Source organism: Petromyzon marinus, chromosome 25, assembly GCF_048934315.1.
Source record: "Petromyzon marinus isolate PM22_M1 ecotype Great Lakes invasive population chromosome 25, UKy_Petmar_22M1.pri1.0, whole genome shotgun sequence".
Lineage (NCBI taxonomy): Eukaryota > Metazoa > Chordata > Hyperoartia > Petromyzontiformes > Petromyzontidae > Petromyzon > Petromyzon marinus.
Genome location: NC_133691.1, coordinates 15,410,088 through 15,678,365, shown reverse-complemented (window position 1 = coordinate 15,678,365; position 268,278 = coordinate 15,410,088). Strand labels below are relative to the sequence as shown.

Below are 268,278 nucleotides of genomic sequence, written 5' to 3'. Positions count from 1 at the left end.
GTCCTGTGGGGAGAAGTCCTGCACGTCCAGGTACGCGACAAACCCGCCTCCCTGCTCCTGTGGATCTTCAATCTGGAACCCACATGCTCACGGCCGGCTGCTGCAGCAGTGCGTCTCCGAGGCTGCCCGGAGCCCGCGTGTGGCTGCTGAGCTGATCGACTCCACGGAAGATTCTCTCCATCCTCTCGATCTCACTCCTCATGTCTCGCTGCAGCTGCTGGAAGAGACTTTCACCGCGGGGATTCCAGACCGGCCAGCCTGGCCAGACGCTCCTCTCCATCACGTGCATCGCAGGGAAGTAAACACTCAGGGCCATGCTTGTTGATGTGCTTCACAGTGAGGCTCGCTTCAGCTGTGAGCGCTGTTCCCTCGTCCGCCGATGTTCTGCCAGTGCAGCTACAGGAGCTGCTTTTATAGCCCTGGCAGTAGCTACGAGCAGATGCCAGGGGGAGCCAGAAGCGTCCAGAATGACGCAGCTGCTCCCAGGGGCTTCCTCCATCCGCACAGAATCAAGAGCGTGACTCGTGTCTCAGGCTGCAGTTTGTGACAAGTTCACTACAATAGCATTTAGTTCACCCTGCCAATGTGTAAGTATCAAACTATAGCATTACGTATATTTTAAAAATAACCATTGTACAGAATTGATAGTTTTTTATTAAGTGAAATGTAAGGGACATTCTTTGTCTTTGTGTGACTCAGTCGTTCCTGATAAGGCTGATGATGTCATTGTGCTGTGTAAGCGAGAATTTAAGATTCGGTTTGTATCACCCTTCAAAGTGTAGTAATTTCAATTAAATATAGAAGAGCGCATCACTCTGTTTTACATTCATTATCAGTGCAGATTGAATTTCATGGCAGTAAACTGCTCACAAACTGCAGCCTGAGACACGAGTCACGCTCTTGATTCTGTGCGGATGAGGGAAGCCCTGGGAGCAGCTGCGTAATTCTGGACGCTTCTGGCTGCCCCTGGCATCTGCTCGTAGCTACTGCCAGGGCTATAAAAGCAGCTCCTGTAGCTGCACTGGCAGAACATCGGCGGAGGAGGGAGCAGCGCTCAAGCTGAAGCGAGTCTCACTGTGAAGCACATCAACAAGCATGGCCCTGAGTGTTTACTTCCCTGCTATGCACGTGATGGAGAGGAGCGTCTGGCCAGGCTGGCCGGTCTGGAACCCCCGCGGTGAAAGTCTCTTCCAGCAGCTGCAGCGAGACATGAGGAGCGAGATCGAGAGGATGGAGAGAATCTTCCGTGGAGTCGATCAGCTCAGCAGCCACACGCGGGCTCCGGGCAGCCTCGGAGACGCACTGCTGCAGCAGCCGGCCGTGAGCAGTGGGTTCCAGATTGAAGATCCACAGGAGCAGGGAGGTGGGTTTGTCGCGTCCCTGGACGTGCAGGACTTCTCCCCACAGGACCTGGCCGTGAAGGTGTCTGGAGACAAGCTGGTGGTGGCCGGACGGCGCGAGGTGAAGAGCGGATAAGTCAGCAGCGGCAGCTACAGCCACAGCTGCCAGGAGTTCCACAGGGAGACGCAGCTGCCCAGGGACGTGGACCCGCAGAGCGTGAGCTGCTGCTTGACTGAAGACGGGAAGCTGAAGTTCAAGGCTCAGCGCCGCGCCCTCCCTGCAGCGGCCGAGAGGGTGGTGGTCATTGAGCAGCCAGCGACAGCGACTCCTGGCACGGCCTCTCAGTCCACTGGCACCACTCACGCGTAGAGTGGCGCCTGGAGCATACATTCCAGCAACCTGCTTTATTGATGTTTCAATTGCGTGGATATTTTGTTAAATCAGTTTCTTCTATCCACGATATGTTCAGTAATATTTACGTGTTTCAGCGTTCACATTCAACTTCATTGGATTAAGTGTATCGCTGTAAATGATTGTCAAATTGTATCGCATCGTTTTAATTTGCCATTACACGTTCATATATTGCAATGAGATAATGATGTTATCTTCAAGTATTTTGCATCATTACACATGACTATTTTCCACAGTCTAATTTTCGAACTACTATAATAATATACTGTTTGTGTGAATGGTAAACGATGTTTGTTTTTTGTAATAAAATGCCTTTCAAGTTCCTGCAACAGTTGCAACTGTTCTTTTTTCTACATTGTGTTTGTTTCATCGTTACTGTGGATCAGAGTTCTGGACACAGAATTCCCCAAAACTAAGACAACCGGTAACGCGGCCTCATTGCTCCCTGTCCGTGACAACTCCCAAGGTGCCCGCCTCACGCCGTCGGCCCTGCCGAGTCACTCCGCACTCAGAATCTGGGATTGGCTTGCAATTGTCTATGATCAATGTTACCACTTCACATTTCACTTGTATCATCCTTCAATTGGTAATAATACCTTCGCTAAAGAATTGGTCCTCAAATCGTGGGGACAGTGTACCACGGAAAAAATTTGTTGCCATTTAATGTTTGCGACACAGAGAATGTAAATAGTTACATGGCAACATCGCTGCTGTAGCAGTGTAAGTCACGCTGCTATTAACATATTCTATGTCTCGAGTTTCCTGGCTGGCTGCTGGCTGTGCTTCTCTCCACCCCAACAATAACTCCGTTGTTAGTGGGTGCAGGAAACAATAGAGACACCAACAAGGTGGGAATAACCAGAACAGTATTTGAAGACTGACACGGTTCATTTAAAATTGCACTTTCAATGTATGCGCCAATTAACGTCATTCTTTTTGACAAAATAACTTGTTTTATCCTAGAGAATTGGAAACTAAACTTTAAGACATTAAACTAGTACAATTAAAATGTACGATTAATTGTAAAGTTAGCAAAATAAATAAATGATCTAATTCATATACTATATTCTTGGTTCTTTCGGTGAAGTCACGTAGAAGGGAAACAATAAAATATTTTTTTTCGATTTGAAGCTTTCGTGACTGCAAGGATTCATCTTCTTTGGTTCTTTCGGTAAAGTCACGTAGAATGAGAATAAAATAATAAAAAAAACACAATAAAAATTCTCACGACGTTTCGGCCACAACGCAAGTGGCCGTCTTCAGGTGAAAGGTACAGAACTGTCGGGACGACAGAGCTTCAATGAACGATGTTAATATTCGTAGCGACTTTTAAGCTGGTTGGGAGAAGTGAGGCACCTTGACAAAGGGGTTTACATATCAATAGCTGAGGGATTAGCTTGTGACCGGTCACGGAAATGGCTATGTTAAAGTCAAAACCTACACATCCACAGAGGCAACTAGTAATTTAGCATTGTAATAGCTAAGGGATTAGCTTGGGACTGGTCACAGGAATGGCTATATTAAAGTCAAAACCTACACATCCACAGAGGCAACTGTTAATTTATCATTGAAATAGCTAAGGGATTAGCTTGTGCAAATAGCTGAGGGATTAGCTTGTGACTGGTCACAGAAATAGATGTTAAAGTAAAGGCCTACACATCCACAGAGCTTCAATGAACGCTGTTAAAATTCGTAGCGACTATTAAGCTGGTTGGGAGAGGTGAGGCACCTTGACAAAGGGGTTTACATATCAAATAGCTGAGGGATTAGCTTGTGACTGGTCACGGAAATAGCTATGTTAAAGTCAAAACCTACACATTCACAGAGGCAACTAGTAATTTAGCATTGAGATAGCTAAGGGATTAGCTTGTGACTGGTCACAGGAATGGCTATGTAAACGTCAAAACCTACACATCCACAGAGGCAACTAGTAATTTAGCATTGAAATAGCTAAGGGATTAGCTAGTGCAAATAGCTGAGGGATTAGCTTGTGACTGGTCACGGAATTGGCTATGTTAAAGTCAAAACCTACACATCCACAGAGGCAACTAGTAAGTTAGCATTGAAATAGCTAAGGGATTAGCTTGTGACTGGTCACAGAAATAGATGTTAAAGTAAAGGCCTACACATCCACAGAGCTTCAATGAACGCTGTTAAGATTCGTAGCGACTTTTAAGCTGGTTGGGAGAAGTGAGGCACCTTGACAAAGGGGTTTACATATCAAATAGCTGAGGGGTTAGCTTGTGACTGGTCACGGAAATGGCTATGTTAAAGTCAAAGCCTACACATCCACAGAGGCACCTCGTACATGGACGCCAAAGGGGGCTGCAACAACTCAACTGTCATACAGTAAAGCGATGTGAAAAACCTAATTCTAAATTACATCAATATAATAAATGTACTCAATATATTCTTCAATAAGCTGAGCTATTAACATTAACTGGGTATACACTACACTATATAATGAATATCATATAGTAAACCAATAAAAATTAAAATATAAACTTCCTCAATATTCTTAGTTCTTTCGGTAAAGTCACGTTGAAGGGAAACAATAAAATAATAATATATAAATCAATAAAAATTCTCACGACGTTTCGACCATAACACAAACGGTCGTCTTCAGGTGTGTCGGTTTGCATTAATTTATTTATTTTTTAACGGTGTAAAAATAAGAAGAAGGACCCTCTTGAGGAGCCTTTCAAAACCATCACTTTACCCTACATTGCGGGGATCACAAAAAAGATCTCCAAAATCTTGAATAAACACAAGATCCAGGTCCGTTTCAACACATTACATGAAATCCGTGATCCGGTTCCGTCTGTAAAAGATGTGATTCCGGACATACAATACCCTGGTGTCTACAAACTAAGTTGCCTCTGTGGTAGTAGTTACATTGGAGAAACCAAACGCCATGTCTCGGACCGCATTCGTGAACACAAAGCAGACCTTAAACACGGTAAGACCAACACCTCGGCCGTGGCAGATCATTGTTATAATTCAGTAGGCTCACATGACATTGACTTTTCCAAGACAGAGGTTCTTTGTAAGCCATCTGGCTACCATGAGAGATTCGTTCATGAGGCTATCCACATATACAAGCACAGAGACAATTTCAACCGAGAAGATGGATTCTGTCTTAGCAATCATTGGAAAGATTTGATAAACCATTTCAGGTCTTAATTGATTGTTCACGCTTACAGTGGCTTTCAGACAGCATACATTAAATTTTTCGTCTCCACCCTCCTCTTTTTAGAACATAGATGGACTCGTCCTTCTAAATAAACTGCAAAATGGCTGCACGTGGCGCTAACGTTTTTTTTTATAAATAAATAAATACACCGTTTAAAAATAAATAAATGTATGCAAACTGACACACCTGAAGACGACCGTTTGTGTTATGGTCGAAACGTCGTGAGAATTTTTATTGTTTTATATATTTTTATTATTTTATTGTTTCCCTTCAACGTGACTTTACCGAAAGAACTAAGAATATGAATTACTGCAGTCACGAAAGCTTTAAATCAAAACTACCTCAATGTTATATCACAATGTTATATGGTGAAAAAACGGGTGGATTCTTACCTTACTCACCACGGACAGCTACGTTCAGACGGACGAGTCCATCCATGGTTGGAGCAGAGGAGGAAGGAGGGGAGAAACAGCTGCGAGGCGCTGTTATACTCCATGTTATAAACCATACCATTAACCGTGGTGTGAGAGGTATTAAAAGTCAGTGCCAGCGAAAGAGCTGCGGTCTGAAGGTCCTCGTGAAATACAATTAATTAAGAACCGAAATGGTTTAAAACATCTTTCCAATGGTTACTAAGCCAGAATCCATCTTCTCGGTTGAAATAGTCTCTGTGTTTTTATATGTGGATGGCCTCATGAACGAATCTCTCATGGTAGCCGGTTGGTTTGCACATCGCTTTACTGTATGACAGTTGAGTTGTTGCAGCCCCCTTTGGCGTCCATGAACGAGGTGCCTCTGTGGATGTGTAGGCTTTGACTTTAACATCTATTTGTGTGACCAGTCACAAGCTGATCCCTTAGCTATTTCAATGCTAAATTACTAGTTGCCTCTGTGGATGTGTAGGTTTTGACTTTAACATAGCCATTTCCATGACCAGTCACAAGCTAATCCCTCAGCTATTTGATATGTAAACCCCTTTGTCAAGGTGCCTCACTTCTCCCAACCAGCTTAAAAGTCGCTACGAATCTTAACAGCGTTCATTGAAGCTCTGTGGATGTGTAGGCCTTACTTTAACATACATTTCTGTGACCAGTCACAAGCTAATCCCTTAGCTATTTCAATGCTAATTTACTAGTTGCCTCCGTGGATGTGTAGGTTTTTACTTTAACATAGCCATTTCCGTGACCAGTCACAAGATAATCCCTCAGCTATTTGCACAAGCTAATCCCTTAGCTATTTCAATGCTAAATTACTAGTTGCCTCTGTGGATGTGTAGGTTTTGACTTTAACATAGCCATTCCTGTGACTAGTCACAAGCTAATCCCTTAGTTATTTCAATGCTAAATTACTAGTTGCCTCTGTGGATGTGTAGGTTTTGACTTTAACATAGCCAATTCCGTGACCAGTCACAAGCTAATCCCTCAGCTATTGATATGTAAACCCCTTTGTCAAGGTGCCTCACTTCTCCCAACCAGCTTAAAAGTCGCTACGAATCTTAACATCGTTAATTGAAGCTCTGTCGTCCCGACAGTTCTGTACCTTTCACCTAAAGACGGCCGCTTGCGTTGTTGCCAAAACGTCGTGAGAATTTTATCGTGTCATTTTATTATTTTATTCTCATTCTACGTGACTTTACCGAAAGAACCAAAGAAAATAAAATAATAAAGATATAAAACAATAAAATTCTCCAAATCAAAATTCAGATACTGTTGATTTATTCACTCCATCTCCGCAGTTGACACTGCCGGTTGTGTTCCCTCCTTAGCTCCCATTCCCACGTTAGTCTCGACCACCGGCCGTCATCACTTCAAGTTGTGTGTCCTGCCTCACCCCACCTTTCTAAACTAAAATTACGTCCTTAATTTGCATATGATGTCCAATTGACGTGTCCGTCTTCCAGTATCAGTGTAATCCTTAGGATGTGCATCATCTCTACGCTGCCTTGTGCATTTCTAAACATTGGTTCTATTTTCCGTTTGCGATGCATCTCTTTGAAAAACACGTTCTGCTTAAGGCATATGGTACAGTTACGTTTCATTATTAAGTTAAGATAACAATAAGCACTTTGCTCTGCCCTGATACGCTTCTCTTGATCATTTTCATCCCTCTTCCCCTTCAACAACCGCCGTACGTGGAGATGCACTTCTATGTTTTCAAGGCTGAGTCCCTGTTCTTTTTGGGTTCAGTCTGTCATTCCCCCGCACCTCCAGTAAAGCATGGTTGGCTGCGTACGGTGCGAAAGAAGTTCACCATGCAAACATACGCTGCGTTGAAATATGATTCTACTGACTGCAGACCAAACCTGGACAGATTTCTCAATACGAGTGCAATATCGAGGGTACAGATCAATACCACCTGAACACAGATGCTAATTCCCCGACGGGTGGCAACTCTAACCATGCCCATACAAACATACACAACATCTTGACCATGAATCGCCTATGCGGCAGATTAAATGTCAAGCATTTAACATTGAAGTTCGATCTACTTTTGTTCGTTTTGATTTATTTTGGCGCAGTTTCAAGTAAGTATTTTTGATATAATTTTGTATTGTCATTTGCTGTATAATTATGATAATAGACCAACCACTGAGACATTTTCCAGGGTTGGTCTACAATCGAAAAGGTGGCAACCCCATAGCACACCCTCGTGTTCCAGTGTTAACACATCGTATGTTTGTATCTTGAACTTCTTTGGCACCGTACGTACCCCACCGTGCTAATCGGAGGTATGGGATGGTTGCGAGTGCTGTCAATGTGGCGGTGTTGACAACAAGCATCCACTTGAAACGAACGCGCTTCCTAAAATCCGCGATTTTATCATTTCATTCCGATACGTGGAGATGAGCGGGTTCACCGCGGGTCTTAAACAGCCCTTCCCCAGCCAACATGCACTGGGGGAAATTCCATCAATATTCTCATTAATTATCTGCTTTGGAAGACGAAGAATAAAAAAGCTAATCCTGCAGGCATCGGGGTCAAACATTTGTGACGATGTGTGACGAAGGGGGGGGGGGGGGGGGGCTGAGAAATGTGACGTCACATCAAAATGCGCAACTTTAAATAAACATAGACAACACGTTCTACTTAATTAAATAGACTTTTAATAAATGTTTAATCCTACAACAATAGAGTGCAGCGCCACATTAAATACGCACTACAATTACAATAGTTTAAAGCGATTTGAAGCATGTTTTATTTTTTTTGGGGGGGGGGGGACAGAGCTTTGCGACGTCATATTTGAGGGGGGGGGGTCTGACTTTTTGTGTCGCCGCGTGACGATGGTGGGGGGGGTCAAAAATCGTCAGAAATCGCGTGACGTCATTTATGGACGGCCCCTTTGGCACCGTGCGTCGCTGAATCATTGCTCATCGGAGTGTCAGCTGTATGACAACGCGACGTGGCACGCAGTGCCAACGCACACCTGTCAACCCCTAACCATTGCCTCTCTTATTACAGACCAATTCAGACCTTATTGGTCACCCCGTGCCTCTTACAAATCTCAACGTTCATCCTACAAAGTCCCATCACAAGGGGAGAAACACAAAACATTGTTTTGCCCGTTTTGAGACGGCTGTAGTAAGCCGTATGGACCTGAGAACTCAATCTCCCTGTACACCAATACGGGGTAACCCCGTACGGGTTGACACGGCATGCCAACGTGATACTGGATCTCGCCTTCGGCTCTAAGAGATTCGTTTGTGACTTAACCTGAGATTAATGAATGATAAACCAGCCAGGGCTTCCCTCAATGTACGCGGGTTCGGTTTGTTGCGCTATTTCACGCTGTGGAGGCCGTCCATAAATGACGTCACTCGATTTTGGACCACCCCCCCCCCATCGTCACGCGGCGTCACAAAAAGTCAGACCCCCCCCTCAAATATGACGACACAAAGCTCTGCCCCCCCCCACGCCCCAAATATAAAACGTGTTTCAAATCGCTTTAAACTATTGTCATTGTAGTGCGTATTTAATGTGGCGCTGCACTCTGATGTTATGGGAGAAAAGATTTATTTAAAAAGTCTATTTAATTAAGTAGAACGTGTTGTCTGTATTTATTTAAAGTTGCGCATTTTGATGTGACGTCACATTTCTCAACCCCCCCCCCCCATCGTCACACATCGTCACAAATGTCTGACCCCTCCCCCCACCCCAGGTGCGTGACGTCATTTATGGACGGCCCCAGTGCAATGCGGCTACCTCTGACCCAAAAGTCGCTCTCTGGAGTTGCTGTGCGCGTGTGTGGTGGGGGGAGCGGTGGCGCAGCGGTTAGCGCACTGCGCTACGAACCCCGACTACACGAGGTCGATTCCCGCTCACCTCATTCCTCCGATTAGCACGGTGGGCTACGTACGGTGCGAAAGAAGTTCAAGATACAAACATACGATGTGTTAACACTGGAACACGTTAGGATGTACTATGGGGTTGCCACCTTTTCGATTGTAGACCAACCCTGGGCAATGTCTCAGTGCTTGGTCTATTATCATAATTATACAGTAAATGACAATACAATAATTATATCAAAAAGACTTACTTGAAGCTGCGCCAAAATAAATCAAAACGAACAAAAGTAGATCGGAATTCAATGGTAAATGCTTGACATTTAATCTGCTGCATAGGCGATTCATGGTCAAGATGTTGTGTATGTTTGCATGGGCATGGCTAGAGTTGCCACCCGTCCGGGAATTAGCATCTGTGTTCAGGTGGTATTGATCTGTACCCTCGATATTGCACTCGTATTGAGAAATCTGTCCAGGTTTGGTCTGCAGTCAGTAGAATAATTTTTCAACGCAGCGTATGTTTGCATGGTGAACTTCTTTCGCACCGTACGCAGCCAACCATGCTTTAATTGGAGGTGCGGGGGAATGACAAACTGAACGCAAAAAGAACAGGGACACAGCCTTGAAAACACAGAAGTGCATCTACACGTAGGGCGGTTGTTGAAGGGAAGAGGAATGAAAATGATTAAGAGAGGCGTATCAGGGCAGAGCAAAGTGCTAATTGTTATCTTAACTTAATAATGAAACGTAACTGAGCCATATACCTTAAGCACAACGTTTTTTTCAAACAGATTCATCACAAACGGAAAATAGAACCAATGTTTAGAAATGCATAAGGAAGCGTAGAGATGATGCACATCCTAAGAATGACACTGATACTGGAAGACGGACACGTCAATTGGACATCATATGCAAATTAAGGACGTAATTTTAGTTTAGAAAGGTGGGGTGAGGCAGGACACACAACTTGAAGTGATGACGGCCGGTGGTCGAGACTAACGTGGGAATGGGAGCTAAGGAGGGACACAACCTGCAGTGTCAAGTGCGGAGATGGAGTGAATAAATCAACAGTATATGAATTTTGATTTGGGAGAATTTTATTGTTTTATATCTTTTTTAATTGATTGTTTCCCTTCTTGGTGACTTTACCTAAAGAACCAAGAATATAGTATATGAATTAGATCATTTATTTATTTTGCTAACTTTACAATCAATCGTACATTTTAATTGCGCTAGTTTAATGTCTTCAGCTTTAGTTTCTAATTCTCTAGGATAAAACAAGTTATTTTGTCAAAAATAATGACGTTAATTGTCGCATACATTGAAAGTGCAATTTTAAATTAACCGTGTGAGTCTTCAAATACTGTTCTGGTTATTCCCACCTTGTTGGTGTCCCTATTGTCTCCTGCACCCACTAACAACGGAGTTATTGTTGGGGTGGTTAGAAGCACAGCCAGCAGCTAGCCAGGAAACTCGAGACATAGAATATATTAATCGCAGCGTGACTTACACTGCTACAGCAGCGAGGTGGTCATGTAACTATTTACATTCTCTGTGTCGCAAACATTAAATGGCAACTAATTTTTCCGTGGTACGATTGTCCCCACGATTTGAGGACCAATTCCTTAGCGAAGGATTTACTACTAAATTGAAGGATGATACAATTGAAATGTGAAGTGGTAAGATTGATCTTAGACAATTGCAAGTCAATCCCAAATTCTGAGTGCGGAGTGACTTGGCAGGGCCGACGGCGTGAGCCTGGCACCTTGGGAGTTGTCATGGTCAGGGAGCAATGAGTCCGCGTTACCGGTTGTCTTAGTTTTGGGGAATTCTGTGTCCAGAACTCTGATCCACAGTAACGATGAAACAAACACAATGTAGAAAAAAGAACAGTTGCAACTGTTGCAGGAAATTGAAAGGCATTTTATTACAAAAAACAAACATCATTACCATTCACACAAACAGTATAGTGTTATAGTAGTTCGAAAATTAGACTGTGGAAAATAGTCATGTGTAATGATGAAAAATACTTGAAGATAACATTATATGAACGTGTAATGGCAAATTAAAACGATGCGATACAATTTGACAATCCTTTACAGCGATACACTTAATCCAATGAAGTTGAATGTGAACGCTGAAACACGTAAATATTACTGAACATAGCGTGGATAGAAGAAACTGATTTAACTAAATATCCATACAATTGAAACATCAGTAAAGCAGGCTGCTGGAATGGATGCTCCAGGCGCCACTCTACGCGTGAGTGGTGCCAGTGGACTGAGAGGCCGTGCCAGGAGTCGCTGTCGCTGGCTGCTCAATGACCACCACCCTCTCGGCCGCTGCAGGGAGGGCGCGGCGCTGAGCCTTGAACTTCAGCTTCCCGTCTTCAGTCAAGCAGCAGCTCACGCTCTGCGGGTCCACGTCCCTGGGCAGCTGCGTCTCCCTGTGGAACTCCTGGCAGCTGTGGCTGTAGCTGCCGCTGCTGACTTCTCCACTCTTCACCTCGCGCCGTCCGGCCACCACCAGCTTGTCTCCAGACACCTTCACGGCCAGGTCCTGTGGGGAGAAGTCCTGCACGTCCAGGTACGCGACAAACCCGCCTCCCTGCTCCTGTGGATCTTCAATCTGGAACCCACATGCTCACGGCCGGCTGCTGCAGCAGTGCGTCTCCGAGGCTGCCCGGAGCCCGCGTGTGGCTGCTGAGCTGATCGACTCCACGGAAGATTCTCTCCATCCTCTCGATCTCGCTCCTCATGTCTCGCTGAAGCTGCTAGAAGAGACTTTCACCGCGGGGGTTCCAGACCGGCCAGCCTGGCCAGACGCTCCTCTCCATCACGTGCATCGCAGGGAAGTAAACACCCAGGGCCATGCTTGTTGATGTGCTTCACAGTGAGGCTCGCTTCAGCTGTGAGAGCTGCTCCCTCCTCCGCCGATGTTCTGCCAGTGCAGCTACAGGAGCTGCTTTTATAGCCCTGGCAGTAGCTACGAGCAGATGCCAGGGGCAGCCAGAAGCGTCCAGAATGACGCAGCTGCTCCCAGCGGCTTACATCATCCGCACAGAATCAAGAGCGTGACTCGTGTCTCAGGCTGCAGTTTGTGACAAGTTCACTACAATAGCATTTAGTTCACCCTGCCAATGTGTAAGTATCAAACTATAGCATTACGTATATTTTAAAAATAACCATTGTACAGAATTGATAGTTTGTTTTATTAATTAAGTTAAATGTAAGGGACATTCGTTGTCTTTGTGTGACTCAGTCGTTCCTGATAAGGCTGATGATGTCATTGTGCTGTGTAAGCGAGAATAGAAGTTTCGGTTTGTATCACCCTTCAAAGTGTAGGAATTTCAATTAAATATAGAAGAGCGCATCACTCTGTTTAACATTCATTATCAGTGCTGAGTGAATTCCATGGCAGTAAACTGCTCACAGACTGCAGCCTGAGACACGAGTCACGCTCTAGATTCTGTGCGGATGGAGGAAGCCCCTGGGAGCAGCTGCGTCATTCTGGACGCTTCTGGCTGCCCCTAGCACATTCACCTTCATTGGATTAAGTGTTTATTTTCCACAGTCTAATTTTCGAACTACTATAATATATACTGTTTGTGTGAATGGTAATGATGTTTGTTTTTTTTTTGTATTAAAATGCCTTTCGATTTCCTGCAACAGTTGCAACTGTTCTTTCTTCTACATTGTGTTTGTTTCATCGTTACTGTGGATCAGAGTTCTGGACACAAAATTCCCCAAAACTAAGACAACCGGTAACGCAGCCTCATTGCTCCCTGTCCATGACAACTCCCAAGGTGCCAGGCTCACGCCGTCGGCCCTGCCGAGTCACTCCGCACTCAGAATTTGGGATTGGCTTGCAATGATCTAAGATCAATCTTACCACTTCACATTTCACTTGTATCATCCTTCAATTGGTAGTAAATCCTTCGCTAAGGAATTGGTACTCAAATCGTGGGGACAAGGGTACCACAGAAAAATTAGTTGGCATTTAATGTTTGCGACACAGAGAATGTAATAAGTTACATGACAACATCTCTGCTGTAGCAGTGTAAGTCATGCTGCTCTTAATATATTCTATGTCTCGAGTTTCCTAGCTGGCTGCTGGCTGTGCTTCTAACCACCCCAACAATAACTCCGTTGTTAGTGGGTGCAGGAGACAATAGGGACACCAACAAGGTGGGAATAACCAGAACAGTATTTGAAGACTGACACGGTTCACTTTTAATGTATGCGCCAATTAACGTCATTCTTTTTGAAAAACAACTTGTTTTATCCTAGAGAATTAGAAACTAAACCTTAAGACATTAAGCTAGTACAATTAAAATGTACGATTAATTGTACAGTTAGCAAAATAAATAAATGATCCAATCCATATACTGTTGACTTTATTCACTCCATCTCCGCAGTTGACACTGCCGGTTGTGTTCCCTCCTTAGCTCCCATTCCCACGTTAGTCTCGACCACCGGCCGTCATCACTTCAAGTTGTGTGTCCTGCCTCGCCCCACCTTTCTAAACTTAAATTACGTCCTTAATTTGCATATGATGTCCAATTGACGTGTCCGTCTTCCAGTATCAGTGTAATTCTTAGGATGTGCATCATCTCTACGCTTCCTTGTGCATTTCTAAACATTGGTTCTATTTTGCGTTTGTGATGCATCTGTTTGAAAAAAAAACATTCTGCTTAAGGCATATGGCTCGGTTATGTTTCATTATTAAGTTAAGATAACAATAAGCACTTTGCTCTGCCCTGATACGTCTCTCTTAATTATTTTCATTCCTCTTCCCTTCAACAACCGCCCTACGTGTAGATGCACTTCTGTGTTTTCAAGGCTGTGTCCCTGTTCTTTTTGCGTTCAGTTTGTTAGTCCCCCGCACCTCCAGTAAAGCATGGTTGGCTGCGTACGGTACGAAAGAAGTTCACCATGCAAACATACGCTGCGTTGAAAAATTATTCTACTGACTGCAGACCAAACCTGGACAGATTTCTCAATACGAGTTCAATATCGAGGGTACAGATCAATACCACCTAAACACAGATGCAAATTCCCGGACGGGTGGCAACTCTAGCCATGCCCTTGCAAACATGCACAACATCTTGACCATGAATCGCCTATGCGGCAGATTAAATATCAAGCATTTTACATTGAATTCCGATCTACTTTTGTTCGTTTTGATTTATTTTGGCGCAGTTTCAAGTAAGTATTTTTTATATAATTATTGTATTGTCATTTTCTGTATAATTATGATAATAGACCAAGCACTGAGACATTGCCCAGGGTTGGTCTACAATCGAAAAGGTGGCAACCCCATAGCACACCCTCATGTGTTCCAGTGTTAACACATCGTATGTTTGTAACTTGAACTTCTTTCGCACCGCACGTAGCCCACCGTGCTAATCGGAGGTATGAGATAAGGACAAGGAACTAAACACAATAAGCAATTACTTAAGAAGAGTTTTCAATTGAGTATGGGATGGTTGCGAGTGCTGTCATTGTGGCGGTGTTGACAACAAGCATCCACTTGAAACGAACGCGCTTCCTAAAATCCGCGATTTTATCATTTCATGCAGATACGTGGAGATGAGCGGGTTCACCGCGGGTCTTAAACAGCCCTTCCCCAGCCAACATGCACTGGGGGAAATTCCATCAATATTCTCATTAATCATCTGCTTTGGAAGACGAAGAAGAAAAAAACTAATCCTGCAGGCATCGGGGTCAGATATTTGTGACGATGTGTGACGGGGGGTGGGGCTGAGAAATGTGACGTCACGTCAAAATACGCAACTATAAACAAATATAGACAACACGTTCTACTTAATAAATATACTTTTTAATAAATGTTTTCTCCTACAACATCAGAGTGCAGCGCCACATTAAATACGCACTACAATGACAATAGTTTAAAGCCATTTGAAGCATGTTTTATTTGGGGGGGGGGGGGGCAGAGCTTTGTGACGTCATATTTGAGGGGGGTGGTCTGACTTTTTGTGACGCCGTGTGACAATGGGGGGGGGGGGGTCAAAAATCGTCCAAAATCGCGTGACGTCATTTATGGACGGCCCCTTTGGCACCGTGCGTCGCCGAATCATTGCTCATCGAAGTGTCAGCTGTATGACAAAGCGACGTGGCACGCAGTGCCAACGCACACCTGTCACCCCCTAACCATTGCCTCTCTTATTACAGACCAATTCACACCTTATTGGTCACCCCGTGCCCCTTACAAATCTCAACGTTCATCCTACAAAGTCCCATCACAAGGGGAGAAACACAAAACATTGTTTTGCCCGTTTTGAAACGGCTCTAGTAAGCCGTATGGACCTGAGAACTCAATCTCCCTGTACACGAATACGGGGTAACCCCGTACGGGTTGACACGGCATGCCAACGTGATACTGGATCGCACCTTCAGCTCTAAGAGATTCGTTTGTGACTGAACTGGAGATTAATGAATGATAAACCAGCCAGGGCTTCCCTCGCTGTACGCGGGTTCGGTTTGTTGCGCTATTTCACGCTGTGGGGGCCGTCCATAAATGACGTCACGCGATTTTTGACCCCCCTCCCCCATCGTCACGCGGCGTCACAAAAAGCCAGACCCCCCCCAAATATGACGTCACAAAGCTCTGCCCCCCCCCAAATATAAAACATGCTTCAAATCGCTTTAAACTATCGTCATTGTAGTGCGTATTTAATGTGGCGCTGCACTCTGATGTTGTAGGAGAAAATATGTATTAAAAAGTATATTTAATTAAGTAGAACGTGTTGTCTATATTTATTTAAAGTTGCACATTTTGAGGTGACGTCACTATTTATCAACCCCCCCCCCCATCGTCACACATCGTCACAAATGTCTGATCGCCCCCCCCCGCCAGGTGAGTGATGTCATTTATGGACGGCCCCAGTGCAATGCGGCTACCTCTGACCCAAAAGTCGCTCTCTGGAGTTGCTGTGCGCGTGTGTGGTGGGGGGAGCGGTGGCGCAGTGGTTAGCGCACTGCGCTACGAACTCCGACTACACGAGTTCGAATCCCGCTCACCTCATTCCTCCGATTAGCACGGTGGGCTACGTACGGTGCGATAGAAGTTCAAGATACAAACATACGATGTGTTCATCTTCTTTGGTTTTTTCGGTAAAGTCACGTCGAATGAGAAAAAATAATAAATTGATAAAATTAAATAACACAATAAAATTCTCACGATGTTTCGGCCACAACACAAGCGGCCTTCATCAGGTGAAGGGACGAGACTGTCTGGAGAACAGCGCTGGAGCGAATAAGCCACGCTCAGATCGCGACCTTTAAGCTGTGTGAGAAGAAAGAAAGCGCCTTGACAAAGGAATTAGCATATAATTTAGCATTGAAATGGCTGAGTGATTAGCATGTGACTGGTCGCAGAAATAGCTATGTTAAAGTCAGAGCATACACATTCACAGAGGCACCTTGTACAAATCAAACAGGAGAATTTAGCATTGAAATAACTGAGTGATTAGCTTGTGACTGTTCACAGTAATGGCTATGTAGAAGTCAATATCTGAAGTCATATCTGAGCTATTCATAGTAACTGGGTATACAGTACAATATATAATGAATACTACATAGTGGACCAATAAAAAACTAAAATATAAATTACCTCAATGTTATCAGTAAACTCTGTATATTCTCCAATCAGCTAAGCTACCAACAATAAGTCGTTATATATCACAATGCTATATGGCGAAAAAATGGGTGGATTCTTACCCTAAACTTTAGCAACACGGATAGCTACGGGCCCCGTTAAGACGGACGAGTTCATCCAAGGTCGAAACAGAGGAGGGGGAGAGAGACAGCTGCGAGGCGCTGTGGCCGAAACGTCGTGAGAATTTTATTGTGTTATTTTATTTTATCAATTTATTATTTTATTCTCATTCTACGTGACTTCACCGAAAGAACCAAAGAAGATTAATCCTTGCAGTCACGAAAGCTTTAAATCGAAATACGATGTGTTAACACTGGAACACATGAGGGTGTGCTATGGGGTTGCCACCTTTTCGATTGTAGACCAACCCTGGGCAATGTCTCAGTGCTTGGTCTATTATCATAATTATACAGTAAATGGCAATATATTAATTATATCAAAAATACTTACTTGAAACTGCGCCAAAATAAATCAAATCGAACAAAAGTAAATCGGAATTCAATGTTAAAAGCTTGATATTTAATCTGCCGCATAGGCGATTCATGGTCAAGATGTTGTGTATGTTTGCATGGGCATGGCTAGAGTTGCCACCCGTCCGGGAATTAGCATCTGTGTTCAGGTGGTATTGATCTGTACCCTCGATATTGCACTCGTATTGAGAAATCTGTCCAGGTTTGGTCTGCAGTCAATAGAATAATTTTTCAACGCAGCGTATGATTGCATGGTGAACTTCTTTCGCACCGTACGCTGCCAACCATGCTTATTGGAGGTGCAGGGGAATAACAAACTGAATGCAAAAAGAACAGGGACACAGCCTTGAAAACACAGAAGTGCATTTACGCGTAGGGCGGTTGTTGAAGGTGAAGAGGGATGAAAATGATTAAGAGAGGCGTATCAGGGCAGAGCAAAGTGCTTATTATTATCTTAACTTAATAATGAAACGTAACTGAGCCATATGCCTTAAGCAGAACGTTTTTTTCAAACAGATGCATCACAAACGGAAAATAGAACCAATGTTTAGAAATGCACAAGGAAGCGTAGAGATGATGCACATCCTAAGAAAAACACTGATACTGGAAGACGGACACGTCAATTGCACATCATATGCAAATTAAGGACGTAATTGTAGTTTAGAAAGGTGGGGTGAGGCAGGACACACAACTTGAAGTGATGACGGCCGGTGGTCGAGACTAACGTGGGAATGGGAGCTAAGGAGGGAACACAACCGGCAGTGTCAAGTGCGGAGATGGAGTGAATAAATCAACAGTATCTGAATTTTGATTTGTGAGAATTTTATTGTTTTATATCTTTATTATTTTATTTTCTTTGGTTCTTTCGGTAAAGTCACGTAGAATGACAATAAAATAATAAAATAACACGATAAAATTATCACGACGTTTTGGCCACAACGCAAGCGGCCGTCTTCAGGTGAAAGGTACAGAACTGTCGGGACGACAGAGCTTAAATGAACGATGTTAAGATTCGTAGCGACTTTTAAGCTGGTTGGGAGAAGTGAGGCACCTTGACAAAGGGGTTTACATATCAATAGCTGAGGGATTAGCTTGTGACTGGTCACGGAAATGGCTATGTTAAAGTCAAAACCTACACATCCACAGAGGCAACTAGTAATTTAGCATTGAAATAGCTAAGGGATTAGCTTGTGCAAATAGCTGAGGGATTAGCTTCTGAATGGTCACGGAAATGGCTATGTTAAAGTCAAAACCTACACATCCACAGAGGCAACTAGTAATTTAGCATTGAAATAGCTAAGGGATTAACTTGTCACTGGTCACAGGAATGGCTATGTTAAAGTCAAAACCTACACATCCACAGAGGCAACAAGTAATTTAGCATTGAAATAGCTAAGGGATTAGCTTGTGACTAGTCACAGAAATAGATGTTAAAGTAAAGGCCTACACATCCAAAGAGCTTCAATGAACGCTGTTAAGATTCGTAGCGACTTTTAAGCTGGTTGGGAGAAGTGAGGCAACTTGACAAAGGGGTTTACATATCAAATAGCTGAGGGATTAGCTTGGGGCTGGTCACGGCAATGGCTATGTTAAAGTCAAAACCTACACTTCCACAGAGGCAACTAGTAATTTAGAATTGAAATAGCTAAGGGATAAGCTTGTGACTGGTCACAGAAATAGATGTTAAAGTCAAAGCCTACACATCCACAGAGGCACTTCGTACATGGACGCCAAAGGGGGCTGCAACAACTCAACTGTCATACAGTTAAGCGATGTGCAAACCAACCGGCTACCATGAGAGATTCGTTCATGAGGCCATCCACATATACAAACAGAGACAATTTCAACCGAGAAGATGGATTCTGGCTTAGTAACCATTGGGAAGATGTTTAAACCAATTCGGTTCTTAATTAATCGTATTTTACGAGGACCTTCAGACCGTAGCTCTTTCGCTGGCACTGACTTTTAATACCTCTCACACCACGGTTAATGGTATGGTTTATAACATGGAGTATAACAGCACCTCGCAGCTGTTTCTCCCCTCCTTCCTCCTCCGCTCCAACCATGGATGGACTCGTCCGTCTGAACGTAGCTGTCCGTGGTGAGGAAGGTAAGAATCCACCCGTTTTTTCACCATATAACATTGTGAAATAACATTGAGGTAGTTTATAATTTAGTTTTTATTGGTTTACTATATGATATTCATTATATAGTGTAGTGTATACCCAGTTAATGTTAATAGCTCAGCTTATTGAAGAATATATTGAGTACATTTATTATATTGATGTAATTTAGAATTAGGTTTTTCACATCGCTTTACTGTATGACAGTTGAGTTGTTGCAGCCCCCTTTGGCGTCCATGTACGAGGTCCCTCTGTGGATGTGTAGGCTTTGACTTTAACATAGGTATTTCTATGACCAGTCACAAGCTTATCCCTTAGCTATTTCAATGCTAAATTATCCTGTTTGATTTGTACTAGGTGCCTCTGTGGATGTGTAGGTTTTGACTTTAACATAGCCATTTCCGTGATCAGTCACAAGCTAACCACTCAGCTATTTGATATGTAAACCCCTTTGTCAAGGTGCCTCACTTCTCCGAACCAGCTTAAAAGTCGCTACGAATCTTAACAGCGTTCATTGAAGCTCTGTGGATGTGTAGGCCTTTACTTTAACATCTATTTATGTGACCAGTCACAAGCTAATCCCTTAGCTATTTCAATGCTAAATTACTAGTTGCCTCTGTGGATGTGTAGGTTTTGACTTTAACATAGCCATTTCCGTGGCCAGTCACAAGCTAATCCCTCAGCTATTTGCACTAGCTAATCCCTTAGCTATTTCAATGCTAAATTACTAGTTGCCTCTGTGGATGTGTAGGTTTTGACTTTAACATAGCCATTCCTGTGACCAGTCACAAGCTAATCCCTTAGCTATCTCAATGCTAAATTACTAGTTGCCTCTGTGAATGTGTAGGTTTTGACTTTAACATAGCTATTTCCGTGACCAGTCACAAGCTAATCCCTTAGCTATTTCAATGCTAAATTATCCTGTTTGATTTGTACTAGGTGCCTCTGTGGATGTGTAGGTTTTGACTTTAACATAGCCATTTCCGTGATCAGTCACAAGATTACCCCTCAGCTATTTGATATGTAAACCCCTTTGTCAAGGTGCCTCACTTCTCCCAACCAGCTTAATAGTCGCTACGAATTTTAACAGCGTTCATTGAAGCTCTGTGGATGTGTAGGCCTTTACTTTAACATCTGTTTCTGTGACCAGTCACAAGCTAATCCCTTAGCTATTTCAATGCTAAATTACTAGTTGCCTCTGTTGATGTGTAGGTCTTTACTTTAACATAGCCATTTCTGTGACCAGTCACAAGCTAATCCCTCAGCTATTTCAATGCTAAATTACTAGTTGCCTCTGTGGATGTGTAGGTTTTGACTTTAACATAGCCGTTTCCGTGACCATTCACAAGCTAATCCCTCAGCTATTTGCACAAGCTGATCCCTTAGCTATTTCAATGCTAAATTACTAGTTGCCTCTGTGGATGTGTAGGTTTTGACTTTACCATAGCCTTTCCTGTGACCAGTCACGAGCTAATCCCTTAGCTATTTCAATGCTAAATTACTAGATGCCTCTGTGGATGTGTAGATTTTGACTTTAACATAGCCATTTCCGTGACCAGTCACAAGCTAATCCTTCAGCTATTGATATGTAAAACCCTTTGTCAAGGTGCCTCACTTCTCCCAACCAGCATAAAAGTCGCTACGAATCTTAACATCGTTCATTGAAGCTCTGTCGTCCCGACACTTCTGTACCTTTCACCTGAAGACGGCCGCTTGCGTTGTGGTCGAAACGTCGTGAGAATTTTATTGTGTTTTTAATTATTTTATTCTCATTCTACGTGACTTTACCGAAAGAACCAAAGAAGATGAATCCTTGCAGTCACTTAAGCTTCAAATCGAAAAATATGATTTTATTGTTTCCCTTCTACGTGACTTCACCGAAAGAACCAAGAATATAGTATATGAATTAGATCATTTATTTATTTTGCTAACTTTACAATGAATCGTACATTTTAATTGTACTAGTTTAATGTCTTAAGGTTTAGTTTCTAATTGTCTAGGATAAAACAAGTTATTTTGTCAAAATGAATGACGTTAATTGGCGCATACATTGAAAGTGCAATTTTAAATGAACCGTGTCAGTCTTCAAATACTGTTCTGGTTATTCCCACCTTGTTGGTGTCCCTATTGTCTCCTGCACCCACTAACAACGGAGTTATTGTTGGGGTGGAGAGAAGCACAGCCAGCAGCCAGCCAGGAAACTCGAGACATAGAATATGTTAATAGCAGCGTGACTTACACTGCTACAGCAGCGATGTTGTCATGTAACTATTTACATTCTCTGTGTCGCAAACATTAAATGTCAACTAATTTTTCTGTGGTACGCTTGTCCCCACGATTTGAGGACCAATTCCTTAGCGAAGGATTTACTACCAATTGAAGGATGATACAAGTGAAATGTGAAGTGGTAAGATTGATCTTAGATCATTGCAAGCCAATCCCAAATTCTGAGTGGGAGTGACTCGGCAGGGCCGACGGCGTGAGCCTGGCACCTTGGGAGTTGTCATGGACAGGGAGCAATGAGGCCGCGTTACCGGTTGTCTTAGTTTTGGGGAATTCTGTGTCCAGAACTCTGATCCACAGTAACGATGAAACAAACACAATGTAGAAAAAAGAACAGTTGCAACTGTTACAGGAAATTGAAAGGCATTTTATTACAAAAAACAAACATCATTACCATTCACAAAAACTGTATAGTATTATAGTAGTTCGAAAATTAGACTGTGGAAAATAGTCATGTGTAATGATGAAAAATACTTGAAGATAACATTTATCATTATCTTATTGCAATATATGAACGTGTAATGGCAAATTAAAACGATGCGATACAATTTGACAATCCTTTACAGCGATACACTTAATCCAATGAAGTTGAATGTGAACGCTGAAACACGTAAATATTACTGAACATAGCGTGGATAAAATAAACTGATTTAACTCAATATCCATACAATTGAAACGTCAATAAAGTAGGTTGCTGGAATGGATGCTCCAGGCGCCACTCTACGCATGGGTGGTGCCAGTGGACTGAGAGGCCGTGCAAGGAGTCGCTGTCGCTGGCTGCTCAATGACCACCACCCTCTCGGCCGCTGCAGGGAGGGCGCGGCGCTGAGCCTTGAACTTCAGCTTCCCGTCTTCAGTCAAGCAGCAGCTCACGCTTTGCGGGTCCACGTCCCTGGGCAGCTGCGTCTCCCTGTGGAACTCCTGGCAGCTGTGGCTGTAGCTGCCGCTGCTGACTTCTCCGCTCTTCACCTCGCGCCGTCCGGCCACCACCAGCTTGTCTCCAGACACCTTCACGGCCAGGTCCTGTGGGGAGAAGTACTGCACGTCCAGGGACGCGACAAACCCGCCTCCCTGCTCCTGTGGATCTTCAATCTGGAACCCACTGCTCACGGCCGGCTGCTGCAGCAGTGCGTCTCCGAGGCTGCCCGGAGCCCGCGTGTGGCTGCTGAGCTGATCGACTCCACGGAAGATTCTCTCCATCCTCTCGATCTCGCTCCTCATGTCTCGCTGCAGCTGCTGGAAGAGTCTTTCACCGCGGGGGTTCCAGACCGGCCAGCCTGGCCAGACGCTCCTCTCCATCACGTGCATCGCAGGGAAGTAAACACTCAGGGCCATGCTTGTTGATGTGCTTCACAGTGAGGCTCGCTTCAGCTGTGAGCGCTGTTCCCTCCTCCGCCGATGTTCTGCCAGTGCAGCTACAGGAGCTGCTTTTATAGCCCTGGCAGTAGCTACGAGCAGTTGCCAGGGGGAGCCAGAAGCGTCCAGAATGACGCAGCTGCTCCCATCGGCTTCCCTCATCCGCACAGAATCAAGAGCGTGACTCGTGTCTCAGGCTGCAGTTTGTGAGCAGTTTACTGCCATGGAATTCACTCAGCACTGATAATGAATGTAAAACAGAGTGATGCGCTATTCTATATTTAATTGAAATTACTACACTTTGAAGGGTGATACAAACCGAAACTTAAATTCTCGCTTACACAGCACAATGACATCATCAGCCTTATCAGGAAAGACTGAGTCACACAAACACAACGAATGTCCCTTACATTTCACTTAATAAAAAAACTATCAATTCTGTACAATGGTTATTTTTAAAATATACGTAATGCTATAGTTTGATACTTACACATTGGCAGGGTGAACTAAATGCTATTGTAGTAAACTGCTCACAAACTACAGCCTGAGACACGAGTCACGCTCTTGATTCTGTGCGGATGGAGGAAGCCCCTGGGAGCAGCTGCGTCATTCTGGACGCTTCTGGCTCCCCCTGGCCTCTGCTCGTAGCTACTGCCAGGGCTATAAAAGCAGCTCCTGTAGCTGCACTGGCAGAACATCAGGGGACGAGGGAGCAGCGCTCACAGCTGAAGCGAGCCTCACTGTGAAGCACATCAACAAGCATGGCCCTGAGTGTTTACTTCCCTGCGATGCACGTGATGGAGAGGAGCGTCTGGCCAGGCTGGCCGGTCTGGAACCCCCGCGGTGAAAGTCTCTTCCAGCAGCTGCAGCGAGACATGAGGAGTGAGATCGAGAGGATGGAGAGAATCTTCCGTGGAGTCGATCAGCTCAGCAGCCACACGCGGGCTCCGGGCAGCCTCAGAGACGCACTGCTGCAGCAGCCGGCCGTGAGCAGTGGGTTCCAGATTGAAGATCCACAGGAGCAGGGAGGTGGGTTTGTCGCGTCCCTGGACGTGCAGGACTTCTCCCCACAGGACCTGGCCGTGAAGGTGTCTGGTGACAAGCTGGTGGTGGCCGGACGGCGCGAGGTGAAGAGCGGATAAGTCAGCAGCGGCAGCTACAGCCACAGCTGCCAGGAGTTCCACAGGGAGACGCAGCTGCCCAGGGACGTGGACCCGCAGAGCGTGAGCTGCTGCTTGACTGAAGACGGGAAGCTGAAGTTCAAGGCTCAGCGCCGCGCCCTCCCTGCAGCGGCCGAGAGGGTGGTGGTCATTGAGCAGCCAGCGACAGCGACTCCTGGCACGGCCTCTCAGTCCACTGGCACCACTCACGCGTAGAGTGGCGCCTGGAGCATCCATTCCAGCAACCTGCTTCATTGATGTTTCAATTGTGTGGATACTTTGTTAAATCAGTTTCTTCTATTCACGATATGTTCACTAATATGTACGTGTTTCAGCGTTTCCAGTTAACTTAATTTGATTATTTGTATCGCTGTACAGGATTGTTAAATTGTTTCACATCGTTTTAATTTGCCATGACACTTTCATATATTGCAATAAGATAATGGTAAATGTTATCTTCAAGATTTTTCATCAAAGCTGCTATAGCAATGTAAGTCATACTGCTATTACAATAATGTATGCCTCGAGTTTCCTTACTGGCTGGGTTTCTCTCCACCTCAACATTAACTCTGTTAGTGGGTTCCAGCTGTTTCCACCGAAACTAACTGGGTAACTGGCTACACGGATTTTTCCGTTTACAGTCACAAATAAACATTACACATACATGGAGGCATCGACTTACGAACCACTCGACTTACGAATTTCCGCACTTAGGAACCAGCTTCCATGAAATGTGTTTTAACATTGAGAATTACAACGCGAACTCGCACTTGCAAACTGAACCGAGGATCTATTTTTTTTTAGCGGAGCGATCCTCCACGAGTTGTGTCATCCTCGCGCTTCCAGTGTTAGTGCTCGTGTGCACGCACGTGTGTACATTATTGTGTTCCCACTTACAAACCGTTTGACTCACGAACGGGTCCCAGGAACTAATTGAGTTCATAAGTCGAGGACTGTCGGGATCGTGTATGAAACATAAAATACATACAAATTTATAAAAACATTTTATGTTCAAATACCTTGCGTCCTGATGCTGGCTTGCTTGTCGTAAGGGGCGAAATGAGTCACTACAATTGCACACACACAGACAACAACCGCCACTAAGTGGCTGTGACGTTGCTACGGCACTTGTGCCAGGCTAAGTGCACTTTATGGCCACGTGATCACGGGTCAGATTCAGCTGCCGTGGTTTGACAGAGATGAGTGGCAGATGCGTCAGCTGTGCCTCCCCTACTGTGCCAACTTGATGTGTTTTATCCGCCTGAGGCTCTGCTCGTTGTTGTGAGCGTCTCTCTGCTGCCCTCTGTTGTTGCTGGAGGGCGACTACCTCCAACTGCCCAGTATCGTCCATCATGAGTCTCCTCCACATAGGCCGCTCTTTACACTGCTGGTACCAGTCATTCGCAAGTCAATTCAGTTCCACATCCTCTTGTACCACATCATTTAATCTCTTCTCTAGCCCGTGCCGCGCCTGTTTAGCCCCCTTTAATGCAGTGGTTAGGGAGGCGTGGTACATGACCCAGCCAATGTAGCATTACCTGCTGGAGGCGCTTACCGATGGGACTTTGTCCAGATCTGTCAAGGATTGTGAGCTCACACAATTCAGCCTGGTTAAACCCAGGATGGATCGTAGGAAGGCCATCCTGAATGTTTATAACCGGCGAAGATGTTCCATTAGGGGGGTCCACGTTTGGCAAGCATCGAGAAGGAAGGGCATGACCGTGGCCGAGAAGATCCGAAGACTGCTGTGGAGCGACAGATATCAGGTAGCTTCCACACAGCGTTATGCAACCGATGAAAAGATAATGCCGCTCGACTGATTCGGAGTGAGACCTCTTCTGTCAAACCGGAGTTGGTCATAAGCACACTATCCAGATGTGGAAAACTATCCAATTTACAACTGCCCCATCACCAATGGGGAGTTAATGGATGGAGGGTTTAATGCAGACATGGGCTGGGCTTTTTAATCCGGCCCCCCGAACGTGTCCAAATATTATTAAATTAAAATTTACCTTTCACCTGTAATGCCCTCATTTCCCCATTAGATGGAGCACTTTGACCGGGAGTGTGGTAATTGGTTTTTGGCGCAGGCCTCAGATGTTTTCATGATGTTTGATCAGTCACGTTACGACATGTTTTTGTATTGTTCATGTTCGTGCAATTTGTTAAATTGCCTTGCAAATAAATGCTTTGCTACCTGTTAAAGGCCAAATCCTTTCATGTAATGATTTTTACATGTCATTTATATTAGTTCACACAAACACTCCATCCATCTGTTCCTGGCCCGGCCCCTCTGTCAAATTTTAGAACCCATTGTGGCCTGCGAGTCCAAAAATTCGCCCACCCCTTGTTTAATGGCACAACATAGCGAGGCAGGTGCTTAGTTTTGGTGGGGCTGATGGTTAAGGCCCCACCTCTTAGTGCAGGGGTGGGGAACCTTTTTTGTGCCAAGGGCCATTTGGATATTTATAACATCATTCGCGGGCCATACAAAATCATCAACTTAAAAATGAGCCTATTATATTTGGTCAAACATTTAATTAACTCACCCCTAATGCGATGGCTGTAATTGCTTCTCTTTGGTGAGGCTTGTGGAGATATTAGCTGGCATTGATGATGTTAGCTGGTATTGATGATGTTAGTTGGTATTGATGATGTTGCTACTCCCAACTGCTTTTCCAGGTTTGCTCCAAGATTGATTGAATTTCGAGTCCCGCCTGCGGTTGCCTTGGCAGGGCCTGACCAAATGATTTCGCAGGCCTCATGGCCGGCGGGCCGGACGTTCCCCACCCCTGTCTAGTGGCACGCTCCAGGTCTAGATCATTCGCATACGTAACATGGATGACAAATCGGGAGCAAGCTCTCAAGCGCACCCGGGCATCAATCCGCCTCCCATTGTATCTATATCAGATATAGATTGCTCCGGTACGGACATGGAAGGTTTCTCGAACGACGTGGACCAAAAATATTTTAAACAGTGTACGGAGCCAGAGGACATTACTGTCGAACCCCAAGGTTAACGGGGAATAGCTTCGACTTCCGGCCAAGTAGCTTTACTCGGCCCTGCTCAATATCATGGAAGTCTTTTTGATTTAAAGCTTTCGTGACTGCAGTAATTCATATTCTTAGTTTTTTCGGTAAAGTCACGTTGAAGAGAAACAACAAAATAACAAAATATATATAAAACAATAAAAAATTCTCACGACGTTTCGACCATAACTCCCCCCTTTCTCCAGTTATAGCTAACATTTTCATGGAGAAATTTGAGACTGACGCCATCCAGACTGCCACTCTGCGCCCAACCTTATGGAAGAGGTACGTGGATGACACTTTTGTCATCTGGCCACATGGCCGGCCTGCTCTAGACCAATTCTTCGACCACATCAATTCCATACACCCAGCCATCAGATTTACCATGGAAGTCGAAATAGATGGCAAGATACCTTTTTTGGATGTCCTAATTAAAAAGAGACCTGATGGTTCAATGAGCCACTCTGTCTACAGGAAAGCTACCCATACGGATGCTTATCTGAAACCGGATTCCCACCACCATCCATCACAGAAGAATTCTCTCATCAAGACTCTGTATCATAGAGCCCAATGCATATCCGACCAGGAACACATAAGCAGTGAACTCAAGCACGTACACCAAGCTCTTAGGGCTAATGCTTACTCCGACTATACAATCCGCAAAGCTATCACTCAAACCATGAAGAAGAACCCTCTTGAGGAGCCTTTCAAAACCATCACTTTACCCTACATTGCTGGGATCACAAAAAAGATCTCCAAAATCTTGAATAAACACAAGATCCAGGTCCGTTTCAACACATTACATAAAATCCGTGATCTGGTTCCGTCTGTAAAAGATGTGATTCCAGACATACAATACCCTGGTGTCTACAAACTAAGTTGCCTCTGTGGTAGTAGTTACATTGGAGAAACCAAACGCCATGTCTCGGACCGCATTCGTGAACATAAAGCAGACCTTAAACACGGTAGGACCAACACCTCGGCCGTAGCAGATCATTGTTCTAATTCAGTAGGCTCACATGCCATTGACTTTTCCAAGACGGAGGTTCTTTGTAAGCCATCTGGCTTCCATGAGAGATTCGTTCATGAGGCTATCCACATATACAAGCACAGAGACAATTTCAACCGAGAAGATGGATTCTATCTTAGCAATCATTGGAAAGATTTGATCAATCATTTCAGTTCTTGATTGATTGTTCACGCTTACAGTGGCTTTCAGACAGCATACATTATAAAAAATTTCGTCTCCCCCCTCCTCTTTTCAAAAAAATAGATGGACTAGTCCTGGGCAAACTGCCAATCGCTGCGCGTGACGCCAACGTTTTTTTTATAAATAAATAAATGTGCCGTTTTTTAAAATAAATGTATGCAAACCGACACACCTGATGATGACCGTTTGAGTTATGGTCGAAACGTCGTGAGAATTTTTTATTGTTTTATATATATTTTGTTATTTTGTTGTTTCTCTTCAACGTGACTTTACCGAAAAAACTAAGAATATCATGGAAGTCCTTAATTATTGTGAGCAGAGAGTCAGAGACTCCGAAAGCATGAAGAACAACCCAGAGTCCAGACCTGTTGATGGTATCATAGGCATTGACCAGGTCAATAAAGCAGAGATGTAAGTCCTGTCGGAATTCAACACTCCTCTGCTGTAGCAAACGGAAGGAAGATGTGGCATCTGTGGCTGCCCTGGCCTGAAACCACAATGGGGCTCCCCAATCCTCTTCTCAGCATGCCTCGCAAGGTGATGTTGAATAATCCTTGCCAGGACTTTTTCCGGCACTCTAACACAAGCACAGACTCTAACCAAAACTATCGAATAATTACACGGTTTATTTAAAATTGCACTTTCAATTAATGTGCCTATTAATGTCATTATTTCGGCAAAAAATGTTTTTTATCTTAAACTAGTGCAATGAAAAAAATACCCTTTATTGTAAAATTTGCAAAATAAAGACGATCTAATTCCTGTACTGTTTTAGTTTATCTTTCTGAATACACATTTAATGAAAATGTGTTTTAGTGAATGGTTGTTTTTGAAGGTGATATCGTGTAAATGTTTTCCAAAGCTGCTTATGCAGCCGTCACCATCTCCAGCCGTGATTTCTCCACTTCTGTCCGAAGCCATCACCATCTCTTACGGATTTGCAATGCAAAAATCTGTCTGGCTACTGCCCACCGGTTGATTTATTCGATCCATCTTCGCAGTGGACGCTCTATTGGTTGTGTTCCCTCCTTTAGCTCCCATTCCCACGTTAGTCACGACCACCGGCCGTCATCTCTTCAAGTTGTGTGTCCTGTCTCACCCCACCTTTCTAAACTAAAATTACGACTTTAATTTGCATATGATGTCCAATTGACGTGTCTGTCTTCCATTCTCAGTTTAATTCCTAGCATGTGCATCTCTATGCTTCCTTGTGCACTTCTCAACATTGGTTCCATTGTCTTCGTCAATGCCCATGTTTGTGATGCATCTGTTGTTGCAAGTCATATCCACTGATTAAAAAAACGTTCTGCTTTAGGAAAATGGCTTTGTTACGTTTCATGATTTAAGTTCAGATTCCAATCAGCACTGTGCTCTGCCCTGATACACCTCTCTTAATAATTTTCATCCCTCTCCCCCTTCAACAACCGCCCCACGTATAAATGCACTTCTATGTTTTCAAGTTGTGTCCCTGTTCTTTTTGTTCAATTTGTTATTCCCCCGCACCTCCAATAAGCATGGTTGCCTGCGTATGGTGCGAAAGAAGTTCAGCATGCAAACATACGCTGCGTTGAAAACTTACTCTACAGCATATTCACACTGGAGACGCAGGAGGGTGCTGCTATGAGATTGCCACATTTTTGACTGTAGACCAAGCCTGGACAGATTTCTCAGTCAGCACTCAGTCTAGAATTATCAGAACTACACAGTAAACGACACAATGCGGGTGCTATATCTCGTAAGAATGAATACCCACCACCTAAACACAAATGGTAATTCCTGGACAGGTGACAACTCTAGCCATGCCCATGAAAAAATACATAGTGACTAACTTGGAGACGTAACTTCTTCGAGGCAATTCTTTAATTACACACCGAGCATACTGTTACACACTCTCTGCTGTAATACAACGCTCTGTCCCTCGCTTAAACGCAACTCTGCACTGGTGGCTAGCCTACAACACAACGCTCGCCATCTGACACTGACGGCGCTGAACTAAGACAGGCAACTACTGCTAGCAGCACAATTATCAAGTGGATGACGTCAGTGACGAAGGCGACGATCTTCAACAGCAACGACGACGACGACGGCGATCCCACTCCAAACGATGGCCCTCATCCCCTACTCGGGGTCCCCTTTAATCCTGTAAGCGTGGCCTCGCTCCACTCCGGCCACGCTCCCCTTCTAGAATCTACTAGCAGGCTCTCGACGTGTCCTACCCGAGATCCTTCTCAGGTCTATCACGTGGTCTGCTGTCAATCAGGGCTGCTTCACTCTGCAGATCCCCTTCCCTGCCAGCAGCCAACGCTATGCTACGTAGTGACCAATTCTATGTGACTACACATACACAACATCTTGACCATCACTCGCCTATGCGGATGATAAAATATCAAGCATTGGAGATTTAATTCTGATCTACTGTTGTTCGTTTTGATTGATTTTGGCACAGTTTAAAATATATATATTTTCATATCAGTACCAGCGGAAGTACCCAGCGTTTCCCGGGGGAAAAATATATTTACAAACTTGTCTTCTCTTAAAAACATAACATATACATACACAAACACTAAGCTATTGTGCCCTTTGTCCATTTGTCCGTCAACAAAATTATAGGAGCGACACTGGAAAAACGGCGTATTCTATTATTTAATTTATTTTCTGTCAACGTGACTTTACCGAAAGAACCAAAGAGTAATTCCTGCAGTCACGAAAACTTTGAATCTAGTTTTAGCGTGTTAATGTTAAATAAACGTGTTGTCTCCTATAGAAGCCTGAGTCTCCATTTGAGCCCACTACAACTGGTGTTGGAAGTGGCCAAACGTTATTTAATTATCTATAGATTATGGAGACTAGGCGAACAATACGTACCAGGTCTCCAGATGAAGAGGACGACGACCCACCGGCCCCGGGGATGTCGGCGCAATCCCCCAGCCCCCACTGGGGGCCTGGGGTGTCCACCTCCGGTTCCAAACCGCCCTCCAAATTGCCTTACCTACGAGTCCTACTTGGTACAGGCCGGACCCGCTATTGCCCCCTGTTGGGCCCTGACTGCAGCTACATATTTTCCAGTAGTGGTGGCGGCGTATTACGCCTGACAATTACCCACCACATTAAGAAGCACGATGGTAGCTTGCAGTTGTGTGTCGACTTTAGGAAGCTTCATAAGATATCAGTGGCTGACGCGTATCCTCTCCCTCGGATGGACGATTCCCTGGACGCTCTGGCGGGAGCACAGAACTTCTCCACCCTTGATCTCCTGTCCGGATTTTGGCATTTGCCACTAAATGAGGCCTCTAAACCCAAACGGCTTTTCGAACACCTCAAGGCCTGTTTGAATTAAATCAGCTTCCCATGGGACTCCATGCAGCACCGGCTACGTTCCAACGACTGATGGAGCTGGTGCTGGCAGGACTTCAATGGGACTCATGCTTAATATACCTCGACGATGTCATCGTCTTCAGCCGTACGTTCAAAGAACATCTTGATTGGTTACGCGCTGTCTTTCTTAAAATGCGAGCGGCCCATCTCAAATTCAAGCCGCAGAAGTGTTACCCCCTTCAGAAATCCGTGCGGTATCTCGGTCATATTGTCAGTAAATCGGGCATTGCGATAGATCCCGACAAAACCACGTGTGTTCGGACGTGGCCGACCCCCACGTTCATGATGCAGGTGCAGAGTTTTATTGGTTTTGCGTCTTATTATCGCCGGTTTGTCACTGGGTTCGCTACCTTCGCAAAACCTCTCCACGCCTTGACGGTTATGGGTCAGAGGTTTCATTGGGGGGAGGAGGAAGCCGCATTTGTTGCGCTTCGCAATTCCCCTCCGCTACTCTGACTTTGCCATGCCGTGCGTCCTTGATACTGACGCAACCAACACCAGCATTGGCGCGGTTCTGTCCCAGGTTGTCAACGGGGTGGAGTGTGTTGTTGCATACGGCAGCAGAGTGCTGTCGCCAGCCGAACAGCGTTACTGTGTCACGCGCCGGGAACTATTCAGGTCTCCCGCATTAACGAGTTGATTGCTCTGGACATCCCTGGTTCAGTTCCCGTCACCCCTCGTGGGAATAAATATTTGTTGGTTGGCGTAGAATATTTATCGCGCTGGCCGATGGCCTGGCAGCTATGGATGGGATCCATCCGGTAGTGCCACCTAGGCACATGCCATGGTATAATGGTGAGCACACAGGACTTGTAATCAATACAGAGGTACTATGTACAGGGGCGGCAAGCAGCTAAAAAATGGTGCACGTTTATTATAAATACGACATTCTCAAATGGTTTCGAAATTAAGTGTCTTATCAGCAGAATCGTGCAGAGTTTCTGCCGAACATACACAGCATTAGTTCCTAAAACACTTTGGCAGAGTTGGTGTCACTGCCCGGGAAAGGAACATTAATGGTGATTTTGTGGAAAGTCAGGTGAAATGGGTGGTTGGTCAGACTGACCAGCACCCTGTGCTGTGTGGATCGCTCGTGGTTCTGGCCACCAATCGCAAAGCAAATTGGTTGCAGAGACTTCCACGTGTAGAGTGACTTCAGTTGTGTGCAACCGAGTTGCGCAACTGCTTGCACCGGCTGTGGCCGTGTGCGGAAAGCTAACTCGGGTCAAACCTGGGTTTCGAAGCGCGGTGTAGCGTTAACCATGACACTACCGCTCCCCACAATCACACACACGTGAAGATCGACACCAAATACGTGCTCTGTTGCACCGCACAGCAACTCACACGCACACTGCAGTGTCCAATAACAACACAAATGTATTAATCATGACAACCACCTGCTCTGCCACTCAAAGCAATGTCCATCACATGGCCATCAACGCGACACATATAGTTCATCACGGTCACCCGACCAGCAGGAGTCACGTGTGTGAGCAGTCCGTGAATGTCGCCGGGCTATGGTGATGCAGTGGTGTGGGTTGGACAAGGGGCGGATGATGATGTCTGTCTTGGAAATCTGTGGAGCGGCACGGAACAAAAGTGGGACGGGTGGCCCAGTGTGGAGCAGGAGCCGCTCGGCTGGGACGAAGGTGGGGAGGAATCCACTGATCCGGTGGAGGCGTGGGGAGGAGGGCGGGACGCCGCGTGAAGCGCGACTCGTGGGAGTGGTGCCAGGCAGAAGGGGCACCTGGGACTCCGTACGCGGGACCCCGGCCGTTGCACCTGGGCTGGGGGGGGATCCACTGCCCTGCAGGTGGAGCGAGGCGGGGGGGAAGGTGCTCTCGGTCTGGGTGGTTGGGACGAATCAATGCGGATGGAGTTGAGGATTCGAGAGGAGGTTTGCGGAGGCGGGGAGGAAGGCGGCTGTTGCGGGACTTGCGGTAATGCTGCCGTGAAGAACAGGGAGCAAAAGACTCGTGTGCCGGGCCCGGTCTGGTATCACGGTGGCATGGAGGAACCCAGGGCTCTGGTGGAGGTGGAGGCAGGTGGAAAGCAGGGAGCTCCCAATCCTGGGGGTTAGCTTGATTACTCATGGGTGGAGGTGATGGTGCGAGTGGCGGTGGTGGCGACAGTGGCAGTGGAAGCGATGGCAGAAGTGGAGGTTGAGGCAATGGCAGGATTGAAGGTGGAGTCGATGTCAGCAGTGGGGGTAGAGTTGATATCAGTGGTGGAGGCAATGGCCTGAGTAGAGATGGAGGCGATGGCAGCAGTGGAGTTGAGGATTCGAGAGGACGTTTGCGGAGGCGGGGAGGAAGGCGGCTGTTGCGGGACTTGCGGTAACCCTGCCGCGAAGAACAGGGAGCAAAAGACTCGTGTGCCGGGCCCGGTCTGGTATCACGGTGGGGTGGAGGAGCCCAGGGCTCTGGTGGAGGTGGAGGTGGAGGCAGGTGGAAAGCAGGGAGCTCCCAATCCTGGGGGTTAGCTTGATTACTCATGGGTGGAGGTGATGGTGCGAGTGGCGGTGGTGGCGATAGTGGCAGTGGAGGCGATGTCAGAAGTGAAGGTTGAGGCAATGGCAGGAGTGAAAGTGGAGTCGATGTCAGCAGTGGGGGTAGAGATGATATCAGTGGTGGAGGCAATGGCCTGAGTAGAGATGGAGGCGATGGCCTGAGTAGAGGTAGAGGCGATGGCCTGAGTAGAGGTGGAGACGATGGCATGAGTAGAGGTGGAGACGATGGCATGAGTAGAGGTGGAGGCGATGGCCTGAGTAGAGGTGGAGGCGATGGCCTGAGTAGAGATGGAGGCGATGGCCTGAGTAGAGGTGGAGGCGATTGCCTGAGTGGAGATGGAGGCGATGGCCTGAGTAGAGGTGGAGGCGATGGCCTGAGTAGAGGTAGAGGCGATGGCCTGAGTAGAGGTGGAGGCGATGCCTGAGTTGAGGTGGAGATGATGGCAGGAGTAGAGGTGGAGGCGATGGCCTGAGTAGAGATGGAGGCGATGGCCTGAATAAAGGTGGAGGCGATGGCCTGAGTGGAGGTAGAGGCGATTGCCTGAGTGGAGGTGGAGGCGATGGCCCGAGTGGAGGTGGAAAAGATGGCCCGAGTGGAGGTGGAGGCGATGGCCCGAGTAGAGGTGGAGGCGATGGAAGCAGTGGAGGTGGAGTTGATATCAGTGGGGGAGGCGATGGCCTGAGTAGAGATGGAGACGATGGCCTGAGTGGAGGTGGAGGCGATGGCCTGAGTAGAGGTGGAGGCGATGGCCTGAGTAGAGGTGGAGGCGATGGCCCGAGTGGAGGTGGAGGCGATGGCCCGAGTGGAGGTGGAGGCGATGGCCCGAGTGGAGGTGGAGGCGATGGAAGCATTGGAGGTGGAGTTGATATCAGTGGGGGAGGCGATGGCCTGAGTAGAGATGGAGGCGCTGGCCTGAGTGGAGGTGGAGGCGATGGCAGCGGGGGAGGCGATGGCAGCGGTGGAGGCGATGGCCCGAGTAGAGATGGAGGCAATGGCCCGAGTGGAGGTGGAGGCGATGGCCCCAGTGGGAGCGATGGCCTGAGTGGAGCTGGATTCTTCAGGTGAGGAGCACAGCTCTGCTTGGTTCCGGGGCTGCTTCCCTTCCCCTGCGCCCGCCGCTTTCGTCTCCGTGCCGCGGCCATACGAGCCCGGGGACTCGGTGCTCGGCCGAGACCTCCACCTTTCTTTCTCTGCAGCGCCCGGGAAATCTTCCTCCTTCCGGTCCTCATCCTCATTCTCATCGCTCTCTGGAAAAGTTACGAAAAACATCAACGGCGTCATTAGCTGAATCTCCCTGCTCCGTGTCTGTGAGTGTGTTGTGACCCTGGGGACAGACTTGCGAGTTTGTTTTTTACGTTTTTGAGCCAGGAGGCCAGGATTGGGAAAAACTTGGGCCACTTTTCATCCAGGCAACTGGAGAGCAGCACAGACTAAGTCTTACTTACCAAACATTTAAACTAACAACAGCATACTCTTTGGTTTCTTTCGGTAAAGTCACGTAGATAGAAAAATAACTAATAAAGTGAAACCTTGGATTGCGAGCATAATTCCTTCTGGAAACGTGCTCTTAATCCAAAGCACTCGTATATCAAAGCGAATTTCCCCCATAAGAAATAATGGAAACTCAGATGATTTGTTCCACAAACCAAAAATACCGTATTCATATAAAAAATATTAATACAAAATACCTTTTTATATTTTTATTATTTAATATAAAGTAATCAAATTTATTAATTACATTTAATCGTGGCTGGTGTAAGGGAGACGAGATAGAGGATGGTTATTGTGTAGGACGACTTTCACTTGCAGTACAGTTACTAAAGAACAGTCACTACACATGGACACAAAATAAAAAAAATGCTTTACGCACACACACGTATTCACAACACTACAGTACTGTAGTAAACAGTACACACGTGGTCACAACACTATAGTACTGTAGTAAAGAGTATACACGTGGTCACAACACTATAGTACTATAGTAAACAGTATACACGTGGTCACAACACTATAGTACTGTAGTAAACAGTACACACGTGGTCACAACACTATAGTACTGTAGTAAACAGTATACACGTGGTCACAACACTATAGTACTATAGCAAACACAGTATACACGTGGTCACAACACTACAGTACTATAGTAAACAGTATACACGTGGTCACAACACTATAGTACTGTAGTAAACAGTACACACTTGGTCACAACACTATAGTACTGTAGGAAAGAGTATACACGTGGTCACAACACTATAGTACTGTAGTAAACAGTATACACGTGGTCACAACACTATAGCACTGTAGTAAACAGTATACACGTGGTCACAACACTATAGTACTATAGTAAACAGTATACACGTGGTCACAACACTATAGTACTGTAGTAAACAGTATACACGTGGTCACAACACTATAGTACTGTGGTAAACAGTACACACGTGGTCACAACACTATAGTACTATAGTAAATAGTACACACGTGGTCACAACACTATACTGTAGTAAACAGTATACACGTGGTCACAACACTATAGTACTGTGGTAAACAGTACACACGTGGTCACAACACTATAGTACTGTAGTAAACAGTATACACGTGGTCACAACACTATAGTACTGTAGTAAACAGTATACACGTGGTCACACCACTATAGTACTGTAGTAAACAGTATTCACGTGGTCACAACACTATAGTACTATAGGAAACAGTATACACGTGGTCACAACACTATAGTACTGTAGTAAACAGTATACACGTGGTCACAACACTATAGTACTGTAGTAAACAGTATACACGTGGTCACAACACTATAGTACTGTAGTAAACAGTATACACGTGGTCACAACACTATAGTACTGTAGTAAACAGTATACACGTGGTCACACTATAGTACTATAGTAAACAGTATACACGTGGTCACAACACTATAGTACTATAGTAAACAGTATACACGTGGTCACAACACTATAGTACTTTAGTAAACAGTATACACGTGGTCACAACACTATAGTACTATAGTAAACAGTATACACGTGGTCACAACACTATAGTACTGTAGTAAACAGTACACACGTGGTCACAACACTATAGTACTGTAGTAAACAGTATACACGTGGTCACAACACTATAGTACTATAGCAAACACAGTATACACGTGGTCACAACACTACAGTACTATAGTAAACAGTATACACGTGGTCACAACACTATAGTACTGTAGTAAACAGTATACACGTGGTCACAACACTATAGTACTGTAGTAAACAGTATACACGTGGTCACAACACTATAGTACTGTAGCAAACAGTATACACGTGGTCACAACACTATAGTACTGTAGTAAACAGTATACACGTGGTCACAACACTATAGTACTATAGTAAATAGTACACACGTGGTCACAACACTATACTGTAGTAAACAGTATACACGTGGTCACAACACTATAGTACTATAGTAAATAGTAAACACGTGGTCACAACACTATACTGTAGTAAACAGTATACACGTGGTCACAACACTATAGTACTATAGTAAATAGTACACACGTGGTCACAACACTATACTGTAGTAAACAGTATACACGTGGTCACAACACTATAGTACTATAGTAAATAGTACACACGTTGTCACAACACTATACTGTAGTAAACAGTATACACGTGGTCACAACACTATAGTACTATAGTAAATAGTTCACACGTGGTCACAACACTATACTGTAGCAAACAGTATACACGTGGTCACAACACTATAGTACTATAGTACATAGTACATACGTGGTCACAACACTATACTGTAGTAAACAGTATACACGTGGTCACAACACTATAGTACAGTGGTAAACAGTACACACCTGGTCACAACACTATAGTACTGTAGTAAACAGTATACACGTGGTCACAACACTATAGTACTGTAGTAAACAGTATACACGTGGTCACACCACTATAGTACTGTAGTAACAGTATAGACGTGGTCACAACATTATAGTACTGTAGTAAACAGTATACACGTGGTCACAACACTATAGTACTGTAGTAAACAGTATACACGTGGTCACAACACTATAGTACTGTAGTAAACAGCATACACGTGGTCACAACATTATAGCACTGTAGTAAACAGTATACACGTGGTCACAACACTATAGTACTGTAGTAAACAGTATACACGTGGTCACAACACTATAGTACTGTAGTAAACAGTATACACGTGGTCACAACACTATAGTACTGTAGCAAACAGTATACACGTGGTCACAACACTATAGTACTGTAGTAAACAGTATACACGTGGTCACAACACTATAGTACTATAGTAAATAGTACACACGTGGTCACAACACTATACTGTAGTAAACAGTATACACGTGGTCACAACACTATAGTACTATAGTAAATAGTAAACACGTGGTCACAACACTATACTGTAGTAAACAGTATACACGTGGTCACAACACTATAGTACTATAGTAAATAGTACACACGTGGTCACAACACTATACTGTAGTAAACAGTATACACGTGGTCACAACACTATAGTACTATAGTAAATAGTACACACGTGGTCACAACACTATACTGTAGTAAACAGTATACACGTGGTCACAACACTATAGTACTATAGTAAATAGTACACACGTGGTCACAACACTATACTGTAGTAAACAGTATACACGTGGTCACAACACTATAGTACAATAGTACATAGTACATACGTGGTCACAACACTATACTGTAGTAAACAGTATACACGTGGTCACAACACTATAGTACAGTGGTAAACAGTACACACCTGGTCACAACACTATAGTACTGTAGTAAACAGTATACACGTGGTCACAACACTATAGTACTGTAGTAAACAGTATACACGTGGTCACACCACTATAGTACTGTAGTAACAGTATAGACGTGGTCACAACACTATAGTACTGTAGTAAACAGTATACACCTGGTCACAACACTATAGTACTGTAGTAAACAGTATACACGTGGTCACAACACTATAGTACTGTAGTAAACAGCATACACGTGGTCACAACATTATAGCACTGTAGTAAACAGTATACACGTGGTCACAACACTATAGTACTGTAGTAAACAGTATACACGTGGTCACACTATAGTAATATAGTAAACAGTATACACGTGGTCACAACACTATAGTACTGTAGTAAACAGTATACACGTGGTGATAACACTATAGTACTGTAGTAAACATTACAAACGTGGTCACAACACTATAGTACTGTAGTAAACATTACACACGTGGTCACAACACTATAGTACTGTATTAAACAGTGTACACGTGGTCACAACACTATAGTACTATAGTAAACAGTACACACGTGGTCACAACACTATAGTACTGTAGTAAACATTACACACGTGGTCACAACACTATAGTACTGTAGTAAACAGTATACACGTGGTCACAACACTATAGTACTGTAGTAAACATTACACACGTGGTCACAACACTATAGTACTGTAGTAAACAGTATACACGTGGTCACAACACTATAGCACTGTAGTAAACAGTATAGACGTGGTCACAACACTATAGTACTGTAGTAAACAGTATACACGTGGTCACAACACTATAGTACTGTAGTAAACAGTATTCACGTGGTCACACTATAGTACTATAGTAAACAGTATACACGTGGTCACAACACTATAGTACTGTAGTAAACATTACACACGTGGTCACAACACTATAGTACTGTAGTAAACATTACACACGTGGTCACAACACTATAGTACTGTAGTAAACAGTGTACACGTGGTCACAACACTATAGTACTATAGTAAACAGTACACACGTGGTCACACCACTATAGTACTGTAGTAAACAGTATACACGTGGTGACAACACTATAGTACTATAGTAAACAGTATACACGTGGTCACAACACTATAGTACTATAGTAAACAGTATACACGTGGTCACAACACTATAGTACTATAGAAAACAGTATACACGTGGTCACAACACTATAGTACTGTAGTAAACAGTATACACGTGGTCACAACACTATAGTACTATAGTAAACAGTATACACGTGGTCACAACACTATAGTACTGTAGTAAACATTACACACGTGGTCACAACACTATAGTACTGTAGTAAACAGTATACACGTGGTCACAACACTATAGTACTGTAGTAAACAGTATACACGTGGTCACACTATAGTACTATAGTAAACAGTATACACGTGGTCACAACACTATAGTACTGTAGTAAACAGTATACACGTGGTCACAACACTATAGTACTGTAGTAAACATTACACACGTGGTCACAACACTATAGTACTGTAGTAAACAGTGTACACATGGTCACAACACTATAGTACTATAGTAAACAGTACACACGTGGTCACACCACTATAGTACTGTAGTAAACAGTATACACGTGGTCACAACACTATAGTACTATAGTAAACAGTATACACGTGGTCACAACACTATAGTACTATAGTAAACAGTATACACGTGGTCACAACACTATAGTACTATAGTAAACAGTATACACGTGGTCACAACACTATAGTACTATAGTAAACAGTATACACGTGGTCACACCACTATAGTACTGTAGTAAACAGTATACACGTGGTCACAACACTATAGTGCGAAAGTAACAGTATACACGTGGTCACAACACCATAGTACTATAGTAAACAGTATACACGTGGTCACAACACTATAGTACTGTAGTAAACAATATACACGTGGTCACAACACTATAGTACTGTAGTAAACAGTATAGACGTGGCCACAACACTATAGTACTGTAGTAAACAGTATACACGTGGTCACAACACTATAGTACTGTAGTAAACAGTATACACGTGGTTACACTATAGTACTATAGTAAACAGTATACACGTGGTCACAACACTATAGTACTGTAGTAAACAGTATACACGTGGTCACAACACTATAGTACTGTAGTAAACATTACACACGTGGTCACAACACTATAGTACTGTAGTAAACATTACACACGTGGTCACAACACTATAGTACTGTAGTAAACAGTGTACACGTGGTCACAACACTATAGTACTATAGTAAACAGTACACACGTGGTCACACCACTATAGTACTGTAGTAAACAGTATACACGTGGTCACAACACTATAGTACTATAGTAAACAGTATACACGTGGTCACAACACTATAGTACTGTAGTAAACAGTATAGACGTGGTCACAACACTATAGTACTATAGTAAACAGTATACACATGGTCACAACACTATAGTACTGTAGTAAACAGTATTCACGTGGTCACACTATAGTACTATAGTAAACAGTATACACGTGGTCACAACACTATAGTACTGTAGTAAACATTACACACGTGGTCACAACACTATAGTACTGTAGTAAACATTACACACGTGGTCACAACACTATAGTACTGTAGTAAACAGTGTACACGTGGTCACAACACTATAGTACTATAGTAAACAGTACACACGTGGTCACACCACTATAGTACTGTAGTAAACAGTATACACGTGGTGACAACACTATAGTACTATAGTAAACAGTATACACGTGGTCACAACACTATAGTACTATAGTAAACAGTATACACGTGGTCACAACACTATAGTACTATAGAAAACAGTATACACGTGGTCACAACACTATAGTACTGTAGTAAACAGTATACACGTGGTCACAACACTATAGTACTATAGTAAACAGTATACACGTGGTCACAACACTATAGTACTGTAGTAAACATTACACACGTGGTCACAACACTATAGTACTGTAGTAAACAGTATACACGTGGTCACAACACTATAGTACTGTAGTAAACAGTATACACGTGGTCACACTATAGTACTATAGTAAACAGTATACACGTGGTCACAACACTATAGTACTGTAGTAAACAGTATACACGTGGTCACAACACTATAGTACTGTAGTAAACATTACACACGTGGTCACAACACTATAGTACTGTAGTAAACAGTGTACACATGGTCACAACACTATAGTACTATAGTAAACAGTACACACGTGGTCACACCACTATAGTACTGTAGTAAACAGTATACACGTGGTCACAACACTATAGTACTATAGTAAACAGTATACACGTGGTCACAACACTATAGTACTATAGTAAACAGTATACACGTGGTCACAACACTATAGTACTATAGTAAACAGTATACACGTGGTCACAACACTATAGTACTATAGTAAACAGTATACACGTGGTCACACCACTATAGTACTGTAGTAAACAGTATACACGTGGTCACAACACTATAGTGCGAAAGTAACAGTATACACGTGGTCACAACACCATAGTACTATAGTAAACAGTATACACGTGGTCACAACACTATAGTACTGTAGTAAACAATATACACGTGGTCACAACACTATAGTACTGTAGTAAACAGTATAGACGTGGCCACAACACTATAGTACTGTAGTAAACAGTATACACGTGGTCACAACACTATAGTACTGTAGTAAACAGTATACACGTGGTTACACTATAGTACTATAGTAAACAGTATACACGTGGTCACAACACTATAGTACTGTAGTAAACAGTATACACGTGGTCACAACACTATAGTACTGTAGTAAACATTACACACGTGGTCACAACACTATAGTACTGTAGTAAACATTACACACGTGGTCACAACACTATAGTACTGTAGTAAACAGTGTACACGTGGTCACAACACTATAGTACTATAGTAAACAGTACACACGTGGTCACACCACTATAGTACTGTAGTAAACAGTGTACACGTGGTCACAACACTATAGTACTATAGTAAACAGTACACACGTGGTCACACCACTACAGTACTATAGTAAACAGTACACACGTGGTCACACCACTATAATACTGTAGTAAACAGTATACACGTGGTCACAACACTATAGTACTATAGTAAACAGTATACACGTGGTCACAACACTATAGTACTATAGTAAACAGTATACACGTGGTCACAACACTATAGTACTATAGTAAACAGTATACACGTGGTCACAACACTATAGTACTATAGTAAACAGTATACACGTGGTCACACCACTATAGTACTGTAGTAAACAGTATACACGTGGTCACAACACTATAGTGCTATAGTAACAGTATACACGTGGTCACAACACCATAGTACTATAGTAAACAGTATACACGTGGTCACAACACGATAGTACTGTAGTAAACAATATACACGTGGTCACAACACTATAGTACTGTAGTAAACAGTATAGACGTGGCCACAACACTATAGTACTGTAGTAAACAGTATACACGTGGTCACAACACTATAGTACTGTAGTAAACAGTATACACGTGGTTACACTATAGTACTATAGTAAACAGTATACACGTGGTCACAACACTATAGTACTGTAGTAAACAGTATACACGTGGTCACAACACTATAGTACTGTAGTAAACATTACACACGTGGTCACAACACTATAGTACTGTAGTAAACATTACACACGTGGTCACAACACTATAGTACTGTAGTAAACAGTGTACACGTGGTCACAACACTATAGTACTATAGTAAACAGTACACACGTGGTCACACCACTATAGTACTGTAGTAAACAGTGTACACGTGGTCACAACACTATAGTACTATAGTAAACAGTACACACGTGGTCACACCACTACAGTACTATAGTAAACAGTATGCACGTGGTCACAACACTATAGTACTGTAGTAAACAGTATAGACGTGGTCACAACACTATAGTACTATAGTAAACAGTATACACATGGTCACAACACTATAGTACTATAGTAAACAGTATACACGTGGTCACAACACTATAGTACTGTAGTAAACAGTATAGACGTGGTCACAACACTATAGTACTATAGTAAACAGTATACACATGGTCACAACACTATAGTACTATAGTAAACAGTATACACGTGGTCACAACACTATAGTACTATAGTAAACAGTATACACGTGGTCACAACACTATAGTACTGTAGTAAACAGTATACACGTGGTCACAACACTATAGTACTGTAGTAAACAGTATACACGTGGTCCCAACACTATAGTACTATAGTAAACAGTATACACGTGGTCCCAACACTATAGTACTATAGTAAATAGTATACACGTGGTCACAACACTACAGTACTATAGTAAACAGTATACACGTGGTCACAACACTATAGTCCTATAGTAAACAGTATACACGTGGTCACAACACTATAGTACCATAGTAAACAGTATACACATGGTCACAACACTATAGTACTATAGCAAACAGTATACACGTGGTCACAACACTATAGTACTGTAGTAAACAGTATACACGTGGTCCCAACACTATAGTACTATAGTAAACAGTATACACGTGGTCACAACACTATAGTACTATAGTAAACAGTATACACGTGGTCACAACACTATAGTACTATAGTAAACAGTATACACGTGGTCACAACACTATAGTACTGTAGTAAATAGTATACACGTGGTCCCAACACTATAGTACTATAGTAAACAGTATAAAGTGGTCCCAACACTATAGTACTATAGTAAACAGTATACACGTGGTCACAACACTATAGTACTGTAGTAAACAGCATACACGTGGTCCCAACACTATAGTACTATAGTAAACAGTATACACGTGGTCACAACACTACAGTACTATAGTAAACAGTATGCACGTGGTCACAACACTATAGTACTGTAGTAAACAGTATAGACGTGGTCACAACACTATAGTACTATAGTAAACAGTATACACATGGTCACAACACTATAGTACTATAGTAAACAGTATACACGTGGTCACAACACTATAGTACTGTAGTAAACAGTATACACGTGATCCCAACACTATAGTACTATATTAAACAGTATACACGTGGTCACAACACTATAGTACTGTAGTAAACAGTATACACGTGGTCCCAACACTATAGTACTATAGTAAACAGTATACACGTTGGTCACAACACTATAGTACTGTAGTAAACAGTATACACGTGGTCAAAACACTATAGTACTATAGTAAACAGTATACACGTGGTCACAACACCATAGTACTGTAGTAAACAGTATACACGTGGTCACAACACTATAGTACTATAGTAAACAGTATAAGCGTGGTCACAACACCATAGTACTGTAGTAAACAGTATACACGTGGTCACAACACTATACTACTATAGTAAACAGTATACACGTGGTCACAACACTATAGTACTATACTCGTCTTGCAAAACACTCGCAGACCAAGTTACTCGCAATCCAAGGTATCACTGTAGATCACGACGTTTCGATCGTAACAAAAGCAATCGCCTTCAGGTGAAATAATACAGTAGGCGGACTGCTGAGACAGGAAGAAATGTAGCGAGAGAGCTACTGCAACCAAACGTTACACTATATACGTTTGTGGTGGGATTTGCAAGTAAATGTAAGATCGCAGAGCAAGCATACCCCGGCTAATCCCTCGGCTACTCCGAGGGGGAGTGGGAGCGGAGGGGCTGCCGTAACGGGCGAGATAGTGGGGGTGAAATTTACAGAGGGTACAAGCTGATAGAAAAAAGATCAAACTCAGCAAACTTAGAAATGTAATGCAACTCATTGAGTCGGCCAACACAACAAATAATACTTTGCCTGGTTGATCACCGTCCTTCTCTGCTTGTGTGTCTGTGTGTCTCCCTGTTGTGGGGAGCGGTGGTGCAGCTGTTAGCGCTACGCTGCGCTATGAACCTGGCGACCCGGGTTCGATTCCCGCTCACGGCCAACACCAGTGACGATTATCTGAACCGGTCCCGGGCCTCCCCTAGGTCGACTCAGCCTCAAATGAGTACCTGGTGCGGTGTGTACACATCGCCACTGGGGAGACAAAGGCGGTCGGGCGTGGTGCTGGCCACCCACCCCCTCGTGTACTGTTCCGGCCTTCATAGGTGCTCGCTAACAGCACTTGCCCCTACAGTCTGTGCAGGCTATACGGGGGATCTTTGTGTCTCCCTGTCTGTGTTTGGTCTCTCTCTCAAATTTAGTTTCACCTGATGACGACTGCTTGGGTTGCAATCGAAACGTCGTATTCTATTATTTATTTTATTTTCTTTCTACGTGACTTTACCGAAAGACCATTGAGTAACAACAGTGTTTTTAAGAATCACAGCTAAGAGACAAACAACAACATTATATTTTCTATTAAACATAACATTTTAATAACATGTAAAAACATACTTTAAATCTCATCACTGCTCCTCATACTCAATCCGTGATCAGTGCCGGATTATCCTCGGAACAAAATAATCATTAGCTGTGGGCCCCGCACTTTCAAGGGCCCCGTGCTAAATGATCTCACGCTATAAATCCCGGTTCAGTGATTCTGTACTTGCACTATTACTATAGTAAAATTACAATTACTTTACAATGCAAGTTAAAAACTTCGTGTTTTATAATTGTGTTTTTTTATTTGTTCTGGGCACCTTTATAATATAAGCTACAGGACCCGCACGAGCTTAATCCGGCACTGTCCGGGATACTGTTCCAGTGCCCAACCAGGCTGTTGAAGACACCGTGAGTGGAGTTGAGGGGGATCGGTGGAGGTGTGAAGGCGGCGAGTGATGCCGACGGGCTGCGAGGGGGTCATCCGAGAGGGTGCCCAGTGGGGAGATGAAGCAATGAAATCGCTCCACGTGCAGGTGCTGGGTGGATTACTGCACAGCGGCATCGTGGGAGGTGGCGACGGCTCGTGGAGGTCTCTACCCACTAGTGGATTGACCATGGCTGATGGTGGTGGTGATGATGTTGGATGTTGCTCACTCACTTGGCGACGTATGAAACGCCAGAGATGCACGGCGATGTGCAGGGTGTTCAGCGGCACGGTGGAGCTGATGGCCTCCTTGCAGCCGCTGTACAGTTGACCCACAGCGTGGAGCAGAGCAGGGAGCGCGCTGTCCACTATGGCCTGGCAGCTGCTGCTCAGCTCACCCATAGCCTGCAGGAGGGCAGGGAGCACGCTGTCCACAATGTCCTCACTGTGGCTACTGAACATCGGTCCCCAGGTGGCGACCCCTGCTGGTGCAGAGACGTTCTTCATGAGTCCGGAGTAGTTGATCGTGGTGGTGGTGGTGTTGGAGCCGTTGATGACCGAACCCCCACGCCGAGATCCTCCGAGGAGTTCCACCATCGGCTGCGTGAGCAGCAGAACCAAAGTGAGGACAGCCGTGAAGATCGCCATGGTGGTGGTGGCGAAGTTCTCTGAAGACCTCGAATTGGAGGAGCAGCGTGGGGCAAGGTGGTTGCCTCTCCAGTAGCCGACTCCACTCTGGCCTCTGCCGTGACGTCACCGGGCCATGACGTCACCGTGGCGTCAGAGGTTTCCACGGCTCTTACGTCATTATAGCATTTGGAACGTGGCTGTGCAATGGAACATCAACACGTGATGCACTACAACACTGTATTGTTTATAGAATTGTAATACAATACTAATTATTCACATCTGAGACACGAGTGACGCTCTAGATTCTGTGCGGATGGAGGAAGCCCCTGGGAGCAGCTGCGTCATTCTGGACGCTTCTATCTGCCCCTGGCATCTGCTCGTAGCTACTGCCAGGGCTATAAAAGCAGCTCCTGTAGCTGCACTGGCAGAACATCGGCAGAGGAGGGAGCAACGCTCACAGCTGAAGCGAGCCTCACTGTGAAGCACATCAACAAGCATTTCCCTGAGTGTTTACTTCTCTGCGATGCACGTGATGGAGAGGAGCGTCTGGCCAGGCGGGCCGGTCTGGAACCCCCACGGTGAAAGTCTCTTCCAGCAGCTGCAGCGAGACATGAGGAGCGAGATCGAGAGGATGGAGAGAATCTTCCGTGGAGTCGATCAGCTCAGCAGCCACACGCGGGCTCCGGGCAGCCTCGGAGACGCACTGCTGCAGCAGCCGGCCGTGAGCAGTGGGTTCCAGATTGAAGATCCACAGGAGCAGGGAGGCGGGTTTGTCGCGTCCCTGGACGTGCAGGACTTCTCCCCACAGGACCTGGCCGTGAAGGTGTCTGGAGACAAGCTGGTGGTGGCCGGACGGCGCGAGGTGAAGAGCGGAGAAGTCAGCAGCGGCAGCTACAGCCACAGCTGCCAGGAGTTCCACAGGGAGACGCAGCTGCCCAGGGACGTGGACCCGCAGAGCGTGAGCTGCTGCTTGACTGAAGACGGGAAGCTGAAGTTCAAGGCTCAGCGCCGCGCCCTCCCTGCAGCGGCCGAGAGGGTGGTGGTCATTGAGCAGCCAGCGACAGCGACTCCTGGCACGGCCTCTCAGTCCACTGGCACCACTCACGCGTAGAGTGGCGCCTGGAGCATCCATTCCAGCAGCCTGCTTTATTGATGTTTCAATTGTATGGATATTTAGATAAATCAGTTTCTTCTATCCACGCTATGTTCAGTAATATTTACGTGTTTCAGCGTTCACATTCAACTTCATTGGATTAAGTGTATCGCTGTAAAGGATTGTGAAATCGTATCGCTTCGTTTTAATTTGCCATTACACGTTCATATATTGCAATAAGATAATGATGAATGTTATCTTCAATTATTTTTCATCATTACACATGACTATTTTGCACAGTCTAATTTTCGAACTACTATAATACTATAGTGTTTGTGTGAATGGTAAATGATGTTTTTTTTGTAATAAAATGCCTTTAAATTTCCTGCAACAGTTGCAACTGTTCTTTTTTCTACATTGTGTTTGTTTCATCGTTACTGTGGATCAGAGTTCTGGACACAGAATTCCCCAAAACTAAGACAACCGGTAACGCGGCCTCATTGCTCCCTGTCCGTGACAACTCCGAAGGTGCCAGGCTCACGCCGTCGGCCCTGCCGAGTCACTCCGCACTCAGAATTTGGGATTGGCTTTCAATTGTCTATGATCAATCTTACCACTTCACATTTCACTTGTATCATCCTTCAATTGGTAGTAAATCCTTCGCTAAGGAATTGGTCCTCAAATCGTGGGGTCAAGCGTACCACAGAAAAATTAGTTGCCGTTTAATGTTTGCGACACAGAGAATGTAAATAGTTACATGACAACATCGCTGCTGTAGCAGTGTAAGTCACGCTGCTATTAAAATATTCTATGTCTCGAGTTTCCTGGCTGGCTGCTGGCTGTGCTTCTCTCCACCCCAACAATAACTCCGTTGTTAGTGGGTGCAGGAGACAATAGGGACACCAACAAGGTGGGAATTACCAGAACATAATTTGAAGACTGACACGGCTAATTTAAAATTGCACTTTCAATGTATGCGCCAATTAACGTCATTCTTTTTGAAAAAATAACTTGTTCTATCCTAGAGATTTAGAAACTAAACCTTAGGACATTAAACTAGTACAATTAAAATGTACGATTAATTGTAAAGTTAGCAAAATAAATAAATGATCTAAATCATATACTATATTCTTGGTTCTTTCGGTAAAGTCACGTAGAAGGGAAACAATAAAATAATAAAGATATAAAACAATAAAATTCTCACAAGTCAAAATTCATATACTGTTGATTTATTCTCTCCATCTCCGCAGTTGACACTGCCGGTTGTGTTCCCTCCTTAGCTCCCATTCCCACGTTAGTCTCGACCACCGGCCTTCATCACTTCAAGTTGCGTGTCCTGCCTCACCCCACCATTCTAAACTAAAATTACGTCCTTAATTTGCATATGATGTCCAATTGACGTGTCCGTCTTCCAGTATCAGTGTAATTCTTAGGATGGCATCATCTCTACGCTTCCTTGTGCATTTCTAAACATTGGTTCTATTTTCCGTTTGTGATGCATCTGTTTGAAAAAAACGTTCTGCCTAAGGCATATGGCTCAGTTACGTTTCATTATTAAGTTAAGATAATAATAAGCACTTTGCTCTGCCCTGATACGCCTCTCTTAATCATTTTCATCCCTCTTCCCCTTCAACAACCGCCCTACGTGCAAATGCACTTCTGTGTTTTCAAAGCTGTGTCCCTGTTCTTTTTGCGTTCAGTTTGTCATTCCCCGCACCTCCATTAAAGCATGGTTGGCAGCGTACGGTGCGAAAGAAGTTCACCATGCAAACATACGCTGCGTTGAAAAATGATTCTACTGACAGCAGACCAAACCTGGACAGATTTCTCAATACGAGTGCAATATCGAGGGTACAGATCAATACGACCTGAACACAGATGCTATTTCCCGGACGGTTGGCAACTCTAGCCATGCCCATGCAAACATACACAACATCTTGACCATGAATCGCCTATGCGGCAGATTAAATGTCAAGCATTTTACATTGAATTCCGATCTACTTTGTTCGTTTTGATTGATTTTGGAGCAGTTTCAAGTAAGTATTGTTGTCATTTACTGTATAATTATGATAATAGACCAAGCACTGAGACATTTTCCAGGGTTGGTCTACAATCGAAAAGGTGGCAACCCCATAGCACACCCTCGTGTTCCAGTGTTAACACATCGTATGTTTGTATCTTGAACTTCTTTCGCACCGTACGTAGCCCACCGTGCTAATCGGAGGTATGAGATAAGGACAAGGAACTAAACACAATAAGCAATTACTTAAGAAGAGTTTCAATTGAGTATGGGATGGTTGCGAGTGCTGTCAATGTGGCGGTGTTGACAACAAGCATCCACTTGAAACGAACGCGCTTCCGAAAATCTGCGATTTTATCATTTCATGCCGATACGTGGAGATGAGCGGGTTCACCGCGGGTCTTAAACAGCCCTTCCCCAGCCAACATGCACTGGGGGAAATTCCATCAATATTCTCATTAATCATCTGCTTTGGAAGACGAAGAAGAAAAAAGCTAATCCTGCAGGCATCGCGGATAATAAGATTAGAATATTACTTCGCCCCACATCACGGCGGATACGCACGAATGTTGAACGTCTTTGGGGCCGGCCATAAATGACGTCACGCACCTGGGGGGGGGGGCGATCAGACATTTGTGACGATGTGTGACGAGGGGGGGGGGGGGTGAGAAATGTGACGTCACATCAAAATGCGCAACTTTAAATAAATATAGACGACACGTTCTACTTAATTAAATATACTTTTTAATAAATGTTTTCTCCTACAATATCAGAGTGCAGCGCCACATTAAATACGCACTACAATGACAATAGTTTACAGCGATTTGAAGCATGTTTTATTTGGTAGGAGGGGGCCAGAGCTTTGTGACGTCATATTTGAGGAGGGGGTCTGACTTTTTGTGACGCCGTGTGACAATGGGGCGGGGGGGTCAAAAATCGCGTGACGTCATTTATGGACGGCCCCATTGGCACCGTGCGTCGCCGAATCATTGCTCATCGGAGTGCCAGCTGTATGACAACGCGACGTGGCACGCAGTGCCAACGCACACCTGTCACCCCCTAACCATTGCCTCTCTTATTACAGACCAATTCAGACCTTATTGGTCACCCCGTGCCCCTTACAAATCTCAACGTTCATCCTACAAAATCCCATCACAAGGGGAGAAACACAAAACATTGTTTTGCCCGTTTTGAAACGGCTGTAGTAAGCCGTTTGGACCTGAGAACTCAATCTCCCTGTACACGAATACGGGGTAACCCCGTACGGGTTGACACGGCATGCCAACGTGATACTGGATCGCGCCTTCGGCTCTAAGAGATTCGTTTGTGACTGAACTGGAGATTAATGAATGATAAACCAGCCAGGGCTTCCCTCGCTGTACGCGGGTTCGGTTTGTTGCGCTATTTCACGCTGTGGGGGCCGTCCATAAATGACGTCACGCGATTTTGGATGATTTTTGACCCCCCCTCCCATCGTCACGCGGCGTCACAAAAAGTCAGACCCCCCCTCAAATATGACGGTACAAAGCTGTGCCCCCCCCCCAAAATAAAGCATGCTTCATATCGCTTTAAACTATTGTCATTGTAGTGCATATTTAATTTGGCGCTGCACTCTGATGTTGTAGGAGAAAATGTTTATTAAAAAGTCTATTTAATTACGTAGAACGTGTTGTCTATATTTATTTAAAGTTGCGCATTTTGATGTGACGTCACATTTCTCAACCCCCCCCCCCCTCATTTATGGACGGCCCGAGTGCAATGCGTCTACCTCTGACCCAAAAGTCGCTCTCTGGAGCTGCTGTGCGCGTGTGTGGTGGGGGGAGCGGTGGGCTACGTACGGTGCGAAAGAATTTCAAGATACAAACATACGATGTGTTAACACTGGAACACATGAGGGTGTGCTATGGGGTTGCCACCTTTTCGATTGTAGACAAACCCTGGGCAATGTCTCAGTGCTTGGTCTATTATCACAATTATACAGTAAATGGCAATACAATAATTCTATTAAAAATACTTACTTGAAACTGCGCCAAAATAAATCAAAACGAACAAAAGTAGATCGAAATTCAATGTAAAATGCTAGACATTTAATCTGCCGCATAGGCGATTCATGGTCAAGATGTGGTGTATGTTTGTATGGGCATGGTTAGAGTTGCCACCCGTCCGGGAATTAGCATCTGTGTTCAGGTGGTATTGATCTGTACCCTCGATTTTGCACTCGTATTGAGAAATCTGTCCAGGATTGGTCTGCAGTCAGTAGAATCATTTTTCAACGCAGCGTATGTTTGCAGGGTGAACTTCTTTCGCACCGTATGCAGCCAAACATGCTTTACTGGAGGTGCGGGGGAATAACAAACTGAACGCAAAAAGAACAGGGACACAGCCTTGAAAACACAGAAGTGCATCTATAGGGGGGCTGTTGAAGGGGAAGACGGATGAAAATGATTAAGAGAGGCGTATCAGGGCAGAACAAAGTGCGTATTGTTATCTTAACTTAATAATGAAACGTAACTGAGCCATATGCCTTAAGCAGAACGTTTTTTTTCAAACAGATGCATCACAAACGGAAAATAGAACCAATGTTTAGAAATGCACAAGGAAGCGTAGAGATTATGCACATCCTAAGAATTACACTGATACTGGAAGACGGACACGTCAATTGGACTTCATATGCAAATTAAGGACGTAATTTTAGTTTAGAAAGGTGGGGTGAGGCAGGACACACAACTTGAAGTGATGACGGCCGGTGGTCGAGACTAACGTGGGAATGGGAGCTAAGGAGGGAACACAACCGGCAGTGTCCACTGCGGAGATGGAGTGAATAAATCAACAGTATATGAATTTTGATTTGGAGAATTTTATTGTTTTATATCTTTATTATTTTATTTTCTTTGGTTCTTTCGGTAAAGTCACGTAGAATGAGAATAAAATAATAAAATGACACAATGAAATTCTCACGACGTTTTGGCCACAACGCAAGCGGCCGTCTTTAGGTGAAAGGTACAGTACTGTCGGGACGACAGAGCTTCAATTAACGATGTTAAGATTCGTAGCGACTTTTAAGCTGGTTGGGAGAAGTGAGGCACCTTGACAAAGAGGTTTACATATCAATAGCTGAGGGATTAGCTTGTGACTGGTCACGGATGGCTATGTTAAAGTAAAAACCAACACATCCACGGAGGCAACTAGTAATTTAGCATTAAAATAGCTAAGGGATTAGCTTGTGACTGGTCACAGAAATATATGTTAAAGTAAGGCCTACACATCCACAGAGCTTCAATGAACGCTGTTAAGATTCGTAGCGACTTTTAAGCTGGTTGGGAGAAGTGAGGCACCTTGACAAAGGGGTTTACATATCAAATAGCTAAGGGATTAGCTGTATGACAGTTGAGTTGTTGCAGCCCCCTTTGGCGTCCATGTACGAGGTGCCTCTGTGGATGTGTAGGCTTTGACTTTAACATAGGTATTTCTATGACCAGTCAGAAGCTTATCCCTTAGCTATTTCAATGCTAAATTCTCCTGTTTGATTTGTACTAGGTGCCTCTGTGGATGTGTAGGTTTTGACTTTAACATAGCCATTTCCGTGACCAGTCACAAGCTAACCCCTCAGCTATTTGATATGTAAACCCCTTTGTCAAGGTGCCTCACTTCTCCCAACCAGCTTATAAGTCGCTACGAATCTTAACAGCGTTCATTGAAGCTCTGTGGATGTGTAGGCCTTTACTTTAACATCTATTTCTGTGACCAGTCACAAGGTAATCCCTTAGCTATTTCAATGATAAATTACTAGTTGCCTCTGTGGATGTGTAGGTTTTGACTTTAACATAGCCATTTCCGTGACCAGTCACAAGCTAATCCCTCAGCTATTTGCACTAGCTAATCCCTTAGCTATTTCAATGCTAAATTACTAGTTGCCTCTGTGGATGTGTAGGTTTTGACTTTAACATAGCCATTCCTGTGACCAGTCACAAGCTAATCCCTTAGCCATCTCAATGCTAAATTACTAGTTGTCTCTGTGAATGTGTAGGTTTTGACTTTAACATAGCTATTTCCGTGACCAGTCACAAGCTAACCCCTCAGCTATTTGATATGTAAACCCCTTTGTCAAGGTGCCTCACTTCTCCCAACCAGCTTAAAAGTCGCTACGAATCTTAACAGCGTTCATTGAAGCTCTGTGGATGTGTAGGCCTTTACTTTAACATCTATTTCTGTGACCAGTCACAAGGTAATCCCTTAGCTATTTCAATGATAAATTACTAGTTGCCTCTGTGGATGTGTAGGTTTTGACTTTAACATAGCCATTTCCGTGACCAGTCACAAGCTAATCCCTCAGCTATTTGCACTAGCTAATCCCTTAGCTATTTCAATGCTAAATTACTAGTTGCCTCTGTGGATGTGTAGGTTTTGACTTTAACATAGCCATTCCTGTGACCAGTCACAAGCTAATCCCTTAGCCATCTCAATGCTAAATTACTAGTTGCCTCTGTGAATGTGTAGGTTTTGACTTTAACATAGCTATTTCCGTGACCAGTCACAAGCTAATCCCTCAGCTATTGATATGTAAACCCCTTTGTCAAGGTACCTCACTTCTCCCAACCAGCTTAAAAGTCGCTACGAATCTTAACATCGTTCATTGAAGCTCTGTCGTCCCGACAGTTCTGTACCTTTCACCTGAAGACGGCCGCTTGCGTTGTGGCCGAAACGTCGTGATAATTTTATTGTGTTATTTCATTATTTTATTCTCATTCTACGTGACTTTACCGAAAGAACCAAGAATATAGTATATGATTAGATCATTTATTTATTTTGCTAACTTTACAATCAATCGTACATTTTAATTGTGCTAGTTTAATGTCTTCAGGTTTAGTTTCCAATTCTCTAGGACAAAACAAGTTATTTTGTCAAAAAGAATGACGTTAATTGGCGCATACATTGAAAGTGCAATTTTAAATGAACCGTGTCAGTCTTCAAATTCTGTTCTGGTAATTCCCACCTTGTTGGTGTCCCTATTGTCTCCTGCACCCACTAACTACGGAGTTATTGTTGGGGTGGAGAGAAGCACAGCCAGCAGCCAGCCAGGAAACTCGAGACATAGAATATGTTAATAGCAGCGTGACTTACACTGCTACAGCAGCGATGTTGTCATGTAACTATTTACATTATCTGTGTCGCAAACATTAAATGGCAACACATTTTTTCCGTGGTACGCTGTCCCCACGATTTGAGGACCAATTCTTTAGCGAAGGATTTACTACCAATTGAAGGATGATACAAGTGAAATGTGAAGTGGTAAGATTGATCTTAGACAATTGCAAGCCAATCCCAGATTCTGAGTGCGGAGTGACTCGGCAGGGCCGACGGCGTGAGCCTGGCACCTTCGGAGTTGTCACGGAAAGGGAGCAATGAGGCCGCGTTACCGGTTGTCTTAGTTTTGGGGAATTCTGTGTCCAGAACTCTGATCCACAGTAACGATGAAACAAACACAATGTAGAAAAAAGAACAGTTGCAACTGTTGCAGGAAATTGAAAGGCATTTTATTACAAAAAACAAACATCATTTACCATTCACACAAACACTATAGTATTATAGTAGTTCGAAAATTAGACTGTGCAAAATAGTCATGTGTAATGATGAAAAATAATTGAAGATAACATTTATCATGATCTTATTGCAATATATGAACGTGTAATGGCAAATTAAAACGAAGCGATACGATTTCACAATCCTTTACAGCGATACACTTAATCCAATGAAGTTGAATGTGAACGCTGAAACACTAAATATTACTGAACATAGCGTGGATAGAAGAAACTGATTTATCTAATTATCCATACAATTGAAACATCAATAAAGCAGGCTGCTGGAATGGATGCTCCAGGCGCCACTCTACGCGTGAGTGGTGTCAGTGGACTGAGAGGCCGGGCCAGGAGTCGCTGTCGCTGGCTGCTCAATGACCACCACCCTCTCGGCCGCTGCAGGGAGGGCGCGGCGCTGAGCCTTGAACTTCAGCTTCCCGTCTTCAGTCAAGCAGCAGCTCACGCTCTGCGGGTCCACGTCCCTGGGCAGCTGCGTCTCCCTGTGGAACTCCTGGCAGCTGTGGCTGTAGCTGCCGCTGCTGACTTCTCCGCTCTTCACCTCGCGCCGTCCGGCCACCACCAGCTTGTCTCCAGACACCTTGACGGCCAGGTCCTGTGGGGAGAAGTCCTGCACGTCCACGTCCAGGGACGCGACAAACCCGCCTCCCTGCTCCTGTGGATCTTCAATCTGGAACCCACTGCTCACGGCCGGCTGCTGCAGCAGTGCGTCTCCGAGGCTGCCCGGAGCCCGCGTGTGGCTGCTGAGCTGATCAACTCCACGGAAGAGTCTCTCCATCCTCTCGATCTCGCTCCTCATGTCTCGCTGCAGCTGCTGGAAGAGACTTTCACCGCGGGGGTTCCAGACCGGCCAGCCTGGCCAGACGCTCCTCTCCATCACGTGCATCGCAGGGAAGTAAACACTCAGGGCCATGCTTGTTGATGTGCTTCACAGTGAGGCTCGCTTCAGCTGTGAGCGTTGCTCCCTCCTCTGCCGATGTTCTGCCAGTGCAGCTACAGGAGCTGCTTTTATAGCCCTGGCAGTAGCTACGAGCAGATGCCAGGGGCAGATAGAAGCGTCCAGAATGACGCAGCTTCTCCCAGGGGCTTCCTCCATCCGCACAGAATCTAGAGCGTCACTCGTGTCTCAGATGTGAATAATTAGTATTGTATTACAATTCTATAAACAATACAGTGTTGTAGTGCATCACGTGTTGATGTTCCATTGCACAGCCACGTTCCAAATGCTATAATGACATAAGAGCCGTGGAAACCTCTGACGTCACGGTGACGTCATGACCGGTGACGTCACGGCAGAGGTCAGAGTGGAGTCGGCTCCTGGAGAGGCAACCACCTCGCCCCACGCTGCTCCTCCACTTCGAGTTCTTCAGAGAACTTCGCCACCACCACCACCATGGCGATCTTCACGGCTGTCCTCACTTTGGTTCTGCTGCTCACGCAGCCGATGGTGGAGCTCCTCGGAGGATCTCGGCGTGGGGGTTCGGTCATCAACGGCTCCAACACCACCACCACCACGATCAACTACTCCGGACTCATGAAGAACGTCTATCCACCAGCAGGGGTCGCCACCTGGGGACCGATGTTCAGTAGCCACAGTGAGGACATTGTGGACAGCGTGCTCCCTGCCCTCCTGCAGGCTATGGGTGAGCTGAGCAGCAGCTGCCAGGCCATAGTGGACAGCGCGCTCCCTGCTCTGCTCCACGCTGTGGGTCAACTGTACAGCGGCTGCAAGGAGGCCATCAGCTCCACCGTGCTGCTGAACACCCTGCACATCGCCGTGCATCTCTGGCGTTTCATACGTCGCCAAGTGAGTGAGCAACATCCATCATCATCACCACCATCAGCCATGGTCAATCCACTAGTGGGTAGAGACCAACACGACCCGTCGCCACCTCCCACGATGCCGCTGTGCAGTAATCCACCCAGCACCTGCACGTGGAGGGATTTCATTGCTTCATCTCCCCACTGGGCACCCTCTCGGATGACCCCCTCGCAGCCCGTCGGCATCACTCGCCGCCTTCACACCTCCACCGATCCCCCTCAACTCCACTCACGGTGTCTTCAACAGCCTGGTTGGGCACTGGAACAGTATCCCGGACAGTGCCGGATTAAGCTCGTGCGGGTCCTGTAGCTTATATTATAAAGGTGCCCAGAATAAATAAAAAAACACAATTATAAAACACGAAGTTTTTAACTTGCATTGTAAAGTAATTGTAATTTTACTATAGTAATAGAGCAAGTACAGAATCACTGAACCGGGATTTATAGCGTGAGATCATTTAGCACGGGGCCCTTGAAAGTGCGGGGCCCCCAGCTAATGATTATTTTGTTCCGAGGATAATCCGGCACTGATCACGGATTGAGTATGAGGAGCAGTGATGAGATTTAAAGTATTTTTTTACATGTTATTAAAATGTTATGTTTAATAGAAAATATAATGGTGTTTGTCTCTTAGCTGTGATTCTTAAAAACACTGTTGTTACTCAATGGTCTTTCGGTAAAGTCAGGTAGAAAAAATAAAAAAAATAGAATACGACGTTTCGATTGCAACCCAAGCAGTCGTCATCAGGTGAAACTAAATTTGAGAGAGAGAGACCAAACACAGACAGGGAGACACAAAGATTTCCCGTATAGCCTGAACAGACTGTAGGGGCAAGTGCTGTTAGCGAGCACCTGTGAAGGCCGGAACAGTACACGAGGGGGTGGGTGGCCAGCACCACGCCCGACCGCCTTTGTCTCCCTAGTGGCGATGTTTACACACCGCACCAGGTACTCATTTGAGGCTGAGTCGACCTAGGGGAGGCCCGGGACCGGTTCAGATAATCGTCACTGGTGTTGGCCGTGAGCGGGAATCGAACCCGGGTCGCCAGGTTCATAGCGCAGCGTAGCGCTAACAGCTGCACCACCGCTCCCCACAACAGGGAGACACACAAGCAGAGAAGGACGGTGATCAACCAGGCAAAGTATTATTTGTTGTGTTGGCCGACTCAATGAGTTGCATTACATTTCTAAGTTTGCTGAGTTTGATCTTCTTTCTATCAGCTTGTACCCTCTGTAAATTTCACCCCCACTATCTCGCCCGTTACGGCAGCCCCTCCGCTCCCACTCCCCCTCGGAGTAGCCGAGGGATTAGCCGGGGTATGCTTGCTCTGCGATCTTACATTTACTTGCAAATCCCACCACAAAAGTATATAGTGTAACCTTTGGTTGCAGTAGCTCTCTCGCTACATTTCTTCCTGTCTCAGCAGTCCGCCTGCTGTATTATTTCACCTGAAGACGATTGCTTGTGTTGTGACCACGTGTATACTGTTTACTACAGTACTATGGTGTTGTGACCACGTGTATACTGTTTACTATAGTACTATAGTGTTGTGACCACGTGTATACTGTTTACTATAGTACTATAGTGTTTTGACCACGTGTATACTGTTTACTATAGTACTATAGTGTTGGGACCACGTGTATACTGTTTACTACAGTACTATAGTGTTGTGACCACGTGTATACTGTTTACTATAGTACTATAGTGTTGGGACCACGTGTATACTGTTTACTATAGTACTATAGTGTTGTGACCACGTCTATACTGTTTACTACAGTACTATAGTGTTGTGACCACGTGCATACTGTTTACTATAGTACTGTAGTGTTGTGACCACGTGTATACTGTTTACTATAGTACTATAGTGTTGGGACCACGTGTATACTGTTTACTATAGTACTATAGTGTTGGGACCACGTGTATATTGTTTACTACAGTACTATAGTGTTGTGACCACGTGTATACTGTTTACTATAGTACTATGGTGTTGTGACCACGTGTATACTGTTTACTATAGCACTATAGTGTTGTGACCACGTGTATACTGTTTACTACAGTACTATAGTGGTGTGACCACGTGTATACTGTTTACTATAGTACTATAGTGTTGTGACCACGTGTATACTGTTTACTACAGTACTATAGTGTTGTGACCACGTGTATACTGTTTACTATAGTACTATAGTGTTGTGACCACGTGTATACTGTTTACTATAGTACTATAGTGTTGTGACCACGTGTATACTGTTTACTATAGTACTATAGTGTTGTGACCACATGTATACCGTTTACTACAGTACTATAGTGGTGTGACCACGTGTGTACTGTTTACTATAGTACTATAGTGGTGTGACCACGTGTACACTGTTTACTACAGTACTATAGTGTTGTGACCACGTGTGTAATGTTTACTACATTACTATAGTGTTGTGACCACGTGTGTAATGTTTACTACAGTACTATAGTGTTGTGACCACGTGTATACTGTTTACTACAGTACTATAATGTTGTGACCACGTGTATACTGTTTACTATAGTACTATAGTGTGACCACGTGTATACTGTTTACTACAGTACTATAGTGTTGTGACCACGTGTATACTGTTTACTACAGTACTATAGTGTTGTGACCACGTCTATACTGTTTACTACAGTACTATAGTGTTGTGACCACGTGTATACTGTTTACTATAGTACTATAGTGTTGTGACCACGTGTATACTGTTTACTACAGTACTATAGTGTTGTGACCACGTGTATACTGTTTTCTATAATACTATAGTGTTGTGACCACGTGTATATTGTTTACTACAGTACTGTAGTGTTGTGACCACGTGTATACTGTTTACTATAGTACTATGGTGTTGTGACCACGTGTATACTGTTTACTATAGCACTATAGTGTTGTGACCACGTGTATACTGTTTACTACAGTACTATAGTGGTGTGACCACGTGTATACTGTTTACTACAGTACTATAGTGTTGTGACCACGTGTATACTGTTTACTACAGTACTATAGTGTTGTGACCACGTGTGTACTGTTTACCACAGTACTATAGTGTTGTGACCACGTGTATACTGTTTACTATAGTACTATAGTATTGGGACCACGTGTATACTGTTTACTACAGTACTATAGTGTTGTGACCACGTGTATACTGTTTACTATAGTACTATAGTGTTGTGACAAAGTATATACGGTTTACTACAGTACTATAGTGTTGTGACCACGTCTATACTGTTTACTACAGTACTATAGTGTTGTGACCACGTGTATACTGTTTACTATAGTACTATAGTGTTGTGACCACGTGAATACTGTTTACTACAGTACTATAGTGGTGTGACCACGTGTATACTGTTTACTACAATACTATAGTGTTGTGACCACGTGTATACTGTTTACTACAGTACTATAGTGTTGTGACCACGTGTGTACTGTTTACCACAGTACTACAGTGTTGTGACCACGTGTATACTGTTTACTATAGTACTGTAGTGTTGTGACCACGTGTATACTGTATTTGCTATCGTACTATAGTGTTGTGACCACGTGTATACTGTTTACTACAGTACTATAGTGTTGTGACCACGTGTGTACTGTTTACTACAGTACTATAGTGTTGTGACCACGTGTATACTGTTTACTATAGTACTATAGTGTTGTGACCACGTGTATACTGTTTACTACAGTACTATAGTGTTGTGACCACGTGTATACTGTTTACTATAGTACTATAGTGTTGTGACCACGTGTATACTGTTTACTATAGTACTATAGTGTTGTGACCACGTGTATACTGTTTACTATAGTACTATAGTGTTGTGACCACATGTATACCGTTTACTACAGTACTATAGTGGTGTGACCACGTGTGTACTGTTTACTATAGTACTATAGTGGTGTGACCACGTGTACACTGTTTACTACAGTACTATAGTGTTGTGACCACGTGTGTAATGTTTACTACATTACTATAGTGTTGTGACCACGTGTGTAATGCTTACTACAGTACTATAGTGTTGTGACCACGTGTATACTGTTTACTACAGTACTATAATGTTGTGACCACGTGTATACTGTTTACTATAGTACTATAGTGTGACCACGTGTATACTGTTTACTACAGTACTATAGTGTTGTGACCACGTGTATACTGTTTACTACAGTACTATAGTGTTGTGACCACGTCTATACTGTTTACTACAGTACTATAGTGTTGTGACCACGTGTATACTGTTTACTATAGTACTATAGTGTTGTGACCACGTGTATACTGTTTACTACAGTACTATAGTGTTGTGACCACGTGTATACTGTTTTCTATAATACTATAGTGTTGTGACCACGTGTATATTGTTTACTACAGTACTGTAGTGTTGTGACCACGTGTATACTGTTTACTATAGTACTATGGTGTTGTGACCACGTGTATACTGTTTACTATAGCACTATAGTGTTGTGACCACGTGTATACTGTTTACTACAGTACTATAGTGGTGTGACCACGTGTATACTGTTTACTACAGTACTATAGTGTTGTGACCACGTGTATACTGTTTACTACAGTACTATAGTGTTGTGACCACGTGTGTACTGTTTACCACAGTACTATAGTGTTGTGACCACGTGTATACTGTTTACTATAGTACTATAGTATTGGGACTACGTGTATACTGTTTACTACAGTACTATAGTGTTGTGACCACGTGTATACTGTTTACTATAGTACTATAGTGTTGTGACCACGTATATACGGTTTACTACAGTACTATAGTGTTGTGACCACGTCTATACTGTTTACTACAGTACTATAGTGTTGTGACCACGTGTATACTGTTTACTATAGTACTATAGTGTTGTGACCACGTGTATACTGTTTACTACAGTACTATAGTGGTGTGACCACGTGTATACTGTTTACTACAATACTATAGTGTTGTGACCACGTGTATACTGTTTACTACAGTACTATAGTGTTGTGACCACGTGTGTACTGTTTACCACAGTACTACAGTGTTGTGACCACGTGTATACTGTTTACTATAGTACTGTAGTGTTGTGACCACGTGTATACTGTATTTGCTATCGTACTATAGTGTTGTGACCACGTGTATACTGTTTACTACAGTACTATAGTGTTGTGACCACGTGTGTACTGTTTACTACAGTACTATAGTGTTGTGACCACGTGTATACTGTTTACTATAGTACTATAGTGTTGTGACCACGTGTATATTGTTTACTATAGTACTATAGTGTTGTGACCACGTGTATACTGTTTACTACAGTACTATAGTGTTGTGACCACGTGTATACTGTTTTCTATAATACTATAGTGTTGTGACCACGTGTATATTGTTTACTACAGTACTGTAGTGTTGTGACCACGTGTATACTGTTTACTATAGTACTATGGTGTTGTGACCACGTGTATACTGTTTACTATAGCACTATAGTGTTGTGACCACGTGTATACTGTTTACTACAGTACTATAGTGGTGTGACCACGTGTATACTGTTTACTACAGTACTATAGTGTTGTGACCACGTGTATACTGTTTACTACAGTACTATAGTGTTGTGACCACGTGTGTACTGTTTACCACAGTACTATAGTGTTGTGACCACGTGTATACTGTTTACTATAGTACTATAGTATTGGGACCACGTGTATACTGTTTACTACAGTACTATAGTGTTGTGACCACGTGTATACTGTTTACTATAGTACTATAGTGTTGTGACCACGTATATACGGTTTACTACAGTACTATAGTGTTGTGACCACGTCTATACTGTTTACTACAGTACTATAGTGTTGTGACCACGTGTATACTGTTTACTATAGTACTATAGTGTTGTGACCACGTGTATACTGTTTACTACAGTACTATAGTGGTGTGACCACGTGTATACTGTTTACTACAATACTATAGTGTTGTGACCACGTGTATACTGTTTACTACAGTACTATAGTGTTGTGACCACGTGTGTACTGTTTACCACAGTACTACAGTGTTGTGACCACGTGTATACTGTTTACTATAGTACTGTAGTGTTGTGACCACGTGTATACTGTATTTGCTATCGTACTATAGTGTTGTGACCACGTGTATACTGTTTACTACAGTACTATAGTGTTGTGACCACGTGTGTACTGTTTACTACAGTACTATAGTGTTGTGACCACGTGTATACTGTTTACTATAGTACTATAGTGTTGTGACCACGTGTATATTGTTTACTACAGTACTATAGTGTTGTGACCACGTGTATACTGCGGGATTGTGGGTAATCGTCTCCCATGCTCGGTCTCAGTCGGTGTGCCTCACTCGTATAGTCAACATCCGTGCGAACTTATCTTGTTTACTATAGTACTATAGTGTTGTGACCACGTGTATACTGTTTACTACAGTACTATAGTGTTGTGACTAAGTGTTTACTGTTTACTACAGTACTGTAGTGTTGTGAATACGTGTGTGTGCATAAAGCATTTTTTTATTTTGTGTCCATGTGTAGTGACTGTTCTTTAGTAACTGTACTGCAAGTGAAAGTCGTCCTACACAATAACCATCCTCTATCTCGTCTCCCTCACACCAGCCACGATTAAATGTAATTAATAAATTTGATTACTTTATATTAAATAATAAAAATATAAAAAGGTATTTTGTATTAAAAAAAAATTATATGAATACGGTATTTTTGCTTTGTGGAACGAATCATCTGAGTTTCCATTATTTCTTATGGGGGAAATTCGCTTTGATATACGAGTGCTTTGGATTAAGAGCACGTTTCCAGAAGGAATTATGCTCGCAATCCAAGGTTTCACTTTATTAGTTATTTTTCTATCTACGTGACTTTACCGAAAGAAACCAAAGAGTATGCTGTTGTTAGTTTAAATGTTTGGTAAGTAAGACTTAGTCTGTGCTGCTCTCCAGTTGCCTGGATGAAAAGTGGCCCAAGTTTTTCCCAATCCTGGCCTCCTGGCTCAAAAACGTAAAAAACAAACTCGCAAGTCTGTCCCCAGGGTCACAACGCACTCACAGACACGGAGCAGGGAGATTCAGCTAATGACGCAGTTGATGTTTTTCGTAACTTTTGCAGAGAGCGATGAGAATGAGGATGAGGACCGGTAGGAGGAAGATTTCCCGGGCGCTGCAGAGAAAGAAAGGTGGAGGTCTCGGCCGAGCACCGAGTCCCCGGGCTCATATGGCCGCGGCACGGAGACGAAAGCGGCGGGCGCAGGGGAGGGGAAGCAACCCCGGCACCAAGCAGAGCTGCGCTTCTCACCTGAAGAATCCAGCTCCACTCAGGCCATCGCTCCCACTGGGGCCATCGCCTCCACCTCCACTCGGGCCATTGCCTCCATCTCTACTCGGGCCATCGCCTCCACCGCTGCCATCGCCTCCCCCGCTGCCATCGCCTCCACCTCCACTCAGGCCATCGCCTCCATCTCTACTCAGGCCATCGCCTCCCCCACTGATATCAACTCCACCTCCACTGCTTACATCGCCTCCACCTCCACTAAGGGCCATCGCCTCCACCTCCACTCGGGCCATCGCCTCCACCTCCACTCGGGCCATCGCCTCCACCTCCACTCGGGCCATCGCCTCCACCTCCACTCAGGCCATCGCCTCCACCTCTACTCAGGCCATCGCCTCCACCTCTACTCAGGCCATCGCCTCCACCTCCACTCAGGCCATCGTCTCCATCTCTACTCAGGCCATCGCCTCCCCCACTGATATCAACTCCACCTCCACTGCTTCCATCGCCTCCACCTCCACTCGGGCCATCGCCGCCACCTCCACTCGGGCCATCTTCTCCACCTCCACTCGGGCCATCGCCTCCACCTCTACTCAGGCCATCGCCTCCACCTCCACTCGGGCCATCGCCTCCACCTCTACTCAGGCCATCGCCTCCACCTCTACTCAGGCCATCGCCTCCATCTCTACTCAGGCCATCGCCTCCACCTCTACTCAGGCCATCGCCTCTACCTCTACTCAGGCCATCGCCTCCACCTCTACTCAGGCCATCGTCTCCATCTCCACTCAGGCAATCGCCTCCACCTCCACTCGGGCCATCTCCTCCACCTCTACTCAGGCCAACGCCTCCACCTCTACTCAGGCCATCGTCTCCACCTCAACTCAGGCCATCGCCTTCACCTCTACTCAGGCCATCGCCTCTACCTCTACTCAGGCCATCGCCTCCATCTCTACTCAGGCCATCGCCTCCACCTCTACTCAGGCCATCGCCTCCATCTCTACTCAGGCCATCGCCTCCACCTCTGCTCAGGCCATCGCCTCCACCTCTACTTATGCCATCGTCTCCACCTCTACTCATGCCATCGTCTCCACCTCTACTCAGGCCATCGCCTCTACCTCTACTCAGGCCATCGCCTCCATCTCTACTCAGGACATCGCCCCCACTGCTGCCATCGCCTACACCTCCAATCGGGCCATCGGCTCCACTGCTGCCATCGCCTCCATCTCTACTCAGGCCATTGCCTCCACCACTGATATCAACTCTACCCCCACTGCTGACATCGACTCCACCTTTACTCCTGCCATTGCCTCAACCTTCACTTCTGCCATCGCCTCCACTGCCACTATCGCCACCACCGCCACTCGCACCATCATCTCCACCCATGAGTAATCAAGCTAACCCCCAGGATTGGGAGCTCCCTGCTTTCCACCTGCCTCCACCTCCACCAGAGCCCTGGGCACCTCCACCCCACCGTGATACCAGACCGGGCCCGGCACACGAGTCTTTTGCTCCCTGTTCTTCACGGCAGCGTTACCGCAAGTCCCGCAACAGCCGCCTTCCTCCCCGCCTCCGCAAACCTCCTCTCAAATCCTCAACTCCACTGCTGCCATCGCCTCCATCTCTACTCAGGCCATTGCCTCCACCACTGATATCAACTCTACCCCCACTGCTGACATCGACTCCACCTTCACTCCTGCCATTGCCTCAACCTCCACTTCTGCCATCGCTTCCACTGCCACTATCGCCACCACCGCCACTCGCACCATCACCTCCACCCATGAGTAATCAAGCTAACCCCCAGGATTGGGAGCTCCCTGCTTTCCACCTGCCTCCACCTCCACCAGAGCCCTGGGTTCCTCCAGGCCACCGTGATACCAGACCGGGCCCGACACACGAGTCTTTTGCTCCCTGTTCTTCACGGCAGCGTTACCGCAAGTCCCGCAACAGCCGCCTTCCTCCCCGCCTCCGCAAACCTCCTCTCGAATCCTCAACTCCATCCGCATTGATTCGTCCCAACCACCCAGACCGAGAGCACCTTCCCCCCCGCCTCGCTCCACCTGCAGGGCAGTGGATCCCCCCCCAGCCCAGGTGCAACGGCCGGGGTCCCGCGTACGGAGTCCCAGGTGCCCCTTCTGCCTGGCACCACTCCCACGAGTCGCACTTCACGCGGCGTCCCGCCCTCCTCCCCACGCCTCCACCGGATCAGTGGATTCCTCCCCACCTTCGTCCCAGCCGAGCGGCTCCTGCTCCACACTGGGCCACCCGTCCCACTTTTGTTCCGTGCCGCTCCACAGATTTCCACGATAGACATCATCATCCGCCCCTTGTTCAACCCACACCACTGCATCACCATAGCCCGGCGACATTCACGGACTGCTCACACACGTGACTCCTGCTGGTCGGGTGACCGTGATGAACTATATGTGTCGCGTTGATGGCCATGTGATGGACATTGTTTTGAGTGGCAGAGCAGGTGGTTGTCAGGATTAATACATTTGTGTTGTTATTGGACACTGCAGTGTGCGTGTGAGTTGCTGTGCGGTGCAACAGAGCACGTATTTGGTGTCGATCTTCGCGTGTGTGTGATTGTGGGGAGCGGTAGTGTCATGGTTAACGCTACACCGCGCTTCGAAACCCAGGTTTGACCCGAGTTAGCTTTCCGCACACGGCCACAGCCGGTGCAAGCAGTTGCGCAACTCGGTTGCACACAACTGAAGTCACTCTACACGTGGAAGTCTCTGCAACAAATTTGCTTGGCGATTGGTGGCCAGAACCACGAGCGATCCACACAGCACAGGGTGCTGGTCAGTCTGACCAACCACCCATTTCACCTGACTTTCCACAAAATCACCATTAATGTTCCTTTCCGGGGCAGTGACACCAACTCTGCCAAAGTGTTTTAGGAACTAATGCTGTGTATGTTCGGCAGAAACTCTGCACGATTCTGCTGATAAGACACTTAATTTCGAAACCATTTGAGAATGTCGTATTTATAATAAACGTGCACCATTTCTTAGCTGCTTGCCGCCCCTGTACATAGTACCTCTGTATTGATTACAAGTCCTGTGTGCTCACCATTGTACCATGGCACTACCGGATGGCTTCCATCCATAGCTGCCAGGCCATCGGCCAGCGCGATAAATATTCGACGCCAACCAACAAATATTTATTCCCACGAGGGGTGATGGGAACCGAACCAGGGATGTCCAGAGCAATCAACTCGTTAATGCGGGAGACCTGAATAGTTCCCGGCGCGTGACACAGTAACGCTGTTCGGCTGGCGACAGCACTCTGCTGCCGTATGCAACAACACACTCCACCCCGTTGACAACCTGGGACAGAACCGCGCCAATGCTGGTGTTGGTTGCGTCAGTATCAAGGACACACGGCATGGCAAAGTCAGAGTAGCGGAGGGGAATTGCGAAGCGCAACAAATGCGGCTTCCTCCTCCCCCCAATGAAACCTCTGACCCATAACCGACAAGGCGTGGAGAGGTTTTGCGAAGGTAGCGAACCCAGTGACAAACCGGCGATAATAAGACGCAAAACCAATAAAACTCTGCACCTGCATCATGAACGTGGGGGTCGGCCACGTCCGAACACACGTGGTTTTGTCGGGATCTATCGCAATGCCCGATTTACTGACAATATGACCGAGATACTGCACGGATTTCTCAAGGGGGTAACACTTCTGCGGCTTGAATTTGAGATGGGCCGCTCGCATTTTAAGAAAGACAGCGCGTAACCAATCAAGATGTTCTTTGAACGTACGGCTGAAGACGATGACATCGTCGAGGTATTGTAAGCATGAGTCCCATTGAAGTCCAGCCAGCACCAGCTCCATCAGTCATTGGAACGTAGCCGGTGCTGCGTGGAGTCCCATGGGAAGCTGATTTAATTCAAACAGGCCTTGAGGTGTTCGAAAAGCCGTTTGGGTTTAGAGGCCTCATTTAGTGGCAAATGCCAAAATCTGGACAGAAGATCAAGGGTGGAGAAGTTCTGTGCTCCCACCAGAGCGTCCAGGGAATCGTCCATCCGAGGGAGAGGATACGCGTCAGCCACCGATATCTTATGAAGCTTCCTAAAGTCGACACACAACTGCAAGCTACCATCGTGCTTCTTAATGTGGTGGGTAATTGTCAGGCGTAATACGCCGCCACCACTACTGGAAAATATGTAGCTGCAGTCAGGGCCCAACAGGGGGCAATAGCGGGTCCGGCCTGTACCAAGTAGGACTCGTAGGTAAGGCAATTTGGAGGGCGGTTTGGAACCGGAGGTGGACACCCCAGGCCCCCAGTGGGGGCTGGGGGATTGCGCCGACATCTCCGGGGCCGGTGGGTCGTCGTCCTCTTCATCTGGAGACCTGGTACGTATTGTTCGCCTAGTCTCCATAATATATAGTTAATTAACTAACGTTTGGCCACTTCCAACACCAGTTGTAGTGGGCTCAAATGGAGACTCAGGCTTCTATAGGAGACAACACGTTTATTTAACATTAACACGCTAAAACTAGATTCAAAGTTTTCGTGACTGCAGGAATTACTCTTTGGTTCTTTCGGTAAAGTCACGTTGACAGAAAATAAATTAAATAATAGAATACGCCGTTTTTCCAGTGTCGCTCCTCCTATAATTTTGTTGACGGACAAATGGACAAAGGGCACAATAGCTTAGTGTTTGTGTATGTTATGTTTTTAAGAGAAGACAAGTTTGTAAATATATTTTTCCCCCGGGAAACGCTGGGTACTTCCCGCTGGTACTGATATGAAAATATATATTTTAAACTGTGCCAAAATCAATCAAAACGAACAACAGTAGATCAGAATTAAATCTCCAATGCTTGATATTTTATCATCCGCATAGGCGAGTGATGGTCAGGATGTTGTGTATGTGTAGTCACATAGAATTGGTCACTACGTAGCATAGCGCTGGCTGCTGGCAGGGAAGGGGATCTGCAGAGTGAAGCAGCCCTGATTGACAGCAGACCACGTAATAGACCTGAGAAGGATCTCGGGTAGGACACGTCGAGAGCCTGCTAGTAGATTCTAGAAGGGGAGCGTGGCCGGAGTGGAGCGAGGCCACGCTAACAGGATTAAAGGGGACCCCGAGCAGGGGATGAGGGCCATCGTTTGGAGTGGGATCGCCGTCGTCGTCGTCGTTGCTGCTGAAGATCGTCGCCTTCGCCGCTGTCGTCATCCACTTGATAATTGTGCTGCTAGCAGTAGTTGCCTGTCTTAGTTCAACGCCATCAGTGTCAGATGGCGAGCGTTGTGTTGTAGGCTAGCCACGAGTGCAGAGTTGCGTTTAAGCGAGGGACAGAGCGTTGTATTACAGCAAAGAGTGTGTAACAGTATGCTCGGTGTGTAATTAAAGAATTGCCTCGAAGAAGTTACGTCTCCAAGTTAGTCACTATATATTTTTTCATGGGCATGGCTAGAGTTGTCACCTGTCCAGGAATTACCATTTGTGTTTAGGTGGTGGGTATTCATTCTTACGAGATATAGCACCCGCATTGTGTCGTTTACTGTGTAGTTCTGATAATTCTAGACTGAGTGCTGACTGAGAAATCTGTCCAGGCTTTGTCTACAGTCAAAAATGTGGCAATCTCATAGCAGCACCCTCCTGCTTCTCCAGTGTGAATATGCTGTAGAGTAAGTTTTCAACGCAGCGTATGTTTGCATGCTGAACTTCTTTCGCACCGTACGCAGGCAACCATGCTTATTGGAGGTGCGGGGGAATAACAAAATGAACAAAAAGAACAGGGACACAACTTGAAAACATAGAAGTGCATTTATACGTGGGGCGGTTGTTGAAGGGGGAGAGGGATGAAAATTATTAAGAGAGGCGTATCAGGGCAGAGCACAGTGCTGATTGGAATCTGAACTTAAATCATGAAACGTAACAAAGCCATTTTCCTAAAGCAGAACGTTTTTAAATCAGTGGATATGACCTGCAACAACAGATGCATCACAAACATGGCCATTGACGAAGACAATGGAACCAATGTTGAGAAGTGCACAAGGAAGCATAGAGATGCACATGCTAGGAATTAAACTGAGAATGGAAGACGGACACGTCAATTGGGCATCATATGCAAATTAAAGGCATAATTTTAGTTTAGAAAGGTGGGGTGAGGCAGGACACACAACTTGAAGAGATGACGGCCGGTGGTCGTGACTAACGTGGGAATGGGAGCTAAAGGAGGGAACACAACCAATAGAGCGTCCACTGCGAAGATGGATCGAATAAATCAACCGGTGGGCAGTAGCCAGACAGATTTTTGCATTGCAAATCCGCAAGAGATGGTGATGGCTTCGGACAGAAGTGGAGAAATCACGGCTGGAGATGGTGACGGCTGCATAAGCAGCTTTGGAAAACATTTACACGATATCACCTTCAAAAACAACCATTCACTAAAACACATTTTCATTAAATGTGTATTCAGAAAGATAAACTAAAACAGTACAGGAAATATATCGTCTTTATTTTGCTAATTTTACAATAAAGGGTATTTTTTTCATTGCACTAGTTTAAGATAAAAAACATTTTTTGCCGAAATAATGACATTAATAGGCACATTAATTGAAAGTGCAATTTTAAATTAACCGTGTAATTATTCGATAGTTTTGGTTAGAGTCTGTGCCTGTGTTAGAGTGCCGGAAAAAGTCCTGGCAAGGATTATTCAACATCACCTTGCCAGGCATGCTGAGAAGAGGATTGGGGAGCCCCATTGTGGTTTCAGGCCAGAGCAGCCACAGATGCCACATCTTCCTTCCGTTTGCTACAGCAGAGGAGTGTTGAATTCCGACAGGACTTACATCTCTGCTTTATTGACCTGGTCAATGCCTATGATACCATCAATAGGTCTGGACTCTGGGTTGTTCTTCATGCTTTCGGAGTCTCTGACTCTCTGCTCACAATAATTAAGGACTTCCATGATATTGAGCAGGGTCGAGTAAAGCTACTTTGCCGGAAGACGAAGCTATTCCCCGTTAACCTTGGGGTTCGACAGTAATGTCCTCTGGCTCCGTACACTGTTTAAAATATTTTTGGTCCACGTCGTTCGAGAAACCTTCCATGTCCGTACCGGAGCAATCTATATCTGATATATATATACAATGGGAGGCGGATTGATGCCCGGGTGCGCTTGAGAGCTTGCTCCCGATTTGTCATCCATGTTACGTATGCGAATGATCTAGACCTGGAGCGTGCCACTAGACAGGGGTGGGGAACGTCCGGCCGGCCGGCCATGAGGCCTGCGAAATCATTTGGTCTGGCCCTGCCAAGGCAACCGCAGGCGGGACTCGAAATTCAATCAATCTTGGAGCAAACCTGGAAAAGCAGTTGCGAGTAGCAACATCATCAATACCAGCTAACATCATCAATACCAGCTAACATCATCAATGCCAGCTAAAATCTCCACACGCCTCACCAAAGAGAAGCAGTTCCAGCCATCGCATTAGGGGTGAGTTAATTAAATGTTTGACCAAATATAATAGGCTAATTTTTAAGTTGATGATTTTGTATGGCCCCCGAATGATGTTATAAATATCCAAATGGCCCTTGGCACAAAAAAGGTTCCCCACCCCTGCACTAAGAGGTGGGGCATTAACCATCAGCCCCACCAAAACTAAGCACCTGCCTCGCTATGTTGTGCCATTAAACAAGGGGTGGGCAATTTTTTTTACTCGCGGGCCACAATGGGTTCTAAAATTTGACAGAGGGGCCGGGCAAGGAACAGATGGATGGAGTGTTTGTGTGAACTAATATAAATGACATGTAAAAATCATTACATGAAAGGATTTGGCCTTTAACAGGTAGCAAAGCATTTATTTGCAAGGCAATTTAACAAATTGCACGAACATGAACAATACAAAAACATGTCGTAACGTGACTGATCAAACATCATGAAAACATCTGAGGCCTGCGCCCAAACCAATTACCACACTCCCGGTCAAAGTGCTCCATCTAATGGGGAAATGAGGGCATTACAGGTGAAAGGTAAAATTTAATTTAATAATATTTGGACACGTTCAGGGGGCCGGATTAAAAAGCCCAGCCCATGTCTGCATTAAACCCTCCACCCCTTAACTCCCCATTGGTGATGGGGCAGTTGTAAATTGGATAGTTTTCCACATCTGGATAGTGTGCTTATGACCAACTCCGGTTTGACAGAAGAGGTCTCACTCCGAATCAGTCGAGCGGCATTATCTTTTCATCGGTTGCATAACGCTGTGTGGAAGCTACCTGATATCTGTCGCTCCACAGCAGTCTTCGGATCTTCTCAGCCACGGTCATGCCCTTCCTTCTCGATGCTTGCCAAACGTGGACCCCCCTAATGGAACATCTTCGCCGGTTATAAACATTCAAGATGGCCTTCCTACGATCCATCCTGGGTTTAACCAGGCTGGATTGTGTGAGCTCACAATCCTTGACAGATCTGGACAAAGTCCCATCGGTAAGCGCCTCCAGCAGGTAATGCTACATTGGCTGGGTCATGTACCACGCCTCCCTAACCACTGCATTAAAGGGGGATAAACAGGCGCGGCACGGGCTAGAGAAGAGATTAAATGATGTGGTACAAGAGGATGTGGAACTGAATTGACTTGCGAATGACTGGTACCAGCAGTGTAAAGCGCGGCCTATGTGGAGGAGACTCATGATGGACGATACTGGGCAGTTGGAGGTAGTCGCCCTCCAGCAACAACAGAGGGCAGCAGAGAGACGCTCACAACAAGGAGCAGAGCCTTAGGCGGCTAAAACACATCAAGTTGGCACAGTAGGGGAGGCACAGCTGACGCATCTGCCACTCATCTCTGTCAAACCATGGCAACTGAATCTGACCCGTGATCACGTGGCCATAAAGTGCACTTAGCCTGGCACAAGTGCCGTAGCAACGTCACAGCCACTTAGTGGCGGTTGTTGTCTGTGTGTGCAATTGTAGTGACTCATTTCGCCCCTTACGACAAGCAAGCCAGCATCAGGACGCAAGGTATTTGAACATAAAATGTTTTTATAAATTTGTATGTATTTTATGTTTCATACACGATCCCGACAGTCCTCGACTTATGAACTCAATTAGTTCCTGGGACCCGTTCGTGAGTCAAACGGTTTGTAAGTGGGAACACAATAATGTACACACGTGCGTGCATGCACACACGAGCACAAACACTGGAAGCGCGAGGATGACACAACTCGTGGAGGATCGCTCCGCTGAAAAAAAATAGATCCTCGGTTCAGTTTGCAAGTGCGAGTTCGCGTTGTAATTCTCAATGTTAAAACACATTTCATGGAAGCTGGTTCCTAAGTGCGGAAATTCGTAAGTCGAGTGGTTCGTAAGTCGATGCCTGCATGTATGTGTAATGTTTATTTGTGACTGTAAACGGAAAAATCCGTGTAGCCAGTTACCCAGTTAGTTTCGGTGGAAACAGCTGGAACCCACTAACAGAGTTAATTTTGTGGTGGAGAGAAACCCAGCCAATAAGGAAACTCGAGGCATACATTATTGTAATAGCAGTATGACTTACATGGCTATAGCAGCTTTGATGAAAAATCTTGAAGATATCATTTACCATTATCTTATTGCAATATATGAAAGTGTCATGGCAAATTAAAACGATGTGAAACAATTTAACAATCCTGTACAGCGATACACATAATCAAATTAAGTTAACTGGAAACGCTGAAACACCTACATATTAGTGAACATATCGTGAATAGAAGAAACTGATTTAACAAAGTATCCACACAATTAAAACATCAATGAAGCAGGTTGCTGGAATGGATGCTCCAGGCGCCACTCTACGCGTGAGTGGTGCCAGTGGACTGAGAGGCCGTGCCAGGAGTCGCTGTCGCTGGCTGCTCAATGACCACCACCCTCTCGGCCGCTGCAGGGAGGGCGCGGCGCTGAGCCTTGAACTTCAGCTTCCCGTCTTCAGTCAAGCAGCAGCTCACGCTCTGCGGGTCCACGTCCCTGGGCAGCTGCGTCTCCCTGTGGAACTCCTGGCAGCTGTGGCTGTAGCTGCCGCTGCTGACTTCTCCGCTCTTCACCTCGCGCCGTCCGGCCACCACCAGCTTGTCTCCAGACACCTTCACGGCCAGGTCCTGTGGGGAGAAGTCCTGCACGTCCAGGGACGCGACAAACCCGCCTCCCTGCTCCTGTGGATCGTCAATCTGGAACCCACTGCTCACGGCCGCCTGCTGCAGCAGTTCGTCTCCGAGGCTGCCTGGAGCCCGCGTGTGGCTGCTGAGCTGATCGACTCCACGGAAGATTCTCTCCATCCTCTCGATCTCACTCCTCATGTCTCGCTGCAGCTGCTGGAAGAGACTTTCACCGCGGGAGTTCCAGACCGGCCAGCCTGGCCAGACGCTCCTCTCCATCACGTGCATCGCAGGGAAGTAAACACTCAGGGCCATGCTTGTTGATGTGCTTCACAGTGAGGCTCGCTTCAGCTGTGAGCGCTGCTCCCTCGTCCGCCGATGTTCTGCCAGTGCAGCTACAGGAGCTGCTTTTATAGCCCTGGCAGTAGCTACGAGCAGATGCCAGGGGGAGCCAGAAGCGTCCAGAATGACGCAGCTGCTCCCAGGGGCTTCCTCCATCCGCACAGAATCAAGAGCGTGACTCGTGTCTCAGGCTGCAGTTTGTGACAAGTTCACTACAATAGCATTTAGTTCACCCTGCCAATGTGTAAGTATCAAACTATAGCATTACGTATATTTTAAAAATAACCATTGTACAGAATTGATAGTTTTTTATTAAGTGAAATGTAAGGGACATTCGTTGTCTTTGTGTGACTCAGTCTTTCCTGATAAGGCTGATGATGTCATTGTGCTGTGTAAGCGAGAATTTAAGTTTCGGTTTGTATCACCCTTCAAAGTGTAGTAATTTCAATTAAATATAGAAGAGCGCATCACTCTGTTTTACATTCATTATCAGTGCAGAGTGAATTTCATGGCAGTAAACTGCTCACAAACTGCAGCCTGAGACGCGAGTCACGCTCTTGATTCTGTGCGGATGAGGGAAGCCCTGGGAGCAGCTGCGTAATTCTGGACGCTTCTGGCTGCCCCTGGCATCTGCTCGTAGCTACTGCCAGGGCTATAAAAGCAGCTCCTGTAGCTGCACTGGCAGAACATCGGCGGAGGAGGGAGCAGCGCTCAAGCTGAAGCGAGTCTCACTGTGAAGCACATCAACAAGCATGGCCCTGAGTGTTTACTTCCCTGCTATGCACGTGATGGAGAGGAGCGTCTGGCCAGGCTGGCCGGTCTGGAACCCCCGCGGTGAAAGTCTCTTCCTGCAGCTGCAGCGAGACATGAGGAGCGAGATCGAGAGGATGGAGAGAATCTTCCGTGGAGTCGATCAGCTCAGCAGCCACACGCGGGCTCCGGGCAGCCTCGGAGACGCACTGCTGCAGCAGCCGGCCGTGAGCAGTGGGTTCCAGATTGAAGATCCACAGGAGCAGGGAGGTGGGTTTGTCGCGTCCCTGGACGTGCAGGACTTCTCCCCACAGGACCTGGCCGTGAAGGTGTCTGGAGACAAGCTGGTGGTGGCCGGACGGCGCGAGGTGAAGAGCGGATAAGTCAGCAGCGGCAGCTACAGCCACAGCTGCCAGGAGTTCCACAGGGAGACGCAGCTGCCCAGGGACGTGGACCCGCAGAGCGTGAGCTGCTGCTTGACTGAAGACGGGAAGCTGAAGTTCAAGGCTCAGCGCCGCGCCCTCCCTGCAGCGGCCGAGAGGGTGGTGGTCATTGAGCAGCCAGCGACAGCGACTCCTGGCACGGCCTCTCAGTCCACTGGCACCACTCACGCGTAGAGTGGCGCCTGGAGCATACATTCCAGCAACCTGCTTTATTGATGTTTCAATTGCGTGGATATTTTGTTAAATCAGTTTCTTCTATCCACGATATGTTCAGTAATATTTACGTGTTTCAGCGTTCACATTCAACTTCATTGGATTCAGTGTATCGCTGTAAATGATTGTCAAATTGTATCGCATCGTTTTAATTTGCCATTACACGTTCATATATTGCAATGAGATAATGATGTTATCTTCAAGTATTTTTCATCATTACACATGACTATTTTCCACAGTCTAATTTTCGAACTACTATAATACTATACTGTTTGTGTGAATGGTAAACGATGTTTGTTATTTGTAATAAAATGCCTTTCAAGTTCCTGCAACAGTTGCAACTGTTCTTTTTTCTACATTGTGTTTGTTTCATCGTTACTGTGGATCAGAGTTCTGGACACAGAATTCCCCAAAACTAAGACAACCGGTAACGCGGCCTCATTGCTCCCTGTCCGTGACAACTCCCAAGGTGCCCGCCTCACGCCGTCGGCCCTGCCGAGTCACTCCGCACTCAGAATCTGGGATTGGCTTGCAATTGTCTATGATCAATCTTACCACTTCACATTTCACTTGTATCATCCTTCAATTGGTAGTAAATCCTTCGCTAAAGAATTGGTCCTCAAATCGTGGGGACAGCGTACCACGGAAAAAATTTGTTGCCATTTAATGTTTGCGACACAGAGAATGTAAATAGTTACATGACAACATCGCTGCTGTAGCAGTGTAAGTCAAGCTGCTATTAATATATTCTATGTCTCGAGTTTCCTGGCTGGCTGCTGGCTGTGCTTCTCTCCACCCCAACAATAACTCCGTTGTTAGTGGGTGCAGGAGACAATAGAGACACCAACAAGGTGGGAATAACCAGAACAGTATTTGAAGACTGACACGGTTCATTTAAAATTACACTTTCAATGTATGCGCCAATTAACGTCATTCTTTTTGACAAAATAACTTGTTTTATCCTAGAGAATTGGAAATTAAACCTTAAGACATTAAACTAGTACAATTAAAATGTACGATTAATTGTAAAGTTAGCAAAATAAATAAATGATCTTATTCATATACTATATTCTTGGTTCTTTCGGTGAAGTCACATAGAAGGGAAACAATAAAATATTTTTTTTCGATTTGAAGCTTTCGTGACTGCAAGGATTCATCTTCTTTGGTTCTTTCGGTAAAGTGACGTAGAATGAGAATAAAATAATAAAAAAAACACAATAAAAATTCTCACGACGTTTCGGCCACAACGCAAGTGGCCGTCTTCAGGTGAAAGGTACAGAACTGTCGGGACGACAGAGCTTCAATGAACGATGTTAATATTCGTAGCGACTTTTAAGCTGGTTGGGAGAAGTGAGTCACCTTGACAAAGGGGTTTACATATCAATAGCTGAGGGATTAGCTTGTGACCGGTCACGGAAATGGCTATGTTAAAGTCAAAACCTACACATCCACAGAGGCAACTAGTAATTTAGCATTGAAATAGCTAAGGGATTAGCTTGGGACTGGTCACAGGAATGGCTGTTAAAGTCAAAACCTACACATCCACAGAGGCAACTGTTAATTTATCATTGAAATAGCTAAGGGATTAGCTTGTGCAAATAGCTGAGGGATTAGCTTGTGACTGGTCACAGAAATAGATGTTTAAGTAAAGTCCTACACATCCACAGAGCTTCAATGAACGCTGTTAAAATTCGTAGCGACTATTAAGCTGGTTGGGAGAGGTGAGGCACCTTGACAAAGGGGTTTACATATCAAATAGCTGAGGGATTAGCTTGTGACTGGTCACGGAAATAGCTATGTTAAAGTCAAAACCTACACATTCACAGAGGCAACTAGTAATTTAGCATTGAGATAGCTAAGGGATTAGCTTGTGACTGGTCACAGGAATGGCTATGTTAAAGTCAAAACCTACACATCCACAGAGGCAACTCGTAATTTAGCATTGAAATAGCTAAGGGATTAGCTAGTGCAAATATCTGAGGGATTAGCTTGTGACTGGTCACGGAATTGGCTATGTTAAAGTCAAAACCTACACATCCACAGAGGCAACTAGTAAGTTAGCATTGAAATAGCTAAGGGATTAGCTTGTGACTGGTCACAGAAATAGATGTTAAAGTAAAGGCCTACACATCCACAGAGCTTCAATGAACGCTGTTAAGATTCGTAGCGACTTTTAAGCTGGTTGGGAGAAGTGAGGCACCTTGACAAAGGGGTTTACATATCAAATAGCTGAGGGGTTAGCTTGTGACTGGTCACGGAAATGGCTATGTTAAAGTCAAAGCCTACACATCCACAGAGGCACCTCGTACATGGACGCCAAAGGGGGCTGCAACAACTCAACTGTCGTACAGTAAAGCGATGTGAAAAACCTAATTCTAAATTACATCAATATAATAAATGTACTCAATATATTCTTCAATAAGCTGAGCTATTAACATTAACTGGGTATACACTACACTATATAATGAATATCATATAGTAAACCAATAAAAATTAAAATATAAACTTCCTCAATATTCTTAGTTCTTTCGGTAAAGTCACGTTGAAGGGAAACAATAAAATAATAATATATAAATCAATAAAAATTCTCACGACGTTTCGACCATAACACAAACGGTCGTCTTCAGGTGTGTCGGTTTGCATTAATTTATTTATTTTTAAACGGTGTAAAAATAAGAAGAAGGACCCTCTTGAGGAGCCTTTCAAAACCATCACTTTACCCTACATTGCGGGGATCACAAAAAAGATCTCCAAAATCTTGAATAAACACAAGATCCAGGTCCGTTTCAACACATTACATGAAATCCGTGATCCGGTTCCGTCTGTAAAAGATGTGATTCCGGACATACAATACCCTGGTGTCTACAAACTAAGTTGCCTCTGTGGTAGTAGTTACATTGGAGAAACCAAACGCCATGTCTCGGACCGCATTCGTGAACACAAAGCAGACCTTAAACACGGTAAGACCAACACCTCGGCCGTGGCAGATCATTGTTATAATTCAGTAGGCTCACATGACATTGACTTTTCCAAGACAGAGGTTCTTTGTAAGCCATCTGGCTACCATGAGAGATTCGTTCATGAGGCTATCCACATATACAAGCACAGAGACAATTTCAACCGAGAAGATGGATTCTGTCTTAGCAATCATTGGAAAGATTTGATAAACCATTTCAGGTCTTAATTGATTGTTCACGCTTACAGTGGCTTTCAGACAGCATACATTAAATTTTTCGTCTCCCCCCTCCTCTTTTTAGAACATAGATGGACTCGTCCTTCTAAATAAACTGCCAAATGGCTGCACTTGGCGCTAACGTTTTTTTTTATAAATAAATAAATACACCGTTTAAAAATAAATAAATGTATGCAAACTGACACACCTGAAGACGACCGTTTGTGTTATGGTCGAAACGTCGTGAGAATTTTTATTGTTTTATATATTTTTATTATTTTATTGTTTCCCTTCAACGTGACTTTACCGAAAGAACTAAGAATATGAATTACTGCAGTCACGAAAGCTTTAAATCAAAACTACCTCAATGTTATATCACAATGTTATATGGTGAAAAAACGGGTGGATTCTTACCTTACTCACCACGGACAGCTACGTTCAGACGGACGAGTCCATCCATGGTTGGAGCAGAGGAGGAAGGAGGGGAGAAACAGCTGCGAGGCGCTGTTATACTCCATGTTATAAACCATACCATTAACCGTGGTGTGAGAGGTATTAAAAGTCAGTGCCAGCGAAAGAGCTGCGGTCTGAAGGTCCTCGTGAAATACAATTAATTAAGAACCGAAATGGTTTAAAACATCTTTCCAATGGTTACTAAGCCAGAATCCATCTTCTCGGTTGAAATAGTCTCTGTGTTTTTATATGTGGATGGCCTCATGAACGAATCTCTCATGGTAGCCGGTTGGTTTGCACATCGCTTTACTGTATGACAGTTGAGTTGTTGCAGCCCCCTTTGGCGTCCATGAACGAGGTGCCTCTGTGGATGTGTAGGCTTTGACTTTAACATCTATTTGTGTGACCAGTCACAAGCTGATCCCTTAGCTATTTCAATGCTAAATTACTAGTTGCCTCTGTGCATGTGTAGGTTTTGACTTTAACATAGCCATTTCCATGACCAGTCACAAGCTAATCCCTCAGCTATTTGATATGTAAACCCCTTTGTCAAGGTGCCTCACTTCTCCCAACCAGCTTAAAAGTCGCTACGAATCTTAACAGCGTTCATTGAAGCTCTGTGGATGTGTAGGCCTTACTTTAACATACATTTCTGTGACCAGCCACAAGCTAATCCCTTAGCTATTTCAATGCTAATTTACTAGTTGCCTCCGTGGATGTGTAGGTTTTTACTTTAACATAGCCATTTCCGTGACCAGTCACAAGCTAATCCCTCAGCTATTTGCACAAGCTAATCCCTTAGCTATTTCAATGCTAAATTACTAGTTGCCTCTGTGGATGTGTAGGTTTTGACTTTAACATAGCCATTCCTGTGACTAGTCACAAGCTAATCCCTTAGTTATTTCAATGCTAAATTACTAGTTGCCTCTGTGGATGTGTAGGTTTTGACTTTAACATAGCCAATTCCGTGACCAGTCACAAGCTAATCCCTCAGCTATTGATATGTAAACCCCTTTGTCAAGGTGCCTCACTTCTCCCAACCAGCTTAAAAGTCGCTACGAATCTTAACATCGTTAATTGAAGCTCTGTCGTCCCGACAGTTCTGTACCTTTCACCTAAAGACGGCCGCTTGCGTTGTTGCCAAAACGTCGTGAGAATTTTATCGTGTCATTTTATTATTTTATTCTCATTCTACGTGACTTTACCGAAAGAACCAAAGAAAATAAAATAATAAAGATATAAAACAATAAAATTCTCCAAATCAAAATTCAGATACTGTTGATTTATTCACTCCATCTCCGCAGTTGACACTGCCGGTTGTGTTCCCTCCTTAGCTCCCATTCCCACGTTAGTCTCGACCACCGGCCGTCATCACTTCAAGTTGTGTGTCCTGCCTCACCCCACCTTTCTAAACTAAAATTACGTCCTTAATTTGCATATGATGTCCAATTGACGTGTCCGTCTTCCAGTATCAGTGTAATCCTTAGGATGTGCATCATCTCTACGCTTCCTTGTGCATTTCTAAACATTGGTTCTATTTTCCGTTTGTGATGCATCTCTTTGAAAAACACGTTCTGCTTAAGGCATATGGTACAGTTACGTTTCATTATTAAGTTAAGATAACAATAAGCACTTTGCTCTGCCCTGATACGCTTCTCTTGATCATTTTCATCCCTCTTCCCCTTCAACAACCGCCGTACGTGGAGATGCACTTCTATGTTTTCAAGGCTGAGTCCCTGCTCTTTTTGGGTTCAGTCTGTCATTCCCCCGCACCTCCAGTAAAGCATGGTTGGCTGCGTACGGTGCGAAAGAAGTTCACCATGCAAACATACGCTGCGTTGAAATATGATTCTACTGACTGCAGACCAAACCTGGACAGATTTCTCAATACGAGTGCAATATCGAGGGTACAGATCAATACCACCTGAACACAGATGCTAATTCCCCGACGGGTGGCAACTCTAACCATGCCCATACAAACATACACAACATCTTGACCATGAATCGCCTATGCGGCAGATTAAATGTCAAGCATTTAACATTGAAGTCCGATCTACTTTTGTTCGTTTTGATTTATTTTGGCGCAGTTTCAAGTAAGTATTTTTGATATAATTTTGTATTGTCATTTGCTGTATAATTATGATAATAGACCAACCACTGAGACATTTTCCAGGGTTGGTCTACAATCGAAAAGGTGGCAACCCCATAGCACACCCTCGTGTTCCAGTGTTAACACATCGTATGTTTGTATCTTGAACTGCTTTGGCACCGTACGTAGCCCACCGTGCTAATCGGAGGTATGGGATGGTTGCGAGTGCTGTCAATGTGGCGGTGTTGACAACAAGCATCCACTTGAAACGAACGCGCTTCCTAAAATCCGCGATTTTATCATTTCATGCCGATACGTGGAGATGAGCGGGTTCACCGCGGGTCTTAAACAGCCCTTCCCCAGCCAACATGCACTGGGGGAAATTCCATCAATATTCTCATTAATTATCTGCTTTGGAAGACGAAGAATAAAAAAGCTAATCCTGCAGGCATCGGGGTCAAACATTTGTGACGATGTGTGACGAAGGGGGGGGGGGGGCTGAGAAATGTGACGTCACATCAAAATGCGCAACTTTAAATAAACATAGACAACACGTTCTACTTAATTAAATAGACTTTTTAATAAATGTTTAATCCTACAACAATAGAGTGCAGCGCCACATTAAATACGCACTACAATTACAATAGTTTAAAGCGATTTGAAGCATATTCTTAGTTTTTTCGGTAAAGTCACGTTGAAGAGAAACAACAAAATAACAAAATATATATAAAACAATAAAAAATTCTCACGACGTTTCGACCATAACTCAAACGGTCATCATCAGGTGTGATGATGACCGTTTGAGTTATGGTCGAAACGTCGTGAGAATTTTTTATTGTTTTATATATATTTTGTTATTTTGTTGTTTCTCTTCAACGTGACTTTACCGAAAAAACTAAGAATATGAATTACTGCAGTCACGAAAGCTTTAAATCAAAATCGATTTGAAGCATGTTTTATATTTTTTTTTTGGGGGGGGGACAGAGCTTTGTGTCGTCATATTTGAGGGGGGGGTCTGACTTTTTGTGTCGCCGCGTGACGATGGGGGGGGGGGTCAAAAATCGTCAGAAATCGCGTGACGTCATTTTTGGACGGCCCCTTTGGCACCGTGCGTCGCTGAATCATTGCTCATCGGAGTGTCAGCTGTATGACAACGCGACGTGGCACGCAGTGCCAACGCACACCTGTCACCCCCTAACCATTGCCTCTCTTATTACAGACCAATTCAGACCTTATTGGTCACCCCGTGCCCCTTACAAATCTCAACATTCATCCTACAAAGTCCCATCACAAGGGGAGAAACACAAAACATTGTTTTGCCCATTTTAAAACGGCTATAGTAAGCCGTATGGACCTGAGAACTCAATCTCCCTGTACACCAATACGGGGTAACCCGGTACGGGTTGACACGGCATGCCAACGTGATACTGGATCGCGCCTTCGGCTCTAAGAGATTCGTTTGTGACTTAACTGGAGATTAATTAATGATAAACCAGCCAGGGCTTCCCTCAATGTACGCGGGTTCGGTTTGTTGCGCTATTTCACGCTGTGGGGGCCGTCCATAAATGACGTCACTCGATTTTGGACCACCCCCCCCCCCCCCCCATCGTCACGCGGCGTCACAAAAAGTCAGACCCCCCCCTCAAATATGACGACACAAAGCTCTGCCCCCCCCTCCACGCCCCAAATATAAAACGTGTTTCAAATCGCTTTAAACTATTGTCATTGTAGTGCGTATTTAATGTGGCGCTGCACTCTGATGTTATGGGAGAAAAGATTTATTTAAAAAGTCTATTTAATTAAGTAGAACGTGTTGTCCGTATTTATTTAAAGTTGCGCATTTTGATGTGACGTCACATTTCTCAACCCCCCCCCCCCCCCATCGTCACACATCGTCACAAATGTCTGACCCCCCCCACCCCAGGTGCGTGACGTCATTTATGGACGGCCCCAGTGCAATGCGGCTACCTCTGACCCAAAAGTCGCTCTCTGGAGTTGCTGTGCGCGTGTGTGGTGGGGGGAGCGGTGGCGCAGCGGTTAGCGCACTGCGCTACGAACCCCGACTACACGAGGTCGATTCCCGCTCACCTCATTCCTCCGATTAGCACGGTGCGCTACGAACGGTGCTAAAGAAGTTCAAGATACAAACATACGATGTGTTAACACTGGAACAGGAGGGTGTGCTATGGGGTTGCCACCTTTTCGATTGTAGACCAACCCTGGGCAATGTCTCAGTGCTTGGTCTATTATCATAATTATACAGTAAATGACAATACAATAATTATATCAAAAAGACTTACTTGAAGCTGCGCCAAAATAAATCAAAACGAACAAAAGTAGATCGGAATTCAATGTTAAATGCTTGACATTTAATCTGCCGCATAGGCGATTCATGGTCAAGATGTTGTGTATGTTTGCATGGGCATGGCTAGAGTTGCAACCCGTCCGGGAATTAGCATCTGTGTTCAGGTGGCATTGATCTGTACCCTCGATATTGCACTCGTATTGAGAAATCTGTCCAGGTTTGGTCTGCAGTCAGTAGAATAATTTTTCAACGCAGCGTATGTTTGCATGGTGAACTTCTTTCGCACCGTACGCAGCCAACCATGCTTTACTGGAGGTGCGGGTGAATAACAAACTGAACGCAAAAAGAACAGGGACACAGCCTTGAAAACACAGAAGTGCATCTACACGTAGGGCGGTTGTTGAAGGGAAGAGGAATGAAAATGATTAAGAGAGGCGTATCAGGGCAGAACAAAGTGCTTATTGTTATCTTAACTTAATAATGAAACGTAACTGAGCCATATACCTTAAGCACAACGTTTTTTTCAAACAGATTCATCACAAACGGAAAATAGAACCAATGTTTAGAAATGCACAAGGAAGCGTAGAGATGATGCACATCCTAAGAATTACACTGATACTGGAAGACGGACAAATCAATTGGACATCATATGCAAATTAAGGACGTAATTTTAGTTTATAAAGGTGGGGTGAGGCAGGACACACAACTTGAAGTGATGACGGCCGGTGGTCGAGATTAACGTGGGAATGGGAGCTAAGGAGGGACACAACCGGCAGTGTCAAGTGCGGAGATGGAGTGAATAAATCAACAGTATATGAATTTTGATTTGTGAGAATTTTATTGGTTTATATCTTTATTAATGTATTGTTTCCCTTCTTGGTGACTTTACCGAAAGAACCAAGAATATAGTATATGAATTAGATCATTTATTTATTTTGCTAACTTTACAATCAATCGTACATTTTAATTGCGCTAGTTTAATGTCTTCAGCTTTAGTTTCTAATTCTCTAGGATAAAACAAGTTATTTTGTCAAAAATAATGACGTTAATTGTCGCATACATTGAAAGTGAAATTTTAAATTAACCGTGTGAGTCTTCAAATACTGTTCTGGTTATTCCCACCTTGTTGGTGTCCCTATTGTCTCCTGCACCCACTAACAACGGAGTTATTGTTGGGGTGGTGAGAACCACAGCCAGCAGCCAGCCAGGAAACTCGAGATATAGAATATTTTAATAGCAGCGTGACTTACACTGCTACAGCAGCGATGTTATCATGTAACTAGTTACATTCTCTGTGCCGCAAACATTAAATGGAAACTAATTTTTCTGTGGTACGATTGTCCCCACGATTTGAGGGCCAATTCTTTAGCGACGGATTTACTACCAATTGAAGGATGATACAAGTGAAATGTGAAGTGGTAAGATTGACCTTAGATCATTGCAAGCCAATCCCAGATTCTGAGTTCGGAGTGACTCGGCAGGGCCGACGGCGTGAGCCTGGCACCTTGGGAGTTGTCATGGACAGGGAGCAATGAGGCCGCGTTACCGGTTGTCTTAGTTTTGGGGAATTCTGTGTCCAGAACTCTGATCCACAGTAACGATGAAACAAACACAATGTAGAAAAAAAGAACAGTTGCAACTGTTACAGGAAATTGAAAGGCATTTTAATACAAAAAACAAACATCATTACCATTCACACAAACAGTATATATGTTATAGTAGTTCGAAAATTAGACTGTGGAAAATAAACACCTAATCCAATGAAGTTGAATGTGAACGCTGAAACACGTAAATATTACTGAACATTGCGTGGATAGAAGAAACTGATTTAACTAAATATCCATACAATTAAAACATCAATAAAGCAGGTTGCTGGAATGGATCCTCCAGGCGCCACTCTACGCGTGAGTGGTGCCAGTGGACTGAGAGGCCGTGCCAGGAGTCGCTGTCGCTGGCTGCTCAATGACCACCACCCTCTCGGCCGCTGCAGGGAGGGCGCGGCGCTGAGCCTTGAACTTCAGCTTCCCGTCTTCAGTCAAGCAGCAGCTCACGCTCTGCGGGTCCACGTTCCTGGGCAGCTGCGTCTCCCTGTGGAACTCCTGGCAGCTGTGGCTGTAGCTGCCGCTGCTGACTTCTCCGCTCTTCACCTCGCGCCGTCCGGCCACCACCAGCTTGTCTCCAGACACCTTCACGGCCAGGTCCTGTGGGGAGAAGTCCTGCACGTCCAGGGACGCGACAAACCCGCCTCCTTGCTCCTGTGGATCTTCAATCTGGAACCCACATGCTCACGGCCGGCTCCTGCAGCAGTGCGTCTCCGAGGCTGCCCGGAGCCCGCGTGTGGCTGCTGAGCTGATCGACTCCACGGAAGATTCTCTCCATCCTCTCGATCTCGCTCCTCATGTCTTGCTGCAGCTGCTGGAAGAGACTTTCACCGCGGGGGTTCCAGACCGGCCAGCCTGGCCAGACGCTCCTCTCCATCACGTGCATCGCAGGGAAGTAAACACTCAGGGCCATGCTTGTTGATGTACTTCACAGTGAGGCTCGCTTCAGCTGTGAGCGCTGCTCCCTCCTCCGCCGATGTTCTGCCAGTGCAGCTACAGGAGCTGTGTGGGGGCTACCGTCCCCCGCCATCACTGAATTGTCGGGGCCGCTGCTCACCGACTCCCCCATTCCACTCACACCGCTACCCCCCGGCTGCTCCTTCAGGTCCAGACTAACGACCCCTAACGTCTCGCCCCCCTGTACCTCTGCCTGGGATGTAGACCGCGTTTACATAGTTTAATTATCGGCTCGTACGCTCCGCGCTTGCGATGCGTTACACTGTGCAAAGGCGGGGTGGGGCTGTAAGCGCGCTCACCAGTAAATCTCCGTCCCGCCCGTAAACAAACAGGCGCGGCGCGTGTTTCCCTCCCACCCGCGCTCCACGTGTGCCGACAATAACAAACACGCCCCTACCCTCTGCCCCTAAACAAACCAATCGCATACGAAGGGGTTGGAGCCGGGGGACGGGCGGGCAGGGTTTCTGCCGTGCGCGCCGCTGATTGGGGACGCTCGCTTGGCTCTGAGTTAAAGGTCCCGCTCAAACAGTCGCGTGAATACGCGCACGCTCGGCGCTCTAACTCGCTATCTCGCGACCAGACCCGTGTGCGGGTGCGTGACCGCGGCACCGCCACCCAGGAACGCGATCGCTAAGCACTATGGTGGGCAATCGTGCGGGCACGTAAACACCACCCGCTTCGTCTCGAGGTGCACAGCCGCGCATACACGTAGACACCCAGCGCACACTGCCCTCCACTTCACGCTCCCAAAAGACCACGCAACACAGTTGTTTTTCCCCCCACTAGCGAATTTTATTTACCTGTGATGGTATGGTCAGTGGACGCTAACCTATCCCTCGGAGGTCTACGAGTCGATTTCCCCTACCGCTCGCCCCGCTCTCTATCCTGGATGTAAAACGGCTGAACTTACGCCTCTCTCACTCGTACTTACTTCTCCCCGATGTACTGACCGCTGTGAGGGAATGAGGCGACGAGCCTGCCGATGCCGGAGTACGTCTCACGGACGTCTCGGATGGCTGACTCTCCTGCTCCCGGGACCGCGATGATCTTGAACCAGAAGAACCCCCCTGCTACCCCGATCCCCACCCTTTTTATCCTACCTACAACAAAGGAATTTTTGCTCTTTCCGACCCTTGGCCTCCCGTCCAATCAGGGGCTCGGATTCTCCCGCCCTTTCGATGTCCGGATCCCAGCTCAGATGACGTCGCCGCAGTGATCTCACCGACGTCCGCTCTCTGTTCTCCCGCTACCAGTCCACTGACCCGTGCATGTGTGAGGCTCCACTCGCGGTGGTTCGATGGCCCTTGCCGTGACCATGCAACTTTAATATCAGGTCGCGGCGCCGCAGTGCATGTCAGCTACAGGGGGGAGGATCGCCCAATTTCCCGGCCGCAGGAAACCATGAGGTTCGATCCCACTAGGGACTTCTGGACAAAAACCTATCAGCCGGGTGACCTCCCCTCCTGGCTCTACGTGGGGCGTGTGTACGTTCGTGTGTGGGGGGGGGGGGGTGGTGAGGGTGCGCAGCGTCGGCGTCGACATCCCCCGGTGGTGGCTTTGGAGCGGTGGCCACGACCTCGGCAGAGTGGCCCTGCTGCAGCGGCCTCACGACTGTGCAGGGGCCAAAACGCGGACGTCTGAGAAGGCACCGGCCCCGGGAGAGTGGCGGGAAATCCGCGGCATAGGTGATGGCGCCGCGGTAGCGGGCGCGGTTCCGCTGGAGCGGCTCCGCTGCGGCGGCACCACAGCTGCTTTTATAGCCCTGGCAGTAGCTACGAGCAGATGCCAGGGGCAGCCAGAAGCGTCCAGAATGACGCAGCTGCTCCCAGCGGCTTCCTCCATCCGCACAGAATCTAGAGCGTCACTCGTGTCTCAGATGTGAATAATTAGTATTGTATTACAATTCTATAAACAATACAGTGTTGTAGTGTATCACGTGGTGATGTTCCATTGCACAGCCACGTGCGGAATGCTATAATGACGAAAGAGCCGTGGAAAGCTCTGACATCACGGTGACGTCATGGCCCGGTGACGTCACGGCAGAGGCCAGAGTGGAGTCGGCTCCTGCAGAGGCAACCACCTCGCCCCACGCTGCTCCTCCACTTCGAGGTCTTCAGAGAACTTCGCCACCACCACCATGGCGATCTTCACGGCTGTCCTCACTGTGGTTCTGCTGCTCACGCAGCCGATGGTGGAACTCCTCGGAGGATCTCGGCGTGGGGGTTCGGACATCCACGGCTCCAACACCACCACCACGATCAACTACTCGGGACTCATGAAGAACGTCTCTGCACCAGCAGGGGTCGCCACCTGGGGACCGATGTTCACTAGCGGCCACGCAGATGGACAAGAGAGGGATGGCCCAGCCTGGCCCCACGGGATGTCCTGGCTCATGCACAGCGCGCCGACTCCTCTCCTGCACGCTGCGGGTCAGCTGTGCAGTAGCCACAGTGAGGACATTGTGGACAGCGTGCTCCCTGCCTTACTGCAGGCTATGGGTGAGCTGAGCAGCAGCTGCCAGGCCATAGTGGACAGCATGCTCCCTGCTCTGCTCCACGTTGTGGGTCAGCTGTACAGCGGCTGCAAGGAGGCCATCAGCTCCACCGTGCTGCTGAACACCCTGCACATCGCCGTGCATCTCTGGCGTTTCATACGTCGCCAAGTGAGTGAGCAACATCCATCATCATCACCACCATCAGCCATGGTCAATCCACTAGTGGGTAGAGACCTCCACGAGCCGTCGCCACCTCCCACGATGCCGCTGTGCAGTAATCCACCCAGCACCTGCACGTGGATCGATTTCATTGCTTCATCTCCCCACTGGGCACCCTCTCGGATGACCCCCTCGCAGCCCGTCGGCATCACTCGCCCCCTTCACACCTCCACCGATCCCCCTCAACTCCACTCACGGTGTCTTCAACAGCCTGGTTGGGCACTGGAACAGTATCCCGAACAGTGCCGGATTAAGCTCGTGCGGGTCCTGTAGCTTATATTATAAAGGTGCCCAAAATAATGAAAAAACACAATTATTGAAACACGAAGTTTTTAACTTGCATAGTAAAGTAATTGTAATTTTACTATAGTAATAGAGCAAGTACAGAATCACTGAACCGGGATTTATAGCGTGAGATCATTTACCACGGGGCCCTTGAAAGTGCGGGGCCCACAGCTAATGATTATTTTGTTCCGAGGATAATCCGGCACTGATCACGGATTGAGTATGAGGAGCAGTGATGAGATTTAAAGTATTTTTTTACATGTTATTAAAATGTTATGTTTAGTAGAAAATATAATGCTATTTGTCTCTTAGCTGTGATTCTTAAAAACACTGTTGTTACTCAATGGTCTTTCGGTAAAGTCACGTAGAAAGAAAATAAAATAAATAATAGAATACGACGTTTCGATTGCAACCCAAGCAGTCGTCATCAGGTGAAACTAAATTTGAGAGAGAGACCAAACACAGACAGGGAGACACAAAGATCCCCCGTATAGCCTGAACAGACTGTAGGGGCAAGTGCTGTTAGCGAGCACCTATGAAGGCCGGAACAGTACACGAGGGGGTGGGTGGCCAGCACCACGCCCGACCGCCTTTGTCTCCCTAGTGGCGATGTTTACACACCGCACCAGGTACTCATTTGAGGCTGAGTAGACCTAGGGGAGGCCCGGGACCGGTTCCTGGAAATCAATGTGACTTCTGCTGTTGCCTTTGAGAGATCAGTTCAGATATGCGTGGCTTCACCTTGGCAAGTGCCACTCTCATGTCATTTTCACAGCAAAGTCTGTTCCTTTTCTTCGTTTTTATGTCCAGCATCCTCGAAAAGGATTGCTCACAAAGATATGTTGTAACAAATGGTATAAAAAAATCCAGGGCTTTCTTAGCAATAACTGGATACTTATTCATTTGTCGACACCAAAACGTTGAGAGCGTTGTTGTTCTGAAGAGTTGCTGTTGAACCTGGCACTGCTGAATTTCAATTATTTTGTCGAGGAATTCATCATTGACATCTGCTGTTTCAACAGCAAACGTGAACGGCTGTCTCACCCATGCTGGATATGACTCTCTTGTAGGGAAATATCCGTCGAGAGACTTTGCAAGCTCATCTAAGTGCGTGGCAATTGTTTGCTTCAGTTCCGTGGATACAGAAATATCTCCGATTCCAGACACATCTTCGATCTTACTTGCACAGTCGTCCAGAAGCGGGAAGTTTGCGAAGTTATTGTTCTCTGTTCGTCGTTTCCATAACGGTAGCTTTTTTTGAAAAGCCTTCAGGTGTTCTTCCGCTTCCATGATATTGACTCCACCACCCTGCATCTGCTGATTGAGATGATTGAGAGCTGCGAATATATCAGCCATGTACGCTAAAATGAGAATGAACTCAGGATTTTTGAAGCAATCTGCATGGCAGTGTTGGTGCTCTTGCAAAAACAGGGCTAATTCCACACGCATGGCAAAAACACGATTCAGCACCTGTCCCCGGGATAACCACCGAATATTAGAATGGAGCAGAAGTACCTCAAATTCAGAGCCCATTTCTTTACACAGCTCACTGAAGATGCGGTGCCTCAGAGCACTTTTTCGCACATAGTTCACACATTCCACCACAGTTTTTAATACTTCTGCCATTTTTGGAGGTAAGGTTTTTGTTGCCAACGCATGCCTGTGCAGAATACAATGCGTCACAATGATGTGTGGTGCATCGGCCTTTACTAGCGCACCAAAACCAGACTTTCTTCCCAGCATGACTGGAGCTCCGTCCGTAGAAACTGCAGAAACCATATCCCATGAAAGATTGTTGTCTCTGAAGAAGTCATCCACAAGCTTCTTCACATCGGCTGCCTTCGTTGTTGTTGTAAGAGGCTTACAAAATAAAAACTCTTCTTTTATCATGTCGTCTTTCACATAGCGTACAAAAACAGCAAGCTGGCTTAGATCAGAAACGTCTGTGGTTTCGTCGAGTTGAAGGCTGAATTTTGCCGGGCTTGAAATCAGATCCGCGACTACTTGAGCCAAGATGTCTTTACTCATGTCTTCTATTCTGTCACTGACGGTGTCATTTGAAAGGGGAATTTGGGATAATTTACCTTCGGCCGCTGTTCCGAGTATCAGATTCGCCATCTTTAATGCAGCTGGTTTCACAAGTGTTTCACCAATGGTGTGTGGCTTGCCCTGCTTTGCGATCAGGTAAGCAACTTCGTACGATGCTGTCAGGATCGGTTTGTTAACAGGTACAAATCCAAGAGCAGGCAGAGTGGCCCTTTCATCGAATCTGGCTCTCTTCACCCTGAATTCAGCAAGTGTTGTGTTCTTGTATTCCCCGTCTCCATGCAGCTTCAAGAAGTGTTCCTTTAGTTTTGCCGGTGCAAGACTAGAGTTGCTCAACTTGGCGTTGCAAATCATGCAGATAGGACGCTCACTCCCATCACGTTCCGTGATACATGAGAATCCATGTTGTACATATTCGTCCGACCACTTTCTTCTTTTGCCCGACATAGTTAGTATGGATAAAATATTAAAGAAATCACACGACGTACGACAACAACAGTCACACGTTGAGTACTGAGTACGCACTAAATTCCCCGCAGCGCTGATTGGCCAAGCAGTGTAGCATGATCATCTGCAGCCAGTGATGGCCAAGCGGGCCGTGTGTGTCATCACAAATTTACACAATAATTCAAGTGTGTCCGGACCTCCGTGGCGGGGGCTCTGCCGAACCCCTGAGATCGACTCACCGAACCCCTGGTGTTCGATTGAACCCAGGTTAAGAACCACTGCTCTAGTGACTCTATCGGATTCTAGTGACTCTATCGGATTCAACACCGCATTGGCAAAACTGCCGTTATTCACCAAGCCTGGTGCACCCTTTATCATGTAATCCTTTTCGTGGGTCTTCATATGCCTTTTGAATTTTCCTTGCTGATCAAAGCTTCGTCCGCATATGCCGCACCATTGGTCATGGGTCTCCTTGTGCGTTCTTACGTGGGCTTCTAGGCACCATGCCAGTTGGAATTTTTTCCCACAGACGTCACAAGAGATGAGTTTTTTCGCTCTTGTAACTCTACCGGATTGAGGTGGGGTCGAGACGGGTGCTGGTGAAGTGCCATCGATGGTAAAGGCAATTCTCCCAGCACCACCATGACTCGCAGCGGAGTTGCTCTCGCACATCTGAAACAAAAGACAATGGTCAAGCGCATTACACCTGTGTCATATGTGGACTCACAAAGGCATACATAAGGTGGCAAGATTCATTATAACAGATTCATTATAACAGAACTCCTCAATATAACAGAACTCCTCAATAGTGCAGATCCTATCATCAGAGTCTGCGGAGAGGAGGATGTCGTTGGTAACTCTGAGGAGGGCTGTTTCAGTGCTGTGTTGTGAACGGAAGCCGGATTGAAATGGTTCGAACAGGTCATTTGAGGAGAGGTGGGCTTTGAGTTGTTTGGCGAAAGTGCGTTCCAGTATCTTAGACAGAAAGGGGAGATTGGCAATGGGCCGAAAGTTTGACAATGTTGGGGTCAAGTCCATTTTTTCTGAGAATGGGGGTGACAGCAGCCAGTTTGAGTGAACGTGGGATTGAGCCAGAGCTGAGAGAGGAGTTAATTATTTTTGTGATGAGTGTGGAGATAGCTGGTAAACAGTCTTTGATGAGGTGGGATGGGGTCCAGGACACATGTTGATGTTTTCATCCCTGTCAAGATTTTAGACAGCTCCCCCGGCGACACTGGGGAGAACTGAGACAGTGGCTGAGAGGTGTGGTGGGGGGGAACAAATGATGGAATGACAGAGCAGACAGTGGAAGCAGAAGAAGAGGACAGGTTGTTGTAAATGGTGTCAATGTTGGTCTGAAAGAATGATAGAACGGTGTTGCATTTATCAATTGTGAATGAGTTGACGATATTGTCATTGGGTTTGAGAAGTGTATTTACTGTGTAGAAAAGAGCCTTTGGGTTGGTAGAACCAGAATGTATGAGGTGTGAGTAGTAGGTGGACCGGGTAGTGTTAAGAGCTTCCTTATACTGCTGAAGGTAATCTGTGTGAGCTTGTAGATGAACAGTTAAACCAGTTTTCTTATGGAGCCTTTCAAGCTGACGCTTACGGGATTTCATTTTGTGCAGAATATGAGTGTACCAGGGAGCAGAGTGAGTGAATGAGACAGTTTTAGTTTTGATGGGAGCCAGATGATCGAGACTGGTGGAAAGTGTTTCATTGTAGTAGTTGGTGAGGTCGGAAGGGTTGTCAGTCATGGGTGGGGGGAAGGAGGATATTTTGCTGGCAAGAGAGGTTGAAAGGGCAGGACTAGAGATGGATTTAAGATTTCTGAAAGAAGTTGTCCTTTTGTCCTTGGTTGTAGAAATGGGGAGATCAATGTTCATGGTGATTGCCAGGTGGTCCGAGATGTTGAGGTTGTGGGGCTCGGGGAGCGGTATGGTGAGACCAGTAGAGCAGACCAGATCCAAAATGTGATCACGGCTGTGGGTTGGAAAGTTGAGATGTTGGGTGAAATTGAAGCAGTGTAGCAGTTCCAGGAATTCAATAGCAAATTTACAGTCAATGTCAATGTGGATGTTGAAATCTCCCAGGAGCAGAACTGAAGGTGAGATGGCAGATAACTCGGTTAAAAAGTCAGAGAGAAAGGAAGGATTTGGTTTGGGGGGTCGGTAGATTATGGCAGTGACCAGAGGAGTGGGACCAGAGAGTTTGAAAGTGATGTGTTCAAAGGAGTGAACAGCAGGGATGGAGATGGTGGATGTTTTAATGTCCTTTCTGTACACTGCAGCGACACCACCTCCCCGCCCCTCAGATCGGAGTTTGTCCATGTATGCATATCCTGTAGGTGTAGTCCTGTTGAGTGCGAAATAGTCCGTAGGTTTATGCCAAGTTTCAGTGATACAGAGAAAATCCAGGTTATTGTCAGTAATGAATTCATTTAAAATGAGGCTTTTATTGTTTAGTGAGCAGGTGTTGAGCAAAGCCAGTTTCAGGTGACTTTGCTTCGTGGTGAATTGAGAGGACCGAGGGACGGGGCGGAGATTGGTTAGGTGCACGTGTCGTATGTTGTGATGACGTATTGAGGAAGTTGTGGGGCGCAAACAGGACCAGAGCCTTTGTGAAGCGGACGGCGAATTAGTCCAGTTTCTCGGTGAATGTCAATGCAGTCCAAATGAAGGTGGTTGTTGATTGAGTGGAAGTTGGTGGTGGAGTGGAGTGGTGGAATCCAGGTGTGGAGCTAGCACTAGCTTGTACCCAGATGCCCGGTGTCTTGTAAATGGGAGGGCGTCCACGGCTCCCAGGCGCCGCTCCGGCTTCTCGATGGTGGCGCTGTGACCGCTGCGTGACGGGAGCCGTGGGAGCAGCTCAGGTAGACCCAGAGAGTAGCAGCTCAGGCAGACCCAGGGAGCAGCAGCTCAGGTAGACCCAGGGAGCAGCAGCTCAGGTAGACCCAGGGAGCAGCAGCTCAGGTAGACCCAGGGAGCAGCAGCTCAGGTAGACCCAGGGAGCAGCAGCTCAGGTAGACGCAGGGAGTAGCAGCTCAGGTAGATCCAGGGAGCAGCAGCTCAGGTAGACGCAGGGAGCAGCAGCTCAGGTAGACCTGGGGAGCAGCTTAGACAGGCCCAGGGAGCAGCAGCTCAGGCAGACTCAGGGAGCAGCAGCTCAGGTAGACCTGGGGAGCAGCTTAGACAGGCCCAGGGAGCAGCAGCTCAGGCAGACGCAGGGAGCAGCAGCTCAGGTAGACACAGGGAGTAGCAGCTCAGGCAGGCCCAGGGAGCAGCAGCTCAGGTAGACACAGGGAGCAGCAGCTCAGACAGGCCCAGGGAGCAGTAGCTCAGGCAGGCCCACGGAGTAGCAGCTCAGGTAGACCCAGGGAGCAGCAGCTCAGGCAGGCCCAGGGAGATGAGTCGCATGTGGAAGAGTTGTTAATCGTGAAACTAAAAGTTTTGGCTAAAAATATAAAGCCACCCACAGTTGGAATTTACCAAATTTAGCGGCAAACCAAATTAAACGCGTAATAAAAAAAAATCGTTATTATGGAACACTGAGAAAGACAGAGCGGAAGAATACGTGGATTGGAGAACAGAGGCCGGTTACACGTAGATGGGAGGTCTCGGAAAAAATAATATCGTGCGAGCCCACTGCATTATAACAATGATCATCCACGGCAGAGGTATTGGTTCTGCCGTGTTTCAAATCTGCCTTGTGTTCGCGAACACGGTCCGAGACATGTCATGGATTTTGTGTACTGTATTGAATCGGACCTGGATCTTGTGTTTGTTTAAGATTTTGGAAATATTTTTGGTGACACGTGCTATGTATGGCAAGGTGATGGTTTTGATTGGGCCCTCAGATGGTTGTCTCCACATGGCTGGAGATACAGCTTTGCGGATTGTGCGGTCTGAGTATTCATTCATCTTGAGGGCTTGGTGTATGTGTAGAGGCATTAATCGGCACTCCCCATCCTGTTAGCGAGTAGCTCCCACTTCTCGTCAACAGGGGGCAGAAGCGCTATCACGCCACTGTTAATGACTATGCCCCAAGGGGCCAACGACAATCCCTGGGAAGCGGATCCTGAGACACATTCCCCGGACCCTGGGAGGGGGGACTGGGAGATGATGTCACCTTCCAGAAAGTTCTGGAAGGGAGGTGTGGCTAGAGCGGAGCAAGCCACGAACCAGTATATAAGCTGGACCTCTCAAGGGTCCGGCTCAGGCATTTCCAAGCCGAAGGCTGAAGACCTGGGCTGAAGTTAGGACCCTGGACCCCAAGCTCCGTCGTCCTTCCAAGGGTCGGAGCTCAGTGAGGCCAGTGTTCAGGACCCGAAGACCCTGGCACGGTCGGGTCAGCATAGCCTCCCCTAGGGCCCCCAGCCAGAGGACGGGGAATTAACGGGTTCCCAGTGTTAGGGCCCGTGTAGTCTGGAGGCCATACCTCCCCAGGTATCGGGTTAAGGGGCCGCTACCCCTTTGTGTTAGGGACCCTGTAAAATAGTGTTAATAAATATCGTGTTGCCTCGCAAGAAGTTCTCCGCCGATTATTTACCCACTTCATATGTGCTCCAGTTCACTGGCTAGGTGGCGCTGGTCGGAGATGCAGCGGATTATTTTTTCCACCTGAGGACGACCGCTTGTGTTGCGATAGAAACATCGTTATATGTTATTTTTTCTTTTCTTTTTCTACCTACGTGACTTTACCGAAAGAACCAAAGAGTATGGATTTCTGCAGTCACAAAAGCTTCAAATTATCACCTAAATAAGATTTTGTATATGAACAACAATGTCTATCTCCATTTTCCAAATGTTACCCACCAGAGATCCTTTCTGTATATACACAACAGCAAGCTAATTATAGCACCATACGTTCAGTCCCTATTCATGACACACTTGACTCCCAATCCCCATGTAAGATTGCAATATAATTTCTGCATGAGGGCCCGTCAAAAAGTGTTGAGAATGGACACTTTTTCCAAAAAACTACGTTAAATAGTCTTAATTAAAAGTCCAGTATAGTACTATTCGTGGCACTCATAAGTGAACTTCATTATTGCTCATGTTAATTATTACAATATTAACTATTTACCCAGGAAAGCCTCATTGAGTCTAAAGACTGATTTTTTTTCAGAAGTTTCCCATTGCATTTAGATATTTGGCAATTACATTAATGAGCGTTTGGCTCTGTGTGAGTAGAACCCAGAGAGACCCCCACCTTGCACATGGGGAAACAGCACAACTCTGCACAGATTCTACCCACACTCGACAAATAATTAAAACCGATCTTGATTTGAAGCTTTTGTGACTGCAGGAATCCATACTCTTTGGTTCTTTCGGTAAAGTCACGTAGGTAGAAATAAAATAAAATAAATCACGACGTTTCCATAGCAACACAAGCCATCATCTTCAGGTGAAAATCGCGACAGCCGCGATGTCTGCTGCGAGCAGCACGATGTCTGCTGCCTTGTGAAGAGAAGCTGTTACCAGCAAGAGTTTATATAAGTTTTTGAGAACAAAGGTAACCAAAGTAGTGCTAATGGGTTATTATAGTGTAAAGGTAATAAATAGCGTGCCATGTTAAAGGAAATGAACTTAGATTAGCATGTTGGATTATAGTGCAAAGTTAATTTGCTTCCGTAGCGCATAAGAGTTCAGATTAGCATGTAGGATTAGCATATGTATTTTGATAAGAGATGCATGTAAAAGTTAGTGAAAACAATAGCAAGTTAATGTCAGTCTATGTGTAATCAAGAATAGCATGTTAAAGTTGATGAGAAAAGTATGTCAAAGTCAATGAGCGAAGTTAATGAGAATATCATGTTAAAGTCAATGAGAGATGAGCAAGTCGATGTCAGTCTACGTGTAATAAATAGCGTGGTATGTTAAAGTTAATGAACTTAGCATAAGAACGGCTGGCGGGAGAGAGAGAGAGAGAATGTGTTTTAATGAGAGAAGCATGTAAAAGTTAATGAAAAAATTAGGAAGTTAATGTCAGTCTATGTGTAACCAAGAGTGGCATGTTAAAGTTAAAGAGAAAAGCATGTAAAAGTACATGAACGAAGTCAATGAGAATATCATGTTGAAGGCAATGAGAGATGAGCAAGTCGATGCAGTCATGCCGGTGGTAGCATGTCCACGTGTGACAAAAGCAGCCGTGTGAGCGAACCAAAAGATGGCCGTGCCAACGCGTTCGGGTGCGGAGCTCGCTCCCGCCACGGAGCTCGCTCCCGCCACGGAGCTCGCTCCCGCCACGGAGCTCGCTCCCGCCACGGAGCTCGCTCCCGCCACGGAGCTCGCTCCCGCCACGGAGCTCACTCCCGTTACGGAGCTCGCTCCCGCCGCGGAGCTCGCTCCCGCCGCGGAGCTCGCTCCCGCTGCGGAGCTCGCTGACGTCACAAAGCTCTGCCCCCCCCCAAACCATATTTCCATTTTTAAAATAAAACATGCTTCAAATCGCTTTAAACTATTGCCATTGTATTTAATGTGGCGCTGCACTCTGATGTTGTAGGAGAAAACATTTATTAAAAAGTCTATTTAACTAAGTAGAACATGTTGTCTATATTTATTTAAAGTTGCGCATTTCGATGTGACGTCACATTTCTCAACCCCCCCCCCCTCGTCACAAATGTCTGACCCCCCCCCTCCCCAGGTGCGTGACGTCATTTATGGACGGCCCCCATTGCCTTAAAACGCGAACTCGCGCTTGCAAACTGAAACCGCGGAACTTTTTTTGTTCAGCAGCGCGATCCTCCGCGAGATGTAATGAGTCGGCCTCGCGCTGTGAGTGAGTGTGAGTGAGACAGCATCGTCCCCCACTCCTCCTGATGTCGAGGGTAAATGGGCGAGGTTTAGGTCTGTGACTCATGCAGCTGCAATGGCTGCTTTGTGTACGCGGTCCAGACCTCCCCAGAGACCCTGGCTGACAGAGGAGGTGTTCAGGATGATTGAGAAAAAGCGACAGGCCCACTCTAATCGTCTACAGCATCCCACGTCAGAGAATGTGGAGGCTTACCGCAGCCTTCGGTCGGAGGTTCGGAGAGACGTGAGGCGCTGCAAGGATGGGTGGTGGTCGCGGGTTGCTGAGGAGATGGAGTCTGCCTCAATGGCCCGCGATCACAAATCCCTATTTAACTCCATTAAAAAAGTAACCTACAGCGCCACACCTATTACCATTGTAGGGGTAATCGTCACTCACCACTCTGTGGGCTGGTAGCTTCCCCTTATCGTCAATAGGGGGCGGAAGCGCTATCACGCCAGGGCTAATGCCCATGGCCCAAAAAGGGGCCAAGACAATAAATATCGTGTTGCCTCATCAGAAGTTTCTTCGTCTATTTATACCCACTACACCATCATTAGGGGAACGAAGGGTGATCCAATCTCCGACCCCCAGCGACAGGTTTGCAGATTTGCTGAGCATTTCTGTGAGGTCCTGGGGGAGGGGGAATCCCTCAGCCTGGAAAACATCATGGGACAAAGTGGGGACGACCCTGCTGAGGATGCGGTGCCTCAAATATTGGAGGAGGAAGTCACCCCCTGTGAGTGGCTGGCTGAGGTGCCATCCATTGAGGAAGTACTGAGGGCGATCCAGAGTCTGAGACCAGGAAAGGCACCGAGCAGTGATGATCTCCAAAGCGAAATGCTGAGGGAGGGTGGCGTTTGTGCGTAGACTGCCCTACATGACATCATAACAACAGTCTGGGCCACTGGACGGGTTCCGCAGGATTGGAAGGATGCTCTGGCGGTCCCCCTTTTTAAGAAGGGGGACCGCACAGACTGTAACAACTACAGGGGCATCTAACTCCTCAGTGTGCCGGGAAAGGTCCTGGCAAGGATTATTCAACATCGCCTTGCTAGGTACGCTAAGGAGAGGCTTGCGGAGCCCCAATGCGGTTTCAAGAAAGGGCGGTCCTGCAAAAATGTCATATTTTCTGTCCGTCTGCTACAGCAGAGGTGGAGGGAATTCCAACTAGAGCTACATCTCTGCTTTATTGACCTGGTTAAGGCCTATGATACCATCAGTAGGCCTGGGCTCTGGGTTGTTCTTCGTGCTTTCAGAGTCCCTGACCCTCTGCTCACACTCATTAAGGACCTTCATGATGGTGAGCAGACCCGAGTAAAACTACATATCCGGGAGTCAGAGCCATTCCCTGCGACAGGGATGTCCTCTGGCTCCAACATTATTTAACATCTATTTCGACCACATAGTTCGTGAAGCCTTCAGTAGCTGTACCAGAGGAATTTACGTCTGGTACAGATACAATGGGAGGCTGATCGATGCCCAGGTGCGGTCAAGGGATGTCTCCCTATTGGTCAACCACATTATGTATGCCGACGACCTGGTAATTGCTGCTCATTCAGAGGAGGAGTTGGAGGCGCTGCTGCTAAAACTGGAGTGTGCCACTAAGAGGTGGGGCCTTACCATCAGCCCCACCAAAACGAAGCACCTGCCTGGGTATTTTGTGCCATCGGGCACTCTACCCCCACAACTCCCAATCGGTGATGGGGCAGTTGGGGAGAGAGTGGAGAGTTTTCCATACCTGGGCAGTGTGCTCATGATCGGCTCCGGTTTAACAGCAGAGGTCTCACTCCGAATTAGTCGAGCGGCATTATCTTTTCATCGGTTGTGTAACGTTGTGTGGAAGCTACCTGGTCTGTCGCTCCGCATGAAGCTTCGGTTCTTCTCGGCCACAGTCATTCCCTCCCTTCTCTACGCTTGCAAAACGTGGACCCCCCTAATGCAGCATCTTCACCGGTTAGAAACATTTAGGCTGGCCTGCCTACGATCAATCCTGGGTTTAACCAGGCTGGATTTTGTGAGGAGCTCACAAATCCTCGAAAGATCTGGACAAAGTCCCATCGGTGAGTTCCTCCAGCAGGCAAGGCTGCGTTGGCTGGGCCATGTAGCCCGCATGCCCAATCACCGCATGCCCAAACAGCTTTTGTTCGGCCGGATCGAGGGAGCTAAACGGGCATGGCACGGACTAGAGAAGAGATGGAGTGATGTGGTACAGGAGGATGTGGAGCTGAGTGGACTTGCCAATGACTGGTACCAGCGGTGTCTCTACTGGGCAGTTGGAGGCAGTCGCCCTCCAACAACAACGGAGGGCGGAGGAGCGACGCTCAGAAAAACGAGCGGAGCGTCGGGTGGCTAAAGCTCAGCAAGTTGGCACAGTAGGGGGCACAGGTGGTGCATCAGCCAGTAATCTCAGTCATCTCAGTCAGTCGACCAGTGGCACCTGGGTCTGCCCCGTGACCTCCTGCCAGCCGGCGATCGACACTTCACGTAGCCTCAAGGTGCACATAGCCTGGCATAAGCGTCGTGGTGACGTCACCGCCACTTAGTGGCGCATGGCGGTTGTTGTTTTGAGACAGTAAGAGAGTGTGAGGTCGACTCAGCCTCAGATGAGTACCTGGTGCGGTGTGTCGTAAACATCGCTACTGGGGGAGACAAAGGCCGCCGTGGAGGAGAATCCTAAAATAATAAAAGCTTTTATTATAATAAAAGCTTTGATTATAATATTATGATATTATAATAAAAGCTATACTAAAAGCTTTTTAAATTAAAAATACAAAAATTTTTGAAATAATGAAAGCTTTTATTATTTAAAATTTATTATTTAATTTTTAAATTGGCAGAATCTACACGCCATATTCTTGGTTCTTCAGGTAAAGTCACGTAGATTTGAAAATAAAAATAATTAAATTTAATTTAAAAATATAAATTATAATATTTAAACTAATAAAAGCTTTATTATTTTCAATGTATTATTTGAAATTTTAAAATACTAAAAAATAAAATACAAATAATAAATTGAAATTAATAAAAGCTTTTATTATTTTATAATAAATTGAAAATAAAAGCTTTTATTATTTTCAATTTATTATTTTAATTTTATTAACAGGTCCCTGCAGGGTGGGCTGGTAGGGCAAGTCTCTGCGCTGCCTATTGCTGATTTTACACCCAACAGCACGAGATTGCACTTCGTTAAAGTATTGAAAGGGGACGGACGGACACATTAATCTATTACAGGCTGGTACACTCAGTTTACAACTTCGTTCCTACCAGTATTATGACTTTACCGAAGGAAGCAATAATCTGGCGTGTAGATGCTGCCATCTGCTGGCCACCATTGTTGGGTGTAGATTGTGACAAAACTTTCGTGACTTCAGGAATTCATATTCTTGGTTCTTTCGGTAAAGTCACGTCCATAGAAAATAAAAAAAAATATCAAATCAATTAAAAATGTGAAATTTTAAATAATAAAAGCAAAAAACCCACATTCATATTCTTGGTTCTTTCGGTAAAATCACGGAGATAAAAAAAAACAATTTTAAAATAATCAATTGAATAAAAGCTTTTAATATTATTTAAGCTTTTCTTATATTCAATTTATTATTTTAATTTTTAAATTGGCAGAATCTACACGCCACGTTGGTGGCCGGCAGGTGGCAACATCTACACGCCGAATTCTTGTTTTTTTTCGTTAAAGTCACGTAGATTTTAAAATAAAAATAATATAATTTAATTTAAAAATACAAATAATACATTGAAAATAATAAAAGCTTTCATAATTTTATTTTTTTAAATTTTATTATTATTTTCTATCTACGTGACTTTACCGAAAGAAGCAATAATATGGCGTGTAGATGCTGCCATCTGGTGGCCAACAACGTTGGCAGGTGGCAGCATCTACACGCCAGATTCTTGGTTCTTTGGGTAAAATATAAATAATAAAGAAAAGAAAAAAATTATAATTCATGATTTAGTATTTTTTTCATTTAATTCTATTATTTTCATTTTCAAATCTACGTTACTTTACCGAAAGAACCAAGAATATGGCGTGTAGATTCTGCCAATTTAAAAAAAAAATACAAATTAAAATAATAAATTTAAAATAATAAAAGCTTTCATTATTTTCCATTTATCTTTTGTATTTTTTTATTTAATTTTGTTATTTTTATTTTCAACCTACATGGCTTTACCGAAAGAACCAAGAATATGAATCTGGATTTTGATTATTATTTTCAATCTATTTTAATTTTTAAATTGGCAGCATCTACACGCCATATTCTTGGTTCTATCGGTAAAGTCACGTCGATAGAAAATAAAAAAAATAATCAAATCAAATCAAATAAAAAGTGTGAAATGGAAAATAATAAAAGCAAAAAACCCACATTCATATTCTTGGTTCTTTCGGTAAAGTCACAGAGATAAAAAAAATGAAACAAAATTTTTATTTTAAAATAATAAATTGAAAATAATAAAAGCTTTTATTATTTTCCATTTATTTTTTTGTATTTTTAAATTGGCAGAATCTACACGCTATATTCTTAGTTCTTTGGGTAAAGTCACGTAGATAGAAAATATAAATAATAAAAGAAAAGTAAAAATGTAAATAATATTTTCAAAAATATTTATTTTATTTTATTGTTTCCCTTCTACGTGACTTTACTGAAAGAACCAATAATATGAATAACTGCAGTCACGAAAGCTTTAAATCAAAATATAATAATAACAATTCATGATTTTCATTTAATTATTTTCTTTTTATTTTCAAATCTACGTGACTTTACCGAAAGAACCAAGAATATGGCGTGTAGATTATGCCAATTTAAAAATTACAAATAAAAGTAATTTTATTACTTCCGATTTTTTTTTATTTAATTTATTTAATTATTTTTAAATCTACGTGACTTTACCGAAGGAACCAAGAATATGAATCTGGATTTTTGCTTATTATTTTCAATTTATTATTTTAATTTTTCAATTTGCAGAATCTACACGCCACGTTGGTGGCCGGCAGATGGCAGCATCTACACGCCATAATCTTGGTTCATCTTCTTTGGTTCTTTCGGTAAAGTCACGTAGAATGAGAATAAAATAATAAATTGAAAAAATAAAATAACACAATAAAATTCTCACGACGTTTCGGCCACAACACAAGCGGCCTTCATCAGGTGAAGGGACGAGACTGTCTGGAGGACAGAGCTGGAGCGAACAAAGACAAGCTCAGATCGAGACCTTTAAGCTGTGTGAGAAAACACAAAGCGCCTTGACAAAGGAATTAGCATTGAATTTAGCATTGAAATGGCTGAGTGATTAGCTTGTGACTGGTCACAGAAATGGCTATGTTAAAGTCAAAGCATACACATTCACAGAGGCACCTAGTAAAAATCAAACAGGAAAATTTAGCATTGAAATAACTAGGAGAATTTAGCATTGAAATAACTGAGTGATTAGCTTGTGACTGGTCACAGAAATGGCTATGTTAAAGTCAAAGCCTACACATCTGAGCTATTAATAATAACTGGGTCAGTGTCTACTTCAAATATTGTTCAGGCTCTGGAGACTTCCAAAGTTATTCGTGATGTTATACATTTGGTTCGTTTTGAGCATAATCGCGACCTTATATAATTATGACGTGATACACACGCTGAATATACGCACACAAACATCGTGTACACGTGTGTCGTGCCCTCTATTGTCCACATAGACGGCTTGTGCTGACGAGAGAACGGTCTTAACGTACAATGTCGTGACATGTATCAGCCCTTTGTCGATCCAGCGTTTTGATAGAGGCCTCCCCCACACCATGTCGTTCGTGGGAGTTGTTTAACCATACTTCACCATGCCGGTCAATGCGGGTTTGGTGAAGTGAGGAGGCCCAGAAACTTGTATATGCAGATACGAGTTTGCCTGTGCTTGCATCTGCAGAATTACATTCTCACACATCTTCAAGTGTAGTTTAATACTTCTAAAAATGCATTTATTCTTGAGGATTCCATAAAGTACTGTGGTAAAAATAAAACAACTTGATTTGAATAAATTTCGATTTAAAGCTTTCGTGACTGCAGGGATTCATCTTCTTGGTTCTTTCGGTAAAGTCACGTAGAAGGGAAATAATAACATAATAAAATCAAAACATAATAAAAATTATCACGACGTTTTGGCCACAACACAAGTAGCCTTCCTCAGGTGAAGAAACAGAACTGTCGGAAAGACAGCGCTCCAATGAACACTGCTAAGCTTGGCAGCGTATTTTAAGCTGGGTGGGAGGAGCAGAGCTCCTTGACAAAGGAGTTTACGTATCCACAGAAGAATTTAGCATTGAAGTAGCTGTGTTAATGTGATAGATTAGCAGGATGTTAAAGTCAGAAATTAGCATGTAACTGTGAGATTAGCATGATGTTAATGTGAGGAATTAGCATGTAACTGGTGACAGAAGTAGCTATGTTAAAGTCAGAGTTTACATATCAACAGAGGCATTTAGTATATTGATGCTAACGAACTGCAACTACCCAACTATCATACAATAAACCGATGTGAAAGAACTAAATATAAACTACATCAATATAATCAATGTACTCAATATATTCTCCACTAAGCTGAGCTACTAACAATAAGTTATTATACATTACACTTCTATGTCGCAAAAAATATTATAATATGCCTCCAAATAATATTTTAATTATAAACTGCCATAGACAGACCCCAACATTGAATTATACACTGCGTTACTATACACTACCCTATACGTTAGATTATAATAATATTAGACTTGTAATATTACACTATGTATTATTTTACCAACCCTACTGTATACCTCACTGCTGTAGATTCACTATACAATTACGATATGTATATTACCAAATAAATTATATTAAACATTACACTGAGTACTTTGTTGAACAGGGAATGCTTTGAGCTTGTGGGTTGAATCCATCTGTGTGGAGTTGTGTTATTTCCCAATATGCAAGGTGGGGTCTCTCTGGGTTCCACTCACGCAAACATCTCAATGCAATGGGACCTTTCTGAAAATGCAGTACTTAGACGCAATGAAGCTTTCCTGGGTAACTAGTTAACATTGTAATAATTAGCATGAGAGATAATGACGTTCCCTTATGAGTGCCATTAGTAGTACTATCCTGTACTTTTAATGAAGACTATTTTACGTAGTTGTTTGTAAAAAAGTGTCCATTCCCAAAACTTCTTGACGGGCCCTCATACAGAAATGATATTACAATCTTACATGGAGATTGCGAGTCAGAGTGTTGTGAATAGTGGAGTGAACGTGTGGTGCAATCATTATATTGTTGGTGTGTATATACAGAAAGACCTATTTGGTGGGTAACATTAGGAAAATGGAGGTAGTTAGTCATTGTTGTTTAGAAACAAAATATTACTTGGGTGGATAAGAGGGTAAAATCGTACATGATAGGAACTGCAATATTGTGGAGTTCTGGTATAATGAGTTGTAGTATATATGAATCTTATGTCACCTTAAGTATGCCTGTGTGAGTACACTCGTGACACGGGTGTCATGCGCGTGACCTTTGTCTTTTGTTTCAGATGTGCGAGAGCAACTCCGCTGCGAGTCATGGTGGTGCTGGGAGAATTGCCTTCACCATCGATGGCACTTCACCAGCACCCGTCTCAACCCCACCTCAATCCGTTAGAGTTACAAGAGCGAAAACACTTATCTCTTGTGACGTCTGTGGGAAAAAATTCCAACTGGCATGGTGCCTAGAAGCCCACGTAAGAACGCATAAGGAGACCCGTGAGCAATGGTGCGGCATATGTGGACAAAGGTTTAATCAGCCAGGAAAATTAAAAAGGCACATGAAGACCCATGAAAAGGATTATATGATAAAGGGTGCACCAGGTTTGGTGAATAACGGCAGTTTTGCCAATGCGGTATTGAATCCACCATCGCCCTATGAGATGTGCTCAGTCTGCGGATTTTTAAGTCCTATTGAAATCCTGAAAACTCATGAAAGTCTTCACGCACAGTTCTTGTACAGACCGAAGCCTGAACATGATTACACTTTGACAAAAGATAGCGGCGTTAAGATAAATGACATGAAATCCAAATTTCTTGAATGCTTTGGCCTAGTTCCACGTCAACAAACTGCTTCACCAGTCAGTGAGAATAAACCATACGCTGCTCTCAATCCTATTACGAGCATGAAAGTGTTGATGACCTTGCAGCAGAAGAAGAAGGAAAAGCGAAGTAGACCTAAGTCCATTAAAAGAAAGAAGACCACCACCAGTGTCACCAATTGCAGCAGTAGCAACAGCCAGAATTCGGACATCAAGAGGATGGACTGCACGGAAGCAGGAGGCTGCGTGGAGCAGAGCATCCCCAAAGTGGATGAACCCAACCTGGCACCTTTAGGTACGTCCTAGTAATGTAATGTAATTCATAATTTCACAAATTAGTTAATGTACGCATATGTTGACCATATCTGTATGCCTGCGCTGAGCAGTCTAGAGATCTGATGTGGTGCTGCTCGGATGTTGGGTTAAACCGTGAAACTCTGGGTTTTCTGTCACCGAACCACGATTAAACTGGCTTCTCATTGATGGTCTTATCCAGTTACCAAACACTTCTTCCAGCAAACACTTGGACCTACAGCCCCAGAGCCCACTTGGACTCTTTGATGAATACCTCGAGATGGGTACAATGAGCTCAGAGGATCACACTACGGAGTCAACGCGTTTTACTTTATTATAAAAAAAACACACACAATTGGGTATCATTTGACTATATAGGCACGTGTGTACGGCCCCTGTGTATCTGTCGGACATTGTTGTGGGAGGGAAATTACCCACACTTCGGGTTGTTGAAGGCAGGGAGCACAGATGTAAGAGCTTAGATGTACAATACAACAATGTAATTTGCTGCACTGTCCTCTGCTGCTCACAACCCCACACTAACTATTGCATGGTCACCCATCCAACCAATTTTCAGGCTCAGCTCTCCTTAACTTCTGGGATCTGATTAAATCTGACGCATACTGGGTGATTTGGCCATAGGCACCAATCTATGGATATACTGTAACACAATTGTCTTTGAGCATGCGCGTATGTGCATATGTACGGAGTTAAGTTTTAGAAATAATAGGAGCACATATTTGCTCCTCTTGTCTGCTAACCAATGCAGCTACATTGGTCAGCTTGGATTGACGTTTTCCCCCTTACTATTTATTTAAACTCTTGTGCATCATGTCCACTGTGGTTAACTGCTGTGATTTGTTGGCATTTCAGCCACAGTGCATATGCCTAAAAATGTGTGGTACGGTTAATGGAGTCCTCAATACAGGATGTGATCTAGTTATTATAGCCACCTAGTGGTGGAAAATGGTGCAAAAGAAACCCAGGTGAACCAGAGCTGAGCATTAAAGATGGTAGTGGCTGGTCGCATCTCAGTGGCCAATGTAATGGACATGATAATTTTGTGAACAAATGACACGAAAATGTGACCATATTTTGGGGTCTCCTTTGACTAAAACACATTCAATGCATTGAAAACATGTTTTGTTTGCTTAAAGTAATCACAACATAACAGCATTAAGAGTGTATGTCTATATCCTGTTTCACTCATTATCCTATCCTTGCCCCCCTACCCATTCTCAAAATATACCCCAGTTATCCAATTCGGGTTTGTCACTCTCTTCGTGACATCATTTCCACTTGCGCCATTGCTCGCACTGCTCAACAACATCATCAAAGTGCGGGTCGACGCGTGGAAGCTCGTAACAAAGATGAGGAGGCCTGTGATTTCGCGAGCAAGAGGAATTGGAGCCTGGGCCGACATCCTGAGTATCGTTGCCACCCTCTCTGTAATCACCAATGTAAGTCGCCAGATTGTCCGCTCGCTTTCTCGCTCAAAATCCCATCTTATGAGTGACATAACATGTCATGTTAGCCGTGTGGGTTCTTTTTACCATACTTCACCATTCTGGTCCTGGCAGGTTTGAGAAGAGGTGTAGTGGGGGACCAGGAGCGGTTCGGGTATCACTCGTCACTGATGTTAGTCGTAGCTGGAAGTCAATTGCATGTGTGCTGAATTCAAAGTGCAGTGCACGAATCACTGCACCACTGCTCCTATCCACTCTCTCCCAAAATCGCAAAAGGTAAAGCCTTGCAATTGCTTGCTCATGTCACTGCTGGCAGAAGGGCCTCAACTAAAGGTAGCTCTAGAGAACCCCTCTACACGGTATTTGGCCTACTCTTCCATGATGACCAGACATGTTGTAAGATGTGGAATTACCTGCGCTAAAGCAGTGATGAACCCATTTATATTGCTAATTGGACAGAGGTGGGGGAGATTTTAGAAAATGATCCATTGCTTCAACTGTTGTGTCAGGAGACTGAACTGACGACTGCCAGATTGCAAGTCCTTATATGGTAACCATTTCACTCTGGCAGCAACCCCCCAAATTGTATTTGTGAAAATTAATGTAATTGCCAAGGTAAGATGTTCAGAAGCCTTGGTCAAATCATTGCATGCTAAGTGACCGCTATCGCTGTGCCTCCGTATGCTAATTCCACAGTCATGCATCTTGGCGTTCACAACGGACATCATCCCACGCCTGGTGTATTATTATGGATACTCAGCAGAGTATGGCACAGGTTCGCCTACAATGCATGGGTACACGGAGGACAGCCTTTCAATTTTCAAGATCAGCGACTTCAAGGAGCAAAATCATCCCAACATCCTGCCATCCTGGTTTGATCCGGCATTCCACACAACCTGCAGGTTTGTGCCATTCAGTGTCATGCCCAGCTATCGGGTGTGCCGTCCCTGCGAATGTGATGCACTGATCTCTGGGTGTGTTGTCCAGGTAGATGCGACATCCTTCTGGGTGTGGCGTCCTCCTGGCTCCGCCCCTTCCTGATTAGGTTCGTTCTCTTCCTCTTTTCACTCCGTGACTTTCCTTTTAAGACCCACACTTCCCCTAGGCCCCACCTCTGTTTAGGCCCTGCCCCTTACCCTGGACACAGGGTTTGGCTTAGTTGGGTAGTAAGGGGTTGTGGTAGGGTTGGGGGAGGAGTGTGCGTGGTGGGCAGGGACAGTAAAGGGGGTGGGGGGGGGGGAATTGGAGGGGGCGAGCAGTGGGTACGGGTGGGATGGCTTCACAACCAAAGTCCCACTTAGAGAAATATAATAATAGATTGATATAAATTATAGCTCATTGTTACCTTGCTAAAGAGTAATGTTATTTATTTATCTATCGATCCACGACTGCTTAATTGAGTCTCAAGATCCCTTTTCAGGAAGACCGTGCATTGGGATTCCAGTTTAAGGTGGTTTTATGCATGTGGGATGCAATAAGAGGTCCTGGAGAACCCATGATAATGAAATGAAGCTTAAAGGTCCACACAGACATGAAACCACTTGCTCTACAGCCATCTTCTGGTCACCTCACAGCACAGTTAGTTAGGAAATTGATGCGATCTACCAACCCTTTTCTGTAACGTTTTTGAATTGCTGGCATACACAACTATAATCAATATAACCATATTGATCGATATTTAATATAACCTTACTTGACTATGACCAAATCACCACGAATACAGCTAATCTTAGATTCCGGAAGTCAAGCAGGCTTGAGCCTTGTTCGTGCTTAGATTGATGAACACCATGCACAATGCAGGTGCAGTAGGCGACTTTGGAGCTAGGTTGTCAGCAGTGGGTAGTTCAGAAAAATTAATAGTTGTGCTATATTGTTCTCCCATTATCTGTACTCCCTACCTTCACCAACCTGGTACGGACCAGCATGAACCATGGTCAATAGAGCCCCCACAAGCTGCACGTTGTGGGAAGGCCCTCTTTCAGAAGCGGATTTTTTAAAGGGCTGTGAACGCATATACCGTTTGTACACAACCATACTTGTTCAATTTAGCGCCAACTCTACTTTCGAGGCACTTTGCTCAATATAGTCCATGCGTGCTTGTGGTTGTACGTGTGTAGGTATCCAGGTCATCGCTACCCGCCGGATCATCCCCAAGCCTACTCCGTCACCAAGCAGTACTGGCAAGTACTGACGGCAAAGCTGGCCTTCGTCATTGCCATGCAGGTACACATCAACATGCACACACACACACATTCATAAACCCATTGAAAGATAAAGGTACAGCCCTCCAATTACTTGCTCATGTCACTGATGGCAAAAGGGCTCCTGCTATAGGGAGCTCAAGAGAGACCCTTAAGATGTATTTGAACTGCTCTTCCACACTGGTCAGACGTCTTGGGAAGAGCTGGGAGTTCCCGCACTGAACAGCACCAAACTCAGCCGACCAATTGACTGGATGTATTCCATTTACACTGCTTGGTGGATAGAGGCAGTGGAATGTAAAAAAAAACTTTCACCATTGTTTACACTGCCACGATCAAAGATCAATTCACACCCGCGACCTCTGGATTGCAAGTCTAGTGTGCAAAGCCTTACACTACTGCACCATCGTATAGACTCATCTGTGAGCAGTTGTTAAGGTCAGCAGAGCAAACCGTGATCATTGTCAATGGGTCATTACAGATAATGCCAGTAATGCTATTACACCTCACAATTGCACAGTATTTCTGAGATCACAAATAATAGTGGTAATACAATACTCACTTTCATCATGCAGCAGACGATTCATGTTGTTGATGCAATGTCACACGTAAGCATGTGTGCGTGTGGGAAGGGGAGCGGCTGCGTAGTTGTTTGTGAACTGCGCTACCAATCCTGTGTGACCGGAGTACTATTTCTGGCCACAGCCAACAACAGTGGAAAATATTAGAACCAGTGTTGAGCTTCCCTTAAGTTGATTCTGTCTTAAAATGAGTACTTGATGAAGTGTGTGAAAATCATCACTGGCGAGATAAAGGTGCACACCACCCCCACAGGCACTGTGCCACCCTTCATAGATGCACTTGTCTCAGTCTGTGAAAGGCTACACAGGGAATCTTTGTAGTGGTGACATGGCCGAGTGTAAGTGTTTGCTGATTGTTGCAGTAATTTGCGGCTGCCCAGGTGAATACTGTGGGTGCATTAACTGCACATCATAAATGTTGCCTGCTGCATAGTGAACGTAAAAAACCCATTAAGTAATTCAACAAAAAGTGTCTCGGTATAATTTGCCAAATGTTCAAAAATTACTCAAATGACTTAATTTAATTGGGAAAAACGACGTAACAATATAATATCCCTAGGCTTCAGGTCCCCGGAATAGTTGACCTGAGATGTAAAGCACTTTAAGATGCGGCCATATTATATTTAGTAAGCACCCTTTACATGCAAATCCTGAAACTCAAAATCCTTTACCTGTGTGTGGACGTGTGCAGCACGTGGTGTTACTCACGAAGGCCTGCATTGCATACATCATCCCGGACACGCCATCCCATGTGCGCGCCTGCAGGCGCCGCGAGCGCTTCGTCGTACAGACGATTCTGCAGCAGGCAGAGCTGGGCCGTCTCCGTAACACCCTCCTCACCGATGCCCCCAGCTCACCGCCATCGCCTCAATTCCACGTTGAGGATGAGCAGGCAGAGATGGGCCTGCTTCGCTGCTCGCTGCATAAGGAGTCTCCTGGCGTATTGCACCCACCCCAGCCATGCCACATGGAGAATGAGCAGGCAGAGAAGACTGGTGACGACTCACTGCTGAAGGGATCCGAGGAGGAATCAAGCAACGAGGATTCGTCAACTGTCTTCTACAGTGTATGAATCTACTCTGGCTTTTAAAGGAGGCTGCTATCCTAACTCTGTTTGCACGTGGACAAGGACATTGCAGTCGAGGACTATCTGTATATATTAATAAATACGTTTATGATTTAACATGTCTCAATCATCTCATGTCTGTTCATACGAATCACGATGTGAATGAGGAAAACTAGAAATTATTGTTATTTTGTATATATTTTAAATTTTGGTTTAACATGTAGGCTTTCGCACCCCAATATCATCCATAGAGGTGTTTTTTGGATTAGATCGCATACATATATAAACGTGTCGTTAAAACCCGCCACCATTCGACACAGCCAACTAGTAAGGGTTGTCACGGAAACAGAACAAGCCAATTCGTCACTGGTACTTTGGAGAGCCAAGCCACAACATTTACAATCGGAGTACGACGTTTTGCCAGTAATTACAACTAGCTTCATCAGGCGACAGCCAGATTTGTGGCACTCTCGCGCAAAGTGGGGGGGGAGGGGGGGGAGATTACCGAGTCAACGTACATTATGCATGTGCATTATGAGAGCCCTTTGATCTTGTCCTTCCTGTCTATTGTGTATTAAAATAGCCGTACCAATGGTAATCCCTATTGAAGTATGCTGCCCTTTATAGGCATGCATTTAAATAATGTATTATTTGTTGGCACCCGTGTTCAGCAGTAGCAGAACACACGTGCCAACAAGGACACTCAGTTGATTCTAATGTTGAAGTTCTGTGCAAAACTAGCTACTACTGCCCAAGAATAATTCGAGAATCTATCGAAATTGGAAGAAAAATTTACAGTTCGGATAGCTACCGCCTTTGTGCTGTGTGGAAGCGACTCATCAAATAGTACATTAGATGAAACTCCGAGTACCCACTCAGGAGGTATAGTGGTAAAACAGTGGAGGAAAAAAAAGCAATTTTTTTTATTTGCCCTTGTTGAATGATAGAGTCGATACACACAGCAAGCGAGATTAAGAAAGCGCATCGGAAGAAATACCGGAGGAGAAAGAGAAGACAATTGCTTGCTGCAGAAGGAAAGGCATTCCTACCGAGGGAGACAAGTTGACAAAGATTTTGATAATGGGAACCGGTGGCGTGGCTCGATCTTCCCTATGTACGCAACATGCTACCGAAAGAAAACAGAAAATCCTATTCAAAGGCTAAAATAAGCTCCATTTTTTGTATAAGAGCCCGATAAACAATAACCCCATCCATAGACTGAGGAAGAGAGGGAAGAGCCTGAACAAAGGGGAGGACATTACGACGGAGATGGGTTGGAGGTGGAGAGAAGGGGAGAGGGGAGGCCGTAAAGGCAGCTGCACATTCAAGGAAAGCGGTGTAGAAAGAGTTGAACGGGGACATGGAGACAGTAGAGACAAGGGTGGAGAAAGAGGAAGGGAGGATCTTTCAGTGCTCGCTACAGGAAACCCACAAAACTGAATTTCCTAAACTCGTGTCGCCTCCGTGACAGCAGCACCACCAACGCCACAGACTCACGCTCCCCAAATCGACAATACCATCTCCATTGCCGACCAGCCACGAGATGGCTGCTCTCAACACCTCGGTCGTGGTGTAAGCAGCAAAAGACTTCCGGCTGGTGAGCAACCGGCCATTGCGAGGGTTGGAAAGAAACTGAAGCACGGGGCGACTCCCACAACCTTCGGGTATTTCCAAACTGGATGACGTCTTGGGATGAAGCTAGAAGTAAGCCAAATCTGCACTCAATAAATGGGACAAAGATTCCAGAGAAGCCTCCAGAAATGTCACAGGAGGCTCGGGTTTGAGAAACCAGACTTCATGTGGGGTCCTCCAGACCTTTGCCCTCCAGTTCATCAACATTTGTAAAAGCAGGACGTCTCAAAGGTACGTAGCATGGGTGAGGTAAGAGGTTGAGAACCACGTTCCGAGATTAGGCGCTTTGACAGGTTGGGGTCTGAGTTAACGTTTAATGGAGCTCACCCTACGACATTATGGATAGAAGGGTAGTGTGCCGGCACAATCCGGACACCCTGCTACACCGAAACACTCTGCTGCACCAAACTCCCTGGTACAGCTAAACACTGGCACGATTGCGCTCAAATACACACAAACTCTCGCTCGGCCAGTTGGTACACAGGTTGTCAGTTGTGGGGGACGCGGGCCCCCGGCTCCCCCCCCCCCGGGGGAGGGCTGATCTCGGGAGGGCTGCGGGCTCCGGACTCCACTCCTCGCTCGAGTGAGAGCAGCCGCTACTCGACTCCTCGCTCGCGGTGAGAGGGCTGCCGCTCTCCGGCTCCTCTCCTCGCGCCGCAGCCCCTCGGGTCCACGGGTCCTGTTTGTGGGGCATAGCTCGGGGCTGGCACGTGGCTGCCTGGAATCAATCCGTCGCTTCTCAGCCACTCAAACGCGACGTCTCCGCTCACACAACCCCGCGCACCACTCACACGAACTGAACGGGGGGTCAGGGGTCAGAGGGCAATGACGTCCTTCGCACACGCGTTGCCGCCGATGCCGGGCAATGGAGATTGTTTAAAGGGCTGCGGGGCGGGGATTTGGAGTCAGTTTTAGAGCGACACACCAATCGCACGCGCGGGACGGGGGGGTCGGGGGTTAGAGGGCAGGGACGTCACTCATACACGCATAGCCGATTGGGGGGCTGTATTGGAGATTATTTAAAGGGCTGTGGGGGCGGATATTCGGGATTGGTGTTAGCCCGCAGTCACGAAAGCTTTAAATCGAAATTTATGTTAAGTGTAATGTGTTGGTGTTAATAAATAGTGTTGCCTCCCAAGAAGTTGTGTGCGCCTATCTCAGCCCATTACATATAAGTGTAGACATGATTATGTAATTCTTGTGTTCATACAAGTGTAGTGCCACAGCGCTGACTGCTGTCCAGCAGCGGCAACTGCAGTGGAAAGTTTGCACACACGCCGTTGAGCATATATACGGGTATGCCGGCCGGGCAGAGGAATTGGGGCAAGGGTCATGGAAGACCTCATAGGGAAGCCTCTGGAACCCTCTGGTCGGTTCGAGAAGGGAGGCGTGGATAGGGCAGAGCCAAGCCGCGCCGGGTAGACTATAGAATATAATATAAGCAGCGGAGAGCGAGAGCTCCGGGCTGCCGGTTCTGGGAGTGGACTCGTCTCGTCGTCGCTGTCGTTGCCACCGCATTCGCCCAATCATTGCGTGGCCAGACAGTAGTTGGCCTTCTCGGTCGACGCCGTCGGTGCAACACGGACAGGGTCGTGTCTAGGCCGGGCTCTATGGCAACGTGGTCGAGTGAGGCCGGAGTTGGTGTGAACAAGATAATAAAGAGACGATGTCTCCTGCAACTACCTCGTCTTCGACAGTGTGTGCGACACACACCACATGTCGGAAGGAGAACACTTCACAAGTATAAATGCTGCCTGTGTCAGTCGAGTCACATTTGCTCTAATTTATTTTGGTGACCTAAGACAGGAGAAGCAAAATGCACTTCTTCAGGAAGTGATATTTTTTTCATAATGCAGAGGCTGTGCCTGATACACATCTTTCATGTGTTGTTTGGCAACCCTGGTGCCCAGTAAACGCCATATGGCCAGATCTTTGCATTGAATTCCAAGTATTAATTCCTCCATACTTGTGCACAGTTGAGTTTTTATTCCATTCCCTTCATGAACCATGTCTTTGAACTTTACATCATAGTAAGATAGTACATGCCGATGAATAATTAATAGATGCTTGAAAACATCTATCCCCAACCATCTGCCTGTGTTTGGCCTAAAACCCAATCACCCAGAATGCCCAAATTCACCTTACATACTCTAGTAATGTAAGCAGGTTAATGCTTGGATATCCATCACAATCATCACCCCCAAATGTGAAGACATGTCACGAGACTCGCTGACTTTTCTTAAAATACTTGAGAAATACAAATCATAGCTGAATATTTTCAATTCCATGTGTATAAGCCTTTGTCTCAGATTTATTGTAAAATAAATATACATGTACAATATAAACATTCAAATATCAGAAAATATTTAATGTATGTTGAATTTCTTTCACACTGTACATAACCAACCATGCTAAACAAGACATGATAAAAACAATCCAAGTCATGGGTTGCATACAATATGCAACTTTGGTTTATTGATTACAAGTTACATAAAAGGTTCTGAAATTTTACAATACAGGTATAGTGCAATCTAAATAAGCAAATGTACTTTTACAGTGATTTCCCAAATGTTTATAACTACACAAATACTAGCATGTATGTTCCCAATAAAGTAGTCTCCTTCCAAAATGGCTAAAACCAAAATAAGTTTAGTTGTGCTCACAATATTTTTCACATATCCGTTCTCTTTCAAGTGACATTTGAGTCTGCATGGATTTGCTGTGCAAAATACTGCTGCAACCATTCACAAACTCCAACCCTGAACGAACTTCATCACATTTTTCCAATACTTTGTTGTGGCACTTCCATTAACAGGGCAATTACTGTGCCCCATGGGCCCCACAAGTTCACAAGTAATTGCGATTCACACCACAGCACCTGAAGTACCATTGATGTTTAACAACCATGAATTAGCAGGACCAAGCGAACGTATCCTTCTGAGTACAAACCTCGACCACCGCCTTAAAATGCAGCCATCCTTGTTCTCCTTGATGGTGTCAACCAGCTCTTTCAGACGCGACAGGTGGTACACGGCCCTGAGAAGAGATACGATTGAGAGAAAATTACTTGGTTGACTTATTATCATGGTGGAAGCCAGAAAAATCTCACCAAGTCTCAGGCGGGTTTGGCAGTGATATTTTGCAAATTTCATCAGCGAGTGGTATGTGAGAGGAAATCAGAGAACCCGGTGAAAACAGAGGGAGTAAAATGCAAAACTCCGGATATAGATTCAAGATTCCATTGCTGTATTACTAACTCCTGGTTACCTAGCAGCCAAAATCTATAATATATGCTATTACCAAATAGTCTCCCATCCAAGTAATAACCAGGCTTACCTGCTTAGCTTATAACATTCATAATCTGACATCATACTTAGAGGCAGTGCAGCCTCTATGCTGTGCGTGAGTGTGAATATAAAGATAAATTCACAATGGCGTGGAGGGGTTTTCCCAGGGACGATCAGCCCCTAGGAAGACGTCCGTGTTGAAGCTGCCCGGGGAGGGGGCCTCCAAGCCGGGGGATTCCAACTCCATGCGCGCCCTGCTCAGCAGCTCCTCCAATGAGGCTGTGCATCAAGAATCACGCATCGCACGTCACAACCACATGGGTGGCCGCTCAGTCGTCTCTGTGAGAAAAGACTGAATATGTACCTGAAAACATATGAAATGTCATCTGCTATATACAGACTATATATATACATACACACACCTAGGGATCTAAGGTCCTCTGACACGGGCTCCTCGTTGGCTACATTCGTAAGGCCGGAGATGTCCAAATCTTTGAGCCACTCTGGGTACTTTGGTCTGCTTTGCGGGCTCTGAGCGGCACCTGCTCTCTTCGTGCTGGTATCCGTCTCGTGGCTGCTGGTCTGGGAGTCCACATCGCAGTCACGCAGCCAGGCCGGGTACCTGAGCTCAGGAATGCTCGTGATCCCCGACACATCCAGCTCATCCTTTTGGCTTGTCAACCACCTGGGATAGGTACTTGTCGCACAGCCGCCGTTCGGCAAGTGCTCACGCCTAGTTGCTTCACTGCTCCGTAAGTACAACAAAACATTCTTCTGGTTAGAAAAAAAATAATTTTTGGGCTTTGCCGACTCATTTAATGGCATCAGGGCCTTGTTGCTTCTCGCTGTTGAGCTCAACCGTTCAGTTGGCTTATTGCCCCTCACCAATGATGCGCCGAGGCTGTGCGCGGTGACCCCGAGAGATGACCGCTTGCCTCTGTGCGACACTGCGAGGTCTCGGTGGGCGCCAGGCGAGCGGAACAAGGACTTGGAGGAACCGTCAACTGGCGCCTCTAGGAGCTGGTCCGTGGTTAGACTGACCGTCGGGCTATAAGCCATGACCGCTGCAGCGCAGCAGTGAGGCTGCACGTGCCCGAGATGAGGTCCTCCACAGGCAGCATGCCACCTGCAATGTAAGACCCACAGACATTTTACTGGTACACAATGAATTTGCTCTCCCCTAGATTCCTTGACCCCTGAACGGCAATCCTGCAATGTTGCCTTACTTTGCACCATCAGTAACTAATGATGTTATCCGTTTGTGGAGTTTGTGAGAATATGGGATAAATCAGTGCATGAGCTGTTATTGTTTAAACTTCAGATGTGTCCAGTCTAGGATCTGCAAATTTTGACACAAAGGTTGGAGGATCACTTAGATTTCACAAACTTTACAAACTCGATAATCAGTGAAGTTGCTGGAAGATGACAGGAGAAAGAAATGCATGCACCGACCTATCTGTTCAGACCTATGCTATCCTCTCATATGCGTGTGCTTACTGTGGATAGTTTTCTCTGACATAAAATCAACTCATTAATGGAATTTGCCAAGCATCCCAGTGTGGGACTCTCACGAAAATGTATCTTTAGACCTTATTAAGGGTTTTTTTTCTAGGGGAATTACATTACATTCATAATAGCATAGCATAATTGACAAGCACCCAGTACAAGCAAATAAATGGGGTTCTCCTCTCCAATTATCCCCCCTCCAGTCAACTAGCTTTGATACCTTATGAGACCTCCTTTGCCAGTAACAAGATATAGTAATAGGTTTTTACCCTTTTATCTGGCACAAAAACTGACACCTTTATACAAGGGATCATGTTTGTGATAACCACAACGCAAGTAGTCAAAATGCAAACAAGAAGACGCTAAGAATAAGAAGACGCCTTTTTGCGTCTTCTGGTCCAACACCAGTGGAGACTGGGATCTCAGAAAAGCCATCTCGGGTGTGGACCAATCAAATTCAAGGACAGTGCATATTATCAGTGTTGTCTTTTTTGTTTGCATTTTGACTACTTGTGTTGTGGTTATTGCAAACATGATCCCTTGTATAAAGGTGTCAGTTTTTGTGCCAGATAAAAGGGTAAAAACCTATTACTATAGCTTCAATACCATTGCACCGCGTGCACACTCGATAGCCACTCGAGTGCAAGCACCACGGAGCGATTCCTCGCGTGGCGAGAGGCGCAACCCACCCTCATCCACACTGTGCATCCTCCTCTCCTCCGCGCGTCTCCGCTCCGCCATGCTGCGCGGCGCTGTGCTCTGCACGTATCCTGGGTGGCGGTGACGCACAGATTCCGCTCTGCTCAAAGTCCTCGATGTAGGCGTCCAGCGCACCGCTCGCCTACGAGCAGCACTGCTCTCCGCACACCACAGGGCTGCGCTAGCCCCCGCTTCCGGTCCGGAGCAGCGTGCTGCCCAGGCTGCCGCGAGGGCTTGTGTCCGTCACCGTGCTGTCGCCCGAAGGGCTGTTTGTCTCACCACCGTTGCAGTACATTTTGTACGATTTGGGATGCCTGGACCGGATGGGGCCAGGGAGAGGAATGGCTGTGGCTACAAGGTCACCACTGGTCCTGGTATGGGGGGCACCATGAGGAGCTGCTGTGTGCGGAAAGTGGGTCCGCTGTCGCAACGCGATCGCATGGGCCAGTGTCGACCACTTCGCGTTAGGTCTCTTAAGCTACTGTGGCTGTTGTCCTTTTTTCAACAAAAATTCCAGCCTTTCCCATGGTTTCCTTCATCACACCTGCAAGCTCTATGTACAATTGAAGTGTCATAAATGCACTACCTGCCTACTACTACATTATGAATGATATACATTTAAGAATTAGCTGGAGACAACTCCATGTTTAAAACACACTGTATTCAAAAGAGAAGGCTTAACATTTAACATTGGTTAACGTTTGGCATGCACACCTGCATATAAAAAAATTACCGTACTACTAATACAATGAATGCTAAATATTAAGTGGTATTACAGTAGTATGACTACTTATATTTATATATTATCGCACCTCCGAAGAGCACGGCTGGCTTTGTACGATGCGAAAGAGGTTCAACACACATACAGAATACAATACTTTCCGAGCACATTATGCGTACCGAACCTCCAAGTTCCTTACCCTACCCTGAATAAGAATGTGTGTACAGCTCCTTTTTAAATCCATTGCTGGCTGACAGCTGTCCCATGCTATGCAGCTCCCAGGGGGAGGGGTTATTTACCATACTTCACCACGCTGGTCAGTGTGAGTTTGGTGATGGCAGGGGGCTATAGAAGTGCATTACAACCATGTACTGAATATTGCTGCACTGATGGCAGGGGGCTATAGAAGTGCATTACAACCACGTACTGAACATAGCTGCATTGGTGGCAGGGGGCTATAGAAGTTCATTACAACCACGTACTGAATATTGCTGCATGGATGGCAGGGGGCTATAGAAGTACATTACAACCACGTACTGAATATTGCTGCACTGGTGGCAGGGGGCTATAGAAGTTCATTACAACCACGTACTGAATATTGCTGAACTGGTGGCAGGGGGCTATAGAAGTGCATTACAACCACGTACTGAATATTGCTGCACTGATGGCAGGGGGCTATAGAAGTACATTACAACCACGTACTGAATATTGCTGCACTTGTAGCAGGGGGCTATAGAAGTACATTACAACCACGTACTGAAAATTGCTGCACTTGTGGCAGGGGGTTATAGAAGTACATTACAACCACGTACTGAATATTGCTGCACTGATGGCAGGGGGCTATAGAAGTACATTACAACCACGTGCTGAATATTGCTGCACTGGTGGCAGGGGGCTATAGAAGTACATTACAACCACGTACTGAATATTGCTGCATTGATGGCAGGGGGCTATAGAAGTACATTACAACCACGTACTGAATATTGCTGCACTGATGGCAGGGGGCTATAGAAGTGCATTACAACCACGTACTGAATATTGCTGCACTGGTGGCAGGGGGCTATAGAAGTACATTACAACCACGTACTGAATATTGCTGCACTGGTGGCAGGGGGCTATAGAAGTGCATTACAACCACGTACTGAATATTGCTGCACTGATGCTCGCCACGTGAGAGCCACACAGCAGGACAATGCTATACTGTACAATATTGAAATGATTCTCCTACAAATACTAAACATTATTGTCTTAACAATCAATACTACTTTTAACATGAACAATAACTAATAAATGCACGCGTAGTAATCGCCGTGCTAACCCTTAGCGTGCAATGTGAGCAGAACTTGTGTTGTAAGTCGTACCCAGTCCATTACCGCGCCAGACACTCCCATTAACAAACCAACGACATTTACTGAATGTCCTCCTCCTTTACACGGCACAACCAGACAACACTTTGCACACCGAAGTGTCCAAGCCGCGTGCTGAGTGAAGCAAACCCCATTCAATTCTAGATTTAAAGCTTTCGTGACTGCTAGGATCCATACTCTTTGGTTCTATTGGGTAAAGTCACGTAGGTGAAAATTGTTATTTTATTTTCACCTACGTGACTTTACCCAATAGAACCAAAGAGTATAAACCCCATTCACTCTGCGCTCAGCGTTCAACAAAGTTGAACCTGGCTCGCCCTCACGCCTGCCCATCTCTCTCCGTCTCTCACCGGAGATTATTCCATTGATCGTCTTCGCCTTGCCGTCCAGAGATCCGTGTGGATTATCCGTGAGGGTAGTTAAAGGTCGCGGTTATTCGGAGAAGTTTTTTTTATTAATTTTCCCGCCACAACCGCCGCGTCGCCAACGGCCGCTGAAGGCGATGTCCGAGACGCGCGGCCTGCGCATGCGCACTGAGGGTTGAGAGAAACCTGCGGGGAGGGGCAGCGGGGGGCGGGGAAGCCGCCGCCGTTGGCCACACCCACATTCTGGCCACGCCTATATTGAACCGACGTCACGGTGACATCATTCTGGGTCGGACTTTATCGTGGGCTGGCTGTGCACGCGAGGAGCTCCTGACTTCTGACTCTGAATTCGAGAAAAAATCAAAGATTCACGATGTCTACCTTCGTCGAGATAGGTAAAGTTTAACGTTAGTGTTAGAGATGTGTGTTTGTGGTAAATGTTGAGCCTGTGGACAAAACTGCTGGGGATGTGCCAGATGTCTCCATCTAACGTTAAGGAGGTTGGAGCCTGGATAGTGCATACCAGGTGTTACAGGCTACATGATGGGAAGCAGAAGGCATTCTAGTAAAATAGGTTTTTGTTTGTACGTTAATGCTCCTCCTTTTCCTTTACCAACCCATACTCACCGGCATGGTGAAGTATGTGCAAATAACCAACACGATTCGTGCGATCGTCAAGAGGCTCTCCAGCAGGGGATTGGCAAAAGGCCGTACAGGAGCAGTTTTGTGAAAAATCATTGATTCTTTCATAATGTACATCTATGATTTATTATTATTGTTCATGTGGGTAACCTCGGCAAGGGGGGAAGCAAGGTCGGGAAGAGCGGGGGATGGGGCCGCTTTTGACCACGCCCATATTTAGGTGACGTCACGCCCTTTTGCTGTGACGTCACTATAGCAGGGAGTTATCCTTGGCTGGCTGTGCATGAGGAGCTCCCGAGTTATAACTCACAAGATCTGAGATTAGACCAAAGATTCATGATGTCCACATTTGTTGAGATAGGTAAAGTGTAATGTTCGTGCTATGACGGGGCTTTGGGCCAGTTTTAAATATTGAGATCTCGTCAGTGTTTTAATCGGACGCTCAGCAGGGTTTGAGCCAGGATAGTGCATAACAGGTCTAAAAGTGTGGTGTCGGGCTACATGGTGGGCAGCAAAGGGTTGTACTATACATACTATACGTCTTCACCAACCCACATTAACCAGAGTGGTGAAATGTGGATTTGAAGCTTTCGTGACTGCAAGGATCCATACTCTTTGGTCCCTTCACCTGATGAAGGCCACTTGTTTTGTGGCCGAAACGTCGTGATTGTTGTTCATTTTATTTATTTATTTTTCCCTACGTGACTTTACCGAATAGAACCAAAGAGTACATATGTTATCTCCCGCGCAATATGGTATCTCCCTTGCAAGATGTTATCTCCCGCGCAAGATGTTATCTCCCTGACAAGATATTATCTCCCTCACAAGATGTTATCTCCCTGACACGATGTTATCTCCATGACAAGATATTATCTCCCTCGCAAGATGTTATCTCCCTCGCCTCGTATGCAGGAAGTCCGTGAGTTCGATCCAAATTGTGACGCCTGTAATATTTGGAGTTTGCGTGTCTCTCTCTCTCTGTCTTCTCGTGGCCGCGTGGATTATTCCCTGGGTCCTCCGGTTGTTCCTTTAACATTTAGAATCAACGTGCTTTCAGAGTTATTTGGCTGTTATAAATTTCCACGTGATGCGAATTATTTTCCACCTCGCTACCAAGCCGCGCCAGGGCAGTGCCGAGCCAGCCCCGTGTGGCTCTCAAGGCACCAAGTTATGTTTCCACTGCGGAACCCGAGCCGTGCCACGGATGTCACGTGTGACGAGCGCGTCGAGACGCATGTGGGTGGTGTAGTGCAGTAATTTTCTTTTTTTTTTTACTCGGGGGTACGCGGACCCCTGGGGGCTATGTGGCAATGCCCCAGGGTGTACGTGAGATAATGTATAAATATGTGAAATCATATCGGACATGAGTCATTGGTGAATAGTCATGTATGAATCGGACAATGTAAAGTAACTACGATACAATTTGTATCCACGTGGTAACCTGGAACGATATGAAAGCACTTTCTAAACTCACTGATCGTACACAATGCGGGTTTACAAGAGCAGCCAGGGAACTAATGACGTCTCGCGTGCAGAGCTTCCGTTTAATTTGTTTTTATTCGCTTGCAGTTACTAGCAGCTGGTTAGGATATACCTCTCACAAAGTGGACAATTGGTTAAAATATTGACGTTCATTATTCACACGTTGATTTCTCAGAACCACGTTGGGTCAAGGGGGGAGTGGGGGGGGCTACTCGGTTTAAACTAAATTCAACAACGAGGGGGGGCACCGGTAGCCAACAACGGTTGAGAACCACTGGTGTGGTGTGCGCTGGTGTCCTTACCGTGCACTCACCGAATGTCACGCACAATGTACGCGTCATTATCCCCGCCCCTGGCCCTGCTTGGCCTCAAGCCATATTCAGACACCGCGTGAGGTTAGCGTATCCCGGTTTTTGGTTCTAGCGCAACATGGAAAACGGCCAGTGGAGAACCAGGCAATAGAAATGTGGGAGGCACTGTTGGCACGTCCATATAAAACTGCACATGTTATCCCGTGGATACAAAATGCAGGTTAAGAGGAAGAATCGAGGCACGGTGATAAAAAAAAAACGTGATAACCCAGCAGGGTTTGAGCCAGGATAGTGCATAACAGGTCTAAAAGTGTGGTGTCGGGCTACATGGTGGGCAGCAAAGGGCAGTCCATCAAAATTGGTTGTACTATACATACTATACGTCTTCACCAACCCACATTAACCAGAGTGGTGAAATGTGGATTTGAAGCTGTCGTGACTGCAAGGATCCATACTCTTTGGTTCTATTGGGTAAAGTCACGTAGGTAAAAAATAAACCAACAAAAATCACGACGTTTTGGCCACAACACAAGTGGCCTTCTTCAGGTGAAGGAACAGAACTGTCGGGACGACAGCACTTCAATTGAAATGTGGTCAAGTAACCACCATGATCTGTGTGGTCACGGGGAAGCTCTCGCAGAAGCTGACAAGCTTCCATCTTGGCAGTAATCATGTTGCCTCTTTTTTACTCTCAGCGTCTCTGCAGCGCTTGCCGCGCTCGCACTCCTCGCCCCATTCACCCCCACCCTCCCCCTCTCTGACTTATTTAACTGCCCTAACCCTGGTTTCTCTCCCACTTCAGTAAAACAGTTTCCTTGCTGTGGTTGTCACACCTGATGATGAGTGCTTGTGTTGCATTCGAAACGTCGTGATTTATTTCTATTTCTATTTTTTTTTCACCTACGTGACTTTACCGAAAGAACCAAAGAGTATAGCTGACAAGCTGTCAGGGCAAAAATGACTTTGCATATTCCAACTAATATTTTTTGCCCTGGTTTGTGTCTGACCATGCTGGGCACGGCTTTGTTAAAGTGTACGATATTCAATGGGGTAAAAGTCCCCTAATGGTAATACAACTTTATACCACAGGTGTACTCACACTGGAGCAGCGTCGACATTTATGAGAAAGCGTTACACATGAGTACCATGTGCGGTTCTTTACCGACATTCCCATCCCTGCACCTGCCTCCCCTGTCCCTAATGCAATGAACCCTCTACCCCCACATTACCTATGCAGAGCTCGTGGAGAGAATGAATGAGGAGGAGGGAGCGGAGGGGCATGAGGCTCAGCCTTCAACGGTGCCGCAAGACTTTTCGACGTCATCATTTCAATCTACCCTGGCCCAGGTACGATGCGGCACAACGTGGATTTGCACTGCCTATAAATTAGCTTGGCTAATGTCAAAGATGGGAGATTTCTGGTATTTACAGATTTAGTTGTTGTTTGCATTCGCCAACTAATGGGCCCCAAAGTGTAGACATGGCTGCTCCTCATTTATAGATTTGCAGCCTTTGCAGCAGTGCGTTTTGGTGACTATACTGTGCTGATGAGTCCGAATGAGGATTACACCGGTCCACAGTTGCATATCACTGCATAACTGCTGCTGTTAGTCTGTCACATTTGCTCAACTTTATTTTGATGGTGGTTTAAGATAGCATTACCACAATGCACTTTAGAAAATACTGATGTTTTTTGTATAATGCACAGGGGCTAGATGCTTTGTGTACACATTTCTCCAGGTCTCTGGTTTCCTCCCATAGCTAAATGACACAGTGTAACTGGTATTGGCCAAACGTACCAATGCTGAAAAAATACATGAAATTATTCAATTGGAATTAAACTAAGCAACTTCGTTTTCGACTGCAAAAAAACAGAACTTGGTAGGACCCTCCTTGAAAATAAAAATGTAAACTCATTGAGGTTTTCCTGGGTAAACTAGTACATCATCATAGCAATAAACAACTTGCATACAAATAGCAGATTAACTTATGTCCTGATACATGTATCATGAGCTTATGAATAAATATACATTTCATGCATAAGCTATTACATCTCTCATATTCGTGTGTGTGCTTGCCTTTGCGTGTAGGACACTGTCTACTTTTGCGATGGAGTCCGTCGGATCGATTTCATCCTCGCGTTCGATGATGAGGTCCATTCTCAGGACGCCATCAACAATCAGGTGAGAACGAGGAACCTACAAATAATGCTCCACCTTCCTGCACCCAGCATTATCACCCCTCCCCACGTGCAACACCACACGCCTCTAAACCTAGGTTTGACGCAGTGGTGCCAGCTCAGCTCTCTGACTGCTGAGTCACCCTGCCACCTCCATACGAGTCTTTAAATCCACAGTATACATCCTTTATCAAACTGTATCGTCAACTGCAGACCACGCTAGTCAATGAACGCTAGACTCCCATCACTCAACTCGCACATCCATACCCTGAACCATACGCCTCACTGCTTTGGCGAACAACAATCAATTATCGTTACGTATCACACTCCATCCACAACTCCTCAATAAATACACCACTTTCATATTGCACACACCGACACCCAGACATAACTTACAGGATATATGTAATATCCACATTCTAACTGCCAAATGGAAAACTATTACAACAGTGCTGAAGTACCCAGTATGCATTCTCTGCAATATTGATGTTTTTGTTTATTTTGTTGCTATTGTACCCACGCACAATGGATCTATCTCCCTTGTAAAATAGCAAAGCAACTAGATAAGTGAGACCATCCCTGTAACAAATAAGGTGAACTCAAACAGTTGATTGACAAAGAGCTGTGCAAATTTTTATTTTATTAAGGTCTGCTGAAGTGACACCGACTGAAGCAGTTCAGTGATGCTACTTTGCAGAGCCATTCTCTGATTGATTCCCATGTGAGGCTCTACTCACTGTAAGAGTTCAAGAAGTTTCCTCACCTCTTGACTTGATTCCCACAGTGACACAACTGAGAACAATGTATAACACAGATGGTCAATTTTGTTTGACAGAAGAAGAGGACCGAATATCAGGCAAGCCTGATGAAGATGGGGCTAGATCTCGAGATTGAACCCAAGGAGGTAAGTTTCCTGCGTGTCTCTCCGCTATAGATGACAGACACTGTATACAAATAAAAAGGTGTTAGACTGTGATTGCTTCATAATATCACTGCTGGCATACATTCCTTGAGTAGGAGCGCTAAAGATCCCCGCTGGAGGGTATATGGCCTACTCTTCTATGCTTGCCAGACGTCTTGAAAGAGATAGCGAATACCCATACTTTACCCCACCATGCACAATCTTAAGATGGATTAATTGTGGCTTACCCATTTATACTGGAGGGTATAACAGTCTCCACCTTAATGTGGCATGCCAGCTATTTATACTGTAGTAATAAGTGTTCGATAACTGCACGTACATTATGCAATTTGCTTTTGGGTTGTGCCACACGTTGATCGGCACGAGGTGCTAACAACACGTGACACAAGCACGAAAATCCACGCGGCCGTGGACACTCTTCCAAATGAGACCATCCTGTTCCCTTGAACTCTCACCTGGTCAAACAAAGTCTAATAAATACAACTAAATGCACTCATCTAGAGTCTGACGATGAACTTCGTGCCATCCACTAGGAGTCGGTGAGCGGACGCACCACCTTTGTGAAAGTACACGCGCCATGGAACCCACTCACCACCTATGCCGAGATTCTACACATCCAGGCAAGATTCTGATGGTCATTGTAATGATGATCATGATGATGCCGATGATTGTGATGATGATTGTGGTGATGATTGTGATTATGATGGTGATAATGAATGTGATGACAATAATGTTTGTGAAGATTCATCATGTTTGTGATGATAATTGCGATGATCATGCATGTGATACAGAGTATGATGGTGAGGGTGATGATTGTGATGATTATAATTTATGACGTTCAACGATAATAATCGTAGCACTGACATTACGAGATATCGAGAGACGTAAATATACAAACGGATTAGAAAAACGTACATTTGGAAAAATATGCATATTTGCAACATATTGACTCTTTTTAGAAAAGTGAATGGGCTCGGGAAGGGCACGTTGCTTGAAGGGATGATGTCTGCTGGCTGAAAATGACATTGGAGTGGCAGCAGAAGGAGAGAACGTGCCCAAGATGATGTATATCATAGAGATGGCGAGATAAGATTGGCTCATGTGCGTGTGCTCATGACTGGGGATATTGGTGGGACAACTTGAAGAGTGGGTGGGATATGCAGTGGAGGCTTTTGGCATATTAATTGTTGCATTATAGGACTTGTTGTATTATAGGACTTGTTGTATTATAGGACTTGTATTATAGGACTTGTATATAATGTTGTATTATAGGACTTGTTGTATTATAGGACTTGTTGTATTATAGGACTTGTTGTATTATAGGACTTGTTGTATTATAGGACTTGTTGTATTATAGGACTTGTATTATTATAGGACTTGTTGTATTATAGGACTTGTATAGAATGTTGTATTATAGGACTTGTTGTATTATAGGACTTGTTGTATTATAGGACTTGTTGTATTATAGGACTTGTATTATAGGACTTGTTGTATTATAGGACTTGTTGTATTATTGGACTTGTATTATAGGACTTGTTGTATTATAGGAATTGTTGTATTATAGGACTTGTATTAAAGGACTTGTTGTATTATAGGACTTGTTGTATTATAGGACTTGTATAGAACGTTGTATGAAAGGACTTGTTGTATTATAGGACTTGTTGCATTATAGGACTTGTATAGATTGCAACAACTTGGGGAGACCTTCATCCATTCGTGGACTGATTTTGGCTGATGATGATTCCATGTGCTCGAGGCAAAGGGTTTAATACATTTAAAATCAAACAGGTGCCACTCAAGGAGAGCGACCTCCCCCAGGTGTCAGGCTCAGACAGTGGGCCTCTTCACTACCTGGGAAATATTCACCACCTGAAGCCGGGAGCCGTGCCCAAACAACCGGACTATTTCACGGCACCCTACCGGCGTTCGCAGCAGGACATCTATCCTATAAAGGATCATGACGTCCTCATCCCACCGGCCGTACGCAGCCAAATCGTACGTTTGTATCAATAATGCTGTATAAATAATGCCAGAATGGGGTGGTTTTTTTGCAAAAACATGTTAATTTAATAGGGTTTTGTCGTGTTTTTATCATTTTAATTAAAGTTTTCAGCTCTGTATCGCAACTTGCGATCTCTGAGTGACATGTGGTTAGAAGTGTAAATCATTATGGTTTATTAAGAATGCCTGGATTAATGATTTAGGGGTTGTGGTAATATGTGTCCCTGTAGAGAAAGCTACCAAATTTTTTGGATGCTTAACCAGGAGACATGGTGAGCTAGCAGCCCCACCCTTTGTAAGTCGTGCCCACATTATATAACCACGTCCCCTCAATCACTCTCCCCTGCACAACAAAAGAATGAAAGACTACTGTTGATATGGTTCTTGGTGAGCAGGTATCCTGTCGAGCCAATATTGTGGGCATTTGGGGTTTTGATAGTATTGTATTCTGAATAAATTGCCTTTGTGCATGGGAAGCATGCATAAAATGTCTCCTTGAAATCTGGATATTGTACTTGCTGAAATCGGTACATATCTGCTTCAGTTTTTGGGGTGTTCTATGGACCTTTCCGAGTCGGGACTCAATAAGAGTTGTGGGCCCATTATAACTGTGTAGGCTGGTGGTGGTTGGAGAGGGGGAAACATTTCAGAGTGGAGTGAGTCAATAATAGCTTACCCACCCAGCCCTATGTTTCATGCATGTTATGTTTGTCATGTGTGTCATGTGTGCTCACACAGGTCCACTACATGCTGCAAAACCCCATGCCACAAGACAGCACGAACATATTAAATATCAACCAAATGATTGAAAATGGCTGCTATACTGCAGCCTATCCACTGCATGACGTAAGTTGTTGGGGGGTAGGGGGTGGAGGGCACACTGACACCCTACGGGAGGCCCAGGTACGACACCTGAATTGCACACATGTATAGGACGCTATAGCATAGTCTAAAGCTTACCACATACTTAACATTAGTGTCCCACAGAGATGCGCCGCATAGGTGTCCAGGTTCCCCAGCTCACTAAACACACCTCTGATTTGCATGGTTGGCTACATACGGTGCAAAAAAAGTTCAATATCCATGCATTGGAAAGGACTCCACGAGCACTCTAGAGAGCCATTCTCAAGGGTATTTGGCCGACTATTTCACGTGGGACAGAAGTCTTTGGAAGAATTAGAAGTACCCACACTTCATCCCACAACACGTGAACAACCAATAGATTAACTGTGGGTGCACCCATTTACACTGCTTGCTGGGAAGAAGCAGCGTGATTAAGAAACGTGGTCATTGTTTTAACTGTCGTTCCCATGAAATCAAATGGGCGACCTCTAACTTTGCAAGTCCAGTGCAGTGTGCAACACCATTACACCACAGCAGCGCCACGGCAGAGTTTTGGGGGGGTGGAGCTGGTAATTTGTGAATGTCTATGCAGTGTTTGTGACTAACAATTGCTTTCCCCATGTCAGAGTGAGTCTGTTCATCCCACCAAAAACCCGAACACGCTGGGCGACCGCAACACGCTGCGACGGGAGTGGGCGAGAGCCGGGCGCTCTTTCAAGGAGCAGCCTCTTGACCTTGTGCGGTAAGTTCATGCCCTATCCACTGCTGGATGAAGACTTCCCCAAGCCTTCGCCATCTCTCCCAGTCTCCTGATGCAACGATCCATGTGGCTCCTGCACACATGCTGATTTCATTACTTAAATCTCTGTGGTGCACATCCTCTCAGACGCATTCCTTCTCTTGACTGCCACATCATTCTTAGTCTCGACCACAGGCCATCGTACCTCTTAGGGACGTGCCCTGTCCAGAAAGGTCCTAAGGCTGGACTTGAATGCTAGCTGGGAGTTGATAGCACAGACGGCTGGGGAAATGGAGTTCCAGAATAGCATTTGCCCATGCCTTCCCTGCTCTTCACATTTCCCTCCAGCCCATGGTCCTTGCTTACATATTCGATAGCTACACCACTGGTGCCATGTGCGGTTGGTGATGTTTGCGCTGTGTGTGCGAGTGATGTTGTCGGCACAGGTCATACTTCGGGGAGCAAGTGGGGCTCTATTTTGCATGGCTCGGCTTCTACACAAAGATGCTGATCTTCGCTGCAATCGTCGGCCTGATCTCCTTTTTCTTTGGAGTATTCAGCAATGACCGTGACATCACTAGGTACTGGCCCGACACATGCATACAGACAAATGCATACAAACACACACACACATACACTCATGTGTCAGATGTAGAACTCACACAGATCTCCTGTATAGCAATACAGACTGAACAATGAGTATCAGCAAGCACCTACTAAGGCTATACACAAGTACATATACACGTAAAGTACATATAGACATACATATACACTTATATACAATCCCATGGGATGCTGCCATGGCGTAATAGTTACATTTCTAGAATTGCAGTTTATAGATTTCCAGTGCGATCGCCTGGCATGGCAGCTGAAATAATGGCTAGGTTTCTTCAGTTATCCCACATATGCTCAGCAGTATAAACGGAGACACTGCAGTTAGATGATTGGCAGTTCAGATGTGATGGGGTAAAATGTGGGTACTCCCACCGTGTCCAAGACGTCTGGCCATCATGGACGAGTAGGCCAAATATCATCTCGAGGGGCAATCTAGAGCATTCTTTAGTGGAGGACCTTCCACCAGCAGTGGCATGAGCAAGCAATTTCAGGGCCACATCTTTAACATTTCACTATTAAAGTACATATGCACATATATACAATCTCATACAGTTTATATACATATACAGTACAAATATAGTACATTCAATATATTGTATATGTATATATGTTCCAAATGTCTCTGTTTCTAAAAGTAAATCCAAAAAATCAAGCCTAGCTACAATATTTCGGACAATCCAGGGAAAATTAAACATTGTTTTGGATTGCTCAGAAAACATGACATTGCCCATTGTGACGTCACTCACGACGACACGTATCACGTGGCATCGGGTTTCGTCACTCTTGTTCACATGAATATATTGTACATTCTTACGAATTGTAAATAATCCGAAAATCAAAAGCAAAAAATATTCAAATCCAAAATGTTTAAATGTGAAACGTATCCTTATAATACGACTTACACACATAGACTCTTTGGAGCTGCATGACGGACAGCGGGGAGCAAGTGCAGGAAATACATTGCTGTACTCTGTGTCTGGAGTCTTCGCTTCCCATATTCAACCCGTACTGACCAGTGTGGGATGACTAGAATTAAATAGCCCTCATGACCCACGAGGTGTGGGGAGGCCCTCAGCCAGAAGTCGATTGATAAAAGGGCTGTAAACACCCCTGGAAATCAATACATAGAGATGTTACACCACTGATATCAACGAAAATTATAATTAAACATCAGCAAATACCTTCTTTGGTTCTTTCGGTAAAGTCATGTAGAATGAGAATAAAATAATAAATTGATAGAATAAAATAACACAATAATATTCTCACGACGTTTCAGCCACAACACAAGCGGCCTTCATCAGGTGAAGGGACGAGACTGTCTGGTAGGACAGCGCTGGAGTGAAAGAGCCACGTTCAGATCACGGCCTTTAAGCTGTGTGAGAGGAACAAAGCGCCTTGACAAAGGAATTAGCATATAATTTAGCATTGAAATGGCTGAATGATTAGCTTGTGACTGGTCACAGAAATAGCTATGTTAAAAGTTAAAGCATACACATCCGCAGAGGCACCCCTTGATAAAGGAATTAGCATAGAATTTAGCATTGAAATAGCTAAGTTAAAGCATACACATCCGCAGAGGCACCCCTTGACAATGGAATTAGCATAGAATTTAGCATTGAAATAGCTGAGTGATTAGCTTGTAACTGCTCACAGAAATAGCTACGTTAAAGTCAGAGCATACACATTCACCGAGGCACTTAGTACAAATCAAACAGGAGAATTTAGCATTGAAATAACTAGGCGAATTTAGCATTGAAATAACTGAGTGATTAGCTAGTGACTGATCACAGAAATGACTATGTTGAAGTCAAGGCCTACACATCTGAGCTATTCACAGTACTATATAGTGAACCAATAAGAAAACGTGCCAGTTTGTAGGTGGGGGAGTTGATAGTAGCTGCCATCGTTGAGAACTACTCAACGATGGCAGCTATACAAAAATAAAAAGAGATCCCACCAACAGCCTGGTCACCAAAACGAACAAAATCATCTCTGATTCAACAGCATTAATTGATGAGATCAAACAGTTCTCGTTGAAACCCTCTGCTGCCAGACCACCAAGATTATATGGCCTTCCAAAGATACACAAAGAAGATACACCCCTTCGTCCCATCGTCTCTACTATCAACTCCCCCACCTACAAACTGGCACGTTTTCTTGCTGATATACTGCGACCTTTCACTGGAAAAACCACCTCTGCGGTACTAAATTCTACTCACCTGGTATCGACAATCAAAGGCATTTCCCTGTCCCCAAACGACCTGCTTGTCAGTTTTGATGTGGTGTCCTTGTTCACCAAAGTCCCGGTACCTGACACCATCGCTATCATTGAAGACCTGGTTCATCAAGGACTGCATACTGATGTACCCCCCCTGGTGAGACATTGCTTAACCAACACATACTTCACCTGGAATGGAACTTTCTACAAACAAACTGAGGGCACCCCAATGGGCTCCCCCCTATCTCCGGTTGTAGCCAACGTATTCATGGAAAAATTTGAAACTGACGCCATCCAGACTGCCACTCTACGCCCGACCTTATGGAAGAGGTACGTTGATGACACCTTTGTCATCTGGCCACATGGCCAGCCTGCTCTAGACCAATTCCGCGACCACATCAATTCCATACACCCAGCAATCAGATTTACCATGGAGGTCGAAAAAGATGGCAAACTACCCTTTTTGGATGTCTTAATTAAAAGGAGACATGATGGTTCAATGAGCCACTCTGTCTACAGGAAAGCTACCCATACAGATGCTTACTTTAAACCGGATTCCCACCACCATCCATTCCAGAAGAACTCCCTCATCAAGACTCTATACCATAGAGCCCAATGCATTTCCGACCAGGAACACATTACCAGTGAACTCAAGCACGTACACCAGGCTCTCAGGGCTAATGGCTACTCCGACTACACAATCCGCAAAGCCATCACTCCAGTCATGAAGAAGGATCCTCTTGTGGAGCCACTCAAAACCATCACCTTACCCTACATTGCAGGGGTCACTAAAAAGATCTCCAAAATCCTGAATAAACACAAGATCCAGGTCCGATTCAACACAGTACATAAAATCCGTGATTTAGTTCCATCTGTAAAAGATGCTGTTCCAGACATACAATACCCGGGCGTTTACAAACTAAAGTGCCTCTGTGGTAGTAGCTACATTGGAGAAACCAAAAAACATATCTCGGACCGCATCCGCGAACATAAAGCAGACTTGAAACACGGTAGGACGAACTCCTCTGCCGTGGCAGATCACTGTTATAATTCAGTGGGCTCACATGACATTGACTTCTCCAAGACGGAGGTTCTTTGCAAACCAACCAGCTACCATGAGAGATTCGTTCATGAGGCCATTCACATATACAAGCACAGAGACAATTTCAACCGAGAAGATGGATTCTGGCTTAGTAACCACTGGAAAGATGTTTTAAACCATTTCTGTTCTTAATTAATTGTATTTTTACGATGACCTTCAGACCGCAGCTCTTTCGCCAGCATTGACTCTTAATACCTCTCACACCACGGTTAATGGTATGGTTTTACAACATGGAGTATAATAGCGCCTCGCAGCTGTCTCTCTCCCCCTCCTCTGTTCCGACCATGGACGAACTCGTCCGTCTGAACGGGGCCCGTAGCTATCCGTGGTGCTAAAGTTGAGGGTAAGAATCCACCCATTTTTTCGCCATATAGCATTGTGATATATAACGACTTATTGTTGGTAGCTTAGCTGATTGGAGAATATAGAGTTTATTGATAACATTAAGGTAATTTATATTTTAGTTTTTTATTGGTTCACTATATAGTACTGTGAATAGCTCAGATGTGTAGGCCTTGACTTCAACATAGTCATTTCTGTGACCAGTCACTAGCTAATCACTCAGTTATTTCAATGCTAAATTCACCTAGTTATTTCAATGCTAAATTATCCTGTTTGATTTGTACTAAGTGCCTCGGTGAATGTGTATGCTCTGACTTTAACGTAGCTATTTCTGTGAGCAGTTACAAGCTAATCACTCAGCTATTTCAATGCTAAATTCTATGCTAATTCCATTGTCAAGGGGTGCCTCTGCGGATGTGTATGCTTTAACTTAGCTATTTCAATGCTAAATTCTATGCTAATTCCTTTATCAAGGGGTGCCTCTGCGGATGTGTATGCTTTAACTTTTAACATAGCTTTTTCTGTGACCAGTCACAAGCTAATCATTCAGCCATTTCAATGCTAAATTATATGCTAATTCCTTTGTCAAGACGCTTTGTTCCTCTCACACAGCTTAAAGGCCGTGATCTGAACGTGGCTCTTTCACTCCAGCGCTGTCCTACCAGACAGTCTCGTCCCTTCACCTGATGAAGGCCGCTTGTGTTGTGGCCGAAACGTCGTGAGAATATTATTGTGTTATTTTATTTTATCAATTTATTATTTTATTCTCATTCTACGTGACTTTACCGAAAGAACCAAAGAAGATGAATCATTGCAGTCACGAAAGCTTTAAATCGAAATCAGCAAATACATTTTACTTTGGAAAATGCTTGATGTTGGAACCCATAATTTAGTCTGACTTTGTTTAAAGGGAGGGTATGACACATTCAAAGGTGGCATGACCTTTAGGCAAATTATATTTCTCATCCAAGTGTACTATGCCCATTAGTGTGTTTATGTTCGTGCGTGTCTATGTGTGCAGTGGAGAAATATGCAACAACACCATCGGAGGATCCCTGGTCATGTGTCCCCAGTGTGACCAAAAATGCACCTTTTGGAGGCTAAATGATACCTGCGAGACTGCGAAGGTATCACACAAATACACCATCGATGTTCCCTCTAAATAAGGATACTTATTGGTTTTTGGTGCTGTGCATCATTATCACAAAGCCACCTCACGTTGCTGAGATTGTATCATTAACATTAACCATGATCACTAGATTGCAGCACATCATGCTAAACACTATGCTGCCATTCGTGTGGGTGTTAAAATTTTTTATACTAATAATACACGTGTGATCATTTTAAGGTAGTTAGTTATAGTTTTAGCAAATAGGGCATTTTAATGGACTAAGTCGATGGTTAGACAAATACATGAAAATGAATGCATCGTCACATCCCAGCGGGAGTGCAAAAGTTACTTTGTCTGAGTAAATCCGACACGATGTATTTCATGAGTATTTCTCCACGATCAATACAAGTGGACAAAGTATTTTGAAATCTGAATTTCAGTGCTAATTAGTTGACATGTCATGCCGAAATAATGATTATTCACTTTAAAGTGTCAGAAATGTATGTCCACAATCATGGAACTGCCTATTGCTTATTTTGCTCTTTCTGTCACATTTATACAGATTTGTTTGATACATGAATAGCGCTATAATATCAGACATTGTAGAGCATTGTCATCTCCACAATTTAATGGATGTTTCATGAGTGATTAATCTATTTTAACTTAAAAATCAATCGATGCATCATTACTTTCCTGCTGTTGATATTGAAAAGACGTGGATGCTAAGATTTAAGGTTTAATTGTGACTAACACCTCTGATTGTGCCGTTGCAGACTTCACACATGTATGAAAATCCGGTCACCATATTCTTCGCAGTTTTCATGGGACTTTGGGGTAAGTGATGCTAAGCATTGGCACACATTGTCCAGACACAGTGACAAGTATCAACATGTTTGCAATGATGATGAGCACATTTGGCCACATACAGTGTTAAAGAAGTTCAACATACATACGTACAACCATATACAGTACCATCATGTCTTGCAATGTTCGTATGCAGTGATTCTGACAGTCCTATTATGAACCCACTGCTCAATGAGGGCAAATTTGGACCATGACTTGCACACATTGTCCTACTCTTACGAATGATAACCGATAATCTTTAATGTCCACTGTGAAGCAGATGGTGTGTATTTTTGTGTAATTAATACACGGGCAATATTAATCAGGGCAGCCACATAATTTGAACCACGAACCTCTGCAACAAGCAACGAATGCGGTACCCCAAGGCGATTCCATGAAAAATGCAAAGTGGCCAGGTGGCTCAGAGTTCAGAGTGCTGCGTTGCCGCCGCTGAGATTCTGTGTTGAAATGAAAGTGGCCACCTGCGATTAAACCAGTTTCTCAATTATAGCAAGATGATGGTCTCAACTCAGTCACCGATATCTGCACAACAAATACAAAAAATCCATAATGTTAAAGTTGGTTCTGTACTTAATTAGGCTACATTCCAGCTCTGAGAATAAAACTGTTAGCTTGACTATCACGTAACAAACGCTCCATTCCGTGGCAAAGCATTTGGGAAAGAGCTACCCCTACTGTGTGGACCAGAGATCACAGAGGTAGCTCTGTGACATTCACTTTTGTGTAACGTTTTGTAACACGAAGAGCAGCACTGCTCTGTTATAGATCCAAAGGAAAACTCAATCTCATGCCATGCCACTCAGTGCAAGTGGGATAAAATTGTGGCAATGTACCAAAAAAAGCCAATAAAGGTATTTATGAAAGAAAAAAAAGTATTAATGAAGTTACTTTGAACATTACATTTAACAGACTACATTAGGTAACCTTTGAACCCTTGAGCAATCGATAGTGAAATTACTTTTCTAAGTAAATCCTCCCCATGTGGTGTGTCGCAACAGCCACGGTGTTCCTGGAATTTTGGAAGCGTCGCCAGGCATCGCTCGCATACCGCTGGGACCTGACGGCAGCGGCGGAGGAAGGAGACCCCATCCGGCCCGAGTACCTGGCTCGCTGCACGACCACGAAATGTAACATCATCACCATGGTAATGCTTTTTGCTGTCACCACGGCGACTACCTCATTGCACACACACACCTCTGTTTTGTAATGTTGCATGTGTAACTGTTCACTGTTTTCCTAGTTTTTCTTCTAACATATTTGTTGGCCTTTGGTCAATTGTGTTTTCCTCCCAATATTATCCCGATTGTCCTATCGGCATCGTTATGAAACAATGTCCATTTGGAACTCTATGTTATGGAAAGGTTTGCTGAAGCAGATGTTACATAATTACTTATAAGATCCCTTCAAGTGAACACACACTAGAGGGTGGCCCTTTCGCATCAGCCCTGCTACAAAGAAATGTTCATGATGGTCAAACTCATCTTTTTTAATTCTGAAAGGTGAAATTTGTCCAAATTAAGAAAAGAAACAAATGTAATATTGGTGACCAGGCTGATCGGCTTACTACTTGGTTTTATTGGAGGCAGCTGCCTGGATTAAAACCAAGAAATATCAGCGCTGCCAGCTCAACTCTCAGACATCAGGACCATCAAATCCATTCCTTTATATCATCGCATGCTTAACTAGTAGTGGGGAAAACAAATAATAGTTCATCAGTCAACCTTAACGGCTCACACTAGCATTGGTCACTCCGACAGACTAATCTATATACAAATGCTTTTCCGTCTGTATCCGTGCATTGTGAGTGCAGAAGGAGGAGCCTCATATGCCTAAGAGGATACTGAGGTTCCGATACTGCCTCTCCGGGATCATGGTGTTGTTCTGGGTGAGTCCGCCAACTCAACAGCAACATTGAACCCCTTCTCCTGATCCAGTGAGCTATGGCCAAGTCACCTGCTATGTGCCTCATCTTGGAGGCGAAGCAGGTTTTGAGCCTGGGTACTGCACGAATGGGTAACCATCATGCACAAAATGGACTGTAGGCTGCTGCAGAGCTACCTTGTGGCCAACAGAGAACTGCATTCTTTTGCTTCCATCCTTTACCAACCTGTACTGGTGTGCATGGTGAAGTATGGGAAAATAACCCTGACAACCTGCACAGGTTTGGGGAGGCCATCATCCAGCAGTGGATTCATATACGGGTTATACACATATATATTTTTACTTGACCCAATCCTAACCTCCACACTCTGCTCCACCAGTCAGAATCGCTCTCAAACTATGTTGTTCCTCCTGTGTGATCCATTGAGTGATTACAAGTGGGGGTATAGATACATGCATAATTATATAACTTACAGCCCTTTGTCAATCCAATCACCTGAAATATCTACAGGTGGCCCAAGGCAATGAATACATCATGAGCCGTATCATGTTATCCACCTGCTCCTGTCAACCTCGATTTGGGTTTCTCGAGACCAGTACTCGGCCTTAAGGCCAGATGGAAAAGATTTCCTCAGCTCCTTGGCCTTGAGTGTGTGGCCTCAGTCCGAGGAGGTTTCTTAGAGGTACCGACCTTGACACTGGCCTCATACTAGCGCACCCAACCTTGAGTGACCTTGACACTGATTGTGGCCTAAAAAGCTGCCGCCTTGGCCTCACCTTGGCCCTGTGGCTTTTGGTCTCAACTTCACATCTGAACGTGGCTCGAGGTCAAGCAGGGCCAGGGATAGTAATTCCTTTCATAACCTTGCATCATTTTCTACAATTGACCACGTGACGTTACCATTACACGTTCATTGTGTGTGATGTTAGCGAAACAGCTCAGGTTTTGTTTAACATGTAGGCTTTTCGCGACCAATATCATCCATAATATTTTTTTTGGATTAGATCGCGTAAATATGTGTCATTAAACCCACCACCACCCGACAAAGCCAATTAGTAAAGTTGTTCACGTAAACAGAACATGCCAATTCGTTACTAGTATAGCAAATTCACAATATCTACAATCTGAGTACGACATTTTGCCAGTCATTTGGTTCTGCTGTAGACAAACGAACTGGCACCTCCTGAGCCAAACCAGGCTAGCTCGGCACAGCTAACTCACGGCTTGGTTATATAGTGGAAAAGAGCTACAAGACTGTCAATCTCACCCACCTGTGTGTTTCTTGTGTTACTGGCAGATCCTCCTGATTCTTGCTGCAATTTTGGGTGTGGTTGTTTACCGCCTGTCCATCTTTGGCATACTCTCCTCGAGTATCCCCAATCATGTGACCAAGATCAAGGTGATCGGTGCCCTACTCACACCTGATATGGTTACCACCATCACGGCCTCCATCCTCAACATCGTAATCATATTACTACTCAACAAAGGTTACGACAAGCTGGCCCTCGTCCTCACTGATCTGGGTAGGTGTCATCACCATCACGGTTTGCATATGTTTATTTTATTATACGCCACAAGAGAACACATGTAAATTTGATGCTTGGATAAATGTTGTGCATGGTAAATAATGTCGCTGTAAAAATGTCATCATGATTTTAACCTTGCACCATGGGGCCATGAATAGCAGCATCAGTGCATCATCCAGTCACTTGTTCAACTACTGCCTGTTTTTGTCAGAACTCTCTTAAATTTTTCCTCCAGTTTCATTCCGATTGGGCTATCACAATCGTGTCTTGAGATGAAGTATCCAATGGGATCTCTTGTAGACCAGTGCAACCCTTAATGTCATGAAATGGCCCTAGAAGTGAATATCACTGAGCTACCTCTGAGACCCTTCATTCAAGTGAACTCTGGTTCACACATTAGGGGGAAGCACTTTTCAATCCACACTACTACGGAATATAATGTTAATCTCGTAACAGTCAAATTGCTCATTCTCACAACTAGAATTTCACCAAATTAAGTGATGAACCAAATGGTGTATGTTACAAATGTATATGCCATCATTAGTAACCGTCCTGAAGCCATCAATTCACTGCACTTGAGAACACATGTTACCAGAGGCCACTGCCTGGATTTAAACCCAGGATCTCAATGGTGCCAACTTAGCACTCTGATTTCACCTCTCGATCCATTGAATCACTGAATGTAATTGTGGGCTGACCCTCACTGCTGCATTGCTACCTTCTAGTCAGCTGTCAGCTATCTGCTTGTGTTGCTCATGTTGCCAGCTACTGAGCCCTTTATTAGTAATTTATCCTGCTGAAGCCTGCACCCCCTCTGAAAGGTGACCCATGATAATTACTAAGATACACCTTATAGATATTTGAGAATCAAGTGCACTGGCTTTCAGACATCATACGGACAGTGTAAATGGCTTAATTGCAAATGGAGACTGAAGGACACTCCACAGGGCGAATGTGGTGAACAACACCTGGTAAACAACTTGTGCACTGTCACTCATTCCCCAGCAACATCTTTGAAATTAACTTTTGATCTTCAAATTCATTTTAATGGATATCAAAGCACGTTACATTGTGAAATGTTGCTATTCCTCAATGCGGCATCATTATCAGTGGCTTCTCGTAGCCTGTGTGCCAGAAACTATGAAAGTAACATCAAAACTGATTGCCCTGTTTGATGTTTGTGTCCATGTGTGCCTTTGTATCACACCCACAGAGATGCCCAAGACGCAAGGAGAATATGAGTATCGGCTGACATTCAAGAAATTCTTATTTCAGTTCGTCAACTTCTACTCGGCGTCTTTCTACATTGCATTTTTCAAGGGGAAATTCATCGGCTTCCCCGGAAGCTACACTTACTTTGGAAAATGGAGAATCGAGGAGGTGTGTAGATCTGAGGGGTTGGCCCCTCTGTTTTCTATGCTGTTTGTACAACATTTTTATGTTTTACTTTTGTAGTTGATATTTTTCCCAACAATTGTCTTCACACCGTGCTGTTGGTGAAATGTCGAAATAAGGACTCTTTTTTTTGGAACTCTAAAAGGCCTCATTGTCTTCACACCTGGTCACCAGCTCTAGCATTAACACAGTCTCCGGAGTAAAACAGTTTTCGAAACCAGACTTGAGAGAGCACGAGGTCACCACGAGCAGAACACGTGTTAGACTGATGCAATTGGTAACCCAGTTAACTTGAGGGTGTTAGTTTATCACATATTTTGCAAGTAGTACCCTTGTGGTCTCTCATTGGACATTTTCAATTATATACCGTATTTATCAAACGCAATTTATTTAAAATTATATATTTGATCATCCTTAAAAATGTACAGTATTTCAGCCCCCCTCAAGGATATGTTTAGCCACTACCTATGACTCACTGTGGCGCAGTGGAGCACGTTGTGTTAGAGAACGGCCCCGTAATATGATATCAAGAACGAATTCTGGAGTAAGGAATTAAGCAGCATTGCGTTGTGCACACGTTAAATCAATGTCATTAAGACAGTGTTAATGACACGTAGTTTAACATTTACATAATTGCCATTCAGAGTCACCCTGAGTATTTGCAGTCACTCTATGCTCGGAAGAAAGTCCATTGCCCAAAATGTGCACCTGTTGCTCATGTTTCTGTTTGAAGGCAGACTTGTTGACACATGAGATGATTATAATGAGTACATTTGGTGTTATATTAAGGTGCTTACTTCTCCTACTGCAGATTTGTAGGAAATCGTCACGAGGGCGATTCATTGATTGATATCCTCTCAAAAACAATACACATAAAGGATAAAGAATACAGCTTATTATTTAAGTGCCTCTGTGTTTTCTACCAACTTAATTTCATGTTTTACGATTATTATATTTACTAGACGATGCTCTGCAATTAAACTCACCTGATACTAAACACCAACTGCAGTATGCATGTTGTGTGTTGAACTTATTTTGCACCGTACACAGCCTGCATCGGATGTGTGGGGGAAGGACAACAAACAAAACATTATCAGATGCGCCACCATTTTCTTTATTTAAAATACATGAGGGGGAGGGGGAAAGTGTTTCTTATAATCTGGAGAATATTGATATTCTTAATCACTGTCCCCTCTAACATATGGAGCCGTCAGTTTTGCAGTGTGCAATTGACTGAAGAGAAGAATGTGAGAGGATCATTAGAAATGATGTGTGGTATCCATATATGTATTACCCAATATTTCATATCTTCAGTGTTTAACCTGAATCTATTCTCCACCTCATCCCCCCTCCAGTGTCCCCCAAACGGCTGTCTCTTTGAACTGACTTCTCAACTCACTGTCATCATGGTAGTGAAGCAGATGGTTGGCAATTTTCAGGAGGTCATCATCCCGTAAGTATCGCATGAACACATGATAGCTGTGAAGTCTGATTACGGCGTTTCCTCGTGTAACGCGGTAGATGCGTTCCTGAAAATTTCCGCGTGAAGTAAAAACGCGCAAAGCAAGGAATTACTGAGTTAATCACATTTTCACAGTACATTCAACCTGCAGTCATCCCATTGTGGGATAAATAACTCAGGCTAGGCTGCCGTGTTACTGTATCATTCGGCATCCTTTATCAAACTGCTCAGCCGCGCAACTCAAGACAGTCGTTCATCGTCGACTGCTCAGGAAAGCATTATAATGGCCGCGTTCGGCGTTTTAACAGTGTGCATTCCACATTATAATGGACACGTTCCACGTTGTGTGAAAAGTTTTCCCAAATATAAGAACCATGTTACAATGAAAATGTGTTGTGTGAAAACGCATTCAGCGAAAAGTCGTGTCGACAGATTGTTAGCAGTGTGCACTGGTTAAGCAGTGAACACCAGTCAAGTGGACAAAGTTCACCTCGTTAGTATCATGCGATATTCCGATCAGACGCTTCGTACATAGTTTCATAATATTAGACAAGCAACTCCCATGACTGAAAGAGTGTAGTGGATTGACAACGGGCTAAATGAAAAACAGCTACTACTTAGGTTTTAGCAGTTGTTTTGTACAGCTCTCTGACATGTTTTGTGTCATACCGCATATTGTTTGGCATGTCTTGACGTTTCGCTCCACGTGCTTGGGATATTCAAATGATACAACCTGAAAACGCAGTGGAAAGCTATGAAATAGCAAACCTAGTGTTGATGAACAAATGGATATGCACGTGTGTAAGGGTGTCTCTGTGTCTGCACATGCGTACCTCCCTCCACAATTCCCCAGATGGTTCAGCAATTGGTGGGCCCAGCGTCGGGCCAAGCTAAGGCCTGAGGCTGTCTACACGCGCTGGGAGCAAGACATGGACCTACAGCCCCAGAGCCCACTTGGACTCTTTGATGAATACCTCGAGATGGGTACAATGAGCTCAGAGGATCACACTACGGAGTCAACGCGTTTTACTTTATTATAAAAAAACACACACAATTGGGTATCATTTGACTATATAGGCACGTGTGTACGGCCCCTGTGTATCTGTCGGACATTGTTGTGGGAGGGAAATTACCCACACTTCGGGTTGTTGAAGGCAGGGAGCACAGATGTAAGAGCTTAGATGTACAATACAACAATGTAATTTGCTGCACTGTCCTCTGCTGCTCACAACCCCACAACAACTGTTGCATGGTCACCCATCCAACCAATTTCCAGGCTCAGCTCTCCTTAACTTCTGGGATCTGATTAAATCTGACGCATACTGGGTGATTTGGCCATAGGCACCAATCTATGGATATACTGTAACACAATTGTCTTTGAGCATGCGCGTATGTGCATATGTACGGAGTTAAGTTTTAGAAACAATAGGAGCACATATTTACTCCTCTTGTCTGCTAACCAATGCAGCTACATTGGTCAGCTTGGGTTGACGTTTCTCCCCATAATATATTTAAAACTCTGGTGCATCATGTCCACTGTGGTTAACTGCTGTGATTTGTTGGCATTTCAATCACAGTGCATATGCCTAAAAATGTGTGGTACGGTTAATGGAGTCCTCAATACAGGGTGTGATCTTGTCATTATAGCCACCTAGTGATGGAAAATGCTGCAAAAGAAACCCAGGTGAACCAGAGCTGAGCATTAAAGATGGTAGTGGCTGGTCGCATCTCAGTGGCCAATGTAATGGACACGATAATTTTGTGAACAAATTATACGAAAATGTGATCATATTTTGGGGTCTCCTTTGACTAAAACACATTCAATGCATTGAAAACATGTTTTATTTGCTTAAAGTAATCACAGCATAACAGCATTAAGAGTCTATGTCTATATCCTGTTTCACTCATTATTCTATCCTTGCCCCCCTACCCATTCTCAAAATATACCCCAGTTATCCAATTCGGGTTTGTCACTCTCTTTGTGGCATCATTTCCACTTGCGCCATTGCTCGCACTGCTCAACAACATCATTGAAGTGCGGGTCGACGCGTGGAAGCTCGTAACAAAGATGAGGAGGCCTGTGGTTTCGCGAGCAAGAGGAATTGGAGCCTGGGCCGACATTCTGAGTATCGTTGCCACCCTCTCCGTAATCACCAATGTAAGTCGCCAGATTGTCCGCTCGCTTTCTCGCTCAATATCCCATCTTATGAGTGACATAACATGTCATGTTAGCCGTGTGGGTTCTTTTTACCATACTTCACCATTCTGGTCATGGCAGGTTTGAGAAGAGGTGTAGTGGGGGACTAGGAGCGGTTCAGGTATCACTCGTCACTGATGTTAGTCGTAGCTGGAAGTCAATTGCATGTGTGCTGAATTCAAAGTGCAGTGCACTAATCACTGCACCACCGCTCCTATCCACTCTCTCCCAAAATCGCAAAAGGTAAAGCCTTGCAATTGCTTGCTCATGTCACTGCTGGCAGAAGGGCCTCAACTAAAGGTAGCTCTTGAGAACCCCTCTACACGGTATTTGGCCTACTCTTCCATGATGACCAGACATGTAAGATGTGGAATTATCTGTGCTAAAACAGTGATGAACCCATTTATATTGCTAATTGGACAGAGGTGGGGGAGATTTAAGAAAATGATCCATTGCTTCAACTGTTGTGTCAGGAGACTGAACTGACGACTGCCAGATTGCAAGTCCTTATATGGTAACCATTTCACTCTGGCAGCAACCCCCCAAATTGTATTTGTGAAAATGATTGTAATTGTCAAGGTGAGATGTTCAGAAGCCTTGGTAAAATCATTGCATGCTAAGTGACTGCTATCGCTGTGCCTCCGTATGCTTATTCCACAGTCATGCATCTTGGCGTTCACAACGGACATCATCCCACGCCTGGTGTATTATTATGGATACTCAGCAGAGTATGGAACAGGTTCGCCTACAATGCATGGGTACACGGAGGACAGCCTTTCAATTTTCAAGATCAGCGACTTCAAGGAGCAAAATCATCCCAACATCCTGCCAGCCTGGTTTGATCCGGCAATCCACACAACCTGCAGGTTTGTGCTATTCAGTGTCATGCCCAGCTATCGGGGGTGCCGTCCCTGCGAATGTGATGCACTGATCTCTGGGTGTGTTGTCCAGGTAGATGCGACATCCTTCTGGGTGTGGCGTCCTCCTGGCTCTGCCCCTTCCTGATTAGGCTCGTTCTCTTCCTCTTTTCACTCTGTGACTTTCCTTTTAAGACCCACACTTCCCCTAGGCCCCACCTCTGTTTAGGCTCTGCCCCTTACCCTGGACACAGGGTTTGGCTTAGTTGGGTAGTAAGGGGTTGTGGTAGGGTTGGGGGAGGAGTGTGCGTGGTGGGCGGGGACAGTAAAGGGGGTGGGGGAATTGGAGGGGGGGAGCAGTGGGTACGGGTGGGATGGCTTCACAACCAAAGTCCCACTCAGAGAAGTATAATAATAGATTGATATAAATTCTAGCTCATTCTTACCTTGCTAAAGAGTAATGTTATTTATTTATCTATCAATCCACGACTGCTTAATTGAGTCTCAAGATCCCTTTGCAGGAAGACTGCGCATTGGGATTCCAGTTTAAGTTGGTTTTATGCATGTGGGATGCAATAAGAGGTGCTGGAGAACCCATGATAATGAAATGAAGCTTAAAGGTCCATACAGACATGAAACCACTTGCTCTACAGCCATCTTCTGGTCACCTCACAGCACAGTTAGTTAAGAAATTGATGCGATCTACCAACCCTTTTCTCTAACGTTTTTGAATTGCTGACATACACAACTATAATCAATATAACCATATTGATCGATATTTAATATAACCTTCCTTGACTATGACCAAATCACCACGAATGCAGCTGATCTTAGATTCCGGAAGTCAAGCAGGCTTGAGCCTTGTTCGTGCTTAGATTTATGATCACCATGCACAATGCAGGTGCAGTAGGCGACTGCGGAGCTAGGTTGTCAGCAGTGGGTAGTTCAGCAAAATTAACAGTTGTGCTATATTGCTCTCCCATTATCTTTAATCCCTGCCTTCACCAACCTGGCACGGACCAGCGTGAACCATGGTCAAAAGAGCCCCCACAAGCTGCACGTTGTGGGAAGGCCCTCTTTCAGAAGCGGATTTTTTAAAGGGCTGTGAACGCATATACCGTTTGTGCTCAACCATACTTGTTCAATTTAGCGCCAACTCTACTTTCGAGGCACTTTGCTCAATATAGTCCATGCGTGCTTGTGGTTGTACGTGTGTAGGTATCCTGGTTATCGCTACCCACCGGATCATCCCCAAGCCTACTCCGTCACCAAGCAGTACTGGCAAGTACTGACGGCAAAGCTGGCCTTTGTCATTGCCATGCAGGTACACATCAACATGCACACACACATTCATAAACCCATTGAAAGATAAAGGTACAGCCCTCCAATTACTTGCTCATGTCACTGATGGCAAAAGGGCTCCTGCTATAGTGAGCTCAAGAGAGACCCTTAAGATGTATTTTAACTGCTCTTCCACACTTGTCAGACGTCTTGGGAAGATGTGGGAGTTCCCACACTGGACAGCACCAAACTCAGCCGACCAATTGACTGGATGTATTCCATTTACACTGCTAGGTGGATAGAGGCAGTGGAATGTAAAAAAACTTTCACCATTGTTTACACTGCCACGACCAAAGATCAATTCACACCCACGACCTCTGGATTGCAAGTCTAGTGTGCAAAGCCTTACACTACTGCACCATCGTATAGACTCATCTGTGAGCAGTTGTTAAGGTCAGCAGAGCAAACCGTGATCATTGTCAATGGGTCATTACAGATAATGTCAGTAATGCTATTACACCTCACAATTGCACAGTATTTCTGAGATCACAAATAATAGTGGTAATACAATACTCACTTTCATCATGCAGCAGACGATTCATGTTGTTGATGCAATTTGTCACACATTAGCATGTGTACGTGTGGGTGGGAAGGGGAGCGGCTGCGTTGTTGTTTGTGAACTGCGCTACCAATCCTGTGTGACCGGAGTACTATTTCTGGCCACAGCCAACAACAGTGGAAAATATTAGAACCAGTGTTGAGCTTCCCTTAAGTTGATTCTGTCTTAAAATGAGTACTTGGTGAAGTGTGTGAAAATCATCACTGGCGAGATAAAGGTGCACACCACCCCCACAGGCACTGTGCCACCCTTCATAGATGCACTTGTCTCAGTCTGTGAAAGGCTACACAGGGAATCTTTGTAGTGGTGACATGGCCGAGTGTGTTTGCTGATTGTTGCGGTAATTTGCGGCTGCCCAGGTGAATACGGTGGGTGCATTAACTGCACATCATAAATGTTGCCTGCTGCATAGTGAACGTAAAAAACCCATTAAGTAATAAAAAAAAAGTGCCTCGGTATAATTTGCCAAATGTTCAAAAATTACTCAAATGACTTAATTTAATTTGGGAAAAACGACGTAACAATATAATATGCCTAGGCTGCAGGTCCCCGGAATAGTTGATCTGAGATGTAAAGCACTTTGAGATGCTGCCATATTATATTTAGTAAGCACCCTTTACATGCATATCCTGAAACTGAAAATCCTTTACCTGTGTGTGGACGTGTGCAGCACGTGGTGTTACTCACGAAGGCCTGCATTGCATACATCATCCCGGACACGCCATCCCATGTGCGCGCCTGCATGCGCCGCGAGCGCTTCGTCGTACAGACGATTCTGCAGCAGGCAGAGCTGGGCCGTCTCCGTAACACCCTCCTCACCGATGCCCCCAGCTCACCGCCATCGCCTCAATTCCACGTTGAGGATGAGCAGGCAGAGATGGGCCTGCTTCGCTGCTCACTGCATAAGGAGTCTCCTGGCGTATTGCACCCACCCCAGCGGTGCCACATGGAGAATGAGCAGGCAGAGAAGACTGGTGACGACTCACTGTTGAAGGGATCCGAGGAGGAATCAAGCAGCGAGGATTCGTCAACTGTCTTCTACAGCATATAAATCTACTCAGACTTTTAAAGGAGGCTGCTATCCTAACGCTGTTTGCACGTGGACAAGGACATTGCAGTCGAGGACTATCTGTATATATATTAATAAATAGTTTATGATTTAACATGTCTCAATCATCTCATGTCTTTTCATACGAATCACGATGTGAATGAGGAAAACTAGAAATTATTGTTATTTTGTAAATATTTTTTATTTTGGTTTAACACGTAGGCTTTCGGGCCCAATATCATCCATAGAGGTGTTTTTTGGGTTAGATCGCGTACATATATAAACGTGTCGTTAAAACCCGCCACCACTCGATATAGCCAACTAGTAAGGGTTGTCACGGAAACAGAACAAGCCAATTCGTCACTGGTACTTTGGAGAGCCAAGCTACAACATTTACAATCGGAGTACGACGTTTTGCCAGTAATTACAATTAGCTTCATCAGGCGACAGCCAGATTTGTGACACTCGCGCAAAGTGGGGGGGGAGGGGGGGGAGATTACCGAGTCAACGTACATTATGCATGTGCATAATGAGAGCATTTTGATCTTGTCCTTCCTGTCTATTGTGTATTAAAATAGCCGTACCAATGGTAATCCCTATTGAAGTATGGTGCCCTTTATAGGCATGCATTTAAATAATGTATTATTTGTTGGCACCCGTGTTCAGCAGTAGCAGAGCACACGTGCCAACAAGGACACTCAGTTGATTTTAATGTTGAAGTTATGTGCAAAACTAGCTACTGCTGGCCAAGAATAATTCGAGAATATCGAAATTGAAAGAAAAATTTACCGTTCGGATAGCTACCGCCTTTGTGCTGTGTGGAAGCGACCCATCAAATAGTACATTAGATGAAACTCCGAGTACCCACTCAGGAGGTATAGTGGTAAAGCAGTGGAGGAAAAAAAAGCAAATTTTTAAATTTGCCCTTGTTGAATGATAGAGTCGAGACACACAGCAAGCGAGATTAAGAAAGCGCATCGGAAGAAATAACAGAGGTGAGAGAGAGAAACAATTGCCTCCTGGAGAAGGAAAGGCATTCCTACCGAGAGAGACAAGTTGACAAAGATTTTGATAATGGGAACCGGTGGCGTGGCTCGATCTTCCCTAGGTGCGCAACACGCTACCGAAGGAAAACAGAAAATCCTATTCAAAGGCTAAAATAAGCTCCATTTTTTGTATAAGAGCCCGATAAACAATAACCCCATCCATAGACTGAGGAAGAAAGGGAAGAGCCTGAAAAAAGGGGAGGAGATTACGACGGAGATGGGTTGGAGGTGGAGAGAAGGGGAGAGGGGAGGCCGTAAAGGCGGCTGCACATTCAAGGAAAGTGGCATAGAAAGAGTTGAACGGGGACATGGAGACAACAGACAAAGGGTGGAGAAAGAGGAAGGGAGGATCTTTCAGTGCTCCCTACAGGAAACCCACAAAACTGAATTTCCTAAACTCGTGTCTCCTCCGTGACAGCAGCACCACCAACTCCACAGACTCACGCTCCCCTAATCGATAATACCATCTCCATTGCCGACCAGCCACGAGATGGCTGCTCTCAACACCTCGGTCGTGGTGTATGCAGCAAAAGACTTCCAGCTGGTGAGCATCCGGCCATTGCGAGGGTTGGAAATAAACTGAAGCACGGGGCGACTCCCACAACCTTCGGGTATTTCCCAACTGGATGACGTCTTGGGATGAAGCCAGAAGTAAGCCAAATCTGCACTCAATAAATGGGACAAAGATCCCAGAGAAGTCTCCAGAAATGTCACAGGAGGCTCGGATGTGAGAAACCAAACTCCATGTGGGGTCCTCCAGACCTTTGCCCTCCAGTTCATCAACCTTTGTAAAAGCAGGACGTCTCAAAGGTACGTAGCATGGGTGAGGGACGATGTTGAGAACCACGTTCCGAGATGAGGCACTTTGACAGGTTGGGGTCCGAGTAAACTTTTAATGGAGCTTTCGATTTAAAGCTTTCGTGACTGCAATGATTCATCTTCTTTGGTTCTTTCGGTAAAGTCACGTAGAATGAGAATAAAATAATAAATTGATAAAATAAAATAACACAATAATATTCTCACGACGTTTCGGCCACAACACAAGCGGCCTTCATCAGGTGAAGGGGGCGAGACTGTCTGGTAGGACAGCACTGGAGTGAAAGAGCCACGTTCAGATCACGGCCTTTAAGCTGTGTGAGAGGAACAAAGCGCCTTGACAAAGGAATTAGCATATAATTTAGCATTGAAATGGCTGAATGATTAGCTTGTGACTGGTCACAGAAATAGCTATGTTAAAAGTTAAAGCATACACATCCGCAGAGGCACCCATTGTTAAAGGAATTAGCATAGAATTTAGCATTGAAATAGCTAAGTTAAGGCATACACATCCGCAGAGGCACCCCTTGACAATGGAATTAGCATAGAATTTAGCATTGAAATAGCTGAGTGATTAGCTTGTACCTGCTACAGAAATAGCTACGTTAAAGTCAGAGCATACACATTCACCGAGGCACTTAGTACAAATCAAACAGGAGAATTTAGCATTGAAATAACTAGGCGAATTTAGCATTGAAATAACTGAGTGATTAGCAAATTTGAGGGTAAGAATCCACCCATTTTTTCGCCATATAGCATTGTGATATATAACGACTTATTGTTGGTAGCTTAGCTGATTGGAGAATATAGAGTTTATTGATAACATGAAGGTAATTTATATTTTAGTTTTTATTGGTTCACTATATAGTACTGTGAATAGCTCACATGTGTAGTCATTTCTGTGACCAGTCACTAGCTAATCACTCAGTTATTTCAATGCTAAATTGATACATACATAATGTGGTTGACCAATAGGGAGACATCCCTTGACCGCACCTGGGCATCGATCAGCCTCCCATTGTATCTGTACCAGACGTAAATTCCTCTGGTACAGCTACTGAAGGCTTCACGAACTATGTGGTCGAAATAGATGTTAAATAATGTTGGAGCCAGAGGACATCCCTGTCGCAGGGAATGGCTCTGACTCCCGGCTATGTAGTTTTACTCGGGTCTGCTCACCATCATGAAGGTCCTTAATGAGTGTGAGCAGAGGGTCAGGGACTCTGAAAGCACGAAGAACAACCCAGAGCCCAGGCCTACTGATGGTATCATAGGCCTTGACCAGGTCAATAAAGCAGAGATGTAGGTCTAGTTGGAATTCCCTCCACCTCTGCTGTAGCAGACGGACAGAAAATGACATTTTTGCAGGACCGCCTATTCCTGAAACCGCATTGGGGCTCCGCAAGCCTCTCCTTAGCGTACCTAGCAAGGCGATGTTGAATAATCCTTGCCAGGACCTTTTCTGGCACACTGAGGAGTTAGATGCCCCTGTAGTTGTTACAGTCTGTGCGGTCCCCCTTCTTAAAGAGGGGGACCGCCAGGGCATCCTTCCAATCCTGCGGAACCCGTCCAGTGGCCCAGACTGTTGTTATGATGTCATGTAGGGCAGTCTACGCACAAACGCAACCCTCCCTCAGCATTTCGCTTGGGAGATCTCTCTGCTCGGTGCCTTTCCTGGTCTCAGACTCTGGATCGCCCTCAGTACTTCCTCAACGGATGGTACCTCAGCCAGCCACTCACAGAGGGTGACTTCCTCCTCCAATATTTGAGGCACCGCATCCTCAGCAGGGTCATCCCCACTTTGTCCCATGATGTTTTCCAGGCTGAGGGATTCCCCCTCCCCCAGGACCTCACAGAAATGCTCAGCAAATCTACAAACCTGTCGCTGGGGGTCGGAGATTGGATCACCCTTCGTTCCTCTAATGATGGTGTAGTGGGTACAAATTGACGAAGAAACTTCTGATGAGGCAACACGATATTTATTGTCTTGGCCCCTTTTTGGGCCATGGACATTAGCCCTGGCGTGATAGCGCTTCCGCCCCCTATTGACGATAAGGGGAAGCTACCAGCCCACAGAGTGGTGAGTGACGATTACCCCTACAATGGTAATAGGTGTGGCGCTGTAGGTTACTTTTTTTGATGGAGTTAAATAGGGATTTGTAATCGCGGGCCACTGAGGCAGACTCCATCTCCTCAGCAACCCGCGACCACCACCCATCCTTGCAGCGCCTCACGGCTCTCCGAACCTCCGAGCGAAGGCTGCGGTAAGCCTCCTCATTCTCTGACGTGGGATGCTGTAGACGATTAGAGTGGGCCTGTCGCTTTTTCTCAACCATCCTGAACACCTCCTCTGTCAGCCAGGGTCTCTGGGGAGGTCTGGACTGCGTACACAAAGCAGCCATTGCAGCTGCATGAGTCAGTCCTAAACCTCGCCCATTTACCCTCGACATCAGGAGGAGTGGGGGACGATGCTGTCTCACTCACACTCACTCACAGCGCGAGACCGACTCATTACATCTCGCGGAGGATCGCGCTGCTGAACAAAAAAAGTTCCGTGGTTTCAGTTTGCAAGCGTGAGTTCGCGTTTTAAGGCGATGGGGGCCGTCCATAAATGACGTCACGCACCTGGGGAGGGGGTCAGAGATTTGTGACGATGTGTGACGAGGAGGGGGGTTTAAGAAATGTGACGTCACATCAAAATGCGCAACTTTAAATAAATATAGACAACACGTTCTATTTAGTTAAATAGACTTTTTAATGTTTTCTCCGACAACAACAGAGTGCAGCACCACATTAAATACGCGCTACAATGACAATAGTTTACAGCGATTTGAGTCATATTTAATTTTCAAAATGGAAATATGATTTGGGGGGGGGGGCGGCAGAGCTTTGTGACGTCATATTTGAGGGAGGGGGTCTGACTTTTTGTGACGCCGTGACGAGGGGGGGGGGGGGGGTCAAAAATCGTCCAAAATCGCATGATGTCATTTATAGACGACCCCATATAAAATAATTATTATTTCATGGCAGTTGGTTCTGAAGTGCGACTGTTTGTAATTTGGGCGTTCATAAGTCGAGGACTGCCTGTAAATAAAAATTCCAATTGTGGATGTGGGACTTGCTGGTAACAGCTTCTCTTCACAAGGCAGCAGACATCGTGCTGCTCGCAGCAGACATCGCGGCTGTCGCGATTTTCACCTGAAGACGATGGCTTGTGTGGCTATCGAAACGTCGTGATTTATTTTGTTTTATTTCAAGCAAAGTGACTTTACCGAAAGAACCAAAGAGTATGGATTCCTGCAGTCACAAAAGCTTCAAATCAAGATCGGTTTGAATTATTTATCGAGTGTGGGTAGAATCTGTGCAGAGTTGTGCTGTTTCCCCATGTGCAAGGTGGGGGTCTCTCTGGGTTCTACTCACACAGAGCCAAACGCTCATTAATGTAATTGCCAAATATCTCAATGCAATGGGAAACTTCTGAAAAAAATCAGTCTTTAGACTCAATGAGGCTTTCCTGGGTAAATAGTTAATATTGTAATAATTAGCATAAGCAATAATGAAGTCCACTTATGAGTGCCACGAATAGTACTATACTGGACTTTTAATTAAGAATTTTTTACGTAGTTTTTTTGAAAAAAGTGTCCATTCTCAACACTTTTTGACGGGCCCTCATGCAGAAATTATATTGCAATCTTACATGGGGATTGGGAGCCAAGTGTGTCATGAATAGGGACTGAACGTATGGTGCTATAATTAGCTTGCTGTTGTGTATATACAGAAAGGATCTCTGGTGGGTAACATTGGGAAAATAGAGATAATTAGTAATTGTTGTTCATATACAAAATCTTATTTTGGTGGTGATTTGAAGCTTTCGTGACTGCAGAAATCCATACCCTTTTGTTCTTTCGGTAAAGTCACGTAGGTAGAAAAATAAAATAAAAAAATAATATATTACGTTTCGATCGCAACACAAGCGGTCGTCCTCAGGCGGAAAAAAATAATCCGTTGCATCTCCGACCAGCGCCACCTAGCCAGTGAACTGGAGCACATATGTTGTGGGTAAATCATCGGCGGAGAACTTCTTGTGAGGCAACACGATATTTATTAACACTCTATTTTACAGGATCCCTAACACAAAGGGGTAGCGGCCCCTTCACCCAATACCTGGGGAGGTATGGCCTCCGGACTACACGGGCCCTAACACTGGGAACCCGTTAATTCCCCGTCCTCCGGCTGGGGGCCCTAGGGGAGGCTATGCTGACCCGACCGTGCCAGGGTCTTCGAGTCCTGACCACTGGCCTTACTGAGCTCCGACCCTTGGAAGGACGACGGAGCTTGGGGTCCAGGGTCCTAACTTCAGCCCAGGTCTACAGTCTTCGGCTTGGAGATGCCTGAGCCGGACCCTTGAGAGGTCCGGCTTATATACTGGTTCGTGGCTTGCTTCGCCCTAGCCACGCCTCCCTTCCAAAACTTTCTGGAAGGTGACATCATCCCCCAGTCCCCCCTCCCGAGGTCCGGGGAATGTGTCTCAGGATCCACTTCCCAGGGATTGTCGTTGGCCCCTTGGGCCATAGTCATTAACAGTGGCGTAATAGCGCTTCCACCCCCTGTTGAAGAGAAGGGGGAGCTACTCACTAACAGGATGGGCAGTGCCGATTAATGCCTCTACACATACACCAAGCCCTCAAGATGAATGGATACTCAGACCGCACAATCCGCAAAGCTGTATCTCCAGCTATGGGGAGACAACCATCTGAGGGCCCAATCAAAACCATCACCTTGCCATACATAGCAGGTGTTACCAAAAATATTTCCAAAATCTTAAACAAACACAAGATCCAGGTCCGATTCAATACAGAACACAAAATCCATGATTTTATCCCACCTGTGAAGGATGTCATTCCTGACATCCAATACCCAGGCGTCTACAAACTAAGCTGTGTCTGCGGCAGCAGTTATATTGGGGAAACGAAACGACATGTCTCGGACCGTGTTCGCGAACACAAGGCAGATTTGAAACATGGCAGAACCAATACCTCTGCCGTGGATGATCATTGTTATAACGCAGTGGGCGCGCACGATATTATTTTTTCCGAGACCAAGGTACTCTGCAAACCTTCGGGCTACCATAAAAGATTTGTCCATGAAGCCATCCAGAAAAATAAACACGGAGACAATTTCAACCGAGAAGATGGGTATAAGCTGAGCAATCATTGGAAGGACGATATTAACCAAACAAAGTCGTAACTTGCTGTGGCGCTCCCATTCGTTCCTGTCATTTGGCTGTTATCTCCGACTCTCTGAGTTGCATTGCCCTGTTAGGTGCCTCTGCATTAATGGGCTGGGGTCTCACTAACATGGCCACCTCTCAATTAAAAGCTTTCGTGACTGCAAGGATTCATCTTCAAGATGAAATAAATCATCAGGGAGTTCTCCGTGAGCATCGTGCGCGCTCCAAATCCAGAGTTGAGCCGTGGTCTCGGCACCCAGCCAGCCGCCTTCTCTTCTTGGCGCAGTCCGAGTCCAGCGCGCTATCGAAGGGCACGTGGTGAACGCTCAGGACGTGTCTCTTGAGCTTCGACTTCTGCGTCGCTCCGTACGATCAGTCGCTGCACGGGAAGGGCTTTTCCTCTGGAACACAAGACATCCACCGTTGAGCACACGCACGCGCTAATACATAATTTATTTATCACCATGCAGTGGATGCCATAGCATCACTATGCATATGGGACGTTTTATCAATGACGGTTGCTGACCACAGGCACAAAGGCCCAAAGGCCTAAAATGCCAAATGGCCAGCAACAAATACCTCCGATTAGCACGGTTGGCTACGTATGGTATAAAAGAAGTTCAACATATTCTTGGTTCTTTTGGTAAAGTCACGTAGAATGAGAATAAAATTATAAATTGATAAAATAAAATAACACAATAATGTTCTCGCGACGTTTCGGCCACAACACAAGCGGCCTTCATCAGGTGAAGGGACAAGACTGTCTGGAGGACAGCACTGGAGTGAAAAAAGCCACGCTCAGATCACGACCTTTAAGCTGTGTGAGAAGAAACAGAGCGCCTTGACAAAGGAATTAGCATATAATTTAGCATTGAAATGGCTGAGTGATTAGCTTGTGACTGGTCACAGAAATGGCTATGTTAAAGCATACACATCCGCAAAGGCACCCCTTGACAAAGGAATTAGCATAGAATTTAGCATTGAAATAGCTAAGTTAAAGTATACACATCGGCAGAGGCACCCCTTGACAAAGGAATTAGCATAGAATTTAGCATTGAAATAGCTGAGTGATTAGCTTGTGACTGCTCACAGAAATGGCTACACCACACACCGGTGTGCTGTACTAGTGATGAATTGGCATGTTCTGTTTACGTGACAACCCTTACTAGTTGGCTGTCGGGTGGTGGCGGGTTTAACGACACATTTAAATTGTAATAGGTTTTTACCCTTTTATCTGGCACCATAACTAACACCTTTATGCAAACATGATCCCTTGTATAAAGGTGTCAGTTTTGGTGCCAGATAAAAGGGTAAAAACCTATTACTATATCTTGCTACTGGCAAATGAGGTCTCATAATGTAAATTCTTACCCCGAGCTCTCAATACTCTGATAGTGCGCTGTTTTTGAGTTGTATGCCTTTTGGCGTCATCTGGTCCAACACCAGTGGAGACTAGGCTCTAAGAAAAGCCATCTCGGGTGTGGACCAATCAGCTTCAAGGACAGTGTATATTATTATCAGAATTGTCTCTTTTTGTTTGCATTTTGACTGCTTGTGTTGTGGTTATTGCAAACATGATCCCTTGTATAAAGGTGTCAGTTTTGGTGCCAGATAGAAGGGTAAAAACCTATTACTATATCTTGCTACTGGCAAAGGAGGTCTCATAATGTAAATTCTTACCCCGAGCTCTCAATACTCTGATAGTGCACTGTTTTTGAGTTGTATGCCTTTTGGCGTCATCTGGTCCAACACCAGTGGAGACTAGGCTCTAAGAAAAGCCGTCTCGGGTGTGGACCAATCAACTTCAAGGACAGTGTATATCACTATCAGAGTTGTCTCTTTTTGTTTGCATTTTGACTGCTTGTGTTGTGGTTATTGCAAACATGATCCCTTGTATAAAGGTGTCAGTTTTGGTGCCAGATAAAGGGGTAAAAACCTATTACTATATCTTGCTACTGGCAAAGGTCTCATAATGACACGTATATTTACGCGATCCAACCCGTAAAACCTGTATTATGGATATTTGTCGCGAAAGCCTACGTGTTAAACTGCCATGTATTTTTACGTCTATTGCTGTATTTTCTTACGTGCAATATATTTAATAAACCATCCTAATTGATTAATATTTTTGTTCATAGTTATATCATTGTTGCGCGTGCGGTGTGGTCAGTGGATATTGTTCAGTGGATCAAACCGAGACAAATATTTTTGCAGCAGCTGTGGCTGCACATTGCAACAGCGCATTCCGAATGGTGTAGAACGCATCGCCCATAATCTGTATCTGTGTGCAAACACCAGGTATGGTTGGTAAGAAACACGTTTGGTTTTAAATGAACAGAACTCGAGCTTCAGCCATATTGTTCATTATAGACCCCACTATGTAAGCATTAATCATGCAAACCTTGCGCCTGATTCATTTTTAGTCGCTGGGCTCATGAGCAACAGGGCATTTGTGGCAAGGTGTTAATGTACCACAGATTAGCACGGTTGGCTACGTACACTGCGAAAGAAGTTCAACACATATTCTTTGGGTCTTTCCGTAAAGTCACGTAGATAGAACAATAAATAAAAATAAAGTGAATAAAAAAGTTAAATATATCACGACGTTTCGATCGCAACACAAGCAATCGTCATCAGGAGAAAAATGATGAAGATTGCTTGTGTTGCGATCGAAACGTCGTGATATTTTTTATTATTATTTTGTATTCACTTTATTTTTATAATTGTATTGTTCTATCTACGTGACTTTATCGAAAGACCCAAAGAATATTAATTCCTGCAGTCACGAAAGCTTTAAGTCAAGATTCAAGCACAACACACATTAATGCATTTTGGAAAGCGAGTATCCTTGCACGTACAATGCACTGGACCGCATGTTCGTGTTAAGTGAGTCAGGGGCTTTGTCACTGCCTACCCCATGATATAAATAATCTCAGGGAATTAAATTGCAAGTGTGCAATCTCCCTTCTGGTGGGCATCGAGGATGAGTCATACCCTGGCTTGTCAGGAGGCAGTGGAACACAACTGTGGAATCCTTTCCATCTGCACGGGATAGAACGTTGCCCCCTTGCTCACATTCGTTCGTTTTCTGCGAGTGTACTGGTTTCCCCCCACATGTAAACACTCAGTAAGTGGCTGCAAATATCGGAATGTAAAGAGAACCGCAGAGCTTGGGCGATTGTTGGGAGTGCCGGCTCACCGCCTGGCTGTTGTCTCCCCGCTCGTCTGTGGGAGACATATAGAGGTACTGAATTAGATTTATATTCTCTACATAACATGATTCCTATCTACACAAAGCACTCACCGCGTGGAGTACAGCAAATGATATTCCACGAAATAAAAAAATAAACGTACATGACCATAACAGAAGCCAATGGGTACAGCTGTGCATACACATACACACATATACACGATTCCTACTGATGGTTGGAACGATTCACCACTGCCGGAGAGTCAAGGAATTGTCATGATTCAGGATCATGAATGCAAACTGTCCACGTGCTCAAACCTGAGTACGATTTAAAAGGTCATAGAACGCCTTTGTCGGAAGCAATTCCTTCCCCATGTCACTGCGATGGGCAGATTCATGCAATTGCAGTCGGCTTACATATTGTCAGTAGACCCCCCCATACGCAAGCGTACGCATTTGGGTTAACCCCTCCTCCCCCCTCCATGCATACATACTAAATGGATGCCCCCTTAACAGCCACACCACCACTCCTCACACGAGACAAGCACGTGACTCTCGGTGTAAATGGAGCCGGAGCGCGAATACACGTGCCGATGCCCCAAGTACAGTTGCCACCATTTCCACGACAGAGCAAACCCAGGCACATTTCTCAGCGAGCCCAGGTCTATTGTTAAAACTGTGCAGTTCGCGGTGATAAAATTAACCATAGCCATACCAGGGGTACCAGATATCGACACAAATCAATTCCTGCTGCCACCCGAACACTGTCCGGGGGTCAAACGCGGACAGGTGGCAGCCCCAATCGCGAGGCCACATCTGCACCGACTCACGGTAAATGTGTGCAGGGCCAGCAGGAAGAGCCCCGGGATCTCGGAGCGCAGCCACTGGTTCCACGCGCTGTCTCGGTCCACGTCCTCGCGTGACGACGACGACACTTCAAAATGACCTGACCGGACGAAGGGGGGTGGGAGGGAGAGTAAGAAGGTACGAAGGGGAACCTTCTAACTCTTTCACAGTGACGCGTTCTTCGTGTGCGTCACCCTGCAGCCAACCTCTCTGCTCTCGTGTGTGAACGTGGGTCAGTTTGGTTTAATCGTTCAGAATGAATGGGGCATGACCCTGGCCCTTGTGCAACTTATTATTTTCCATGAGATAATACCAAACACATCATTCATGTGTGTGTGTGTGGCCTGCAAGCAAAACCTACATGCTCTCGAGTCATATATCGGGAGCAGTCACATGTGGGAAAGCATTGCCGAATTCCTAGAAAGGCTCAGCTCTCTCCAACTTATGTTGAAAGCATTTATGCATTAGTTCTGCCCGTACCTCTTTGTGCCTGTGTAGTGGGCAGGCAAGTGTGGTGGAGCAGCAGGTCCAGCACACGGGGTGTCCAGCAGAGGAGAGGAACTCCCCGTGGCCGTGGCCGGGGAAGCAGAGGTCGGCGGCGCTGGGAGCGGCGTCAGTTGCGCGGCGTCTGTGGGAGAAGGCACAGGCCTCTGCTGAAGATTATCATCCGCAGACACATCACACGGCTTGCCGGACACGTCACACACTCGGCCCTGTGATTGTGGAGGTGAGACAGGTTCGCGCGTGGCAACGAATGGCTTGTCGCTGGACAAACATCGACGGCAACATCGGGAGAACGCGGCACGAACTCGTGCAGAGTTTCTGGCACCATATGAATTTACACTCCTTGTAGGTATGTGCGTTGAACCTCTTTCGCGCCGTACGTCAGCCAGCCGTGCTAATCGGAGGTGCAGATGGATGCAATTGAAGGAAGTGGAGCAGAGATTTCAAAATGAAACAAAAAAAATTGATACAGAAATTACACAAGTCCAGGGGACTTCACCAAGGCCGTGTTATCCCAGAATCTGACAGAGCACAAAGGAAGATTGGCAATGGCAAAAAATGGCTTCATAACTATCATTGTCAGATGGCACACTTGCATCTTCAGTCTTCAGTCAGCGTCAGTAATTTAAGAATGCACGCATGATGCGTGACACCAACTAAAATGGCATCGATGCTGACTAATCACATCCTCTCCAAGATGTGGAACTCAAGAGACAAGGATGCCTCTTCCAAACAGGACTACCCTTGACAATTGAGTTGTCGCCTGGGTAAAAATTAAATTAACTAGATTTCAACTTGAAAATCCAAACCATCGCACCAACAGTAATGGATGGAATCCTATATGAGGCGCACACTGCAGTAGCTTCAGGTGGACTCTGGTACCTGCTTTAACGTCTGTGTGAGAAGCATCTTCTCCCACTGAAATTCAAACAAAGTTGACAGTTAGACAGGAAATGTTTTAAAACATCCGCAGTAAAATTCAAGTATGTATACCATTAAAGTAAACTATTTTTTTATTTACCAGGTAAGGCCCATTGAGAGCTATATAGCTCTTTCTCAGAAGCGACCTGGCCACAAATTATAGCTTAACGAAGTGGCTTATCACGTTGAAATTTATAGTAGCCAAATACTCTATACGCATTACTTACAAATAGCTCACAAAGCGGTTATCCTCCCACTACCCTTGGGTTACCTCCTGTCCCGGTCCAGCCGAGACAGTCTGTGAATTGGCATCTGTGTTTGGGTGGCATGAATTAATTTGTACCGAGATCTGGTACCGGTACTGTGCTGAACTTTACTACTGCATGGTTGTTGACAGACCTAGACAGACTGAAACATAGGTCTGGGTTTGATCTCCATAGTGGAAAAGGTGGTAACCCGAAAACTAACCCAAACCCTTCCACATTCAACGATAAACACTTCTAAAACCGAGTTCGCTCAGAAATGACCCCACTAAACCGCACGTAAGTAAACGTTTGACTTCAGTGGTTCCTCCGCCGCGTGTGAACGATGAAGTGCACGGCCTCTCGTGATGATGACCTCACACCCGCATGGCTGCACGAAAGGCGGTGCTGACGAGCATGAGGCAGGTGGAAGAGGCAAAACGAGGAGGCAAGATTAGAGTGCTGTAGTCGGTGGGGTATAGTGGGGCCTATTTCCAAATGATTGATTTATGTGGAAATGAAATTGGTCAAGAGCCCGTTACTTTGTAAACATTAGCATGTATCTACTTTAATACCAAGTCTGCAGGGGTGGGAAAGATGAGGTCTATTCATTCTGGTGGGCAAAGAGAATTTAGACACTCCAAGTTAAGTCTGGTGGCATACGGATAAATGCACCTTACAAATGTAAATAATGATTATTAATCAATCTTCTTCTTCACTCCCACGGTGTTTCCAACCAGGGTTAGGCCATGTAATGATCTGACGTGCTGTACACTTGTACAGTGTTTCTGAATTATTGTATCATTATGAATTCAGTGCCCCTTCTGCGACCTTTCCCTAGATCCCCCTCTTGTGTATAACCTGGCCTGCTGACGTCAGAGCCGTAAGCCTCAGATCACTTTCCCTGCCAGCAGCAGGCGCTATGCTGTTACATTACGATTCTATGGCACTACACAGGGACTCCTTTACTTACGAACATTCGACTTACGAACTTTCAGAGATATGATCAAACCTGTCCGTATGTCCAGTTTCCTGTTCGGACCGAGAGTCGCAAGTTCAACCACCGCACAATAGGTGGTGATGGTGGCATCTACATCTGCAGAACGTGAAGAACCAGAGGCAACTGTTAAAGCCATTCCCCGTGTTTAGTGTACAAGTCGTAAAACGTGTTTGAAATCGACGGGAGTAAAGTTGGACTCACGAACAAATCGACTTACGAACAGACCTATGGAACCGAACTCGTTTGTACGTACAAGAGTCTGTATATGGTGGTCACTCTGAACAACACAGACCCAGCCTCCTTTTTACTATTTTTGGTCCATTAGGACATTACCAGATGCATCTTTCTGTGATAACGACCACACAATACACATTAGACGTGTCACAACAGGTCACGTTTAATAGTCTAACCTTGTCTGGAGTAAGTCGCATACGGTAGACATTTCTGCGCATTTGCAGAATTACATGTCTATGACAAAGGAACCAAGTGTATTGCATTACAAGGGGTGCTTGATCATGTGTGGATGCAGATTCCCGCAGCAATAGAGGGAATAGATTGTTCGCAGCGCCACTGATTAATCAGAAACAGAATCTATTTTATATCCTGGAGGAATCCGATGAGCTATGAAGATCTTTTTCACATATGTCCAGTAGGGGAGGGTCAGCGAGCTATTTCCAAAACCGATGAGAGGCAAGATGGAGAAAATGTAAGCAAATTGCTAAAAATACAAAGTACATACATTCCTGCCAATTTGTCAACCAATGCAAGCTTGGGCAAGGTAGCAACACAACAACCACAGCTCCAGACCACGACAAGACTCCACAAAGTCCCTCAATTGCATTGCATTAAAATTGAACGTTTAATGAGCGATATTTGAAATAGCGTTACCAAATGACAATATTCCCTTCGAATACCTGACTAATGAATGAGGCTAAGACGCTTGCAGTAATGTTCAAATATGCATCACAAGCCATTCAGAAGTGGTAGGCCTCACGTGACCACAGGGCTCCACAGTGGCAATATGTTAACTACCTCGCCTGGTACGCAGAAGGCCGTGGATTCAATCCGGACCCTGTCGCCTGCTGTATATTTTGAGGTTGCATGTCTCTCTCACTACATTTAGAATAAACATCACGCGTTTAGAGTATTTGGCCTCTATAAATTTCCACGGGATAAGCCACTTCAATGAAGATAACATTTGTGATAGCCAGGTTGCTTCTGAAAAATAGCTCCATAGCTCAGTGGGGCCTCAAACTGGTAAAATAAAAAATATAGTTTGTATTCTTGGTTCTTTCGGTAAAGTCGCATAGAAGGGAAACAATAAAATAATAAAAATATAAAATAATAAAATTCTAACGACGTTTCGACTGCAACACAAGCAATCATCAGGTGATGATGATCATCATCAGGTGATGATGATTGCTTGTGTTGCAGTCGAAACGTCGTGAGAATTTTATTGTTTTATATTTTTATTATTTTATTGTTTCCCTTCTACGTGACTTTACCGAAAGATCCAAGAATATGAATCCCTGCATTCACGAAAGCTTTAAATCAAAATATAGTTTAGTTTAAAAGTTATAGTTTGAGAACGGCGGTCCGATGGGAGGGAGTGAAGGGGTATTGTGAGGAGGCGTCATCGGGAGTGGAAGCTGCTGGTGGGAGCATGGGAGGTGTGGGGAGTGTGAGGTGCATCGGCATTGTGGAGAGGGAAGGGGTGAGAGTGTTGTAAGCGATGGGTCTGGGGGAGGAGTGGTGGATATGACGATGTGGAAGCTGTGTCGGTGATGAGGTGTGTGCTTGAAGTGAGGATTACATGGGGAGCGGTGCCGAAGTGGTTAGCGCACCGTGCGACGGGATCCGGCGACCCGAGTTCTATTCCCACTCACGGCCAACATCGGTGACGAGTATCTGAACCAATCTCGGTCCCATCCCAGGTCTATTCTGCCTTAAAATGAGTATCCAGGTTCGGTGAATGGGAGGAGACAAAGGCGGCCAGGCGTGGTGCTGGCCACCCATCCCATCTCAGCGTGTCGACCCCATGGCACCTGGGTAATGGAGGTGGTGATGAAGATGATGACGACGGTGATGATGATGTTGATGACGATGGTGATGACGAGTCACTCACTCAGACTCACAGAGCCACACTCAGAGACTCACAGCCACACTCAAGAGACTCACAGTCACTCACTCAGACTCACAGAGCCACACTCAAGAGACTCACAGCCACACTCAAGAGACTCACAGTCACTCACTCAGACTCACAGAGCCACACTCAAGAGACTCACAGAGTCACTCACTCAAAATCACAGAGCCACACTCAAGAGACTCACAGCCACACTCAAGAGACTCACAGTCACTCACTCAGACTCACAGAGCCACACTCAAGAGACTCACTGAGTCACTCAGAGAATCACAGTCACTCACACAGACTTACACTCACTCAAGGAGACCCACAGACTCACTCACAGACTCACTCACACAGACTCACAGAGTAACTCATACACAGACTCACACTCACAGACTAATTCTGACACACACAGACTCGCAGAGTAACACGCACTCAGAGACTCACAGAGTCACACTCAGTCACTCACTCAGGGACTCACAGCCACTCACTCAGAGACTCGCACGCACTCACAGAGCCACACTCAGAGATCCAGTCACTCACTCAGAGACTCACAAAGTCACTCACTCAGAGAATCAGAGCCACACTCAGAGACTCGCAAAGTCACTCACTCAGAGACTCAGAGTCACTCACTCAGAGACGCAGAGCCACAGACTCACAGAGCCACACTCACAGACTCAGAGCCACACTCAGGGACTCACAGTCACTCACTCAGAGACGCACACTCAGACTCAGAACCACAGACTCACAGAGCCACACTCAGAGACGCACACTCACACTCAGAGACTCACAAAGTCACTCACTCAGAGACTCAGAGTCACTCACTCAGAGACTCAGAGCCAGAGACTCACATAGCCACACTCAGAGACTCAGAGCCACACTCAGGGACTCACAGCCACTCACTCAGAGACGCACACTCAGACTCAGAACCACAGACTCACAGAGCCACACTCAGAGACGCACACTCACACCCAGAGACTCACAAAGTCCCTCACTCACACACTCACAGACTTACACAGTAACTCACAGTCACTGCCACTGAACTCAGTCTCACCGGGTAACACACTCACAGACTCGGAGTAAGTCACATGAACTCACAAAGTAACTCACTCACACAGACTCGGAGTAACTCACATGAACTCACAAAGTAACTCACTCACACAGACTCACAGAGCCACAGAGACACACGGAGTCACTCACTCAGAGACTCACATAGTCACTCACTCTGACACTCGGAGACTCACTCAGACTCACACAGACTCAGAGTAACTCACACACTCACAGACTTACACAGTAACTCACAGTCACTCCCACTCAACTCAGTCTCACCGGGTAACACACTCACAGACTTGGAGTAACTCACATTAACTCACAAAGTAACTCACTCACACAGACTCACAGACTAACAAACAAAAACAAAGATCCCCAGTGAACCCTTAACAGACTGTAGGGGCAAGTGCTCTTAGCGAGCACCTACGAAGGCCGGCACGGCACACGAGGGGGTGGGTGGCCAGCACCACGCCCGGCCGCCTTTGTCTCCCCCATTGGCGATGTTTACACACCGCAACCAGGTACTCATTTGAGGCCGAGTCGACCTAGGGGAGGCCCAAGACCTGTTCAGATAATCGTCACCGGTGTTGGTGGCCGTGAGCGGGAATCGAACTCGGGTCGCCGGTTCGTAGCGCAGCGTAGCGCTAACCGCTGCGCCACCGCTCCCCACACCCTCGCTCACAAACACAACGCAGGCAGCGTGGGCAGCCCTGGTCCATCCACTGCTGGATGAGGGCCTTGCCATGCCGTGCGAGTTATTTGACCAGAAGCGCAGTGCGTGTTGTTAACATTCCCCGTGTGGTGGATAGAATCGGAGGGCTTTCCCCAGCCCTCACCCACCAGGAATGGTGAAGTATAGTCAAATACTTCCTGTGACCAACACGGCGTTAGGAGACATTCATACAACCCACAGATGGACTAATAATTATTGTAAGTACTGTGGTGTACTTAAAATAATGTGTGGAGGAGGAGGAAGAAGCTCCAGAAGTCGCACTTCAGCAGCCACCACTGCCCCTTCGCAGTATCAACAACCACGCAGACAAATGCACTGCCACATCCTACAACACGCGTTTGTTCCTTCAAAGTAGTGAATTAGCGTCCCAACACGCTGGTTCACGAAGATGGAGCGGTCATATAATGAGCTGGACAGCGACAACAACTTAAATCAGCGGTAATAATGCGGCAGACACGCAGGAAGCAATACTTAGGTAGGCCGCGATGAGACCACGGGGCTCGGATGGCGACCCTGCCTGGGAAGGTGCACACAAACTCCTCACAGAGTGAGCACCACAATGTTGTCCTTACAACACACAGTGGTCTCGCTTTTCTTTCATATCCACGAGCACAGCAACATCCAGCAACACATATCTCCTCACATTGTGCCCAGGACTGCTTTAAATAAATATTTTAAATAAACTTTCCCGCCAAAAAATGAAATTGAGGCGTGTGTGAGTATCGATGTGGAACTTGTGATCACATTGCTAAGAGCCGAAACACAAGGCACCCACCACCACACACATCCTACTACTGCTGCTGTTGTTGCTGCCTTGTGAAGTCTATGATGATGAGCAGCAGCAGCAGCAGCGAGATGTCATGTGAGCCCCCATCAAATTTGATGTACCCCCCCTGGTGAGACATTGCTTAACCAACACATACTTCACCTGGAATGGAACTTTCTACAAACAAACTGAGGGCACCCCAATGGGCTCCCCCCTATCTCCGATTGTAGCCAACGTATTCATGGAAAAATTTGACGCCATCCAGACTGCCACTCTACGCCCGACCTTATGACACCATTGTCATCTGGCCACATGGCCAGCCTGCTCTAGACCAATTCCGTGACCACATGAATTCCATACACCCAGCCATCAGATTTACCATGGAGGTCGAAAAAGATGGCAAACTACCCTTTTTGGATGTCTTAATTAAAAGGAGACATGATGGTTCAATGAGCCACTCTGTCTACAGGAAAGCCACCCATACAGATGCTTACTTGAAACCGGATTCCCACCACCATCCATCCCAGAAGAACTCCCTCATCAAGACTCTATACCATAGAGCCCAATGCATTTCCGACCAGGAACACATTACCAGTGAACTCAAGCACGTACACCAGGCTCTCAGGGCTAATGGTTACTTCGACTACACAATCTGCAAAGCCATCATTCCAGTCATGAAGAAGGATTCTCTTGTGGAGCCACTCAAAACCATCACCTTACCCTACATTGCAGGGGTCACTAAAAAGATCTCCAAAATCCTGAATAAACACAAGATCCAGGTCCGATTCAACACAATACATAAAATCCGTGATCTAGTTCCATCTGTAAAAGATGCTGTTCCAGACATACAGTACCCGGGCGTTTACAAACTAAAGTGCCTCTGCGGTAGTAGCTACATTGGATAAACCAAACGACATATCTCGGACCGCATCCGTGAACATAAAGCAGACTTGAAACACGGTAGGACGAACTCCTCTGCCGTGGCAGATCACTGTTATAATTCAGTGGGCTCACATGACATTGACTTCTCCAAGACGGAGGTTCTTTGCAAACCAACCGGCTGCCATGAGAGATTCGTTCATGAGGCCATTCACATATACAAGCACAGAGACAATTTCAACCGAGAAGATGGATTCTGGCTTAGTAACCATTGGAAAGATGTTTTAAACCATTTCCGTTCTTAATTAATTGTATTTTACGATGACCTTCAGACCGCAGCTCTTTCACCAGCATTGACTCTTAATACCTATCACACCACGGTTAATGGTATGGTTTACAACATGGAGTATAATAGCACCTCGCAGCTGTCTCTCTCCCCCTCCTCTGTTCCGACCTTGGACGAACTCGTCCGTCTGAATGGGGCCCGTAGCTATCCGTGTTGCTAAAGTTGAGGGTAAGAATCCACCCATTTTTTTCGCCATATAGCATTGTGATATATAACGACTTATTGTTGGTAGCTTAGCTGATTGGAGAATATAGAGTTTATTGATAACATTAAGGTAATTTCTATTTTAGTTTTTTATTGGTTCACTATATAGTATTCATTATACATTGTATTGTATACCCAGTTACTGTGAATAGCTCAGATGTGTAGACCTTGACTTCAACATAGCCATTTCTGTGACCAGTCACTAGCTAATCACTCAGTTATTTCAATGCTAAATTCGCCTAGTTATTTCAATGCTAAATTATTTTGTTTGATTTGTACTAGGTGCCTCGGTGAATGTGTATGCTCTGACTTTAAACATAGCTATTTCTGTGACCAGTTACAAGCTAATCACTCAGCTATTTCAATGCTAAATTCTATGCTAATTCCTTTGTCAAGGGGTGCCTCTGCGGATGTGTATGCTTTAACTTAGCTATTTCAATGCTAAATTCTATGCTAATTCCTTTGTCAAGGGGTGCCTCTGCGAATGTATATGCTTTAACTTTAACATAGCCATTTCTGTGACCAGTCACAAGCTAATCACTCGGCCATTTCAATGCTAAATTATATGCTAATTCCTTTGTCAAGGCGCTTTGTTTCTTCTGACACAGCTTAAAGGTCGTGATCTGAACGTGGCTTTTTTCACTCCAGCGCTGTCCTACCAGACAGTCTCGTCCCTTCACCTGATGAAGGCCGCTTGTGTTGTGGCCGAAACGTCGTGAGAATATTATTGTGTTATTTTATTTTATCAATTTATTATTTTATTCTCATTCTACGTGACTTTACCGAAAGAACCAAAGAAGATGAATCCTTGCAGTCACGAAAGCTTTTAATCGAAATGTAACTGCAATTGTCTGAGGACTTTGAGTGCACGAGTTACGTGAAACAGTTCTCGGTGGCAATTGTTATTTTGTTAGTTTTAGATGTTTGTTTGGACTCCTCCATACAATTGTCCTACTGGTGGTGTATTTAATGGGCTGTGAGCTGCTGTTGGTCATTGCTGGTCGATGATGATGATGATGTGTGGATGTTCAGAGTTGGGACGTGGCGGTGGTGGGGAGGTGAGGTCAGAGAACTTTGGGCATAACCCCCCTGACTCTACTCCACATTATCATCATCACATTCAACCTCCTCATTATCTCGCTGCTGCTGCTGCTCATCATCATCATCATAGACTTCACAAGGCAGCAACAACAGCAGCAGTAGTAGGATGTGTGGGGTGGTGGGTGCCTTGTGTTTCGGCTCTTAGCAATGTAATCACAAGTTCCACATCGATACCCACACACGCCTCAATTACATTCTTTGGCGGGAAAGTTTAAAGCAGTCCTGGGCACAATGTGAGGAGATATGTGTTGCTGGATGTTGCTGTGCTCGTGGATATGAAAGAAAAGCGAGACCACTGTGTGTTGTAAGGACAACATTGTGGTGCTCACTCTGTGAGGAGTTTGTGTGCACCTTCCCAGGCAGGGTCGCCATCCGAGCCCCGTGGTCTCATCGCGGCCTACCTAAGTATTGCTTCCTGCGTGTCTGCCGCATTATTACCGCTGATTTAAGTTGTTGTCGCTGTCCAGCTCATTATATGACCGCTCCATCTTCGTGAACCAGCGTGTTGGGACGCTAATTCACTACTTTGAAGGAACAAACGCGTGTTGTAGGATGTGGCAGTGCATTTGTCTGCGTGGTTGTTGATACTGCGAAGGGGCAGTTGTGGCTGCTGAAGTGCGACTTCTGGAACTTCTTCCTCCTCATCCACACATTTTAAGTACACCACAGTACTCACAATAATTATTAGTCCATCTGTGGGTTGTATGAATGTCTCCTAACGCCGTGTTGGTCACAGGAAGTATTTGACTATACTTCACCATTCCTGGTGGGTGAGGGCTGGGGAAAGCCCTCCGATTCTATCCACCACACGGGGAATGTTAACAACACGCACTGCGCTTCTGGTCAAATAACTCGCACGGCATGGCAAGGCCCTCATCCAGCAGTGGATGGACCAGGGCTGCCCACGCTGCCTGCGTTGTGTTTGTGAGCGAGGGTGTGGGGAGCGGTGGCGCAGCGGTTAGCGCTACGGTGCGCTACGAACCCGGCGACCCGAGTTCGATTCCCGCTCACGGCCACCAACACCGGTGACGATTATCTGAACAGGTCTTGGGCCTCCCCTAGGTCGACTCGGCCTCAAATGAGTACCTGGTTGCGGTGTGTAAACATCGCCAATGGGGGAGACAAAGGCGGCCGGGCGTGGTGCTGGCCACCCACCCCCTCGTGTGCCGTGCCGGCCTTCGTAGGTGCTCGCTAACAGCACTTGCCCCTACAGTCTGTTAAGGGTTCACTGGGGATCTTTGTTTTTGTTTGTTAGTCTGTGAGTCTGTGTGAGTGAGTTACTTTGTGAGTTAATGTGAGTTACTCCGAGTCTGTGAGTGTGTTACCCGGTGAGACTGAGTTGAGTGGGAGTGACTGTGAGTTACTGTGTAAGTCTGTGAGTGTGTGAGTTACTCTGAGTCTGTGTGAGTGAGTGAGTCTCCGAGTGTCAGAGTGAGTGACTATGTGAGTCTCTGAGTGAGTGACTCCGTGTGTCTCTGTGGCTCTGTGAGTCTGTGTGAGTGAGTTACTTTGTGAGTTCATGTGAGTTACTCCGAGTCTGTGTGAGTGAGTTACTTTGTGAGTTCATGTGAGTTACTCCGAGTCTGTGAGTGTGTTACCCGGTGAGACTGAGTTCAGTGGCAGTGACTGTGAGTTACTGTGTAAGTCTGTGAGTGTATGAGTGAGTGACTTTGTGAGTCTCTGAGTGTGAGTGTGCGTCTCTGAGTGTGGCTCTGTGAGTCTGTGGTTCTGAGTCTGAGTGTGCGTCTCTGAGTGAGTGACTGTGAGTCCCTGAGTGTGGCTCTGAGTCTGTGAGTGTGGCTCTGTGAGTCTGTGGCTCTGCGTCTCTGAGTGAGTGACTCTGAGTCTCTGAGTGAGTGACTTTGCGAGTCTCTGAGTGTGGCTCTGATTCTCTGAGTGAGTGACTTTGTGAGTCTCTGAGTGAGTGACTGGATCTCTGAGTGTGGCTCTGTGAGTGCGTGCGAGTCTCTGAGTGAGTGGCTGTGAGTCCCTGAGTGAGTGACTGAGTGTGACTCTGAGTCTCTGAGTGCGTGTTACTCTGCGAGTCTGTGTGTGTCAGAATTAGTCTGTGAGTGTGAGTCTGTGTATGAGTTACTCTGTGAGTCTGTGTGAGTGAGTCTGTGAGTGAGTCTGTGGGTCTCCTTGAGTGAGTGTAAGTCTGTGTGAGTGACTGTGATTCTCTGAATGACTCAGTGAGTCTCTTGAGTGTGGCTCTGTGAGTCTGAGTGAGTGACTGTGAGTCTCTTGAGTGTGGCTGTGAGTCTCTTGAGTGTGGCTCTGTGATTTTGTGTGAGTGACTCTGTGAGTCTCTTGAGTGTGGCTCTGTGAGTCTGAGTGAGTGACTGTGAGTCTCTTGAGTGTGGCTGTGAGTCTCTTGAGTGTGGCTCTGTGAGTCTGAGTGAGTGACTGTGAGTCTCTTGAGTGTGGCTGTGAGTCTCTGAGTGTGGCTCTGTGAGTCTGAGTGCGTGACTCGTCATCACCATCGTCATCAACATCATCATCACCGTCGTCATCATCTTCATCACCACCTCCATTACCCAGGTGCCATGGGGTCGACTCGCTGAGATGGGATGGGTGGCCAGCACCACGCCTGGCCGCCTTTGTCTCCTCCCATTCACAAAACCTGAATACTCATTTTAAGGCAGAATAGACCTGGGATGGGACCGAGATTGGTTCAGATACTCGTCACCGATGTTGGCCGTGAGTGGGAATAGAACTCGGGTCGCCGGATCCCGTCGCTCGGTGCGCTAACCACTTCGGCACCGCTCCCCATGTAATCCTCACTTCAAGCACACACCTCATCACCGACACAGCTTCCACATCGTCATATCCACCACTCCTCCCCCAGCCCCATCGCTTACAACACTCTCACCCCTTCCCTCTCCACAATGCCGATGCACCTCACACTCCCCACACCTCCCATGCTCCCACCAGCAGCTTCCACTCCCGATGACGCCTCCTCACAATACCCCTTCACTCCCACCCATCGGACCGCCATTCTCAAACTATAACTTTTAAACTAAACTATATTTTGATTTAAAGCTTTCGTGACTGCAGGGATTCATATTCTTGGTTCTTTCGGTAAAGTCACGTAGAAGGGAAACAATAAAATAATAAAAATATAAGACAATTAAATTCTCCCGACGTTTCGACTGCAACACAAGCAATCATCAGGTGATGATGATCATCAGGTGATGTTGCAGTCGAAACGTCGTGAGAATTTTATTGTTTTATATTTTTAGTATTTTATTGTTTCCCTTCTACGTGACTTTACCGAGAGAACCAAGAATATAAACTATATTTTTTTAATTTAAAGCTTTCGTGACTGCAGTAATTCATATTCTTAGTTTTTTCGGTAAAGTCACGTTGAAGAGAAACAACAAAATAACAAAATATATATAAAACAATAAAAAATTCTCACGACGTTTCGACCATAACTCAAACCAGGGGTCGGGAACCTTTTTGACTAAGAGAGCCATGAAAGCAAAAAATTTGGAAATTTATTTCAGTGAGAGCCATATAATATATTTTAAAAGTGAATTCAACTAAATGTCAGTATAATAAGCCTCTGAATTTATTATTTTAAATAATGTTATAACACTCACCATTAATGCGACTTCTGGTGCTGCATGGATTTGCTGATGTCTTTGTAGTCGGGTTGGTACTTGGTGAGGTTAAGCTTCATGCAAGCGTTGAGGCTTTCATCCGTTAAACGTGATCGTAGGTTGGACTTGATGTTTTTAAGATGTGAGAATGACTGCTCACATGCATACGTAGATCCAAACATGGTCAATACAGCAATACTCACACGCTGCAGTGTGTGGTATGTGACAGGAAGCGCGTTCCAAGTTTTGAGAATCAGCTGGTCTTCGGGTTGGAGTTTTTTCATTTCTGTCCACATGTGCTTGCTCGCCAACTCCGCTTTCTGTCGTGTGATTCTTTCCAAATCTTCATTCACCCACATGTCTGAGGCCTTCAGGTCAGCCACTTCTGCTTCAAAATCTCTGACGGAGACACCAGGGATGTAATTCAGGTCGGCTGTGTTCAGTGAACACTCGTTTGGATGGGTGATGAACTTAAAAAGACGAGTGTGCTCACGAAATTCTCCAAAGCGTGCTTTGAAGGACTGTAGGAGACTGGATGTGCAGCCAGCTAGCTGGTGGAGATCAAGGTTTTGAATGGGCTCACTTGCTGTGCATGCATCTTTAAATTGGCTCAGTTTTTCAAAATGTAGTAAACGACCTGTTTCAAGATCCGTGATGAAAAGCTCCAGCTTGTTTTCAAAAGCAAATACAGCTTGTTGGAGGGATAACACTGTATTTCCAATGCCTTGCATTTTCACGTTGAGCTGGTTCAGATGTTCAGTCAGATCTACGAGATAGTAAAACTTGAGGAGCCACTCGGTGTCGGCTAGCTCAGGATGCCCGACGCCTTTCATTTCAAGGAAAGTCCGGATTTCGTTCAGGCAAGCCGCAAAACGGCTAAGCACCTTCCCTCTTGACAACCAACGCACATTGCTGTGCAAAAGCAGACCAGGATAGTTATTTACAACTTCATCCAGCAGTGTTTTAAACTGGCGATCATTTAAGGCTCGGGCAACAATAAAGTTGATCACACGAATGACCAGCGACATCACTTCGCCAAACTGCCTGTCACACATCTGAGCACAAAGTGCCTCCTGGTGTATAATGCAATGGAAACTTAGGATGGGTCTATTTTCATGTTCACAGAGAAGCGCCACAAATCCTTTGTTTTTCCCCACCATACACGGAGCACCATCAGTACACACTGAGAGAAGTTTATCCATAGGTAGACTTTTTTCTTGAGCAAACTCCATGAAAGACTTGAATAAATCCTCACCTCTTGTGGACCCTTTTAATGGCAGAACAGCAAGACTTTCTTCGCGCAGTGTGTCACCAACAGCATATCTTGCAATCACGCTGAACTGCGACAAATGGCTCACGTCTGTTGACTCATCCAAAGCCAGAGAAAAGAACGGCGCTGCATTTATGTTCTTCACTTGCGTTTCCTCCACTTTGTTTGCCATCACGATGGTACGATCATGAACAGTTCTTGCCGACAGAGGCATGTCTTGTATCCGTTTGATTATCTTGTCTTTGTTCGGAAGATCATCAAAAAGTTCATTGGCTACATCCAGCATGAACGTTTTAGCATACTCGCCATCTGTGAATGGTTTTCCGTTCCTCACTATTGCTAAAGAACCAGCAAAGCTAGCCGAATTATAGTCACCTTGCCGGGTCCATACGCGGAGTTGCTGCTGGCTAGCTTGCACCCTGCTCAGAAGCTCTTGGCACGCTTTCTTTCTGCTGTCTCCCGCAGGGTATTTTGATGCAAAGGTAGCGTGGTGCGTGTCGAAGTGCCGCTTTACATTCGACCGTTTCAACGATGTAATTTTGTCATTGCAAATTAGACACACCGCAGAACCCGCTCTCTCCACAAAGGCGAATTCTTCGGTCCATTCGTCCTGAAATGTACGATACTCGTCGTCTTTTTTTCTTTTCGCCATCTTCTTCGTCGAAGGGTTAGCTTTGAGCTAATGACCGAGCAGACGCAGTCTCAGACTGATTCAAAAGGGGGCGTTTACCTGTTTTACCCAGCAACGGCAAACGTAGGCCAGTATCATCCAATTAAAATAATGGACAATTGCTCCTGCAGCCCTGAACAGGACATGCGCAGTGAAAAATCGATGGATGGATTAAAACAAGTGAGAATATTTTGTTTTATCTGCGAGCCATATGCAATCATCAAAAGAGCCACATCTGGCTCGCGAGCCATAGGTTCCCGACCCCTGACTCAAACGGTCATCATCAGGTGTGTCGGTTTGCATAAATTTATTTTGAAAACGGCATATTTATTTATATATATAAAAATAACGTTTGCGTCACGCGCAACGATTGGCAGTTTGCCCAGGACTAGTCCATCTATTTTTTGAAAAGAGGAGGGGGGAGACGAAATTTGTTTTTATGTATGCTGTCTGAAAGCCACTGTAAGCGTGAACAATCAATCAAGAACTGAAATGATTTATCAAATCTTTCCAATGATTGCTAAGATAGAATCCATCTTCTCGGTTGTTGTTTCTCTTCAACGTGACTTTACCGAAAAAACTAAGAATATATATTTTTTTATTTTACCAGTTTGAGGCCCCACTGAGCTATGGAGCTATTTTTCAGAAGCAACCTGGCTATCACAAATGTTATCTTCAACGAAGTGGCTTTTCCCGTGGAAATTTATAGAGGCCAAATACTCTAAACGCGTGATGTTTATTCTAAATGTAGTGAGAGAGACATGCAACCTCAAAATATACAGCAGGCGACAGGGTCCGGATTGAATCCACGGCCTCCTGCGTACCAGGCGAGGTAGTTAACATATTGCCACTGTGGTGCCCTGTGGTCACGTGAGGCCTACCACTTCTGAATGGCTTGTGATGCATATTTGACCATTACTGCAAGCGTCTTAGCCTCATTCATTAGTCAGGTATTCGAAGGGAATATTGTCATTTGGTAATGCTATTTCAAATATCGCTCATTAAACGTTCAATTTTAATGCAATGCAATTGACTAATTTTGTGGAGTCTTGTTGTGGGCGGGAGCTGTGGTTGTTGTGTTGCTACCTTGCCCAAGCTTGCATTTGTTGACAAATTGGCAGGAATGTATGTACTTTGTATTTTTAGCAATTTGCTTACATTTTCTCCATCTTGCCTCTCATCGGTTTTGGAAATAGCTCGCTGACCCGCCCCTACTGGACATATGTGAGAAAGATCTTCATAGCTCATCGTATTTCCTCCAGGATATAAAAAAGATTCTGATTAATCAGTGGCGCTGCGAACAACCTATTCCCTGTATTGCTGCGGGAATCTGCATCCACACATGATCAAGCACCCCTGTGTAATGCAATACACATGGTTCCTTTATCATAGACATGTAATTCTGCAAATGTGCAGAAATGTCTTCCGTATGCGACTTACTCCAGACAAGTTTAGACTATTAAACGTGACCTGTTATGACTCGTCTAATGTGTATTGTGTGGTCGTTAGCACAGAAAGATGTGTCTGGTAATGTCCTAATGGACCAAAAAAAGTAAAAAAGAGGCTGGGTCTGTGTTGTTCAGAGTGACCACCATATACAGACTCTTGTACGTACAAACGAGTTCGGTTCCAGAGGTCTGTTCGTAAGTCGATTTGTTCGTGAGTCCAACTTTTCTCCCGTCGATTTCAAACACGTTTTACGGCTTGTACACTAAACACGGGGAATGGCTTTAAAAGTAGCCTCTGGTTCTTCACGTTCTGCAGATGTAGATGCCACCATGAACTTGCGACTCTCGGTCCAAACAGGAAACTGGACATACGGACAGGTTTGATCATATCTCTGTATGTTCGTAAGTCGAATGTTCGTAAGTAGAGGAGTCCCTGTGTAGTGGCATAGAATGGTAATGTAACAGTATTGCGCTGGCTGCTGGCAGGGAAAGGGATCTGCGGGTTACAGCCCTGACGTCAGCAGGCCAGGTTATACACCAGAGGGGGATCTAGGGAAAGGTCGCAGAAGGGGCACTGAATTCATAATGATACAATAATTCAGTAACACTGTACAAGTGTACAGCACGTCAGATCATTACACGGCCTAACCCTGGTTGGAAACACCGTGGGAGTGAAGAAGAAGATGGATTAATAATCATTATTATTTACATTTGTAAGGTGCATTTCATTCGTATGCCACCAGACTTAACTTGGAGTGTCTAAATTCTCTTTGCCCACCAGAATGAACAGACCTCATCTTCCCCACCCCTGCAGACTTGGTTTTAAAGTAGATACATGCTAATGTTTACAAAGTAACGGACTCTTGACCAATTTCATTTCCACATAAATCAATCATTCGGAAATAGGCCCCACTATACCCCACCAACTACAGCACTCTAATCTTGCCTCCTCGTTTTGCCTCTTCCACCTGCCTCATGCTCGTCAGCACCGCCTTTCATGCAGCCATGTGGGTGTGAGGTCATCATCACGAGAGGCCGTGCACTTCATCGTTCGCACGCGGCGGAGGAACCACTGAAGTCAAACGTTTACATACCTGCGGTTTAGTGGGGTCATTTCCGAGCGAACTCGGTTTGAAAGTGTTTATCGTTGAATGTGGAAGGGTTTGGGTTAGTTTTCGGGTTACCACCTTTTCCACTATGGAGATCAAACCCAGACCTATGTTTCAGTCGGTCTAGGTCTGTCAACAACCATGCAGTAGTAAAGTTCAGCACAGTACCGGTACCAGATCTCGGTACAAATTAATTCATGCCACCCAAATACAGATGCCAATTCACAGACTGTCTCGGCTGGACCGGGACAGGAGGTAACCCAAGGGTAGTGGGAGGATAACCGCTTTGTGAGCTATTTGTAAGTAATGCGTTTAGAGTATTTGGCTGCTATAAATTTTCACGTGATAAGCTACTTCGTTAAGCTATAATTTGTGGCCAGGTCGCTTCTGAAAAAGAGCTTAATAGCTCTCAATGGGCCTAACCTGGTAAATAAAAAAATAGTTTACTTTAATGGTATACATACTTGAATTTTACTGCGGATGTTTTAAAACATGTCCTGTCTAACTGTCAACTTTGTTTGAATTTCAGTGGGAGAAGATGCTTCTCACACAGACGTTAAAGCAGGTACCAGAGTCCACCTGAAGCTACTGCAGTGTGCGCCTCATATAGGATTCCGTCCATTACTGTTGGTGCGATGGTTTGGATTTTCAAGTTGAAATCTCCTAGTTCATTTTATTTTTACCCAGGCGACAACTCAATTGTCAAGGGTAGTCCTGTTTGGAAGAGGCTATCCTCGTCTCTTGAGTTCCACATCTTGGAGAGGATGTGATTAGTCAGCATCGATGCCATTTTAGTTGGTGTCACGCATCATGCGTGCATTCTTAAATTACTGACGCCGACTGAAGACTGAAGATGCAAGTGTGCCATCTGACAATGAAAGTTATGAAGCCATTTTTTGTCATTGCCAATCTTCCTTTGTGCTCTGTCAGAGTCTGGGATAACACGGCCTTGGTGAAGTCCCCTGGACTTGTGTAATTTCTGTATCAATTATTTTTTTCATTTTGACACCTCTGCTCCACGTCCTTCAATTGCATCCATCTGCACCTCCGATTAGCACGGCTGGCTGACGTATGGCGCGAACGAGGTTCAACGTACATACCTACAAGGAGTGTAAATTCATATGGTGCCAGAAACTCTGCACGAGTTCGTGCCACGTTCTCCCGATGTTGCCGTCGATGTTTGTCCAGCGACAAGCCATTCGTTGCCACGCGCGAACCTGTCTCACCTCCACAATCACAGGGCCGAGTGTGTGACGTGTCCGGCAAGCCGTGTGATGTGTCTGCGGATGATAATCTTCAGCAGAGGCCTGTGCCTTCTCCCACAGACGCCGCGCAACTGACGCCGCTCCCAGCGCCGCCGACCTCTGCTTCCCCGGCCACGGCCACGGGGAGTTCCTCTCCTCTGCTGGACACCCCGTGTGCTGGACCTGCTGCTCCACCACACTTGCCTGCCCACTACACAGGCACAAAGAGGTACGGGCAGAACTAATGCATACAGTGAGGGAAAAAAGTATTTGATCCCCTGCTGATTTTGTACGTTTGCCCACTGACAAAGAAATTACTAGTCTATAATTTTAATGGCAGGTTTATTTGAACAGTGAGAGGCAGAATAACAACAAAAAAATCCAGAAAAACGCATGTCAAAAATGTAAAAAATTGATTTGCATTTTAATGAGGGAAATAAGTATTTGACCCCCTCTCAATCAGAAAGATTTCTGGCTCCCATGTTTCTTTTATACAGCTAACGAGCTGAGATTAGGAGCACACTCTTAAAGGGAGTGCTCCTAATCTCAGCTTGTTACCTGTATAAAAGACACCTGTCCACAGAAGCAATCAATCAATCAGATTCCAAACTCTCCACCATGGCCAAGACCAAAGAGCTCTCCAAGGATGTCAGGGACAAGATTGTAGACCTACACAAGGCTGGAATGGGCTACAAGACCATTGCCAAGCAGCTTGCGGAGAAGGTGACAACAGTTGGTGCGATTATTCGCAAATGGAAGAAACACAAAATAACTGTCAATCTCCCTCTGCCTGGGGCTCCATGCAAGATCTCACCTCGTGGAGTTGCAATGATCATGAGAACGGTGAGGAATCAGCCCAGAACTATACGGGAGGATCTTGTCAATGATCTCAAGGCAGCTGGCACCATACCAAGAAAACAATTGGTGACACACTACACCTTGAAGGACTGAAATCCTGCAGCACCCGCAAGGTCCCCCTGCTCAAGAAAGCACATATACATGCCCGTCTGAAGTTTGCCAATGAACATCTGAATGAATCAGAGGACAACTGGGTGAAAGTGTTGTGGTCAGATGAGACCAAAATGGAGCTCTTTGGCATAAACTCAACTCGCCGTGTTTGGAGGAGGAGGAATGCTGCCTATGACCCCAAGAACACCATCCCCACCGTCAAACATGGAGTTGGAAACATTATGCTTTGGGGGTGTTTTTCTGCTAAGGGGACAGGACAACTTCACCGCATCAAAGGGACGATGGACGGGGCCATGTACCGTCAAATCTTGGGTGATAACCTCCTTCCCTCAGCCAGGGCATTGAAAATGGGTCGTGGATGGGTATTCCAGCATGACAATGACCCAAAACACACGGCCAAGGCAACAAAGGAGTGGCTCAAGAAGAAGCACATTAAGGTCCTAGAGTGGCCTAGCCAGTCTCCAGACTTTAATCCCATAGAAAATCTGTGGAGGGAGCTGAAGGTTCGAGTTGCCAAACGTCAGCCTCCACACCTTAATGACTTGGAGAAGATCTGCAAAGAAGAGTGGGACAAAATCCCTCCTGAGATGTGTGCAAACCTGGTAGCCAACTACAAAAAAACGTTTGACCTCTGTGATTGACAACAAGGGTTTTTTCACCAAGTACTAAGTCATGTTTTGCAGAGGGGTCAAGTTCTTATTCCCCTAATTAAAATGCAAATCAATTTAGAACATTTTTTACATGCATTTTTCTGGATTTTGTTGTTATTCTGTCTCTCTTACTGTTCAAATATACCTACCATTAAAATTATAGACTGATCATTTCTTTGTCAGTGGGCAAACGTACAAAATCAGCAGGGGATCAAATACTTTTTCCCTCACTGTAAATGCTTTCAACATAAGTTGGAGAGAGTTGAGCCTTTCAAGGAATTCGGCAATGCTTTCCCACCTGTGACTGCTCCCGATATATGACTCGAGAGAATGTAGGTTTTGCTTGCAGGCCACAGACACACTCACACATGAATGATGTGTTTGGTATTATCTCATGGAAAATAAAAAGTTGCACAAGGGCCAGGGTCATGCCCCATTCATTCTGAACGATTAAACCAAACTGACCCACGTTCACACACGAGAGCAGAGAGGTTGGCTGCAGGGTGACGCATGCGAAGAACGCGTCCCTGTGAAAGAGTTAGAAGGTTCCCCTTCGTACCTTCTTACTCTCCCTCCCCCCTCCTTCCGGTCAGGTGATTTTGAAGTATCGTCGTCACGCGAGGACGTGGACCGAGACAGCGCGTGGAACCAGTGGCTGCGCTCCGAGATCCCGGGGCTCTTCCTGCTGGCCCTGCACACATTTACCGTGAGTCGGTGCAGATGTGGCCTCGCGACTGGGGCTGCCACCTGTCCGCGTTTGACCCCCGGACAGTGTTCGGGTGGCAGCAGGAATTGATTTGTGTCGAGATCTGGTACCCCGGGTATGGCTATGGTTGATTTTATCACCGTGAACTGCACAGTTTTAACAATAGACCTGGGCTCGCTGAGAAATGTGCCTGGGTTTGCTCTGTCGTGGAAATGGTGGCAACTGTACTTGGGGCATCGGCACGTGTATTCGCACTCCGTCTCCATTTACACCGAGAGTCACATGCTTGTCTCGTGTGGGGAGTGGTGGTGTAGCTGTTAGGGGGCATCCATTTAGTATGTATGCATGGAGGGGGGAGGAGGGGTTAACCAAATGTGTACGCTTGCGTATGGGGGGTCTACTGACAATGTGTAAGCCGACTGCAACGGCATGAATCTGCCCATCGCAGTGACATGGGGAAGTAATTGCTTCCGACAATGGCGTTCTATGACCTTTTAAATCGTACACAGGTTTGAGAACGGGGACAGTTTGCATTAATGATCCTGAATCATTACAATTCCTTGACTCTCCGGCAGTGGTGAATCGTTCCAACCACCAGTAGGAATCGTGTATATGTTGTGTACGTGTATGCACAGCTGTACCCATTGGCTTCTGTTGTGGTCATGTACGTTTATTTTTTATTTCGTGGAATATCACTTGTTGTACTCTACGCTGTGAGTGCTTTGTTTAGATAGGAATCATGTTATGTAGAGAATATAAATCTAATTCAGTACCTCTATATGTCTCCCACAGACGAGCGGGGAGACAGCAGCCAGGCGGTGAGCCGGCACTCCCAACAATCGCCCAAGCTCTGCGGTTCTCTTAACATTCCGATATTTGCAGCCACTTACTGAGTGTTTACATGTGGGGGGAAACCAGTACACTCGCAGAAAACGAACAAATGTGAGCAAGGGGGCAACGTTCTATCCCGTGCAGATGGAAAGGATTCCACAGTTGTGATCCACTGCCTCCTGGCAAGCCAGGGTATGACTCATCCTCGATGTCCAACGGAAGGGAGATTGCACACTTGCAATTGAATTCCCTGAGATTATTTATATCATGGGGTAGGCAGTGACAAAGCCCCCGACTCACTTAACACGAACATGCGGTCCAGTGCATTGTACGTGCAAGGATACTCGCTTTCCACAATGTATGAAAGTGTGTTGTGCTTGAATCTTGACTTAAAGCTTTCGTGACTGCAGGAATTAATATTTTTTGGGTCTTTCGGTAAAGTCACGTAGATAGAACAATAAAATAATAAAAATAAAGTGAATACAAAATAATAATAAAAATATCACGACGTTTTGATCACAACACAAGCAATCGTTATCATTTTTCTCCTGATGACGATTGCTTGTGTTGCGATCGAAACGTCGTGATATATTTTACTTTTTTATTCACTTTATTTTTATTATTTTATTGTTCTATCTACGTGACTTTACGGAAAGACCCAAATAATGTGTTGAACTTCTTTCGCAGTGTACGTAGCCAACCGTGCTAATCTGTGGTACATTAACACCTTGCCACAAATGCCCTGTTGCTCATGAGCACAGCGACTCAAATGAATCAGGCGCAAGGTTTGCGTGATTAATTCTTACAAAGTGGGGTCTATAATGAACAATATGGCTGAAGCTCGAGTTCTATTCATTTAAAAGCAAACGTGTTTCTTACCAACCATACCTGGTGTTTGCACACAGATACAGATTATGGGTGATGCGTTCTACACCATTCGGAATGCGCTGTTGCAATGTGCAGCCACAGCTGCTGCAAAAATATTTGTCTCGGTTTGATCCACTGAACAATATCCACTGACCACACCGCACGCGCAACAATGATATAACTACGAACAAAAATATGAATAAATTAAGATGGTTTATTAAATATATTGCACGTAAGAAAATACAGCAATAGACGTAAAAATACATGGCAGTTTAACACGTAGGCTTTTGCGACAAATATCCATAATACAGGTTTTATGGGTTGGATCGCGTAAATATATAAATGTGTCATTATGAGACCTCCTTTGCCAGTCGCAAGATATAGTAATAGGTTTTTACCCTTTTATCTGGCACCAAAACTGACACCGTTATACAAGAGATCATGTTTGCAATAACCACAACACAAGCAGTCAAAATGCAAACAAAAAGAGACAACTCTGATAATGATATACACTGTCCTTGAAGTTGATTGGTCCACATCCGAGACAGCTTTTCTTAGAGCCTAGTCTCCACTGGTGTTGAACCAGATGACGCCAAAAGGCATACAACTCAAAAACAGCGCACTATCAGAGTATTGAGAGCTCGGGGTATGAATTTTCATTATGAGACCTCCTTTGCCAGTAGCAAGATATAGTAATATGTTTTTACCCTTTTATCTGGCACCTAAACTGACACATTTATACAAGGGATCATGTCTACATACAGGTGTCAGTTTTGGTGCCAGATAAAAGGGTAAAAACCTATTACTATATAAATGTGCCGTTAAACCCGCCACCACCCGACAGCCAACTAGTAAGGGTTGTCACGTAAACAGAACATGCCAATTCATCACTAGTACAGCACACCGGTGTGTGGTGTGTTGGAGAGCCAAGCCACAACATTTACCATCGGAGTACGACGTTTCAGTAATTACAACTAGCTTCATCAGGCAACAGCAAGATTTGGGAGAAGTCCACCTGTTTAATTCCTTGTATAGAGGCGTAGATGTGATGACAACACTTGTGCGCTCTTTGAGCGCAAAGTGGGGGGGGGGGGGGGGATTAATGAATCAACGTACATTATACATGCACATTATGCTAGCCCATTGATCTTGTACTTAGTGTCCATTGTGTGTACTAAAATAGCCGTACAAACGGTAATTTGATTATTCTCTTCCATGCAGCACTAAGTCGGTAGCTATCCAAACGATTACAATTATTTTTATTTATTTAAATTTCGATAGATTATGTAATTAGTCTTGGCTAGTAGTAACAAGTTTTGCACAGAACTTCAACATTATCAAAATCAATTGAGTGTCCTTGTGGGCACGCGTGTTCTGCTACTGCTGACAGTTGTATTTGTGAGCATTTCATATTTCTGTGGTGTTCTTTTAGTCTCGTGCTGATCATTCATCCTGTTTGCCCAACATAGCATTTGCCACAAGTGCAATTAATCTGGTACACACCTTCTGTTGATAACTTCAGTAATAGAACAGCAAAGAAATATCCAATAGTTCTTTTCGTAGGTTTCCATATGCCTTCTGAATTTGCCTGGCTGATCAAAGTTTCGACCGCAGATGCCATTGGTCAGGGGTCTCTTTGTCCGTTCTCATGTGGGACTCTAGGCATGATGGCAGTTGGAATGCTTTCCCACAGACTTGGCAAGACATTTGTTTTCTCACTCTAGTGACTATGGGAGTGAGGTGGAGTCGAGACGGGCGCTGGTCAGGCGTGGCGTTTCCCAGCAGGCGCCTTCGTTCCATGCGCGGTCGCTGTGATAGCAATAACTTCGTTGCACGCAGGTGCGCCCTTTGCAGAAGGTGGCATTGTCTGCAACTCTGCCTCCTCACCACCAGGACTCGACAAGCTGCTGCTGGAGCTGCTGGTGCCATCCATGGCAAAGGCAATTCTTCCAGCACCATGACTCGCGGCCGAGTATGTCTGACACACCTTCAACACCGCATTGGCAAAATTGCCGTCATTCACCATGCCACGTGCGCCCCTTGAGTTCTTTCCGTGGGTTACTCCATATGCCTTCTGAGTTTGTAGGGCCGATCAAAGCTTTTATCGCAGATGTTGCAGCTTTGACCACCGGTCTTGTGCATTCTCATGTGGGACTCTAGGCACCATGCCAGTTGGAATGTTTTCCTGCAGACGTCGCAAGAGATTCGTTTTCTCACTCTAGTGCAGTGGTTCTTAACCTTGTTGGAGGTACCGAACCCCACCAGTTTCATATGCGCATTCACCGAACCCCTCTTTAGTGAAAAATAAAATGTGATTTTTTTCAAATTCAAGACATAGATATGTTTTTTACTGGTACACAAAATGAGCCGTGCATGAACATTACCTTGTTCAAAGAATAAAACCAACACAATGCATAAACTCACAACAAATTACATACCTGGAAATCAATGTGACTTCTGCTGTTGCCTTTGAGAGATCAGTTCAGATATGCGTGGCTTCACCTTGGCAAGTGCCACTCTCATGTCATTTTCACAGCAAAGTCTGTTCCTTTTCTTCGTTTTTATGTCCAGCATCCTCGAAAAGGATTGCTCACAAAGATATATTGTAACAAATGGTATAAAAAAATCCAGGGCTTTCTTAGCAATAACTGGATACTTGTTCATTTGTCGACACCAAAACGTTGAGAGCGTTGTTGTTCTGAAGAGTTGCTGTTGAACCTGGCTCTGCTGAATTTCAATTATTTCGTCGAGGAATTCATCATTGACATCTGCTGTTTCAACAGCAAACGTGAACGGCTGTCTCACCCATGCTGGATATGACTCTCTTGTAGGGAAATATCCGTCGAGAGACTTTGCAAGCTCATCTAAGTGCGTGGCAATTGTTTGCTTCAGTTCCGTGGATACAGAAATATCTCCGATTCCAGACACATCTTCGATCTTACTTGCACAGTCGTCCAGAAGCGGGAAGTTTGCGAAGTTATTGTTCTCTGTTCGTCGTTTCCATAACGGTAGCTTTTTTTGAAAAGCCTTCAGGTGTTCTTCCGCTTCCATGATATTGACTCCACCACCCTGTATCTGCTGATTGAGATGATTGAGAGCTGCGAATATATCAGCCATGTACGCTAAAATGAGAATGAACTCAGGATTTTTGAAGCAATCTGCATGGCAGTGTTGGTGCTCTTGCAAAAACAGGGCTAATTCCACACGCATGGCAAAAACACGATTCAGCACCTGTCCCCGGGATAACCACCGAATATTAGAATGGAGCAGAAGTACCTCAAATTCAGAGCCCATTTCTTTACACAGCTCACTGAAGATGCTGTGCCTCAGAGCACTTTTTCGCACATAGTTCACACATTCCACCACAGTTTTTAATACTTCTGCCATTTTTGGAGGTAAGGTTTTTGTTGCCAACGCATGCCTGTGCAGAATACAATGCGTCACAATGATGTGTGGTGCATCGGCCTTTACTAGCGCACCAAAACCAGACTTTCTTCCCAGCATGACTGGAGCTCCGTCCGTAGAAACTGCAGAAACCATATCCCATGAAAGATTGTTGTCTCTGAAGAAGTCATCCACAAGCTTCTTCACATCGGCTGCCTTCGTTGTTGTTGTAAGAGGCTTACAAAATAAAAACTCTTCTTTTATCATGTCGTCTTTCACATAGCGTACAAAAACAGCAAGCTGGCTTAGATCAGAAACGTCTGTGGTTTCGTCGAGTTGAAGGCTGAATTTTGCCGGGCTTGAAATCAGATCCGCGACTACTTGAGCCAAGATGTCTTTACTCATCTCTTCTATTCTGTCACTGACGGTGTCATTTGAAAGGGGAATTTGGGATAATTTACCTTCGGCCGCTGTTCCGAGTATTAGATTCGCCATCTTTAATGCAGCTGGTTTCACAAGTGTTTCGCCAATGGTGTGTGGCTTGCCCTGCTTTGCGATCAGGTAAGCAACTTCGTACGATGCTGTCAGGATCGGTTTGTTAACAGGTACAAATCCAAGAGCAGGCAGAGTGGCCCTTTCATCGAATCTGGCTCTCTTCACCCTGAATTCAGCAAGTGTTGTGTTCTTGTATTCCCCGTCTCCATGCAGCTTCAAGAAGTGTTCCTTTAGTTTTGCCGGTGCAAGACTAGAGTTGCTCAACTTGGCGTTGCAAATCATGCAGATAGGACGCTCACTCCCATCATGTTCCGTGATACATGAGAATCCATGTTGTACATATTCGTCCGACCACTTTCTTCTTTTGCCCGACATAGTTAGTATAGATAAAATATTAAAGAAATCACACGAAGTACGACAACAACAGTCACACGTTGAGTACTGAGTACGCACTAAATTCCCCGCAGCGCTGATTGGCCAAGCAGTGTAGCATGATCATCTGCAGCCAGTGATGGCCAAGCGGGCCGTGTGTGTCATCACAAATTTACACAATAATTCAAGTGTGTCCGGACCTCCGTGGCGGGGGCTCTGCCGAACCGCTGAGATCGACTCACCGAACCCCTGGGGTTCGATCGAACCCAGGTTAAGAACCACTGCGTACAACTCAAAAACAGCGCACGATCAGAGTATTGAGGGCTCGGGGTGAGTATTAACATTATGAGACCTCCTTTGCCAGAAACAAGATATAGGAATAGGTTTTACCCTTTTAACTGGCACAAAAACTGACACCTTTATTCAAGGCATCATGTTTGCAATGACCACAACACAAGCAGTCAAAATGCCAACAAAAAAGACAACTCTGATAATAATATGCACTGTCCTTGAATTTGATTGGTCCACACCCGAAACAGCTTTTCTTAGATCCTAGTCTCCATTGGTGTTGGACCAGAAGACGCCAAAAGGCGTACAACTCAAAAACAGCGCACTATCAGAGTATTGAGGGCTCGGGGTGAGCATTAACATTATGAGACCTCCTTTGCCAGAAACAAGATATAGGAATAGGTTTTACCCTTTTTAACTGGCACAAAAACTGGCACCTTTATTCAAGGCATCATGTTTGCAATGACCACAACACAAGCAGTCAAAATGCAAACAAAAAAGACAACTCTGATAATAATATGTACTGTCCTTGAATTTGATTGGTCCACACCCGAAACAGCCTTTTTTTAGAGCTTAGTCTCCATTGGTGTTGGACCAGAAGACGCCAAAAGGCGTGCAAATCAAAAACAGCGCACTATCAGAGTATTGAGGGCTCGGGGTGAGCATTAACATTATAAGCACTTTGCTCTGCCCTGATACGCCTCTCTAAATCATTTTCATTCCTCTTCCCATTCAACAACCGCCCTACGTGTCAATGCACTTCTGTGTTTTCAAGGCTGTGTCCCTGTTCTTTTTGCGTTCAGTTTGTCATTCCCCCGCACCTCCAATTAAAGCATGGTTGGCTGCGTACGGTGCGAAAGAAGTTCACCATGCAAACATACGCTGCGTTGAAAAATTATTCTGACTGCAGACCAATCCTGGACAGATTTCTCAATACGAGTGCAATATCGAGGGTACAGATCAATGCCACCTGAACACAGATGCTAATTCCCGGACGGGTGGCAACTCTAGCCATGCCCATGCAAACATACACAACATCTTGACCATGAATCGCCTATGCGGCAGATTAAATGTCAAGCATTTAACATTGAATTCCGATCTACTTTTGTTCGTTTTGATTTATTTTGGCGCAGTTTCAAGTAAGTATGTTTGATAAAATTATTGTATTGTCATTTACTGTATAATTATGATAATAGACCACGCACTGAGACATTGCCCAGGAATGGTCTACAATCGAAAAGGTGGCAACCCCATAGCACACCCTAACGTGTTCCAGTGTTAACACATCGTATATTTGTATCTTGAACTTCTTTCGCACCGTACGTAGCCCACCGTGCTAATCGGAGGTATGAGGTAAGGACAAGAAACTAAACACAATAAGCAATTACTTAAGAAGAGTTTTCAATTGAGTATGGGATGGTTGCGAGTGCTGTCAATGTGGCGGTGTTGACAACAAGCATCCACTTGAAACGAACGCGCTTCCTAAAATCCGCGATTTTTCATTTCATGCCGATACGTGGAGATGAGCGGGTTCACCGCGGGTCTTAAACAGCCCTTCCCCAGCCAACATGCACTGGGGGAAATTCCATCAATATTCTCATTAATTATCTGCTTTGGAAGACGAAGAATAAAAAAAGCTAATCCTGCAGGCATCGCGGATAATAAGATTAGATTTAAACTTCGCCCCACATCACGGCGGATACGCACGAATGTTGAACTTTTTGGGGCCGTTCATAAATGACGTCACGCACCTGGGGGGGGAGGGTTCAGACATTTGTGACGATGTGTGACGAGGGGGGGGGGGGGGTTTGAGAAATGTGACGTCACATCATAATGCGCAATTTTAAATGAATATAAACAACACGTTCTACTTAATTAAATAGACTTTTTAATAAATGTTTTCTCCTACAACATCAGAGTGCAGCGCCACGTTAAATACGCACTACAATGACAATAGTTTAAAGCGATTTGAAGGATGTTTTATTTTTTTAGGGGGTGGGCAGAACTTTGTGACGTCACATTTGATGGGGGGTCTGACTTTTTGTGACGCCGCGTGACGATGGGGGGGGGGGGTCAAAAATAGTCAGAAATCGCGTGACGTCATTTATGGACGGCCCCATTGGCACCGTGCGTCGCCGAATCATTGCTCATCGGAGTGTCAGCTGTATGACAACGCGACGTGGCACGCAGTGCCAACGCACACCTGTCAACCCCTAACCATTGCCTCTCTTATTACAGACCAATTCAGACCTTATTGGTCACCCCGTGCCCTTTACAAATCTCAACGTTCATCCTACAAAGTCCCATCAAACAAAACATTGGTTTGCCCGTTTTGAAACGGCTGTAGTAAGCCGTATGGACCTGAAAACTCAATCTCCCTGTACACGAATACGGGGTAACCCGGTACGGGTTGACACGGCATGCCAACGTGATACTGGATCGCGCCTTCGGCTCTAAGAGATTCGTTTGTGACTGAACTGGAGATTAATGAATGATAAACCAGCCAGGGCTTCCCTCGCTGTACGCGGGTTCGGTTTGTTGCGCTATTTCACGCTGTGGAGGCGTCCATAAATGACGTCACGCGATTTTGGACGATTTTTGACCCCCCCTCCATCGTCACACGGCGTCACAAAAAGTCAGACCCCCCCCCTCAAATATGACGTCACAAAGCTGTGCCCCGCCCCTCCCCAAAAATATAAAACATGTTTCATATCGCTTTAAACTATCGTCATTGTAGTGCGTATTTAATGTGGCGCTGCACTCTGATGTTGTAGGAGAAAAGATTTGTTAAAAAGCCTATTTAATTATGTAGAACGTGTTGTCTATATTTAATTAAAGTTGCGCATTTTGAGGGACGTCACATTTCTCAAACCCCCCCCCCCTCGTCACACATCGTCACAAATGTCTGACCTCCCCCCCCCCCCTAGGTGCGTGACGTCATTTATGGACGGCCCCAGTGCAATGCGGCTACCTCTGACCCAAAAGTTGCTCTCTGGAGCTGCTGTGCGCGTGTGTGGTGGGGGGAGCGGTGGCGCAGCGTTTAGCGCACTGCGCTACGAACCCCGACTACACGAGTTCGATTCCCGCTCACCTCATACCTCCGATTAGCACGGCGGGCTACGTACGGTGCGAAAGAAGTTCAAGATACAAACATACGATGTGTTAACACTGGAACACGTTAGGGTGTGCTATGGGGTTGCCACCTTTTCGATTGTAGACCAACCCTGGGCAATGTCTCAGTGCTTGGTCTATTATCATAATTATACAGAAAATGACAATACAATAATTATATCAAAAATACTTACTTGAAACTGCGCCAAATAAATCAAAACGAACAAAAGTAGATCGGAATTCAATGTTAAATGCTTGACATTTAATCTGCCGCATAGGCGATTCATGGTCAAGATGTTGTGTATGTTTTCATGGGCATGGCTAGAGTTGCCACCCGTCCGGGAATTAGCATCTGTGTTCAGGTGGTATTGATCTGTACCCTCGATATTGCACTCGTATTGAGAAATCTGTCCAGGATTGGTCTGCAGTCAGTAGAATCATTTTTCAACGCAGCGTATGTTTGCAGGGTGAACTTCTTTCGCACCGTACGCAGCCAACCATGCTTTAATGGAGGTGCGGGGGAATAACAAACTGAACGCAAAAAGAACAGGGACACAGCCTTGAAAACACAGAAGTGCATCTACACGTAGGGCAGTTGTTGAAGGGGAAGAGGGATGAAAATGATTAACGAGACATATCAGGGCAGAGCAAAGTGCTTATTGTTATCTTGACTTAATAATGAAACGTTAATAATGAAACGCTAATCACTCAGCTGTTTCAATGCTAAATTCTATGCTAATTCCTTTGTCAAGGCGCTCTGTTTCTTCTCACACAGCTTAAAGGTCGCGATATGAGCGTGGCTTTTTCGCTCCAGCGCTGTCCTCCAGACAGTCTCGTCCCGTCAACTGATGAAGGCCGCTTGTGTTGTGGCCGAAACGTCGTGAGAATTTTATTGTGTTATTTTATTTTATCAATTTATTATTTTATTCTCATTCTACGTGACTTTACCGAAAGAACCAAAGAATATTAATCCTTGCAGTCACGAAAGCTTTAAATCGAAATGAAACGTAACTGAGCCATATGCCTTAGGCAGAACGTTTTTTTTTCAAACAGATGCATCACAAACGGAAAATAGAATCAATGTTTAGAAATGCACAAGGAAGCGTAGAGATGATGCACATCCTAAGAATTACACTGATACTGGAAGACGGACACGTCAATTGGACATCATATGCAAATTAAGGACGTAATTTTAGTTTAGAAAGGTGGGGTGAGGCAGGACACACAACTTGAAGTGATTAAGGCCGGTGGTCGAGACTAACGTGGGAATGGGAGCTAAGGAGGGAACACAACCGGCAGTGTCAACTGCAGAGATGGAGAGAATAAGTCAACAGTATATGAATTTTGACATGTGAGAATTTTATTGTTTTATATCTTTATTATTTTATTGTTTCCCTTCTACGTGACTTTACCGAAAGAACCAAGAATATAGTATATGATTTAGATCATTTATTTATTTTGCTAACTTTACAATTAATCGTACATTTTAATTGTACTAGTTTAATGTCCTAAGGTTTAGTTTCTAAATCTCTAGGTTAAAACAAGTTATTTTTTCAAATAGAATGACGTTAATTGGCGCATACATTGAAAGTGCATTTTTAAATTAACCGTGTCAGTCTTCAAATACTGTTCTGGTAATTCCCACCTTGTTGGTGTCCCTATTGTCTCCTGCACCCACTAACAACGGAGTTATTGTTGGGGTGGAGAGAAGCACAGCCAGCAGCCAGCCAGGAAACTCGAGACATAGAATATTTTAATAGCAGCGTGACTTACACTGCTACAGCAGCGATGTTGTCATGTAACTATTTGCATTCTCTGTGTCGCAAACATTAAACGGCAACTAATTTTTCCGTGGTAGGCTTGTCCCCACGATTTGAGGACAAATTCCTTAGCGAAGGATTAACTACTAATTGAAGGATAATACAAGTGAAATGTGAAGTGGTAAGATTGATCATAGACAATTGCAAGCCAATCCCAAATTCTGAGTGCGGAGTGACTCGGCAGGGCCGACGGCGTGAGCCTGGTACCTTGGGAGTTGTCACGGACAGGGAGCAATGAGGCCGCGTTAACGGTTGTCTTAGTTTTGGGGAATTCTGTGTCCAGAACTCTGATCCACAGTAACGATGAAACAAACACAATGTAGAAAAAAGAACAGTTGCAACTGTTGCAGGAAATTGAAAGGCATTTTATTACAAAAAACAAACATCATTTACCATTCACACAAATAGTATAGTATTATAGTAATTCAAAAATTAGACTGTGCAAAATAGTCATTTGTAATGATGAAAAATAATTGAAGATAACATTTATCATTATCTTATTGCAATATATGAACGTGTAATGGCAAATTAAACGAAGCGATACGATTTGACAATCCTTTACAGCGATACACTTAATCCAATGAAGGTGAATGTGAACGCTGAAACACGTAAATATTACTAAACATATCGTGAATAGAAGAAACTGATTTAACAAAATATCCACGCAATTAAAACATCAATAAAGTAGGCTGCTGGAATGGATGCTCCAGGCGCCACTCTACGCGTGAGTGGTGCCAGTGGACTGAGAGGCCGTGCCAGGAGTCGTTGTTGCTGGCTGCTCAATGACCACCACCCTCTCGGCCGCTGCAGGGAGGGCGCGGCGCTGAGCCTTGAACTTCAGCTTCCCGTCTTCAGTCAAGCAGCAGCTCACGCTCTGCGGGTCCACGTCCCTGGGCAGCTGCGTCTCCCTGTGGAACTCCTGGCAGCTGTGGCTGTAGCTGCCGCTGCTGACTTCTCCGCTCTTCACCTCGCGCCGTTCGGCCACCACCAGCTTGTCTCCAGACACCTTCACGGCCAGGTCCTGTGGGGAGAAGTCCTGCACGTCCAGGGACGCGACAAACCCGCCTCCCTGCTCCTGTGGATCTTCTATCTGGAACCCACTGCTCACGGCCGGCTGCTGCAGCAGTGCGTCTCCGAGGCTGCCCGGAGCCCGCGTGTGGCTGCTGAGCTGATCGACTCCACGGAAGATTCTCTCCATCCTCTCAATCTCGCTCCTCATGTCTCGCTGCAGCTGCTGGAAGAGACTTTCACCGCGGGGGTTCCAGACCGGCCAGCCTGGCCAGACGTTCCTCTCCTTCACGTGCATCGCAGGGAAGTAAACACTCAGGGCCATGCTTGTTGATGTGCTAGTTTAGAGAAGGCGTCACACAGCTGAACCCCAGGTTTGAGTCACTGCTATTTGCTGTGGATGAGGGAAGCCCTGGGAGCAGCTGCGTCATTCTGGACGCTTCTGGCTCCCCTGGAATCTGCTCGTAGCTACTGCCAGGGCTATAAAAGCAGCTCCTGTAGCTGCACTGGCAGAACATCGGCAGAGGAAGGAGCAGCGCTCACAGCTGAAGCGAGCCTCACTGTGAAGCACATCAACAAGCATGGCCCTCAGTGTTTACTTCCCTGCGATGCACGTCATGGAGAGGAGCGTCTGGCCAGGCTGGCCGGTCTGGAACCCCCGCGGTGAAAGTCTCTTCCAGCAGCTGCAGCGAGACAAGAGGAGCGAGATCGAGAGGATGGAGAGAATCTTCCGTGGAGTCGATCAGCTCAGCAGCCACACGCGGGCTCCGGGTAGCCTCGGAGACGCACTGTTGCAGCAGCCGGCCGTGAGCAGTGGGTTCCAGATTGAAAATCCACAGGAGCAGGGAGGCGGGTTTGTCGCGTCCCTGGACGTGCAGGACTTCTCCCCACAGGACCTGGCCGTGAAGGTGTCTGGAGACAAGCTGGTGGTGGCCGGACGGCGCGAGGTGAAGAGCGGAGAAGTCAGCAGCGGCAGCTACAGTCACTCCTGCCAGGAGTTCCACAGGGAGACGCAGCTGCCCAGGGACGTGGACCCGCAGAGCGTGAGCTGCTGCTTGACTGAAGACGGGAAGCTGAAGTTCAAGGCTCAGCGCCGCACCCTCCCTGCAGCGGCCGAGAGGGTGGTGGTCATTGAGCAGCCAGCGACAGCGACTCCTGGCACGGCCTCTCAGTCCACTGGCACCACTCACGCGTAGAGTGGCGCCTGGAGCAGCAACCTGCTTTATTGATGTTTCAATTGTATGGATATTTAGTTTGACCGACCCTCTGTGCTGCATATTATTGTTTCCAAACTTTACTAAATCTTGTTCAATTTGACGTGCTTCTCCATCTCTCTGTGTTTCCTCTCTCTTAAATTTAGCTATTCTATACCTGATGATGATTGCTTGCGTTGCAATCGAAACGTCGTATGCTATTCTGAAATTTTATTTTATTATTTCTTATTTCTACGTGACTTTACCGAAAAAACCAAAGAGCAGTTTCTTCTATCCACACTATGTTCAGTAATATTTACGTGTTTCAGCGTTCACATTCAACTTCTTTGGATTAAGTGTATCGCTGTAAAGGATTGACATTTAACTGGTACAATTAAAATGTACGATTAATTGTAAGGTTAGCAAAATAAATGATCTAATTCATATACTATATACTTGGTTCTTTCGGTAAAATCACGTAGAAGGGAAACAATAAAATAACAAAGATATAACACAATAAAATTCTCACAAATCAAAATTCATATAACGTTGATTTATTCCCTCCGTCTCCGCACTTGACACTGCCGGTTGTGTTCCCTCCTTAGCTCCCATTCCCACGTTAGTCTCGACCACCGGCCGTCATCACTTCAAGTTGTGTGTCCTGCCTCACCCCACCTTTCTAAACTAAAATTACGTCCTTAATTTGCATATGATGTCCAATTGACGTGTCCGTCTTCCAGTATCAGTGTAATTCTTTGGATGTGCATCATCTCTACGCTTCCTTCTGCATTTCTAAACATTGGTTCTATTTTCCGTTTGTGATGCATCTGTTTGAAAAAAAAACGTTCTGCTTAAGGCATATGGCTCAGATATGTTTCATTATTAAGTTAAGATAACAATAAGCACTTTGCTCTGCCCTGATACACCTCTCTTAATCATTTTCATTCCTCTTCCCATTCAACAACCGCCCTACGTGTCAATGCACTTCTGTGTTTTCAAGGCTGTGTCCCTGTTCTTTTTGCGTTCAGTTTGTCATTCCCCCGCACCTCCAATTAAAGCATGGTTGGCTGCGTACGGTGCGAAAGAAGTTCACCATGCAAACATACGCTGCGTTTGAAAAATTATTCTACTGACTGCAGACCAATCCTGGACAGATTTCTCAATACGAGTGCAATATCGAGGGTACAGATCAATACCACCTGAACACAGATGCTAATTCCCGGACGGGTGGCAACTCTAGCCATGCCCATGCAAACATACACAACATCTTGACCATGAATCGCCTATGCGGCAGATTAAATATCAAGCTTTTAACATTGAATTCCGATTTACTTTTGTTCGATTTGATTTATTTTGGCGCAGTTTCAAGTAAGTCTTTTTGATATAATTATTGTATTGTCATTTACTGTATAATTATGATAATAGACCAAGCACTGAGACATTGCCCAGGATTGGTCTACAATCGAAAAGGTGGCAACCCCATAGCACACCCTCGTGTTCCAGTGTTAACACATCGTATATTTGTATCTTGAATTTCTTTCGCACCGTACGTAGCCCACCGTGCTAATCGGAGGCATGAGGTAAGGACAAGAAACTAAACACAATAAGCAATTACTTAAGAAGAGTTTTCAATTGAGTATGGGATGGTTGCGAGTGCTGTCAATGTGGCGGTGTTGACAACAAGCATCCACTTGAAACGAACGCGCTTCCTAAAATCCGCGATTTTTCATTTCATGCCGATACGTGGAGATGAGCGGGTTCACCGCGGGTCTTAAACAGCCCTTCCACAGCCAACATGCGCTGGGGGAAATCTCATCAATATTCTCATTAATCATCTGCTTTGGCAGACGAAGAATGAAAAAGCTAATCCTGCAGGCATCGCGGATAATAAGATTAGAATTAAACTTCGCCCCACATCACGGCGGATACGCACGAATGTTGAACTTTTTGGGGCCGTTCATAAATGACGTCACGCACCTGGGGGGGGGAGAGTTCAGACATTTGTGACGATGTGTGACGAGGGGGGGGGGGGTTTGAGAAATGTGACGTCACATCATAATGCGCAATTTTAAATGAATATAGACAACACGTTCTACTTAATTAAATAGACTTTTTAATAAATGTTTTCTCCTACAACATCAGAGTGCAGCGCCACGTTAAATACGCACTACAATGACAATAGTTTAAAGCGATTTGAAACATGTTTTATTTTTTTTAGGGGGTGGGCAAAACTTTGTGACGTCACATTTGATGGGGGGTCTGACTTTTTGTGACGCCGCGTGACGATGGGGGGGGGGGGGGTGAAAAATCGTCAGAAATCTCGTGACGTCATTTATGGACGGCCCCATTGGCACCGTGCGTCGCCGCATCATTGCTCATCGGAGTGTCAGCTGTATGACAACGCGACGTGGCACGCAGTGCCAACGCACACCTGTCAACCCCTAACCATTGCCTCTCTTATTACAGACCAATTCAGACCTTATTGGTCACCCCGTGCCCCTTACAAATCTCAACGTTCATCCTACAAAGTCCCATCAAACAAAACATTGGTTTGCCCGTTTTGAAACGGCTGTAGTAAGCCGTATGAACCTGAAAACTCAATCTCCCTGTACACGAATACGGGGTAACCCCGGGTTGACACGGCATGCCAACGTGATACTGGATCGCGCCTTCGGCTCTAAGAGAGTCGTTTGTGACTTAACTGGAGATTAATTAATGATAAACCAGGCAGGGCTACCCTCGCTGTACGTGGGTTCGGTTTGTTGCGCTATTTCTCGCTGTGGAGGCGTCCATAAATGACGTCACGCGATTTTGGACGATTTTTGACCCCCCCTCCATCGTCACACGGCGTCACAAAAAGTCAGACCCCCCCCCTCAAATATGACGTCACAAAGCTGTGCGCCGCCCCTCCCCAAAAATACATGTTTCACATCGCTTTAAACTATCGTCATTGTAGTGCGTATTTAATGTGGCGCTGCACTCTGATGTTGTAGAAGAAAAGATTTGTTAAAAAGCCTATTTAATTATGTAGAACGTGTTGTCTATATTTAATTAAAGTTGCGCATTTTGAGGTGACGTCACATTTCTCAACCACCCCCCCCCCTCGTCACACATCGTCACAAATGTCTGACCTCCCCCCCCCCTCGGTGCGTGACGTCATTTATGGACGGCCCCAGTGCAATGTGGCTACCTCTGACCCAAAAGCTGCTCTCTGGAGCTGCTGTGCGCGTGTGTTGTGGGGGGAGCGGTGGCGCAGCGTTTAGCGTTTAGCACGCTGCGCTACGAACCCCGACTACACGAGTTCGATTCCCGCTCACCTCATACCTCCGATTAGCACGGTGGGCTACGTACGGTGCGAAAGAAGTTCAAGATACAAACATACGATGTGTTAACACTGGAACACGTTAGGATGTACTATGGGGTTGCCACCTTTTCGATTGTAGACCAACCCTGGGCAATGTCTCAGTGCTTGGTCTATTATCATAATTATACAGTAAATGACAATACAATAATTATATCAAAAAGACTTACTTGGAACTGCGCCAAAATAAATCAAAACGAACAATAGTAGATCGGAATTCAATGTTAAATGTTTGACATTTAATCTGCCGCATAGGCGATTCATGGTCAAGATGTTGTGTATGTTTTCATGGGCATGGCTAGAGTTGCCACCCGTCCGGGAATTAGCATCTGTGTTCAGGTGGTATTGATCTGTACCCTCGATATTGCACTCGTATTGAGAAATCTGTCCAGGTTTGGTCTGCAGTCAGTAGAATCATTTTTCAACGCAGCGTATGTTTGCATGGTGAACTTCTTTCGCACCGTACGCAGCCAACCATGCTTTAATTGGAGGTGCGGGGGAATAACAAACTGAACGCAAAAAGAACAGGGACACAGCCTTGAAAACATAGAAGTGCATTTACACGTAGGGCGGTTGTTGAAGGGGAAGAGGGATGAAAATGATTAAGAGAGGCGTATCAGGGCAGAGCAAAGTGCTTATTGTTATCTTGACTTAATAATGACACGTTAATAATGAAACGCTAATCACTCAGCTGTTTCAATGCTAAATTCTATGCTAATTCCTTTGTCAAGGCGCTCTGTTGCTTCTCACACAGCTTAAAGGTCGCGATATGAGCGTGGCTTTTTCGCTCCAGCGCTGTCCTCCAGACAGTCTCGTCCCGTCACCTGATGAAGGCCGCTTGTGTTGTGGCCGAAACGTCGTGAGAATTTTATTGTGTTATTTTATTTTATCAATTTATTATTGTATTCTCATTCTACGTGACTTTACCGAAAGAACCAAAGAATATTAATCCTTGGAATCACGAAAGCTTTAAATCGAAATGAAACGTAACTGAGCCATATGCCTTAGGCAGAACGTTTTTTTTTCAAACAGATGCATCACAAACGGAAAATAGAACCAATGTTTAGAAATGCACAAGGAAGCGTAGAGATGATGCACATCCTAAGAATTACACTGATACTGGAAGACGGACACGTCAATTGGACATCATATGCAAATTAAGGACGTAATTTTAGTTTAGAATGGTGGGGTGAGGCAGGACACGCAACTTGAAGTGATGAAGGCCGGTGGTCGAGACTAACGTGGGAATGGGAGCTAAGGAGGGAACACAACCGGCAGTGTCAACTGCGGAGATGGAGAGAATAAATCAACAGTATATGAATTTTGACTTGTGAGAATTTTATTGTTTTATATCTTTATTATTTTATTGTTTCCCTTCTACGTGACTTTATCGAAAGAACCAAGAATATAGTATATGATTTAGATCATTTATTTATTTTGCTAACTTTACAATTAATCGTACATTTTAAATGTACTAGTTTAATGTCCTAAGGTTTAGTTTCTAAATCTCTAGGATAGAACAAGTTATTTTTTCAAAAAGAATGACGTTAATTGGCGCATACATTGAAAGTGCAATTTTAAATTAGCAGTGTCAGTCTTCAAATTCTGTTCTGGTAATTCCCACCTTGTTGGTGTCCCTATTGTCTCCTGCACCCACTAACAACGGAGTTATTGTTGGGGTGGAGAGAAGCACAGCCAGCAGCCAGCCAGGAAACTCGAGACAGAATATTTTAATAGCAGCGTGACTTACACTGCTACAGCAGCGATGTTGTCATGTAACTATTTACATTCTCTGTGTCGCAAACATTAAACGGCAACTAATTTTTCTGTGGTACGCTTGACCCCACGATTTGAGGACCAATTCCTTAGCGAAGGATTTACTACCAATTGAAGGATGATACAAGTGAAATGTGAAGTGGTAAGATTGATCATAGACAATTGCAAGCCAATCCCAAATTCTGAGTGCGGAGTGACTCGGCAGGGCCGACGGCGTGAGCCTGGCACCTTCGGAGTTGTCACGGACAGGGAGCAATGAGGCCGCGTTACCGGTTGTCTTAGTTTTGGGGAATTCTGTGTCCAGAACTCTGATCCACAGTAACGATGAAACAAACACAATGTAGAAAAAAGAACAGTTGCAACTGTTGCAGGAAATTGAAAGGCATTTTATTACAAAAAAAAACATCATTTACCATTCACACAAACACTATAGTATTATAGTAGTTCGAAAATTAGACTGTGCAAAATAGTCATGTGTAATGATGAAAAATAATTGAAGATAACATTCATCATTATCTTATTGCAATATATGAACGTGTAATGGCAAATTAAAACGAAGCGATACGATTTCACAATCCTTTACAGCGATACACTTAATCCAATGAAGTGGAATGTGAACGCTGAAACACGTAAATATTACTGAACATAGCGTGGATAGAAGAAACTGATTTATCTAAATATCCATACAATTGAAACATCAATAAAGCAGGCTGCTGGAATGGATGCTCCAGGCGCCACTCTACGCGTGAGTGGTGCCAGTGGACTGAGAGGCCGTGCCAGGAGTCGCTGTCGCTGGCTGCTCAATGACCACCACCCTCTCGGCCGCTGCAGGGAGGGCGCGGCGCTGAGCCTTGAACTTCAGCTTCCCGTCTTCAGTCAAGCAGCAGCTCACGCTCTGCGGGTCCACGTCCCTGGGCAGCTGCGTCTCCCTGTGGAACTCCTGGCAGCTGTGGCTGTAACTGCCGCTGCTGACTTCTCCGCTCTTCACCTCGCGCCGTCCGGCCACCACCAGCTTGTCTCCAGACACCTTCACGGCCAGGTCCTGTGGGGAGAAGTCCTGCACGTCCAGGGACGCGACAAACCCGCCTCCCTGCTCCTGTGGATCTTCAATCTGGAACCCACTGCTCACGGCCGGCTGCTCAGCAGTGCGTCTCCGAGGCTGCCCGGAGCCCGCGTGTGGCTGCTGAGCTGATCGACTCCACGGAAGATTCTCTCCATCCTCTCGATCTCGCTCCTCATGTCTCGCTGCAGCTGCTGGAAGAGACTTTCACCGCGGGGGTTCCAGACCGGCCAGCCTGGCCAGACGCTCCTCTCCATCACGTGCATCGCAGAGAAGTAAACACTCAGGGCCATGCTTGTTGATGTGCTTCACAGTGAGGCTCGCTTCAGCTGTGAGCGTTGCTCCCTCCTCTGCCGATGTTCTGCCAGTGCAGCTACAGGAGCTGCTTTTATAGCCCTGGCAGTAGCTACGAGCAGATGCCAGGGGCAGATAGAAGCGTCCAGAATGACGCAGCTGCTCCCAGGGGCTTCCTCCATCCGCACAGAATCTAGAGCGTCACTCGTGTCTCAGATGTGAATAATTAGTATTGTATTACAATTCTATAAACAATACAGTGTTGTAGTGCATCACGTGTTGATGTTCCATTGCACAGCCACGTTCCAAATGCTATAATGACGTAAAAGCCGTGGAAACCTCTGACGTCACGGTGACGTCATGGCCCGGTGACGTCACGGCAGAGGTCAGAGTGGAGTCGGTTCCTGGAGAGGCAACCACCTCGCCCCACGCTGCTCCTCCACTTCGAGTTCTTCAGAGAACTTCGCCACCACCACCATGGCGATCTTCACGGCTGTCCTCACTTTGGTTCTGCTGCTCACGCAGCCGATGGTGGAGCTCCTCGGAGGATCTCGGCGTGGGGGTTCGGACATTAACGGCTCCAACACCACCACCACCACCACGATCAACTACTCCGGACTCATGAAGAACGTCTCTCCACCAGCAGCGGTCGCCACCTGGGGACCGATGTTCAGTAGCCACAGTGAGGACATTGTGGACAGCGTGCTCCCTGCCCTCCTGCAGGCTATGGGTGAGCTGAGCAGCAGCTGCCAGGCCATAGTGGACAGCGCGCTCCCTGCTCTGCTCCACGCTGTGGGTCAACTGTACAGCGGCTGCAAGGAGGCCATCAGCTCCACCGTGCTGCTGAACACCCTGCACATCGCCGTGCATCTCTGGCGTTTCATACGTCGCCAAGTGAGTGAGCAACATCCATCATCATCACCACCATCAGCCATGGTCAATCCACTAGTGGGTAGAGACCAACACGACCCGTCGCCACCTCCCACGATGCCGCTGTGCAGTAATCCACCCAGCACCTGCACGTGGAGCGATTTCATTGCTTCATCTCCCCACTGGGCACCCTCTCGGATGACCCCCTCGCAGCCCGTCGGCATCACTCGCCGCCTTCACACCTCCACCGATCCCCCTCAACTCCACTCACGGTGTCTTCAACAGCCTGGTTGGGCACTGGAACAGTATCCCGGACAGTGCCGGATTAAGCTCGTGCGGGTCCTGTAGCTTATATTATAAAGGTGCCCAGAATAAATAAAAAAACACAATTATAAAACACGAAGTTTTTAACTTGCATTGTAAAGTAATTGTAATTTTACTATAGTAATAGAGCAAGTACAGAATCACTGAACCGGGATTTATAGCGTGGGATCATTTAGCACGGGGCCCTTGAAAGTGCGGGGCCCCCAGCTAATGATTATTTTGTTCCGAGGATAATCCGGCACTGATCACGGATTGAGTATGAGGAGCAGTGATGAGATTTAAAGTATTTTTTTACATGTTATTAAAATGTTATGTTTAATAGAAAATATAATGTTGTTTGTCTCTTAGCTGTGATTCTTAAAAACACTGTTGTTACTCAATGGTCTTTCGGTAAAGTCAGGTAGAAAAAATAAAAAAAATAGAATACGACGTTTCGATTGCAACCCAAGCAGTCGTCATCAGGTGAAACTAAATTTGAGAGAGAGAGAGACCAAACACAGACAGGGAGACACTAAAGATCCCCCGTATAGCCTGAACAGACTGTAGGGGCAAGTGCTGTTAGCGAGCACCTGTGAAGGCCGGAACAGTACACGAAGGGGTGGGTGGCCAGCACCACGCCCGACCGCCTTTGTCTCCCTAGTGGCGATGTTTACACACCGCACCAGGTACTCATTTGAGGCTGAGTCGACCTAGGGGAGGCCCGGGACCGGTTCAGATAATCGTCACTGGTGTTGGCCGTGAGCGGGAATCGAACCCGGGTCGCCAGGTTCATAGCGCAGCGTAGCGCTAACAGCTGCACCACCGCTCCCCACAACAGGGAGACACACAAGCAGAGAAGGACGGTGATCAACCAGGCAAAGTATTATTTGTTGTGTTGGCCGACTCAATGAGTTGCATTACATTTCTAAGTTTGCTGAGTTTGATCTTCTTTCTATCAGCTTGTACCCTCTGTAAATTTCACCCCCACTATCTCGCCCGTTACGGCAGCCCCTCCGCTCCCACTCCCCCTCGGAGTAGCCGAGGGATTAGCCGGGGTATGCTTGCTCTGCGATCTTACATTTACTTGCAAATCCCACCACAAACGTATATAGTGTAACCTTTGGTTGCAGTAGCTCTCTCGCTACATTTCTTCCTGTCTCAGCGGTCCGCCTGCTGTATTATTTCACCTGAAGACGATTGCTTGTGTTACGATCGAAACGTCGTGATCTACAGTGAAACCTTGGATTGCGAGTAACTTGGTCTGCGAGTGTTTTGCAAGACGAGTATAGTACTATAGTGTTGTGACCACTTGTATACTGTTTACTATAGTACTATGGTGTTGTGACCACGTGTATACTGTTTACTATAGTACTATAGTGTTGTGACCACGTGTATACTGTTTACTATAGTACTATAGTGTTGTGACCACATGTATACCGTTTACTACAGTACTATAGTGGTGTGACCACGTGTGTACTGTTTACTATAGTACTATAGTGGTGTGACCACGTGTACACTGTTTACTACAGTACTGTAGTGTTGTGACCACGTGTGTAATGTTTACTACATTACTATAGTGTTGTGACCACGTGTGTAATGTTTACTACAGTACTATAGTGTTGTGACCACGTGTATACTGTTTACTACAGTACTATAATGTTGTGACCACGTGTATACTGTTTACTATAGTACTATAGTGTGACCACGTGTATACTGTTTACTACAGTACTATAGTGTTGTGACCACGTGTATACTGTTTACTACAGTACTATAGTGTTGTGACCACGTCTATACTGTTTACTACAGTACTATAGTGTTGTGACCACGTCTATACTGTTTACTATAGTACTATAGTGTTGTGACCACGTGTATACTGTTTACTACAGTAATATAGTGTTGTGACCACGTGTATACTGTTTTCTATAATACTATAGTGTTGTGACCACGTGTATATTGTTTACTACAGTACTGTAGTGTTGTGACCACGTGTATACTGTTTACTATAGTACTATGGTGTTGTGACCACGTGTATACTGTTTACTATAGCACTATAGTGTTGTGACCACGTGTATACTGTTTACTACAGTACTATAGTGTTGTGACCACGTGTGTACTGTTTACCACAGTACTATAGTGTTGTGACCACGTGTATACTGTTTACTATAGTACTATAGTATTGGGACCACGTGTATACTGTTTACTACAGTACTATAGTGTTGTGACCACGTGTATACTGTTTACTATAGTACTATAGTGTTGTGACCACGTATATACGGTTTACTATAGTACTATAGTGTTGTGACCACGTGTATACTGTTTACTACAGTACTATAGTGTTGTGACCTAGTGTGTACTGTTTACTATAGTACTATAGTGTTGTGACCACGTGTGTACTGTTTACTATAGTACTATAGTGTTGTGACCACGTGTATACTGTTTACTATAGTACTATAGTGTTGTGACCACGTGTATACTGTTTACTACAGTACTATAGTGTTGTGACCACGTGTATACTTTTTACTATATTACTATAGTGTGACCACGTGTATACTGTTTACTACAGTACTATAGTGTTGTGACCACGTGTATACTGTTTACTACAGTACTATAGTGTTGTGACCACGTCTATACTGTTTACTACAGTACTATAGTGTTGTGACCACGTGTATACTGTTTTCTATAGTACTATAGTGGTGTGACCACGTGTATACTGTTTACTACAGTACTATAGTGTTGTGACCACGTGTATACTGTTTACTACAGTACTATAGTGTTGTGACCACGTGTGTACTGTTTACCACAGTACTACAGTGTTGTGACCACGTGTATACTGTTTACTATAGTTCTGTAGTGTTGTGACCACGTGTATACTGTATTTGCTATCGTACTATAGTGTTGTGACCACGTGTATACTGTTTACTACAGTACTATAGTGTTGTGACCACGTGTGTACTGTTTACTACAGTACTATAGTGTTGTGACCACGTGTATACTGTTTACTATAGTACTATAGTGTTGTGACCACGTGTATATTGTTTACTACAGTACTATAGTGTTGTGACCACGTGTATACTGCGGGATTGTGGGTATTCGTCTCCCATGCTCGGTCTCAGTCGGTGTGCCTCACTCGTATAGTCAACATCCGTGCGAACTTATCTTGTTTACTATAGTACTATAGTGTTGTGACCACGTGTATACTGTTTACTACAGTACTATAGTGTTGTGACCACGTGTATACTGTTTACTATAGTACGATAGTGTTGTGACCACGTGTATACTGTTTACTACAGTACTATAGTGTTGTGACTACGTGTTTACTGTTTACTACAGTACTGTAGTGTTGTGAATACCTGTGTGTGCGTAAAGCATTTTTTTATTTTGTGTCCATGTGTAGTAACTGTTCTTTAGTAACTGTACTGCAAGTGAAAGTCGTCCTACACAATACCCATCCTCTATCTCGTCTCCCTCACACCAGCCACGATTAAATGTAATTAATAAATTTGATTACTTTATATTAAATAATAAAAATATAAAAAGGTATTTTGTATTAAAAATTTTTATATGAATACGGTATTTTTGGTTTGTGGAACGAATCATCTGAGTTTCCATTATTTCTTATGGGGGAAATTCGCTTTGATATACGAGTGCTTTGGATTAAGAGCACGTTTCCAGAAGGAATTATGCTCGCATTCCAAGGTTTCACTTTATTAGTTATTTTTCTATCTACGTGACTTTACCGAAAGAAACCAAAGAGTATGCTCTTGTTAGTTTAAATGTTTGGTAAGTAAGACTTAGTCTGTGCTGCTCTCCAGTTGCCTGGATGAAAAGTGGCCCAAGTTTTTCCCAATCCTGGCCTCCTGGCTCAAAAACGTAAAAAACAAACTCGCAAGTCTGTCCCCAGGGTCACAACGCACTCACAGACACGGAGCAGGGAGATTCAGCTAATGACGCAGTTGATGTTTTTCGTAACTTTTGCAGAGAGCGATGAGAATGAGGATGAGGACCGGAAGGAGGAAGATTTCCCGGGCGCTGCAGAGAAAGAAAGGTGGAGGTCTCGGCCGAGCACCGAGTCCCCGGGCTCATATGGCCGCGGCACGGAGACGAAAGCGGCGGGCGCAGGGGAGGGGAAGCAACCCCGGCACCAAGCAGAGCTGCGCTCCTCACCTGAAGAATCCAGCTCCACTCAGGCCATCGCTCCCACTGGGGCCATCGCCTCCACCTCCACTCGGGCCATTGCCTCCATCTCTACTCGGGCCATCGCCTCCACCGCTGCCATCGCCTCCCCCGCTGCCATCGCCTCCACCTCCACTCAGGCCATCGCCTCCATCTCTACTCAGGCCATCGCCTCCCCCACTGATATCAACTCCACCTCCACTGCTTACATCGCCTCCACCTCCACTCGGGCCATCGCCTCCACCTCCACTCGGGCCATCGCCTCCACCTCCACTCGGGCCATCGCCTCCACCTCCACTCGGGCCATCGCCTCCACCTCCACTCGGGCCATCGCCTCCACCTCTACTCAGGCCATCGCCTCCACCTCTACTCAGGCCATCGCCTCCACCTCCACTCAGGCCATCGTCTCCATCTCTACTCAGGCCATCGCCTCCCCCACTGATATCAACTCCACCTCCACTGCTTCCATCGCCTCCACCTCCACTCGGGCCATCGCCGCCACCTCCACTCGGGCCATCTTCTCCACCTCCACTCGGGCCATCGCCTCCACCTCTACTCAGGCCATCGCCTCCACCTCCACTCGGGCCATCGCCTCCACCTCTACTCAGGCCATCGCCTCCACCTCTACTCAGGCCATCGCCTCCATCTCTACTCAGGCCATCGCCTCCACCTCTACTCAGGCCATCGCCTCTACCTCTACTCAGGCCATCGCCTCCACCTCTACTCAGGCCATCGTCTCCATCTCCACTCAGGCAATCGCCTCCACCTCCACTCGGGCCATCGCCTCCACCTCTACTCAGGCCATCGCCTCCACCTCTACTCAGGCCATCGTCTCCACCTCAACTCAGGCCATCGCCTTCACCTCTACTCAGGCCATCGCCTCCACCTCTACTTATGCCATCGCCTCCACCTCTACTCAGGCCATCGCCTCCATCTCTACTCAGGCCATCGCCTCCACCTCTACTCAGGCCATCGCCTCCATCTCTACTCAGGCCATCGCCTCCACCTCTGCTCAGGCCATCGCCTCCACCTCTACTTATGCCATCGTCTCCACCTCTACTCAGGCCATCGCCTCTACCTCTACTCAGGCCATCGCCTCCATCTCTACTCAGGACATCGCCCCCACTGCTGCCATCGCCTACACCTCCAATCGGGCCATCGGCTCCACTGCTGCCATCGCCTCCATCTCTACTCAGGCCATTGCCTCCACCACTGATATCAACTCTACCCCCACTGCTGACATCGACTCCACCTTTACTCCTGCCATTGCCTCAACCTTCACTTCTGCCATCGCCTCCACTGCCACTATCGCCACCACCGCCACTCGCACCATCACCTCCACCCATGAGTAATCAAGCTAACCCCCAGGATTGGGAGCTCCCTGCTTTCCACCTGCCTCCACCTCCACCAGAGCCCTGGGCTCCTCCACCCCACCGTGATACCAGACCGGGCCCGGCACACGAGTCTTTTGCTCCCTGTTCTTCACGGCAGCGTTACCGCAAGTCCCGCAACAGCCGCCTTCCTCCCCGCCTCCGCAAACCTCCTCTCGAATCCTCAACTCCACTGCTGCCATCGCCTCCATCTCTACTCAGGCCATTGCCTCCACCACTGATATCAACTCTACCCCCACTGCTGACATCGACTCCACCTTCACTCCTGCCATTGCCTCAACCTCCACTTCTGCCATCGCTTCCACTGCCACTATCGCCACCACCGCCACTCGCACCATCACCTCCACCCATGAGTAATCAAGCTAACCCCCAGGATTGGGAGCTCCCTGCTTTCCACCTGCCTCCACCTCCACCAGAGCCCTGGGTTCCTCCACGCCACCGTGATACCAGACCGGGCCCGGCACACGAGTCTTTTGCTCCCTGTTCTTCACGGCAGCGTTACCGCAAGTCCCGCAACAGCCGCCTTCCTCCCCGCCTCCGCAAACCTCCTCTCGAATCCTCAACTCCATCCGCATTGATTCGTCCCAACCACCCAGACCGAGAGCACCTTCCCACCCGCCTCGCTCCACCTGCAGGGCAGTGGATCCCCCCCCAGCCCAGGTGCAACGGCCGGGGTCCCGCGTACGGAGTCCCAGGTGCCCCTTCTGCCTGGCACCACTCCCACGAGTCGCGCTTCACGCGGCGTCCCGCCCTCCTCCCCACGCCTCCACCGGATCAGTGGATTCCTCCCCACCTTCGTCCCAGCCGAGCGGCTCCTGCTCCACACTGGGCCACCCGTCCCACTTTTGTTCCGTGCCGCTCCACAGATTTCCACGATAGACATCATCATCCGCCCCTTGTCCAACCCACACCACTGCATCACCATAGCCCGGCGACATTCACGGACTACTCACACACGTGACTCCTGCTGGTCGGGTGACCGTGATGAACTATATGTGTCGCGTTGATGGCCATGTGATGGACATTGTTTTGAGTGGCAGAGCAGGTGGTTGTCAGGATTAATACATTTGTGTTGTTATTGGACACTGCAGTGTGCGTGTGAGTTGCTGTGCGGTGCAACAGAGCACGTATTTGGTGTCGATCTTCGCGTGTGTGTGATTGTGGGGAGCGGTAGTGTCATGGTTAACGCTACACCGCGCTTCGAAACCCAGGTTTGACCCGAGTTAGCTTTCCGCACACGGCCACAGCCGGTGCAAGCAGTTGCGCAACTCGGTTGCACACAACTGAAGTCACTCTACACGTGGAAGTCTCTGCAACAAATTTGCTTGGCGATTGGTGGCCAGAACCACGAGCGATCCACACAGCACAGGGTGCTGGTCAGTCTGACCAACCACCCATTTCACCTGACTTTCCACAAAATCACCATTAATGTTCCTTTCCAGGGCAGTGACACCAACTCTGCCAAAGTGTTTTAGGAACTAATGCTGTGTATGTTCGGCAGAAACTCTGCACGATTCTGCTGATAAGACACTTAATTTCGAAACCATTTGAGAATGTCGTATTTATAATAAACGTGCACCATTTTTTAGCTGCTTGCCGCCCCTGTACATAGTACCTCTGTATTGATTACAAGTCCTGTGTGCTCACCATTGTACCATGGCATGTGCCTAGGTGGCACTACCGGATGGCTCCCATCCATAGCTGCCAGGCCATCGGCCAGCGCGATAAATATTCGACGCCAACCAACAAATATTTATTCCCACGAGGGGTGACGGGAACCGAACCAGGGATGTCCAGAGCAATCAACTCATTAATGCGGGAGACCTGAATAGTTCCCGGCGCGTGACACAGTAACGCTGTTCGGCTGGCGACAGCACTCTGCTGCCGTATGCAACAACACACTCCACCCCGTTGACAACCTGGGACAGAACCGCGCCAATGCTGGTGTTGGTTGCGTCAGTATCAAGGACACACGGCATGGCAAAGTCAGAGTAGCGGAGGGGAATTGCGAAGCGCAACAAATGCGGCTTCCTCCTCCCCCCAATGAAACCTCTGACCCATAACCGTCAAGGCGTGGAGAGGTTTTGCGAAGGTAGCGAACCCAGTGACAAACCGGCGATAATAAGACGCAAAACCAATAAAACTCTGCACCTGCATCATCAACGTGGGGGTCGGCCACGTCCGAACACACGTGGTTTTGTCGGGATCTATCGCAATGCCCGATTTACTGACAATATGACCGAGATACTGCACGGATTTCTCAAGGGGGTAACACTTCTGCGGCTTGAATTTGAGATGGGCCGCTCGCATTTTAAGAAAGACAGCGCGTAACCAATCAAGATGTTCTTTGAACGTACGGCTGAAGACGATGACATCGTCGAGGTATTGTAAGCATGAGTCCCATTGAAGTCCAGCCAGCACCAGCTCCATCAGTCATTGGAACGTAGCCGGTGCTGCGTGGAGTCCCATGGGAAGCTGATTTAATTCAAACAGGCCTTGAGGTGTTCGAAAAGCCGTTTGGGTTTAGAGGCCTCATTTAGTGGCAAATGCCAAAATCCGGACAGGAGATCAAGGGTGGAGAAGTTCTGTGCTCCCGCCAGAGCGTCCAGGGAATCGTCCATCCGAGGGAGAGGATACGCGTCAGCCACCGATATCTTATGAAGCTTCCTAAAGTCGACACACAACTGCAAGCTACCATCGTGCTTCTTAATGTGGTGGGTAATTGTCAGGCGTAATACGCCGCCACCACTACTGGAAAATATGTAGCTGCAGTCAGGGCCCAACAGGGGGCAATAGCGGGTCCGGCCTGTACCAAGTAGGACTCGTAGGTAAGGCAATTTGGAGGGCGGTTTGGAACCGGAGGTGGACACCCCAGGCCCCCAGTGGGGGCTGGGGGATTGCGCCGACATCTCCGGGGCCGGTGGGTCGTCGTCCTCTTCATCTGGAGACCTGGTACGTATTGTTCGCCTAGTCTCCATAATCTATAGTTAATTAACTAACGTTTGGCCACTTCCAACACCAGTTGTAGTGGGCTCAAATGGAGACTCAGGCTTCTATAGGAGACAACACGTTTATTTAACATTAACACGCTAAAACTAGATTCAAAGTTTTCGTGACTGCAGGAATTACTCTTTGGTTCTTTCGGTAAAGTCACGTTGACAGAAAATAAATTAAATAATAGAATACACCGTTTTTCCAGTGTCGCTCCTCCTATAATTTTGTTGACGGACAAATGGACAAAGGGCACAATAGCTTAGTGTTTGTGTATGTTATGTTTTTAAGAGAAGACAAGTTTGTAAATATATTTTTCCCCCGGGAAACGCTGGGTACTTCCCGCTGGTACTGATATGAAAATATATATTTTAAACTGTGCCAAAATCAATCAAAACGAACAACAGTAGATCAGAATTAAATCTCCAATGCTTGATATTTTATCATCCGCATAGGCGAGTGATGGTCAGGATGTTGTGTATGTGTAGTCACATAGAATTGGTCACTACGTAGCATAGCGCTGGCTGCTGGCAGGGAAGGGGATCTGCAGAGTGAAGCAGCCCTGTTTGACAGCAGACCACGTAATAGACCTGAGAAGGATCTCGGGTAGGACACGTCGAGAGCCTGCTAGTAGATTCTAGAAGGGGAGCGTGGCCGGAGTGGAGCGAGGCCACGCTAACAGGATTAAAGGGGACCCCGAGCAGGGGATGAGGGCCATCGTTTGGAGTGGGATCGCCGTCGTCGTCGTCGTTGCTGTTGAAGATCGTCGCCTTCGCCGCTGTCGTCATCCACTTGATAATTGTGCTGCTAGCAGTAGTTGCCTGTCTTAGTTCAGCGCCATCAGTGTCAGATGGCGAGCGTTGTGTTGTAGGCTAGCCACGAGTGCAGAGTTGCGTTTAAGCGAGGGACAGAGCGTTGTATTACAGCAGAGAGTGTGTAACAGTATGCTCGGTGTGTAATTAAAGAATTGCCTCGAAGAAGTTACGTCTCCAAGTTAGTCACTATATATTTTTTCATGGGCATGGCTAGAGTTGTCACCTGTCCAGGAATTACCATTTGTGTTTAGGTGGTGGGTATTCATTCTTACGAGATATAGCACCCGCATTGTGTCGTTTACTGTGTAGTTCTGATAATTCTAGACTGAGTGCTGACTGAGAAATCTGTCCAGGCTTTGTCTACAGTCAAAAATGTGGCAATCTCATAGCAGCACCCTCCTGCGTCTCCAGTGTGAATATGCTGTAGAGTAAGTTTTCAACGCAGCGTATGTTTGCATGCTGAACTTCTTTCGCACCGTACGCAGGCAACCATGCTTATTGGAGGTGCGGGGGAATAACAAAATGAACAAAAAGAACAGGGACACAACTTGAAAACATAGAAGTGCATTTATACGTGGGGCGGTTGTTGAAGGGGGAGACGGATGAAAATTATTAAGAGAGGCGTATCAGGGCAGAGCACAGTGCTGATTGGAATCTGAACTTAAATCATGAAACGTAACAAAGCCATTTTCCTAAAGCAGAACGTTTTTTAATCAGTGGATATGACCTGCAACAACAGATGCATCACAAACATGGCCATTGACGAAGACAATGGAACCAATGTTGAGAAGTGCACAAGGAAGCATAGAGATGCACATGCTAGGAATTAAACTGAGAATGGAAGACGGACACGTCAATTGGGCATCATATGCAAATTAAAGGCATAATTTTAGTTTAGAAAGGTGGGGTGAGGCAGGACACACAACTTGAAGAGATGACGGCCGGTGGTCGTGACTAACGTGGGAATGGGAGCTAAAGGAGGGAACACAACCAATAGAGCGTCCACTGCGAAGATGGATCGAATAAATCAACCGGTGGGCAGTAGCCAGACAGATTTTTGCATTGCAAATCCGCAAGAGATGGTGATGGCTTCGGACAGAAGTGGAGAAATCACGGCTGGAGATGGTGACGGCTGCATAAGCAGCTTTGTAAAACATTTACACGATATCACCTTCAAAAACAACCATTCACTAAAACACATTTTCATTAAATGTGTATTCAGAAAGATAAACTAAAACAGTACAGGAATTATATCGTCTTTATTTTGCTAATTTTACAATAAAGGGTATTTTTTTCATTGCACTAGTTTAAGATAAAAACATTTTTTGCCGAAATAATGACATTAATAGGCACATTAATTGAAAGTGCAATTTTAAATTAACCGTGTAATTATTCGATAGTTTTGGTTAGAGTCTGTGCCTGTGTTAGAGTGCCGGAAAAAGTCCTGGCAAGGATTATTCAACATCACCTTGCCAGGCATGCTGAGAAGAGGATTGGGGAGCCCCATTGTGGTTTCAGGCCAGGGCAGCCACAAATGCCACATCTTCCTTCCGGTTGCTACAGCAGAGGAGTGTTGAATTCCGACAGGACTTACATCTCTGCTTTATTGACCTGGTCAATGCCTATGATACCATCAATAGGTCTGGACTCTGGGTTGTTCTTCATGCTTTCGGAGTCTCTGACTCTCTGCTCACAATAATTAAGGACTTCCATGATATTAAGCAGGGCCGAGTAAAGCTACTTGGCCGGAAGACGAAGCTATTCCCCGTTAACCTTGGGGTTCGACAGTAATGTCCTCTGGCTCCGTACACTGTTTAAAATATTTTTGGTCCACGTCGTTCGAGAAACCTTCCATGTCCGTACCGGAGCAATCTATATCTGATATAGATACAATGGGAGGCGGATTGATGCCCGGGTGCGCTTGAGAGCTTGCTCCCGATTTGTCATCCATGTTACGTATGCGAATGATCTAGACCTGGAGCGTGCCACTAGACAGGGGTGGGGAACGTCCGGCCGGCCGGCCATGAGGCCTGCGAAATCATTTGGTCTGGCCCTGCCAAGGCAACCGCAGGCGGGACTCGAAATTCAATCAATCTTGGAGCAAACCTGGAAAAGCAGTTGCGAGTAGCAACATCATCAATACCAGCTAACATCATCAATACCAGCTAACATCATCAATGCCAGCTAAAATCTCCACACGCCTCACCAAAGAGAAGCAGTTCCAGCCATCGCATTAGGCGTGAGTTAATTAAATGTTTGACCAAATATAATAGTAGGCTAATTTTTAAGTTGATGATTTTGTATGGCCCCCGAATGATGTTATAAATATCCAAATGGCCCTTGGCACAAAAAAGGTTCCCCACCCCTGCACTAAGAGGTGGGGCATTAACCATCAGCCCCACCAAAACTAAGCACCTGCCTCGCTATGTTGTGCCATTAAACAAGGGGTGGGCAATTTTTTTTACTCGCGGGCCACAATGGGTTCTAAAATTTGACAGAGGGGCCGGGCAAGGAACAGATGGATGGAGTGTTTGTGTGAACTAATATAAATGACATGTAAAAATCATTACATGAAAGGATTTGGCCTTTAACAGGTAGCAAAGCATTTATTTGCAAGGCAATTTAACAAATTGCACGAACATGAACAATACAAAAACATGTCGTAACGTGACTGATCAAACATCATGAAAACATCTGAGGCCTGCGCCCAAACCAATTACCACACTCCCGGTCAAAGTGCTCCATCTAATGGGGAAATGAGGGCATTACAGGTGAAAGGTAAAATGTAATTTAATAATATTTGGACACGTTCAGGGGGCCGGATTAAAAAGCCCAGCCCATGTCTGCATTAAACCCTCCACCCCTTAACTCCCCATTGGTGATGGGGCAGTTGTAAATTGGATAGTTTTCCACATCTGGATAGTGTGCTTATGACCAACTCCGGTTTGACAGAAGAGGTCTCACTCCGAATCAGTCGAGCGGCATTATCTTTTCATCGGTTGCATAACGCTGTGTGGAAGCTACCTGATATCTGTCGCTCCACAGCAGTCTTTGGATCTTCTCGGCCACGGTCATGCCCTTCCTTCTCGATGCTTGCCAAACGTGGACCCCCCTAATGGAACATCTTCGCCGGTTATAAACATTCAGGATGGCCTTCCTACGATCCATCCTGGGTTTAACCAGGCTGGATTGTGTGAGCTCACAATCCTTGACAGATCTGGACAAAGTCCCATCGGTAAGCGCCTCCAGCAGGTAATGCTACATTGGCTGGGTCATATACCACGCCTCCCTAACAACTGCTTTAAAGGGGGATAAACAGGCGCGGCACGGGCTAGAGAAGAGATTAAATGATGTGGTACAAGAGGATGTGGAACTGAATTGACTTGCGAATGACTGGTACCAGCAGTGTAAAGCGCGGCCTATGTGGAGGAGACTCATGATGGACGATACTGGGCAGTTGGAGGTAGTCGCCCTCCAGCAACAACAGAGGGCAGCAGAGAGACGCTCACAACAAGGAGCAGAGCCTTAGGCGGCTAAAACACATCAAGTTGGCACAGTAGGGGAGGCACAGCTGACGCATCTGCCACTCATCTCTGTCAAACCATGGCAACTGAATCTGACCCGTGATCACGTGGCCATAAAGTGCACTTAGCCTGGCACAAGTGCCGTAGCAACGTCACAGCCACTTAGTGGCGGTTGTTGTCTGTGTGTGTGCAATTGTAGTGACTCATTTCGCCCCTTACGACAAGCAAGCCAGCATCAGGACGCAAGGTATTTGAACATAAAATGTTTTTATAAATTTGTATGTATTTTATGTTTCATACACGATCCCGACAGTCCTCGACTTATGAACTCAATTAGTTCCTGGGACCCGTTCGTGAGTCAAACGGTTTGTAAGTGAGAACACAATAATGTACACACGTGCGTGCACGCACACACGAGCACAAACACTGGAAGTGCGAGGATGACACAACTCGTGGAGGATCGCTCCGCTGAAAAAAAATAGATCCTCGGTTCAGTTTGCAAGTGCGAGTTCGCGTTGTAATTCTCAATGTTAAAACACATTTCATGGAAGCTGGTTCCTAAGTGCGGAAATTCGTAAGTCGAGTGGTTCGTAAGTCGATGCCTGCATGTATGTGTAATGTTTATTTGTGACTGTAAACGGAAAAATCCGTGTAGCCAGTTACCCAGTTAGTTTCGGTGGAAACAGCTGGAACCCACTAACAGAGTTAATTTTGTGGTGGAGAGAAACCCAGCCAGTAAGGAAACTCGAGGCATACATTATTGTAATAGCAGTATGACTTACATGGCTATAGCAGCTTTGATGAAAAATCTTGAAGATAACATTTACCATTATCTTATTGCAATATATGAAAGTGTCATGGCAAATTAAAACGATGTTAAACAATTTAACAATCCTGTACAGCGATACACATAATCAAATTAAGTTAACTGGAAACGCTGAAACACCTACATATTAGTGAACATATCGTGAATAGAAGAAACTGATTTAACAAAGTATCCACACAATTAAAACATCAATGAAGCAGGTTGCTGGAATGGATGCTCCAGGCGCCACTCTACGCGTGAGTGGTGCCAGTGGACTGAGAGGCCGTGCCAGGAGTCGCTGTCGCTGGCTGCTCAATGACCACCACCCTCTCGGCCGCTGCAGGGAGGGCGCGGCGCTGAGCCTTGAACTTCAGCTTCCCGTCTTCAGTCAAGCAGCAGCTCACGCTCTGCGGGTCCACGTCCCTGGGCAGCTGCGTCTCCCTGTGGAACTCCTGGCAGCTGTGGCTGTAGCTGCCGCTGCTGACTTCTCCGCTCTTCACCTCGCGCCGTCCGGCCACCACCAGCTTGTCTCCAGACACCTTCACGGCCAGGTCCTGTGGGGAGAAGTCCTGCACGTCCAGGGACGCGACAAACCCGCCTCCCTGCTCCTGTGGATCTTCAATCTGGAACCCACTGCTCACGGCCGCCTGCTGCAGCAGTGCGTCTCCGAGGCTGCCCGGAGCCCGCGTGTGGCTGCTGAGCTGATCGACTCCACGGAAGATTCTCTCCATCCTCTCGATCTCACTCCTCATGTCTCGCTGCAGCTGCTGGAAGAGACTTTCACCGCGGGGATTCCAGACCGGCCAGCCTGGCCAGACGCTCCTCTCCATCACGTGCATCGCAGGGAAGTAAACACTCAGGGCCATGCTTGTTGATGTGCTTCACAGTGAGGCTCGCTTCAGCTGTGAGCGCTGTTCCCTCGTCCGCCGATGTTCTGCCAGTGCAGCTACAGGAGCTGCTTTTATAGCCCTGGCAGTAGCTACGAGCAGATGCCAGGGGGAGCCAGAAGCGTCCAGAATGACGCAGCTGCTCCCAGGGGCTTCCTCCATCCGCACAGAATCAAGAGCGTGACTCGTGTCTCAGGCTGCAGTTTGTGACAAGTTCGCTACAATAGCATTTAGTTCACCCTGCCAATGTGTAAGTATCAAACTATAGCATTACGTATATTTTAAAAATAACCATTGTACAGAATTGATAGTTTTTTATTAAGTGAAATGTAAGGGACATTCGTTGTCTTTGTGTGACTCAGTCTTTCCTGATAAGGCTGATGATGTCATTGTGCTGTGTAAGCGAGAATTTAAGATTCGGTTTGTATCACCCTTCAAAGTGTAGTAATTTCAATTAAATATAGAAGAGCGCATCACTCTGTTTTACATTCATTATCAGTGCAGAGTGAATTTCATGGCAGTAAACTGCTCACAAACTGCAGCCTGAGACACGAGTCACGCTCTTGATTCTGTGCGGATGAGGGAAGCCCTGGGAGCAGCTGCGTAATTCTGGACGCTTCTGGCTGCCCCTGGCATCTGCTCGTAGCTACTGCCAGGGCTATAAAAGCAGCTCCTGTAGCTGCACTGGCAGAACATCGGCGGAGGAGGGAGCAGCGCTCAAGCTGAAGCGAGTCTCACTGTGAAGCACATCAACAAGCATGGCCCTGAGTGTTTACTTCCCTGCTATGCACGTGATGGAGAGGAGCGTCTGGCCAGGCTGGCCGGTCTGGAACCCCCGCGGTGAAAGTCTCTTCCAGCAGCTGCAGCGAGACATGAGGAGCGAGATCGAGAGGATGGAGAGAATCTTCCGTGGAGTCGATCAGCTCAGCAGCCACACGCGGGCTCCGGGCAGCCTCGGAGACGCACTGCTGCAGCAGCCGGCCGTGAGCAGTGGGTTCCAGATTGAAGATCCACAGGAGCAGGGAGGTGGGTTTGTCGCGTCCCTGGACGTGCAGGACTTCTCCCCACAGGACCTGGCCGTGAAGGTGTCTGGAGACAAGCTGGTGGTGGCCGGACGGCGCGAGGTGAAGAGCGGATAAGTCAGCAGCGGCAGCTACAGCCACAGCTGCCAGGAGTTCCACAGGGAGACGCAGCTGCCCAGGGACGTGGACCCGCAGAGCGTGAGCTGCTGCTTGACTGAAGACGGGAAGCTGAAGTTCAAGGCTCAGCGCCGCGCCCTCCCTGCAGCGGCCGAGAGGGTGGTGGTCATTGAGCAGCCAGCGACAGCGACTCCTGGCACGGCCTCTCAGTCCACTGGCACCACTCACGCGTAGAGTGGCGCCTGGAGCATACATTCCAGCAACCTGCTTTATTGATGTTTCAATTGCGTGGATATTTTGTTAAATCAGTTTCTTCTATCCACGATATGTTCAGTAATATTTACGTGTTTCAGCGTTCACATTCAACTTCATTGGATTAAGTGTATCGCTGTAAATGATTGTCAAATTGTATCGCATCGTTTTAATTTGCCATTACACGTTCATATATTGCAATGAGATAATGATGTTATCTTCAAGTATTTTTCATCATTACACATGACTATTTTCCACAGTCTAATTTTCGAACTACTATAATACTATACTGTTTGTGTGAATGGTAAACGATGTTTGTTTTTTGTAATAAAATGCCTTTCAAGTTCCTGCAACAGTTGCAACTGTTCTTTTTTCTACATTGTGTTTGTTTCATCGTTACTGTGGATCAGAGTTCTGGACACAGAATTCCCCAAAACTAAGACAACCGGTAACGCGGACTCATTGCTCCCTGTCCGTGACAACTCCCAAGGTGCCCCCCTCACGCCGTCGGCCCTGCCGAGTCACTCCGCACTCAGAATCTGGGATTGGCTTGCAATTGTCTATGATCAATCTTACCACTTCACATTTCACTTGTATCATCCTTCAATTGGTAATAAATCCTTCGCTAAAGAATTGGTCCTCAAATCGTGGGGACAGCGTACCACGGAAAAAATTTGTTGCCATTTAATGTTTGCGACACAGAGAATGTAAATAGTTACATGGCAACATCGCTGCTGTAGCAGTGTAAGTCACGCTGCTATTAACATATTCTATGTCTCGAGTTTCCTGGCTGGCTGCTGGCTGTGCTTCTCTCCACCCCAACAATAACTCCGTTGTTAGTGGGTGCAGGAAACAATAGAGACACCAACAAGGTGGGAATAACCAGAACAGTATTTGAAGACTGACACGGTTCATTTAAAATTGCACTTTCAATGTATGCGCCAATTAACGTCATTCTTTTTGACAAAATAACTTGTTTTATCCTAGAGAATTGGAAACTAAACTTTAAGACATTAAACTAGTACAATTAAAATGTACGATTAATTGTAAAGTTAGCAAAATAAATAAATGATCTAATTCATATACTATATTCTTGGTTCTTTCGGTGAAGTCACGTAGAAGGGAAACAATAAAATATTTTTTTTCGATTTGAAGATTTCGTGACTGCAAGGATTCATCTTCTTTGGTTCTTTCGGTAAAGTCACGTAGAATGAGAATAAAATAATAAAAAAAACACAATAAAAATTCTCACGACGTTTCGGCCACAACGCAAGTGGCCGTCTTCAGGTGAAAGGTACAGAACTGTCGGGACGACAGAGCTTCAATGAACGATGTTAATATTCGTAGCGACTTTTAAGCTGGTTGGGAGAAGTGAGGCACCTTGACAAAGGGGTTTACATATCAATAGCTGAGGGATTAGCTTGTGACCGGTCACGGAAATGGCTATGTTAAAGTCAAAACCTACACATCCACAGAGGCAACTAGTAATTTAGCATTGTAATAGCTAAGGGATTAGCTTGGGACTGGTCACAGGAATGGCTATATTAAAGTCAAAACCTACACATCCACAGAGGCAACTGTTAATTTATCATTGAAATAGCTAAGGGATTAGCTTGTGCAAATAGCTGAGGGATTAGCTTGTGACTGGTCACAGAAATAGATGTTAAAGTAAAGGCCTACACATCCACAGAGCTTCAATGAACGCTGTTAAAATTCGTAGCGACTATTAAGCTGGTTGGGAGAGGTGAGGCACCTTGACAAAGGGGTTTACATATCAAATAGCTGAGGGATTAGCTTGTGACTGGTCACGGAAATAGCTATGTTAAAGTCAAAACCTACACATTCACAGAGGCAACTAGTAATTTAGCATTGAGATAGCTAAGGGATTAGCTTGTGACTGGTCACAGGAATGGCTATGTAAACGTCAAAACCTACACATCCACAGAGGCAACTAGTAATTTAGCATTGAAATAGCTAAGGGATTAGCTAGTGCAAATACCTGAGGGATTAGCTTGTGACTGGTCACGGAATTGGCTATGTTAAAGTCAAAACCTACACATCCACAGAGGCAACTAGTAAGTTAGCATTGAAATAGCTAAGGGATTAGCTTGTGACTGGTCACAGAAATAGATGTTAAAGTAAAGGCCTACACATCCACAGAGCTTCAATGAACGCTGTTAAGATTCGTAGCGACTTTTAAGCTGGTTGGGAGAAGTGAGGCACCTTGACAAAGGGGTTTACATATCAAATAGCTGAGGGGTTAGCTTGTGACTGGTCACGGAAATGGCTATGTTAAAGTCAAAGCCTACACATCCACAGAGGCACCTCGTACATGGACGCCAAAGGGGGCTGCAACAACTCAACTGTCATACAGTAAAGCGATGTGAAAAACCTAATTCTAAATTACATCAATATAATAAATGTACTCAATATATTCTTCAATAAGCTGAGCTATTAACATTAACTGGGTATACACTACACTATATAATGAATATCATATAGTAAACCAATAAAAATTAAAATATAAACTTCCTCAATATTCTTAGTTCTTTCGGTAAAGTCACGTTGAAGGGAAACAATAAAATAATAATATATAAATCAATAAAAATTCTCACGACGTTTCGACCATAACACAAACGGTCGTCTTCAGGTGTGTCGGTTTGCATTAATTTATTTATTTTTAAACGGTGTAAAAATAAGAAGAAGGACCCTCTTGAGGAGCCTTTCAAAACCATCACTTTACCCTACATTGCGGGGATCACAAAAAAGATCTCCAAAATCTTGAATAAACACAAGATCCAGGTCCGTTTCAACACATTACATGAAATCCGTGATCCGGTTCCGTCTGTAAAAGATGTGATTCCGGACATACAATACCCTGGTGTCTACAAACTAAGTTGCCTCTGTGGTAGTAGTTACATTGGAGAAACCAAACGCCATGTCTCGGACCGCATTCGTGAACACAAAGCAGACCTTAAACACGGTAAGACCAACACCTCGGCCGTGGCAGATCACTGTTATAATTCAGTAGGCTCACATGACATTGACTTTTCCAAGACAGAGGTTCTTTGTAAGCCATCTGGCTACCATGAGAGATTCGTTCATGAGGCTATCCACATATACAAGCACAGAGACAATTTCAACTGAGAAGATGGATTCTGTCTTAGCAATCATTGGAAAGATTTCATAAACCATTTCAGGTCTTAATTGATTGTTCACGCTTACAGTGGCTTTCAGACAGCATACATTAAATTTTTCGTCTCCCCCCTCCTCTTTTTAGAACATAGATGGACTCGTCCTTCTAAATAAACTGCCAAATGGCTGCACGTGGCGCTAACGTTTTTTTTATAAATAAATAAATACACCGTTTAAAAATAAATAACTTTATGCAAACTGACACACCTGAAGACGACCGTTTGTGTTATGGTCGAAACGTCGTGAGAATTTTTATTGTTTTATATTTTTTTATTATTTTATTGTTTCCCTTCAACGTGACTTTACCGAAAGAACTAAGAATATGAATTACTGCAGTCACGAAAGCTTTAAATCAAAACTACCTCAATGTTATATCACAATGTTATATGGTGAAAAAACGGGTGGATTCTTACCTTACTCACCACGGACAGCTACGTTCAGACGGACGAGTCCATCCATGGTTGGAGCAGAGGAGGAAGGAGGGGAGAAACAGCTGCGAGGCGCTGTTATACTCCATGTTATAAACCATACCATTAACCGTGGTGTGAGAGGTATTAAAAGTCAGTGCCAGCGAAAGAGCTGCGGTCTGAAGGTCCTCGTGAAATACAATTAATTAAGAACCGAAATGGTTTAAAACATCTTTCCAATGGTTACTAAGCCAGAATCCATCTTCTCGGTTGAAATAGTCTCTGTGTTTTTATATGTGGATGGCCTCATGAACGAATCTCTCATGGTAGCCGGTTGGTTTGCACATCGCTTTACTGTATGACAGTTGAGTTGTTGCAGCCCCCTTTGGCGTCCATGAACGAGGTGCCTCTGTGGATGTGTAGGCTTTGACTTTAACATCTATTTGTGTGACCAGTCACAAGCTGATCCCTTAGCTATTTCAATGCTAAATTACTAGTTGCCTCTGTGCATGTGTAGGTTTTGACTTTAACATAGCCATTTCCATGACCAGTCACAAGCTAATCCCTCAGCTATTTGATATGTAAACCCCTTTGTCAAGGTGCCTCACTTCTCCCAACCAGCTTAAAAGTCGCTACGAATCTTAACAGCGTTCATTGAAGCTCTGTGGATGTGTAGGCCTTACTTTAACATACATTTCTGTGACCAGTCACAAGCTAATCCCTTAGCTATTTCAATGCTAATTTACTAGTTGCCTCCGTGGATGTGTAGGTTTTTACTTTAACATAGCCATTTCCGTGACCAGTCACAAGCTAATCCCTCAGCTATTTGCACAAGCTAATCCCTTAGCTATTTCAATGCTAAATTACTAGTTGCCTCTGTGGATGTGTAGGTTTTGACTTTAACATAGCCATTCCTGTGACTAGTCACAAGCTAATCCCTTAGTTATTTCAATGCTAAATTACTAGTTGCCTCTGTGGATGTGTAGGTTTTGACTTTAACATAGCCAATTCCGTGACCAGTCACAAGCTAATCCCTCAGCTATTGATATGTAAACCCCTTTGTCAAGGTGCCTCACTTCTCCCAACCAGCTTAAAAGTCGCTACGAATCTTAACATCGTTAATTGAAGCTCTGTCGTCCCGACAGTTCTGTACCTTTCACCTAAAGACGGCCGCTTGCGTTGTTGCCAAAACGTCGTGAGAATTTTATCGTGTCATTTTATTATTTTATTCTCATTCTACGTGACTTTACCGAAAGAACCAAAGAAAATAAAATAATAAAGATATAAAACAATAAAATTCTCCAAATCAAAATTCAGATACTGTTGATTTATTCACTCCATCTCCGCAGTTGACACTGCCGGTTGTGTTCCCTCCTTAGCTCCCATTCCCACGTTAGTCTCGACCACCGGCCGTCATCACTTCAAGTTGTGTGTCCTGCCTCACCCCACCTTTCTAAACTAAAATTACGTCCTTAATTTGCATATGATGTCCAATTGACGTGTCCGTCTTCCAGTATCAGTGTAATCCTTAGGATGTGCATCATCTCTACGCTTCCTTGTGCATTTCTAAACATTGGTTCTATTTTCCGTTTGTGATGCATCTCTTTGAAAAACACGTTCTGCTTAAGGCATATGGTACAGTTACGTTTCATTATTAAGTTAAGATAACAATAAGCACTTTGCTCTGCCCTGATACGCTTCTCTTGATCATTTTCATCCCTCTTCCCCTTCAACAACCGCCGTACGTGGAGATGCACTTCTATGTTTTCAAGGCTGAGTCCCTGTTCTTTTTGGGTTCAGTCTGTCATTCCCCCGCACCTCCAGTAAAGCATGGTTGGCTGCGTACGGTGCGAAAGAAGTTCACCATGCAAACATACGCTGCGTTGAAATATGATTCTACTGACTGCAGACCAAACCTGGACAGATTTCTCAATACGAGTGCAATATCGAGGGTACAGATCAATACCACCTGAACACAGATGCTAATTCCCCGACGGGTGGCAACTCTAACCATGCCCATACAAACATACACAACATCTTGACCATGAATCGCCTATGCGGCAGATTAAATGTCAAGCATTTAACATTGAAGTTCGATCTACTTTTGTTCGTTTTGATTTATTTTGGCGCAGTTTCAAGTAAGTCTTTTTGATATAATTTTGTATTGTCATTTGCTGTATAATTATGATAATAGACCAACCACTGAGACATTTTCCAGGGTTGGTCTACAATCGAAAAGGTGGCAACCCCATAGCACACCCTCGTGTTCCAGTGTTAACACATCGTATGTTTGTATCTTGAACTTCTTTGGCACCGTACGTACCCCACCGTGCTAATCGGAGGTATGGGATGGTTGCGAGTGCTGTCAATGTGGCGGTGTTGACAACAAGCATCCACTTGAAACGAACGCGCTTCCTAAAATCCGCGATTTTATCATTTCATGCCGATACGTGGAGATGAGCGGGTTCACCGCGGGTCTTAAACAGCCCTTCCCCAGCCAACATGCACTGGGGGAAATTCCATCAATATTCTCATTAATTATCTGCTTTGGAAGACGAAGAATAAAAAAGCTAATCCTGCAGGCATCGGGGTCAAACATTTGTGTCGCCGCGTGACGATGGGGGGGGGGGTCAAAAATCGTCAGAAATCGCGTGACGTCATTTATGGACGGCCCCTTTGGCACCGTGCGTCGCTGAATCATTGCTCATCGGAGTGTCAGCTGTATGACAACGCGACGTGGCACGCAGTGCCAACGCACACCTGTCAACCCCTTACCATTGCCTCTCTTATTACAGACCAATTCAGACCTTATTGGTCACCCCGTGCCTCTTACAAATCTCAACGTTCATCCTACAAAGTCCCATCACAAGGGGAGAAACACAAAACATTGTTTTGCCCGTTTTGAGACGGCTGTAGTAAGCCGTATGGACCTGAGAACTCAATCTCCCTGTACACCAATACGGGGTAACCCGGTACGGGTTGACACGGCATGCCAACGTGATACTGGATCGCGCCTTCGGCTCTAAGAGATTCGTTTGTGACTTAACTGGAGATTAATTAATGATAAACCAGCCAGGGCTTCCCTCAATGTACGCGGGTTCGGTTTGTTGCGCTATTTCACGCTGTGGAGGCCGTCCATAAATTACGTCACTCGATTTTGGACCACCCCCCCCCCCCATCGTCACGCGGCGTCACAAAAAGTCAGACCCCCCCCTCAAATATGACGACACAAAGCTCTGCCCCCCCCCCCACGCCCCAAATATAAAACGTGTTTCAAATCGCTTTAAACTATTGTCATTGTAGTGCGTATTTAATGCGGCGCTGCACTCTGATGTTATGGGAGAAAAGATTTATTTAAAAAGTATGTTTAATTAAGTAAAACGTGTTTTCTGTATTTATTTAAAGTTGTGCATTTTGATGTGACGTCACATTTCTCAACCCCCCCCCCCCCCCATCGTCACACATCGTCACAAATGTCTGACCCCTCCCCCCACCCCAGGTGCGTGACGTCATTTATGGACGGCCCCAGTGCAATGCGGCTACCTCTGACCCAAAAGTCGCTCTCTGGAGTTGCTGTGCGCGTGTGTGGTGGGGGGAGCGGTGGCGCAGCGGTTAGCGCACTGCGCTACGAACCCCGACTACACGAGGTCGATTCCCGCTCACCTCATTCCTCCGATTAGCACGGTGGGCTACGTACGGTGCGAAAGAAGTTCAAGATACAAACATACGATGTGTTAACGCTGGAACAGGAGGGTGTGCTATGGGGTTGCCACCTTTTCGATTGTAGACCAACCCTGGGCAATGTCTCAGTGCTTGGTCTATTATCATAATTATACAGTAAATGACAATACAATAATTATATCAAAAAGACTTACTTGAAGCTGCGCCAAAATAAATCAAAACGAACAAAAGTAGATCGGAATTCAATGGTAAATGCTTGACATTTAATCTGCTGCATAGGCGATTCATGGTCAAGATGTTGTGTATGTTTGCATGGGCATGGCTAGAGTTGCCACCCGTCCGGGAATTAGCATCTGTGTTCAGGTGGTATTGATCTGTACCCTCGATATTGCACTCGTATTGAGAAATCTGTCCAGGTTTGGTCTGCAGTCAGTAGAATAATTTTTCAACGCAGCGTATGTTTGCATGGTGAACTTCTTTCGCACCGTACGCAGCCAACCATGCTTTAATTGGAGGTGCGGGGGAATGACAAACTGAACGCAAAAAGAACAGGGACACAGCCTTGAAAACACAGAAGTGCATCTACACGTAGGGCGGTTGTTGAAGGGAAGAGGAATGAAAATGATTAAGAGAGGCGTATCAGGGCAGAGCAAAGTGCTAATTGTTATCTTAACTTAATAATGAAACGTAACTGAGCCATATACCTTAAGCACAACGTTTTTTTCAAACAGATTCATCACAAACGGAAAATAGAACCAATGTTTAGAAATGCACAAGGAAGCGTAGAGATGATGCACATCCTAAGAATGACACTGATACTGGAAGACGGACACGTCAATTGGACATCATATGCAAATTAAGGACGTAATTTTAGTTTAGAAAGGTGGGGTGAGGCAGGACACACAACTTGAAGTGATGACGGCCGGTGGTCGAGACTAACGTGGGAATGGGAGCTAAGGAGGGACACAACCTGCAGTGTCAAGTGCGGAGATGGAGTGAATAAATCAACAGTATATGAATTTTGATTTGGGAGAATTTTATTGTTTTATATCTTTATTAATTTATTGTTTTCCTTCTTGGTGACTTTACCGAAAGAACCAAGAATATAGTATATGAATTAGATCATTTATTTATTTTGCTAACTTTACAATCAATCGTACATTTTAATTGCGCTAGTTTAATGTCTTCAGCTTTAGTTTCTAATTCTCTAGGATAAAACAAGTTATTTTGTCAAAAATAATGACGTTAATTGTCGCATACATTGAAAGTGCAATTTTAAATTAACCGTGTGAGTCTTCAAATACTGTTCTGGTTATTCCCACCTTGTTGGTGTCCCTATTGTCTCCTGCACCCACTAACAACGGAGTTATTGTTGGGGTGGTTAGAAGCACAGCCAGCAGCCAGCCAGGAAACTCGAGACATAGAATATATTAATCGCAGCGTGACTTACACTGCTACAGCAGCGAGGTGGTCATGTAACTATTTACATTCTCTGTGTCGCAAACATTAAATGCCAACTAATTTTTCTGTGGTACCCTTGTCCCCACGATTTGAGTACCAATTCCTTAGCGAAGGATTTACTACCAATTGAAGGATGATACAAGTGAAATGTGAAGTGGTAAGATTGATCTTAGATCATTGCAAGCCAATCCCAAATTCTGAGTGCGGAGTGACTCGGCAGGGCCGACGGCGTGAGCCTGGCACCTTGGGAGTTGTCATGGACAGGGAGCAATGAGTCCGCGTTACCGGTTGTCTTAGTTTTGGGGAATTCTGTGTCCAGAACTCTGATCCACAGGAACGATGAAACAAACACAATTTGGGATTGGCTTGCAATGATCTAAGATCAATCTTACCACTTCACATTTCACTTGTATCATCCTTCAATTGGTAGTAAATCCTTCGCTAAGGAATTGGTACTCAAATCGTGGGGACAAGGGTACCACAGAAAAATTAGTTGGCATTTAATGTTTGCGACACAGAGAATGTAATAAGTTACATGACAACATCTCTGCTGTAGCAGTGTAAGTCATGCTGCTCTTAATATATTCTATGTCTCGAGTTTCCTAGCTGGCTGCTGGCTGTGCTTCTAACCACCCCAACAATAACTCCGTTGTTAGTGGGTGCAGGAGACAATAGGGACACCAACAAGGTGGGAATAACCAGAACAGTATTTGAAGACTGACACGGTTCACTTTTAATGTATGCGCCAATTAACGTCATTCTTTTTGAAAAACAACTTGTTTTATCCTAGAGAATTAGAAACTAAACCTTAAGACATTAAGCTAGTACAATTAAAATGTACGATTAATTGTACAGTTAGCAAAATAAATAAATGATCCAATCCATATACTGTTGACTTTATTCACTCCATCTCCGCAGTTGACACTGCCGGTTGTGTTCCCTCCTTAGCTCCCATTCCCACGTTAGTCTCGACCACCGGCCGTCATCACTTCAAGTTGTGTGTCCTGCCTCGCCCCACCTTTCTAAACTTAAATTACGTCCTTAATTTGCATATGATGTCCAATTGACGTGTCCGTCTTCCAGTATCAGTGTAATTCTTAGGATGTGCATCATCTCTACGCTTCCTTGTGCATTTCTAAACATTGGTTCTATTTTCCGTTTGTGATGCATCTGTTTGAAAAAAAACATTCTGCTTAAGGCATATGGCTCGGTTATGTTTCATTATTAAGTTAAGATAACAATAAGCACTTTGCTCTGCCCTGATACGTCTCTCTTAATTATTTTCATTCCTCTTCCCTTCAACAACCGCCCTACGTGTAGATGCACTTCTGTGTTTTCAAGGCTGTGTCCCTGTTCTTTTTGCGTTCAGTTTGTTAGTCCCCCGCACCTCCAGTAAAGCATGGTTGGCTGCGTACGGTGCGAAAGAAGTTCACCATGCAAACATACGCTGCGTTGAAAAATTATTTTACTGACTGCAGACCAAACCTGGACAGATTTCTCAATACGAGTTCAATATCGAGGGTACAGATCAATACCACCTAAACACAGATGCAAATTCCCGGACGGGTGGCAACTCTAGCCATGCCCTTGCAAACATGCACAACATCTTGACCATGAATCGCCTATGCGGCAGATTAAATGTCAAGCATTTTACATTGAATTCCGATCTACTTTTGTTCGTTTTGATTTATTTTGGCGCAGTTTCAAGTAAGTATTTTTGATATAATTATTGTATTGTCATTTTCTGTATAATTATGATAATAGACCAAGCACTGAGACATTGCCCAGGGTTGGTCTACAATCGAAAAGGTGGCAACCCCATAGCACACCCTCATGTGTTCCAGTGTTAACACATCGTATGTTTGTAACTTGAACTTCTTTCGCACCGCACGTAGCCCACCGTAAGCAATTACTTAAGAAGAGTTTTCAATTGAGTATGGGATGGTTGCGAGTGCTGTCATTGTGGCGGTGTTGACAACAAGCATCCACTTGAAACGAACGCGCTTCCTAAAATCCGCGATTTTATCATTTCATGCGGATACGTGGAGATGAGCGGGTTCACCGCGGGTCTTAAACAGCCCTTCCCCAGCCAACATGCACTGGGGGAAATTCCATCAATATTCTCATTAATCATCTGCTTTGGAAGACGAAGAAGAAAAAAACTAATCCTGCAGGCATCGGGGTCAGATATTTGTGACGATGTGTGACGGGGGGTGGGGCTGAGAAATGTGACGTCACGTCAAAATACGCAACTATAAACAAATATAGACAACACGTTCTACTTAATAAATATACTTTTTAATAAATGTTTTCTCCTACAACATCAGAGTGCAGCGCCACATTAAATACGCACTACAATGACAATAGTTTAAAGCCATTTGAAGCATGTTTTATTTGGGGGGGGGGGCAGAGCTTTGTGACGTCATATTTGAGGGGGGTGGTCTGACTTTTTGTGACGCCGTGTGACAATGGGGGGGGGGGGGGTCAAAAATCGTCCAAAATCGCGTGACGTCATTTATGGACGGCCCCTTTGGCACCGTGCGTCGCCGAATCATTGCTCATCGAAGTGTCAGCTGTATGACAAAGCGACGTGGCACGCAGTGCCAACGCACACCTGTCACCCCCTAACCATTGCCTCTCTTATTACAGACCAATTCACACCTTATTGGTCACCCCGTGCCCCTTACAAATCTCAACGTTCATCCTACAAAGTCCCATCACAAGGGGAGAAACACAAAACATTGTTTTGCCCGTTTTGAAACGGCTCTAGTAAGCCATATGGACCTGAGAACTCAATCTCCCTGTACACGAATACGGGGTAACCCCGTACGGGTTGACACGGCATGCCAACGTGATACTGGATCGCGCCTTCAGCTCTAAGAGATTCGTTTGTGACTGAACTGGAGATTAATGAATGATAAACCAGCCAGGGCTTCCCTCGCTGTACGCGGGTTCGGTTTGTTGCGCTATTTCACGCTGTGGGGGCCGTCCATAAATGACGTCACGCGATTTTTGACCCCCCTCCCCCATCGTCACGCGGCGTCACAAAAAGTCAGACCCCCCCCAAATATGACGTCACAAAGCTCTGCCCCCCCCCCCAAATATAAAACATGCTTCAAATCGCTTTAAACTATCGTCATTGTAGTGCGTATTTAATGTGGCGCTGCACTCTGATGTTGTAGGAGAAAATATGTATTAAAAAGTCTATTTAATTAAGTAGAACGTGTTGTCTATATTTATTTAAAGTTGCACATTTTGAGGTGACGTCACTATTTATCAACCCCCCCCCCCCCCCCCCATCGTCACACATCGTCACAAATGTCTGATCGCCCCCCCCCGCCAGGTGAGTGACGTCATTTATGGACGGCCCCAGTGCAATGCGGCTACCTCTGACCCAAAAGTCGCTCTCTGGAGTTGCTGTGCGCGTGTGTGGTAGGGGGAGCGGTGGCGCAGTGGTTAGCGCACTGCGCTACGAACTCCGACTACACGAGTTCGAATCCCGCTCACCTCATTCCTCCGATTAGCACGGTGGGCTACGTACGGTGCGATAGAAGTTCAAGATACAAACATACGATGTGTTCATCTTCTTTGGTTTTTTCGGTAAAGTCACGTCGAATGAGAAAAAATAATAAATTTATAAAATTAAATAACACAATAAAATTCTCACGATGTTTCGGCCACAACACAAGCGGCCTTCATCAGGTGAAGGGACGAGACTGTCTGGAGGACAGCGCTGGAGCGAATAAGCCACGCTCAGATCGCGACCTTTAAGCTGTGTGAGAAGAAAGAAAGCGCCTTGACAAAGGAATTAGCATATAATTTAGCATTGAAATGGCTGAGTGATTAGCTTGTGACTGGTCACAGAAATAGCTATGTTAAAGTCAGAGCATACACATTCACAGAGGCACCTTGTACAAATCAAACAGGAGAATTTAGCATTGAAATAACTGAGTGATTAGCTTGTGACTGTTCACAGTAATGGCTATGTAGAAGTCAATATCTGAAGTCATATCTGAGCTATTCATAGTAACTGGGTATACAGGACAATATATAATGAATACTACATAGTGGACCAATAAAAAACTAAAATATAAATTACCTCAATGTTATCAGTAAACTCTGTATATTCTCCAATCAGCTAAGCTACCAACAATAAGTCGTTATATATCACAATGCTATATGGCGAAAAAATGGGTGGATTCTTACCCTAAACTTTAGCAACACGGATAGCTACGGGCCCCGTTAAAACGGACGAGTTCATCCATGGTCGGAACAGAGGAGGGGGAGAGAGACAGCTGCGAGGCGCTGTGGCCGAAACGTTGTGATAATTTTATTGTGTTATTTTATTTTATCAATTTATTATTTTATTCTCATTCTACGTGACTTCACCGAAAGAACCAAAGAAGATTAATCCTTGCAGTCACGAAAGCTTTAAATCGAAATACGATGTGTTAACACTGGAACACATGAGGGTGTGCTATGGGGTTGCCACCTTTTCGATTGTAGACCAACCCTGGGCAATGTCTCAGTGCTTGGTCTATTATCATAATTATACAGTAAATGGCAATACATTAATTATATCAAAAATACTTACTTGAAACTGCGCCAAAATAAATCAAATCGAACAAAAGTAAATCGGAATTCAATGTTAAAAGCTTGATATTTAATCTGCCGCATAGGCGATTCATGGTCAAGATGTTGTGTATGTTTGCATGGGCATGGCTAGAGTTGCCACCCGTCCGGGAATTAGCATCTGTGTTCAGGTGGTATTGATCTGTACCCTCGATATTGCACTCGTATTGAGAAATCTGTCCAGGTTTGGTCTGCAGTCAATAGAATAATTTTTCAACGCAGCGTATGTTTGCATGGTGAACTTCTTTCGCACCGTACGCTGCCAACCATGCTTATTGGAGGTGCAGGGGAATAACAAACTGAACGCAAAAAGAACAGGGACACAGCCTTGAAAACACAGAAGTGCATTTACACGTAGGGCGGTTGTTGAAGGTGAAGAGGGATGAAAATGATTAAGAGAGGCGTATCATGGCAGAGCAAAGTGCTTATTATTATCTTAACTTAATAATGAAACGTAACTGAGCCATATGCCTTAAGCAGAACGTTTTTTTCAAACAGATGCATCACAAACGGAAAATAGAACCAATGTTTAGAAATGCACAAGGAAGCGTAGAGATGATGCACATCCTAAGAAAAACACTGATACTGGAAGACGGACACGTCAATTGCACATCATATGCAAATTAAGGACGTAATTGTAGTTTAGAAAGGTGGGGTGAGGCAGGACACACAACTTGAAGTGATGACGGCCGGTGGTCGAGACTAACGTGGGAATGGGAGCTAAGGAGGGAACACAACCGGCAGTGTCAAGTGCGGAGATGGAGTGAATAAATCAACAGTATCTGAATTTTGATTTGTGAGAATTTTATTGTTTTATATCTTTATTATTTTATTTTCTTTGGTTCTTTCGGTAAAGTCACGTAGAATGAGAATAAAATAATAAAATAACACGATAAAATTCTCACGACGTTTTGGCCACAACGCAAGCGGCCGTCTTTAGGTGAAAGGTACATAACTGTCGGGACGACAGAGCTTAAATGAACGATGTTAAGATTCGTAGCGACTTTTAAGCTGGTTGGGAGAAGTGAGGCACCTTGACAAAGGGGTTTACATATCAATAGCTGAGGGATTAGCTTGTGACTGGTCACGGAAATGGCTATGTTAAAGTCAAAACCTACACATCCACAGAGGCAACTAGTAATTTAGCATTGAAATAGCTAAGGGATTAACTTGTCACTGGTCACAGGAATGGCTATGTTAAAGTCAAAACCTACACATCCACAGAGGCAACTAGTAATTTAGCATTGAAATAGCTAAGGGATTAGCTTGTGACTAGTCACAGAAATAGATGTTAAAGTAAAGGCCTACACATCCAAAGAGCTTCAATGAACGCTGTTAAGATTCGTAGCGACTTTTAAGCTGGTTGGGAGAAGTGAGGCAACTTGACAAAGGGGTTTACATATCAAATAGCTGAGGGATTAGCTTGGGGCTGGTCACGGAAATGGCTATGTTAAAGTCAAAACCTACACTTCCACAGAGGCAACTAGTAATTTAGCATTGAAATAGCTAAGGGATAAGCTTGTGACTGGTCACAGAAATAGATGTTAAAGTCAAAGCCTACACATCCACAGAGGCACTTCGTACATGGACGCCAAAGGGGGCTGCAACAACTCAACTGTCATACAGTTAAGCGATGTGCAAACCAACCGGCTACCATGAGAGATTCGTTCATGAGGCCATCCACATATACAAACAGAGACAATTTCAACCGAGAAGATGGATTCTGGCTTAGTAACCATTGGGAAGATGTTTAAACCAATTCGGTTCTTAATTAATCGTATTTTACGAGGACCTTCAGACCGTAGCTCTTTCGCTGGCACTGACTTTTAATACCTCTCACACCACGGTTAATGGTATGGTTTATAACATGGAGTATAACAGCGCCTCGCAGCTGTTTCTCCCCTCCTTCCTCCTCCGCTCCAACCATGGATGGACTCGTCCGTCTGAACGTAGCTGTCCGTGGTGAGGAAGGTAAGAATCCACCCGTTTTTTCACCATATAACATTGTGAAATAACATTGAGGTAGTTTATAATTTAGATTTTATTGGTTTACTATGTGATATTCATTATATAGTGTAGTGTATACCCAGTTAATGTTAACAGCTCAGCTTATTGAAGAATATATTGAGTACATTTATTATATTGATGTAATTTAGAATTAGGTTTTTCACATCGCTTTACTGTATGACAGTTGAGTTGTTGCAGCCCCCTTTGGCGTCCATGTACGAGGTCCCTCTGTGGATGTGTAGGCTTTGACTTTAACATAGGTATTTCTATGACCAGTCACAAGCTTATCCCTTAGCTATTTCAATGCTAAATTATCCTGTTTGATTTGTACTAGGTGCCTCTGTGGATGTGTAGGTTTTGACTTTAACATAGCCATTTCCGTGATCAGTCACAAGCTAACCACTCAGCTATTTGATATGTAAACCCCTTTGTCAAGGTGCCTCACTTCTCCCAACCAGCTTAAAAGTCGCTACGAATCTTAACAGCGTTCATTGAAGCTCTGTGGATGTGTAGGCCTTTACTTTAACATCTATTTATGTGACCAGTCACAAGCTAATCCCTTAGCTATTTCAATGCTAAATTACTAGTTGCCTATGTGGATGTGTAGCTTTTGACTTTAACATAGCCATTTCCGTGGCCAGTCACAAGCTAATCCCTCAGCTATTTGCACTAGCTAATCCCTTAGCTATTTCAATGCTAAATTACTAGTTGCCTCTGTGGATGTGTAGGTTTTGACTTTAACATAGCCATTCCTGTGACCAGTCACAAGCTAATCCCTTAGCTATCTCAATGCTAAATTACTAGTTGCCTCTGTGAATGTGTAGGTTTTGACTTTAACATAGCTATTTCCGTGACCAGTCACAAGCTAATCCCTTAGCTATTTCAATGCTAAATTATCCTGTTTGATTTGTACTAGGTGCCTCTGTGGATGTGTAGGTTTTGACTTTAACATAGCCATTTCCGTGATCAGTCACAAGCTAACCACTCAGCTATTTGATATGTAAACCCCTTTGTCAAGGTGCCTCACTTCTCCCAACCAGCTTAAAAGTCGCTACGAATCTTAACAGCGTTCATTGAAGCTCTGTGGATGTGTAGGCCTTTACTTTAACATCTATTTATGTGACCAGTCACAAGCTAATCCCTTAGCTATTTCAATGCTAAATTACTAGTTGCCTATGTGGATGTGTAGCTTTTGACTTTAACATAGCCATTTCCGTGGCCAGTCACAAGCTAATCCCTCAGCTATTTGCACTAGCTAATCCCTTAGCTATTTCAATGCTAAATTACTAGTTGCCTCTGTGGATGTGTAGGTTTTGACTTTAACATAGCCATTCCTGTGACCAGTCACAAGCTAATCCCTTAGCTATCTCAATGCTAAATTACTAGTTGCCTCTGTGAATGTGTAGGTTTTGACTTTAACATAGCTATTTCCGTGACCAGTCACAAGCTAATCCCTTAGCTATTTCAATGCTAAATTATCCTGTTTGATTTGTACTAGGTGCCTCTGTGGATGTGTAGGTTTTGACTTTAACATAGCCATTTCCGTGATCAGTCACAAGCTTACCCCTCAGCTATTTGATATGTAAACCCCTTTGTCAAGGTGCCTCACTTCTCCCAACCAGCTTAATAGTCGCTACGAATTTTAACAGCGTTCATTGAAGCTCTGTGGATGTGTAGGCCTTTACTTTAACATCTGTTTCTGTGACCAGTCACAAGCTAATCCCTTAGCTATTTCAATGCTACATTACTAGTTGCCTCTGTTGATGTGTAGGTCTTTACTTTAAGATAGCCATTTCTGTGACCAGTCACAAGCTAATCCCTCAGCTATTTCAATGCTAAATTACTAGTTGCCTCTGTGGATGTGTAGGTTTTGACTTTAACATAGCCGTTTCCGTGACCATTCACAAGCTAATCCCTCAGCTATTTGCACAAGCTGATCCCTTAGCTATTTCAATGCTAAATTACTAGTTGCCTCTGTGGATGTGTAGGTTTTGACTTTACCATAGCCTTTCCTGTGACCAGTCACAAGCTAATCCCTTAGCTATTTCAATGCTAAATTACTAGTTGCCTCTGTGGATGTGTAGATTTTGACTTTAACATAGCCATTTCCGTGACCAGTCACAAGCTAATCCTTCAGCTATTGATATGTAAAACCCTTTGTCAAGGTGCCTCACTTCTCCCAACCAGCATAAAAGTCGCTACGAATCTTAACATCGTTCATTGAAGCTCTGTCGTCCCGACACTTCTGTACCTTTCACCTGAAGACGGCCGCTTGCGTTGTGGTCGAAACGTCGTGAGAATTTTATTGTGTTTTTTAATTATTTTATTCTCATTCTACGTGACTTTACCGAAAGAACCAAAGAAGATGAATCCTTGCAGTCACGAAAGCTTCAAATCGAAAAATATGATTTTATTGTTTCCCTTCTACGTGACTTCACCGAAAGAACCAAGAATATAGTATATGAATTAGATCATTTATTTATTTTGCTAACTTTACAATGAATCGTTCATTTTAATTGTACTAGTTTAATGTCTTAAGGTTTAGTTTCTAATTGTCTAGGATAAAACAAGTTATTTTGTCAAAATGAATGACGTTAATTGGCGCATACAGTGAAAGTGCAATTTTAAATGAACCGTGTCAGTCTTCAAATACTGTTCTGGTTATTCCCACCTTGTTGGTGTCCCTATTGTCTCCTGCACCCACTAACAACGGAGTTATTGTTGGGGTGGAGAGAAGCACAGCCAGCAGCCAGCCAGGAAACTCGAGACATAGAATATGTTAATAGCAGCGTGACTTACACTGCTACAGCAGCGATGTTGTCATGTAACTATTTACATTCTCTGTGTCGCAAACATTAAATGTCAACTAATTTTTCTGTGGTACGCTTGTCCCCACGATTTGAGGACCAATTCCTTAGCGAAGGATTTACTACCAATTGAAGGATGATACAAGTGAAATGTGAAGTGGTAAGATTGATCTTAGATCATTGCAAGCCAATCCCAAATTCTTAGTGGAAGTGACTCGGCAGGGCCGACGGCGTGAGCCTGGCACCTTGGGAGTTGTCATGGACAGGGAGCAATGAGGCCGCGTTACCGGTTGTCTTAGTTTTGGGGAATTCTGTGTCCAGAACTCTGATCCACAGTAACGATGAAACAAACACAATGTAGAAAAAAGAACAGTTGCAACTGTTACAGGAAATTGAAAGGCATTTTATTACAAAAAACAAACATTACCATTCACAAAAACTGTATAGTATTATAGTAGTTCGAAAATTAGACTGTGGAAAATAGTCATGTGTAATGATGAAAAATACTTGAAGATAACATGTATCATTATCTTATTGCAATATATGAACGTGTAATGGCAAATTAAAACGATGCGATACAATTTGACAATCCTTTACAGCGATACACTTAATCCAATGAAGTTGAATGTGAACGCTGAAACACGTAAATATTACTGAACATAGCGTGGATAAAAGAAACTGATTTAACTCAATATCCATACAATTGAAACGTCAATAAAGTAGGTTGCTGGAATGGATGCTCCAGGCGCCACTCTACGCATGGGTGGTGCCAGTGGACTGAGAGGACGTGCCAGGAGTCGCTGTCGCTGGCTGCTCAATGACCACCACCCTCTCGGCCGCTGCAGGGAGGGCGCGGCGCTGAGCCTTGAACTTCAGCTTCCCGTCTTCAGTCAAGCAGCAGCTCACGCTTTGCGGGTCAACGTCCCTGGGCAGCTGCGTCTCCCTGTGGAACTCCTGGCAGCTGTGGCTGTAGCTGCCGCTGCTGACTTCTCCGCTCTTCACCTCGCGCCGTCCGGCCACCACCAGCTTGTCTCCAGACACCTTCACGGCCAGGTCCTGTGGGGAGAAGTCCTGCACGTCCAGGGACGCGACAAACCCGCCTCCCTGCTCCTGTGGATCTTCAATCTGGAACCCACTGCTCACGGCCGGCTGCTGCAGCAGTGCGTCTCCGAGGCTGCCCGGAGCCCGCGTGTGGCTGCTGAGCTGATCGACTCCACGGAAGATTATCTCCATCCTCTCGATCTCGCTCCTCATGTCTCGCTGCAACTGCTGGAAGAGTCTTTCACCGCGGGGGTTCCAGACCGGCCAGCCTGGCCAGACGCTCCTCTCCATCACGTGCATCGCAGGGAAGTAAACACTCAGGGCCATGCTTGTTGATGTGCTTCACAGTGAGGCTCGCTTCAGCTGTGAGCGCTGTTCCCTCCTCCGCCGATGTTCTGCCAGTGCAGCTACAGGAGCTGCTTTTATAGCCCTGGCAGTAGCTACGAGCAGATGCCAGGGGGAGCCAGAAGCGTCCAGAATGACGCAGCTGCTCCCATCGGCTTCCCTCATCCGCACAGAATCAAGAGCGTGACTCGTGTCTCAGGCTGCAGTTTGTGAGCAGTTTACTGCCATGGAATTCACTCAGCACTGATAATGAATGTAAAACAGAGTGATGCGCTATTCTATATTTAATTGAAATTACTACACTTTGAAGGGTGATACAAACCGAAACTTAAATTCTCGCTTACACAGCACAATGACATCATCAGCCTTATCAGGAAAGACTGAGTCACACAAAGACAACGAATGTCCCTTACATTTCACTTAATAAAAAACTATCAATTCTGTACAATGGTTATTTTTAAAATATACGTAATGCTATAGTTTGATACTTACACATTGGCAGGGTGAACTAAATGCTATTGTAGTGAACTTGTCACAAACTGCAGCCTGAGACACGAGTCACGCTCTTGATTCTGTGCGGATGGAGGAAGCCCCTGGGAGCAGCTGCGTCATTCTGGACGCTTCTGGCTCCCCCTGGCATCTGCTCGTAGCTACTGCCAGGGCTATAAAAGCAGCTCCTGTAGCTGCACTGGCAGAACATCGGCGGACGAGGGAACAGCGCTCACAGCTGAAGCGAGCCTCACTGTGAAGCACATCAACAAGCATGGCCCTGAGTGTTTACTTCCCTGCGATGCACGTGATGGAGAGGAGCGTCTGGCCAGGCTGGCCGGTCTGGAATCCCCGCGGTGAAAGTCTCTTCCAGCAGCTGCAGCGAGACATGAGGAGTGAGATCGAGAGGATGGAGAGAATCTTCCGTGGAGTCGATCAGCTCAGCAGCCACACGCGGGCTCCGGGCAGCCTCGGAGACGCACTGCTGCAGCAGGCGGCCGTGAGCAGTGGGTTCCAGATTGAAGATCCACAGGAGCAGGGAGGCGGGTTTGTCGCGTCCCTGGACGTGCAGGACTTCTCCCCACAGGACCTGGCCGTGAAGGTGTCTGGAGACAAGCTGGTGGTGGCCGGACGGCGCGAGGTGAAGAGCAGAGAAGTCAGCAGCGGCAGCTACAGCCACAGCTGCCAGGAGTTCCACAGGGAGACGCAGCTGCCCAGGGACGTGGACCCGCAGAGCGTGAGCTGCTGCTTGACTGAAGACGGGAAGCTGAAGTTCAAGGCTCAGCGCCGCGCCCTCCCTGCAGCGGCCGAGAGGGTGGTGGTCATTGAGCAGCCAGCGACAGCGACTCCTGGCACGGCCTCTCAGTCCACTGGCACCACTCACGCGTAGAGTGGCGCCTGGAGCATCCATTCCAGCAACCTGCTTCATTGATGTTTTAATTGTGTGGATACTTTGTTAAATCAGTTTCTTCTATTCACGATATGTTCACTAATATGTAGGTGTTTCAGCGTTTCCAGTTAACTTAATTTGATTATGTGTATCGCTGTACAGGATTGTTAAATTGTTTCACATCGTTTTAATTTGCCATGACACTTTCATATATTGCAATAAGATAATGGTAAATGTTATCTTCAAGATTTTTCATCAAAGCTGCTATAGCCATGTAAGTCATACTGCTATTACAATAATGTATGCCTCGAGTTTCCTTACTGGCTGGGTTTCTCTCCACCACAAAATTAACTCTGTTAGTGGGTTCCAGCTGTTTCCACCGAAACTAACTGGGTAACTGGCTACACGGATTTTTCCGTTTACAGTCACAAATAAACATTACACATACATGCAGGCATCGACTTACGAACCACTCGACTTACGAATTTCCGCACTTAGGAACCAGCTTCCATGAAATGTGTTTTAACATTGAGAATTACAACGCGAACTCGCACTTGCAAACTGAACCGAGGATCTATTTTTTTTCAGCGGAGCGATCCTCCACGAGTTGTGTCATCCTCGCGCTTCCAGTGTTTGTGCTCGTGTGTGCGTGCACGCACGTGTGTACATTATTGTGTTCCCACTTACAAACCGTTTGACTCACGAACGGGTCCCAGGAACTAATTGAGTTCATAAGTCGAGGACTGTCGGGATCGTGTATGAAACATAAAATACATACAAATTTATAAAAACATTTTATGTTCAAATACCTTGCGTCCTGATGCTGGCTTGCTTGTCGTAAGGGGCGAAATGAGTCACTACAATTGCACACACACAGACAACAACCGCCAATAAGTGGCTGTGACGTTGCTACGGCACTTGTGCCAGGCTAAGTGCACTTTATGGCCACGTGATCACGGGTCAGATTCAGTTGCCATGGTTTGACAGAGATGAGTGGCAGATGCGTCAGCTGTGCCTCCCCTACTGTGCCAACTTGATGTGTTTTAGCCGCCTAAGGCTCTGCTCCTTGTTGTGAGCGTCTCTCTGCTGCCCTCTGTTGTTGCTGGAGGGCGACTACCTCCAACTGCCCAGTATCGTCCATCATGAGTCTCCTCCACATAGGCCGCGCTTTACACTGGTGGTACCAGTCATTCGCAAGTCAATTCAGTTCCACATCCTCTTGTACCACATCATTTAATCTCTTCTCTAGCCCGTGCCGCGCCTGTTTATCCCCCTTTAAAGCAGTTGTTAGGGAGGCGTGGTATATGACCCAGCCAATGTAGCATTACCTGCTGGAGGCGCTTACCGATGGGACTTTGTCCAGATCTGTCAAGGATTGTGAGCTCACACAATCCAGCCTGGTTAAACCCAGGATGGATCGTAGGAAGGCCATCCTGAATGTTTATAACCGGCGAAGATGTTCCATTAGGGGGGTCCACGTTTGGCAAGCATCGAGAAGGAAGGGCATGACCATGGCCGAGAAGATCCAAAGACTGCTGTGGAGCGACAGATATCAGGTAGCTTCCACACAGCGTTATGCAACCGATGAAAAGATAATGCCGCTCGACTGATTCGGAGTGAGACCTCTTCTGTCAAACCGGAGTTGGTCATAAGCACACTATCCAGATGTGGAAAACTAATCCAATTTACAACTGCCCCATCACCAATGGGGAGTTAAGGGGTGGAGGGTTTAATGCAGACATGGGCTGGGCTTTTTAATCCGGCCCCCTGAACGTGTCCAAATATTATTAAATTAAATTTTACCTTTCACCTGTAATGCCCTCATTTCCCCATTAGATGGAGCACTTTGACCGGGAGTGTGGTAATTGGTTTGGGCGCAGGCCTCAGATGTTTTCATGATGTTTGATCAGTCACGTTACGACATGTTTTTGTATTGTTCATGTTCGTGCAATTTGTTAAATTGCCTTGCAAATAAATGCTTTGCTACCTGTTAAAGGCCAAATCCTTTCATGTAATGATTTTTACATGTCATTTATATTAGTTCACACAAACACTCCATCCATCTGTTCCTTGCCCGGCCCCTCTGTCAAATTTTAGAACCCATTGTGGCCCGTGAGTAAAAAAAATTGCCCACCCCTTGTTTAATGGCACAACATAGCGAGGCAGGTGCTTAGTTTTGGTGGGGCTGATGGTTAATGCCCCACCTCTTAGTGCAGGGGTGGGGAACCTTTTTTGTGCCAAGGGCCATGTGGATATTTATAACATCATTCGGGGGCCATACAAAATCATCAACTTAAAAATTGGCCTATTATATTTGGTCAAACATTTTATTAACTCACCCCTAATGCGATGGCTGGAACTGCTTCTCTTTGGTGAGGCGTGTGGAGATTTTAGCTGGCATTGATGATGTTAGCTGGTATTGATGATGTTAGCTGGTATTGATGATGTTGCTACTCGCAACTGCTTTTCCAGGTTTGCTCCAAGATTGATTGAATTTCGAGTCCCGCCTGCGGTTGCCTTGGCAGGGCCAGACCAAATGATTTCGCAGGCCTCATGGCCGGCCGGCCGGACGTTCCCCACCCCTGTCTAGTGGCACGCTCCAGGTCTAGATCATTCGCATACGTAACATGGATGACAAATCGGGAGCAAGCTCTCAAGCGCACCCGGGCATCAATCCGCCTCCCATTGTATCTATATCAGATATAGATTGCTCCGGTACGGACATGGAAGGTTTCTCGAACGACGTGGACCAAAAATATTTTAAACAGTGTACGGAGCCAGAGGACATTACTGTCGAACCCCAAGGTTAACGGGGAATAGCTTCGTCTTCCGGCCAAGTAGCTTTACTCGGCCCTGCTCAATATTATGGAAGTCCTTAATTATTGTGAGCAGAGAGTCAGAGACTCCGAAAGCATGAAGAACAACCCAGAGTCCAGACCTATTGATGGTATCATAGGCATTGACCAGGTCAATAAAGCAGAGATGTAAGTCCTGTCGGAATTCAACACTCCTCTGCTGTAGCAAACGGAAGGAAGATGTGGCATCTGTGGCTGCCCTGGCCTGAAACCACAATGGGGCTCCCCAATCCTCTTCTCAGCATGCCTGGCAAGGTGATGTTGAATAATCCTTGCCAGGACTTTTTCCGGCACTCTAACACAGGCACAGACTCTAACCAAAACTATCGAATAATTACACGGTTAATTTAAAATTGCACTTTCAATTAATGTGCCTATTAATGTCATTATTTCGGCAAAAAATGTTTTTATCTTAAACTAGTGCAATGAAAAAAATACCCTTTATTGTAAAATTAGCAAAATAAAGACGATATAATTCCTGTACTGTTTTAGTTTATCTTTCTGAATACACATTTAATGAAAATGTGTTTTAGTGAATGGTTGTTTTTGAAGGTGATATCGTGTAAATGTTTTACAAAGCTGCTTATGCAGCCGTCACCATCTCCAGCCGTGATTTCTCCACTTCTGTCCGAAGCCATCACCATCTCTTGCGGATTTGCAATGCAAAAATCTGTCTGGCTACTGCCCACCGGTTGATTTATTCGATCCATCTTCGCAGTGGACGCTCTATTGGTTGTGTTCCCTCCTTTAGCTCCCATTCCCACGTTAGTCACGACCACCGGCCGTCATCTCTTCAAGTTGTGTGTCCTGCCTCACCCCACCTTTCTAAACTAAAATTATGCCTTTAATTTGCATATGATGCCCAATTGACGTGTCCGTCTTCCATTCTCAGTTTAATTCCTAGCATGTGCATCTCTATACTTCCTTGTGCACTTCTCAACATTGGTTCCATTGTCTTCGTCAATGGCCATGTTTGTGATGCATCTGTTGTTGCAGGTCATATCCACTGATTAAAAAACGTTCTGCTTTAGGAAAATGGCTTTGTTACGTTTCATGATTTAAGTTCAGATTCCAATCAGCACTGTGCTCTGCCCTGATACGCCTCTCTTAATAATTTTCATCCCTCTCCCCCTTCAACAACCGCCCCACGTATAAATGCACTTCTATGTTTTCAAGTTGTGTCCCTGTTCTTTTTGTTCATTTTGTTATTCCCCCGCACCTCTAATAAGCATGGTTGCCTGCGTACGGTGCGAAAGAAGTTCAGCATGCAAACATACGCTGCGTTGAAAACTTACTCTACAGCATATTCACACTGGAGACGCAGGAGGGTGCTGCTATGAGATTGCCACATTTTTGACTGTAGACAAAGCCTGGACAGATTTCTCAGTCAGCACTCAGTCTAGAATTATCAGAACTACACAGTAAACGACACAATGCGGGTGCTATATCTCGTAAGAATGAATACCCACCACCTAAACACAAATGGTAATTCCTGGACAGGTGACAACTCTAGCCATGCCCATGAAAAAATATATAGTGACTAACTTGGAGACGTAACTTCTTCGAGGCAATTCTTTAATTACACACCGAGCATACTGTTACACACTCTCTGCTGTAATACAACGCTCTGTCCCTCGCTTAAACGCAACTCTGCACTCGTGGCTAGCCTACAACACAACGCTCGCCATCTGACACTGATGGCGCTGAACTAAGACAGGCAACTACTGCTAGCAGCACAATTATCAAGTGGATGACGACAGCGGCGAAGGCGACGATCTTCAACAGCAACGACGACGACGACGGCGATCCCACTCCAAACGATGGCCCTCATCCCCTGCTCGGGGTTCCCTTTAATCCTGTTAGCGTGGCCTCGCTCCACTCCGGCCACGCTCCCCTTCTAGAATCTACTAGCAGGCTCTCGACGTGTCCTACCCGAGATCCTTCTCAGGTCTATTACGTGGTCTGCTGTCAAACAGGGCTGCTTCACTCTGCAGATCCCCTTCCCTGCCAGCAGCCAGCGCTATGCTACGTAGTGACCAATTCTATGTGACTACACATACACAACATCCTGACCATCACTCGCCTATGCGGATGATAAAATATCAAACATTGGAGATTTAATTCTGATCTACTGTTGTTCGTTTTGATTGATTTTGGCACAGTTTAAAATATATATTTTCATATCAGTACCAGCGGGAAGTACCCAGCGTTTCCCGGGGGAAAAATATATTTACAAACTTGTCTTCTCTTAAAAACATAACATACACAAACACTAAGCTATTGTGCCCTTTGTCCATTTGTCCGTCAACAAAATTATAGGAGGAGCGACACTGGAAAAACGGTGTATTCTATTATTTAATTTATTTTCTGTCAACGTGACTTTACCGAAAGAACCAAAGAGTAATTCCTGCAGTCACGAAAACTTTGAATCTAGTTTTAGCGTGTTAATGTTAAATAAACGTGTTGTCTCCTATAGAAGCCCGAGTCTCCATTTGAGCCCACTACAACTGGTGTTGGAAGTGGCCAAACGTTAGTTAATTAACTATAGATTATGGAGACTAGGCGAACAATACGTACCAGGTCTCCAGATGAAGAGGACGACGACCCACCGGCCCCGGAGATGTCGGCGCAATCCCCCAGCCCCCACTGGGGGCCTGGGGTGTCCACCTCCGGTTCCAAACCGCCCTCCAAATTGCCTTACCTACGAGTCCTACTTGGTACAGGCCGGACCCGCTATTGCCCCCTGTTGGGCCCTGACTGCAGCTACATATTTTCCAGTAGTGGTGGCGGCGTATTACGCCTGACAATTACCCACCACATTAAGAAGCACGATGGTAGCTTGCAGTTGTGTGTCGACTTTAGGAAGCTTCATAAGATATCGGTGGCTGACGCGTATCCTCTCCCTCGGATGGACGATTCCCTGGACGCTCTGGCGGGAGCACAGAACTTCTCCACCCTTGATCTCCTGTCCGGATTTTGGCATTTGCCACTAAATGAGGCCTCTAAACCCAAACGGCTTTTCGAACACCTCAAGGCCTGTTTGAATTAAATCAGCTTCCCATGGGACTCCACGCAGCACCGGCTACGTTCCAATGACTGATGGAGCTGGTGCTGGCTGGACTTCAATGGGACTCATGCTTACAATACCTCGACGATGTCATCGTCTTCAGCCGTACGTTCAAAGAACATCTTGATTGGTTACGCGCTGTCTTTCTTAAAATGCGAGCGGCCCATCTCAAATTCAAGCCGCAGAAGTGTTACCCCCTTGAGAAATCCGTGCAGTATCTCGGTCATATTGTCAGTAAATCGGGCATTGCGATAGATCCCGACAAAACCACGTGTGTTCGGACGTGGCCGACCCCCACGTTGATGATGCAGGTGCAGAGTTTTATTGGTTTTGCGTCTTATTATCGCCGGTTTGTCACTGGGTTCGCTACCTTCGCAAAACCTCTCCACGCCTTGACGGTTATGGGTCAGAGGTTTCATTGGGGGGAGGAGGAAGCCGCATTTGTTGCGCTTCGCAATTCCCCTCCGCTACTCTGACTTTGCCATGCCGTGTGTCCTTGATACTGACGCAACCAACACCAGCATTGGCGCGGTTCTGTCCCAGGTTGTCAACGGGGTGGAGTGTGTTGTTGCATACGGCAGCAGAGTGCTGTCGCCAGCCGAACAGCGTTACTGTGTCACGCGCCGGGAACTATTCAGGTCTCCCGCATTAACGAGTTGATTGCTCTGGACATCCCTGGTTCGGTTCCCGTCACCCCTCGTGGGAATAAATATTTGTTGGTTGGCGTCGAATATTTATCGCGCTGGCCGATGGCCTGGCAGCTATGGATGGGAGCCATCCGGTAGTGCCACCTAGGCACATGCCATGGTACAATGGTGAGCACACAGGACTTGTAATCAATACAGAGGTACTATGTACAGGGGCGGCAAGCAGCTAAAAAATGGTGCACGTTTATTATAAATACGACATTCTCAAATGGTTTCGAAATTAAGTGTCTTATCAGCAGAATCGTGCAGAGTTTCTGCCGAACATACACAGCATTAGTTCCTAAAACACTTTGGCAGAGTTGGTGTCACTGCCCTGGAAAGGAACATTAATGGTGATTTTGTGGAAAGTCAGGTGAAATGGGTGGTTGGTCAGACTGACCAGCACCCTGTGCTGTGTGGATCGCTCGTGGTTCTGGCCACCAATCGCCAAGCAAATTTGTTGCAGAGACTTCCACGTGTAGAGTGACTTCAGTTGTGTGCAACCGAGTTGCGCAACTGCTTGCACCGGCTGTGGCCGTGTGCGGAAAGCTAACTCGGGTCAAACCTGGGTTTCGAAGCGCGGTGTAGCGTTAACCATGACACTACCGCTCCCCACAATCACACACACGCGAAGATCGACACCAAATACGTGCTCTGTTGCACCGCACAGCAACTCACACGCACACTGCAGTGTCCAATAACAACACAAATGTATTAATCCTGACAACCACCTGCTCTGCCACTCAAAACAATGTCCATCACATGGCCATCAACGCGACACATATAGTTCATCACGGTCACCCGACCAGCAGGAGTCACGTGTGTGAGTAGTCCGTGAATGTCGCCGGGCTATGGTGATGCAGTGGTGTGGGTTGGACAAGGGGCGGATGATGATGTCTATCGTGGAAATCTGTGGAGCGGCACGGAACAAAAGTGGGACGGGTGGCCCAGTGTGGAGCAGGAGCCGCTCGGCTGGGACGAAGGTGGGGAGGAATCCACTGATCCGGTGGAGGCGTGGGGAGGAGGGCGGGACGCCGCGTGAAGCGCGACTCGTGGGAGTGGTGCCAGGCAGAAGGGGCACCTGGGACTCCGTACGCGGGACCCCGGCCGTTGCACCTGGGCTGGGGGGGGATCCACTGCCCTGCAGGTGGAGCGAGGCGGGTGGGAAGGTGCTCTCGGTCTGGGTGGTTGGGACGAATCAATGCGGATGGAGTTGAGGATTCGAGAGGAGGTTTGCGGAGGCGGGGAGGAAGGCGGCTGTTGCGGGACTTGCGGTAACGCTGCCGTGAAGAACAGGGAGCAAAAGACTCGTGTGCCGGGCCCGGTCTGGTATCACGGTGGCGTGGAGGAACCCAGGGCTCTGGTGGAGGTGGAGGCAGGTGGAAAGCAGGGAGCTCCCAATCCTGGGGGTTAGCTTGATTACTCATGGGTGGAGGTGATGGTGCGAGTGGCGGTGGTGGCGATAGTGGCAGTGGAAGCGATGGCAGAAGTGGAGGTTGAGGCAATGGCAGGAGTGAAGGTGGAGTCGATGTCAGCAGTGGGGGTAGAGTTGATATCAGTGGTGGAGGCAATGGCCTGAGTAGAGATGGAGGCGATGGCAGCAGTGGAGTTGAGGATTCGAGAGGAGGTTTGCGGAGGCGGGGAGGAAGGCGGCTGTTGCGGGACTTGCGGTAACGCTGCCGTGAAGAACAGGGAGCAAAAGACTCGTGTGCCGGGCCCGGTCTGGTATCACGGTGGGGTGGAGGAGCCCAGGGCTCTGGTGGAGGTGGAGGCAGGTGGAAAGCAGGGAGCTCCCAATCCTGGGGGTTAGCTTGATTACTCATGGGTGGAGGTGATGGTGCGAGTGGCGGTGGTGGCGATAGTGGCAGTGGAGGCGATGGCAGAAGTGAAGGTTGAGGCAATGGCAGGAGTAAAGGTGGAGTCGATGTCAGCAGTGGGGGTAGAGTTGATATCAGTGGTGGAGGCAATGGCCTGAGTAGAGATGGAGGCGATGGCAGCAGTGGAGCCGATGGCCCGATTGGAGGTGTAGGCGATGGCAGCAGTGGGGGCGATGTCCTGAGTAGAGATGGAGGCGATGGCCTGAGTAGAGGTAGAGGCGATGGCCTGAGTAGAGGTGGGGACGATGGCATGAGTAGAGGTGGAGACGATGGCATAAGTAGAGGTGGAGGCGATGGCCTGAGCAGAGGTGGAGGCGATGGCCTGAGTAGAGGTGCAGGCGATGGCCTGAGTAGAGATGGAGGCGATGGCCTGAGTAGAGGTGGAGGCGATGGCATAAGTAGAGGTGGAGGCGATGGCCTGAGTAGAGGTGAAGGCGATGGCCTGAGTTGAGGTGGAGACGATGGCCTGAGTAGAGGTGGAGGCGATGGCCTGAGTAGAGGTGGAGGCGATGGCCCGAGTTGAGGTGGAGGCGATTGCCTGAGTGGAGATGGAGACGATGGCCTGAGTAGAGGTGGAGGCGATGGCCTGAGTAGAGGTAGAGGCGATGGCCTGAGTAGAGGTGGAGGCGATGGCCTGAGTAGAGATGGAGGCGATGGCCTGAGTAGAGGTGGAGGCGATGGCCTGAGTAGAGATGGAGGCGATGGCCCGAGTGGAGGTGGAGGCGATGGCCTGAGTAGAGGTGGAGGCGATGGCCCGAGTGGAGGTGGAGGCGATGGCCTGAGTAGAGGTGGAGGCGATGGCCCGAGTGGAGGTGGAGAAGATGGCCCGAGTGGAGGTGGCGGCGATGGCCCGAGTGGAGGTGGAGTCGATGGAAGCAGTGGAGGTGGAGTTGATATCAGTGGGGGAGGCGATGGCCTGAGTAGAGATGGAGACGATGGCCTGAGTGGAGGTGGAGGCGATGGCCTGAGTAGAGGTGGAGGCGATGGCCTGAGTAGAGGTGGAGGCGATGGCCCGAGTGGAGGTGGAGGCGATGGCCCGAGTGGAGGTGGAGGCGATGGCCCGAGTGGAGGTGGAGGCGATGGCCCGAGTGGAGGTGGAGGCGATGGCCCGAGTGGAGGTGGAGACGATGTAAGCAGTGGAGGTGGAGTTGATATCAGTGGGGGAGGCGATGGCCTGAGTAGAGATGGAGGCGATGGCCTGAGTGGAGGTGGAGGCGATGGCAGCGGGGGAGGCGATGGCAGCGGTGGAGGCGATGGCCCGAGTAGAGATGGAGGCGATGGCCTGAGTAGAGGTAGAGGCGATGGCCTGAGTAGAGGTGGAGACGATGGCATGAGTAGAGGTGGAGACGATGGCATAAGTAGAGGTGGAGGCGATGGCCTGAGCAGAGGTGGAGGCGATGGCCTGAGTAGAGATGGAGGCGATGGCCTGAGTAGAGGTGGAGGCGATGGCCTGAGTAGAGATGGAGGCGATGGCCTGAGTAGAGGTAGAGGCGATGGCCTGAGTTGAGGTGGAGACGATGGCCTGAGTAGAGGTGGAGGCGATGGCCTGAGTAGAGGTGGAGGCGATGGCCTGAGTAGAGGTGAAGGCGATGGCCTGAGTTGAGGTGGAGACGATGGCCTGAGTAGAGGTGGAGGCGATGGCCTGAGTAGAGGTGGAGGCGATGGCCCGAGTGGAGGTGGAGGCGATTGCCTGAGTGGAGATGGAGACGATGGCCTGAGTAGAGGTGGAGGCGATGGCCTGAGTAGAGGTAGAGGCGATGGCCTGAGTAGAGGTGGAGGCGATGGCCTGAGTAGAGATGGAGGCGATGGCCTGAGTAGAGGTGGAGGCGATGGCCTGAGTAGAGGTGGAGGCGATGGCCCGAGTGGAGGTGGAGGCGATGGCCTGAGTAGAGGTGGAGGCGATGGCCCGAGTGGAGGTGGAGGCGATGGAAGCAGTGGAGGTGGAGTTGATATCAGTGGGGGAGGCGATGGCCTGAGTAGAGATGGAGACGATGGCCTGAGTGGAGGTGGAGGCGATGGCCTGAGTAGAGGTGGAGGCGATGGCCTGAGTAGAGGTGGAGGCGATGGCCCGAGTGGAGGTGGAGGCGATGGCCCGAGTGGAGGTGGAGGCGATGGCCCGAGTGGAGGTGGAGGCGATGGCCCGAGTGGAGGTGGAGGCGATGGCCCGAGTGGAGGTGGAGACGATGTAAGCAGTGGAGGTGGAGTTGATATCAGTGGGGGAGGCGATGGCCTGAGTAGAGATGGAGGCGATGGCCTGAGTGGAGGTGGAGGCGATGGCAGCGGGGGAGGCGATGGCAGCGGTGGAGGCGATGGCCCGAGTAGAGATGGAGGCAATGGCCCGAGTGGAGGTGGAGGCGATGGCCCCAGTGGGAGCGATGGCCTGAGTGGAGCTGGATTCTTCAGGTGAGGAGCGCAGCTCTGCTTGGTGCCGGGGTTGCTTCCCCTCCCCTGCGCCCGCCGCTTTCGTCTCCGTGCCGCGGCCATATGAGCCCGGGGACTCGGTGCTCGGCCGAGACCTCCACCTTTCTTTCTCTGCAGCGCCCGGGAAATCTTCCTCCTTCCGGTCCTCATCCTCATTCTCATCGCTCTCTGCAAAAGTTACGAAAAACATCAACTGCGTCATTAGCTGAATCTCCCTGCTCCGTGTCTGTGAGTGCGTTGTGACCCTGGGGACAGACTTGCGAGTTTGTTTTTTACGTTTTTGAGCCAGGAAGCCAGGATTGGGAAAAACTTGGGCCACTTTTCATCCAGGCAACTGGAGAGCAGCACAGACTAAGTCTTACTTACCAAACATTTAAACTAACAACAGCATACTCTTTGGTTTCTTTCGGTAAAGTCACGTAGATAGAAAAATAACTAATAAAGTGAAACCTTGGATTGCGAGCATAATTCCTTCTGGAAATGTGCTCTTAATCCAAAGCACTCGTATATCAAAGCGAATTTCCCCCATAAGAAATAATGGAAACTCAGATGATTCGTTCCACAAACCAAAAATACCGTATTCATATAAATTTTTTTAATACAAAATACCTTTTTATATTTTTATTATTTAATATAAAGTAATCAAATTTATTAATTACATTTAATCGTGGCTGGTGTGAGGGAGACGAGATAGAGGATGGGTATTGTGTAGGACGACTTTCACTTGCAGTACAGTTACTAAAGAACAGTCACTACACATGGACACAAAATAAAAAAATGCTTTACGCACACACACGTATTCACAACACTACAGTACTGTAGTAAACAGTAAACACGTAGTCACAAAACTATAGTACTGTAGTAAACAGTATACACGTGGTCACAACACTATAGTACTATAGTAAACAAGATAAGTTCGCACGGATGTTGACTATACGAGTGAGGCACACCGACTGAGACCGAGCATGGGAGACGATTACCCACAATCCCGCAGTATACACGTGGTCACAACACTATAGTACTGTAGTAAACAATATACACGTGGTCACAACACTATAGTACTATAGTAAACAGTATACACGTGGTCACAACACTATAGTACTGTAGTAAACAGTACACACGTGGTCACAACACTATAGTACTGTAGTAAACAGTATACACGTGGTCACAACACTATAGTACGATAGCAAATACAGTATACACGTGGTCACAACACTACAGTACTATAGTAAACAGTATACACGTGGTCACAACACTGTAGTACTGTGGTAAACAGTACACACGTGGTCACAACACTATAGTACTGTAGTAAACAGTATACACGTGGTCACAACACTATAGTACTGTAGTAAACAGTATACACGTGGTCACACCACTATAGTACTGTAGTAAACAGTATACACGTGGTCACAACACTATAGTACTATAGTAAACAGTATACACGTGGTCACAACACTATAGTACTGTAGTAAACAGTATAGACGTGGTCACAACACTATAGTACTGTAGTAAACAGTATACACGTGGTCACAACACTATAGTACTGTCGTAAACAGTATACACGTGGTCACACTATAGTAACATAGTAAAAAGTATACACGTGGTCACAACACTATAGTACTGTAGTAAACAGTATACACGTGGTCACAACACTATAGTACTGTAGTAAACAGTATACACGTGGTCACAACACTATAGTACTATAGTAAACAGTACACACGTGGTCACAACACTATAGTACTATAGTAAACAGTACACACTAGGTCACAACACTATAGTACTGTAGTAAACAGTATACACGTGGTCACAACACTATAGTACTATAGTAAACCGTATATACGTGGTCACAACACTATAGTACTATAGTAAACAGTATACACGTGGTCACAACACTATAGTACTGTAGTAAACAGTATACACGTGGTCCCAATACTATAGTACTATAGTAAACAGTATACACGTGGTCACAACACTATAGTACTGTGGTAAACAGTACACACGTGGTCACAACACTATAGTACTGTAGTAAACAGTATACACGTGGTCACAACACTATAGTACTGTAGTAAACAGTATACACGTGGTCACACCACTATAGTACTGTAGTAAACAGTATACACGTGGTCACAACACTATAGTGCTATAGTAAACAGAATACACGTGGTCACAACACCATAGTACTATAGTAAACAGTATACACGTGGTCACAACACTACAGTACTGTAGTAAACAATATACACGTGGTCACAACACTATGGTATTATAGAAAACAGTATACACGTGGTCACAACACTATATTACTGTAGTAAACAGTATACACGTGGTCACAACACTATAGTACTATAGTAAACAGTATACACGTGGTCACAACACTATAGTACTGTAGTAAACAGTATAGACGTGGTCACAACACTATAGTACTGTAGTAAACAGTATACACGTGGTCACAACACTATAGTACTGTAGTAAACAGTATACACGTGGTCACACTATAGTACTATAGTAAACAGTATACACGTGGTCACAACATTATAGTACTGTAGTAAACAGTATACACGTGGTCACAACACTATAGTACTGTAGTAAACATTACACACGTGGTCACAACACTATAGTAATGTAGTAAACATTACACACGTGGTCACAACACTACAGTACTGTAGTAAACAGTGTACACGTGGTCACACCACTATAGTACTATAGTAAACAGTACACACGTGGTCACACCACTATAGTACTGTAGTAAACGGTATACATGTGGTCACAACACTATAGTACTATAGTAAACAGTATACACGTGGTCACAACACTATAGTACTATAGTAAACAGTATACACGTGGTCACAACACCATAGTACTATAGTAAACAGTATACAAGTGGTCACAACACTATAGTACTATACTCGTCTTGCAAAACACTCGCAGACCAAGTTACTCGCAATCCAAGGTTTCACTGTAGATCACGACGTTTCGATCGTAACACAAGCAATCGTCTTCAGGTGAAATAATACAGCAGGCGGACTGCTGAGACAGGAAGAAATGTAGCGAGAGAGCTACTGCAACCAAAGGTTACACTATATACGTTTGTGGTGGGATTTGCAAGTAAATGTAAGATCGCAGAGCAAGCATACCCCGGCTAATCCCTCGGCTACTCCGAGGGGGAGTGGGAGCGGAGGGGCTGCCGTAACGGGCGAGATAGTGGGGGTGAAATTTACAGAGGGTACAAGCTGATAGAAAGAAGATCAAACTCAGCAAACTTAGAAATGTAATGCAACTCATTGAGTCGGCCAACACAACAAATAATACTTTGCCTGGTTGATCACCGTCCTTCTCTGCTTGTGTGTCTCCCTGTTGTGGGGAGCGGTGGTGCAGCTGTTAGCGCTATGCTGCGCTATGAACCTGGCGACCCGGGTTCGATTCCCGCTCACGGCCAACACCAGTGACGATTATCTGAACCGGTCCCGGGCCTCCCCTAGGTCGACTCAGCCTCAAATGAGTACCTGGTGCGGTGTGTAAACATCGCCACTAGGGAGACAAAGGCGGTCGGGCGTGGTGCTGGCCACCCACCCCCTCGTGTACTGTTCCGGCCTTCACAGGTGCTCGCTAACAGCACTTGCCCCTACAGTCTGTGCAGGCTATACGGGGGATCTTTGTGTCTCCCTGTCTGTGTTTGGTCTCTCTCTCTCAAATTTAGTTTCACCTGATGACGACTGCTTGGGTTGCAATCGAAACGTCGTATTCTATTTTTTTTATTTTTTCTACCTGACTTTACCGAAAGACCATTGAGTAACAACAGTGTTTTTAAGAATCACAGCTAAGAGACAAACAACATTATATTTTCTATTAAACATAACATTTTAATAACATGTAAAAAAATACTTTAAATCTCATCACTGCTCCTCATACTCAATCCGTGATCAGTGCCGGATTATCCTCGGAACAAAATAATCATTAGCTGGGGGCCCCGCACTTTCAAGGGCCCCGTGCTAAATGATCCCACGCTATAAATCCCGGTTCAGTGATTCTGTACTTGCTCTATTACTATAGTAAAATTACAATTACTTTACAATGCAAGTTAAAAACTTCGTGTTTTATAATTGTGTTTTTTTTATTCTGGGCACCTTTATAATATAAGCTACAGGACCCGCACGAGCTTAATCCGGCACTGTCCGGGATACTGTTCCAGTGCCCAACCAGGCTGTTGAAGACACCGTGAGTGGAGTTGAGGGGGATCGGTGGAGGTGTGAAGGCGGCGAGTGATGCCGACGGGCTGCGAGGGGGTCATCCGAGAGGGTGCCCAGTGGGGAGATGAAGCAATGAAATCGCTCCACGTGCAGGTGCTGGGTGGATTACTGCACAGCGGCATCGTGGGAGGTGGCGACGGGTCGTGTTGGTCTCTACCCACTAGTGGATTGACCATGGCTGATGGTGGTGATGATGATGGATGTTGCTCACTCACTTGGCGACGTATGAAACGCCAGAGATGCACGGCGATGTGCAGGGTGTTCAGCAGCACGGTGGAGCTGATGGCCTCCTTGCAGCCGCTGTACAGTTGACCCACAGCGTGGAGCAGAGCAGGGAGCGCGCTGTCCACTATGGCCTGGCAGCTGCTGCTCAGCTCACCCATAGCCTGCAGGAGGGCAGGGAGCACGCTGTCCACAATGTCCTCACTGTGGCTACTGAACATCGGTCCCCAGGTGGCGACCGCTGCTGGTGGAGAGACGTTCTTCATGAGTCCGGAGTAGTTGATCGTGGTGGTGGTGGTGGTGTTGGAGCCGTTAATGTCCGAACCCCCACGCCGAGATCCTCCGAGGAGCTCCACCATCGGCTGCGTGAGCAGCAGAACCAAAGTGAGGACAGCCGTGAAGATCGCCATGGTGGTGGTGGCGAAGTTCTCTGAAGAACTCGAAGTGGAGGAGCAGCGTGGGGCGAGGTGGTTGCCTCTCCAGGAGCCGACTCCACTCTGACCTCTGCCGTGACGTCACCGGGCCATGACGTCACCGTGACGTCAGAGGTTTCCACGGCTTTTACGTCATTATAGCATTTGGAACGTGGCTGTGCAATGGAACATCAACACGTGATGCACTACAACACTGTATTGTTTATAGAATTGTAATACAATACTAATTATTCACATCTGAGACACGAGTGACGCTCTAGATTCTGTGCGAATGGAGGAAGCCCCTGGGAGCAGCTGCGTCATTCTGGACGCTTCTATCTGCCCCTGGCATCTGCTCGTAGCTACTGCCAGGGCTATAAAAGCAGCTCCTGTAGCTGCACTGGCAGAACATCGGCAGAGGAGGGAGCAACGCTCACAGCTGAAGCGAGCCTCACTGTGAAGCACATCAACAAGCATGGCCCTGAGTGTTTACTTCTCTGCGATGCACGTGATGGAGAGGAGCGTCTGGCCAGGCTGGCCGGTCTGGAACCCCCGCGGTGAAAGTCTCTTCCAGCAGCTGCAGCGAGACATGAGGAGCGAGATCGAGAGGATGGAGATAATCTTCCGTGGAGTCGATCAGCTCAGCAGCCACACGCGGGCTCCGGGCAGCCTCGGAGACGCACTGCTGCAGCAGCCGGCCGTGAGCAGTGGGTTCCAGATTGAAGATCCACAGGAGCAGGGAGGCGGGTTTGTCGCGTCCCTGGACGTGCAGGACTTCTCCCCACAGGACCTGGCCGTGAAGGTGTCTGGAGACAAGCTGGTGGTGGCCGGACGGCGCGAGGTGAAGAGCAGAGAAGTCAGCAGCGGCAGCTACAGCCACAGCTGCCAGGAGTTCCACAGGGAGACGCAGCTGCCCAGGGACGTGGACCCGCAGAGTGTGAGCTGCTGCTTGACTGAAGACGGGAAGCTGAAGTTCAAGGCTCAGCGCCGCGCCCTCCCTGCAGCGGCCGAGAGGGTGGTGGTCATTGAGCAGCCAGCGACAGCGACTCCTGGCACGGCCTCTCAGTCCACTGGCACCACTCACGCGTAGAGTGGCGCCTGGAGCATCCATTCCAGCAGCCTGCTTTATTGATGTTTCAATTGTATGTATATTTAGATAAATCAGTTTCTTCTATCCACGCTATGTTCAGTAATATTTACGTGTTTCAGCGTTCACATTCAACTTCATTGGATTAAGTGTATCGCTGTAAAGGATTGTGAAATCGTATCGCTTCGTTTTAATTTGCCATTACACGTTCATATATTGCAATAAGATAATGATGAATGTTATCTTCAATTATTTTTCATCATTACACATGACTATTTTGCACAGTCTAATTTTCGAACTACTATAATACTATAGTGTTTGTGTGAATGGTAAATGATGTTTTTTTTTGTAATAAAATGCCTTTCAATTTCCTGTAACAGTTGCAACTGTTCTTTTTTCTACATTGTGTTTGTTTCATCGTTACTGTGGATCAGAGTTCTGGACACAGAATTCCCCAAAACTAAGACAACCGGTAACGCGGCCTCATTGCTCCCTGTCCGTGACAACTCCGAAGGTGCCAGGCTCACGCCGTCGGCCCTGCCGAGTCACTCCGCACTCAGAATTTGGGATTGGCTTGCAATTGTCTATGATCAATCTTACCACTTCACATTTCACTTGTATCATCCTTCAATTGGTAGTAAATCCTTCGCTAAGGAATTGGTCCTCAAATCGTGGGGTCAAGCGTACCACAGAAAAATTAGTTGCCGTTTAATGTTTGCGACACAGATAATGTAAATAGTTACATGACAACATCGCTGCTGTAGCAGTGTAAGTCACGCTGCTATTAAAATATTCTATGTCTCGAGTTTCCTGGCTGGCTGCTGGCTGTGCTTCTCTCCACCCCAACAATAACTCCGTTGTTAGTGGGTGCAGGAGACAATAGGGACACCAACAAGGTGGGAATTACCAGAACAGAATTTGAAGACTGACACGGCTAATTTAAAATTGCACTTTCAATGTATGCGCCAATTAACGTCATTCTTTTTGAAAAAATAACTTGTTCTATCCTAGAGATTTAGAAACTAAACCTTAGGACATTAAACTAGTACATTTAAAATGTACGATTAATTGTAAAGTTAGCAAAATAAATAAATGATCTAAATCATATACTATATTCTTGGTTCTTTCGATAAAGTCACGTAGAAGGGAAACAATAAAATAATAAAGATATAAAACAATAAAATTCTCACAAGTCAAAATTCATATACTGTTGATTTATTCTCTCCATCTCCGCAGTTGACACTGCCGTTTGTGTTCCCTCCTTAGCTCCCATTCCCACGTTAGTCTCGACCACCGGCCTTCATCACTTCAAGTTGCGTGTCCTGCCTCACCCCACCATTCTAAACTAAAATTACGTCCTTAATTTGCATATGATGTCCAATTGACGTGTCCGTCTTCCAGTATCAGTGTCATTCTTAGGATGTGCATCATCTCTACGCTTCCTTGTGCATTTCTAAACATTGGTTCTATTTTCCGTTTGTGATGCATCTGTTTGAAAAAAAACGTTCTGCCTAAGGCATATGGCTCAGTTACGTTTCATTTCGATTTAAAGCTTTCGTGATTCCAAGGATTAATATTCTTTGGTTCTTTCGGTAAAGTCACGTAGAATGAGAATACAATAATAAATTGATAAAATAAAATAACACAATAAAATTCTCACGACGTTTCGGCCACAACACAAGCGGCCTTCATCAGGTGACGGGACGAGACTGTCTGGAGGACAGCGCTGGAGCGAAAAAGCCACGCTCATATCGCGACCTTTAAGCTGTGTGAGAAGCAACAGAGCGCCTTGACAAAGGAATTAGCATAGAATTTAGCATTGAAACAGCTGAGTGATTAGCGTTTCATTATCAACGTGTCATTATTAAGTCAAGATAACAATAAGCACTTTGCTCTGCCCTGATACGCCTCTCTTAATCATTTTCATCCCTCTTCCCCTTCAACAACCGCCCTACGTGTAAATGCACTTCTATGTTTTCAAGGCTGTGTCCCTGTTCTTTTTGCGTTCAGTTTGTTATTCCCCCGCACCTCCAATTAAAGCATGGTTGGCTGCGTACGGTGCGAAAGAAGTTCACCATGCAAACATACGCTGCGTTGAAAAATGATTCTACTGACTGCAGACCAAACCTGGACAGATTTCTCAATACGAGTGCAATATCGAGGGTACAGATCAATACCACCTGAACACAGATGCTAATTCCCCGACGGGTGGCAACTCTAGCCATGCCCATGAAAACATACACAACATCTTGACCATGAATCGCCTATGCGGCAGATTAAATGTCAAACATTTAACATTGAATTCCGATCTACTATTGTTCGTTTTGATTTATTTTGGCGCAGTTTCAAGTAAGACATTTTGATATAATTATTGTATTGTCATTTACTGTATAATTATGATAATAGACCACGCCTTGAGACATTGCCCAGGTTTGGTCTACAATCGAAAAGGTGGCAACCCCATAGTACATCCTAACGTGTTCCAGTGTTAACACATCGTATGTTTGTATCTTGAACTTCTTTCGCACCGTACGTAGCCCACCGTGCTAATCGGAGGTATGAGGTGAGCGGGAATCGAACTCGTGTAGTCGGGGTTCGTAGCGCAGCGTGCTAAACGCTAAACGCTGCGCCACCGCTCCCCCCACCACACACGCGCACAGCAGCTCCAGAGAGCAGCTTTTGGGTCAGAGGTAGCCACATTGCACTGGGGCCGTCCATAAATGACGTCACGCACCGAGGGGGGGGGGGAGGTCAGACATTTGTGACGATGTGTGACGAGGGGGGGGGGGGGGTTTGAGAAATGTGACGTCACCTCAAAATGCGCAACTTTAATTAAATATAGACAACACGTTCTACATAATTGAATAGGCTTTTTAACAAATCTTTTCTCCTACAACATCAGAGTGCAGCGCCACATTAAATACGCACTACAATGACGATAGTTTAAAGCGATGTGAAACATGTATTTTTGGGGAGGGGCGGCGCACAGCTTTGTGACGTCATATTTAAGGGGGGGGGTCTGACTTTTTGTGACGCCGTGTGACGATGGAGGGGGGGTCAAAAATCGTCCAAAATCGCGTGACGTCATTTATGGACGCCTCCACAGCGAGAAATAGCGCAACAAACCGAACCCACGTACAGCGAGGGTAGCCCTGCCTGGTTTATCATTCATTAATCTCCAGTTAAGTCACAAACGACTCTCTTAGAGCCGAAGGCGCGATCCAGTATCACGTTGGCATGCCGTGTCAACCCGTACGGGGTTATCCCGTATTCGTGTACAGGGAGATTGAGTTTTCAGGTTCATACGGCTTACTACAGCCGTTTCAAAACGGGCAAACCAATGTTTTGTTTGATGGGACTTTGTAGGATGAACGTTGAGATTTGTAAGGGGCACGGGGTGACCAATAAGGTCTGAATTGGTCTGTAATAAGAGAGGCAATGGTTAGGGGTTGACAGGTGTGCGTTGGCACTGCGTGCCACGTCGCTTTGTCATACAGCTGACACTCCGATGAGCAATGATGCGGCGACGCACGGTGCCAATGGGGCCGTCCATAAATGACGTCACGAGATTTCTGACGATTTTTCACCCCCCCCCCCCCCATCGTCACGCGGCGTCACAAAAAGTCAGACCCCCCATCAAATGTGACGTCACAAAGTTTTGCCCACCCCCTAAAAAAAATAAAACATGTTTCAAATCGCTTTAAACTATTGTCATTGTAGTGCGTATTTAACGTGGCGCTGCACTCTGATGTTGTAGGAGAAAACATTTATTAAAAAGTATATTTAATTAAGTAGAACGTGTTGTCTATATTCATTTAAAATTGCGCATTATGATGTGACGTCACATTTCTCAAACCCCCCCCCCTCGTCACACATCGTCACAAATGTCTGAACCCTCCCCCCCCAGGTGCGTGACGTCATTTATGAACGGCCCCAAAAAGTTCAACATTCGTGCGTATCCGCCGTGATGTGGGGCGAAGTTTAATTCTAATCTTATTATCCGCGATGCCTGCAGGATTAGCTTTTTCATTCTTCGTCTGCCAAAGCAGATGATTAATGAGAATATTGATGAGATTTCCCCCAGCGCATGTTGGCTGTGGAAGGGCTGTTTAAGACCCGCGGTGAACCCGCTCATCTCCACGTATCGGCATGAAATGAAAAATCGCGGATTTTAGGAAGCGCGTTCGTTTCAAGTGGATGCTTGTTGTCAACACCGCCACATTGACAGCACTCGCAACCATCCCATACTCAATTGAAAACTCTTCTTAAGTAATTGCTTATTGTGTTTAGTTTCTTGTCCTTACCTCATACCTCCGATTAGCACGGTGGGCTACGTACGGTGCGAAAGAAGTTCAAGATACAAATATACGATGTGTTAACACTGGAACACGAGGGTGTGCTATGGGGTTGCCACCTTTTCGATTGTAGACCAATCCTGGGCAATGTCTCAGTGCTTGGTCTATTATCATAATTATACAGTAAATGACAATACAATAATTATATCAAAAAGACTTACTTGAAACTGCGCCAAAATAAATCAAAACGAACAAAAGTAGATCGGAATTCAATGTTAAATGCTTGACATTTAATCTGCCGCATAGGCGATTCATGGTCAAGATGTTGTGTATGTTTGCATGGGCATGGCTAGAGTTGCCACCCATCCGGGAATTAGCATCTGTGTTCAGGTGGTATTGATCTGTACCCTCGATATTGCACTCGTATTGAGAAATCTGTCCAGGATTGGTCTGCAGTCAGTAGAATAATTTTTCAAACGCAGCGTATGTTTGCATGGTGAACTTCTTTCGCACCGTACGCAGCCAACCATGCTTTAATTGGAGGTGCGGGGGAATGACAAACTGAACGCAAAAAGAACAGGGACACAGCCTTGAAAACACAGAAGTGCATTGACACGTAGGGCGGTTGTTGAATGGGAAGAGGAATGAAAATGATTAAGAGAGGCGTATCAGGGCAGAGCAAAGTGCTTATTGTTATCTTAACTTAATAATGAAACATATCTGAGCCATATGCCTTAAGCAGAACGTTTTTTTTTCAAACAGATGCATCACAAACGGAAAATAGAACCAATGTTTAGAAATGCAGAAGGAAGCGTAGAGATGATGCACATCCAAAGAATTACACTGATACTGGAAGACGGACACGTCAATTGGACATCATATGCAAATTAAGGACGTAATTTTAGTTTACAAAGGTGGGGTGAGGCAGGACACACAACTTGAAGTGATGACGGCCGGTGGTCGAGACTAACGTGGGAATGGGAGCTGAGGAGGGAACACAACCGGCAGTGTCAAGTGCGGAGACGGAGGGAATAAATCAACGTTATATGAATTTTGATTTGTGAGAATTTTATTGTGTTATATCTTTGTTATTTTATTGTTTCCCTTCTACGTGATTTTACCGAAAGAACCAAGTATATAGTATATGAATTAGATCATTTATTTTGCTAACCTTACAATTAATCGTACATTTTTATTGTACCAGTTTAATGTCAATCCTTTACAGCGATACACTTAATCCAAAGAAGTTGAATGTGAACGCTGAAACACGTAAATATTACTGAACATAGTGTGGATAGAAGAAACTGCTCTTTGGTTTTTTCGGTAAAGTCACGTAGAAATAAGAAATAATAAAATAAAATTTCAGAATAGCATATGACGTTTCGATTGCAACGCAAGCAATCATCATCAGGTATAGAATAGCTAAATTTAAGAGAGAGGAAACAGAGAGATGGAGAAGCACGTCAAATTGAACAAGATTTAGTAAAGTTTGGAAACAATAATATGCAGCACAGAGGGTCGGTCAAACTAAATATCCATACAATTGAAACATCAATAAAGCAGGTTGCTGCTCCAGGCGCCACTCTACGCGTGAGTGGTGCCAGTGAACTGAGAGGCCGTGCCAGGAGTCGCTGTCGCTGGCTGCTCAATGACCACCACCCTCTCGGCCGCTGCAGGGAGGGTGCGGCGCTGAGCCTTGAACTTCAGCTTCCCGTCTTCAGTCAAACAGCAGCTCACGCTCTGCGGGTCCACGTCCCTGGGCAGCTGCGTCTCCCTGTGGAACTCCTGGCAGCTGTGACTGTAGCTGCCGCTGCTGACTTCTCCGCTCTTCACCTCGCGCCGTCCGGCCACCACCAGCTTGTCTCCAGACACCTTCACGGCCAGGTCCTGTGGGGAGAAGTCCTGCACGTCCAGGGACGCGACAAACCCGCCTCCCTGCTCCTGTGGATTTTCAATCTGGAACCCACTGCTCACGGCCGGCTGCTGCAACAGTGCGTCTCCGAGGCTACCCGGAGCCCGCGTGTGGCTGCTGAGCTGATCGACTCCACGGAAGATTCTCTCCATCCTCTCGATCTCGCTCCTCTTGTCTCGCTGCAGCTGCTGGAAGAGACTTTCACTGCGGGGGTTCCAGACCGGCCAGCCTGGCCAGACACTCCTCTCCATGACGTGCATCGCAGGGAAGTAAACACTGAGGGCCATGCTTGTTGATGTGCTTCACAGTGAGGCTCGCTTCAGCTGTGAGCGCTGCTCCTTCCTCTGCCGATGTTCTGCCAGTGCAGCTACAGGAGCTGCTTTTATAGCCCTGGCAGTAGCTACGAGCAGATTCCAGGGGAGCCAGAAGCGTCCAGAATGACGCAGCTGCTCCCAGGGCTTCCCTCATCCACAGCAAATAGCAGTGACTCAAACCTGGGGTTCAGCTGTGTGACGCCTTCTCTAAACTAGCACATCAACAAGCATGGCCCTGAGTGTTTACTTCCCTGCGATGCACGTGAAGGAGAGGAACGTCTGGCCAGGCTGGCCGGTCTGGAACCCCCGCGGTGAAAGTCTCTTCCAGTAGCTGCAGCGAGACATGAGGAGCGAGATTGAGAGGATGGAGAGAATCTTCCGTGGAGTCGATCAGCTCAGCAGCCACACGCGGGCTCCGGGCAGCCTCGGAGACGCACTGCTGCAGCAGCCGGCCGTGAGCAGTGGGTTCCAGATTGAAGATCCACAGGAGCAGGGAGGCGGGTTTGTCGCGTCCCTGGACGTGCAGGACTTCTCCCCACAGGACCTGGCCGTGAAGGTGTCTGGAGACAAGCTGGTGGTGGCCGGACGGCGCGAGGTGAAGAGCGGAGAAGTCAGCAGCGGCAGCTACAGCCACAGCTGCCAGGAGTTCCACAGGGAGACGCAGCTGCCCAGGGACGTGGACCCGCAGAGCGTGAGCTGCTGCTTGACTGAAGACGGGAAGCTGAAGTTCAAGGCTCAGCGCCGCGCCCTCCCTGCAGCGGCCGAGAGGGTGGTGGTCATTGAGCAGCCAGCAACAACGACTCCTGGCACGGCCTCTCAGTCCACTGGCACCACTCACGCGTAGAGTGGCGCCTGGAGCATCCATTCCAGCAGCCTACTTTATTGATGTTTTAATTGCGTGGATATTTTGTTAAATCAGTTTCTTCTATTCACGATATGTTTAGTAATATTTACGTGTTTCAGCGTTCACATTCACCTTCATTGGATTAAGTGTATCGCTGTAAAGGATTGTCAAATCGTATCGCTTCGTTTAATTTGCCATTACACGTTCATATATTGCAATAAGATAATGATAAATGTTATCTTCAATTATTTTTCATCATTACACATGACTATTTTGCACAGTCTAATTTTCGAACTACTATAATACTATACTATTTGTGTGAATGGTAAATGATGTTTGTAATAAAATGCCTTTCAATTTCCTGCAACAGTTGCAACTGTTCTTTTTTCTACATTGTGTTTGTTTCATCGTTACTGTGGATCAGAGTTCTGGACACAGAATTCCCCAAAACTAAGACAACCGTTAACGCGGCCTCATTGCTCCCTGTCCGTGACAACTCCCAAGGTACCAGGCTCACGCCGTCGGCCCTGCCGAGTCACTCCGCACTCAGAATTTGGGATTGGCTTGCAATTGTCTATGATCAATCTTACCACTTCACATTTCACTTGTATTATCCTTCAATTAGTAGTTAATCCTTCGCTAAGGAATTTGTCCTCAAATCGTGGGGACAAGCCTACCACAGAAAAATTAGTTGCCGTTTAATGTTTGCGACACAGAGAATGCAAATAGTTACATGACAACATCGCTGCTGTAGCAGTGTAAGTCACGCTGCTATTAAAATATTCTATGTCTCGAGTTTCCTGGCTGGCTGCTGGCTGTGCTTCTCTCCACCCCAACAATAACTCCGTTGTTAGTGGGTGCAGGAGACAATAGGGACACCAACAAGGTGGGAATTACCAGAACAGTATTTGAAGACTGACACGGTTAATTTAAAAATGCACTTTCAATGTATGCGCCAATTAACGTCATTCTTTTTGAAAAAATAACTTGTTTTAACCTAGAGATTTAGAAACTAAACCTTAGGACATTAAACTAGTACAATTAAAATGTACGATTAATTGTAAAGTTAGCAAAATAAATAAATGATCTAAATCATATACTATATTCTTGGTTCTTTCGGTAAAGTCACGTAGAAGGGAAACAATAAAATAATAAAGATATAAAACAATAAAATTCTCACATGTCAAAATTCATATACTGTTGATTTATTCTCTCCATCTCCGCAGTTGACACTGCCGGTTGTGTTCCCTCCTTAGCTCCCATTCCCACGTTAGTCTCGACCACCGGCCTTCATCACTTCAAGTTGTGTGTCCTGCCTCACCCCACCTTTCTAAACTAAAATTACGTCCTTAATTTGCATATGATGTCCAATTGACGTGTCCGTCTTCCAGTATCAGTGTAATTCTTAGGATGTGCATCATCTCTACGCTTCCTTGTGCATTTCTAAACATTGATTCTATTTTCCGTTTGTGATGCATCTGTTTGAAAAAAAACGTTCTGCCTAAGGCATATGGCTCAGTTACGTTTCATTTCGATTTAAAGCTTTCGTGACTGCAAGGATTAATATTCTTTGGTTCTTTCGGTAAAGTCACGTAGAATGAGAATAAAATAATAAATTGATAAAATAAAATAACACAATAAAATTCTCACGACGTTTCGGCCACAACACAAGCGGTCTTCATCAGGTGACGGGACGAGACTGTCTGGAGGACAGCGCTGGAGCGAAAAAGCCACGCTCATATCGCGACCTTTAAGCTGTGTGAGAAGAAACAGAGCGCCTTGACAAAGGAATTAGCATAGAATTTAGCATTGAAACAGCTGAGTGATTAGCGTTTCATTATTAACATTTCATTATTAAGTCAAGATAACAATAAGCACTTTGCTCTGCCCTGATATGTCTCGTTAATCATTTTCATCCCTCTTCCCCTTCAACAACTGCCCTACGTGTAGATGCACTTCTGTGTTTTCAAGGCTGTGTCCCTGTTCGTTTTGCGTTCAGTTTGTTATTCCCCCGCACCTCCATTAAAGCATGGTTGGCTGCGTACGGTGCGAAAGAAGTTCACCCTGCAAACATACGCTGCGTTGAAAAATGATTCTACTGACTGCAGACCAATCCTGGACAGATTTCTCAATACGAGTGCAATATCGAGGGTACAGATCAATACCACCTGAACACAGATGCTAATTCCCGGACGGGTGGCAACTCTAGCCATGCCCATGAAAACATACAAAACATCTTGACCATGAATCGCCTATGCGGCAGATTAAATGTCAAGCATTTAACATTGAATTCCGATCTACTTTTGTTCGTTTTGATTTATTTTGGC

At 45.6% G+C, this 268,278-nt stretch overlaps 4 protein-coding genes and 1 long non-coding RNA gene across 5 annotated transcripts; 2 read left to right on the top strand and 3 right to left on the bottom strand.

The window, feature by feature from the left end:
* Positions 1 to 33,270: 33,270 nt before the first annotated feature.
* On the bottom strand, positions 33,271 to 249,749 carry LOC142929154 (uncharacterized). The gene is made up of 2 exons (XM_076069793.1): positions 249,404 to 249,749; positions 33,271 to 35,668 (listed from the first exon to the last, which is right to left on the bottom strand). Exons 1-2 carry the CDS (start codon positions 249,747 to 249,749, stop codon positions 33,393 to 33,395), a joined length of 2,622 nt encoding a protein of 873 aa, XP_075925908.1. The 3' UTR covers positions 33,271 to 33,392.
* LOC142929153 (uncharacterized) lies at positions 57,646 to 67,978 on the top strand. The gene is made up of 2 exons (XM_076069792.1): positions 57,646 to 58,182; positions 65,309 to 67,978. Exons 1-2 carry the CDS (start codon positions 57,769 to 57,771, stop codon positions 66,854 to 66,856), a joined length of 1,962 nt encoding a protein of 653 aa, XP_075925907.1. The 5' UTR covers positions 57,646 to 57,768; the 3' UTR covers positions 66,857 to 67,978.
* LOC142929109 (uncharacterized) lies at positions 117,933 to 119,905 on the bottom strand. Its single transcript, XR_012945265.1, has 2 exons — positions 119,826 to 119,905; positions 117,933 to 119,063 (listed from the first exon to the last, which is right to left on the bottom strand). It is a non-coding gene; the product is annotated as an uncharacterized LOC142929109 (long non-coding RNA).
* Positions 204,232 to 211,430, top strand: LOC142929122 (uncharacterized). Its single transcript, XM_076069575.1, has 3 exons — positions 204,232 to 204,292; positions 204,346 to 204,504; positions 208,762 to 211,430. The coding sequence occupies exons 1-3, from the start codon at positions 204,232 to 204,234 to the stop codon at positions 210,306 to 210,308; spliced, it is 1,767 nt and encodes a 588-aa protein (XP_075925690.1). The 3' UTR covers positions 210,309 to 211,430.
* A 380-nt stretch (positions 249,750 to 250,129) lies between the features above and the next one.
* On the bottom strand, positions 250,130 to 257,352 carry LOC142929092 (uncharacterized). The gene is made up of 3 exons (XM_076069544.1): positions 257,292 to 257,352; positions 257,080 to 257,238; positions 250,130 to 252,788 (listed from the first exon to the last, which is right to left on the bottom strand). Exons 1-3 carry the CDS (start codon positions 257,350 to 257,352, stop codon positions 250,138 to 250,140), a joined length of 2,871 nt encoding a protein of 956 aa, XP_075925659.1. The 3' UTR covers positions 250,130 to 250,137.
* Positions 257,353 to 268,278: the final 10,926 nt, after the last annotated feature.

Coding starts and splice junctions, on each gene's coding strand:
- LOC142929122 (XM_076069575.1), top strand. CDS start 204,232: ATGAAGAACGTCTCTCCACCAGCAGCGGTCGCCACCTGGGGACCGATG. Junction 204,293..204,345: donor ACCGATGTTCAGTAGCCACA/GTGAGGACATTG, acceptor GCTATGGGTGAG/CTGAGCAGCAGCTGCCAGGC. Junction 204,505..208,761: donor GGCGTTTCATACGTCGCCAA/GTGAGTGAGCAA, acceptor TAACTTTTGCAG/AGAGCGATGAGAATGAGGAT.
- LOC142929153 (XM_076069792.1), top strand. CDS start 57,769: ATGGCGATCTTCACGGCTGTCCTCACTTTGGTTCTGCTGCTCACGCAG. Junction 58,183..65,308: donor GGCGTTTCATACGTCGCCAA/GTGAGTGAGCAA, acceptor TAACTTTTGCAG/AGAGCGATGAGAATGAGGAT.
- LOC142929154 (XM_076069793.1), bottom strand. CDS start 249,749: ATGAGTAATCAAGCTAACCCCCAGGATTGGGAGCTCCCTGCTTTCCAC. Junction 35,669..249,403: donor TCCCGCGTACGGAGTCCCAG/GTGCCCCTTCTG, acceptor TAACTTTTCCAG/AGAGCGATGAGAATGAGGAT.
- LOC142929092 (XM_076069544.1), bottom strand. CDS start 257,352: ATGAAGAACGTCTCTCCACCAGCAGCGGTCGCCACCTGGGGACCGATG. Junction 257,239..257,291: donor ACCGATGTTCAGTAGCCACA/GTGAGGACATTG, acceptor GCTATGGGTGAG/CTGAGCAGCAGCTGCCAGGC. Junction 252,789..257,079: donor GGCGTTTCATACGTCGCCAA/GTGAGTGAGCAA, acceptor TAACTTTTGCAG/AGAGCGATGAGAATGAGGAT.